General features: G+C 41.4%; 2 protein-coding genes across 2 annotated transcripts in view; both read right to left on the bottom strand.

Annotated features, from left to right (window-relative positions):
- The window catches only part of NRN1 (neuritin 1), a 9,035-nt gene extending 4,300 nt beyond the window's left edge, over positions 1-4,735 (bottom strand). Inside the window, exons 1-2 of the mRNA XM_081296517.1 lie at positions 4,457-4,735; positions 103-247 (exon numbers count right to left, since the gene is read on the bottom strand). Of these exons, the coding sequence (XP_081152643.1) occupies positions 103-247; positions 4,457-4,511 (200 nt within the window). The 5' untranslated portion in view covers positions 4,512-4,735. The remainder of the gene's footprint in view (positions 1-102; positions 248-4,456) is intronic.
- Positions 4,736-99,965: 95,230 nt separating this feature from the next.
- F13A1 (coagulation factor XIII A chain) lies at positions 99,966-261,440 on the bottom strand. The gene is made up of 15 exons (XM_081294903.1): positions 261,368-261,440; positions 259,012-259,159; positions 246,159-246,347; positions 213,218-213,469; positions 194,932-195,050; positions 191,912-192,019; positions 170,271-170,445; positions 167,654-167,792; positions 147,420-147,523; positions 145,948-146,036; positions 137,124-137,277; positions 129,642-129,929; positions 123,380-123,540; positions 109,387-109,523; positions 99,966-102,797 (listed from the first exon to the last, which is right to left on the bottom strand). The coding sequence occupies exons 2-15, from the start codon at positions 259,139-259,141 to the stop codon at positions 102,644-102,646; spliced, it is 2,199 nt and encodes a 732-aa protein (XP_081151029.1). The 5' UTR covers positions 259,142-259,159; positions 261,368-261,440; the 3' UTR covers positions 99,966-102,643.
- Positions 261,441-288,358: the final 26,918 nt, after the last annotated feature.

The raw sequence follows: 288,358 nt of genomic DNA, 5'->3' as shown, positions 1-288,358 counted from the left end.
TTACTCTGGCACTGTACGCTGAGCTCAGGCGGGGAGGCGCGGCACTCTGACCTCAGCAGCGCCCCCAGAAGAGAACCCCAGATGACCAGAGAGGACACTTACGTGCACACGGTCTTGATGTTCGTCTTGTCGTCCAAGCCCTGCGGGTAGTTGGCCATACTGTCGCCCAGCTTGAGCAAACAGTCCGAAAAGCCCTTAAAGACCGCATCGCACTTGCCCGCTGCTCTCACGGCCTGCACCAGGTACGCTGCGGGGGAGGAGGGTACACCGGTCAGCAGCGCCTTGACCCTGCCCTGATGCCCCAAGGCCCGCCCCGGGCGTCCCCGACTTCTTGCTGCCTTGCCCCATGGAGCTGTGTCTCTCATGGCCCAGCCTCGGGAAGCACCGATGTCAAAGGTGACCGAAGACTTGGCCTGGGGATGGCCGATATCCACCCAACACGACTCTGGTGCGCACCGTCTGTGCGTGAACGGCTGTGGGTTGAGTGGGAGAGAGGAAAGTCCATTCCTTCCAGCTCCCTCCTGAATCGCGCTCTGTATCTTTTTCTGTTTCTATCGCCCCCCTTTTCTCACCTCCCTCATCTCTTTTATTTCTCGGTCTCCTCACTCCCTCCTTCGTCTCCCAACACTCCCCCAGCAAGCCCCGTCACATCTCTAGCAGTGTAATCCTCCATTTCTGAGGACAGAGAGGGGGTCTGGACAACAGAGTGCAGAGGCGAGGCTAGCCTAGGAAGGCTGACGGACTTGGGGGCAAGCATCGGAACCGAGGCCACCTCCCGCCAATAGCCCTTGGGCGCGCGGTCCTCGGTGGGTGCTCAGAATGAATGGATGAATAAAGTCTCTGGAAGCCACTGGAGGTCACCGAAATGGATTGTTTCATTATAAAACCGATGCCTACCGTGGAATCTGTTCCGCGAGAGACCCTTGGATGCACTCGCTTTTGCCCCACAGAAAAAGGCAGTTTACATTTCTCAAGACCCAATGCGATTGATTTGTCCGGGCAGTCAGGGCCACAAGCCAGGCCGGGGAACGGATGTGTCTGCGCGGGTGGCCCCAGGTCACCTACACTATCTCGGGTTCCCTGCTTCCTTCCACCGCTTCTGTCCGCCACTCACCTCCCCACACACCCTTCACATCCCGGGAAAGGCCCGCCACCACTCGGGACAGCAGCGGAATTAGACCTTTCCTCTCCAGGTCCCAGACAGGCTGCTGAACGCCCAGCTCGCGGCCTCCTGGGACTCGCGGCCTCTAGCTCCAAGTTGCGTCAGAGGGTGGGGGGACGGGATGCAAGATGGAAGGAGGAGAAAACCCGGGCGGCACAGAGTTCCTTGCTCCTGGACTCAAGTCCACCAAACCCCGAGGCTCCGGACCAGAAACAGGCTCCAGGCCTGCGGGTGCTGCGGTGGCCATTTCTTTCCACCCTAAGGCCAACGAAACCAGCCTGAGACTGGATACCTAGCGGCCAGGAACACTTGGGGCTCCAGGAAAGCGCTAGAGAAGCCCAAATCTGCGCGGTTGGGGAGGGGAGAATGTAGGGTGGCTCGGCCTCTAGCTCCCAGGATTCGGTGCGCAAGCCTCCTCCGCAGTGTCCTGGCCGCTGCCGCTCGCGTGTGATTGTGTCCCGGGAGGACCATGCACCTCTCCCCCCGCGCACACACTCTCCCACGCATCCTCTTGTCCCCGAACGCTAGGCCAGACGCAGACCAGGGGGAAGGTGATGGAACCCACAGCAACCTCCGAGAGCTCACGGTGTACAAATTGCTGCAGGAAGAGCGAGGCGGGTCTTGCGTTTTATAATCCGGAACGGGAAACGCTGGGGAAGGGACCAGGGTTAACTTCGACCTCAGCTGGGGCAGATGCGTAAACCTTCAGAAACCTCCACAAAAATTAAATGCCCTTCCTTGCGACTACAATAATAGCAAATGGAACACTGACAGTATCTCATGAACAAATGAATATTTGTGATAATAAAACTCAAAGTGGAATCAACCCTATGCATCATCCTCTTCTACGTTACGCACAGCGTTGCAGAGAAGAAACAAAATACAGATCACTCTCCTGCTCTGTCCCAGGTCTCTCCTCACCCCTTACCTCCACCCCTAAAAATTCGGTGTCGAAAAAGAGGCCCCTAAGACGCACTGACAATTTTTAAAACGGGAATTGGGGCTCGCTGGGGGCGGGAAGCGTTCTGTCACGTTATCTTTCTAGGCGCTGCTATAGAGAAGACCCTGCAAACCGCGCATGTGTGAGTGTGTGCGTGTGTAAAATAAGAAGTCGTGAAATTTTCTGTATTTTGCAACTTTGACTCCTTGGGCTCTAGCCTGCACCAGGAGGCCAGAGCCTGTGCACGGGACAGATTTTGCAGGTGCACGCGACCCTAGTAGGTCGCAGCCCGTGTCCCTTTTGCAGTCCTTTCTGAACCCGGTTTCTGCAAGTTTGGGCAGGCAACTCGGGCTCCTTCTCTGTCCTCCTTTGCGTCCCTGTCTTGTGCGGTTTCCATTCGTTCATTCATTCGTTCGACCTCTCATTCATTCCAAACTTCCTCCCACCGCATCTTCATTCGTTCACCACTCTCTCCTCTTCTCCGCCCCTCCCCAACCCCCACTTTTCTTGCCAAATGTCAGTGATTTGGGACAGCTCCCAGGCATGAATTAATAAAGACTGAGGCTCTGGTGCAGGAAAGGGCAGACATTAGGGAAAAAAAATACGTTCAATTTCAACTCCATAGCCTACAAGCGGTCATTTTCAGTCTGAGGGTCATGTGTTCAAAACACATCCCTCATGCACAACTGCTTTTTAAATTTTTTTTTTAACCCTCAAAGTAAGGTTATTTCCCACTGAGAAAACAGCACAAACCTTCTCGGATTAAAACCCCTGTCTCAAAAACAATTACCTCTCCTGTTCCCTAAAAATTCTCCGGCTAATTGCAAAATGCCACATGCAATTATTTGCAACATTTAAGGGATTTGCTGCCTTTAGAAATGTTCTTTATTTATTGCAGCTCTTTGAACTAATGTCAAATATTCAAATCAACCAGACTGGAAGCATTAAGTCATTCCTTAGAATTAAAAGAAAACAGCAACATCCTGCACACACACACACACACACTAACATCCTATAATGTTCTTGGGGAATAAAAACAAAACAAAACCCAGATCCCTCAAAATCATGTTAAGTGCATAAAATCCCATTGCAAAGAATCAATTTTAATGTCCAGAGAACCCCAAATACTGTGTCCTCCACATTTCTCATACAGAAAAATTGTTTTGTATTCTTTCTCTTGCCCCAAACCAATTCCCTAAAGCAGCCCCCACCAAAATACTGCAAGGATTTGTCTGCAAAGAAGAATGCTACAGCCTGAATTCATAGGAGATAACAATTCCCTCCATCTCCAAAAAAAAAAAAAAAAAAAAACCGTTTGAAGAGTTTCTATTTTTTCTCTTGTCCATTCTATTAATAACCTGCTTCACTTTCACTTTTAGGCCATGTTAATTAATGTTCTGAACCAGCATCAAAAAAGGAATTTTTCTAATGCCTGCTCCCATAATGTCTTCTGCATTCTGGATGGAAAAAAAATGTAAACTTTAAAAAGCCCCATGGCAGTGTAACTACCAACTCAACATTCCTTAACATAAAATGGTGACTCAATAAATCCGTCCACAATCAACCCCAAACAGAAATAACAAACACCCGACATGACATATTGCAAACACTTCTTAACCATTTCCTATGTACAAAATGCAGACAGTGTTGGATAAAGTAACAGGCAAACGTGTCTCAAAAAGTATATTCACGTATATTTGGCTCAGTTTACCCTCCTCAATGGTAAGCATAATAAAATATGTGATCTAGAGTTCCTGGTCGTTCTCGATTTGCTTCTGAACCGAGTCTGCGGTGCCCGGTGTAAATGCTGCAGCTAGGATATGGGGGGAGGGGGCGGGAGAATGACAAAGTTCTAAATGCAGCAGTTTGAGCGGAGCCCTGGAATATCTTCGCTTTCTGCACATAAAACTTTCCAGTCCTATCTGGCTAGCCATCTTTTTCCTGAATTCACCTTTCGACCCTTCAAAAATAGTATCTTGCAGTATCGCAGGGGCCCGATGCGATGCATTGCCCCAGAGCGCACCCAACCGGGTCTCACCCCAGATAGGAAAGCAAAAATGGATGGGCGCTTTGGAGGAAAACGGCGAGGGGGACGGTGGACCTCCTCTGGAAAAACCACCGGCCAGCCGGCCGCACAATTTTCCTGGAGAACGTTTGGAGTCTCTTTTTCTTTAGAAAAATTCAACCCGGGACGCCCAAGTCCTCGGGAGCCAACGCCACCCCCTCGGGGTTCTGCAGGTTTCTCTGCACCCCGGGGTGGCTGCAGGGCCAGCCGGTCGGCGCGTCCGCCCCTCTGGCCGGGACTGGTTGTCTCCGGCTGCCCGCCGAGAGAGCCGGTCCGGGCGGCCACTTACCTATTTGCACCGCGAGGATCAGTGAAATGTATCTGCCGTTCAACTTAAGTCCCATCCTACGTTTAGTCAAACCATTTGCGACCGCAGACCTTTAAATAGTTAGTTTGGAGAACGCGGGGGAAAGCTGAAAAATAGGCATTGCCAACAAGTTCCGACGGAGACTTTATGCACGGGGAAGGCAGAGGGAGGAGAGAAAGAGAGGGAGCGAGGAAGAGACCGAAAGAGAGAGAGGTGGAGAGAGAGAGAAAGGGAGAGAGAAAGAGAGAGAGTGAGAGAGTGAGAGAGAGAGAGAGAGAGAGAGAGAGAGAGAGAGAGAGGAAGAGCTGGGAATGGTTCACTCCATTAGGAGGGGGCGGAGGAAGTACAGCCTCACGCCCACGAGCAGGCCTGACGTGGGGGATGACACGGAACGATTTTTTTTTTAATATAGACACCTTGGTAGAGAATCGCCATTTATAGTTATCAGAAGCTCAAATTAATCAGATATCTCCAATTAATGTGCGATCCGAACGAAATCTTGTCTCCTGGGGGTGACCGCTTCCCCCATCCCAGCGACCGCCCCCGCCTCCTCCTGGTCTGCTGGGCCCCTCCAACCCCGCCCCCTCCCTGCGCAGAATGGGGGCTCCCTCTCCCCTCCCCGCCTGGAGCCGGGGAGTCCTGGCGCGCCCACTCGATTGTTTCAACCTGCTCCCCCTCCTGCAGCAGCTACAGTGAATCCAGCCCCCTTCCTACGAAGCAGCAGCGAGGTTTAAAGGAGCTCAAGCCGGAGAGCGAAAAGCGGCTAAGCCAACTCCATCAATTCAAAAGCCCCCAATCGGCCTCCCGCACCCCGCCCCCCGCCCCCAGCACTTGCCTACCCTCTTTTTTCTCCAACCCTGCAGCTGAGCTTTGGGCGCAGCTTGGAGCGCGTGAGCACACAGCTCGGCCCCCGGCACGAGCATACACTCACACACATACGCCCACACACACTACACGCGAGCGCGCGCACACGCCCAGGCCCCAGGGGTTTGGGCCGAACACGTGGGACCCCCAAAATATACACAGCGTGCCCTCTGTGGATTTCACCACTCACAAGACCCGCCTGGGCCAAAGGCTGCTTCACAAGACACCGCGGACACCTATATTTGGGGGGGCAGGGCACCGGGAGAGAGCCTCCGCTGACAATTTTTCGGATACTAGTGATTTACAAACTCTAAGCGCTTTAGGAAATTTCCAAGGCAAGCGCCAGTGTGCATTCCTGTTTCTGATCTTGATGCGTTTCTTGGGGTTGGGTCCCACTCACACGTACACACACGCACACACGTACATCACGTACGCACACGCACACCCGGACCCGTATACACCTGCACTGTCTTTTGAAGATCCTGCACAGACCCTGTGCAGACGCAGCCTACTTAATCTGCAACGAAATGGTTCTGCAGTTGCATTTGTGCAAAATGCTGCAGAAGACACACTCAGTCGAGAATGAAAAATAGTTATTTCCTTTCTAAACGCTGTTAAGCTTTGGGTTTCTTTTTACTTCTTTTTCTGCGCTGTCTCCCACTCCCAATTCCTTCACCAAAGCTTAAAATTCTAATTTCTTTGATGAAATACTACAGAAGGCATCGAATAACTTTTCCCTTAAGACTGGGGCGGGGGGGGGGGAGAAAAACGATTCTCCCACATTTTGCATATGAGAGAATGTCAAGCTATGAAATAAGGTAGAAATACAAACGGATTAAGGGGATATGGCATGAAATTTGTCTCTCCAGTCAGTGTGCCACTGCATGCCCATCTTGGCTTCCCCATACACAGTCATTTGGAGATGCACAGACAGAGAAAGGGAGAGAAAGGTGCAAAATAAGGAGAGGGGGGCGGTGGGACAGGCTGTGAAGGGTGAGGGGCTGACGCGAGAGCCTCAGGGAGTCTGATTGCAGCACTTCGTTCAGCCGAGCGCCTGCTCTGGTTGGCGGCTTCCCGCGTGCGGGGAAAACCACAGACCCCTAGGTAGCAGCCCAGGCCCTGGGGGTGGAGCCGCGGAGATATATTGCCCCGCCCCTGCTGATGTCACCGGCCGGCGGGCGGGGCGGCAGGGGGGCTCGCCTTTCCGGCGTCCCGGGGCGCCGTGGTGGCACTGGTGTTTCCTTTCCCTGCTTGCTCCAAGGCTCCGGGAAGAGCTGGGAAAAAAAAAAAAAAAAATGGGCGTGTAGGGGGCGGGCCGCGGACTGGTGGCGAGAGGGGGGCGTCCCTGGGACCCGCCCCAGACTTCCTCCAATGGCAGAGCGGGAGGTTGGCCCGGGGGGTGGGGCCTCCAGGGGTTTTGCAGTCCCGCCCGGCCTCTGCTTCTGCCCCTCCCGTCGGGGTCTGGCGCTCCTGGCCGGCTCTGCTCTTCCCTCGCTGGTTGGGAGCTGAGTCTCCCCCAACGTACTCAGACCTTTACAGAGCTGAGACTTAGGGCGGCTTAAGATTTCTTTTTTTTTTCTTTCTTTCTTCTTCTTTTCTTTTTTTTTGCCTTCAGTGACCTTGTCTTCCACCGGGGATCTTCCAAAACGTTTTCTGGGGATGCCCCGGGATTCTCCCTGGCCCATCTCTGTTATCCTGAACTTGAGTCTTTAGGGGTGTGGGAGGAAGCAGCAATGTGAAAAGCTAAGTAAAGCTGAGAGAAGCAGGGTGCTGGAGAACTGCCGCCCGAGGTGACCCGCGCTTTCGCACAGTCCCCTCACACCTAGGGCGGGGTGTGTGTGGGGGGTCCTCTGTAGTGCAGCTGGGGCCAAGGCGCCGCGCCGCCGCAGGATCCTGAGCAGGCTTTTCCCTCCTGACTTACCTCCCCTACATCCTAGCCTCCCCTTGCTGATATGGGTCTTCCTAAAAGTGATGGAGTGAGAGACCAGCATAGTTAGTACTGTCCATCAACGGTTTGGGGGATGAATAGTTGAAAGCAGAAGCTAACGGTGTTTTTTTGTTAGCAGTGGAGGCTCCATGCAGACTTTGTTCTTTCGACTTCTTTAAAGCTTAAAGCAATCCCTGGTTGCCAACTCAGACTGGCTATTCGGAAACATTGGGGTAACATCCCTAGTTAAAGGTGGCCATGGAGAACATGGACTCTTATCAATTTGAAAAACTCATCCCATATCACATTTGAGGTGAGAGACACATTTCAGAGACCAGTGAAGGACAGAGAAACTCAGGTCGTGGTCAAGATTCAGATGACCTTTGGTGTCTCCCACACTTCTCAGGGCTGCAGTTACCTAATCTGAAAAAAAAAAAAAAAAAAAAAAAACGAAGACAGGACTATTGATGCAATCTCATAGGCTGTTTTCAACTTCGAAATTTCGCGAACCAGAGCTTTTCTAGGTGGATGGATAAAGAGGAAGAAAAGAAGGAAGAAAGAAAAAGCAAACTTTGGTGCTGTTTGGTCCTGCATGTTGAACTGAGGGAAAGGAACCCCCTAAAGTAGGTCTGCATAATTAAGGCATACATATGCAAAACTCTTTATCTTTAAAGCTACTAGGAAGAGACCATGCTTAATTGTAAGCCTGGTTGGCACTAAATTTCCTTTCTCCAGTTCGGGTTTTTACCAGCCCCAGTTTTGGCTGAGAAGTAAGTATATGGTTGATTCCTCAATTTGGTCCATCAATCCATCACAAACAGACTTCCCAGAAACTGCCATCTTCAAAGATATCACCTTGAACTTATTTGCAAGAGCAATTGCCAGGGCCACTAGGAAATTCCATCTCTGTCTTCTGGGTCAGAAAAAATCCTCTGCAATATTAGAATAGATGGGTCTAGCAATATGTCTCCCTCAAAAATTCAGTTGCTCATTTTTTTTAAACTTTCAATTAAAATCTTTAATCAAAATATGAATGTAAATGTGTATAGCCTTTCCAGTTGAGAAAACTATATTATATTTTAGCAATCATCTAAATTAAGAAGGGAGTGAAATTTTTATGGAAATATGTTGGTAAGGATCACATTAAAAATCCACTTTGGAAGGCCTGTGTGTACCTTTGCATGTGCTACTTGATAAAGTGATATTTTTCACTCTTTAGTCGTGAGACTCCAAAATTAGTTGAAACATCTAGGCTTGATATCTATGATTGATTGAAGAAACCTGATTTTAACATAGAAATTTGAATGCTTGAAGCAAATGCTGTGTTTCAAATGTATGTGAGGAATTAGCTTTCTTCTTAAAAATAAACATTTTTTAATGGAACATACACACAGAATAATGTACAAGGTTAGGATGTACAGCCTGTGGATTTATCACAAAGTGAACATTTCTGTAGTCCCTACTCACACTGAAACAATCGGAAGAGAATTTAGCAACTATATGTGACCTGTATTCCCACACAGGTCCAGGAGCAGAATGGGCAGAGAGATTGTTGTGACAGTTGGAAAACCTTGGATGAGGTCTGTGAATTAGGCAGTAGTTTTGTACCAGTATCTGTATCCGAGTGGAGGGCTGCATGCTAATTATACAGGACTGTGTCTTTGGGAGTGATACATATTGGAGTATTTAGGGATGATGAAACATCTGTTGCTTGATTTAAAGGATTCAGAAAAGGAATAGTTATACTGGTGATAAATAAATAGACAACAATGGAACAAACAGTCAAAGGTTAATAGCTGGGGAATCTCTAAGGGAAGGGGCACTTGAATTCTTTGTATTGTTTTGGAATTTTTTTAAGTTCCGAGTAATTTCATAATTAATTGTTTAAAAAAAAATCAACTCCAGGTGGATTTAAGACTTTGCTATGGTTTGTATATGGTTTGCTGTGTCCCTCAATGGGTTCATGTATCTAAACTTATTTGCAAGAGCCATTGTGAATCCCCAATTGTGAGATATTGAGAAAGTGATAGCTCCCTCTGACTGTGATGTTCAGATGAGAGGCCCTTGGGAAGTGATAGGATTAGATGAGGTCAATAAGGTGGAGCTTCTGTGACTGAATATTGGTGGCTATACCAGAAGACACATACTCCCTGTGTCTTTCTGTGTGATGCCCTTTGCTACACCAGGACTCTGCCAGCAGAAAGGCCACCCTCCCCCATGTAGCCCCTCAACATTGGACATCAAGAACCATGATCCAAAAGAAACCCTTTACTAATGAAGTTATACTCAGACATTTTGTTATAGCAATGCAAAACAGTCTAATACAAAGACCTAACTGATCAAAACAAAGCTTTCAAATACTAAGTGAAACATATAAAGATTTTAAACCTTAAACAAGCATAAAACTGTGAACTGAAAAAGACTGATAAACTTTATTATATTGAGTAAAAAATCATCAATTTACATCTTAAAGAAAATAAAAAAGAAAATTACCAACTGTCACAAAAATTGGTATAAGAACTTAAGCACTTTGTAAATCAATATTTAAAAAGCATGTGTATACACATACGCACATTCACACACACACACACACACACACACATACACAAATAAATTTCTCAGAAAAGAAAGCCTATGTGGTTTATTTTAGGGTTTATGCAGTTAAAATGTTTTAACATTAAAAAAAAATCTTAATTTCTGTGTCCTTTAGGTCCTGAATGTTTTTTTTTTAATATTTATTTTTTAGTTTTAGTTGGACACAATACATTTATTTTATTTTTTTATTTTTATGTGGGGCTGAGGATTGGACCCCGAGCCTCACATATGCTAGGAGAGCGCTCTACTGCTGAGTCACAACCCCAACCCCAGGTCCTGCATGGTTTTTAATATGACTGGACTTATATAGGATGACCTCCCTGTGATCTGTCTGAAGTTTTAAGTTTTAAGCATTGACCACTCATGTATGGTGGGATCACCTCTGAGAGGAAGCTGTGTTCTCTGCCCATCTCATTGGGATGAATAATGTCACCCACTGGTGATGTTAACTTATCGTGATGTCTGCCAGGTTTCTCTTAAATTCACTATTTCCCCCTTTGTAACTGATGAGTCCTTTGTGGGGAAGTATTCTGTCTTCCTCCCAACAGCATTTTAACCTCTATTCACTGCTCCTGTCTGAAATCACCACATCTGGAGTGGTTAATAAAAGGTAATTTTCTATTTTTATTATTTCTTCTAAACGTATTACTTGGCATTCTACTACAGGAAATAGGCTTCCTTTCTTATTCATTCATTCATTTGCCTGGACTCATGTATTCCTATTGTATTAATGTGCTGTAATCCATTTTTTTTTTAAAGAGAGAGCGAGAGAGGGGAGAGAGAGAGAGAGAGAGAATTTTTTTTTAATATTTATTTTTTAGTTCTCGGCGGACACAACATCTTTGTTGGTATGTGGTGCTGAGGATCGAACCCGGGCCGCACGCATGCCAGGCGAGCGCGCTACCGCTTGAGCCACGTCCCCAGCCCTGTAATCCATTTTTATCTTTATTTGGATGCTCATGTTCCTCCATTCAGTGAGGGAAGTCCCTTCAAGCTGATTTCTGTGTCCTTTTCAGTGGAATGAATGTTTTTAATCATTAGATAACAATCTTTTTCATATCTAATAATGCTTTTGCTAAAGTATGTTTTATGTAATATTAAATTAATTAGGCCAGATATTTTGAGGTTTTCCCTGATGTTTATATACCTAATATGTCTTTTTTTTCTTTATGGTTTTAATCTTGGCCTTATCTTTATACTTTAGATGCATCTCTTGTAAGTAACATATAAAGATTTTTAAAAGCTCAATTTAACAATATTTGTATTTCAATTGGTGTGTTTAATCCATTTACATTTGTTGTAATTATTGATAGACTTGGTTCTACTGACTTATTTATATTTTGGCTTATCATACTTTTAAGCTATACATTTTCAAATATTTAAAAATATTTTGAATAGATACAGACATATTCCACCAATAAAACACAACATCTAGTACATTCTCCCCTCCCTGGGTTTCTACTGCCAATATTGCCATATTTATCTTATATAGGTTTTTAAAAATGTTTTATTTTTGAGGTAATTTCAGGCTCACAAGAAGTGGCAAAAATTAATACAAAGATGTCACGTGTACCTAGTGGTGATATCTTACATAATCATAGCACATTATCAAAATCAGAAAATGTGATATAATTAACTAGACTACAGAACTCACTGAGATTTCACCAGCCTTTTTTTTTCTTTTTTCCACACATGAAATTTGGATGTATATGTGTATTTAATTGTATAACATTTGATCACATGTATCAATTAAATAACCACATCCAATCCAGGTACACAATTTTCTGTCACCCTGAAGGAATTCCGCTTTTATAGTCACACTCTGCCGCACTCCACCTCTCTTTACCTAACCTTTGGCAATCACACATTTATTTTCCATAAATAAATATAGTTTTCTCATTTTGAGAATGTTATGTTGATGCAATCACACAGAGTATCACCTTTAAGATTGACTTTTCCATTCTGCCATCCACGTTGTTGAAAGCATCAATAGCTCATTGTTTTACTGTTGCAAAGTATTTCCTGGTATGGATGTACCAAAATTAGTTTAAGTATTTATTGAAGGAGATGTGGGGTGTTCCCAGTTTTGGCTTTTGTAAATAAATCTGTTATGAGCCTTGTCTATATAGGTTTTCAGGTAAACACAATTTTCATTTCTCTAGACCTAGAAAAATACCAGGTATATGATTGCTGGGTTATATACCGTATACAAGAGAGCCAGTTCCTTTGCATTTGGCATTATCACCATTTTTAGATTTTAGTTGTTCTAACAGATATGTAGTGATATCTCACCAGGTTTCCATTTGCTTTTTCCTAATGTCTAGTAATGTTGAACATGTTTTTGTGTACTTATTGGCTATTCTTCTATCTTCTTTAGTGAAATATCTGCTTAAAATTTTTCCTATTTTTGTTAAGGTGAGATAGCAATAAATCACTGAGTCTATCTTAAAGAAGGGAACTTTATTCACCAGTTGGGCATCTGGATCCACCAGCTGGCGGGCCAAGGGACAGGCTGCAAGCCCACACCCTTTGACCTCCCTCCAGGGTTTGAGTTCACCTTTTATAGTCCAAAACCATAACAAAGCATAAATGGCTGTTGCTATGGTTCAAAACCATAAACAAACGTTATGAGATCTAAAATCAAAAGCAGAAAAGAGAGTGGGCCAAAACATCCCTTGTTGTGTACAAGTTAAAGAATGGTTACAACATCTAGACAATCAATCTCTGACAGGGTTCGTTGTCCAAGAAAAATGGGAACCAAAGAGAGAACACTTTTACATTGTATAAGAATTGCCATTTTGTGTTGCCAGGCATGCTCTGCTAAGTAATTGTTGATGGGTACAGAGGCCGGGCTTTCCCTGGGAGAAGCATTTCTTACATGATGTGGAGTCTCAGGGCAAGATGGACTCCATGTAGCCTGTCCCATAACATTTTCTGATTTAATTGTTTTCTTACTACTGAGTTTAGAAAGTTGTTTGTAGATTTCAGCTGTGAATCCCTTGTTGAATATATGATTGGCAAATATTTTCTTTTAATTGGTGACTTCTTTTTTTCTTTTTTTTTTCTCTGCATAGAGTCTTTTGTAGAACAAAAGTTTTAATTTTCATGAGAGGCAATTTGTCTGTTTTCTCCTTTTATGTCTCACGCTTTTGATATTATGTCTAAGAAGTCTTCACCTCATCCTGGGACACAAAGAATTTCTCCTACATTCTCTTCTAAAAATTTTATAGTATCACATTCACATATTATATAACCTTTTAAGATTTAGAATTTTAATTTTGGCTATCATGGATGTTATTGTTCTCTTACTTTGATCTTAGCTCTATTTTTATTAATCTATTTAAAAATAAAACACTTCAGTAAGGTATTTATTTTTTTATTTTTTTATTTTTTTATTTTTTTTAAAGAGAGAGTGAGAAGAGAGAGAGAGAGAATTTTTTAATATTTATTTTTTTTAGTTCTCGGCGGACACAACATCTTTGTTGGTATGTGGTGCTGAGGATCGAACCGAGGCCGCACGCATGCCAGGCGAGCGCGCTACCGCTTGAGCCACATCCCCAGCCCTCAGTAAGGTATTTAATTACCTTTAATTTTTCTATGTTTTCAGCATTTCTTGAATGTTTATTAGAGATAAGAAAAACCAAATTGTTGTTCCTAGTCTCTGACAGAGTTACTCAGTGTAACACTTCTGGGAGCAGATATATAAGGTCTCCCCTCACCCCAACCCATCAAGCAATTCTCCCCTGGACCCCAACTCAATGTCCTATAATTTAATTTGGTTCTGGCACTATCTGCCAGAGATAATATCAAATCCACAAGTTAAGGGCTCAGTTCCACAAGACTGCTCCCACTTCAAATATCAGTAGTAAGAGGTATGCTGTCACCTATATGCCCAACCAATTTGCTATAAATTAATCAAACACCTTCTGGGATTTGTTAATTTGCAAGAATGGCTCATAGAACTCGGGGGAACACTTACTTGTGTTTATCTGTTACAAATGATATAGGAAAGAGATGCATAGAGCTCGTTGTATGGGAAGGGATGAGAAGCTTCTGTGCTTTCTATCTGCTATCTTCCAGTCACCTCCATGGGTTGAGCAATCCAGAAATTCTCCAAACTCTTTAATTTTTAAATGAAAGCTTCATTACATAGGCATAGTTGATTACCATATGGACCACCAAGGATCAACTCCGCTTTTATTTCCTCTTCCTTTTCTCTTCTCTGGAGGCTGAAGAATGGGATTGAAAGTGTCAAGTCTTTAATTATTCCTGGATCTTTTAGGTGACTGACCTCTGTCCCGAAGCCATCTAGAGTCTTCCAGCCACCAGTCAGCTCATTGGCATGCAAAAGACAGTCTCATCTTTCTGGAGAGTCCAAGGGTCTCAGTGCTCTGTATTAAGAACCAAGAATCACGATGATACTTCCTCCAAATTATTCATCTAAGACTATTTCCATTATGTGTTTTAATGGCAAAAGCTTGTGACACTTTCTCAGTGTATTTTTTATTGTATTAAAATGATACCTTGGCCTTTCCTTCCACACTTGGAAAATGTGAGTCCATTGTCCTCTTGAATTTAGTGTTACTGTTGGAAAATCTGGTGTCCATCCACCTTCTGTTCCTTTGTAGATAGCCTTCTGTAATATGCATGCATTCTTGAAATATTTTTCTTTATCTTTCTTAAATTTCACTAAAATGAGTTTAGTTGGCGACTGTTTTAATGTTTCTTGTTGGAATCCTTGGAATTTTCAATCCGAGTCTTTATTTGGGGGGCTTTTATTTCTGGGAAATTTATCTCCATTTTCTTCTCTCCATTAAAATAGCTCTTTTGTTTAGAACTCCTATTAACTGGACGTGGAGGAGATTATTTTTAGAGTTTCAGTTGAACACCTTTGGAGATTTGTAGGCAGGGGATGGGAAAATGAATATCCTAGGCAAATTAGTCCCCACATGTTTTTCTCAGTTCCTGACTAGCATCACTTTCACTTTACTCCAGTGGACACTTGAACCAGAATTCCGAATCACAGCAGGTGAGGGGGAAGCTATGTTTGTACAAGGAAAGGGCAAGAGAGAAGCAAGAGCAAAACTTTTCGGTTTCATTGTACCAGACTTTTCAGGGTTTCTTGTTCACTGGCCCAAAACACCACCCAATTGTCACACATCTAAACAACTCTTCTAATCTCAAGAATTTGCATAGTTTTCTCTCTAATTTCTTCAGGGTTGGCCTTGGGTTTAGGAGCCAGAAGCTTTGCTTATTCGGGATCAGCATATTTTGGTTGTCTTTTTGGTATTTATTTACAGCCGAACTGAAATATATTTAGAGACCATATGTTGCAAGCTTTCAACTTTTTTTTTTTTTTTGCAAAATTTTCTGTGTGTGCTTTAAAAGAATGTGTATTTTATAATTTCTGTTTTTAGTGTTTTATGAATATCCATCTACAAGGTAAATTTTTCTGATTGTGTTGATCAAATATTCCCTCTTTAAACTGTAACATTTTGTATGTTAATTTGACCAGTTACTGAGAGATTTGTTGTTAATATATTATGATGACTTTGTTTTTTGGTTTTCTCTATCTTTTCCTATTATTTTTGTCATCTTTTATTTGAATGAGACTATATTATTAATTCTTATGTGTGAGGTGTGAGGCTCTTGGTTATGGTTTTGATTGCATTTTCCTGGTGGCTACTGATATTGAACATATTTTGCATATACTTATGGCAGTCGTATATCTTCTTTTGATACATATCTACTTAGGGTTTCATGTTTTGTTTTTGGTACTGTTGAACCCAGGGGCACTTTTCCACTGAGCCACATACCCAGCCTAGTTTATTTTATTTTATTTTTTAAATTTTGAGACAGCATCTCATCTTTTTCAATTACTGATTCTGGCTTTGAACTTGTGATAGTCCTGCCTCAGCCTCCTGAGCCTCTGGGATTACAGGTGTGAGCCCCCAAGCCCAACAGAACTGTGACCATTTTTTAATTGGATTGTTTCTTTTCTTGCTGTTGAGTTTTTGTGTTACTGATTTTTTTATATTAACCCCTTATCAGATGTATGGCTTGTACATATTTTTCTCCCATTCTGTAGGCCATTTCAATACTCAGCTTGTTAACTTTATGCAACACTCTTTGTCTCATTTTTGCTTTCATTTTTTTTGTGTGTTTTTAAGGTCATATCTAAAATGTCAAAAAGCTATGTCTGACCAGGTGCATGCCTGTCATCCCAGCAGCTTAGGAGGCTGAAACAGGAGGATTACAAGCTCAGAGGCAGTTTCAGCAACTTAGTGAGGCCCTAAGCAACTCAGTGAGACCCTATCTCTAAATAAAATACAAAAAAGGGCTTTGTTCAATGATTAAGTGCCTCCGAGTTTAAACCCTGGTACAAAAACAAAACAAAACAAAACAAAACAACCAACCTAAAAGCTTTTTCTTTATTTATTTTGCTAGATTTCCAGTTTCAGGTTTTATATTTACATCTTTAGTCCATTTTATGATGATTTTTATGGATGGTGTGAGATAAAGTTCTAATTTTATTCTTCTGCATGTGTATATGCAATTTTCCTAATATTGTTTATAAAAGAGACTAATTTTTTCCTCCTTCATGGCACCTTGGTCAAAGATCAGTTGACAGTAAATTCACGGACTTATTTTGGGCAGTGTTTGGTTATGTATCTTTTTATGCAGTATTGCTCTGTTTGTGGTATGTTTTTTAATCAGATCATGTGATATGTCCAGTTCTTCTCTTCTTGTTCAAGTTTGCTTTGGCTATTCTGGGCATTTTGTGATTCCTGCTCAGTGTATATTCTATATATCCCCCCACTTTCATATTACCCATCCTTCAGTTTTACTATGTCTTATTCTGTGTATTTTTGATCAGTTTTCCATTTTATAAATTCTCTTTATCTGTGCCTTCATTGTTGTTCAATGAATCTACTAAGTTTTTATTTCACCCATTATTCTGGATGATAATTTTGTAAGAATTTCTATTTATCTCTTTAAAAAAAATAAACCTTTTATTTTAGAACAGTTTCAGTTTTGGAAAAGTTTATAGGAAATTTGTGAATTGAGTGCAAAGAATCAACAGATACTCCTCACTCAGTTTATCCTTTAGTTAATACATCGTATTCATATGGTGTATTTGTTATAATTACTGAAGTTCGTTCTTTATCTGGATTTCCTTTGCTTTGACCTCATGTCCTTTTTCTGTGTAGGATCATCCAGGATAGCACATAACATTTTGTAGTCATGTCCCCTTAGGTCCTCTTGGCTCTGGATAAGTCTCAGGTTTTCATTGTTTATCATCATCTTGGAGTTTTGAGGAGCACTGCTCAGCTCTCTCCGTTGGGGCCTTTCAGTTGAGATTCATCATATGTTATTCTCATGACTAGACCGATGCTCTGAGTTTGGGGAAGTAGACTGTGGAGGCAAAGGGCCATTCTCATCACATCACACCAAGGAAATACTATCAATAGTGACCATAATGTACCAAATATTTGTGACCTCCTGAAATTCATATTTTGAGCCCAAACCCCAACGTGGTCATATTTGGAGATGGTGCCTTTGTGACCTGGCACTTGACACTCATCTATCCATTCGAATTAGATGTGGTCATGAAGGAGGTCCCTCCCTAATTTGCAAACATTAAAGTTCATTCTTTGTGCTATAGCATCCGTGCATTTAGACAAATGAAGATTGGAATTGATTGACTTCTGTGAGTTCTCCTGCTCTCTCTTCCTGTGCACACACAAAGAAAGGGGAAGGGAAGGGGCCAGTAAGACAAGAGGAGAAGCCCCAGAATGAATCCTACCTTGCAGGTACCTTGATCTTGACCTTACCACCTGGAAGACTATGAGAATATTGTTCCAACCACCCAGTCTATGTGGTGTTTTGTTATTGCAGCCTGAGCTAAGAAATGAGTTATCACTGCTTGTGTTAACTTTGATCGCCTGGACAGGTAAGTGTTCATTACATTTCTGCACTGCACAGTTACATATTTTGGTCTCTCCTTCCATCCTGTATTCTTTGGAGAGAAGATGCTATGCATGGCCCACACATGGGGTGGGGAGTTAGGCTTCCCATCCTTGAAAGTAACTTGGGGAGAATTTCTTTTATGCAGGATGTTTGTCTCTTCTCCCTCATTTATTTATTTATTCAGTCATTTATTTACATCAATATGGACTTACTGGCATTTACTTTATGGTTTGGGTTATAACCCAACACTACTCTACTTTATTGCTCAAATTGCTCCAGCTTTGACCACTGGGAGAGTTTTCATCTGACTGTGCCTCCAACAGACATACTCCATAATTGTGGACCTTTTTTCTCTTTACTGGAAGGAACATTTCCTTGCCTCAATGCCTATGAATTTTTCCAGGTTCATCTCTTTTTTTTCTCATATTTTGAAACTTTAATAAAACTTTACAGTCTTCTGATTCCTCCACAGCTTGCCAACTGTCACTTTGCAGTGATGATTAGAAACCAGATGCACAAAGGTAAATGAGATTCACAGTACCTCCACCCCAGTTCTAGAACCAGCAATTTCTCCAAGGGTCTATGGTTCCTATTACTAGACAATGTTATTAGAAACCAGAATCTTGGCAGTAGGTGTTCACGTCGCTACTGGGGCGTGCCATTGCTTCTAGCACTCTCAGATGACTGAGAGATGTATTTTAAGGTGTGTCTATACCTGTTCATATATATTTTGCTGGGTGACCATGTATATCTATGTTAAGTTAAACATGAGTTTGTAAGCTGTCTCCAACTCTAAACTACCACCATACAGATTTTTCTAGCCTCCTCCCCTTGCATTTCTGTCACCTCCTATTCCAACAGTGAGACATTTGACCCCAACTGCCTGTCACCCATTTACCTAACTGTCCAGTTCTAGTGAGCATACGGAGTGGTTTGAGAATGGTTGACCTGAACCTCCCCAAGAAACAACTTTCGACCAGAGGATAGTGCTATGTACAGTTCTTCTTGCTGTTCATCTTAGAGATTCCACTCAGGACAAAGTTACTTGGGGTCAGCATCTTTTCCAGTCACCCCCTTTTTTAAAATATATTTATTTTTTAGTTCTCGGCGGACACAACATCTTTGTTGGTATGTGGTGCTGAGGATCGAACCCGGGCTACACGCATGCCAGGCGAGCGCGCTACCGCTTGAGCCACATCCCCAGCCCCCGTCACCCCTTTTGATGATATTGTTTCATACGTCAGTCATATAATTAGGCTCTTTTGACCTGTTCTTCTTTCCACCCTGGGTTTCCTTGACTTCTGTAATGATTCAAAACAATTTTTGTACACATTAAAGTTCATTCTTTGTGCTGTAGAATCCGTGCATTTAGACAAACGCAGACTGGGATTGACTGACTTCTGTACAGCTTCAGAATCCTTGAGAAAAGAGAACAACCACCTCAGACAACGCTCAACTTGAGGCCCACGGTGAAAACCAGAAATCCTTTATGCAAGCAATAAAAACGGTGCTGTTTCATGCAAAAATACTGCAAAGCACTTGTGTAATTTTTTATGTTCTATACAAATTAAAATGTAGATTAAAATGTAAAAAAGATACAGGTGAAATTAGTGTCAATAATATATTTTATTTAACCCAATATAGAAAAGTATTATTTAATATACTTAATGTATAAAAACTGATTAGTAAGCTAGTTACTTTATTTGTAATGAGTTTTCAAAATCAGTTTGTATTGCACACTTCTAACAAAGCTCAGCTCAGGATAGCCACAATTCAAGTTCTCCTTAGACAGACACATTGGCTGGGGGCCACCTTATTGGGACAGTTAGTTTTAAAGATTTAAAGAGACCCTTATGTTCAGGAGTCTTATTTTATACTATGATGAAAATGAGAACTGGGATTTAATTTTAAGGTATTAGAGCTAACAGAATGAATTTATTGGCTTGCTCGGTTTCAGGTTAGGGCTTTGTTAAGGAAAGAGTAATTTTCTCATGTCGGGATGGAGACACTGGTGTGGATAAGCCGGATAATATTTGCTTGAGAGGACGGAACTCTCCAGGCCTACTTACTGAAGCATCTCCATGCAGGGAGAAAAAAAACCTTCAAAAATTTTGGAATCCCTCCAAAGACCTCGCCCAGTACAGGTGTATTGTGAGACTGTTCTCATTCCCAGATTTGGATCACTGTGGCTCACTCAGCTCAGTGGTTTCCCACCGTCTCGTTGCAGGTGGCTGAGCCCACAGCTTGCAGGAGGCCCTCTCATTTGTAGAGATGAGAGCCCGGAGGCGTCAACGTTCCTCTTTCTTTGTTATTTTACCTGCTGAATGACCTTATTAGCTGTTTTCAGGGAATTTATTAAAAGTAGCAAAGTAGTAGTTCCTAGAAAGATGAAATCCAACTAGAGGAAGGTTTAAGAATGTCATGGGTCGTGTGGCTGTTTGTCACCATGCACTGTAAGCATCACCTGCTCATCCAGATCACCCAAAGGAAAGAGCAAGTGCTCCTAACAGAGCCGGCTTGGCGTCAGATGTCTTTCCTGCTCTTCAAGAATTCCATGATTTTTTAAAATTAAATTCAACAGATCCATTTGTCTGAAATGTGCTTTTATCATATGATTATTTTCAGGAACTGTAATTCTAAGAAATGTGATTCTATCTTCTAGAACCTGTGCTGCTCAGACACCAAGACAAGGACGTTCACAAATGCCAACGATTATTCTGTGAAGAAGAGGGAAGACAGCCCAGCTGGCAGCGACGCAGCCACCACAGGGGCATGCTGGCTTCCTCCTCTGTCCCCGATGTGAGGCTGGGCTCCAGCACAACCCTGATGGAAACATTTTTGGACAAGCTCCCTCTCTGTCTGTGGGTAAGAAGAAGCTCCTGGTAATAAACTTTTGGAAGTCAACCTGTCTAACCCTGTGGAGACACTCCATCGAACCCCACCCGTCACCACCAAGACCTTCCTGATCATCATGAATCATTGATCAATACCAAATGGAAAGCAGCACCTCACAGGTCACAGCCTGGAGTCAGGCCGACTGACATGGGATGGAGTTCTGGCTTCCTCCCTCCATGTTTTCAGAAACACAGGCTCTCATCATTCACTGCCCTAGGCTTCAGTCTCCTTACAATGGGGGGAGGGCTGTGGAGAAGGGAGGTGTGAGAGTGGATCAGAAGAGGTCACTGAAGGGGGTGGAACCGAGGAGAGAGGGACCCTCCTTTGCCTGCTCAGGCATCTGTTTTCAGACCACCATGAGTTCTCCTCACTCCGGGGAGCCACGGTGCAACACTGTGGTCTCTCTGCCACTCAGCTCCCTGCTGGTTCCCGAGATCCTGGTACCTTCTCCCAAGTGAGTCAGGTCACTGTGCTGTCAGTCAACTCTCACGATGGAAAATGGTCCTTTTGTGTTTCTGGGAAGCTCCTGAGGTTGGCCTGTGTCCATCTGTGGATGGCTTGCTGTGCACCTGAACGTGGAGTCTACCCTACAGTTTGCTTCCCTCTCTCTTTCTAGAGATAGGGAGTATCTAGGTTAACCCCAAGATTTAAATCTGGAATGAGAAGTGAGAAACCCACTCCTATGGCTTTGATGGGATTTACTCCCAAAGGGTCACCTGCTGGAAGCTTGGTCACCAGTGTGGCAGTGATGACGTGGTTGGAACCTTTAAGAGGTGGGCCTGGTGAAAGGGAGGTGATTTCTGTTGGGGGCTTCTCCTTCGTGAATGGATTAATGTTCATCTCATCAAGTGGGTTTGATCTCATAGAAGTACATTGATTCATGTAAGAATGGATTGTCACAGGAGAGTGAGCCCGACCCCTCCCTACTCTCTTGCTTCTTGCCTTCCCACGTGACCTTTCTCTTTGCATGCACTGTTGCCACATGGTGCCATCTGCCATGAGGTTCTCACCAGAAACCAGTGCTGATCCCATACTTTTAAACCTCTTCTCTTGTAAAGAACTCAGCCTCAAGTATTTGGTTATAGCAACTCAAAATGGACAAAGCACTCCCTTAGGCCTGAAGCTTATGCCTTCTCTCTCTCCAGTCTTTATTAAGTTGTTTTCTGTGAGGTGAGAGTGTTTTACCTTGATTAATGAAATTCTTCTTTGTTTCCCATTCAGTTTTATGCTTCAGCATATGCTCTGATGTTCAGACCTTGGATAATGGAAGGTATGAGAGCACCTCAAAGCTCCTAATACATAAAACATAATATGTGTGTGTGTGTGTGTGTGTGTGTGTGTGTGTGTGTGTGTGTAAAACATGTAATCCTGGGTGAATCCAAACCCCAAGGCTTATTGAGGGAGAATTGAATGAGGAATTTGAATGAGTTTGAAATAATGAGCTAGGATTCGGTTATTGATGAGACACTATTTCAAAATGAATAACTCAAACTTTGAGAAATAGATTGATGCTAGACTGTGGTCTGATTGTTTTGTTTTGCTGGGATTATAGGTAGTAGGTGTTCAGTTATATCTCCATTGAAAAGATAGGTTGAAGTCCTAACCTCCAGGACTTCACAGTGTGACCTTGTTTAGAAATAGCGTTTTTACAGAGGTGGCCAAGTTAAAATGAAGACATCACAGTGGACCCTGATACAGGATGACTCACTGGTTTCCTTATAAGAAGAGGAAATTTGGAAATGGAGACAGACATGTACAAAATAAATATGATTAAAGACATCTGTGTGTCAATGGAGTAAAATTTGGTGTAATGCATTCACAAGTCAAGGAACACCAAAGACTGCTGGTACCCACCAGCATCTAGGACATCGGCCAGGACAAGGCTATCTCTCACGGCTCTCAGAAAGACCCGACTTTACAAGTAAGTACCTCGGTCTTGTACTTTTAGCCTTGTACACGAGGCAACACAATTCTGTTTTTTCTTGTCACTTTATTATGGCAGCCCTCACAGATGATTACAGAGGATAGTGATGGCGGAGGGTGTGGGACTTCCTTAAAAGGAATGGAATTCCTAGGGAACTTTAGTCTTGGACCAGAAAGTGAGGTGAGCTTTAGACTGAGCTATAAGAAGGTTCCTGCCTTCTCTGTGGCCCAGGGAAACCTGAAGTGCTCCTACTTGGGGTGTTGCCCTGCAAAATTCTGCAACCACAGGAAGGCTGGGCAGAGCCTTGGGTATTTTGTGGGTGAAGGCAATAGTCATTTAGAGACCCACTTTGACTTAAGATGGGGTTACATCTAGTAAACTCATCTCAAGTTGAAAACATCCTTAAGTCAAGAATGTGTTTAACACACCTAACCTCCTGAACATCCCAGCTTAGCCTAGCCTGTATTATACGTGCTCAGAAGACTGGCATTAGCCTACTCTTGAGCTTTGGGAGAGAGTATAAAATCCATATATTGCTAGTCTGGGAAAAGATCAAAATTTAAAATTCTAAGTGTTGTTTCTGCTGAATGCATATTACTTATGCACCATGGAGAAGCTAAAAAATCCTAGGTTGAACCATTGTAAGTGGAAGACCATGTGTATTGTTCTCTGTGCTGAGTCTCTCTTCCTGAACCTTCAAGAAGGTCTCAATAAAAGTTTGTATCTCTGTATCTGCTGTATTGTGAGGAATGATGCTCTTCCTCTGGGTTGAAGTAGACGAGAAGTCAATAGAAGGCACCAGAAGGGGCATAAGGGCAGGGCTGTGCTAGGGCCATCACAAGCTCAGCCAGACCCACAGGGTTCAGATTCACCCAGGATTGCATGTTTTGCATGTGTGTGCGCACGCACACACACACACACACACACACACACACACACACACACTGTGAACAGAAGAGTCTAGGGTCAGATTCTGGATCTCTGGAGGTGGACCTCAGGGACATGCTCAGAAATATATTTGAGGAATTCCTTGGAAGTGGTTAATTGGGCGATTCCCAACAATCCATCTTGCTACACTTAAAGTGTATGTAGACTCATGACTTCTAACTCAATTAAATGAAGAGATGGGATTGCCCAGATGATGTTGGAGGACATTTGCAGGGTTAAAATTCTATCATTACAATTAATAAGAATGACACTGAGCGGTGAATAACTGTCAAAGTCATGTGCTTTCATCTGCAGGGGAAGGAAAGCTGACTCTGGACCCTCAGGCTAGGCAACCATACCGACACAGGGCTGTTGTTCAGAAGGAAGCAATACTGACAGCTGTAAGAAGTGACAGCGGGTAGCATATGGAGAAGGCACAATTTTCTCATCTGAAAAGCCACTGGGAGCTAGTCGTAGGGAACTGGGAGATTTCTAAGACTCTCTCCAGCACTGTAATTCCATGACTCTGGGAAGGCAAAAGTACTGGTTAAGTATCAGGCCAGCAACCTGAGACTATTTAGCTTTAGGATCCACCACTCAACACATCTCAAGATCCCAAATTAAGGCACAATTCATAGAATGGAACCCGCCTTTTCTGAGCATCCTCTGTAAGACAGGTGCTTCCTAGGCATATGGAGGTGAAGAGAATGGATAGGGTTTCTGGTCTAATGTCTCTAATGGTCTAGTAGGAGAGACATATCGACCCAGGTAAACTCACCAATGAATAACTACACACTGTGGAAGGTGCTCACACTCTATCAAAGCAAGTCAGCAGGAGGAACCTACTTTTGCGTGGGTGATTGTGTCTGATTCTAAGGCTTGCCCTAACAAATTATCAACAACTGTGTGGCTCAGAACAGTGGAAATGTATTACTTCTCAATTTCTGGAGTCCAGAAGCCTGAAATTAATGTGGTGGCAGGACCTTGCTCCCTCTGAAGGTCTTGAGAATAACCCTTCCTTGTCTATCTCCTAGGTGTGGGTGGTTGCTGACAATCCTGTGTCACTCCAATTTCTACCTCTGTTTTTATGTGGTCGTCTGTAGGTGTCTATGGGTCTCCAGATCTTCCTTTCCTTAAAGGACATGAGTCATTGGAGTTAGGCCATACCCTGTTCCAACATGACTTCTTAACCTGAGAAGACCCCTTAACTCTATTTCCCAATAAAGTGACATTCCCAGGTATCTGGGGTTAGGACTTTAACATGTCCTTTGGGAGACACAACTCAACCCACTACAGAGGTCAGAAATGTTTTCCTTGAGGAGGTGAATTTAGTTTGAGATCTGTTAGGAGAATAGGGACAACTGGCTGAAGACCAAGGGGAAGAAGATTCCAGAAAAAAATAAAATGTGTAGCAGAGATGATGGTCGAAGGGAGCTTTGCTTGTGTGAGCTCTGAAAGAGCCCAGCCAGCGAAGGTGGAGGGAAGTAAGGGAGAGAGTGGGACTGGGGCAGGGTCTTGCACACCACCTAAAGAGTTTGGAGTTTATTCTAAGAGGAAGAAAAACCATTGGAGGGATTCAAAAGAAGGCAGGGTCACCTGAGATGGAGAAATTAAAAGCTCCTTGGAGCAAAGATTGGGTGGGGCCATGGGACTGGGGATGAGAAGCAGATGTCCCTGCAGGAAGCTATTGAGATGGCAGGTACCTATATATAATATTGGTGGCCGCGGATATGGAGAGAAATGGATGATATCTGAGATATTAGGAGACTCAATCAACAGGACTGCTTTGAGCTGATTTATTTCTAATACAGTTCTGGAAGCCCAAATGGAAGTTCTAGAGCTCACATGTGGTTTGAGTCCACTGAATAGTTTCACCTACACGAATCAGTAATAGCTATATCAATGTTGGAGTCCAAAGTCTTTGACTAGATATTGACCAAAGATTGCCCTCAGTTGACCTTTGACTCAAAGGAGACAGCTTTAGTTCATTCTGTGCTGTATTTTAATAACAGGGACAGGTCACATAAACAACAACAACAACAACAACAACAACAACAAAACCCCAAGCTTCCTAGCCACTTTTACAAAGTTGGAGAAGCTGGCAATAGCAAGGACTGCAATCTTGCTTGGCTCCAATTAGCGGTAGTCAAGTGGCACTTTCCTCCCTTCTATATAGAACACACTCCCCTGTTGGTAGCAGTCTGCACCCCTCCCTCTTGCCCTGCACCCAAGAGCTTACCTGATTTATTTTATCTTGACTACTTGGGTTTGCTCCTCTGCCTATTATGATGACCTGAGTTGGTTTCCTTTTGTGTGAATCCTCTGCTCATTCCTTTGTGAGCCCTTGTGGCTGTGGATGGATCCTTGAGTATTTGAGACTCAGAGTCAATGTCTTTCTCTCCAGAGGTTTTCTAAACTGGAATTGGAAGGAATATAACAGCACATCCCAAAGGTAGTCTATGTGATCCCCATGGAAGAGGTCAAATATTAAATTCAATACGTCTCTTGCTTCTTTTCAGTCCTTCCCCCTCAAACTTCTACAGGCCACCTTTCTAATAACTGAGGATAGTATTATGTGCACCTTCTAGTCTGTTTAAGAAAGTAGGCAAATGTAGGATGCATTTTTTGGGGATTCTCAAAAACATGATGACATCCCCCCAAATAAAGCTGTATTAAACTCCAGTGTTCAGGGAGTTTGAATCTTTGTAAAAAACTAGGCATTTCCTAGTGTTGTTGGAAAGGTGAGGCCTTTCAGTAATTGTAAGTGCCTTAAAAATTGATTTGGATCTTTTCTCTATGAACTGATCCCTAAATTATGAAACCATGAAGAATGCAAATTGCAAAACCAACCTCCCCCCCAAAAAAACTAACCCAAAAACAAACAAAAAAATATGCTCAGCTATGGGAATAAAAGTCTCCTAGGTAAAGACCATCTGAAGTCTAATCCTTATTTCTTTAGATATATGACAAAGTGAAATAACAAAGTGAAATAATCTCCAACCTGGCTTTATACAATCACACTGTTGCATATCTAAGCGAGTTTTTATTTACTGACCTGCAGCTAAAAGAAAACTCTGTTTTTGCTCCTGAAAAAGTACTCAGGCTAGTCACAGGAAGGAAATTGCTATTTTCACTTATGCATCTTCTAAACAAAAATAAAATATTTAGTGAAGCAAAATAAAAGGACAGATTACTTCTGTACTCCCAGAACCTCATTGGGTTTACTCCCTGTACCCTTGAACCTAATCATTTGGTGTTAAGCCACAAAACAGGATAAAATGTACCACAAACTTGTGGCAGGTTGTTCCTGGTTGTAATTTGTGTCCTGAAATTAAGCCCAATGTTGGGGTGACATTTATGGTTCCCTTCTATGGTGGTGACAATGGCACTCGGATGGAAAAGCAGGAAGGTAGCTTTTTTTGTGTATAAGATTCACTTTTCTTTTGAAGTGGAACTCAATACTCTTGGTGCTGGAGAGAATGTGGAGATGATATGATTTGACTGCTGGTTTATCCAAGCTTCTGTCATTCTGTGGAATTCAATAAACTGTTGCCAACAGTCTTTCATCCTGACCTTGGTCACAATGAAACAGCTTTCCTTTCTTCCTTCAAGTCTTTTTATACTAAGTAAATATAATGGGCTGGGGATATAGCTCAGTTGGTAGAGTGCTTGCCTCACATGTACAAGGCCCTAGGTTTAGTTCCCAACACCACCAGAAAAGAAAAAATCTTAATTATTACTAAGTAAATACATATACATAAATAAATAAACACATCAGCCATCAAGAAAACTGGTTACAACCCAGAAATATGTCTTGAACAATGTCTTATTCCGCCTTCTGTCGCTATAACTGAACACCACACACTAGGTGATTTATCAAGGATAAAGGTTTATTTAGCTCAAGGTTTTGGAGGCTGGGAAGTCCAAGGTCAAAGAGCCACAGCTGGGGAGGGACATTATTGCTGGTGGAGACTCTGCACAGTCCTGAGGCAGCCCAGGGCACCACTTGGCTAAAGAGGTGCATACCAGAGACAGAGCCAGACTGGCTTTTGCAGCAAACCCACTCTCAAGATAATCCATTAATCCATGAGTGGATCTCTCCATTCATAAGGCAGAGCCCTCATAACCCAAATGTCCCAGGAAGCTCCCATCCGATCCTACTTCTCTAGACCTCTCCATGGGGATAAAATGTCAACAGGAGTTTGGGTGGGGTCATTCATCTGTCATAACACTGAGTGCTCAAGGATGGATTTTATCATGGGGCAACTAATCAGGGAAGGTTGCACCTCAGATTTGTCAGAGTGCAAGGACATCTTCATCGGCAAGGAGCCAGGGTCAACCTGACGTCTAAATCAAGAGACCCACTTGGGATCATCATGGCAGGTTCACTTCCCTGCTGGTGGTATTCCTGTCTGAAGTTTAGACTTTTTCTCAGCACATTTTGTTGGTATTTCCCAATTTGCACCACTTCCTCTGTGCTCGCCCCCCCAGGGCCCAAGGAACTGATTTGCAGCAAAATTCTCCTCCCCACCAAAAATTTCTCTGCCCAAGTGAGCTGCTCAGTCCTGGATAAAAGGATAGGTTTCCTTCTGTCTGGGATTCTGCATCACCATGAACTTAACCGAACAAGAAATATCATTGATTTTCTCTGGGACCCTCCCCGCTGGTTAGAGAATAGAGTTGGAAATTCTTTACTCACGCCAACTAGGTAACGTCGGAACAGCGGATTGGGGAGGAGGGAGGAAAGTGATGGAGAGTGAAATGAACATTTTTCTTTTTCACAGCTGAAGACAAATAGCATTTACCTCCACTTGGCAACGTAGGTGTGTGAATGTGTTGGATTGTTAACTGATGTTTGGGGATGTTGGGAAAGCCTGGCAAATGAGTCTCTAGTTCATTTTCCTCTCCATTAATCAAAAATAGAAATGCTCTGCCTGCTTCCCTGAAAGTATTCACATCGTACCATTGCCCCACTATTGAGCATGGCTCAAAGGCCATTATGAAATAATTGGAAAATGGGTGCTCCTAGTCTAGGGAACCAGATTGCTCAAACAATGTGTATCTATTGTGCTTTTTTTCTTCTTTTTCTTTTTTTTGTATCTCCCACACAATCAGTATTGAGAGACTATAAAAGACTGATGCTCTTTTCCTTTGATGATATAAAGTATTGATATTTTCCACTGTTTTGATTTTTGTCAACACTCTGAAAAAAATTAGCAAATAAATGGGAGAGGATATAGGTTACATCTTGATATAACAAGGAATGAACCCATGGTGTTCAACCACTGACCTACATCCCCAACACTTTTTATTTTTATTTTTTATTCTGAAACAGGGTCTTACTACGTTGCCCAGGCTGGCCTTGAACTTGCAATCCTCCTACCTCAGCCTCCCAGTAATTTATTTTTTTAAAAAGGGGATATACTTTGTTTAATCTGGAAAAGAGAAAGTTCACCGTAGGCCCATGTGGTTGGAAAGAATTTTTTACCCCTCTCTCTTTTTCTACCTGCTTATTCTCTGGGCTGTAGTGATATTCTGGGCACAGCTCATTTCTTTACTTGCTGCATTTTATTGTGATTATTACTCAGGTGACCAGGCATCTTGGTTCGCCTATCACAGGTCTGGTTTATAATTGTTATCCCAGGATCATTATGAATGGCTTCCCCCTTGACTCTCAAAAATGTCCCAGCAGAAATGATAAATATAAAACAAGCATAAACTGAGGACCAGAGAGCCCAGGTTTCCTATGCTGTTGCACGTAAATAAGTGCAATCTAGTGACCAAAAGTAATTAGGAGTGATTTTCACGGCTCAGCAAGAACATTAAAGGTGATCTAATGTATAATCTACAATGATGCTTTTCTGAAGTCTATTCTTCTTTTTTTCCCAAGTGTCTCTGAGAACTATGGCTGTTGGAAAGACTTTCAAACATGACACCCCTCTTTCCTGACACCCAACCCACATCTTTTGTCTCATTTGCTTCTCTTAAGTCCTCTGTGTCTATGTGACTCCTCTTTCCTCTAGACATTCTCTTAACTCTGCTTTACAAACCAGCCTGGATCGAGAGGGTGAGGGAAGAAAATCATTTTAATTGGCCAGACAAAACGGTTCCAAGTGGCTGGGGAACTCTCTGTCACCTGGGGTCTCAGCTGAGTATCTGTATCTCAGTGTGCAGCATGGTGCTTGGCAGACTAGAAAAGGTGAATGAATGGAAGTGAAGTAAGGAGGACTTTGCCCTGGCTTTCAAGGAGGAGCAAGATGTGAATGTGTAGGGGTGGTCGGAGGGCACTCCTGGGAAAGAAGGATCAAGGTGTGTGTAGTTGAAGGCTTGTTTGTCTGTGATGGTGTTTGAGTCAGCTTTTCTTTGCTGTGACCAAAAGACCTCACAAGAACAGTTAGAGGAGGAAAAGTTTATTTTGGCTCATGGTTTCAGAGAGAGCTCACTCCATAGCTCTGGCCCCAAGATGAGGCAGAACATCAAGGCAGGAGGGCATGGTGGAGGGGAGCAGCTGGACATGGCCACCAGGAAGCAGAAAGAGCACCATTCACCAGGGACAAAGTATAAATCTCAAAGGTATGCCCCCAGTGACCCATGTCCTCTAGCCATACCCTCCCTGTCTACCATTACCACACAGGTAATCCCTACGAGGGGATTAATGCATAGATTAGGTCAAGACTCTCATAACCCAATCATTTCACCTCTAAACTTTCTTGCATTGTCTTACATGTACTTTTGGGGGACACCATGGTTTGGATATGAATCCAAACCATTACAAGTAGAAGGGGATGAGGGTGGAGGATGGAAAGGGACTAGGGACATGGCAACTGGAGACTCTTGGTGGGGAAATGTGGAGAAGAATATATTCTCTGCTTAATAGTGGCCTAAGAGTAGAGGTCATTTGTTGGCTTCTGAAAGTGGAGTCCACTCCAGAAGGGCTCTGAAAGCCTAAAAGAGGGAGTCTAGTAGAGAGTCAGGGTAGCCTCATGAAGTGGCAGAAGAGTATTTTTAGATAGATTAATTGGCCAACTTTTGGGCAGTTAGTTGATATATTGGATAACATTATGATGGATGAGAACATATCACAACTCCATAAATGGATAACATCACCACCTCTGCTACCACCACCACTACCACCATTATCATCACCATCATTACCACCATCACCATCACCATCATCGCCACCACCATCACCACCCTCCACCATCACCATCACCATCACCATCATTGCCACCACCATCACCACCCTCCATCATCACCATCACCATCACCATCACCATCAAAATCACCATCACCATCACCATCATCAGCACCACCGTCAGCACTACCATTACCACTCTTCACCATCACCATCAGCAGTACCACCATTAGCACCACCATCACCACCATCCACCATCACCACCCTCCACCATCACCACCCTCCACCATCACCATCACCATCACCATCATCAGCTCCATCATCAGCACACTATCACCACCCTCCACCATCACCAGTATCATTTTCATCCTGGGGAAGTCCTGAGACAGAAAGATAAACTGGTAGCTTATTTAAGGAAAGTATTATGGAAAGACAGAGAGAAGCTCTGTTGGGAAGAAAGGAGACTGCAAATGTTAGAAGGGATGTATGGTCGGAGAGAGAGGAGACACCTACTAAAAGCTCCCCTGGGAAGTTAGGATGAGAGAGGGGATCACCGGGAAGCTGATTGCAGCTCAGCATTAACAAACCTTCTCATATTCAAAATGAGAAGTAGATTCTCTCATGGAAGTGAGCTCCCTTGTGTTGGGAGAACCCAACAGAATCTGGATGATCACCTGCTAGGGATGTTACAGACGCTTTAATAAATACATGGAGGAGAGAATTCATGTCTTCTGAGATAACCTTCTAATTGAAAGATGGCAGGACTTGGAAAACTTCAGGCCATGTGATTGGGTTGTGGATAGTGACTGGAATGCCAAAAGAGAATCATGGTATATTCCAGACTCTCAACTGAGAGTATTTTTTGCTCCTTGGGAAATACTTGACAATGTCTGGGGACATTTTTTGGTTGTTACAACTTGGGAGAAAGTGCTGTTGGCATCTGGTGAGTAGAAGTCAAGGATCTGCTAAGTGTCCTACACTGCAAGGACAGCCCCACCCCCGCCCCCAGAAAAGGGTTAGCCAGCCCCATACATTGATAGTGGCGAGGTTAAGAAATGCTGGTCTATTCTTAAGTCCACTGTCGTCTTCTATGGGAGAGTGAAAAGAGCCACTGGATGGATAAATGTCGACTCACATTCACCTCGTAGTGTTTTCCTAAGCTAAAAGCCAGAAATTCTGCCGAATCTGCCTTTACATTGTGGTTTTCACACACCTTAAAGATCCTTCTTTTTTCTTCAAAGCTTCTTTGAAGTTAGTAAAACTGGTGAAGAAATGCAGTAGGCAATCCAGACACACTCACCCTCTCAATGAGGTTTGAAACCTCATTCTGGCTGCTAGCCAGGAGCCTCTGTGGAGTGCAGTCTTGTACTCATCCAACTCCCTGGAGGGTAACTGACTTCCTTGAAGGCTGAGGATGCATCAAGAGGATTCAGGTTTCACACATTGTTCTCTCCATAACCTGGCTGACTTCCTCATTTTGTTTGCAACACATGAATAATTAGGGTATCCACATGTCCATCTTTGCCTGAAACTGTCATGGTTGGCCCATATTGTGTTGGGATGACTAATAGTAGTGCCTCCTTTTACCACTAAAAGTGTCCTTGTATAGACAGATTATATGGCTACCCTACTGTTGGTCAGCCCAGAAATGTATTGATGATACATTTACACAGGTTTAAAGAATATCTGTAATGTAAGTGATACCAGCTAAAAACAGCTTCTCAGGGATGGGAATGTAGCTCATTCCAATGTGTAAGGGACAGGGTTCAATCTCTAGCACCACAAAAACCCAAACTAAAACAAAAAACAAAGCACCTACCTCACCAATGGTAGCCACTTGACCATCATCACAAAAGCACATTTGCATAACTTGTCCCAAACAGAGATAATTTCTTTCATTGAAGCTGCATGTTGGGCTATGTCTTGTGATCCACAAGCAACATTCCTGACTTGCTTATGTGGGTGACAGAGATGGAATCTATGGCTACTGTTAAGAGTAAAGACCTTGTTGACCATCTCAGGTCCACTGTATTTCTCTAAGGTAAACAGTTCTTTAAGATTAGAATCCCTAAAGATTAAAACCTTTCTTGCAAAAATCTTTTGAAACTGTGACCAGATCTATATTAATTTTTGTGTCCCATTTTGTCTTTTCTGTACACTTCTCAGTGCATTTTCTAAACTGCTGCCCTTTCTTCAACTTGGATTCCAAAGAGATGATTTTGAAACACCATTTCATTGGTTTCCTGAAGACATAAAAATGATAGATCTGATTAGATGAGTCTGTATTTTTTGAATACAGTGTATAAAGTCTCAGCTTTGAATACTTCAAAGAGAGAATGATATCTATAGTATGAAACTTTCCAGCCATAAAGACCACAAACTACCTTCTATTTGCCTAAATTATGTTTTTCCCCCTGTATTATATTGTTCTATATTCTGTTCTTCTCAGATCTTTGGGGGAGTTGTTTGTTCCACAGGGTAAATTGCCAAGTGCATTTATGTTCCTGTATAAATAATGAACCATTCTGCACTCACGGACACATTGATACCCACATTGATAAAATATAGTCCTTATTTTAGAGAAAAAAATTGTATATAAGAGCTTTACCTTGCATTAACAGATAACACATAGCAGTTTGGCACATGACCTTATTTTTCTTCCTTTTTTAAAAAAACTATAGTATAGCAGTTCATAAGACCACTCACCAAATCTGCTGGTTGTTTAGGGTGCATGCACACGCACACGCACACACAGACACAGACACAGACAAAATGTAATGTTTGCTGCCCTGGATCCCCGTAACAATCCTATTTTCTTTTCCCAGTTAACCCCACACTTGGGATTTACAGGTTCAATAATTAACATGTTCTTTTTCTATTCTCTTTTCCACTAATCAGCTTACTATGCAATACCATGCGTGTAGTCAAAAACTACAAAATGCTTGGGAGTCAGTCATGAGGAGGAAAATAGGACCTGTCCCTTACCATCTCTGTGACCTCAGACAAGTTACCTAATCTTTCTGGGCCTCATTTGCCTACTATGCTTTGCAGGGATAATAGACCTTGCCTGAATAAGTCTTTGTGGCACTAAAATGAGATTTTGTCTATCCTTCATATTTACCTGTCTGTCTATCAATCTATCTATCTATCTGGCACCCAGAAAAGAGTAACTCAAATTAAGGCAGCAATTCTCCTTTGTAGATATTTCCATATTTCTACCATCAGAAAACCCACAGCGCAGCCATCTTCACCTGTTCAAGTGCCTGTCCTCATCTCTAGATGAGCAACTTAAGGGCAGGGTCAAGGTTTATTTCCCTTAGCTCCGAAGTAGGACTTAGCAAGTATGAGGCACCCAATTCCTATTTTCTGAATCAATAAATCAATAGATAAAATTGGCAGTTTCCAAGGGTGATGATTTATAGTTACTTTCTCTTCCTGCACTCAAAAAGTACTCTCTAAAAATTCTAGATTACGAAATGTTCAGGGTCTCCCGTTGACCTGAGTAATAATGCTTGATTTGGATTTGGGGACAGCTGTCTCTCTACCCTGGCACCAGAGGTGGTCCATAGCTGTGGAGGAGAGGCTGTTGGCTCCTGGCCCACTTCACCTTTCCTGGGTGGTACGTCCTGCTGAGTGTTGAGTAGCTAGAAGGTCATTGCTGCTGAGTTTTGGAAATGTCCCCTCTGCTAACAGGAGCCTCTTGTCCACAGGCGTTGGGAGATTATACCCACCCTCTCTGCCAGGGAACCCCCCAGTGACAGGCGGCCAATTGTTGACTGATACAAGAGTACGAAAACCCAGCTATCCTGGGTCCATACTAACACTAAAACCAGATCAGACTGATAGTATTGTGGACCTGGATCATCAAGAGGTGTCAGCAATGGGATTATGTGGCTCAGTCTCTAGTCACCATACACATAGGGCACAAAATTGAGGCTTTTCTATCTGCCATATGAAGGCTCCATTTGACCTGAGTCTTCAAACCCATTGTAAGTTTGGCAGTTTTCCTCCCTTTTTTTTGTACTTTGTTCACATTTGGAAAGAATAGGTCATATTTTAGTATTTCAGATTTGAAGGTTATTGGACTTATGTAGACTTAACACTTTATAGCAAAGGATCAAAATCAGTTTCTTATGAATATTTGATAATACTTGACATTTAACTGAGGAAAAGAATATTAACAAAATGTAGTCTTAAAAACCATAAGGCCAGAGTGCCAGAATGTTCTAATTGTGTCAAGGACAGAGCACAGGTTAACTTATTTGTGGTAATCTGTTCTTCAGAATGGTTAGAATATAAAAAGAGAGAGAGAACATAACCGATCTTCCAAAGACTCCATTAAAGTCTGTCAAAACTAAACTGAATGTGTTTTTTTGCTCCCATCATCGACATTTTGCAGTGCTTTAAGTAGGAAATAACGAACATCTGTAAACATTAGAGCTATGTAGCAAAGATTTTTCTAATATTAGAGGTTGTTCACTTGTGACAGAGAGTTGTAACAAAGACAGTGGAAGTTAGTGCATGAAATCAGTTGAGCTGGTCAATTTGCACAACAGCTGGTGGGTTTCCAGAAGTGGATCCTGTCACCGCCCAGAACATCACACCCAGATCCATCACCCAGGTCCCATATGTGTGGCCTGTGATGGAAATGAATATAGAGACCATTTTCTCTACTTCCTCTGTTTGAATTCCCAGGTGGGGAAACTGAGGACTGGGAGAGAGAGTGAATCAAGCTATAATTTTTAAAAAATGTGTAATAGCTCCTTTCACTGTGTCCTTGAGATGGAGAGGCTCCCACTGGCTCTTGTCAGGTCCTCCTGCTTTGGTCAGGGTAGGAATAAGCCAGTGTCATAGCACAGGTGGGAGGTGTGGGAAGGATGCGTGTTCTCTGCTCTCCATAGTTGAAGGGAACAATTGTTCTGTAATGTCATGGCCCCAGGGAGGAGCTGGAAGCACCTGGTGACTTGATCTGCTATACCTTGGGCTGGTTCTAGAAATCCTAGGATCATCTACACCAACCCTGGTGCTGATAGGAGTCCATGTGGCCGATCAACACTAAACATAGTTGGAAAGTGGTGCGCGTTTTTGGGATCTGCCACAAACACCTGTGAGGTGGTGGTTGGGGGGTGCTGTGTTGCTGTTAGATTTTTCTCCTTTCCAATCCTGGGGGAGCCTGATGTATTTTAGACAGAAGGGCTCATGAAAGCACTTCAGAGTTTGGCTTGTGATTGGTCCATCCACAAGAATGGATATCTTAAAGTGACTCTGGGTGGATGCCCAGACAGACAGGCTGTAGGACATGGGGACTGAAGTTGGCTGGGATTCATATGACCTGGGTGGGTCCAGAGCATGCAGGAGGCTGGAGCACGCAGCGTGGCTCATTCTGTGGCTACTAAGTGCCACCTGGGGCCTGTTTACTCTCAATCCATAACTATGACTAAGATATTTTGGAGTGTTTAGAGACCATTAAAAGAGAGTAGGCAGAGCCAGGCAGGAGAGTGGCGTAAGGGCGAGGAGAATGAGTTCCGAGGGGGTCAGTGTGTGGGCAGACTCCTAAATCTGGAGGTCTCCTGTTTGTACTTGTGGTGAGGGTTCTACTGACCAAGCCCAGAGAACAGTAGAGCTGAGCTAACCACAGAGGTGAGCTGTTCAGAACCAGCAAAACTTGTGCGAGGAAAGGGATCCTAGAGAAGGGGTCAAAGAAACATACAAATAGATGTGTTCAAATTCCCCAAATTCCCCCACCGTCATCACTTGAAATGGCCCCCATGTTTTTGGTGTGGTACTGGATATTAAACTTGGGTGCTCAAACACTGAGCCACATCCCTAACCCTTTTTATTTTTTGAGACAAGTTTTTGCTAAATTGCTTAGGGCCTAACTGAGTTGCTGAGTCTGGCCTTGAACTAGTGACCCTCCAGCCTCAGCCTCTAGATCTCTGGGGGGCATGCACCCATGCCCTACTCAAATGGCCTCATTTTTAAAAATTCATAAACAGAAATAAAAACAAGACAAAAATATGGTCTCCCTATGCCATTTCCTCTGAGTTATAAGCAGCTGGAGGAGATGGAAAATAGATTGTGTTGGCAACAAAATGATTGTCCATGATATTTCCAGAAGGAATGGAATATTGGCTGAACAATGATAGAGCTGTGAGAAAACACAATGCCCAACACTTCACATTTACCTTATAAACTTACTTTTAATTTTAGCAGCCAGCAATTTTTAAAAAAAATGTCTCTGTGTTCCTCCTAAACTCTGGAGTTGCGTTGCTGATTATTTGTAGTAATTATGAACCAGGATCACAACATCACTGTAGGCATTCAGACAGGTGACAGCTGGTATTAATTTGGACCTTGAAATATCTGTGGTGCCTTTTGCAGAAGACAGGTAGGGAGCTCTCCATCACCAGATTCTTGACTAAGGTCAGGTCCAAAGCCAGACCCTCCTATCTATGGAGTGACAAATTGTGTCATCTTCTGTTTGAGGACTTTGATGTACCATCTTTGATCTTGCAATGTTGACATTAGATTCTGATGGACAGAAAGGACCTGGAGAATTTCAGTGTTACAGATCTCAGCCATAGAATGGGTACTGTGGTTGCGATGTCAATCTTATGGCTCTGGCCTCTTTGTGTTAGAGCACCAGCTGTTTTCACCCCTCCCCTCCCTTCTGTTTCTGTACACATGATGGTTGACACTCATGGTAATATTCATGTATTACCAGGCCTATTTCTGAATTTTTATGAATCTCCACAAAATCTTGCAGGGAAGTAAAGCAAATAACATTGCAATCTTTATGCCATTCATAAATATATTTTATAAGCATGTGAATAATGAATCAGCCTTTTAGAGATCTCAAAACTTGTCCTTTAACAAAGAAAATATGGCCTATCCAATTTTAGAAAAATGATTGAACGCATAAAAATAGACTTGATGCTTCTAGACTGTCACCCCATAAGTCATATTAATATGTTTTAAAGCATGTGCCATTAAGGAATAAGCACAAATAAGAATTACTTCCTGTCAAAATTATAATATGCAGATTTATTGATTTTCAACATACTCTTATTAATATGAGTAATATTGTTGATTTCATGTGCACATCATTTTGTCTAGCTTTGATTTTGAAATGGAAGTTGAGATGTGACCAACCAGTACATTTGTAGTACCCTTCTTGTGATCCCTGAAGATATGAATGCACCTATCAGCCATGTTTACTGACTTATTGGTGAACCAAAAGATTAAGTGGAATTAACCATAAAACCATAACTCAGAAACAAACATACACGATTTTCAAAGAAAAACTTTAAATGGAATTAAATGTTTTTGTTGTTTTTATTATAAAAAAATAGTACATACATATCATATAATCTAAAGCAGAAGGATTCTATATAGAAAGTTGGCTTCCCCCTACATAATCACACCCTACATATAAAACATAATTAACATTTTGGAGGTGCTCATTCCAAATCTATTCCATACATATGTATAGATACATATAAAAATTTGTATACAAATTTTATATTTACATATAAAATTTTATATATGTGTACATTTAAATAGATGCTCCTCAGTTTGCAATGGGGTTACGTACTAATAAATCCATCATCAGTTAAAAATATTGTAAGTCAAAAATGCATTTCATCCACATATCTATTGCACATCCTAGCTTGGCAGCACAGCACACCAGAGTATCTGTGTTTTCCCTGGCAATCAGGTGGCTCTCTGGGAGACATAGCTCACTGCCTTTGTCCAGTCTCTGGGAGGGTGGAACCCGATGTCACTAGCCCAGGAAAAGAACAAAAGCACAAAATTCTACTCAATGCATAGCATTTTCACAACACGACAGAGTTGAAAAACATGTAAATCAAACCACAGTTGTGGACATTTATTTTTATTTATTTACTGTTTAGAAAATGGGAACATCCTGTAACCTACTTTAAAACGTGCCCATACAGAGTGGATCACTCTCATGTCAGTACACGCAGACCTGCTGTGGGTCACTGCCCCCTTTCAGCACTGTCAGCGGAGGAGTGACAGTAAGGAGGCCACCAGGGCAGGCAGGAGCCAACTCGTGTGGGGCCTGCTAATGGGCCTGGACTTCATCCTAAGAACACTGGGAAGCCCCTGGAGGACTTTCACCAGAGGTGTGACATGGTCAAACTGTCATTGGAAAAGGCCCCTGTGTGGCTCCAGGGTGAAGAATGGATGGGAAGAGGGTGAGAACAAATTGGGGGAACAACATGGGACTGTGGTCATTGCCATCACAGACATGATGGTGACCCAGACCAGGGCGTGGTGGTCCAGGGGGAGAGAAGTGGTGACATTAGGCTGTGGTCAAAAGGCAGAGCAGAGACAACCTGACTGCAGACTGGTCATGTGCACAGGAAGCTTGAGGAAAAGAAAGGTGTGGCTCACTGGTCAGGGGTCTCTGGCATCAAGGTTGGCTGAGGGCGGGGGGCTGCTGCCCAGTGGGGAAGACTGAAGGAGGTGGTAACATCATGGTTCATCTTGACTGAGCTGGATTTGCAGCAGCTGTGGAACACCCAAGTGTTCTGGCTCCCTGGAGCACAGATGAGTGGTGCATTCCATGTCCACTGGTAACAGGCGAGGACGTGGGTCCTCTGGCAGAGACACTGCATGAGAGAGGAGGAGTCTTGAGTCTGGAGGGACTTCAAGGCTGGAGCAGATGCCAGAGAGGCAGAGTTTGTGGGTTGCAAACTCCCCGCAGTGAGTGCCCAGGTTTGTTTCACTGTTTCATCTCTAAGACTCAACATGATTCTTGGAATACGTAAGTTTCCTCCCTCCTTCCTTCTCTCCTTTCTTCCTTCTACTCTTCCTTCCTTCCTTTTTTACCTGTTTTTGAGACCAGGTCTCACTATGTTGCACAGGCTGGCTTCCAACTCCTGGGCTCAAGCAATCCCCCTGCCTCAGCCTCTATTAGAAGACAGATTAGAAGACATAAATATTTTTAATTAATAAATGAATGGAACTATGGAATCATGTAAGCCAAAGCAAGAAAGCTGTGACAAGGACACATACTGAAAAATGGTCCTGGATTTAGTCATGTAGTAATTTTAGCAGGAGCAGCTTAGTCCAAAAGATGAGGTTAAAAGTAAGTTGGAGTGGATTGTACCAATTTATACCATTACCAACAACTGTGTTAAGTACTGTTTCACTCACCAACATTAGGTACTGTCGATCTCCCAGATTTAAAAGGCACAAAGATCTAATATTTGAATTTATCTAAGTCTTTGAGTATTTTTCGGGGGGCTGATTTATTTGTGGGGCATGTATTAGTCAGTTTTCCATTCCTGTAACAAAATACCTGAGATATCAACTTATAAAGTGGGAAGATTTATTTGAGCTCACAGTTTTTGAGATTTCAGTCAATGGTCAGCTGGCCTCATTGCTTTTGGGCCTGAGGTGAGGCAGTAAATCATGGCAAGGTGTATGTGATGAAGCAAAGCTGCTCACCTCATGGGAAAAAGAGAGGAAGAGAAAGAGGATGGAGTCCCACAGTTCCCTTTAAGGGCACATCCCCAATGACTTAACAATTTCCCACTTAAAGGTTTCACCCTCTCCTAAGAGTGTCAAGCTGGGAACTAAGCCTTCAACACATGGATCTCTGGGGCCCACATTCAAACTAGAGCAGTGGTTGTGAATTGTTTGTTTATATATTTTTCTACTCAGTTATTTATTTTGTCCTTTCTTTAGTTTAGAGCTTTGTGTACATTATAGTCATGCAGTTTCCTTTTACTCTCATTTGTCTGTTCAGTTCAATCTGTTTGCATATGTTACAATAAAAATTTTTCATTGTCAAATAAAATTTCTCTAAGTTTAAAGATGCCTAACAGTCACATAATCAAAAAACAAAAAGATGAAACAAAGTTGTAGAGTGAAAAATTTTAATTGCTCTAACTCCCAACCAGCCATGACAGATACAACTAATTTTTTAGTGCCTAGTGTATTTTTCTAGAGTTTATTTGTGTGTATAAAAGCAAATATGATGTTGCTTTCCCCCTTTTATATACATAAACATAGGAAATTATATATATGCTCTATTTCTGCACCTTCTTCTTTATTTAATGGTATATTGTGGTGATTTTCTATACCAGAGCTTGTTGGGCTTTAGTATTCTCCTTAGAGCTCTGGAAGGTCTTGATAAGAAAGCTTTTCGCCTTTCAAAATCACAAAAATTATTTCTCATATTTCTTATATTTTGATAGTTTTAAGTTTTACACTGATAAGTTTAATCAGTCTGTGAAGTATTTTCCTGAGACTTGACTCTAACTTTTTAAAAATATTTAAGGGGAGAGCCAGTTGTCCCAACAGTGTTTATAGAATAATCCATCTTTTTCTCATTTATTTGAAATGCCATGTTACCCAATAATAAATTCTTATAAACATCAGTGTCTGTTTCAAAGAGAAAATCTCCATCCTATTTCACTGATTGATTCGTCTGGCCAGAAGAGCACTGTAATAGCTTAATTTCTCCAGTGTTGTGTTTTCCTAGTGGGTAAGAAAAATACCCTTTCTTCTTTATTATTTTCAAAATTTCATCACTATTATCTATTATTTTATGAATGAACTTTATAATTCATTAGTCAAGTTCAGAAATCTTTCATGAAGATGTGGGAGTTGCCTTAAATTCATGGATTAAACTTGAGGAGAGATGACTTAGTCTAATGTTGGCTTTCCATTTGGAGCATAAACTGTCTCTTTGTTGATTAAGTTCTTCTATGTCTTCCAGTCAAATTTTGTAATTTCATTTTCCTCCCATAGGCTTTTGCATTGATTAAGTTAATTTCTAGTTATATCTTATGCACTTTTGTTTTCATTAATGATGTATCTTTCTTTCTTCATTATGTCACTTTGCTGGTTATTTGTGGAATAGTTTATTATAAGTAGTTTTTATAAATTCACCTGCTTTTGTTTGCTTTAGCTTTTATTGTAGAAATTTCCAAATGTCAACAGAACTAAAACAAATATAATTCTCTATTCTCTTGATCAGCCAAACAGACATCACCTCATATCCAATCCCACACTTCCACTTCCATACCCTGTGCATATTCTCTGCCAACCCTGTGTTATTTTGAAACCATTTCCAGATATCATATTTTGTTATGCATTTCTAAAAGATCCAATGGACTCTTTCTTAAAAAAGCATAACTACCATGCCATTATCATGTCTAACAGTAAAAACAATCTCTAATGACACTAAATACATCCTGGGTTCATAGTTTAAAGCATTTAAAAAAGTTCTTTTGAATCTCAATATAAAAAAATTCCACAAAGATGTTGTGTCCGCCGAGAACTAAAAAATAAATATTAAAAAAAAATTCTCTCTCTCTCTCTCTCCTCTCTCACTCTCTCTTTAAAAAAAAAAAAATCCATACATGGCAATTATTTGATGCCTTATAAATATCTTCTATAGATTCCTTCCTTCTCTGATTTTTATTTGTTGTTGTTGAAGAATTCAGTTCTTTCACTCTATTGTTCCCTACCTTCTGATTTTTTTTTTCCTGCTTGAAGCCCCATGGTGTCATTTAACACATTCCTCTGTTGCCTGTTTGCCTTCCAATCCTTCCAAGTCCTTTCTCGTCAGCTTGGGTGACGGTAGTTCATGCTCCTGTGGATTTCCAGGAAGGACCCGTGCAATATTCCCTGAGTTCTTGCATGTCGATGATGGCGTCTCTGCAGACGATATGTTTACAGGTCAGTTTGGCTGAAGGTGGAGACCTTGGTGATTATGGGGCTGTTCTAGTTTCAAGGCCAATAACTATAGTCCTACTATGTTCCTTTATTTCTGCCTGCAGGTTCCTAATTCAATGGATCTTGTGATGTTTGTATTTATACTCACCTTTTCCTGTTTGATGACCTTAGAAATATCATCTCATCTCATTTTGTTGTAGATGATGTTATATATATATATTTTTTATAGATTCCACTTTCTGTCTTTTCAGGAGAATTCATAAAGATTAAAAAACTCTTAAATTAAAAACACTCTTAAATTTAAAAAATTGTCTCTTTTAACAATTTACCAAAATGTATAAAATGTGTAAAGTTGTATAGCAACTTACCAAATGTTTAAAAAAATTTCAGCTGGGCTGGGGATGTGGCTCAAGCGGTAGCATGCTCGCCTGGCATGCGTGCGGCCCGGGTTCGATCCTCAGCACCACATACCAACAAAGATGTTGTGTCTGCCGAGAACTAAAAAATAAATATTAAAAATTCTCTCTCTTTCTCTCTCACTCTCTCTCCTCTCTCACTCTCTCTTAAAAAAAAATTTCAGCCAATCCTTTTGGAGTTTTCTAAGTGGAAAGATTATATCATCTGTCTCTTATTTTATTTTTTATTCCCAAGCATTCTCTCCTGTTCTCATAGTGTTCCTTTGCTGGTCTTGTTCATTCTCCAACCTCATTGAGGATTCTAACTGGAATATATTTTAGAAGCTCTGTCCTTTTATGTTTTAATTCAGTTTTGCCAGAAGCCAATTATTTAGATTACTCAGATATTTTATTTTGTGTTCATATTCATAAAATTAAATTGTAGGTTGTTTGGTTTTTGGAAGACAGCATAGTCTCTGACAATAATTTCATGGACCGTTGTCTGGCTTCCTGGTGGGCTTCTCACCCTTCCATCTGCTCAGCTGTGACATAGGTTCCCAACACCATGGTCTGTCCTTCTCTGAGATGTAGTGGGCTGTAAGAACAGCTCTGCAGCTCTCTTTCCTTAGAGGCAAACCAGCTGGGAACACCATGGAGACCCCCTGGGGAATGGAATGGGGAATCAAAAGATTTCATTGAATTACAATTATTGAGGCATTTTCAATAATTATTAATCATTGCTTATGTTTGACTCAATAGTTATTTCTCCACTATCACCTCTCACTTCTCTCTTTCTCTCTCAAGAAAGCAATTCAAAATGTGAGAGTAATGGTATATTAAGGATAATCTTCAATCATCTCGAACCTGCCCCCCATATATGGCAATTTATGTGACCAGTATGTTAAAAACAAATTATTTATAACTCAAGTACTTTAAAAATTAGTTGTGACAAATTGTTGGTGATGCCCCTCAGAATTGGTATTGACAAACCAGGTATCTCAAAAATTGCAGCACCTTGGTTGAAAATCAATAATTTCATATTGCATATTATATATTTTATATTAAGCATCATGGTGGGCTGGGGCTGTAGCTCAGTGTTAGAATGCTTGCCTTGCAAGTATGAGGCACTGGGTTTGATCCTCAACATCACATAAAAATAAATATAGATAAATAAAGATAAATAAAAATAAAGATACTGTGTCCATCTACAACTAAAAAAAAATTTTTTAAAGTGCATCATGGTGACAGAAATGCTATCAACTAAAACACTTTTTGAGATTCTTCTGTTGGAACTGGGTCTAGTGAACATTAAGTAAAAGTTACGAGTTGGGATGTGTTTGTTGGCTTATTTAACAAAGCAATAACTTCAGCAATTAGTTGATTTACTTTGAGCATATCATCATATTCTCTACATTTGTACGATGCACATGAAGCTGAGCTATAAGGAAACATTTTCACACACCTCATTCCTTGACCTTTCTGTTGAGGACACTTTCCAGGAAGAGCTCATTTATGTTGTCACACTTGACGATAATCAAATTTGGCCACTGTTGAATTAGGAAGGTCCCAGATAAAAGCTCTTGAATAGAAATTTTCTTTTAGTTTGGACTTAGTGTTATAGCCTCAAATTATGATCCATATTATTTTGCATATTTAGATACCACGGCAGGAATGAGATATCTAAAAATATGTTCTCAAAGCAAAGTGGGAAATTATTTCCTAAGCAGAGATGGAAGAGAGCAGTGTGCTTGTGGAACTCCCAGGTGACAGGCGGATACTCGAGTGGTGCCTAAAAAGGACATATTTTGACCATTATCTTTTCTTTCCAGTTTTTAAAAAAATTCTCCTTGTCTGGAAAGGACATTTTATTTGCTTTTAAGCCAGACAGCACGCCAAGTGTCGCTGAAGATGGCTCTGCTCCTGAATCATTAAAGGCCAGTGAGGAGCTGCGAAGAAATATGCCGTTTTTTTGACATTCCATAACACCGCCTTCACGGCAGCTGCCAAAAGTGAGCAGCTGCTTCACACGGTCCCCTGCCATTTCCTAGCTTTGCTGGAAGAGGTCAGCTCTGTTTTCTCATTACCAGTCTTTCTAAAGGCTGGGCATCTGGATTCTTCGTCCTCTTGTATCCTAATTCAACATTTTCTTTACAGCATAAATGACATGATGGACAGATTGCGTCACCTATGGACGCAAGTGCTTTTTAGTGTGGACCCTGTGACTCAGCCCCAGTGGTTTAACTCCAGAAATCTAGTCCACAAAATACAAAAATCATTGTATTTTTCCATTGAGTTAAGACATACAAAGACTCTTAGGGACACAGAGAGGGGAGCGGAGGGTGAGACGGGGGTGTCCCATTTGTTCCTGCTTCTGCCAACTCACTGATATTGGGCAGAATTAATGCACCCACAGATGAGGAATAAACAGGGTTTATTCCTGCCCTTGGCAGTAGCAAAATCTGATGCTCTGGATTGGTTAGAAGATTTCACTTAGGGGATCTTTCTAGCACCAACCCTTACTTATGTACATGTAAGTAAATACATTTGAGATTAGAAATTTCAATTTAGATAATTTGAGTTAAAAAAAAAACAGGACTATAACACCCAACAGGATTTCAGATGCCTTCATAAGACCAAGTCTGAGGTATTGGCTAGGGGCCTGTTTGGGGTCTGGTGGCTTTAGATCGGGCTCTAGGACCACTCTGGCTATAGATGCTTCTTCTAGGGTAGATCTGAGGTCTCCAAGGCCACAGGAGGCTCTAGAAGTAGACTCAAGCACTCTGGGATATATCCAGAACATTTCTGGAAAGATCTTCAAATTCCCAAATGTTGTTTTCTTGCCCTGGATGGTGTTGGGGACAGTCATCCCACTAGTGTAAGCTGACACTTCACTGGGCCATGGCTATTCACGAGAGAAAAATCCTTCTGAAAGGATGCGTCTATGTGTAGGGAGATTGGGGAACTAAGAAGCACTTGATTTGGATGGAAGCAGGAAATGGGGTTGAGTAGATGGGATAGCAGGGAGAAAGGAGGAAGAGCACCCTGCTTTGGAGAAAATGTACAGACTATGAGCAAGGACATCACTAGAGACCAACCACCTTTTTTACCAGGGGGCTTATGAGTAGCCTTGGTGAGGAGCCAAAATAAAGTGCACCTAAATGATCCTATGAGAAATTGTGGTATCTTGTAAACTTCATGTGGTTCTAAAAGTTCTGAAAGAGTACAAAGAGCAAGAACCACACGTCTCAGATATTCCGAACTGATTCAACATCTTAAGTTTTCTGGCTTGAGGTCTCTGTTACATTGAAATATCTCAGAAACACAGATGTTTTACTTTCTGAATATATTCTAGACCTTTGAGACTCCAAATGTGGTCTGTAATTTTGCAGCATTAGCATCACCTGGAAACGTGTTAGAAATATAGAATTTCAGGTCCCACCCAAGACCTGATAGATGCAAATTAACAAGATCTCCCGTTTGTGAATTATAGTTCTAGACCACCTCTTATAATTGGCTGTATAAAAATGATGTGTCAGAGCAGGACAAAGTGACGTTGTAGAGAAATCCTGAGGAGGCTGCATTTTCTCATCACTGGAGCTGAACTCTTCCTTGACGTGGCCCTGAGTGGGATCCGGCTAATGTTCATTTAGTGTACATCTGGCCTCACTGGTAAAAAGGATTAAGAGCTTCGAAAGAGAAACAACATCACAATATGTGTGCTGTTGAGACTCTTTAGTCCTTGGATAAAGATATTTTATTCTAAACCCTGGAGCAATACCAAACACTTGTTTAATTTGTGATTTTTTTTTTCATGAGCAGAAAAGTAATTGAGCCCATGTGGCAGCTGGAAGGTCATATGCACTCTTCCAGTCCCAAAATGATGTACTCAGCTCCTCAGCCTCACCAGCCAAGGGAAACAGATCTAGGGGTTGACCCATTCCTGTCTCGGGCTCCTAAAAATAATCAGATATCCAAGATAATATATATTGCTAAGCTTTGGTAGATAATGTACAAAAATATTCAAGACATTCTTTGTAATTAGGAAACCACATACGTTGTGTCTATAAGATCAGAAAGGAGCTCAATCCTCCTTATTGTTTATTATTGAAGAATTAAAAATAATAGGATGAATTAAATCAGTGGCATTGAGGTCAGTTATCATTGCATATTTGCAAGATGCTGTCCTTCCTTTTACAAAGTACTATTTTTTTAAATCAAAGAAATGCTTAAAGCTTGAAACCAAACCATAAAACAGCAACTTTCCTGTGCTTAAAAAATGGTCTCGTTGTTTTTCAGGGTTCAGGTGCAGAACCCTAGTACATGATCTAAATTGACCTTGAGAGCCTGGTGGAAACAAAAGTTTTTGATGAATCAGTTGAACCTGGGGAATTAGAACAGAGACTTGCAGATTTAGATGAGAAGACAGATGCCATCAGTAGCTGCAGGACAGACCAGAATGAATGAGTGTCTGGAAATACCCCAATAAAGTAGCCACAAGTTCCACCTAGATGGAAGTGTCAGGTACACACGATTGCACCAAGACTCCTGGTTATAACCACCACTCCTCCATTTTTCCTTACTCTGGCTGCCTACATTCTTGGATACCCAGCAGAAGGGAACACAGATTTGAAGGTGCCTCCTGTCTTCTACTTGTTAAACCTACAATAAATCTCTTTTTTCTTCTTCTGTAGAAGTTGGTGCCATCATTTTCATTTCTACATGCTTGGGCAGGGAGTCCTTCCTCGGTATCAAGCTTTTCTTTGAGAGGGAAAAAAGAACCTAAAGATGGTACAGTATCTGACTTTTGTCCTGAAGTATGTCTATAAACAGCGTTGAGTCATTAAAGTAGGTGAGGGCGGGGGGAAAGATGAAGACTATCTCATCAAGAGTCTGTACACCCTACGGTAGAGTGGTCATTGGGTGGCTCCAGCCAGCTCCTATCCTGGTACAATTATTGTTAGCTCTTTCCCTCACTGCCTCTCCCCATTTAAATTATTAAGTTTACAAAATTGCCCACTTTGTAGTTTATAAAATGCCATTACAGGGGCTGGGGTGTGGCTCGGTGGTACAGTGCTCGCCTAGCATGTGAGAGACCCTGAGTTCCATCTCCAGTACTGCAAAAATTAAAAAAAAAAAATCTCAATCCAGTCAGAATGGCAGCTATTATGAAGACAAACAACAATAAGTGTTGGTGAGGATGTGGGGAAAAAAGGCACACTCATACGTTGCTGGTGGGACTGCAAATTGGTGCAACCAATATGGAAAGCAGCATGGAGATTCCTTGGAAAACTGGGAATGGAACCACCGTTTGACCCAGCTATCCCTCTCCTCAGTCTATACCCAAAGGACTTATAAACAGCATACTACAGGGACACGGCCACATCAATGTTTATAGCAGCACAATTCACAATAGCTAAACTGGACGCAACTTAGATGCCCTTCATAGATGAATGGATTAAAAAATGTGGCATATATACGCAATGGAATGTTACTCAGCATTAAAAGATAATAGAATTATGGCATTTGCAGGTAAATGGATGGAGTTAGAGAATATAATGTTAAGTGAAGTTAGCCAATCCCCAAAACCAAATGTTTTCTCTGATATAAGGAGGCTGGTTCATAATGGGGATGGGAGGGGGAGCATGGGAGGAATAGATGAACTTTAGAAAGGGCAAAGGGGAGGGTGGGGAAGGGAAGGGGCATGGGGTAGGAAAGGTAGTGGAATGAGATGGACATCATTATTCTAAGTACATGTATGAAGATACAAATGGTGTGACTCTACATTGTATACAGAGATATAAAAAATTGTGCTCTATATGTGTAATATGAATTGAAATTCATTCTGCTGTCATGTATAACAGAGCAGAATAAATCTTTAAAAAATTTTAAAAAATAAAAAAATTAAATAAAAACAAAAATAAAAATAGAAGAAATTTTAAATCATTGTATGCAACTACTGCTGTGGTCCATGAGGCCCTTAATGAGTTGAGCCTGTCTACCATTCCAATCTAATTTCCAACATTCTCCAGTGTCTTCTGGGTTCCAACTCTACTGAGCTACAGGGTTCCCAGATTATGAGATATTGTTTGATTTCTCTGTGGCTTTGGATGGGGGCTGTTAATATATTTATTTTTGAGACAGGTTGTTCTAGTCAATTTTTTCACTGCTGTGACCAAAAAACCTGACAAGAACAATTTTAGAGGAGAAAAAGTTTATCTGGATCTCATGGTTTCAGAGGTGTCAGACCACAGATGGCGACTCCACTGCTCTGTGCATGAGGTGAGGCAGATCTCAAGGCAGAAGGGCTCCCTGGAGGAAAACAGTTGGGGACATGACCATCAGGAAGCAGAGAGCAAGCTCTGCTCACCAGCTGCAAAAGGTGAACCCCAAAGCACACCCACTGTGACCCCCCCTCCTCCAGCCACACCCTACCTGCCTACAGTTACCACCAAGCTAATCCATCCATTCAAGTGGGTTAATGCACTGGTTAGGTTAAGGCTCTCACAACCCAATCATTTCACCTCTGAACCTTCTTGCATTGTCTCACACATGAGCTTTTGGAGGATACCATGTATCTAAGCCATAACATGGGTCTTTCTGGGTTACTCAGGCTGGCCTCCAACTCCTGGGCTCAAGTGGTCCTCCCACCTCAGCCTCCTGAGTAGCTGAAACTTCAGGTCATCACTGACATATGGAAGAAAACTCATTTCCTCCATAACCTGCCCAGTCAGCTCTTCTCCCTGAGTGAAGTTCCAGGTAACAACCTCTGTTCTTTGGTGCTTCATAGCTCATGGAGGTACTTTTGAGTGTGTATGGCTTCCACTGTCAAGACTGAGACCATAACCCAGAATCAAAACCAATTTAGAGTCACAGAGGAAGGAAGAAAAAAGAAAGGGGGAAGAGAAGGGAGGAAAGAAATAAGGAGGGAAGAAATAAAATAGATCTTGTTGTGGCAGGGTCAATAGCTACTAAGAGGAAAACTAGATTTGGGGAGTAACTTTTATATGAGATGATGAGATTTCTTTTTAGTTCTGTGTCCATATTTGTTTTCCTCTTGTCTTTTCTTCATTGCTTGCAATAAAGCCTCAAGGAAAAACCTAAAATGTCTTGTGCACTTTGGGAGACAGAAGAGGTGGGCAAGAGTAATGAGATTGTTTATTCTGCAGTGCTGCAGGGAGAAGACTGGTCAGAAAGAAGAGGTGAAGACCATTTTAAGAAAGAAACAGAAAATCCTGTTCCTGGAGCTGATAAATAAAATTTTTAAAAATATGGCAGGGGGCCCGCCTGGGACCATAAGATGTCCTGGGAGTGTCTATCCTGGCAGGAAGTCCTGCATCCCACCATCTGGTTGAATTTCAAAGACATAGCTACATTTATTATAATACTATTTACGTGAGGACAGAAATCAGTACAAAGGAGTTTTTATTCCATGAGGATCTCATTAAAACATGGATGCTCCTAAAGAGAAGGTTTTTAAGATGTCAGGGAATTTGGCTAAATAGATGGATCTTCACTTACTCAGGCAGTTTTTCTGATGAATGGTCCAGAGACCACCTGGACCCAAGTCACCTGGTTGGCTTTTTTTTTTTTTTAACAGATTCTTGGGCCTTTCCCCAGACCCACTGAACTCTGGATTCTGCACAGCCACAGGGGTTTTCCGTTTTCACTCAGTGTGAGAGTGATTGGTTAGGCAGCACCTCACCACGGCCTTTCCCTACTGTCTTCTACCTTGCACAGGAGTGAGCTTTGTAAAGCCAAAATATCCCAGGCTGCAATCTGAGCCTCTGGAGGAAACCTGGGCAGGAAAGTGAGCCTCCCCTTCCAGCCTTGATTCTTCTGTCAGGAATGGACCAGGAGGCTTCTTGTTGCCGACAAGAAAGGTTGACAGACTCTAATAAAGTTCATCTCTTTAGAGTTTCTTTGCAGCAGAGGTTGGGATGGGATTGCAATCAGCCCAACACTTTCTCTTTGAAATGAAATTCAAAGATGCATGAAAGCATCAAGGAGACAAGCATCAATTTCCTCGTTGGCTTTATTTTGGCTGCGCTGTGAACTTCCATAGCAAGTTCTGCACAGCTTTTGAAAATTTGTGGAAGGTTAACTTAGCAGGTCTTTGCACTCAGTGGCCTGGAGATGAAATGCAAGTCAGGACAAAGGAAAGACAGAGTCTCTTCAGGTACAGGAAATGCTGACATTTTCAGGGCCACTGCAGAGAAGGCGCTTACCATGTAATGGAAGATCCAATATTTTCCAGGAGTCCAGCTCTCCTTCAATGTCAGACGCACATTATATTGTAGTGTGTGGAGTCTGGGAAACTATTCTTATGTAAAAATTTGACTTTTCTATCATTGTAAATGATTTTCTATATCACAGGACATTTGAGTTCATTTCTATTCCAAAATAGTAAGAACCTACATAAGAACTTTTATTGCTAGCGCATTTGGAAGTAAATGTGTATTTCTATGGAGTTGTTGCAGTACTTAGAACAAATTATTCAGGGTGATGACTTATGCATTGTGTATAGAGATGATTTCATCTCTATATTGTTGCCTTTGAACCAATGCTTTGCAACTTTCATAATGTGTTGAATCGTCCAACTTTTTGAATATGGATATTGTCTGTTTTTAAAAATTACAACTGATTAGTCCAAACAGCACACAATAAAGGAAATTGATGTTTAGTTTGAGAACTGCAGAATCTGGACTATGGCTTATAGGGAACAAATAAATTAGTCAATTTTCCCTTTACTTTATGTTGTGCAGTGTTCTCTAAATATCACAGATAGCAATACTAGGGCACCTATGGAGTAAATTTTAATAATCTCTTGGAACATGAATGATCAGAGAACAAGTCCAGTGAACAGGTAGCATGAAGACAAATTATGTGTGAAAGGATGTTTTGCTTGCTGCTAGTATAAGCCAGAGAAGAATCACCCAATGTGAAGAATCACCTGACATTAAGGCTTGTATTCTAGCCTTGTTAGCCACTTTGAAGGAAAGTTAAATTAACTATTTCAAGGAAGAGGTTAATTACATTCAATTTGATCCAGTAGAGGGCACTGTATCTCTGTCCTTATGCATATATTCATAAGTATATTATATATTATTAAATATGTCCTATATAACAACACTATTACTATAAGGAAATATAGTGATTTGCATATTTAATAATCCTCTGAAAGTTTACCTTTTCTTCTTCCCAAAGGATGAGAGGTAGGTAAGTTTATGTGTGAAAACATGGCTTGCCTAGGCAACACACGTGGTAGAGCATTTGCATGTGAAACAATGGCACACTGTTGAATATTTGCCCACCCATATAAAAACACGTGTCAAGTAAGAACCGGAGGGATTTGTTTTTTAAAAGCAACATTCTTTTTCCTAATTCTGGCTTTTAAGGATATGGATTACTGCATTTATGCACACCCCCCCTCCGGAGAATATAAAATTTCTTGGAAATTACTTTGATAGCTCAAACACCAGAATAAAGGATTCTGATTTTAGGCTGCTTTTCTGCTGTGCCTGCCCTCAAAGCCCCCAGCTGGAGTAGCCTGGGAAGGAGAGCAGGCGGCGCCTGGGCGGGGAGTTCTCTGTGTTCCAAGCTGAGCCTTCGCCTCCCCAGGCGCCTGCCGGTGCTCAGTGCTGAAAACCTGCCCTGCTCGCCCAGGTTCTGCAGAGCTTCCCCACGCATGGCGTTTATTTCCAGGCCCCCCCTGGAAAACATCCTCCTAAGACTAAGCAAAGGGAAGAACCCTTCCTGCCTTTGCTCGCGCTCTATGTCTTGCAGACGGTTGCTCCATGTCCCTCCTTTCCAATCCTTCACGTCCAAGTGCACCAAGCAAGGTGGAACAACCCAAATACTAAACACAGCAAAGCAGTTCCTTAGAGCTGATAAATGCGCCTCTTCTACCTAACGCGGAGCAAGGAGGCTTTGCAGTGCAGGGGTAATTGAGCTGCAGCGAGTGCGGAGGGGGAACCGCCTTTCTCTCCAATTAACCTGGAACAGGCGTCGCCCTCATGGTAAACCCTGGGACTTAAGGAGCATGGAATTGTAACTATTGAAATCTTTGGAATTTCAGCCCACCTTCAAGTGAATGTGGCTTGCTCTGTCTTTATTAAAGGGGAGCTTGCTTTAAAAAAAAATTCTTCTGGAAGGGTTTATTAATTCCCATTAGAGGATACTGCTGGAAAAGAGGGATTTAAATGGTGACACTTTCTGAAAGCGTAACAAGATAAAGGAAAATGTTGGAGGTCATTGCTCTTGATATCGTTAAAATTTCATTGGTCAGAGTGTAGTGGGAAAGTCTAGGAGGAGGGAAAAATGAAGACTGACCTCTAAGAGATTCCCGAAGGTTCACAGAAGGATAATTTTCACACTACTGAAAGTCCTTTTTTTTTTTTTTTTTTTTTAAAGTGGCTCCACTTCGTTTCTTCTTACTTTATAAGAAAGAAAGGCTAAATTTGCTAGTAATATCCGTAACTATTAACACCATTGACATCCATTTAAAGATAGAGGCGCTAGGCAAATACATATTTGCTAAGTGAACGAATTCTGATAATGGAAGTAAAGAAACTAGCTGTTTTTCCCACGTCTGTACCTCAGGTAAGGCTATTTCCACTGCCTTTGACCTGGTTTTCCCACGACCTAATTAAGTTATGTTCTATCTTTCTTGCTTTGTACTTATACAAGTTTTTAAACAAATGGCCGCCCCATGTGCTGAAAGGGCAACTTGCACTGGTTAGAATAGACCTGGTTTTACCTTTCTGAAAAGCAATCTGTACAACTCAGGAATTAGTCTTCAGTAAACGTTTATGGTAAGAAAGCAAGCCAGTGTTTAGGTAGCAGTGTGCTTATCAAAGTCCTATTTTTGTAATGGGTTTGACTGGGCTAGATCTAGGTTAGAAATGAATGGAACTTAGACCAGGTGAGCCAGCCCTATCCCATCCCAGCCCCTGTTTGTCTGTAATAAAATGGAAACTGAAATGCTTCCTGAAGGATCAGTGGGACTGGAAGCAAAGAAAATTACTATGAAAAGTTTCAAACACACAAAAATAGAGTAATAGAATAAGCCTTTGTATACCTGTTATCCAGGCTTAACTTACATCAGAATTTTCCAACATTTGCTTCCGTTCCTTCATTTGCTTTGCTGAAATATTTTGCTTCCATCTCATGTATCATCCACTTGATCCTTAACATTGATGTGAATCTCTAAAAGCTTTAAAGATTTCTATGTCCACAGTGCCGTTGTTCACACCTAACAAAATTATATTTTATTGGCATTATTTATGTCCATTTTTTGATTAAAAGTTTAATCGGGGGGCAGGTAGTCAGGATTTGAACAAGGTCCATCCATTACATTAGGTCCTTAGGGACTTTCAGACCCAGTGTGGGATGCCCTCTTTCTCTCTCCCACTCTGTGCTCAATTAAGCACAGGAGAGTCTGTCTTTTGGTTTGTTCAACTGGAGGCTGCACGGTTCTAGCACCTAGAAGACCTAGATGTCAGTGTCAGAAGCATGGCCCAGATTCCCGTGGGGCAGTCCAGGGAGCAGCGAGGCCAAGTCTGGGATGCTGGGGAGGCCACTGGGTTTGCTGGTCTGAGAAAGTCTTTATTTCTCTTTCACTTTTGAAGGATAATTTCACGAGAGAGAGAACTATGCGTTGTTGGTCTTTCTTTCAACACTCCACTCTTGCTTCTGGTTTCTGAAAAGAAGTCTGATATAATTCTTTCCCTTATCCATAAGCTGTGATTTTTTTCCAGTTTTCAGGACAGCAGTTTGCTCTGGGACCTCCATTCTCTGGTGGATCTAAGAAGAGTTCTTGATTTTTTGGTTTGTTCAATTTTTTTTTTCCCCTTGTCGTGAGGGTAGAAGTGATATCCAGGCTCTTTATATATTGCACTGGTGAGACAAGTGGATTTGATTTGACACAGTTTGGGCCAGTAGGGATCAAGGAAAACAGGATATACAATATTTTTATAAACTACCCATAGATGAGGAAGGAATTATTTTTGGTTTTGAGCAGGTTTGGACAGAAAGAGTTGAAAATTATCATTATCTTCATGATCCCCATTGCAACAAACATTCATTAAATACTAAGTGAGGATATAGAAGGCATTGTCTGGGTGAGGTGACAATGCATTGAAAGAAAATAACAAAAGAAAGATATATTTATGTATCTGATTGTCTGTGTCCATGTGTCTAATGCTGTAGAGATTCTTAGAAAGAATTTAGATTTCACAAGTTTCCTTGATGATAGAAGTTTTAATACCAAGTTGTCTTAGTCAGCTTCCCATTACTGTAAGAGATACCTGAGATAATCAGGTTATAAAAGGAAAAGATTTATTTTGGCTCACAGTTTTGAAGGTTTCAGTCCATGATTGGTTGGCTGTGTTGATTCTGGACTTGTGGTGGGACAGCACATCATAGCAGCAGCCCAAATCATTCACTTTAGGAGTGAGAGACAAAAGAGAAAGAGGAAGAGACTGGGGTCCCACTGTCCCCCTTTGATGGTACATTCCCAGTGTGACCTAAGACCAACCAATAGGTCTCATCTTTTAAAGGTTCCACTATCTACCAGTAGCACCATGGGCTGGGCTGGGACCAACCTTTTAACACCTTGGCCTTTCAGGGATACGAATCCCAATCGTAGCACAAGTTTATGAGGTGAAACTATCAGAATAAAAACATAGTTTTGGGGATAGCAAATAAAACCATCTTAGTCATATTGCATCTTTAAAAAACCTTAGAATTTTTACTATATGGGACAAACAATACTTGTGAAATATTGAAAGTTATGCACTAACTTAATGGGAATCATACACATTGAAAGTACTTCTAAATTAATGAGGTTTTGAATAATCCAACTATAAATTTGAATTTATAGCTTCAAAAGAACCAAAAGCCAAAGTATAGTAAACATTTCTGAAATATTTTTGTTTTGGGGTTAAAATCTAAGGGTTTTCAAATTATCCATGCTAGACCTAAAATAATTTATTGTATGTAGTTTTTAAAGACAATATGATGCTATTTTTTAAAATATGGAGTTTTCCTCACAAATAATAGGCTTTCCCTTGGTGAAGATCTGTTGGTGGTAAACTATTTCAATTTTTTTTTCTTTTTATATGGGGTCTCACTGTGTTGCTCAAGCTGGTCTCAAACTGGTCTCAAGTAATCCTCCTACCTCTGTCTCCCTGGTACCCAGGACTATACAGGTACCTGCCACTATGCCCAACTTTATTTTAGAAAGATGTCTTTATATAACTCTTATTCTCAAAAGAGAGTTTGACCTGGTATATAAATCTAAGGATTCATACTGAATTTCAGGTTGACTCCGAAGAGAGATTATTTCACTGTGTTCTGTTACCCATTATTCTAAACCTGACTTTCTTTTTAGGTACATGTCTTTTCTCTCTGGTTGCTTCTAAGATCTTATTTTTGTCTTTGATGTTCTATGTGAACGTCTAGAGCGTTCGGGTCCCTGGGTAAGGGTCGCGAAATAACCGGGACACAGGGGATGCAGAGCCAAGGCAGCAATTGCAACTGCATGCTGAGGTTTATTTGCAAGTTCCTTTTATATTCTTCTTCTAACAAAGCAAGCAATTCTTCAGTAACACTTTACCCGCATTGCCCAAAAATCATGCCTCAGCGGGTACACAGAGCTAAATTCAGATTGTTCCTGTTCATTTGATAAGTACCCTCCCAAAGTTCTTTGTAGACATTATCTAATCCCCGAATGTACTGTTCCCAGGTCCAGTATGCAGGAAGCTTCTTCCTCTTGGCCAAACCTTGCAGAACTTGTGACTTGCGATAAGGGGAAGAGAACTTTTCCTCCTCCTAACTGAGGTTTGCCTCAGCTGACCTAAATCACAGCCACAGCTCTTGCAAAAAGTCAGGCCTGAGGGAGCTAAACTCTGCAGACTCAAACCCCAACAGTTCTATAGTTTCACAATAATGTACTTAGCTGTCCATTCCTTTTTATTTATCCTGCTTAAGATTCTTTCATCCTTCTGTTAATGAGACTGACAGTCTTTCAACAATTCTGGGAAATTCTGTCATAATCTCTGTGGAAACCGGTTTTCTAAGTAATATCAATTTGTTATCTCTTCTGGAATTTCAACTGAATGTAAGATAGGTCTTATTTTTATTCTCCACATCTATTTATCTCTATATTATATTTTTCATCTCATAGTTACTCTAAAGTATAGTCTAATTCCATTGCCCATTCAATAATTCAATTTTAATTTTTCTGTTTAAGTCATCCTTGAGTTTTATATTTATAATGGTTTCTATTGCATTCTTTTTGAAGCCTCAGTTTCATTTATTACCATGTGTTAAGCATAAGAATTTTTTGCTGTTGTTTTTATCAGAGATTGAATTCAAGGGTCACTGAACCACATCCCCAGCCCTATTTTGTATTTTATTTAGAGACAGGATCTCACTGAGTTGCTTAGCACCTCACTTTTGCTGAGTCTGGCTTTGAACTCACGATGCTCCTGCCTCAGCCTCCTGAGCTGCTGGGATTACAGGCATGTGCCACCACGCCCCGCTCAAGCCTAAGAATTTTGTATAAAGATCCATTTGTGATTCCAAGTATTTTCCTCACTGGCTTTCACTCATAATGTTTATTCTCCATGTATGTTTTTGATGAGTGACTTTGAACCTATTTCCTTGGAATTCTATATTTGGAAGTGTTTGGAGGCTTGCATTGAAGTTACATTCCTTTATACAGGATTTGCATTTATTCCTTTTAGTTCCCTGAGGATGCTCATTAATCTAGAATATGATAAATTAGATTATGCATTTGAGATTTTTTTTTTATTACAGAGGTAATGTGAACTTGGGCTCCAAAACTATGTGAAATCCAGTTTGTTGTTATAAATTCTCAGGGTAATTTATTTTGCTTCCTTTTTTAAAAAATACTTAATGTAATGCAACACAATTATACTTAATATTGGAGTTCATTTTGACATAATCATACATGCATGGAATGTGATTTTCTCCACTCTATATCAAGTATAAGAATCATGGGGAGAAAGTTTCCAGCTGAAGGTTTTAGCTCTTGTTCATATTTCCAGGAACCCGAAGGCCTTTGAAATCCCAGCATTATGTAGGTATTTTCTATTTTAATCCTACTTTGGTGTAACTTTGGATTTTACTGCCTGTTTTCCATGATCTGTGAAGCTTTAAAAACAGGGGTTAAGGTTACAAGAGCCTGGGGGTCATTGTTAGAGCAAAAACCAGTTCAGATGTTTTTTTAAAGTTCTCACTTTTACTTTTCTTCCCCTTCGAAAATTCCTTATTTGGAGGGATCTGGCTTAGCAATGAATTTAATATGATGTTTCTTGTATGCTACTGAATTTTCATATTATTTACCTGTAAGTGGTCTTATTCTAAATCATTTGTCAGTATCTAGCCAAACAAAAATTCACTTTATTTGAATTGGCAAGTCTACTTCTAGAATCTTCTTTGGTAAACAGTATTTCCATATATGCAAAAAATGTACGTGTATCTTTTTGTTCACTGCAGAGTTATTTGCCACAGTGAAAAATTAAGAGTGTTCATTAATTACCACTCCATGCTATGGAGTAATGCTGAGCAGTCATTAAAAAGAATGAGTGTAGCTACACGTACTGGCATTAGGGTGAGCACCAAGATTTATAGGTCGGTGGAAAGAAGCAAAGAAGAAAGGACTTCTTAGTTTTTCAGTGTACCTTCTTATTTTTAAATTTTATTTTTGGTGTCTCAAAACATTCTGGCAGAAGTGGTAATGGCAGCATTATATGCAAAAAAGTAATAAGATATAATAATGAAATTTTGCTCTGTTGAATGCCTTTCATCTCTAGATTTCAAAGAGCATATATTATCATAACACTGAAGCATTAATAGACTAAGCATTTATTATATGTATAAAAGATAAGATTATTTTAGAATTTCAAGGTAAGATATTAATTTCATAAAGAGCTTTTGAAGTAAAAGCAATTTAGTCTTTTAGGGCTTTTTGAGGGGCAGATAATTTTATCCATTGTGATATTTTCTCTTCTAAAACTCAGAGAAAAAGTACTTTTTAGAAAAGACTTTAATTCTGCCTAGCATTGTGCATGACTTTTAAGGCAGTAGACTGGAGTTATTACTTATTATAGACATTTTAAGGTTATTAGTACAGTGAAGCTCTGAAGCCATGTTTCACCTACTAGGGGGAAATGACATTTGAGTTAGACAAATGACATCAGAGGAGGAGACAAACAATCTGTTCTCAAGCAACTGTCATTTAATTCAACATAATGCTGCAGAAATTTTATAAAACAATTTGATTTTAAAAAGAGTAATAAAAAATCTCCATAATCATGATTAATCATCCTTGAATAGAATAAACTATTTTAACTTGATATCCAGAACTTCTCAAAAATAAGAAGGAAAAGAAAAAGTCACTGTATTTCTATAATAATGGGAGAGAGGTCATAGAAAATTTGGGGCATAAATGTAAATTTGTAACAAATTATCTTTCAATGAAAGCCACATTGGTAACAATACTTTCTCAGTGTGTTGGACCAATGACATCATTGTTTGAAAGACAAAGATATTTTGTTGGGCGGGTGCAGGGAATTGAACACTAAGCACCTACTACACTAAGCTACACATGCTCAGTCCTAGGGCAAGTTTATATCCAACTACTAGTCACACCTCAAGACTGAGGGTCAGGCTATTAAAAAGGCTTTTTTTTTAAAAAAAAAAAACAACCTCCTAACTAAATAGAATAGAGTTTTGAGAGAACAAATCTATGGCATCTTTACTATACAGAATAATAGTGACATCACACTGGAGGGTAATAGTGGGACAGTCCACATTCCAACTTCACTCTGTTGCTTCTGAGTCTTCTGCTTCTGAAACCATTTGTCTTTTCTCCTCCTTCCTTTGCTGTCTTCTGAGACTATTTGTATAGGTTGGGAATTCTATTTCCTAAAGGTTTGAGGAGCTTACTTGTAAAACATTCTAAACCCAGAGTCCTTTGGGGGAGATACTTCTTTTTCTCATATTTTCCTAAATTTATTAATCTATGCCAGCTGCAATCTCATGAGCGACTTTGGAAGCTTTTATTTTTGCATAGACGGGCAATCTTGTTGCGAATTTAATGTATTAAACATGATATTATACATTTGCTCTATCATAATTTTTAATGTCCTCCATACCTGGGCTTTACATTTACTTATTTATAATTTTGTGCATTTGTGTTTTTTAATAGAATGTCAGCATTTTTGTATAAATATAAGCAAGGGATAAAACATTCATCTGAAAGACAGAAACCCAAACATTAACAGCAGGTATACCTGGGTTGTTAAATTATAAATGATTTCATCTTTCAATATTTTCAATGCATTCTGAATGCATTGATTTTTATGTAGGGAAAACATATTTTTTAAACATAAGTAATGTGTACTGGCTATCAAACTCTGTTTTCTCATGGCACTTCAGTTGCATATGTTCTTGTCTCTCAGTGAAAGGGCATGATCATGGAGGAATGACACCATCCGTCATTACTGTGAAAGTTTAACATAACACAAATTTCCATAGGGCAACTAGGCAATGAAATAAAATGTGTTAGTTGTATGTTTGTACCTTATCCAAAAATTGTACTTCTAGGAGTCTTTTCTAATCAAATAACCAAAAATTGGACAAAAACATACTTGTAAAAATATGTGTCTACATATGGTGTTTAAAGCTGTTGTTTTAATGGTACCTGGGATTTATTTTAATTAGGTTTGAAAATGTATGCAGACAAGAATATGATTGTCATGGAGGACAACTATGTACAGTACCTAATACCTAGTACAGTCATGAATTACTTGATAGGACAGTGTTCTGTGAAAAGTGACTCTGATAAATTAGTTGTTATGTGAACATTACATAATTACACAGACCTAGGTGGTCTAGGGCAATTACTTGACATGACCTCTTAAAGCAAATAGGAGATACAATGAACAGGATATGTATGAACTGTCAGTATGACACAGTAAACTTTTTTTTTTTACTGTAAAATGATGACTATGAGAAATTTTCAGTTCCATTATAAACATATGGTACCACCACAATGTATGTGGCTCATTGTGGACCCAAATATCCTTATACAGTGCATGACTGAATATGGTAAGGGAGTTTCAAAGAAAGATGTGGTCCCATCTGCCACATTTTAACATGGAAATGTAAACGTGCATCTTTCCAAATCCCTAGGCATCATCTCTTACACCTCCCTGTCATAGTGACATTTCTACTTTTTCTTTTCTAACTTTCAATTACCAAAATTATAACAACATACTTCTAAATGTTTACTGCTAATTCACATCTGATATCGAGGACATCATTTTCCTCCAAATGTTTTTATTTATGTTACTACCTCCTTAGGAACTTTATATAAGAAGTTTGACTCAAATGATCACTCCTGATATTAGTCCTAAAGGATACTAATTTGGAGTCAATTGTCAATGAGAGATGTACCTGTTGCTTCCCCACAAGTCTGTGTGGTTTTATTAAAAACAATCAATGACTAGTAAGAAACTATGAGTGAAAAAGTTTCTCTGTGTCATTCTTTTTTTAAAATTTATTTTTAAATACATGATAATAGTGGGTCTCTGTGTAATTCTTAATTTTACCATGATACAGTTTTTACAGATGGTTAAGCCTAAGAAGGCACCATTGAACAAAATCTGTATTTGGTGGTCTGATGAGCCAAGGCAGTCTGAAGCCTTTCTGATACAAGTGGTGATAAGTAGGTGAAAAAGTAACAAATAAATGACCTTATAAATTAGAGGGAATATCTCCAAAAGGATAAAAAAAATCTTCAGTGACAGAATAGAGAAGACATTGAAAGCTCAGAGTGATATGGGTGTGAACAGGTTCTGTGATGTCCTGGGGAGGGGGATCCTATGTTGGTTTTGTTAATTTAGAAGTTTGAGTGTTATTGTCCATATAGGAACAGAGCTTGAAGCCTGGATTCTGTATGAGATAGATGTTTGCAACTGCATAGCCCTGAGATAATGGCAGAACTTTTGAAGGGCTGAAAACTCAGTGAAAAAGTAAATCAGAATGGGAAAATAAAGTTGGTCCTTATCTCTAGGTTTTGAATAGAAAAGACAGGTCTCTTCTGAGATGTCCAAAACCCAAACTTGAACATCACAGAAGTTTGGGGTTCCAATTTCATCACAACTGCAGTCAGAATCTCAAGACAAATCAAGAAATATTAATATAACATTCATCTTGGGATGCTGATACACCTAGAGTAATGTGACCAAACACATGTTAACTCTGGATAGGTGCAGCCATAACCCAGGTCACAGAACATTCTCACAGAAAACAAATGAACAAACAGTAGAAGCTTAAATTAAAATTGACCCACATAAAAACACACAATTGACGAGGAAGTAACAAGCCATAATCAGAAGACAATGAGAGAAGGGTTAGATTCCCCAAGAATTTAAGATAATAGATCACCTGAAAAGAATAAAAATTAAATGTGTGTTAAGTAATAAAAGACCTGAAAAGCAATTGATGTCCTAAGAAAAGAGCAAACATATTTGAAAAGGTACTTATTCAAGACATAAGATTGAAAAGATATAGTTATAATAACATGGGTGATATTGCTAAAAATTACCCAGGATGAAGCAAAAAAATGAAAAGCTGGAAGACATGAAGACAAAATTAATAGTATGAAGAATAAAAGAAAAGATACAGTGTATCTGGTTGGGATTCTAGAAGAATAAATAGAATAAGGCATACATTGTAATTAGGTAGAAGATTTTATCAGAATTCAAGAATGATGAGCCTCACATTGAAGAAATTCAGAATCACATGTAGGCTAAATAAAAATGAGTCCATCATAGGAACACTGTAGTGAAATTTTGTAGTAGTATTAAGATCAAGGAGAAAAATCTTAAAACATCAGAGAAAGTTAACTACAAGAGAAAAATAGGAGACTTTCAACAGACTTTTCAACAGGACAATAGAAGTTTCAAGCCAATGGAATAGTATGTTATAAAGGCCAAAGGAAAATAAAGATCAACTCAGAGTTATGTCTACAAGAAAAACAACCACTGAAGTGTGTGGATTAATAAAAAAGACATTTTCAGACTCAAAATGAGATATTTACAAACATGGATCTCCACAAAATGAACTGATTCAGAGGAACAAAACTGAATTCAATAGTAAGGAGTGGCATATAAAATCAATGGTGAGTTGAGAAATTGGAGTGCGTAAGGTTAGATAAAGACTATCTCCACCACACTGGCAATAAAGGTAGTCATAATAGTAAGATGAGTATGTAGGAGAATAAAAAGAACATGAAACTAAAAATGAAAACAATAATAGGAAAGATGGAAGGGAGGGGTTAACCACAACCAGATTTAAAATGTTCTAGCTTCCTTGGATTGTTCAGGAAGAAGGTAGAAATAGTAACTCCAGCCCCCTGTTTTAAAACAATTACATATTTAATATGAAAACACTAAAATAATAAAACAGAAGACATAACTTCCAACTTAGCAGAGGGAAAATAGGCAAGGTATAAAGAAAAGGAAGAGTAGAAGAGAATAACGAGCAAAAAATTTTAAAAACATGGTTAAGTAGAAAAACACAAAATAAAATAATAGGAGTAGGTAAAATTAAGTAAGAACTACAAAAATGTAGAACTAAATAAAATCTATTTCAATGAAATACTCTTAGAATAGATTAAGTAAATCCTACTATATCCAATCACATGTTGTTCATAAGATACATGTACATAAAACCATATGAGAGAAATATTGAAAAATAAAGTGTGGAAAATATCTCAGATAAATGTTAACTCAAAGAAAGTTTGTTCAGAAATATTATCTCAGACAAAGTGGATTTTAAAGAAAAAAGCATTATATAAGACAAAGCCATTATTCAAAGCCAAAAGGAATAATTCACCGGAGAACAGGCTAATCCTGAACTTGTATGCAATTAACAAATACCAGTAAAATGTATAAAGGAAACATTGATATAGTTATAGGAATATCTATACAAATCCACATATTTGTGGAAAATTCCAATGCCTTTCTTTAGAAACTGTCAGTTCATGTTTATAAATGATAAATGCATGAAAGATTTGAATTACATACACAGAATCATATATCCAACATTTAGAAAATTCACATTCTTTTAAGCATTTACATAAAATATTTACAATAAATCTGGGTATTTAATAAGCCATAAAGCAAGTTTCAAAAATTCTAAGAAATTGATATGCAGATTCTCTGTTGATATCAACATTCTGTCATCTGAATGCAATAGAACTAGAAATTTACATATAGACAATAAAAAACACACCCTTAAATGATTCAAGTCAATAGAAGTCACCATGGAAACCAGAAAATGTTTAGAAATTAATGACAATACAATCCCTATATATCAAAACTTTGAGGTTATAAATTATATGTAGAGAAAAATCATATCCTAAAATGCATATAGTTAAAAAAAGGGCCATAACACTACAAGTTAAACATACAATTCAAGGAGTTAGAAAAATAAGAACAGTGTAAGTTCAAAGAATAAAATAACAAAGAGAGCAGAAATTAAAGAAACAGAAAATTAACCCCAAAGAAGACCAACTCTCCCCAAAATTATTTCTTTAAAGAAAAAAATCTTAATATAAGAAGTTCAGCTGTAAAATTAGTTAAGTCACCAAAAGTGGCTAAAACTAAAAAGCTCTAACTACAAAGATTTTTAAAAAATCACAAGATAATCTATCCAATAAATTTGAAAACTTGGTGGAATAGATGGTTTTCTAGAAAATAGAAATCTCCAAACCTACTCAAAGAGATATAGAAAATCTTAAATCTTATCGGTCTATTACATGAAAAAAGTTGAATGGATAATAAAAAGATTATCCCTTAAAAACTCTGACCTAAATTATTTCATTAGATATTCCCATAAAATGCTAAGGAACTAATAATTCTTGTCTTATATAATGTGTTTCAGGGCATAAAATAGAAGGCAATCTCTCCAATTCCTTTTATGAGGCTGATATAATATTGTTACAAAAATTGGTCAAGAGCACTATGAACAAGGAAAATTATATGCAGTTCTTACTGATCAATGTAGAGGGGAAAATTCTACATAAAATAATAGCACTCCAAATCAAGGATAGACCAATGAGCTAACATTAGTGGTTTAACATAACACATCTACTAATGCAATCAACCTTATGACCAGCTTAGAGATGAAATGATCTGATCATCTTTAAAGGGGTAGGAAAAGCATTGACTAAAATTCAGCTGTTGGAATCCATTAAAAAAAAATGCAGGTATCTGTGGTCACTGCTTCTACTGGACATCATACTGAAGGCCTTTGACAAAGCAATGAGACAGACACAGCATATCAGCAGAGAAGTGATGGAAAGGGAGAAGAGAATTATTATTATTATTTTTAGATGATATGAACGTCCATGTAGAAAATTCAAGAAATTCTACATGTGATCCATTGGAACTGATTATATTGAACAATTGTTGGATACAGATCAACATACATAAATTGAGAATATTCTTAAATAGTAATACCACAATGATTGACTATATTATACTAAAAAGGATAATATGTACTGATATTATCCCAAACTGTAAGTATATCAGGAATACAACTACAAAAGTGACACCATTATAGAGAAAATCAAATCTCTTTACTGTAAGACCTGTAAGGGTGATGCAAATAAATGTTGAATCATATCATATTCCCAAGATGAGAAGAGATTGTCATGATTCTAATTTTCCTCCAATTTATAGTTTTTTTTTTTTTTGTACCAAGGATCAAACGCAGGGGCACTTAACCACTGAGCCACATCCCCAACCCTCTTTCCTTTGAGACAGGGTTTTGCCAAGTTGCTTAGGGTCTAGCTAAATTGCTGAGGCTGACTTTGAAGTGGCAATCCTCCTGCCTCAGCCTCCCCAGCCACTGGAATTACAGCTGTGGGCCACCATACCCAGCTGTCCTCCAACTTATAAAAATCAATAATTCCAATAAGAATCATACTTATCATCAAAAATATTCTAATAAAAATTTTCATGGAACTCTATATACTTATCAAAAAATTTATAGAAAACAGTAAAGGACCAAAAACAATTAAAAAAAAGAAATGGTAGTGTAGCAGTTAAAGCAAAAGCAGAAGCAGCAGAAACTGAAGAAGGGAAGTTTGAGAGATGAAGATGCTTCACAACAGCGATTGGATCAGTGACAGACCATGCATACCATGGTTGTCCCCTAAAATTATGAGTTAGCTGAAAATTCCCATCATCCTATGCTAAGATCATAGAGATGCAATGGATCATACATCTATTGCCAGTAATACAACAAATAACTCATAATTTGTGATGATGCTGGTGTCAACAGTCCTACTATGCTGCCTGCCGTTTAAAAGTTCAGCATTTACCCTTTGTACTTGGTCTTGTGTTTACTGCGTCTCTTGATGGAATCCTTTTCTCTTGTGCTCGATTTAATCTTGTGCTTTTTGTTCACTGAGGCCTTAGAAGCCATAGACTGACCACCTCCATATATATACTGAGGTCATATGGTATACACATGGCCTCAGTGTGTAGTAGAACATACCATCTACCTTTGTGTCAGTACATTCTAAGGTGTTCATGCAAAGATAAAGCTGGCCAACAACACATTTCTGAGAATAGATAGCAGTGGTCACTAAGCAATGGGTGAATGTATGCTTCTAATGATGAAAATGAGCCATCTGGTAAAAATGACACAGACTTGGGCAAATCATGTGGGAGAATAAAGAATTTATAAACTGGCCCAAATATCTGGGAAATCCCCAAATATCTGGGAATTTAAGAGCAACGAGGGCATTGCAAATTACTGAGGGAAAGCGGGATTATTTAACAAATGATGTAGCCACAATTGGCATTGTATATGGAAAAATGTGCATTTAGATTCCAACCTCTTATTACCCACAAATACAATTCCCAGTGGATTAAAAACCTGTCCCAAAAGACAAACTATAAGCATTTTAGACATAAACCCAGGTTGTCTGCTGATGTTTCAGTACTTTTCTATATTTAAAAATATTTCATAGTTAAAAATTATTTTTTTAAAAAAGTCAGTGAACCAGATGCTTTGGGGCATCATATTATTTTGGGGGAGCAGTTTCAGAGAAAATCTAAGCAATGAAATTTTTTAGGGAATCATGAAATTGATATTTTTCAACGTCCCATGCTAAAGATGACACCTAAGGCCAAAAAAGTAACTGATCACTAAAGACTCTTACTAAGCTTCACTCACTTGTTCCAAAGGAGGAAAATGAAAGCTACTCCATATGGTTTTGTCTGGTCTTTGTGTCTCTTACGAACTTCATGCTTTCAGTGCTCAGGCCTTTTATGGTAAGACAGGAGCCCAATTCCAATTTGCTTAAGCAAATTTATTGATGGGCCTGGAAGGTACAGGAGCAGACCATGGTAATAATAGTTTTCACAGCACCAGGCACCTCAAGTTCTTCATGTCCATCCATTTATCCATTGATTTCTCACAATGAGCCGATGGAAGTGGATTTTGTTATTCTCATCTTGCTGATCAGAGAGGTGTCACACACACACAGACATAAACCAAGTAGCAATAGCAACCATAAATAAGCAACAATAAGTAAAGCTGGACAGCAAGTGGCTGAACTGGAATTTAAGTCCTTTCTAGTGGGCTCATGAGTTCACGTTCATAACTACTCGCTGCTTCCACAGAGTATGACGCATCAGGGAGGGGACACAGGCCTGGTGGATTGAGGGTTGGGTGGGGAAAGGGACAGGTAGCAGGGGGAGAAACCCAAATGTTGATGGATCCATGGCTAAAAGGACTCAGGAGCCAGCCATCTGGTATCGACTTCTAACAGGTGCAAATTGAACCCCTGGTCCACATCTCCCAAGGCATTCTCAAGGTCTGAGTTGTTTAACACGTGGTAATGTTTGGTGTTTTGGGGGAAAATAAGGAGATATCAAACTCTTTATCTGTACTGATACTGGGCAAACAGAGACAGCCTGAGGAAGGGAATATCCAGGAGAGAGGGTTGGTTGACCTCTGGGTGATACTAAAGTACTTGAAATTTACTCTGTATAATTAAGGAACCCTAGTTAAGATTTTGAGCAGGAGTTAATACAACAAAAAATAGTGCTATGGCATTTCAAGGCATGTGCACTTAAAATGAAAGGTGGATTATGGAGAGCAGATGCAGATTCCTCAACAAACTAAAAATAGGTCTACCTTGGGATCCAGTTATCCCACTGCTGGGTATACATCCAAAGGACATTATGTTTACTGCAGCACTATTCATAATAGCTAAGATATGGAATCAGCCTGAGCGCCCATCAACAGAAGAATGGATAAAGACAACTGGGTATACACCCAGTGGAGTATTATTCAGCCATAATGAATGAAATCCTTGTCATTAGCAGCAAAATGAATGGAACTCAAGGACATTATGTTAAGTGAAATATCAGACACAGAAAGACAGTATGGAGTGTTTTCTCATATGTGGAAGCTAAATACACACACACACATACACACACACGCACACACACACAAGACACAGCCCACCTGGAATCCAAAAGTAGAACAGTGTTTGCTAGGAATTGGCAAGGGTTCAGGGGGTGAGGATGATGGGAAAAGGGTGTTTGGACTTAATTGATGAATGCTATATGCACATGTAGGAATATTATAAACCCCATTGGTATATTCAGTTAATACTTTCTAATAATAAAGTGTAAATATGTATACATACATATATATGCCTAACACTTTAATATATATATATATATAAAATAAAGTGACAGAAAGGGAATGAATTTTATTTTAATCATTATAATTATTCTATTATTATGCCTCTTTATCTCTTATTGTACTGAATTAATAAATGAACCTTATCATAGAAGTGAATGTATAGAAAAAACAGTGTCTACAGGGTTTATTACTATCAGTGGCTTCAGGCATCCCCTGGGGAGTTGGAATATATTCCTGGAGGATGGGGTGGCAACTGTATCCGGCTTTTTAAGCTGACATTTACTAGTGTGCTGACTCTGTCTCCCACCAAGACTCATTAGATCTTGGAATTCTCCCCAAATAGGAAAGGAGTCCAATGCCAGGCACCCAGGTATCTACTAGGGTTTGAGCAGGGTTGGATGGGAGCTCAGGCGAGGGGTGGGGGGTGGTGAGATGTCCTGGAAAGGGATGTTCCCTAAGTAGAGGGTTAGGAAGGGAGAAGAGGGGCTGAGAATGGAAAGTTGTGGAAAACGATGCTCATGTGGCTGAAGGACTCAATGGAGGAGCATCAGACAAGGTGTCAAGAGAAGAGTGGGCTTCCATGAAGAGGAGTGAGGCAAGGAATTTGGGGGAGCCTGGAAACCTGGGAAAACATCCAACTCTTTGGCATTAAGAGGTCAAGGTTAACATTCAAAGAGTTACAGGCAGGGAGTGAGGGGGCATTGAAGGAGGAGCTGCAGGAGGTACCGTCAACCCATTTATAAGCATTACAGAAAATATATGCTCTACAATTGGAGGCGATTTTTTTTGTGCTGTAAAATTATTCACATGCTCCATTTACTGGCCCCTTAAGGAGAGTCCAGCTCTGGAGTGCTGTTTAGCAATTAGCTTTATGCATTTTCCTGAATGCTTAATGTTTTCTTGCCAGGGTCTGGGCAGCAAGGGGCAACCTTTATCAATATTTGAAATCTCTGGTTAAGTATAGAAGTTCGGCATTCGTTTCTGCAGAGGTATGCTGAATGGTAGATCACAGAATCCTGGCACATTGGAGATGAGTTTGCCACCGAGATAGTGCAGAAGGGCAGATCAATTTCTTCAGGGTCCACATAACCAGGGTCTTCTGAGTTCTGGCGGAGTCGTAAATTTTATCTGAACGTAATTAATGAAGCAATTAGCAGTGCTCTCTGGATGGGACAGAGAAGAGGTGAGGTCTTGGGAAAAGATTTTACATCCCCAGGTGTCTTAGTTTATTAGTGCTGCTGTAACAAAAGACCACAGACTGGGAAATTTATAAAGAACTGAACCTTATTTCTCACAGTTCTGGAAGATGGGAAGTTCAAGATTAAGGCACCAGGAAGTTTGTTGTCTATTCTGGTCTCAAGATAGGGCCTTGAGCACTGTGTCCTCACATGGCGGAAGGTGGAAGGGCAAAGGGACAAAGTCCCTTCATCAAGCTTTTAATAAGAGCATCTCATTCCATTCACAAGGACACCACATCATGACTTAACTATTTCCTGAAGGTCCCATCTTAATGCTGTTACACTGGCCATCACATTTCAACATGAAGTTTGGAGAAGACACACGGATTCAAACCTTAGCACTAGTATTTTCTGTTCCGCTGGAGTGTGGACCTTACTGGGTCTGAGGTTTGTTCAGGGCCATGGAGGCCAGAGGTAATGGTGTGCCCACTGGCCATGTGTGGTCAGTTCCCAGTTGGGGACCGTGACATGGCTTCATGGCTTCTGTATCTCTCTATTTTCTGAAGCAGGAACTCAAGACAGTACAGAGAGACCCCTATTTAACTCAGTATGGATTCCCCAAAGCTATGGTTTGGTAGCAGGTGTTTTAAGAGGGTTTCAAATAGGATCTTGGGTAAGTTCCAAATTTGGGGACCTATTAAAGGCAAGATGGAAGGAGGGGGCAAGATGGGAGAGAGAGAGTGAGAGAGAGAGGCTGGAGGAGGAGGAGGAGGAGCAGTGGTCAGAGTAGCTGAGCTGTCCTGGAAGATCATTTGTAGAAGTTTTGGGGAGAGGGTGTTTCCTGGTGAGTTTGAATAAAATCCTGTAGTGCTACAAATAGCTATTAGTGGCAACCCGATCCCCCCAGATGAAAGCGATCCTTCTCTCTTTAAAATTCTAAACTTGAAACATTTCTCTTTGTTTCCTATGGATCTTATCGATTTCCTCTAAAGCCATTACATATCTTATCACTTCAGGGGGTACTTTATTAAACTGGGAAGCACCAAATAAATATTAGTTATTTATGTGTATAATATACAAGGATGCTAAAATAGAACCGTCTCAATTTCTGAGATCCCACAGGCCTGGATGCCAACCAACTGCACATTTCAAAGTGAGGCATGAGAATGTCTGTAGTGGAATGAATGCTTGCATTCCCTCAAAATCCCCATGTTGAATTTCCCTAATGTGATGGCACTGGAAGGTAGACACTTTGGGAAGTATATTAGGATTATCCAGAGAAACAAAATAAGTAGAAAATATATATGAATGAGTATATTTGGCTTCAATGATCACTGCTATGATTTGAGTAAGTATCTTCCAAAGTTCTATATGTTAAAGACTTGGTCACCAGCTTGTAGTGCTATTGGCAGGTGGTGGAACCTTTAAGAGGTGGGACCTTGTGGGAGGAAGTTAGGTCATTGGGGGTGTGCCCTTGAAGGGGATTTTGGGATCACCCCCTCTTCCTCTCTCTTCCAGGCTTCCACCAGGTAAGCAGCATTACTCTATCGTATACTTCCACCATAATGTATCGCTTTACCACAGTCCTACTTATCACAGGACCACTCAACCATGGACTAAAATTTCTGAGACTATAAGCCAAAATAAACCTTTTCCCCTTTCAAGTTGAGTATCTCAGGTATTTTGTTATAGTAACAGAGAGCTGACTAACATGACCACAGAGGCTGGACAGTCCATGGTGGTTTTCTGCAAGCTGGAGAGTCAGAATTGTCAGTAGTGTGGCTCCATCCTAGAAGCCAGAGGTCAATGGTGTAGCCCCCAGCTTGAGGTCAGAGGTCTGAGATCTATAAGTGGGTTGTTGGTGTAAGTCCAGAATCTGGAGGCTAAAGTCCAAGGGAAGCTTCTTACCTGCTTAAGAAGGAAGAGCCACAGAAAACAGAGAGCATTCATTCCCCTTCTGTTTTCTGGTTCCATTCAGCCACCAGCTGATTAGACAGAGCCTGCCCACTTAGTTTGCCAACTCACACATTTCTCTTTTGGGAAAACAACCCTGATAGATAACGCCCAGAATAAATGCTTCACCAGTTTTCTAAACAACTCCATCTATTCAAGTTGACACTTGAGATTAACCATCACAGGAAGTGATTAGAATGAGATAAGGTCATGAAGATGGATTCCTCAGGAGTGTGATTAGGGGCCTGATAAGAGTCCTTAGAGAGCTTGCTTCTTACCTCAGCCAATGGAGGAGGCACCAAGAAGACAACTGTATCTGAACCAGGAAGTGAGTCCTTCAAACTCTGAATATGCTACCATCTGGATCTTGGATTTTCTGATCTCCGAACTATGAGAAATAAATTTGTGTTGTTTAAGCCACCCTGGTGATGGTGTTTCGTTATAGCAACCCCAGATTCTGAAAGTAAGTTTTGTCAGTATTCATCCACCACTCACCTTCCAGGCTGAACAGATGATATCTAGGAATTTAGGGAAGGAGGTTAGAAACTAGCAAGAGGATTCCTTCAGAGAAAGTTGTTGAAGAAAACAGGGGAGCTGATGTTTGTCTCCTGAGGTACATGGGACCCAGACAGAGGTTGGTATTTATTTCCACTTACAGATGGTGAAAGACTGTGCTGAGTGCCACCTGCCAGGCTTTAGAATAAGGGAAGGTGGCTAGTTTGGATGTGAACTTCACTCTCAGAGATAGTGGCCCAAAGTGCATGCTTTCCCCAGGGACTCAGAGTGCATGGTACTAGTCTAAGGGTTATTCTTTGAGTAGAGACAAGAGAATGACCTTCAGGGGTGAGATGGACCAAAAGGAAGGGAAAAAGACCCAAAGTGCTAACAGTTACTAGGTGCTGGGGAAAACATAATGAATGGTCAAGCATAACCCATACAAAGGAGGCTGAACTTGGAGGATCCCATGGGAGTGCCCCTCATATGTACCCTAGTCAAGTAAGACCTCTCTAACTCTTCTCATACTCTTTCCTTCTCACTCCCTCTTTCCTGCCCACCTTCTTTCCTTGGATAAACAAGATGGCGGGGATGAGATGGAGGGGAACAGAGGAGCTTGGCTGGCAATCAAGAACAAGGGGATTATGCCCACCCTTCCTCATTGACTTGTTTGAAGCAAGGCAGAGCCAGTGGTAAGTAATTTTGATACACAGCTAGCTCTTTGAATTCCTGGATGGCAACTGTCCCTATAACGAAAATAGATCAAAATATTTTCATTACCATGGAGGGCCTGAGTCAGTGATGAGTCTGGAGGGGATTTCATCCAGGAGCTAGGGAGACCTTATCCCACAGCTGGGTCTATCATCAAAGGGACTGTGTAGGGTAGAATGAAGTTTTCTGATTGTACCCTGTAGGGGCCACTAGTTCAGAGACATGTCCACAAAAGGCTGAGAGCAGGGCATGTGCCACATCACATTTTTATCTCTGTAGTACTAAGAATGTGTAGTTGTTGGGTGGTAGGCTGCCTGCTAAAATCTGGGCTTGGCCTGACGCAGAGGTTCTCAAAATTTGTCATAAATCAGAATCAGAACAGAGATTTCTGGGTCCTACCCTGAGAGATTTGGGGAAATTTTCCATATGAAGAAGTTTCTAGGTGTTGTTGATGCTGCTGGTCAGGGGCTATATTTTGAAAGTCTTGGTTCAAAAAACGGCATCAACAAATCATTCATTTATTCAATAACTCAATAAATAATTACTAAGGACCCATCCTATGCTCTGTGCCGGCTGGGCTTGGGATTGCTCAGCGAATATCATTTTCCTAGAGGCAAGGCAACATTTTCAACAGGAAGGAGGGATGAATGAACTCAGAGAACACTCACCCTCTTCCACCCGCATCCCGTCTCACGCCATGATTTCGGTTTCCTTGTTTGGCCTTGCTGGGTTGGAATGGAAGCCCTGCTTCATATTTAATAGAGGCTTTTGTTTCTCCCTTCACACAATATATTGATTCTTATAATTGGACCTTTTTGCTTTTTCCCAAACTACATTACCCACATTAACAGCTAGCTTAAAATGCCATTATGAAACCATACGGGTCTTAGTGGAAAAGAAAAGAGGAAATGGACCTCTCTGAACTCCTGCGTGTTCCAGTAAGGAGGCATTCAGCCATGGGGAGGTCTGGCAGGGTTTGCCGTTCTGCCTGTCCTTCACACAGTCCCCTAGAGCTTTCTAGACAGCAGGCCAACTGCCTATTTAGCTCTGTCCAGCAGATCAGAAGTATCGGAATGTGGTGGGGGTGGGCTCCCTTTGCTCCTTGTTCCCTTCTCCTTGTGAGCCCTGCATCCTTGAGTCTGCTCATATGTACTACCCTGGCCTTAGGTCTGCTCCATGGGAAGTCAAGAGGGGCTACTCAGCCCTGTAGAAGTTCCCAGGTTGGGAAACCAGCTGTAGATTTGTGGTTCCCTGTTAGTCTTCATGGTCTTGCATGAGCAAGAGCATATTTGCCCATTCTGATGCCTGTAAGTTGTGGTTTGAGATTTTCCCTAATTTTAAGAAGATTTGGAATAGAGATAATGATAATAATAATAATAATTATTATTTATTATTGGTACTGGGGATTGAACCCAGGGGCACTTAACCACTGAGCCACATCCCCAGCCCTTTTTATTTATTTTATTTAGAGACAGGGTCTCCCTGAGTTGCTTAGGGTCTCCCTAAGTTGCTGAGGCTGGCTTTGAACTCTCAATCCTCCTGCCTCAGCCTCCTGAGCCTGAGGTATTACAGGTGTGCCCCACTGCCCCTATCTGGAATAGAGATGATTACTTTTATTTGAAGTTTTGTTTTTAATATTTATTTTTTTAATTGTAGTTGGACTCAATATATTTTTATGTGGTGCTGAGGATCAAACCCAGGGCTTCGCATGTGCTAGGCAAGCACTCTACTGCTGAGCCACAACCTCAGCCCTTATTTGAAGTTTTTTCTTTTTTTTTTTTTTAAATACTACTTATAGGGAAACATAGTGAGGACCCGGGGAGACCTCAAAGACAAGAGAAGCTCTGTAGGACACTGCAGCAGGAATCTAGCCTGGGGACAGTATTGCTCTATTGCTTTGCCGGTCCTGGCCTCTGTGAATACTTCGTTTGGACAGGACTCAGTCCCCATTCACTGAGGTCTTCCTTGGACAAGCCATCATGGCACCGCATGTGTAGGATGCGGGAGGGGCCTGGAGTGATGATGAGTCACAGTCTTTATTATGTGCCATCCTGACTGGGCCATGGTTCCCAGATGTGTGCTCAAACGTTAAGAACGTTCTGTGAAGACCTCTCTCCCTACCCCATGGATGAGACTCACTCTAGAATCAGTAGACTTTGAGCAAAGCAGATTGCCCTCCATTCTGTAAATCTCATCCAATCTGCTGAAGGTCTCCAGAGGACAAAAGACTGGCTTCTCAGGAAGAAACGCAGATTCTGCCAGCAGACAGACTCCAGGCTTGAACTCCAACAGTGGCTCTTTGCTGAGTTTCCAGCTTCTTGTCTATTCTGTAGATTTTTTGACTTGCCAACCTCTGTAATTCTGTGAGCCAATTCCTTGAAATAAATCCCTTTCTATAGACAACTGGCCTTTCATAGCTCTGGGTTCTACATGTAAAAATTTAACCAACCTTCGATGGAAAATATTAGAAAAATATTGCCCTTGTAATGAACATAAGAGACTTTTTCCCTTTGGTATTTCCCCCTAAACAATGCAGTATAAGAACTATTTACATAGCTATTACTTTGTATTAGATAAGTAATACAGAGATGATTTAAAGTTTATCAGGGGTATGTGCATATGAGGGTTATATGTAAATACAATGCTGTTTTACATAAGACACTTGAGAATTCTCATATTTGGGGAATTGTAGGGGGTCCTAAAGCAAGTCCCCTAATAGCAAGGTGATTGGTTCTTTTTTCTTTTTTTTGAGAAACCTAATACTGAGATCAGCACACAGACAAAGACATCACACCTGTCCTGTCCTCAGGGAAGACAGGGAGGATTATGGAACACTTTTGAGAAAAACCATGAAGTGTGGGTAGAATATCTACTTCTGGTGTGAAGGGGAGGAATTCAAGCTGAGCAGGGCACAGAGCCACATCAGGAAATAGTAGCCTCGTTGTCCAAAGGACAGGACATAGCCATGGTTGGGGAAGGCAAGAAGATAGTAAAGGAAGGTACAAACTGTGGGACATAAGGAACATGTAATAAATGGGGGAGGAATTTTCTATTTGGAAAGAGCATCCTGGTAGCATCTGTTGAAATTTGTACTGAATGGGAAGAGAAGACAATTGACAGTGAGTCAGAGAGTGTGGAAAACAATCATAATAGTTACCTAAGAAAGTTGGAGAGCAGAAGGCAGGCATTGCAGGCCATTGAACACCATCTCCTAAGAAAGAGGGGAGACCCCGAAATACAGAGGAGAGCAAAGGAGAGGCAGAAAAGAGAGCAAACAGAGATAAGAGAAAGTTTTCAGGCAGCTTCAAGGGAGTGTGATGTTTTGGGGTCAGGGACCATTTTACCATTTGGATGTAAATGCAGAGTCCCTGTTAAGGTTTCATAGTTTCTCTTTGAGTCCATCCTGAGTTGTTTTTCCAGGAATACAGTGGATTTGCCTGGATCTAACTCCAAGAATACTTCTGCTGTGTTGTCAAACTCGTGTGTGTGAGTGTGTGTGTGTGTGTGTGTGTGTGTGTGTGTGTGTGTGTGTATGTGTGTGCATGTGTGTGCAGTCTGGGTTCCCAGAAGAGTCAGGAGGCACCCCACTGAAAAATTTGACCTTATAATTCTTTCATAGCAGCTTCTCTCACCAACTATATGTAGAAGGTGCCTGGATGAAATGACATACTTCCTGGTACACAGCAGGCTTTCAGTGAATATCTGGTGAACAAATGAACACGTGTGAATGGTCTCAGAGCCAATCAGAGGTTTCATAAGTCAAATTGAGTGCTATGTTTTCAGATGCTGAAAGCTAAGTGCTTGCACATTTGTATGCACACACACACACACACACACACACATACACACTTGGTATTTAAATGCTTAAGTTAGCACAACTACTAATTCTAAATCTTTGACATCAGGGAAATAGCTCTGGTTCTTAAGGGGGTAATTTTTCAATAGGATAGAGGAATAAGATTTATTCTTGCCCTACATCAAGAGTTCTCAGTCTTGAGACTACACATTTGAATCATCTGAGGAGTTTTAAAGAAATCCCGATGCCTTGGCTCTGAGTTCTTCAGAATGCCATGTAGGCTAAAAATCAGGATTTAAAAATTCTCTCCAGAAGATTCCAAAGTGCATCCAAGTGGCAAACCCTTGCGTTAGACTTCTCTTCCAGTTTGGTAGCCACTAGCTACAATGGGGTTACTGAGCAGTTGAAAGGTGGCCAGTCAAAACTAAGATGTGCTCTAAGTGCAAACCACACACTGAATTTTGAAAATGTTGAAGTCAGTATGAAAAAAAAAATTGAACATCTCATCGATAATACTCACATTGACTGAATAATGCTACCCCCGTAAGTCCACCTTCTAGTCTCCAGAATTTGATAATTTCTTATAGCAGACATAAAAAACCCTTAAATGTTGATTTACCTATTAAAATAGTAATATTGGATAAAGGTTAAATAAGATAATCTAGTGAAATGATCTCTATTGATTTCTTTTCACTTTTTTTTTTCAATATGATTACTAGGACATTCCAAATCATCCATATGACTTGAATTATCTTTCTCTTGGTCAGGGCTACTCTAGGTCATATGGTTACTTGAATTACTACCTCTAGTGCATTCTTCTGACCCTTGTCCAAGTGGGCAAGACAACAGCCTTTATGAAATTTCTGGGCTAACTGAAAAGAGTTTACATTCTCAGCCCCTTATCACTTGCTGATATCAAGGGAGAAATTGTATCTCATGTCTGACGGTTCATTGAATCAATGGCCAGAGATTGTGTTGAGTGACAGCTTTCCAAGTTTTAGAAACTATGAAAATAGCTCAACCAAATCAATTTTTACAGTTTCTGAGAGAAGTGATCATGGAGTAGTACATCTATTCACTAATGGAGTACAATTCTCCGAGTCCCTTCAACAGCAGTGCGACTGTGACCATCATTGTTGATGGCCATGGCCATCCATCAGAGAGACTTAACACCTTGGTACCCTTTCTTGGAAAGAAAGAGGTAAGGAGGGGTGGATATGGTCTTAAGGTCTTAAGGTCTCTCTTCTTTGTCCTGATGGATTTAGTCAAGGGGGTTGGAGTGCTTGTTTATGCTGACAGACAACCTAATTCCTAACTCTCCGACCATGACCAGGTGTCCTTGTCATAGGAAATCTGTTTATGCTCGGAGATATCCTGGTGGCTGTTTTTGACTTGTGTCTACTTTATTCCTACCAAGATAGCTACTCCCTGCCTAGGGAGTAGTTAGTACTAAATACTAACCAAGGACAAAGTCAGGTGCAGGTGTGCTGCTGGGGTCAGACACGAAGGAGGAAGCATAGCAGAACATGGGAAATACCAGAAGGAGTTTATTACTCACAGATCCCACAGAAGAGGGCAGGTGCCTCGTGAGGCTGAGGGGAAAGGGGAGCCATCCAGAACATGCCTGCTTAACCAGCAGGTGGGGATAGGAAGAAAGAGAGAGAAGGATAAAGACCCATGGCCAAAGGCTTTATTGGGGTCTAGTCCAGGGTATTATTGAGCAGATAGGCACAAGGTCCACCAAGTCACACTGTGACTGAGAGGTGGTCGCTGTGGCGTATCTGAGCAGTCCACGTGGGGTGTTACAGTCAGTGGGGTAAGTCAAGTAGGTTGTATCATAGGAGGTATTCACCAGGAGGTGGTTGATCAAGGCAGCAGCCATCCGAATCAAACATCTCGAGGAACTGGGAGGAGGTGGAGACCTGGGAAGGTCCAGGCTGTGAGCCCTGTTCCTAGTGTGAAAGTTAGCCCCCTACTCAGAATGTATGTTGAGGCAGCATAAAATCATAGGAATTCACTATAGTGTGTGAGTGTGCAGGTGGGGAGAGGAGGAGTTAGCCACTTCTTGAGGGGCAAGACAGATGAGACCATGAAAGATAGAAGCTGCCCATCTTTTCTACGTTAGAATGTACAGGCCATTTGTTACCCTCAAACACATCAATGAATACTTTAAAGAGAAATGGGAGAAGTTAACAGACAGAGGGAGAGCTCTCAAAACACAGCTATCTTTCTTCTTTGCCATGAAATAATGTTCTTCCAAAGAAACAGACCTCAAGGGTTGCAAAGGCCCTGCAATCACTGTAGTAAGCATCTAACTTTGAAAATCAATATTAATGACTCTGGATTTGAAGTGCTGGGAATATTTGGAAAGCCTCAGAGCAGCATTTGGAGGCATTTTGTGAGTCAAAGGATTTTGGCTCTGCAAAAAAATTCCCAACAATGTGTAATGTTCATGGCACCAAAGGACTGTCCTGCTATGATGGAGATACTCAGAAGGGGGCTTCAACTTTGCCAGGTTGAACTGTTGAGGGGGGGACTTAAAATGACTGCTGCACCCCTTCCAGTTGGATGAAGTCCAGGAAAAGAAATACCTCTTTACTTCCAGTTTGAGCATTTCTCCCTGAAGTCCCCATTATCCTGGGTGAAACGATGAAGCAAGACAAAAATACCTGTAATGTAAAGGAACAAACTCCACACATGTGAGCGGTAACATGGACGAATCCCACAATCATTTTGCTGAAACAAAGAAGCCAGGAACATTGTATGGTTCCATTTAAATTAAATTCGAGAATAGGCAAAATGAATCTGTGCTGATATAAATAATAAAATGTGATTCCTCTTGTGGGTCCAGATATGGGCAAGGGTTGACTTCAGAGGGGACAGCAGAGTTTTCAGGGATATCATTCTATATCTTGGGAGGGACCTGGGTCAGGCAGACCCAAGTGGCTCTGTCTCAGGCAGCAGGCACAAGCCAATTCTCTGCCAAGCGCCTAATAAGACAAGTTTGCATGGCTGATTTGACCATTCCATGAGCTGCCCTATCAAAAAATCAAACAAACAAGCCTCTCGGATTATACTGTTTATTTATTCCATACTTGCTAAAAGGAGAGAATGATGCTCTGTAAGAATAGACAAGTCTGGCCTGGGGTTGTGGCTCAGTGGTAGAGTGCTCACCTAGCACGTGCGAGGCCCTGGGTTCAATCCTCAGCACCACGTAAAAGTAAATACATAAAAACAAAGGTGTACAAGTAAAAGAATTAAATATTTTAAAAAAATAGACAAGTCTGCTCTTAATTCAGTATTTCTCCCTAATCAGGTAAAAGAATCTATAATCAGAATCAATTATGTACCAGGTGGGGATATTTAAAATACACCCAGAAAGACGACTTCTCAATGATGGAGAATTTAACACAGGGTGTTCAGGCTCACGATCCTATACTTTTATTTCCTATGAGCCAAGGAGTTACTTCCACAGTACTCCTGCTTAGTGACAGTTCTCAAGGTGCTTTGGTTGCCGTTCTCTCCTCTGTACCATTTTATTGCCCATCCAGGACTTTCGGTCCCTTTAGTGACAAAAAGTTTTATGCACAAGCCATCGAGGTCAACTTTCACCAATATCATCATCATAGCCGCAGAGCATCTGTCAAAGCAGAGCACCGTTGAGGGAGCAGTTCATGTATCCCCATGTTTGGCTTGACTTGCCCCCTTCAGTGGGCGGATGTGATTCACCCACTCACTCAGCACGTGGCATCAGTACCTTCTATGTGCCAGAGTGCTGGGCCCAGGGCAGCAGTCAAATCACACAAAATTTCTGCCCTCATGAAGCATATATTCTAATTGAGGGAGATGGGTAATAAACACAGTGGGTCCTCAGACACACGAGTTCTGCATCCTGGGATTAAACCAACCAAGGATCAAAAATATTGGGGAAGCTGGGTATGGTGGTGCACACCTGTAAAACCAGGGGATCGGGAGGCTGAGACGAGAGGACTTCAAGTTCAAAGTCAGCTTCAGCAAAAGCAAGGAGGTACTAAGCAACTCAGGGAGAGTTTTTTTTTTTTTTGTTTAGAGATAGGAGTCTCTAAATAAAATACAAAAAAGGGCTGGGAATGTGGCTCAGTGGTTGAGTGCCCCTGAGTTCAATCCCCGGTACCAAAAAAACAAACAAACAAAAAACAAAACAAAACAAAAACGGGAAAACTTTTTTTCATCTGAATATATACACCATTTTTTCTTGTTCTATTCCATAAACCACAAAATGTAACAACAATTAACAAAGCATTTATACTATCTTAGGTTATTATACGTGATCTAGAGATGATTTAAAGTCTATCAGAGGATTGATGTAGGTCCTATGCAAATACTATTTTCATTTTATGATACGAACTTGAGCGTTTGTGAATTTTGATATCTCTGAGGTATCCTGAAACCAATCCCCCATGAAAACTAACTGTAATTTAGTTAAATAAAATACACCGTATGCTTAGAGCTGAGTGCTAAGGAGAAAGTTTACCAAAGAATCAGGAGAATGGAGTTGGGAGGCCATAGTGGGGTGGTGGTGTGGTTTAGATGTGATGTGTCCCCCAAAAGCTCACGTGTCAGACTATGCAAGAAGGTTCAGAGGAGAAATCATTGGGTTGTGAGAGTCTTAACCCAATCAGTGAATTAATCTCCTGATAGGGATTAACTGGTAGGAAGTGGTAAGTTGTGGCTGGAGGAGGTGGAAATTAGGGGTGTGTGGCTTTGGGGTATATATTTGTACCTCTCTCTCTCTCTCTGCTTCCTGACCATCATGTGAGCTGCTTCCCAGTGCCACAATTTTCCACCCTGATGTCCAGCCTCACCTTGAACCCTGAGGAATAGAGACGGCCTTCTAAAGACTAAGACCTCTGAAACTGTGAGCCTTCAAATCAACTTTTCTTTATTGTTCTGGTCAGATCTTTCAGTCACAGCACTGAAAAAGCTGAGTGGAACAGGTGGTTTCTGCAGTTTAGGTGGACAAGACCAGGAAGGCTTCCATGAAGAGGTGACCTGAAGAGGGACAGTATGTGAACCATGGGCATCTCCCAGGTAAACTCTTTCCGCACTGAGGGAACAGCAAGAGCAAGCCTCTAGGCAGGTGAAGGTCCAGCACACTCCAGCCAGGTGACTGAGGTCGAGTAACAAGTCTGGAAGCTGAGGTCAGAAAGGTAACTGGACACCTGACCACACGGGGCCTTCGAGCCATGCCAAGGTCTTGATTTTGCACTGAAGCAGGAAGCCACAGGAGAGCTTTTAAGTAGAGGAGTCACATGACTTTATTGACAAAGACTGAAGAAGAAGGGGCAGAAGGAGGGAGAGCGTGAAGTCCACATTAAATGCAATGAAGTTTGCAAGATACGGTGTTGTTGGGGGAAGGAAAGAGTAAAGCAACTCAAAATGAGTCTACCTCGTCTTTCAAATTCATTTTTTAATTAACAAATGATGCATGTTTTTTTTAAATCACATACAGCACAATGTTCTAAAGTATATATACATTAAGGAATGATTAAATCTGGTTAATTGACAAATGTGTTACCTACAGTTTCTTTTATTATTTTTTCCATATTTTTATTGATGCATTAGAGTTCTATGGAGCAGTGGGATTCCTTAATACATATTTGTATGTGCATACAATATAACAATATAACTTGGCCAATCTCATCCACCAGTATTTATTCTTTTATGTGGTGAGGGCACATAATATCCACTATCTTTACATTTTCCAAGACTACAATGTTTTAATTATTAACTTTAGTCACATTGTTATATAATAGAGATCTTGAAATGTAGTCTTCTTATCAATCTGGCCCTTGTACCCACAGGTTTCGTATCCATGGATTAAACCAACCAAGATAGAGTATATCAATTGACCTAGTATTTGCATAATGTTAGGTACTGTACATCATCTAGAGATGACCTTAAAGTACATGGCAGGTGCGTATAGTATCTGGGAGGCATGGAGGAAAGGATGAGTGAGTCTCCCTCCCTCTCTCCTCTCTAACCACCTCAATCCAACCCATGTGACTACCAAAACAAATGTCTCTCTCTTCTTGATAAACAAGCCATAGAAAATCTTGAGGATAAAATTTAGAGAAAGAAAATATCAGGAATCATTTTCTTTTGCCATTCTTTCTCTGTCTTCAGGCATCCTTGATGTTTGAGGTGAGGAAATGTTTTGGGGGACTTGGTGGGATTCCTGCTGGCCTTCTATGGGTTGATGGATGTAAAAGAAGAATTTCCTAAGAAGGACCAAAGGAAGTTGGGAAAGGTGAGTTATAAGGTGAGAGAAACAGTCCTCGAGGGAGGCAGAAGTTAGATGGAGACCCCATGACTTGATCTCACAAGAAGCTGACCTTGAAAGATGAGCTACAAGCATGGAAAGACATAAAAATGCTTGAAAGATGTGACAGCAGCATCGCTACTGTGAGGGTCCCTTCATGATTGGGTCTTTTTTTTTTTTTTAAAGAGAGAGTGAGAGAGGAGAGAGGAGAGAGAGAGAGAGAGAGAGAATTTTTAATATTTACTTTTTAGTTCTCGGCGGACACAACATCTTTGTTGGTATGTGGTGCTGAGGATCGAACCCGGGCCGCACGCATGCCAGGCGAGCGCGCTACCGCTTGAGCCACATCCCCAGCCCTCATGATTGGGTCTTGAAAGAGGAAGAATAGAGTCCAAGAGGACACCCTCCTAGCTTCATCACTATGATTCTACACAACGAGGAGAAAAAGTCCATTTATTGCAGGCAATAAATACCTATAGAGAGGATAGTGTCTTTACAGCCAAGAAGCCATCATGAAATTCCCTACAACTGGCATGGTGACTGCTCCTTAAGGATCTAGTAACGTGGTCCTGAGACCCTGTTTGCTTTTATCACCTGTAGAATGCATATCTATCTGGACTGGTGCTTGAGTTAGGGAATTTGCACCAATGGCAGAAACTCTACTGTAAATTGATTATAGGGTTTGGCCAGAAATATAGAGTAGCTTTAAGTACATTAGAGAGTGGCATGAGGTGTCCAGTTACTTTTTTGACCTCAGATTCCAGATCTCCTACCTGAGAGTCTGAAATATTCCTTACACAAATGTAACCACAATTTGTTTATCATTTCTCTTGTTGGGAACATTCTCTTCTCTTCTTCTCTCTCTCTCTCTCTCTCTCTCTCTCTCTCTCTCTCTCTCTCTCTCTCTTTCCTCTTATCAGGACAGTTGCTATTGAGATTCATGTATAACTTTTTTTTTTTTTGTTTTGCTTTGGTACTAGGGATTGAAATCAGAGACACTTGCCCACTGAGCCACATTTCCAGCCCTATTTTGTATTTTATTTAGAGACAGGGTCTCACTGAGTTGCTTAGCGCCTTGCTGTTGCTGAGGCTGGCTTTGAACTTGCAATCCTCCTGCCTCAGCCTCCTGAGCCGCTGAGATTACAGGTGTGCATCACTGTGCCTGGCCATGTGTAACTTTTTAATGTACATTTATTTTTCATTTCTCTTGTGTAAATATCCAGAAGTCAAATCACTAGTTCATAAGATATATGGATGCCAAACATGAAGAGAAACTTCTAAATACTGTTTTTTTTTTCCCCTAGAAGCTTTAAACTTTTAGGCTTTACATTTAAATCTGTTTTGGTGAAGAAGTGATGAAGATTGAACTGAACACAGGTCCTCATTTGCTAGACAAACACTCTGTCACTGAGTCACATTCCCAGCTTTGTTTTACATTTAAATCTGACTCATTCCAAAGATTAATTTTGTGAGGTATGAGGCAAGCTTATCTTAATCTCCTCTTTGATGTCTAATGGTTCCACCACCTTTTGTTGAAAATGCTTTCTCCATTGAATTCCTTTGCTATCTTTGCAGAAATTCAATTTAACCCTGTAAGTGTGGGTCTCTATCTCGGCTGTGATTTCATTCCTTGGTTCTATAGGATTATCTTTACACCAATATCTTATCTACTTTATCTATGTAGTAAGTCTTAAAATCAAGTTACATGGGCATATATTCCAACTTTGTTCATTCTTTTCAACATTATTTTGAGTTATTTTTACTGCCACAAAACTTTGGAGTCAGCTTGTTAACTTTTACAATGATTCCTTCTGGAATTTTTATTGGATTGCACATCTAGATCATTTTCAGAAGAAGTGATATTTAACAATACTGAGACTTCTAAACAATGAACATTGTATATCTCTCCATCAATTATTTGCTTATTTATTTTTACTCAGTAATGTTTTATAGTTTTCAGCATGGAGGTTTTTAAAATATTTTGTTAAACTTTTTTTGATACTAGTAATATAACCTAGAGGCAACTTACCACTGAACTACATGCCCAGCCTGTTCTGTTTTTTGTCTTGAGACAGGGTCTCACTAAGTTGATTAGGACTTTGCTAAGTTGCTGAGGCTGGCCTCCAATTTGCAATCCTCCTGCCTCAGGCTTGGGAACCACTAGGATTATAGGTGTGTACCACCATGCCCAACCACATTTATCTTCAATTAGCTTATGCTTTAGAAATGATTGTAAGTAGGATTTTAAGAGATTTTATTTTTCAAATTTGGTTAGTATATACAAATATGTTTGATTTTCATATAATTATCTTGTAGCCTATAATCTTATTAAATTTACTCATTAGATCTAGTTATTTATTTATTTTTTTAGATTCCTTGGGATTTTGTAAGCAGAAGCCATGTCATCTCTCAATGAAGACATTTTTACTTCTTTTCTAACATATATGCCTTTATTATGATCATTACTTATTAAAACCTCTGTTTATAATATTGAATAGAAGCAGTGAGAGAACACACACCCTGTTCCAATTCTAATAGGAAAGAGTTCCAATCATTCTCCATAGATACTTCATTCAATGTGTGCTTTATAAGGTTGAAGAAGTTCCTTCTATTTTTTAAAAAAATAATTAATAGGTGTTTAGTTTTCTCAATTTCCTTTTCTGCCTCTATTGAGATTATAGTGGTTTTTTTTCTTAATTTGGTTGTGTATTAGGTTTCCACTTTGATTGGTTTTCAGATATTAAACCAACTTCTCATACCTTGGATAATCCCTACTTGATTATGATACATCATACTTTTTGTATATTCCTAGATTTGATTTACTAATATTTCCTTAAGAGGTTTTGCATCTGTATTTATGAGAGAGATTAATTTACAATTTTACTTCCCTAAAATGTCTTTGTCTGGTTTGGGTAGCAGCATATTGCTGGCCTCATAAAATAAATCGACAAGCTTTCCCTTATATTTTCTAAAAAGCTTATGTAGGATTTGTATTAAAATCTCCAAACATAATTGAGGATTTGTCTATTTCTCCTTTCAAGTTCTTTTCACTTTTGCTTCATATTTTTCAATCAAGAAATTAAATGTACACGTAGTCGAGATTATTGCTTCCTCGAAGGATTGACTATTTTATCATTTTAACTTATTGATCTTTTAATCTCTGATAACACTGTTTGTCTTCTATTTGCTTTGTCTTATATTAGCATAGTTACTTGAGCTTTCTGATGAGTATGGTTTCTGTGATTTATATTTTTGAATCTTTTTACTTTAATTGTATCTATCTTTATATTGAAGTATATCTCTTGTAAATGGCATGTAATTGGGACTTCTTTTTTAATTCATCCTGAGAATGCCTTGTAACTGGAGAGTTTAATCCATTTTTATTTTTATATTGTTGGATATGTGACTAGCCTGTCATAATTCATTCTCCACGTTTCAAATTAGGGCTTTACCAAATTAGAGCTTATTAGATGTAGCAATGGATTATGATGTATTATCATTGTTTATTTTGATAAAAATGCTGAAACTTGCTAGGTTTAGGTGGGAGTTATACCTTCAAGTAGACTTTGGGTCCTTTGGACATATCCTTATCATTCTTTGAGCACTTCCTCACTTTCTGCCATAAAACAATCTTGGCTCATCTTGTATTTTACCTGCCCCAGCCTTGGAATTAGCCTCTTCTCCAAGGACCCTGGTTTCTTTCTTGGTGTTTAGAAACTACAATGTGAGTGTAGGTTGTGCTCATGGCTACTGGGTTTCAATAACAGTGGACACAGGGAGTGGATATAGGTGTGTGTATACAGTACATAGATGCATGTATTTATGTTTATTTCTGCATTTATCTCCATATGGAAAGCTATGAGTTCTCACTAATACTTCCAATTCCAATTCAATATTGCAGAAGTCATGTCCCCCCTTTATTATTTTAAGTTACTATTTCTTCACCTGTCTCTCATCACCAGCACTGGTTCCCAATGTCCCTTTCTTATCTGTCTTTGGTTCTAGTACCTTGCCCTGGGTTTTCACCACCACTGTGCCATGGGGACCCCCTTTTTTTTTACCTGTCCTATGGCTGCTTTCAAAGCCACATGATGTCACCTTCTCTCCTGGCATGAGCTCCACTGGTCTGTGCCCATCCTGTTGACATCACTGTCTTTTCATTCCATTGACATCTTGTTCTGACTCCAACAATCTGTTCTGGGCCATCGCTGCCCCCATGGAAAGACTCTTCTTCATCCTGCTTGGGCTCAGATACTCTTTTCCAGAGCTGCTAAATTATCCCACCCCGCCATCATCCTGTTCAGGCTCTGACAGCCCCCATTCTGTTACCTCCGTCCCTTCATCCCTCCTGGGCTCAATGCCCCATGCAGCTGTCCCCAACTCCCTCCACCTCTCTACCCCTCTTAATAGTATCTTCCCTGAATTGTGCCAGAAGAAAAGACAATTTGAATTAAAAGGTAAATAGCAAGGCAGGATGAAGTACTTACAGGTTTTACATTTTGAGACTTTGGTAATTCAGTCTTTCAGATTCCATTTTGGCTCCTACTAAGATTCTTTCTTTTGGTTACATTTAAATTTTAGTATGATCTAGAATTTTGAAAATATGGCAGGCTTTATCTTGTATTTGGGGGCAGGGTCAAGAGCAATTCAAATGCATTTTGAATTGAGATCCATGTATAACTCTTTTTTGTTTTGTTTTGGTTCCAGGGATGGAACTCAGGGACACTGGCCCACTGAGCCACACCCCCAGCCCTATTTTGTATTTTATTTAGAGTCAGGGTCTCACTGAGTTGCTTAGTGCCTTGCTGTTGCTGAGGCTGGCTTTGAACTCATGATCCTCCTGCCTCAGCCTCCCCCATGTGCTTCCAGTGCAGGGCTCCTACTATGTTACTTAATTGTATAATTGTGCAACCAAATGGCTATTACTGGGTACATTGTACTTACTGATAAATACATACAGGAATTTATTGTTGATGTACTTGTTGTTTTAGTCCATTTCACTGCATCAATGGAAATTTTCATGACATTTCATGTGGAACCACTAGACTCTATTATGATGAGGTGCATCAAACTGCTAATTTGCCATCCAGTGCTTTGGGATGGATGCATAAAACACGAGAGAGAGTTCAAATGCTGAAATGATTACTCAAGAATTTTCATAACTGTGTTTTACATTATTCTCATTAAAACAGCTTCATGATGTGTTTTATAGTATACGTAGTATCTTAGTACGCATCTGACGGAAAAAGTTCTTTCATTTTGACTTGGTATTGGTTAGAACTGAGTCCTTAGTTTACAGGTTCACACTGGCCAGCTTCCCACGCTCTCTGGTTTAAGACTTGCTCTCCCACGAGTTTCCAGTGCAGGGCTCCTTAGGTCAGTCATACTGCGGTAGACCTTTGACCCTGCACCCTTGCAAGCAGAGATGGTGGTTTTCTTGGAAGTCATTCCTAGGCTTCTTTATACACACAAAGAACAATGAACCACATTCATAGACTCCTCTCAATGCAAAGCAAATCCATTTTCAATTCATCTGTCCCTTGTGCATCCCTAAAATGCCTGTGGAGCGTCTAATGCCTTCTTACATGCGGGCAAGTGGGGAGGGGAACTGATCACTGACTGTGGTGAAAATATCTTCTTTTTGAAAATTTTATGAGCACTTAGGACCATGTGCCACAATGCCAGCCCCCCACCCAGGGTTTTAAGGGGGACTGTGTAGTGAGGGTCCCGGAGCATGAACTTGGCAGCTGCAGAGCTCACCTTCACAGAAGGCGTCTGAGTGGGGTCTCTGTTGCTGCCCACACCATGGGATCTTTGAGTGCCTTTGACATGCATCGTCTGTTTCCTTGGCTCTGTCCCTTTGTGGTCCCATGAGATCTGACTTTAAATAAGTTTTAATTGTCAATAAATCCCCTGGGCACAATGCAGAGTTCAAGGACCCTAAGATGGCCTTTGGGCATAGGGCAAAGAGATAGAACTAAAAAGGCATGCTATCAGTTTAGTGTAAAGAGCAAGAGTTCCAGCAGACGTTTCCTCTGGATCGTGGGTCTGTCTAGTAAATGAAGTGTCACTCAATTCAACCTAGTTTTAATTGAGAACTCGCTATATATAAAGCATTATATAGGTGATGTGAAAAAATGCTGATGTTAGATCACATGGATTCACTGATCTTACCCAGATCACTTACAAAATAGTTAACTGAGCCCTCATTTTGGTTATTCAAGAAGAAAAATAATTCTCTTACCAATTGGGAAGTATAACTTTGAATTTGTAAGCCTTAGTATCTGCTGACTGTCTATCTTCTGGAGATGAATACTAACCAAAAAGTAGATTGTAAATTGGCATTTAAGATGAAATGATACTGCATTTCCACACCTAACATGTGATAAACTCATAATTCTTATTTTTAGTTTATATTTTCAATTTTTAGTATTAAAATTTCTGTAAGAAAAATTACATCAATAACTTGAAACAATTTTAAGACTGCAGACCAATTATTTATTTATTTGTTTATTTGTTTATTTTGTTCTTTTTAGATTTACATGACAATAGAGTATGGTTTGACACTGTGGTGTATATATATATATATATATATACACACACACACACACACACACACACACACACACACATACATACACAATGGAATATTACTCAGCCATAAAAATGACTTTATGACATTTGCCAGTAAATGGATGGATCTGGAGACTATCATATTAAATTAAATAAGGCCTATCCCACAGAACTAAGGTTGAATGTTCTTTCTGAAATGTGGATGCTAACACACAACAAGAATGGGGGAGGGAATGAATAGATAATTGTGGGGTTATAGACTATGGAGATCATCAAAAGATCAGGGATTATCAAAAAGCAGAATATAGTTTGCATATTATTTTCATTGAACTTAGAAATAGTTTTTCATTCATCTTTTCTCTTTCAATTCTCTTTATATAAAATAAACAGAATTAAATGTAATAGAATTAAAAGGGAGTCAGGTGTGGTGGCACACGCCTGTAATCCCAACAGCAGCTCAGGAGGCTGAGGCAGGAGGATGGCAAGTTCGAAGCCAGCCTCAGCAACTTAGTGAGGCCCTAAGCAATTTAGTGAGAGCCTGTCTCAAAATTAAAAAAAAAAAAAAATGAAAGAAAGAGCTGGGGGTGTTGCTCAGTGGTTAAGTACCCCTGAGTTCAATCCCCAGCACTAACACCCCCGCAAAAAAACAAAGAAACAAAACAAAACAAAAACAACCAACCAACCAACCAAAACAAAACAAAACAAAAAAGAATTAAAAGGGAATCATTATGAAAATCAGTAAAGTGAACTCTTGCTAAAAATGACTGCATCTTCAGTGGAAAGACTCTTGTCTTCATCTTGGATTTTCTTAACATCCAAATCTAGAATTCTTTTTCTCCACATTGTTATGGGTGCATTATAGTTGTACATAATGATGGGATTTGTTGTTACACACTCAATATTAAAATGTAGCCAAATCTATGATTCTTTTGATGACCTTCATAGTTGCTATTGCTTTTGTGCTGAGAACTGCCCAGATTTTAATTTGGGTCCATTTAAGGATCAGCCATAGCCAGATGCACATGTGTTTTCATCGCGCTTTCCTTGAATTCCAAAACCTAACAGTTTTTTTTTTTTTTAAGTGAACATACAAATAAGCCAAGTAGAGAGGAGATGTGCAGGGGAGGCAAGATGCTGAGCACTCCTCCAAGCAGGCCAAGGCTGGGGAGGGAGATGGATTCTAGGAAAAGAAACAGCACCCGCAGGGCATGTCAGGGCCATCTCTTCAGTTCCAGGCTGTTCTCCCGCCCTCAACACACAGCGCCAGTGCATTGAGTAGCAAGAGATGCGATGTCAGTTCTCATCCTTTGGGACCTACAGACTTTCTTTTTATCAGAGCATCATGTCTTTTCATTCAGATTTCTCTGATACCATAGTTTATGGTCCCCTGAATTTGGAAATCATAGGCATCAATATTTCATTCGAAACGAGACATGTGTTTATCTGGAATTAAAGGCTTTCTCTTTCCCAGAAAGCTACTTCAGGAGGAGCAAAAGGACAGATGCAAGAATGAAATTTGAACTTGCACTTATTCAGTGCAGGGCTGGTATTTCCTGTGCTCTGTGAAGATGAAGGACACTCAAGAACAGTGGTAATTATATCATCAGCCCTTCATGCCTTACTCTTTACAGGACAACAGATTTTTCTATGACCTTTAATAGGGTTGTAGACTCCACGGAACCAGCTCGGTTCTGCACCACAGAAGACTCTCCACCTCCCCCTGGTGGATGAAGTGTGAGAAACATGTTCCACAAAGACCAAGGACACTGCGCATGTGCAAGGATTCAGTAATTCTTCTGGACGGGAGAAAAATGTGGAGTCATCGGAAGTGGGTGTTGAGCTGTAGAGGACAATTGGGTACCTCCCTTCTTCAGATGCTCTCTCCCTTTACAGTGTCTCTGGTTAGACCTAGGTACTTCATTGCTGTCCCATGCTGGCCCATCCTTTGTACCCAGGGCTTCTCAACATGTCCTATTTGAAGAAGGAGATCTTGGCTCAGCTCTGGTGTAGGAGGAGTGTCCATCTTCTTGGACGCTGGTCAGCTGTCTTCCCTAGTAGCAGTTCCCCTCAGCCCTGCCATCTTTTCATAGCTACCTCAAAGCTTGTCTGCATTCTGGGTGGTAGTGAGCAAGGAGTGGGTCTCTGGCAGAATGTCACATGTCCTCCCATGGATTGATGCCTCTCAACATAAGCAGTGTTTCTTGAAAACTCAATGTCTTCCAACTGATATAATTAACCGTCATTTTTGGAGACTGAATTCTTATTAGTTGTCTACTCTTCAATATCTCTTTGCTTCCAGATCTTTATTTTCCCTGATTTTACCAACATCCCATGGTGGGTGGTTAATTGGAAAGTGATTGTCATTAAAAATTAGGCCCCAGGTGCTGTGGGAAAAGTCTGAGAATCCAGCCAGTAAATTGGGAACTCTGTCTCTTTTTGCTATGCCTTCTATCCTTCACGTTTGGCACTCCAAGACATATTGTCTTTATCTGATAAAAACAGTAGGGTCTAAAAGGCTGCATGGATGAGGCTCAAGTTATGAATGAAGTTCTCACCTGGGTAAGGTAGGAAAATTATTATTTATGGGCAGGCACGGCAAACACAATCCATAATAGTCAACTTGGTCATAGGAAAGACTGAACGGCACAGAGGATGTTTCAGTTCAAAGTGTGGATGGGGAAGTATTAGGTGTCATATTGAATACAGAAATTTATAATAATAGGTTCATAGATTTGGAAGTGACTTCAGAAATCACATCTTCTATTCCTTCACCTAGTTTAGGAATCCCGTGAAGCCATTCCCAACAGATGGGCGGGCTGGGTACCCAGGCTCTGCTCTGGCATGTCCAGAGTTGGAAAACTCACTACTTTGATAACTTGGTCTAAGGCTGGAAATTGCATTCATGGCAAGTTTAGTGCATGGTGCCTGGTTTTGAGGTGAGAGTCCAGCTTCTCCCTTCTTTATATCTTTATCTCTAAATTCCCTGAAATAATCTAACCTGAACCTCAATCCCAAAAGCCAGGAAAGAGCACTGAGTCACTGCATATTTTCTGTAGAGTTGTTTAAGGCTACTTTAACACTTACATGAGGAAAGTGATCATTTCTGATTTTCTGATGATTGTCTCATGCATGGGAAAATAGGTAAGATGTTGGGAAAACTTGGTTGGGATAACCCAGGTTAGAATGATTCAGGATATTTGCTCCACAGGGAGCAGATAGAAAATGGGATATGTTTGAACAGGTTATGTTAGCAGTGAAGTTCTTATTCTCACCTTATCTTGATCCTGATTCCTTTTGATAGTATTTGGGATTTGATGCTTAGTCAACTTTGGAAGGTAGAATGGCCAAAAGAAAACTGTCTGGAGACAAAGAACCTTGGTATTTGGGTGACATGGAAAGTGATTGAATGAGAGTAACTAAGATGACGGCTTGAATTAAGGAATACCAGGGAGAATAACATTTCTTTTCCACTGCATTGGGTGGGTGTGAGAACAGTTAATTCATCAAATGCACCAGATACATAGCAATATGGACTCCAAACACAGTGCTTCTCTTACATGTTGGAAAGTAGATGCTTGACTAAATGGGCTTTATTTAGTCAAGCATCTGGGGCTGCTAGTCATTTTTGGCAAAGGAAATCATTATGATGGGTCAGTCAGAAACCACAAGTTCTTTCCACATTTGGTAGAAATCAGGGAAGCCAAGGTGCAACGGAGATGGAAGAGATGATGATCCTAAAGCAGACAGGGCATTCTGTTCCTGTGTGTTAACACATGGTCCACTCCACAATCTCTGTGTCTTTACTTGCTTTTATGTACGATGATGTGAGTCCCCACTGAGCTGGTGATCTTTCTGCCTCAACCTCCTGAGCTGCTGGGGTTATAGGCGTGTGCCACCATGCCTGGTGAGTATTTAATTAAAGTATAACCAAGATAGTCCCCAATAATCCCTCTCTTTTAATTCTCTTTCTCCTATATAATCCCCTCCCTTTGACTTTGAGATAGACCATGTGACTCACTTTTAAGAGTTTGAACATGACAAAAGTAATGGAATATCACTTTTGAGATTAGGTCACAAAAAGATGTTTGGCTTCTGTTTTGCTAAACTTATCTTGCTCTCTCGCTCTCTCCCTGCGATGGAAGCCAGCTGTCAAATTGTGAGCCGACCTATAGAGACACCTGCATGACAAGGAACTGAGAGGCCACTAAGGAATAGCCAGCAAGGAACTGAAGACCTGGGTCCACCAGTCGGTGAGGAACCCGTGAATTAGCTTGAGAGCAGATCATCTCCCAGTCCAGTCTTCAGATGAGGCCACAGCCCTGGCTCACTCCGATGGCAGTCTTGTGAGAAACCTTGTGCCACGGGACTCAGCTAAGCCACCACGGGATTCCTGAAAGCAAAAGTTGTGAGATAGGGTTGGTTGTTGTTTACAGCATCTAAGTTTTGGGAGTAATTTTTCACCAATGAATAATGAAAACAGCAATGAATAATGAAAACAACCACAAATGTATATTTCAATGAAGTTTTACAATACCCTGATCAAGAAACAGAATAATGCCAATATTCTAGGAGCCCTTGTGTCCCTGTTTAGTCATTATCCCTCCTCTGGGTAACCACCATCCTGACTTCTGACCCTATAGATTAGTTTTGCCTATTTTTGATCTTTAAAAGAATAGAATCATGTTACAGTGTACACTTTTTAGTTGTTTGGCTTCTTTTTCTCTATATTTAGGCGGCACTTCTTTCTTTTGTATTTTAATATTTTATATCATATTGCATTTTTTTGGAGATATTTTTTATATATTTATTATCACTGCTACCTATGATTTAATTGTACAAATGTGTCAGCTTATTTGTTAGTTCTGCTATAGCATATTTTTAATAATATAGCTAGGGTTGTGATTACTGGCTCACTGTGCATATTTAGATTTAATAGATAATGCCAAAGAGTTTTTTCAAAAGGGTTGTGCCAATTTCCACTTTACCCAGGGCTAATCTTTTCTGTCACTATTTCAGCAGGATTCTTTGTTACTTCTCAATTCTGCAGAGGACCAAGTAACCAGGGGTAATTTAGTGGCATTACGGGTAATAATGCTACTAATAATAAGAAAGATAAGGTAATTGTTTGGATATCTAGTTATCTGAAGTATTAATTTTCAAAAAGCAAGATATAGTCAGTACTTCATTAAATGTTATTATTTTATGCGTGTTGAGCACTAACTGAGTGGAACATTAAGTACTAGTTAGAATGCATGGATACCAGGGTGTCCTTAAATTAGATTCCAAGATTAAAGAAAAATCTGGTTGAATTCTAATGGTTTTATATTATGTTTCCAAATTGAGGTTATTTCAGTGAGCATGGGATTTTTTAAAGCTTAAATTTCCTGCATAATGACCTTCATTTTCTGGCTAGCGTTGCCAGCAAAGATATCACTGAAGCCTATTGCTTTTCATCATAGAGGGGATGTTTTATTGTATTATACCTGTTATTTAATTTCATGTCATCATAACATTTTGTTGATCTATATGGGTTTTTAGCATTATGCACTCAATAAAGCTAATTGGGGTATTACCGAAGACGCCCAGCGTTTCTTTGTAATGATCAGCATAAAGAGGCAGAATCCTTTATTGGAGCCATAAGTTTTGTTTTCATGGTTATAGTCAAGACAAAATAATAACATTCATGAGCTCAGCTTCATGTCTACAATAAAAGTCATGGACCAAGAGGCAAGTGTGGTGGTAGCAAATCACCACTCTGAGCACTTCAGCCTCAGTGGGTTTGGTTTGGGTAGAAAATACCTGGTGGGGTTGTGTACTTGCCATCTGAATGTCCCTGGGAGATATAGTTATCAAATGTAAAATGCAGGTAAATACTAGCCAAAGGGAACTAGACCAGAAACAGCCAAAGATAAGTGAATGATAAAGGATCAGGGAAAGCAAGAGAATAAAGATGTCATTGTGATAAAGACAACATTCAAATTCACATTAAACCCCGGGTTCAGAACATAAGGTTAGCCTCCATCTAACTTAAGACCCTCTCCTTTGAGGACAGAGGTGTGGAATGGCAGGTCAGAAACGCAGGAAAGAACATGGAGGACAGGCCAGAGAGATGAACTCCCAGTGCCTTCTGTAGGGTCCTCGGGAGGAGGGCCGTCTGTGGGACTTGGACAGTGCTCTAATGGAAGAGTCCTGCACAAACACGTCGGGCCTCTGAAGTGGCACTGTTTCCGCAGTAGATAGAAGTTGGGTAGAAGAATGGCTGACTCATTGTCACCACTAGTGGGTGCTGAGGACATCCCCCCGCCCCCGACCACACCCACACACAATCAAAGCATCATTTATTTAACTTACTTCTGAAATCATAGCATGAAATTACATGTTTTTAGGTTCAGGGCTAGTCTAGGGTCACTGATATCCATTGCAGCAAAGTGTGACTGGCGTCCCTTCCCACATCCGTGGGCAGTTTCTGAGTCATCCTTACATGAAACTCCTGGTTTCAAGCCCTCATTGACCTTCCTTATTCAATGGCTGTAAATTTGGGGTTAAACATCTCTAAGCCAAAAACTCAAAATCTTAAATGCTCCAAAATCTGAAGCGGTTTGCCAACATGGCGCTACAAGTGGAAAATTCTACCTCATGAAACTTTGCTTCATGGGGCTGGGGATGTAGGTCAATAGAGTATATGCTCTGCATGCACAAAGCCCTGGATTTGATTCCCAGCAGCAAAAACAAAACCAAACAAACAAAGCCACTCTGTTTTATGCACGAAATTGTTTAAAATATTGTATAAAATTACCTCCAGACCATGTGTATAAGGGGTACATGAAACATAAATGAATTTCATGTTTAGATTTGGGTCCTATTCCTAAGAGATCTCATTATGATTGTGGAAATAACCCAAAATCTGAAAAAAAAATCTGGAATTTGAAACACTTGTACAGAAGTTCCAAGCATTTTAGATAAGGGATAATCATCTTGTATAACTAAAATACAAATAAATGATTTTCTTGGGCTCAGGGGTGTACACCTATAATCCTAGAGGCTTGGGAGGCTGAGGCAGGAGGATTTCAAGTTCAAAGCCAGTCTCAGCAATTTAGCGAGACCCTAAGCAACTAAGTGAGACCCTGTCTCTAAATAAGATATGGAAAGGGCTGAAGATGTGGCTCAGTGATTGAATGTCCCTGGGGTCAATCCCTGGTACCCACCTTCAAAAAAAAAAGATTTTATTCTATTTTTCTTTATATAGGTAGAGCTAAACTGGTATAACCTGTGTATATGTCAAGGTATTTTTGAATGTCCAAAGAGAAAAAAATATATAAAATGGGTTCATGACCAGGCCATTTGGCTATTCTTAAGAACTTCACCTCTCAGAGAATTTGTGTTTATGGGGGTGATAGATGACCTGGCTTCTCTTTGAGGTTCTCAGTGGGAAGGCACATCTCCTAAGTTTTTGTGAAAGAGGACTGTCTTCCTTCATCAATGTGCCCCTCCCTCATCTTCAAGTTGTCCGTGTAGCATCCAAATTCTGGTGGACATGAGGATAGTGAAAGGGCCAGAAAAACCACAGTGTAACAGGAAAACTTAAAGGAACTGGCAATATTTCTACCACTTCAGTTGGAAGAACCAGTTAGGTCTCCTGAAATATGTGGAGACGGCTGAGGAAAAACCAAAAATGTATATATAGTTTTTTTTTCTCTCTCTCTCTATCCAGAAAGAAAAGACAATGCTCAAAACCACCGTTGATTTAAAGCAAAGAATAGCATTAATCTGTGAATTACTCTTTTCCTTGAGCTTGTTAGGCGAAGTATCTTGGTGATATCGTACAACATTACAAATTGCCCCAAACCCAGTGACTAAGTTTTATTATTTTATAGAACTTGATGGGACAGGAACTTTGGCAGATCTTGACAGGATGATTCTTCTGATCTCTGTGTCATTGAATGAGGTCACTTAGTGGTTTGCAGCTGGTGGGTGGGCTGGCCCAAAGTGCCCCCAAAGTCATCACTTAGTCTTTTGCCTTGAGAGTAGTAGCTAGGAGGCTGAATTTGGATACAGCAAATTGGAGTGTCTATGTGTGGTTTTTCCAGAAAGGCTGTCTCAGAGTAGCTAAGCTTTTGTACAGAAGCTCAGGACTTCTATGGAGAGGATTTCAAGAGACAAGAAATAGAAGCTTCCCTTTTCCCTAGGTGAGAGCTTAGAATGGGTAGCATATTTTCCATTGGTCAAAGCAGTCACAGAGCTGCTTAGACTCAAGGAAGGAAAGAGAATATGGACCTTACCTCTGGGTGGGAAGAATATCTGTAATTTTATGGTCATTTATAATTTGCTTGTGGAGATAACAAATTGTAAGTCTGATTGTAGTTTTAATTTTCATGCTCTACTTTCCTACTGTTTAAACTTGCTCAAACCAGAGAGAAGAGTCCTGTTTCAGGCCCATGTGTTTCACTAACAGGAAATACTCATTAGGACACCTTCTGTTAGTTTTGGGGTTGAGGAAACCCCAATTATCTAATTGCTAAGATAATTACTAAAGTTCTAGAACAATAATTAGTGTGAAGATTTATGGGCGCTCATAAATTATATCAGCAGAAAATTTACTGGGTATTTTCTAAAAATGTCCACTGTCTTGAGAGACAGAAAATGCTTAGTGTGATTCTTGGCAAGTGAGGTGATCACCATTTCCTGGTTCCTTTTCCTGATGCAACTGAGGTGCCTTTTAAAAAATTTATTTGTTCTTATGAAGTGATTTCTAACAGATGCACCAAAAAGCTTCTTTTTTTGTTTGTTTGTTTTTGTTCTAAAAAGTAGGTGCTTAGGAAGGTAAAACTGTGAATGAGTTCGTGTGCTGAGAACAGAACAGACTTGTCTCTGGAGGCAGTACTGACTGGGAGTACTTGGGTACTGACTCAGAGACCTTTGCCTGGAGACAGAACTGACCATGACCCCAGAGGCAAGATTGTGGGTGTGCAATGGTCCTGTCCCTGGTGATTACTTGGCTGCCCAGATTTGAGCTTCTGGGAGCTTGTGCGTCACACACTCTTATCAGTGTTTGGCATGGATGGATTTCCATGGGCTGCCTCTCTCATTGCATTCATTTGGGCCTTGGTTGGTCTCATTTCCCATTCCTGAACTCAACCATGGCCTCACCTCCCATCTCACACCGTTGTCCCTGACCTGAGAGTTAGGTCTTCCACACCATACTCTCTTGGCCTTGTTCCTCCTTGAGCTACCCAACAATTTTTAGTTCTACATCCATTTAGTTGCTAGCAGCCTCTCTTAGCTCTGCTCCACAGTAGAATATGTTCTCATTCTAGGAGGTGCTCCAACTCTGACCGATGCCTTTGTTCCTGATCCTGCCTCTGCTCGCTGGATACTCACCATCTTGTCACACCAAGCTGATTGGGGCCACGTGTACTCCTCCCACTGGCTTGTTACGTGACACCCTCTCTATCAGTCTCTAACTTATTGCCTACTCTTTGTTTCTGGTCCAATTTAACCCTTTCATTTTTTTTTTGCTCCTGGAGACATGGGGGTAATCTTCTCCAGGGACCTTTTTCTCTCTGTTCCTATGGCATTCTGGGCATACCTTATTATCCTACCTACCCTGTTGTACTTTATTTGTTTCTCTATCTTGATTCTCTCCTGACTACTGTACTCTTTCTGGCAGGAAGCATGGGTTTTTCATCTTGGAATTCCTTGGCTTTAGAACGATGCCTGATGGATACATAGATAGGTGATTGGAGAAAAGGATGGATAGAGGGTTGGAAGGCTGATGGTTGGCTAATGGTGGTAAATGAACATGGCTGTATGGTTGGATACTTTTATTTGTTATTCTGCAGCTCTGCAGAGACCCTTGAAGTTGGTCTTAAGTCAGCATTTTAGAAATTCTGAGATTAGAGTGTACAGAAAATGCTTATCTGAAAGCAGAGTTTGTTCTCAGTTCTCACCCTGCTCCCCAGCTTGATTTGCCATAATACAAATCAACGTTCTTCATTAGTAGATTGGAAATAGCTATATTTACTTCTTCTTTTATAAGATTGGTGAGGTGAAGTTATTTGAAAAAAATACACACAACATCTGTCTATCTATCATCCATCTACCTTATCTATCTGCTTTGTGTGTGTTGTTGTTAAGGTTTGTGTGCTATAAATCCCAGAAGAACCTTGTGGAAACATAAATATTGTTACCCCTCTTTTGCCTTGAAGCTCAAAACAGAAATAAGGAATTGTTCAAAAGTATCAAGGACTAACACAAGTGGAAACTAAAATTCACAGTGTCTGTTTCTAACTGACGTGCATTGCTTGCTACCATAGCGAAAATGATTTTTTTTTAAAGAGAGAGAGAGAGAGAGAAGAGAAAGAGAGAGACAGAATTTTTTTAATATTTATTTTTCAGTTTTCGGTGGACACAACATCTTTATTTTTATGTGGTGCTGAGGATCGAACCCAGCGCCCCGCACATGCCAGGCGAGTGCGTTACCACTTGAGCCACATCCCCAGCCCTAAAATATGATTTTTAAACCCATGTTCGTCAGCTTTTCATTACTATGAAAAATACCTGACAAAACCAACTTATAGAGAAAAGATTTAGCTTGGCTCACTTATTGGAGGTTTCAGGGCACGGTTGATTGGCACCATTGCTTTTGGGCCTGGGAAGAGGCACCACATCAGGACAGGGTGTGTGGCAGAGCCAAGCTGTCAACCTTAAGGTCAGGAAGTGAAAGAAACAAAGAGGAAGGGGCTGGGGTCCTACTCTCTCCTTCAAGGGCACACCCCCATACGTGAAAACGTGCCAGTAGGTTCCCCTTCTTGGAGACCACACCATCTCCTAGAGGTGTCATGCTGGAGACCAAGGCTTTAACACATGGCTCTTTGAGGGACACCCAAGATTCAAACTATAGCAGCATTGTTACACAACGTGGAGTCCCACCGGCCAACGGGGGGTGCGCTGGTTGAAGGTAGTCATGACCAGCAGATTTCATCTTGAGTACTAAATTCAAATCAATTATTAGTTTCTGCCTTGAGTTGGGAAGAAGTATGAGGCTCCATCTGAGGTGCAATTCTTCAACCAGGTTTGGCATGAGTGTGGGATGTCTTATACACACTGGCCATGTGTCTTCCATTCTAAGACCATAGCAGGTGTTCTTTTTGATGGATCTCCATGCTGACCATATATTAATTCATCATCGTTGTTCATGAGATTGTTCATGGGAAAATAGTTATGGAGCATTTTCAGCTTTTGGAAGCTAGTTTTTAAATTGAATATGCAAACGTCCTCCTTCAGTGAATGTGGCTAGTAAAGAGGAGAGAAAAGCTAACTTTGACGTCTATATCTACTAGAGTCATTTTCTCCAAAGGACAAGTGTTTGTTGTCTTATCCAGGGGTGGGTTGTCCACTGCAGAGACAGAATGGTTTCTCAAGCAGTTGAGGCTAGTTATACGTTGGAGTAAAAATTAACAACATTCACTTCCGTGCAGATGCAAATATAATCAGATTAACTTTATTTTAAGCATGTATCACATTCGAATTAAGAACAATATACTAAGTTAAGCCCGTTTAACAGTCTAGCAAAATGCATTTCATTTAAAAATTGGGTATTGGAAGGCTTGGCACATGCTGGGAGATGACTTAATGGAATTATGTGCGATATACTTATAGAGGGGCCCAGTAACCTTTGTGACTTAGCACTGAAGGTGCAAAATCAGTTTCAAAGGCTGAGAAATGTAGTTTTATAGAACATAGCATGCTATTCTGACTGTCTATGTATTTTTTTTTCTAAAAATGAAAATCGACTCACCTAAATCATACCCGAAGCACTTCAATGGGAAATTCTGACCATAAATCTGCCTTGTAAATAAATACCAGTAACCTTGTCTGTTGGAGCCTTGGTGCAGAATATAAATGATGTTGGCATCCTGTCACTGGGCCAGAACTGGCACTGGGTGTTTGCAGGGCTGTGTTCCTGTTACCTTTCAGCACCTGGGTGTCGAAGTGAGATCTCAACATAGGCAATACGAAGGAAAGAGAGACTCAGTGGCTGCCTGTTCTTCTACGTGCCTAGTTACTCAATCTACCAGTTTCTCCAACTTGCTGGGCTCATTCTATCTCTGACAAAAGACCTGAACCTGTGTCATTGTGTGAAGGAGATGATCCCAGGGAGACAGGTGAACTATAATCACTAATTAAGGAGAATTATCTTTATTCCTCCAGTCCCAAACCAGCCTCATTACTTTCTAGTTATATACCCCAAGAAAGGTTAAAGTAAGGGATATTGGTTCCCACTGATCAGGCCACAGTGTGACACCTAATAAAATGCACCATAAAACTGCATTATTCAATAGATCAGAGCATTGCACCTGCTTTCTTATCTCCTCCTAGGTGATTAAGTTTTGCACAAATGCAATTTGTTAATGTGGGGCCACATCTTCTCGAAAGTTAAATCTGTGAAATTTGGCAGGCATTCTCTTGGCTGCAGGTGCAAGACGAAAGACCTTTTCCTGGCTTTGCCAAGAAGAAAAATGATGCTGTGTTCAGATTCCTGGGAAAAGGATTCTAACACGGAGGGTAGAACCTGATTCCAGGAAAGGAGAAGAGAATTCTAAGAGCGGAGTCATGTGTTTCTCTCCCTTTGGGGGAGTATGTTGCTCCCAGAAGGCTGAGTGTGAAATCAGAAGTTTTAAATGAGGGCAGGTATTGAGCAAATCTCCCCATTAAGTGAAGCCCTCTGATATTTGGCTCTGTAGCCATTTGTGATGATAAATGATAACTTTTGCTCTTATGCACTATGAGAGCTTAATTAGAGCTTAATTAAAGCTAATGCTCAGAATCCTCTGGAAGGGAGAGTGATTCAAAACTAACTTTCATGCTGGATAGCTTAGGTTTGGAAAAGAGTGTCTTTGCTGTATATAGCGTCACCACTCTCAGGCTCCCTCCAGTCCTGTCTGAGACTTCACACCTAAGTTAAAGCAAGAGCTCTTTTTGCACTAGAATATCCTTAGCCAACACTACAAGAAGCCAAGCCTGGGTCCATCTCAGCCTCCTGTGCGTTTACATGGAAGGTCGTCTTTGAATCTGCAGGTCCAGCTCGCCATACACATGTCTCAGGGAGTCACTGGTCAGGCTGGCTATCAACTTCCGACGGCCAGGAACCCAAGGCTGACACACTTCTTCCCACTGTACAGTGGCGTTGGGCCGGATTTCACTGGAAGGATGGAGAAGAGACGAGAGGTTGGTGGATTCAGTTTCCCACCTGATCAAGAAGCAGACACTCCTTACCTGAACCACCTGACCTCCTCCTCTCAGCTGATGGTGGCCAGAGGACTGAAGGACTTGGCGGGCTGATTCAGCACATAGGAACCCAAATGAGGTCCCTATTGAGGCTTTGCAGAGCCATTCACCAACAGCCCCATTGGGGCATGGTTCCTTCCACCTGTATACATCCTCTGCTTCACAACAGAAAGCTGGGAAGACCAACCAACAATGAGCCAACCAACTCTACTTTCCTCCGGGATTAGATGGCTATCTGAATCCTCAACTGCCATTGCTGAGGCTCTGACCCTCTAATTAGGTCTTGCCAACCCCTAGGGGAGAGACCTTGTTCCCAGGCTGAACATCTGGACTATGACCCTGTTTGCTGCCATCTGCCTTTGAGTATCTCTATGCTAATTGTTAATCCGCTCAACCACCATATTGTATTCCTTCGATCAATTCAGCTTTCTGTTACTTCCCAATGTCTATCCTGGTAACTTTAGGGTAATCTTTTATGGTCTTAGAGTTCTCCTCTTCTTCTTCAGTGCATGCTCTACGATCTCCCCAAGTCTTGAGGACAAGCCTACTTCAGGGGGTGACTGAGATCCATCAGGGTTGGGGAAATATAGATTTTCATGGGATCCTTCTCACACATTCTCCTATGTAACTCTGGGAGGAAACAATATGCAGATTTTGTATGTGTGACAGTGCCTCAAAGTAGATAGACATGCTTTGACATATAGATAATCAAGCAGTGAAGTCAGTTTTCCAAGATCACATGGTCTATGGGTGGAGACGGGATTTGACCCCAGGTGTTTCTGAGTGCCTGCTCTTTCTATGTATATTGTATTTTACACTTTATTTTACATTCGACTCCTTTTCTGACCATTGTGCTTACTTTTTTCACAGGTTTTATTTTTCAAGCAAGACTTATGCTTTCGTTCAATATTTAAGACTTCCTGCAAGTGTTGTGCATGGAGGATTCCTGGTCTCTGCTTACTGACTCTCAGGGAGGGCAAGTGCTGGATGACCTGGCCTGGAACCTGGGTCAGCCTTATTCTGGGGGAGTGGAAGGGAGATGAATCAAGACCATTATGAGCATCTTGGAAAGATAAAAAGGAATCTATTCCATGGGTTTATTGAGGCAAGCATGTTGGAGTGGGCAAGGGCTTTAAAAATGACTTAGTCCAACTGTGTCATTTTACAGATAAGAGAATCTCCAAGGTCACAGAGTCTAATGGTCCAGATAATGGAAGAGCCGAAATTATAGTCAACTGTCTATTCTTTCTACATTCCTGCCAAATGGAGTTTTGACTATTTTGAATTTCACAAAAGTCTGAATATCAGCAAGCCAAATGAAGGCTTCTAAAAAGGTCTGCCCCAAAGCAAAACAACCAACTGCTTCCACCTGGAAATGACACAGACCAGTCCGGCTTCTCCGGGCCTCCATGCAAGGTGGAACTCACTCCAGATAGGACTCATTCAATGTCGACCTACTGATTCTCAAAGTTCCTTTGTGGTCACTGGCAATGATACATTCTGAATTTGAATTCCTGTGGGTTTGGAGACCTAACGCTTCTGAAAATACTTAGCAGTTTTGAGCTTAGAAGTTTTGAAAATGGAGATTGTGAGGAAAAATAATTTTTGCCCGTGCCGTGGTATGGTTCCATAATGAACACGATTATGCATGGGGCCTAGGCCGTGGGGATAGGTGCCTGATAGATGGGACCACAGAGAGAAAAAGCAAATTTGAATGGATCTATCTATTTTGGACAAAACCCACATGCTATTGGACTAACGTGTAATGCCTGGTGTCTGTATGATGAAATATTTTCTAATTGTTACAAGCTCCATAGACTCTGGATTCAGGATACCCAGGCTTAACTCTGATACTCTTGCTTATTAAGTGTAAAAACATGGGGAATTGATGGACCTTCCCTAAGCCTCAGTTTCCTCATCTGCAAAATGAAGATGTGGATCATCCCACAGCACCCATGTGGGAATTAAAGGAAATCATCCGAGCAGAGAGGCCAGGACAGGATCTAGTATGTAGTGAAATAGTCAGAAAGTATTTTAAAAATTCAGAAAATGTTTGTTGCTGTCATTTCAGTTATACCAAGGTCTTTGTTTACGAGATAACGATAGAGTGATAGAACTGCTCCTCCATCTATAATCCTCACTAGATAAATTAGCCATGTGAGGAAGTTTTATCAAATCATTAGGTCATGGCAACATTCAGGCAAGGACAAGCCTTGGGTCATTTTGGACTTTTGGGCTGAACAGAAACTGAAAGGAACTTGACCATCTATAGCTGGTTTAGTCGGTAGTTAGTGGTGGTTTAGTTGGTAGTTAGGTGGTGGTTTAGTTGCTCTTTCCCAGTGGTGCATGGACCTGGAAGATGGCTGGGGTCTGCACCAGGCAGGGAGGGATGAGTTTAAATGAATACTTTTCTGAGCACACAGGAGACCAAGGTTACTCTATCTGAAGTCCTCGATTCAGAAGAATGGGAAGGTAGGGGATGAGGATTCAGGAGAAAAATGGAATTAACTGGACAAGGAAACTGAGCTGCATTTTTTTTCTTTTTTTAGTTGTTGATAGACCTTTATTTTTTTAAAATTTATTTATATGTAGTGCTGAGAATTGAGGCCAGTGCCTCACTCATGCTAGGCAAATGAGCCACTGCTGAGCCACAGCTCCAGCCTGGGCTGCATTTTTTTATCCACCCAACAACGGAGACATTCTTATCCCCCAGTTGATAGGTAAGGAGGAGTCCACTTCAAAGACAGCGAGTGGCTTCTCCGCGATTGCCAATAGCTAAATGGCTGAGCCAGACAAGAATCTCAGCGTTCTCCTCTGCACTCAGGACCTGGGAGCTTGGAGAAGGGACTTGGGACTGTGGGAAGAAATGGGGTCAGAAAAGGACGATGGGGCATCTCTCAGGAACAGAGACCTGTCGGGGCACCTAAGAGAGTGCTTGTACTCAGAAAAGGAATTCTCTGGCTAGATCCACAGATCCCCCTGGGGAGGAGGCTGATAAGCTGGAGTAAGACCCTCCCTCCTGGAGGGACCTGCAGGACAGGCAAAGGAGCTGGGGACAGTGCTCAGCTTTGCCCTGGGAGGCTGCGGGTGGGGGTCAGTGTGAAAGAGAACTGTAAGGAAAGTCGGTGTGGCCCAAGGACCTCAATCAGATGGGCCTCCATTTGCCCTCAGGGGCCTGGGACCATACACTGTCACTTCACAGAGATAAAGGGAAGGGAGAAACAGAGGGCCACATACCTACAGACCTGACCTCTTCTGTGTGAAGTTAGAATGCCAAGATTTCCTCTAACATCAATAAAACAATGTGTATTTCAGCTGACTCTGGGTTCACCTCCTCTGGGGTCAAAAGGCTAAAGGCCTGACATCTCAGAAATCCAGGCACTATGTTAGAAATCCTGTTTTCTCTCACCTCTTTTCCTGTGAATTGGAGAAGGCATCTGAGCCCCTGGGAGCTCTCTCTACGGTGCAGCTCCAGGCATTGACTTTGACACTGATCATCTAAAATGTCTATATTAATTTAATATTTGTTAATGCTTTCCTTAAGTTTGTTATTTATAAGTGTGGCTCTATACATTATTTTAATCAGTGACTTAAAAAACAAATGATGGGAATAATGCATATATACATAACCTATGTAGTTTTTCAAACCCAGTAAGTTGATTTTATGTTTCAAGGTTTGAAAAACATTGACCTCGACATTGTTTTCCTCCCCTATAAAAGGTGGACACCGTTGGACACTGAACAGAGCGAGAGAGGGTAGGTGGGTTAATATGTGTACTGCACTTGGAATTGCGGCAAGACATGGTCAGCGTCAAGAAATGTCAGAAATGTATTATGGTTATTATTCCTATCACCTCTACCTTTGTAGTTATTGTTTGCTTTGCCTGAACTCTCTGCAGAACAATTTACAAAAGCTCTTTGAGTCTCTGTACAGAAAAGCAACTCTCTGTCCTTAATTTACAGTGATCAATTCAATATGAATTAAAGATATGTATTTGTCAACAGAAGCTATTTTTATCCAGATCCATAGGTTCTCTTGACCCTGGTTTCTCACGTGATCAATCAGAAGCATCTTGTGAAACAACTGTCCTGCTTAAGGATCTGACCTGGGACCGTGCAATGTAGGTAACCACCTCAAATAGTCACCAAATCTTGAGCTTCACCTCATTATTTGCTCTTGGTCATATAACGATCTGCATAACGATGCGTGCATATGAAAATATTCCAACGTTAAGGTGCACATGCATGTCATTTTACCTACAGATAAATGCATAACAGAAAGTGAGAAAAAATCATTTGCTCATTTTGGTAAGTGGAGTAATGTTGGAATAATCTCATTTCCAGGGGATGGATGTTGTGATAAATGATTCTCAGTAATGTGCTGAGCTATCAGGATACTCTGGCCATTTATCATCTTGAATGCACATAGGCAAATGGGATTATTATAACAACAAACTGCAGCTACCTACGGTTTGTCCTCTGTGTGTGGAGGCTTAGCTTTTATCCTACTTGGGAAACAAAGCTTAAACTCAAGTCACAAAATTGGGGAAGTTTTCCCTTGAAATAACTCACTGAACCTAATCATTTTTTAAAAGAGAAAAATGAATCTGGCGGATGAATTATTGGGTGGTCTGGAAGTGCAGAAACTTAAAAAAAGAAAAGAATCTACGGAAACGGAACCTCCCAGCATCTGAGATGGGAGGGAGGCCTGGGAATCGTGGAACATTCAACCATCTTGGGCCACACATGAGGCTCCATGTCTTCAAGGTCCCCAGAGTTTCCCAACACTGCCACCCGGGGGACCACACTTTTACATCTGCACCTTTGAGGAACACCCAGGTAAACCATAGCATAGACGTGTTCACCTTGAGCAACGCAGGATTCTTGGGACAGCCAAGGTGTGAAGCTAGCAGAAGTTTCCAGTACCCTCAGATACAGATTGTGTGGCTATTGTTCGAGAAGGAAAAATTGGATACAGCAGGGGGCTGTTTGGAAGAAGAAACGTGTTTCACTTTGCCTGAGCGATTCTTGCATCTGATTTGAGTGGGAAGGTGTGAGAATGGGTGAGCAAGACTGTCGTTTCTGACAAAAGCAGGGCTATGGCTGCTGACCTCTCCCTCTCGCTGGGGTTGATTTCTAATTTAATTCTTTTTTTTCCCCTCCTGTGACTGTCCTATTAATACAGGCAGGTTGTTATATCTTGTGCTTGCCATTTTTAAAAAAGCACTCGAATTATTTTCTGTGTTGTGTACTGCATTGGTAATAAGGCATCTCTTAAGATAGGATGCAGAAAACTGTGGGACCTGTAATTTGAAAAGAAATGCAGAGAATCTTTTGTGGGTAATGGCAGGGTCCCAGAAAGGATGAGTGAGGCCTTGCAGCTTACAGAATGGGGTGGCTTCCGTAAGAGGTGTTGGGAAGATTCCTAACATAGATGGTCACGAGGTGGTTTCCAAACCTCTCACTTCCCTTTCTTTGCCTTAGAAGGTCACCCCGTAGGAAATGTGCTAGATTGATTGATGCTGACAGGGACTTATTTGTGGTAGAAATGAAAGTAATAAACTTCAAAGATTGGGACCCATTCTGAGTGTCACACTTTAAGAGGAGCACAGACAAATTGCACAGTGCCGGAGAGGGAGGGAGCTAAAACCACATTAGTGGCCAGAAAGATGAAGTCGGGTGGGTATTTGGTCCCAAGTAGAGAAGACTCAAGGAAGACGAGACACCTGCTTGCGAACATTTGCAAGTCATCCGATGGAAGAGTCGTGGAGCTTATTTTGTGTCAGGCCAGATAACAAAATTGTCATTGGTAGGATCTCAAGGTAGAAAAGGTGTGTTTTCTGAGCTACCTGACTGTGGAATGGGCTGTCCTGTTGGGTGACAGTCACAGTCAATAGGTGTCACAGAAGCAAACCAGCAGGGCTCAGTCTGATGGTGCTGGGTGTGGAAGAGGCTGAGTTCCATTCATATTATTACAGAGCCTGGGGCAGCCTTTTGGCCCCAATGGAACCACAGTGATTCGGTTGCTAAATCTAAGAGGTGGAGTTGGAAAGAAAGGACCCATAGAAAGGGCATCTTTCAACGTCCTACTTGGCATATGCAGGTGCTCAGTGAAGATTAGTGGGTGACACATGAGGAGGTGGTATGGCAAAATGATGGGAATGAGTTCTGCAATCAGCTACCTTGAATTTGAAATTCGGCTCTCTGCTTATAAGCTGTGTGTCATGGAGGCAGCCCACTGACCTGTTAAAGCTCCAAATTCCCCAACAAAAGAAGAGACTTGGTAACTGTATCTCCCTTCTGGGGTGGCTTTAAGGATTCAGTGATGGATGTGATGGTCAATCCAACCCTGCTTTTACCCCATGCCCCACAGACCGGATCCATCAAGGAGTTGCATCTTCGACACTTTCACTAGAGAGTAGATGTGATCAGAAAAGACACAGAGGGACAGAGACAGCGTCCCACGGCCCCACGCTGCCTTCCCACTTTCTCCCAGCACATACCGGAACGTCTTCCTTTTGGGTCTTATGACTCCAGGACCTTCCAGGTACATCCAGACATTTTGAAGCGTCTCTTTTAAAGGGTTGGTGAACTCAACAGTGACAACCATGTCCGAACCAACGACCGCAGCGCCTCGGACCTGAGTCAAGGGAGAACACAGCTCATCAGTAGCCAGTAAAACCTCTCTCCTGCTTTACTGTTTCCTTCCCCATTTTCACTTTTGCTGAAGTTTTATAGTATGTGCAACCAGCCCGAGGAGGACAGCCTATTGCTCTGACTTGTGGACACCTATGGAGAAAAAGATGGAAAATTACTAATTAGAATCACACTCTTTCCCTCATTATAAAAACCATCCTAATTAGAGTTCGGGTTAATAGCTGTGGCCACTGGCTGCTTCGTGTCCGCAGGCGGTGTGGGAGTGCATTTGGTGTAGCAGCAGCCTCCTCCACCAGGGCAGCTGAGTGAACTGGCTTCTGGAAAGGACTCAAACCTCCTACCAGGACGTGAGGGATTCCTGAGCTCAAGAGAGAGAGAATGCTCCGTGGGGCTCGTGCCTTCTTGCTTTAAATGTCTAAGGAGAGAGTCCTTGTTGTTGAACTTGAAGAGGAGGACTCTCGACACTGAAACAGGGGAAAGAATTTTTCAGCTACAGCTGCAATAGCGGATCCCAGGAGGGTAGAAGTCTAGGACGAGATACAGCTATTTGTGGGTGAATTTGTCCATAACAACTCCCCCAAGTATCAGGTATTTGTCAAGCAGAGACAACCAGAGTTCAATGCCAGCTTTGACCCTTGCTGACAGTGGGGACCCAGGTGACTCACTAATACTCTCCAAGACTCAATTTTGTTTTCTGTAAAACTGGCCTGATGTTCATATGGGGTGATGTTTGTAGAAGGCTATTGTTATTATTATTATTATTATTATTATCCATTACACCGTGTTTACTCTGCACCAGGCACTTGTAACTGCACACTTTCCCAGCACAAACTTAATGTGCTGGAAAATGGCCAGGGGACTATAGGATTTCTTTTGCTTAGGGCGTGTGTATGCCAAATGGGCAGATCTGTACAAGACCTAAATCACTTGAGAACAAGATAAAAAAATAATATAACAATTCCTCCCTCATAAGAAAGGGGTGGGATGAGATAATGCACAGAAAGCTGTTTGCAAGGTTCATGGCAAAGGTGCAATACATTATAGCTCGTGCTTTTTTGGAGTAGCGATGCTCTAGGTAGCTCTATTTACCTTTTATTTTAGTACACTTTTAACTCCAATAGCAACCCAGTGTCCAGTAAATATTTGTTAAGTTAGATAAACTGTTTAGAAATGGAATTTGCTGGTTGCTTGAGTTTTCTAGTCATTGTTAGACCTTATTTCTTTTGCAAGTGTATAACCTAGAGAAGTTTCTTTTGTGTGGAGGTAAAAAGGAAGGATGTTACCCAGAGAAAAGGACCCTTGCTTACTGACTCTGTAGCTAAGAATAAAATCTTATGGCTTTACTTTTTAAGTCTTGATTTAAGATTCAGTTTATGACTATGGAATTTTTTTGTTTTTAAAATCTGTAAGAAAAAAAAAAAACCTTCAGCAACTTCCTCATGTTTGTTACATTCGTAACCCCCTGTCCTGGGCAGCAGGTGGGTGGAGAGATGGGTTCAGGGGGATCAGGAGTGGAGCAGACATGGTCAAGATGGTAACAGCAGCAGGTACACTTGGTTTGTGTGCCTTATCTACTAGTAGTTAGTGCTTTACAACTATGGAGATCTTAACCTACGCCACACGATTAAGTTAGAATCTCAAGTAGTGGAGGTTTTAATTCATTCATTTTAAGCATCTTTGTTGACTACCAAGGACCAACCCCAGTTGAGAATTTATGGTTCTCACATAAGCCCCACAACTCGAGAGCTGAATTTGCATCGGCTCCAAGGAACCCAGAAAGGAGATGATAACATAATAATAGTTGTTCCTCTAAGAAGAATAAGGTTTTCTCGGAAGGATCAAGTCTTTCTAACTAGAGAGGCTGCACTTAGAGCCTAGGACTCCATGACCAGAGGCGGCCAGCAAAGGCAAAAACTCGGCCTTAACAAGACAACCCAAACCATTTTGTCCTGAGGTCCAGACACCAGCCAGGAGCAAGGGACTTTTCCAAATTGGGTGGGGAGCAATGTTGGATTTGGAGCCACGGTGACAAGACTGTGAATAAATCAGGCTCAATGGGAGAGGGGTCAATTAAATAAGGAACACACTGGAATGTGAACCAGACATTAATTTTGTGGCTGCTGGGGACAGAGTGCGAGTGGATTAGCTTGGTTTGAAGGCTGTGGGATAGCCAAGAGTCAAGGTCTAGCCCAGAGCCAACCTCAACATGGTTGACAGCTTTTTGTCTGGGCTGTAGGACATTTTGCAGCATCTCTGGGTCTATCTACTGGATGCCAATTGCACCCCTACACCTCTCATGACCACCAAAAGCAGCTCCCGAAACTCAAATATTTCCTGAGTAGCAAAATCCCGCCCCCCGCCCAGTTAAAAACCATTGGTACAGACAAAACATGTGGAAGTCATTCTGAATTTGTTACTTTCTTCCCAGATGTAGTCAATGGAAACACTGAAGTACACTGAAATATGTTAGTTACATGGTCCCCTTGGTTTAATCCTCTGGTGTGTCCAGGACATTTTTTTTTTTTAAAGAAAGAGTGAGAGAGGAGAGAGAGTGAGAGAGAGAGAGAGAGAGAATTTTTAATATTTATTTTTTAGTTCTTGGCGGACACAACATCTTTGTTGGTATGTGGTGCTGAGGCTCGAACCCGGGCCGCACGCATGCCAGGCGAGCGCGCTACCGCTTGAGCCACATCCCCAGCCCTCCAGGACATTTTTTTCCCCACATTTAAGGAATTTAAAAATCATCTAGATTTTTAAAAATACAAAATAAAGATTAATATTTATTTTTAAAAAACCTCTCTAAATTAGAGAAGGTGGGGATGCTTCAGAGACATTACTGGTCAAAGTATTTGCTTATGATGATTTTAATTCTCTCTGAGAAAAACATTTGGGGGCCATCTCCCTTCTCCATGGCACGCTGTTACAGGTATGGGCCTGAGCCCTCAAAAATCAATCAGTATTTGCTTGTGAATGAATGGAATTGAGAACATCATGCTGAGTGAAATAAGCCAGGCTCAGAAAGTCAAGGGTTGAATGTTTTCTCTCACACGCTGAAGCCAGAACAAAATAAGGGGGGAAAGTGGAGTGGGGGGGGTGATCCCAGGAGAATTCAAGGGAGATCAGTGAAGTAGAGGAAAGGGTTTGAGGGAGAGAGAAGGAGGGATGGGAAACGGAAGGAACTGTGGAATGAAGTTGACCAAATTATGTGTTAAGTCCACCTATGAGCAATTATGCATTATGCACAAACATGAACACACCACAGCGAATTTCACCTTTATGTCTATTTATGAAGCACCCATTAAAAACCAATAAATAAATAGAAGGGAGACCAGCAGAGTTGAGGAGGGACAACGGGTGAGGGAGGAGGGAGGAAAAGAGGTAAGTACTGGGGATTGAAAGGGAGCAACTTCTGTCCCATGCAGGTATGATTATTTCAAAATAAACCCCACAATTATATATAATTATAATGTCCTAATAAAAACATTAAAAGATAAATCTGATAGCTGCTCCTAACCCTTCCTTCCCATAGACATACGCAGCAACAAGTGCAAGATACATACACTGTGGATTAAATATCTTAGGGGATTCACTATGGACTCATAAAGGGTTTCCCAGGTTCTCGAGGAGCCCATGAACCCCAACTAAGAACCTTTTCCATGTGGTGGGCTGGCTCTACAAGAAGATTCCTGAGCTGTGGAAAACAAAGTATACCCTTAAAAATGTGATAGTGCAGGTCAAATGTCCCTTCTCTGAAATCCCTTACCTTGAAGTGCCTTTACCTGAAAAACTTTGGTGTTTTCCTGATTTTAGGATATTGGCATGGACTTTCTGGTTAAACATCCTCAATATGAAATACTCCAAAATCCAAAATGTTTTGAACATCATGATTTCATTGAGAAAGTTTCAGCTTTTTTGGACTAGGGATGCTCAACCCGAAATTTGGAAGACTGTTACCAAAAACAAAAACAAACAAACAAACAAAAACCCCAGTATGTCAATATTGGTAAGTGGCATTTAACTTGGGAATGCATCGTATGTGGTTGGGCCTTGTGGGTAAACTTCAGATTGGAATATGCTCAGAAGATTGGGCTTTCTGGATAATTTCAGGAGCCATGCCTCATCAATTATCTCTGTGATTAGCTGCTGACACATGTGTATCAATAATGCCTGAATGTCCCTGATGGAGAAAGACTTGGGGGAGATGGTGAGGTGGAAGGAGGGACTTTTCTCTGATTGGAGTGTGTTTCTTTTGCAGTTAACAAAGACTTGATGTCCCCTTTCTGTTGTTTGTCTCTTGCCCTCAGAATTTAAATTTCCTGGCCCTGACTACTGAGATGATACTGAATCTTAAAAACTCAGATCAACCCCAATATAAAAATCTGCCCAGTGGTCAATATCACCCTTCCTTGTCTGGGAAATGTAGGTGGAGGTATTCCCTCCCATTTCCTCTGGGGAAAATGGAGCCTACACATGGTATTTTCATGTTATGTGTTGATCAGGTGCTGTGTCATGCTACGGTGTCTATGAAATGCTGAGATCAATGACTATTTTGGGAGACAAGGTCTGTTCTTATTGAATTCTTCCATGAATTTTCACAACTCTCTTTTCTTTAATGCTATAAAAAACAATTCCATATCGGTATAGCTGCATTTCTGATGTTCTTGCTCTTATAAAACCTTAAGTAAAGAGACACTTTAGGCAACCCAGAGAAGGTTAGATCAAGCAGGAACTTTCATGTGTATCAACTTTACAGAAGCATATCTAATACACAGACGTGAGAAAAAAAAATGTGTAAGTCTTACTTGGTGATATCAATTGCTTTTCCAACTATTTGATGGCTATGATTTATCTTTCAATATACTATTTTAAAATATCTCTGTTCTTTAAAAACCAATCTGTTAATATGATGCATTCCCAAGTTAAAATGCCACTCACCAATATTGACATACTGGGGTTTTTTGGTTTTTTTTTTTTGGTACCAGGAATTAAACTCAGGGGTACTTGACCACTAAGCCACATCCCCAGCCCTATTTTGTATTTTATTTAGAGACAGGGTCTCACTGAGTTGCTTAGCACCTCGCTTTTGCTGAGGCTGGCTTTGAACTCTGATCTTCCTGCCTCAGCCTCGCAAACCACTGGGATAACAGGTATTCTTATTCTTTATACTACTTCATGATTATGAGCATCTACTCCCATTCTTTTAAACAGAAAAGTCACACACACACACACACACACACACACACACACACACACACACACCCCCCAAAGGAGGGGACGATGGAGTGATATTTATGTAAACTTTTTAGGAAGGAATTACTTTTTAGGAGACCACAAGTAATCTTCCATGACTCTACAAAATGTATAACCGTTTTCAAAATTGAAACTGAAATGAAGAAAAAAAGTTTGAAAACGAGTGAGAATGAATTAAGTTGGCAATTTGATTCACACAATTTATGAGATTCACCTAACAGTTCTTATTTCAAGTGCTTTCAATCACGACTTCCATGTATTATTGAAATTGAATTCTTTCCTTCTTCCTCATCTTATGGTCACTGCTGGTAAGAAGCAAATGCTTGTTTGAAAACTCTGCTCACTGGCTCCAGCACCTGCCTTGCTCCCAGCTAAGACCTGGGCTGACATTTAGTGAATAACACTAAAGGTTAGCATGGTCAGGTTGTGATGTCAGTCTATGCTATTCAATATGGTAGCCACTAGTCACATGCAGCTGATTCACTTAATTAAAGCTAACTGAAATTTAAAAATTCATCTCCTTAGGGGCACTAGCCATACTTCAAGGGCTCAAGACCCTCATGTGGCTAATGGATACCATATTGGACAGTATAGATTTAGAATATTCCCATCATCATTGAAAGCTTTATCAACTTCTTTTAATCCTCACATGAGGATTATTTAATCCCCTACCCATGCAGTAGATTCTGTGAGTCTTCATTTTACAATGAAGAAATTGAGACACAGAACAGTTAAGCAACTGTTTTAAGTTCACAGAGTAAGTGATGAGACTTGAATAGAGATAGACTAGTACCACATCCTCCTTTAATGACACCCTATAGTGACTGCTTCATAACAACAACAATGAGGACAATAACTTACCTTTATTTAGTGTTCATAATACAGTTATTATTTTCATCATTTTACTTACATGATAATTTACTTACATTATTTAATCCCTATAGGTCTGACTTGGAGGTAGACCTTATTATTAGTACCTCTATTCTATTAGTAGAAAAGTAAAACTTAGAAGATAAATAAAAATGCTTGCCGAGACAGTAAGTTGGCAGAACCAACCCGGATATAAATCTAGGTCTTTCTGATTCTAAAACATTCATCTTTAAACACTACCTACACTGTGATCTCTGACAGATGAGAGATAAAAATAGTAACTTTTTTTTGGTGAGAATAGCTTCTTTATTTTCTGAAATCCACTGAAGAATCATTTGCAGTGTTAGCTTTTTATGTTATCACTAAAACCTCCGTTGAGGACGATGATTATAAGTTGACCCTGAACTAAATTTGAAAACACATCTACCACCTACCTTTCTTTTTGACTTTGTGGGGAAAGAATTAGATTCCTACGCCCGAGTGAAATGTGACAAGGTGGCCTTGGGACCTTGATATACATTACCTGATGATAACAGGATTTTCTATTTAGGGTAAAGGTAGAGATATCATTTTTAAAAGAATATCCAGTAGCCCCAATATAGTGAAATTACAAGACAGGTAGGTGGGACTGGTTTTACTCTAGAATATTTTCTTTGTGTGTGTGTCTTTTTTTATTTGTTCTTTTTAGATATACATGACAGTAGAGAATATCTTGACATATTTATACAAACAGAGAGTATGGAGAAATGCATAGACTGCAGTATGATTTAGGTGTTGTGGCAGACAGTGATGTCTCATTTTCTATCTCAAATGCAGAGCAGTTCTGGGGGGCGGGATGGCAGCCACACTTGGGAGTGGCAGGACTCACCCAGGATGGAGCTAGCACGTGCCCTCCCATCTGTCCCAGCTCACATACTCTTGGATTCTGTGGCCATCATTCTCCACTACTGACAGCCACGAATGGGTAGTCAGCTTCCTAAGCTTGTTAAAGGTGTGGCTGGAGGTGCCTCACCCGGGGTCCCCTGGGGTAAATAGGCTTCACCTGCTCAGAGTCCCTGAGGGCAGGAACTCACAGAGAAATGTGTTTTGTTTCCTCCACAGATGGCCTGGGGCAGTGTGTCTGGGAAGAGCGTAGGGGTGTGTGTGTGTGTGTGTGATGATCTTCCAAGGGAGGTTAAGGAGAAAGTTAGTTGAACTCAAGGTCTGAAGACCTTGAGGGGGGTTGCCACTGTGTGTCCTTTGGGCAGGTCACTTGAAATCTCTGGTCTTTAGTTTTTTAAATGCAGTTACTGGAACAATTCAATGTAATATTCAGATGGCACAGCATCTGAAACATACTAGCATGTATGAAATCTGAGCTTTTAAGGGAGAAAAAAAAAATTTCCTGGTTGATGGTGAGGCAGTTTCCACCGGTACATCCCCCCAGGGGAATGATGAGGCACAGAGAGGAGAACCATAGAGAAATGGATTAATCCACTTCCCTGCTGGCTCCCTGCCCCTGACTTCCCTCTTCAAGGGTGGGGTGGGCTGACTTTTAGAGAAGAGGAGGGAGTCTCTGAGAGCACAGGAAAGCTGGAGAGAGAATGGGCTTGGTCAGAGGCACGGAGAGTATTATGGCCTGGATCTGGAACAGGCCTCAAAGGCCCATGTGTTAAAGGTTTGATCATCAGCCTGTGGTGCCACTGGGAGGTGGTGGGACCTTTAAGAGGTGGGGCCCCATGGGAGGAAGTCAGGTCATTAGGGGGCGTGTCCTTGAAGGGATCCTGGTCCTCCAGCCCCTTCTCCTTGCTCTTCTTACTTCCTGGCTGCTATGAGGTGAGCAGCCTCCTCTGCCACACACTCCTGCCATGAGTACTGAGCCACTGCAGGCCCAAAACAATAGGGTCCAGGCACCACGGACTGACACCTCTGAAACCCCGGGTCAAAATAAACCTTTCCTCCTTTAAGTTGCTTTACCTCAGGCGTTTATCACAGCGAGGTGACTGACACACAGAGGAAAATGATCAGGGCTCAGGATGATCAGAACACAGGCTCTGTTTTCTTATTATGGTTTGATGACATTGATATTTGGGTTCCGACTGAGAAAAGATACGAAGCTCTCATCTCACCTAGTGGCTGTCAAGTACTCTGGGACTCTTGGTGGTTCCCCCAAGTTTAATTTGTCCTTGGGATGAAGGTGTATGAATTGTGATGCTGAAGGAGCAGGACCCCAGCACTCATCTCAGCAGCCCGCCTGCCTCACTCAAGGACATGGGCAGCAGGGAATCTGAGGATTCCAAGGTTAATGTCAGTAAGAATTGTGGACATTTAATGAAAGGCTCCAGCTGGAACAAAATGTCAGGACTCTGGCTGAGGCCAACCCCACTAGTGTCGGCAGTCAGAAGAGATGTGGATGCGAGGCTGAGCTGCAGTGCCCCTGGGCCAGGTAGCGGGAGGAGCCCTTCTTTTCTTTCTTTTTAATTTTTTTTCTTGGTCCTGAAGATTTAACCCAGAGGCACTCTATCACTGAGCAACATCCCCTTTCCCTTTTTAAAAATTTTGAGGGCTGGGGCTGTGGCTCAGAGGTAGAGTGCTTGCCTAACCCATGCAAGGCCTGGGTTCGATCCTCAGCACCTAAAAATAAATAAATAAAATAAAGATATTATGTCCAACTAAAACATAAATATTAAAAAAAAAAAATTGTGATTTGAGACAGTGTCTTGCTGAGTTGCCACGGCTGGTCTTGAACTTGCAATCCTCCTGCCTCAGCCTCTTGAATTGCTGGGATTGCAGAGGAACACCATGGTGCCTGAGTAGGGAACCCTTTCTTATGGTGAATGCAGTTCCCCATGAGGCTGTAGGGCTTAGAAAATGATGCGTGGGTTGGACTTGGTCCCCCGTTTCCCTCTCATCCCATATGGACACAGTCTGTCCAGGTGTTGCCCTTTAAGGGAAGCCTGCCCAGAAGAAGTCCCTGAACACTCTCTGGGGGTGTTGAAAGAGACACTTCTTGTAAGACCTATTATTATCGTCACTGTTTTACATATGAAGTGGATATTAGCCCCAAACAGTCCAGATAGGATTATAAACCAGGAAGTCTGACCCCCGGCCCATGTCTTAGCCACTGCGATTCTCTTTCTCTACATCGGGGGTTGCTGCTGACCCTCCTGGTTGTCTTGTTGCAGTTGATTTCCATGAGGACTGAAAACCGTAAAACCTGCCCTCAGAATGGGAGAAAGGCACTGGTTGCTGTTCCCATGTTATGGGCCACAGGCCCCAGACAAGCCACTCTGTAGCCTGGACACCAGCTGGATTCCCCCCTGTGGCCCCAGCCTCTTCAAAAACCCAGCTGTTCATCATAAATTAAAATGCTGAAGAGCTTTTTCCTAACTTAAATCAGCTTACAACAATCAGCACATGGGAAGGCAGAGAAAAATTCTATGTCTGCTTTTAATAAAATACACTTTCTCATCAAAATATTTTGATAGCATGAGGAAAGATATGTGTGCTCATTAAAGTTTAATGACTGTCTCTCCCTGCCATTTTCCATATGAGGATCACACACCATGACTCACACATGGTGGGTGCTGGGAATCGTTAATTGGAAACAAATTTAACCCAAACCCAATCTTTATTGCCACGAGGACAAATCAAATCCAAGATGGAATCCATTGGTATATAAGAACGTGTGGCCATTGGTCTAATGGCTTTGGTTGATAATGACTTAGATGCAGGTAGGTGGGGCCCAATACCCTCCAGGAACTTCTAAAAAGGAAGCTGGGTAAGAGCAGCTGGAGTCTAGCTGCCAGGTGACTCCAGTATCAGCTGAGCTTGAAGTTACCAGAAAATGCTTTGTCCAAGACCTCGAAGAGAAAGAAAGGAGGGCTCTGGGGAGGACAGAGATGATGACCAGGTTCTAGCCATGCTCTGGGGACTGAAGCCTCTTGTCCACAGAGTCAACTGCAAAGCTCTCGTCCATAAATGTGCCACTCACCTCCAAACGGCCCTAAGCTGCCTTTCTTGGGTCATCACTACTCAGGCCTGGCTTCCAACATCCATCCCAACCAAGGCTGGCTCTTTTCTGCTCTCCACACCTGCCATCTGCCTCCTGCCTGCCCTTGCTCATGTTTTCTTCTAGTATCTAGAATGCTCTCTCCATCCATCTGTATTGGTTAAATGCCATCCATTCATTGAGGATCAGCTACCCTTCTACAGTCTTAAGTCATGAGCATTCAAGTTTGAGTGATCTCTCCTCTCTGGAAACACCTAGACCTCTTAGTCAAAGCAGTCTCAACCCTGCTTCCTGGGAGAGTCCCAAGGTGAGAGCAAGGCAGCCCAGTGGTTACCTGCATATTCTTCTGAATCAGAAGGACCCAGATTAGAAGCTTCTCGCCTTCCCTCACCAGGTGCGCCATCATGGGCAAGTCACTTGCAAACAGATGAAATTGCAATAATAGCAGCAACCAACGTATACCAGGTGTTTATTGTGACGCAGGCAGCAGACATCCACTGGCTCATTAAAAACTCACAAGAACCCCAGGAAGCCAGCATTGCCATCACCTTTATGACACACCCGAGAAAACAGAATCTAAGAGAGGTGCAATGATCTGTGCAGAGTTACACAGGTATTATGTTGAGAAAACAGGTTTTGAACTCTTATAATTGGCCCCAGAGCCCTATGCTACAAGGTACTATCTTCTCTGGACATCTGCAAAATGAAGATTCTACTAATACCTCCCTACCTTGTAGGGTGACAAGGAGGATTCAAAAAGATAATACGAGAGAGAAGTGCCTAGTAATTTTGTGCTTAATAGATCACAGCTGCTATCACTGTTAGCACTGTGTGCTGGCCTTATCCCTCCTCTTGTCCATGAGCTAAGGATCCGAGGGCCATGTCCCCATAACTTATCATCTCTCCTGTTTTTCCACCCCATGCCTGGCACTTTGATCCATGGTGACCTTGGGAGATTCAGTCAGTGGGGAGTCCAATTCAGGCTCAAAAAGAAAGAGGAAGGATTCTTGCATTTTCCTAGCATTTGGGTATACATGTCCTAGATAATGCTGGACCTCCAAGCCATTGTAGAATTTGCACTCTGGCTTGCTTTTCACTCCCTCTCCAGCTTCTGTTTTATACCACACATCTAACTCATCTGGCTGAGGTCTCCTGTGCGACAATTCAATTCCATGTTTTCCTACTGTTCTCTTCCCTCTCCTCCCTGGTCTTCCTCGGGTCTTCTTTCCCTGCCCCCATCTCTTGCAGTGTAAGAACTGTCATCTGCAGACTATGGCCCTGGATTTCCTACCACCAGTCAGCTAAGCTGGGTCCCAGGTGCCCCATCTTGTAGCCAGAGTTTCCAGAATGAGGAAGGTCCTCTCACAGGTTGGAGATGCCTCTGTGGTTTTTGAGGGTGTGAGACACTTCCTAGGAACACCTCCTGCCCCATTCAGATTTGGTTTACCTTTGGGGTTCAGGAGGTTGGTGGTTACAGCTCATGTGTGCTGCCACACCCTCACCTCTTTCCTGAACAAAGGTGACAAAAGCCAGATTTCAAATCTCCCACACACTCCAGTCTCAGTCAAATGTACTGCCTCTAAATTAGTTTCCACTGGGCACAGCCTTCCTGATTCCTTGGTGGAAACCAAACCAAACGGAAACAACTCTTTGTAAAGTATACCCTCCTGGCCCAGGTCCGCTCACTGGTGGAGTAAGGTATTTCTGATTCTGCTCCTGGGGAATGAAACTACTCTTTCCGTAAACCCAGAAGAGAACAAATACTCCATCAAATTAATAATGCCTAAAAGATCAAAGGTATCCGTTTCCTTCATACATCCAGATTATTATCAGTGGTGCAATTAGATTCTATGTTGTGCTGCGATGTGCACCTCCATAGCGTGAAAAGCTTTCTCTTGAGACACTCTTGGGGACGAGCCACTGCTTTGTAATTAGGTGAGTATGCAGGCCCTGTTCAACGTCCCCAAGAAAACAGCCAAAGATGTCTCCACTGTGCAGCTGGGGTGGGCCTGGCACCCTTCTCCAAGGACAGTCAGCCATGAAGGGGCAGCCTTCCTGGGCAGGGAGCAGGGCAGACCTCCCTGATGTGGCCCTCTGTGCCTCAAGCTGTTGAATTCCAGTTCTCCCCGCATGAAGCACCCCTGGGGCGGCCCCAGGACACACACCTCTGTTTTGCATGTGTTTCTGATTTTGCTTGCAACCTTCACATCCTCATTTTAATCTTGGCTCTTAAGGCCTTTTAGGTTCATGGTGGGTCTACAGGTGGTAACTGGGGTGAAAGAGCTAAAGGGGGCTTGGAGTAGTCCACGTTCCTCAGTGGGCAGTACCACTGTATTCAGGTTCAGGTGGATCTCACCTTAGGGTGGCTCAGGTGCCTTCCACACAGGAACAAACCAAGAAAGTTGGCAGAGGGAGCCAGTTCCCAGCCGTGCCTCTATAAGCCAGACTGCGAGGCTTGGAGGCCCAGCTCTCCTACTTGCTGGCTGTGTGACCTTGGACACGTTATACAGCCTATCTGACCTTCAGTTTTCTCATGGGTGGAGTGGAAATGTGCTACTTCCTACCTCCCATTGATACATGTGAATCTTTGATAATGGCATTCAGAAAAAGAAAAAGTCCCCAAAGAAAGCCGCCACTTTGAATGCCACACAATGGTTACCAGCTTTACAAATGATTCACAGGAAAGAAGGCCTACTCCCCACTTGGGCCCACTTGGGCCCACTGCCCCCCACCTGGAGGGCCATTAAGATATCATAGGCTTATTATGGAGCTTTGATTCATCACCACTTTAGGGGAATGCAGCTGCTCGAGATCCCTGCTTATCATGTAACCACTTCAGGAAGAATGTTCTCCAGATCCTAGGGAAGGGCTCTCAGCCCTGGGTAAGTGGCAGGAAGTGTCACCCCCCCTCACTCCCTGCCAGCTGCTCAGATTCCTGATTTGAGGGTGCAAAGGGGTCTCAAGGGGGTGGCTGATGACAGACACCATCCAAAGCTGCAGTGGTGCCCCTGGGAAGCAGGAGAAGTAGGCTCCCTGTTTCCCGCCCACCCTCAGCTCTCCCCTGCCTCAGCTCTCTCCTCTGAGGGCTCTTCACAGAAATGTCTGGTGGTACCTGGTGAGGCACCATTGCAACCATCACCTAAGTGGACAAAACAAACCCCCGGTGACAGAAGTTGGGAAAGTGGCCCTCTTGGTATTGGTGAGGGGGTTATTGAGAGGGAAAAGCAGAAAGGAACTTCGTGCTTCCAATCTGCTACTGATTGCGAAAGTCATTGTCACGGAACTGTACATTTCAGCTTATGATCCTACTGTATAAAATTATACCTCTGCGAACAATCCCACTGTCCAGGACGCAGATGGAGGTGACGCAGGCGGCTCACATATCATCTGGCATGCCTGACCCACTTTAGTCCAGAGACACGGAAAGTTCTGAGTCTCTGTGATGCATTACGCATCTTGATCTTCCTCCACAAGTGTGTTTATATCCACAGGTTATATTTATATCTGCAGTCACATCTATATATTTAAATCTGGAGAGACGAGGAGTGTTATATGTGCGTGACTATATATAGGGCAGATTAGTTCTTTCAAAGAACAGGAGGATCCTAACTCTATTATTTTTTTTTTCAAGCAGGACACACACACACACACACACACACACACACATACACACACATATCTAATGAACAACCTTGCCTTTTTCTCTTCTCTGAGATGCTAAAACTGACCTTGATGATGACCTTGGGGATGGTCAGCACAGTGGACTTCTGCTTGGCCAGAACGTCTTTGGTCTCATTGATGCGAGCTGTGACGAAGAAGTGCAGGAATCCTTGTTCCAGTAGCTGGCTCATGTATTCCCCAGCTCTGACCAGCACCTCCTCTTTTTTGACTGATTGGAGGAAAAACAAACAGGCTGTCAGCAAGACCTGAGACAAGATCTGCTTTTCTTTTCCCCTTGGTCTCTCATCCTTCCCACATTAGCACACAAGTCACCAGGAACGTAGCCAAGGTTGGGGGTAAATGGAACAAAGAGTCAATCCAGGACAAGCCCTCCTGTCTCTTGGGTGAAGAAAGAATATGCTGGAAAATTTCATATTCAGTGAAATCTTACTAGAGAAAATGTGTCAAGCTCTCCAAACATGGCTTTTTCTTTGTTGTTGTAAAATGGAAAGCAATAACAAAGATGTCTAAAATGGAGGATCAAGGAGTGTTTTAATTGGCTGTTTTGATTTGGGTAGGGTCAATCCAAGATGGCGGATGGGGAACAGTGAAGTCCAAAGTCCTGGTTTCATGAACCATCCCCTTGTAGAATAGGCAACATCTCCTGCAGGGCATCAGCCACCCTTGGGCAAAACTGTCAACTACCAAAACCTTGTCCTTACAGCACTTTATATTTTCTCTCCAGCTTTTTCTGTACCAATCTGATATCATGTTTTTTCTATTTAAGAGACGGAAGTTGGTGCACCCGGTTCCCACCCTAGGACTCTCTCTCCCTCCCTCCCCTACTTGCCATGTAGAAGACCAAATGCTTATTTCCTCAAGTCACTGCTGTGAGTTTTTAGAAACTGGAGACAAGCCACAAAGGGTGACACCAAGAAGATGGGGGTGGCCCTGGCTCCCCTCTGATCATCCTCCTATGGTGAGTTCTGTCTTGTGGCTCTGGCCCTCCCTCTCATTTCCCACAGCCTAGGATGCTAGACAGTAAAGGGCAGTTCTTCTGGAGGCCCAGAGCACATTGGCATCTGCTGCCACCTGGCCAGAGCCAGGTGTCTGTGCCCCACGTCAGCTGGCAGACCCAGCAGGTGAGTGGGTGACTCATGCCTCCATCCCCACCCACCCACAGGCCACACACTCCATAAACAGTCACAGACTGAACATCTCCTCTACCTTCCTGCCCAAGGTCTGGCCCAAAATGTGTTCTTTCTGAAAAAGTTGTTGAGGGAACAGCTCCCATGGCTGGTGGTTTAAGTGTTGACAGCAGCTCGTTTTAGCCTACCCAGCTGAGCAGAAGAAGTCCCCTAAGGAGGCTGAATGCTGCCTATGGCTGAGGAAGCACCAGGGCCCAGGGGAGGGCTCCTGACTCACTACTGCCTCTCAGGGGTGGACACATCAGCCAAGGTCATCATCCCTGGGTGGGACTTTCACACCTGGAATGGACCTGTGGCAGCCAGGACTGGCCTGAAGACCAAGAGTCCAGGAAAGGCCTCTGCCTTGGATAGTGCCCATCCTGGAAGTGTCTTTACAGATGTGTAGGAGCTGTGACTGCTCTAGCCCCTGATCAAAAGAGTTCTCAGTCTTGGTTCCTTATCACGACCACCTGGAGTCTTCAAAAAACCTGCCATTCTGTATCCCAACACACACCAATGGAGTCAGAGTGTTGGAGATTGGGGGCTGGGCATCAGTCATTTCTTTTCAAGTTCTTCAGCTGACTCTGATGTGCAGCCTGCGTTGGGAAGCATGGCTCCAACCGCCAGGGGCAGCCCTGAAGGACCAGCCTCGTGGAAAGCCTTGGCTGCAAGGAAGGGAACAGCCTTCTCACCCAGGCTCTCGCCACTCCAGATGTGGCTGCCCACCAGCAGCAGCACCATCACCGAGAGCCAGTTTTCTGACTCCGTCACGCGTCTGAGTCAGGATTTGAATCAGACGTCAGGCGAAGCCTGTGTAAGCGAGAAGCTCTCAGGACAGGAGGCTCAGACACGAGAAGGGGTGGAGATTTGGCAGGATTAGGGCAAATTTAGGACAGGTTGGATTTTCAAATGGAAAGTTCTGCATCCAAAGAACATCAAGCATGGATTCCTGGAAAACCAAAAAGATGGGCCATCCTAGACTGGGGGTTGTCAATAGCAGGCTGTATTTTCCCCTCCAGGAGACATAGCCATGTCCAGAGACTTTTTTGGTTGTCCCAAAAAGGCTTGGGGTGGGTTGCTGCTGGCACCTGGTGGGTAGAGGTCTAAGATGCTGCTAAACATCCTACAAGGCACAGGACATCCCCGAGAGAGAGGTATCCAGATGTCAATAGAAGCAGGGCTGAGCAATCCTGCCCTCAGCTCTGGAGATGGCTGGAATATATTAGTCCACTGGAGACGAGGACTCAACAACTGGCTGGGTTGGCTTGGTTCCCAGGAGAGTGCTACTCTATTCGGAGCCTATTCTTTGAAGTTAGGCTCTTACCTTGACTTTGGTCCCTGAATGCTGCTTCTTGAATGACCCACTCATGCAGTCTTCACTGGACCTGAGTCTGGACCCCACGTCCTCCTGCCGTGCAGTGAGTGAGACTCCAGCCCTCTCTCCATTAAGTATGACCCCAAATGAGCTTATGACCTGTTCATCATCCCCAGGTCTGGATGGACGGAGTGGAAAAGCGTCAGGTCTAAGAGGACACTGTGCTTTGCCTACAGCTGCCTCAGTAAGTGTGATAAAAAATGAACGCCCCCCTGCATATTTCTAGAGGGGCCGTGTTTGACCACAGGGTTTCTTAGGCTAGTGGGACACGCTCTTGCTACCCTTATAATCTTGGCTTCAGGACTCCTTTCTTCTCAGAGGTAGCACATTCCCTGAATCACACAGCACTAAAGAAATCAGGCTGTGTTTCAGAGCCCAAGAGAACAGTGCTCCTGAAATAGTCTGTTATGTAAGCACTGTGTTTTGCCACTGCACAAGAAATTGTTCTAGATAAAGTTTATTAAACGTGGCAAGAGAAGGAGGAATAGATTTTCACTCTGTGAGCTGCAGAGCTGGGATGAGGCCAATATCATTTACGGTGTCTGGGGAAAACCAAGGGAGACACAGACTGGAGCAGCCTCCACTCTTTTCCAAAAAGCAAAGAAAACTAAATATAGCCAAGTGGAAATGATAGCACCTTTGAAGGTACTGGGAGGTTTAAGTTATTCAGATCTCCCAAGCTGATTCTGGCCCACACACACCCTTTAATCATCAGGCTGGAAAGTATGTCTCCCATCCCACTTGGAAAACTTTCTTTGCAACAGAGGCACCTCAGAGTGCTAGAGTGAGGTCTACAAGGACGTGGCTTTTTGCCGTGGATGGCAGTTTATTTCAGATGGCAATATGCAATTTGTTGCAGGTAATTCATGCCTCCTATCTGTGAAGTAAAGGAAAAACTGCCAACTCCCTTCTGGTTATTGAAGATCAGCCCTGGGGTGGGCTGAGTGGGCGGGGCTATGTCAATATTGACTCAGGCTTAGGTTTGGTGAGCTGTCTCTACATCTGTGACTCAGAGGGATCATTTTTATTATTATAAAAATAATTATTGTGCATTCTAGTCCATAACTCAAGTATGCTCATTCTTTAATTGGATTAAGGAGAACCACAAAGGGCATTGACAGACAGAACCCTTGTGAAGGGGGAAAGGGCAGCTGTTTGGTTCCCTGTCCAAGGATATGTGCTGGACTATAGGGAATAGGGGCATGAGCAAGGGAACTGGCCAAGTTTGCAGCCTTGGGCTCCCATCATTGCCTGAATAGGACCTGGACTCTGTCACCTGCTTTGCCTCTGGCTGCTCTTTGGGGTCTTGAACACATCAACTCATCCTCCCAGCTCAGGTTCCCACAATGTTGGAAGTTCATCTTTACTGAGATCCCACTGCGTTTTGCCACATGCATTTTCCTCCACAGTCTCCTTGTCTCACACCACATGGCCAATGCATGGGCCAATCAGGTGGCCTCTACCTTCAGGACACGCCCAGATCTGACTAGTTCTCGCTACTCTGTTACTGTAGCCCCATCTCTCAGGTGAAAAATTGCAACAGCATCCTAACTGGTCTCTAGGCTTGGGCCCGGCTCCCCCTGTAGTCTCTCAACACAACGAGCTTTTAAAACCTGTTAGAGCTTTTAAAACCTGTCAGAAACCCTCCACTGGCTCCTCAGCTCACTGGAAACAGAGTTCTTATAAAGAGTTCTTTTTTTTTTTTTTTTTTTTTTTAAAGAGAGAGTGAGAGGGGGGGAGAGAGAGAGAGAGAGAGAGAGAGAGAGAGAATTTTTAATATTTATTTTTTAGTTCTCGGCAGACACAACATCTTTGTTGGTATGTGGTGCTGAGGATCGAACCCGGGCCGCACGCATGCAAGGCGAGTGCGCTACTGCTTGAGCCACATCCCCAGCCCCATAAGAATTCTTATATGTCCTGTATCCACCATTTTTTTACTCCTGATTTAATCTGTTTTCCATTGCTCTAACAAAATACTTGAGCTTGGGTACTTTATAAAGAAAAGAGTTTATTTGGCTCACAATTCCAGTGACTAGAGGATCCAAGTGGTGTGGTGTTGGCATGCTAGCTATGTCATACCATGGTGGATAAATAAAAAGAGAACTGGCTGTGTGCAGAAGAGGCCAAGTTTGTGGGGTGGACTCCCATTCTAAACAATTACAAGGACTGGTCTCCTCCTCAGTCTATATATCTAGATATCCAGATATAGATACATGGATATTTAAATACAGATCTAGATATAGACATAGGTACTGGGGATTGAACCCAGAGTCACATCCCCAGCACTGCCCCCCTCCTTTAGTTTTGAGACTCAGTGTCACTAAATTGCTTAGGGTCTTGCTCAGTTTCTGAGGCTGGCCTCGAAATTGCAATCCTTTTGCCTCGGTCTCTAATGTCACTGGAATTACAGGAGTGGGCCACCGCTCTATGCTCATTCATTCATACCATTCCTTTCTATGAGAGTCCATTCCCCCCTCTTGGAATAATAATAATAATAAAAGTCTTAAATCTTCTAGTTTTCAAAGAAAATACCATGGTGCTTCTTAACCGTTAGCCACATTACCGAGTTTAGGCCTATTCACTTCCTTCACGTTCTGGGAGGTTTCTTGGAATTAGAATCTTTAGAGATACTTCCTCATTTTTCTGAGAGATACTGTGGGCTGGGAGAGTCATCAGATCTAGAAACTTTGAGAACAATTAAGACATGTGTTTCCCCCGGGGGGGGGGGGTGCACATCAATCTTGCTCGCCTCTGCTTTATAAAACTTGTGTGCATACCTTTTATTCCCTTTTTTCATTTTTCCTTCAATGCCACGTGTCAGGTCAACAGAAATCTGGTGCCCTAAACTGTCGGGTCCTTCCCAGTCTCCTCCAACTCCACGTGCTCTGCCCAGAGACCAGTTCCTTTTGGGCTGAGTCATTTTGCTAGTTGTGTGGCCACTGATACCAGCACCCCAGGAAAAATGAGACCAGCCATAACTGTAATCCCGGATGCAAGCTAACGCATGTTGATCCCACTCTGCTTAAAATATTCTGAATATTTATAGTGATAAAAATGTGTGTGCAAGGGAGGCTGCAAAGGCTGAGTAGGAAGCCCCATGAGAGACAGCAGAGAGCCGGAAGCCCTGCACGGCTCCTGGATGGCACGTTCTGCCTCCAGCTTCCTCTCAGGATGGGGTCTCTCCCTAGACGTCTCGCTAATCAATTTTAAGAAACAGCCTCTACGCAGAGGTTATATCTCTCTACCTTCTTGGTAAGTAAAGCAAAACACACCAAAAGTCTTTCCTATCTCAGGAGAGAGATACCAATAAGTGGCCTATTTCCAGAGATGGGTCATTTGGACACCTTTCCCAGTTTCTTGTACAGTGCAATCCCCTTGGAATGGGATCTTAGTACAATGCAAATTCTGATTCAAGAGTCCTGGGTGGGTCCTGAGATTCTGCATGGCTAAGGGGCTCCTGGGCATGCTGACACGGCTGGTCTGCTGGTACGGGGACCACACTCTGAGTAGCCAGAAGTGAGGTGACTTTTAATTCTCATGACTCACCGGGTTCTTGGCTTTGAACATTTTAGTGTTCACTTCTATGTGTGAAATAGAAAGATGAAAACTGAGGATTTCTAGGATAGGAGAATTCTGCCTGTGTGATTCACGTTCCTGAGCTCTGTGGAGAACTTGAATTTGACAGACAGCTATGAGTGGGCGTTGTCAGTCACTGGGACAGACAGCCAAATACCAGGTTCTGAGAGAAGCACACCCTGGTTTGCTTACAGGATAAGGGCTCCAGCACCACGTCGAATGTCTCCTTCTTGAATTCCGTCTTGGAGACCCCAGTGTAGAAGGTGATGTTGCCCGAGAGATAGGCAGAGATGCTGTAATGGTTGGAGCTCCTGTTCCGGAAGGTGATGGTGATCTTGAAGTCCTTTCCCAGCACGGCATTTTCCACCTCAAAGTCCATGTCCACGTCTGATCTCGATTTGACCACGCCCTCTGTGTTGAGGGCCTTCTTAGCTCCATACATGAGCGCTGTCTCTAGGGCCAGCCGCTCTTCCTCTTGACCTAGAAAAGACTCAGAGATAATGATGGGGGGGAAAAGTACAATCCACCAAAGAGAGTGTTATCTGCATAAACACACCGCACTGCCCTGGTTGGCTGCCTGGGAAGGTTCACCACTTCCCCTGTGATTATTTTTGTTATAAATACTGCAAAATGAGGTTCTTGGAGAGGCAGCCATCTACTTGGGATGCTGGGTGAGTAGGTGGCCATGCCAAGGTCTGTCTGGAAAGAAGGTTATGAAAGGTGTTGCTCTTAGGGTTGTTTCTCCAGGGCCATTAGTCCAGGGTGCAGCAGGTAAAATTAAATAAAAATCGAACTCTTCTCAAACTATGGTGTCAATTTCTTTCCTGCCCTGAGTCCTAGCCATAGAGCTGGAATCTGGAGTCCACTAAGCAAGGATTTTGGAAATAGTTGTCTCTTTCTGTCCCACCTCCTGCAATATAAGCTTTCTCTGGCTCCTGGATGTTCCTTCTCCCACATATAAGCCCCTCTTCCTTCTCTTCCCAATCTGGCCTTTTCCAATTGTTCCTTTCTGTGTTGACTCTGGAGGGCTCCTGCCCCACCCTTCTCTATCTTCCAAGGTGGTCAGTTGGCTGTTGGCAGAGTGCGGAAAGTTTTCCCAAATCATGGCCACCCCAGGACATAGGGATCTGGCAAGATGCTAACTAGTCTTCCCTGTTTCTGGGTTAGATCTGCTGGAATAACCCTGAGTTGTCTAGAGATAGCTAAAGGTTCACAGCCTTCCCAGGCCTATCAGAGGCTCTGAGATAAAAAGCCCTACAGAAGTCCCTGTCTCACCCACTTTGCTGAGAAGCAGTAATGCCACTGCTTGAATCCCCATGGACACCCAAGTTTACAGCAGCACCATTCACAATAGCCAAACTTGAACCAGGCTAGGTGTCCAACAGACGAATGGATACAGAAAGTGTGGTAGATACACACACAGTGGAGTTTTACTCAGCCATAAAGAAAAATGAAATTGGGTCATTCGTAGGAAAATGGATGAAGCTAGAGACCATTATGTTAAGTGAAATAAGCCAAATTCAGAAGGTCAAATTAGAGGGGAAACAGGAAAAGAAAGGGCGAGGAGATCACATAAACAACAAAGGGAGATCGGTAGAGTAAAGGGACCAGGAGGTAGGAGGAGGGGAGGGAAAGAAGAAATAATGGGGAATTATATTGGCCAAATCATACTGCTATATTGTGTGCATGTCCAAATATGTAACAACAAACCCCACCACTGTGTACAACTATAATGCACCAATTAAAAAATGAAAAAAAAAATTAAGAAAAACACTCCAGAAAGGAGACCTGTTCAATTTTCCTGAACACAAATATCTCATATACTCTTGATGCTGAGCTGTGTTTAAAGGGCTGTCCATTGACTTGGGGTGCACCAAAGTTCTAGTGCAGTTTGAGATGCGGATGCTGTTTTGAGGGAGTGTCTTGCAGAGTTATTGAGGTGGTTGGGTTGGAGATGAGGGCAGGGGGAGATAGAGAAAGGGTTTTCTTTGGAAGAGGAAAACTCCCATTAGCCTGACTCCAGGCTAACTGTCCCCCCCAGAGTTTTACATGAAATGTTTGGCTTCAGAAATGAGCTTGGTGCTTCTGATATCCTCATACATCATGGAGGACAGAGATGAAGAGATGAAGGCAAATTCCTTGACTTGTAAAAACCAGTCACCACAATGGCTAGTAGAAAAAAAAAGACACTTTAAATAAAGAATGCTGGTTTTTATAATTATGTTAATGTTAAGATATTATCTTCTACTTTAGTGAATAATTGAATGCAGTGATGGTGAGGAGGCCAATTAATCATGACTCCTATTAAGTGCTAATTATGTGTCAGGCGTTGGGATAGATGCCTGTGCACCACCTCATCCAACAACTCCACCAGCGAGGCACTGTGATGTCATCCATTGCCACATCTGCAAAATCAGGACAGCTTCATCGTGGAGTGGTTAGGTGGATCACAGGGAGTAGATGCATAATGAATGGAAGACCCTCTGGAAGGACAGAGGAAATGCCAGCAGGTGTTTTGGGCAAACGTGGATGTGTGTGTGTATGTGTGAACAATTTCCCCGATTGTCAAGACTGCAAGAATGTGCCAGAAACACATTGGTCTAGGACAAGCACTGGCTACAGCACACGTTGAGGGATCAATAGGAGGAAGATAATGAAGGGAAGCAGGCAGTGGGGCCAGGGCAACAGAAAGTGCTGTGAGATATTTTAGCGGACATCATCTGGCAGACGGGTCCGTGAGCGAGAGGGCAGTAATGATCAGCACTTTGGATGGGGGCCAAATATGCATTTAGGTAAAAGGCAGGAGGCAAATTCCAGCAGCGGGAAGGAGAGGAGAGAGGTGCTGCCTTTGGGGACAGAAGCTGAGCTGGCTGTGAGAGGGGAAGGGGAGGAGAAAAAGCTTGTGTGGAGCTGGGAGCAACCAGAGAGATGTCCTGGCTGGTGGACCCTTGGGCCTCCTTCTGGGGAAGCACCTGCCCTGAGAGCAGGGCACTGCCAGGCAGAGGCCGACTGGGCTATTACCGGAAGGATGGGCCCAGCAAGAGAGAATTTTGAGGTTTCCCAGAGCCTGATAGAGTAATTCCTGTTTCTCGGCAGTTATCCTCTGTGCTCTGGTATCTTACAAAATTCAGGGCCACAGGCAATCCAGTAGTGATACGAGAGGTTATTTAAAGAGAGATTGTATTTTCTGAGATTCCTCTGTAGCCTTCAGGAGCAAGGTCAAAATATCTCCCTGTTAACTAGGAAGTAATACCATCTTTTTATGTTGGATGAAGCCTCTTCTCATGTCCTGATCTTAGCTCCAATGTCAGCTGCTTGAGCCCCTCCCCGCTCTGTGCAATGTGTGCCCAAACCCTAGTCCTCTCATCTCTTTCTAAAACACATGTATTTTTTTCCTTTTCCTCATCAGAGCACTTGCCTCTGCATGACATCACCTCCCCTGCTGAGTCCTAGCTCCAGGGACAGGGTCTGTCTTATGTGCCTCTGAGTCCCCAGGACCTGGGGCCTCCTGGCTGAAGGATCTAGGTTTGCAGACACAAGCTGCTTTCAGCCAGAGATTTAAACTGGACTATTTAAAATTATTATGAAGGCTTCCATCTTCAGAATAAGTTTAAATAGTCCAGTTTAAATCATTTTGCATGCAATTAACCCCATCTGGAAAGTGCTGTTTTGGTGACCATTCAGGTGGTCATTTGGTGCTGTGATAACCTCCGTGATGTCTCAGGCAAAGTGCGAGGCATGATGGAAACACAGCCCTCATGGGCACCAAAGGGACAAGTGGAGAACAATCACAGTGTAGACACGCACATCCCAGATGCTGGGGCAGATGTTGGTGGAGTGTCTGGGGACATGAAGGAGAGACCCTCCACCTGCCTGGGGGCAGGGAGCCTTTTGGGAGGGGGGGGGTTTCAACACAGTAAGCAGAGGCATGGGGGTGAGCAGGAGCTTGGGTTGCTGGAGGAACTGGCAGCAGTGTGCCTGGTGCTGTGTCTGGTGTCTGTGGGGCATTGCCAGGAGGTGTAGTGAGGGGGGAGTGTCAAAGACTCAACCAAAGAGAGACCTTGTGATTGCAAAGCTCTGAATGCAACGGGAAGACAGCGAGGGCTTTTGAGCAGTGCTGTAACAGGCTCTGGCTTAAATGTCAGGTAATATCCCTTGAGCAGCAAGGCAGGGGTTAGACTGAAGGAAGGGGAGGATGAGGTGGAGAAGCTAGAGTTGTTATTTTTCTTGGAAGAAATTATCATCACCCAAACTTGGGAAGAAGAGCTTCCAGGGTATGCTGGGAGCAGAAATCAGGGTGCAAATGGGAAAAGAAAGAAAGGAAAAGAAGGAAAGGACTTACATTCAGGCAGCTCTTTCAAGATGAAAACACATTGCAAAGACACAACGAGGCACGTTTGGTGTGGAATACACTTGAAAAGGGTTTTGTGATTTTTTTTTTTTTGTACCAGGGATTGAACCCAGAGCCACTTAACCACTGAGCCACATCCCCAGCTATTTTTTAATATTTAGAGACAGGGTCTCACTAAGTTTCTTAGGGCGTCACTAAATTGCTGAGGCTGGCTTGGAACTCGAAGTCCTCCTGCCTCAGCCTCCCAAGCCACTGAGATTACAGGTGTGCGCCATCATGCCCTGCTAAATTTTTTGTTTGTTTGTTTAACGTAGCAAATACTGCAATGCTAATTGAAAGGAAAAACTAGAGCAGGGTAGATGAAAATATGTGACAGAGGGGTCATAATTAATGGAGTAAAGAAGGACTGGTGTGGAGACACCATCATAAAAGAAGACAGATCACTATAGTGTAAGCTTTCCGAATTCTGGTTTTCAATGCTTTATAGTTGCTGAATCTTATATTTTGAAAAAAAAAACAAAGTCATAAAATTGATATTAAGCTTTCATTTGTCAAAGTGGAAAAAATGATCTTCTTGCAATTTAATTAATTAAGATGATTGATCCCCAAGTCTGGTCAGAAGTTCTTTTCTATGTTTTTACTCGACTCCATGCTTTAGTATCCACACTCAGTGCTTGTGGATGCAGAGAAATTATATGAGGGATTCGCTATGAGGATCAGAGTGGCGCGCACACAGCCAGCCCTCTACTGTCTGTCCGTGGCAGACATCAACAATCCATCACCCTCCTCACCATTCAGAGGGATTCTCAGCATCCTTCTCCAAATAGCACTCCATGCCATCCTTTCCAAAATTATAGTTTGAAATGTAGATGCCAGCCTTGATTAAGAGACTAATTATTCACCTGGAATCAAACTCCAGCCCAGAAGCAGCATGGGGGGGGGGTGGTCTCTTACAACTATGTACGTGGATGTAGGAGGTCTTCCAGTTGGATCAGAACACACACTGACCTCGCTCTGATCCTGGTTTTCTTGCCCAATTCTGGAGGCCAGGACCTCAGAAGTCTTCTCTACAAACATTTGGTGCATTTTATTTATTTTGGTCTTTGTCTAACCAATCCCCCAAATTCTCTTTCATGGAATACTTTTGATCTTTCCTCTCCTGGCATCGGATGCTGTCCCCTTCCTGATTTGGCCTTCACTGTCACCTGTCACCGATGAGCCTGACAGTTAATGGCAGTTGCGTTCTGCTGCCTGTTTTGGAGAAGATATCTGGTTGTGTGGCTTGCTGACTGCTCTGAGCTTAGGAGCTCACCTTTCATTCTCCCAGAGTAAGAAAGTCCACACTGTATTCTCTGTCTCCCTGACTTTTCCTGGAGAACTTGCACCCCAGTGCTCCCCAACATTGCCCATCTATTCTTCAGCATCAGTGTTGTGATCACTGCTCTGTGCCCAGTGCGCTAGCACACAGGAGGTGCTGATTCAATGTATTAAACAGGTGGATAAATCACAGCACCCCTTCTGGGGGGCCCCAAGATGGGAATAAATGAATTGCTCCTTCATATCTACTTGGAAAAGGATGACAGCCCCTATAAGTACAGCAGAAGTAATATGTATGGTGAGGACCACAAGGCCCTCCCTGACCCGAGTCTGGGTTGGGGGCAACATCTGTCTGCCTGTGCCGAGCAATTCTCACCCAGCCTGGCCAGTGCTTGATTCTGTTTTTTTCTGCAGCTGGAGAAGAAGGCAGGTCCCTGCAAGCCCCCACCCCAGACAGTACTTGCAATGCAGCAGATGGTTAAGTGCAAGCTGTTGAACAGATGAATGCAGGAACATCTAATGAGAGAACATTGCAGCTAGTTTCTTTCACATTTTCTATGGAATTTCTCTTTTTTTTCCCTTTCTAAATCTTTTTGTTTGTAATTCTATAATAAGAGGGCATTGCTTGTTTGTTTTGTTTTATTGTGCTTTTTTTTAAAGTTTTCTTTCAGGGAAAAGGAAAAAGAACCCTTTTTATCTATGTCATGCCATGGATGATAATAACCGAATGAAGGAGAGAAGCAACCTTTTCAGAAATGCAGTAAAAATTCACTAGTTCAAATGACAAAAATTCTGAATTTCTAACATGAGGCACCCTTATTTTTAATTCAGCAAGCTTTTTCTTTATAGTGCAAATTGCTTTTGTAAATAAGAGCAAGGAGACTGTCTAAAATATTTTAAACAATTCCTGCACTCCTTAGCACTTCAGGAATACCGATAAATATTTAGGTATATGCTAATTACTTATCATTTTTATCCATTCACCAAAATAAATGCCGCACTCAAGAATATCTGGAGGTGAATCATTTGCAAAATATATTCCACGTTTCCCATTAAGACACCCAACATCCTCACCTCCTGGCCCTGATTGACCTTGGGAAGCTTTGTCTTTGGTTACTGGGCGTCTGAGCATGATGCATTGTTAAGGCCTGCAGGACCCCAAACATACTGGACTATGTTCCTACTGCCTGGAAGCTCTGTCCAGCTTTCTTTAGCTGAGGTCTGTGACCTCTCTTCCTGAGCTTCACTTTTTTCTGCATCTCCTGGTTGGATCAAGTATCCATCTTCTTTGTTCTCTGAATAATAATCCTATCTCTTGCCTGGGGACAGAAACTATGTCCTGCTCTCTGCTAGGAGGCCTCACACCAAACCAATTGTGGAGACACTCAGTATTGATTGAGATGAAATTGAACTCAATAGTGTCATTTGGAGTATTCTGTACAATCAAAGTTAACAAAAAGAACCCCACTATAACATTATTTTATAATTGAAACTGGCCTTAAACATAATTGACCTGAATTAGTGAGACATTACTAACCTATTAATATTACATTACCTCCATCATGGGGTTTCTATGACAATTCAGTGGAACAATGTATTAAAAATAATTTGTAAAGTACTAAACAAATGTGAAGCAGTTATTTAAATTTCTATTATTGGACTAAAGATAAGATTATATTAGTTATATCGTGTGTTCTAAAAGGATTATTTAAAATGAAGGTCCTTGTCAACAAGAACATATTCTATATTCTGTTTAAATACATACAACTTTGAACCAACTAATTTCACAAGCCAAGGGAAGGAGAATTCTGCCCAAAGCAAGCAACCAAATAAAACTACAATGGAGAACTGAAGCTGTGATGTGTCTTTCACTCATGAGAATTTTGACTTCCAAATGCTTCAAATGCCAGGGTGCTTTCTAAAACACATTTCAGGGTGACAGTGACTGTATGCTGCATGAACTGGAGCAAAACTTTTAAAAAAATAATTCAATTGAGGTAAATTACCTTCTTGGAATTTGTAAGTATCAGTAATATCCTGTATGCCGTCTCCTTCAAGTTGTTTGGTTACAATTAGTTTTCCAATGTGGGTGGTATCCAAGGTTTCTACCACGTGAGTGCCGTCTTTTTTAGCTGTGATGTAAATAAGATCACTGTTGACCTGGAAACAGGAGAGGAGAATATTCATCATCATCACAGGACCTTGTTGCCAATCAAAGCACTGCTCACAATAGCTGAAATATGGAATCAACCTAGGTGCCCATGAGTAGATGAATGGATAAAGAAAATGTGGCGTATAGACAATGCCATAGTATTCAGACATTGCAACAATCAAAAACCTATCATTTGCAGCAACACAGATGGGACTGGAGGTCATTATTTTAGTTGAAATAAACCAGACGCAGAAAGACAAATCCTACATGTTTTCCTTTGTGGAAACTAAAAAGTCAATCTTGTGGAAGAAAGGAGTGAAAGAGTGATTACTAAAGATTGGGAAAGAATGGAAAGTATTTCAATACAGAACACCAAAAAAAAAAAAAAGAGAGAGATGAGGAATTTGTTCTCTCTGTCCGTCTGTCTATCACAGTCGGGTAATTATTGATTAAAACAATTTAGAATATATTTTAAGATGACTAGAAGAGTAAAACATTCCCAACACAAAAATAATTAATGGTTGAAGAGATGGAAATTATGACCCTGATTTATTACACGTTGTATACATGTATCAAATTACCACATGTATACATAAAGATGTACAAATATTATGTCTGTATTTTTTTAAAAGGCAAAATCAAAATGTCCTTGTCACTAAAATCTTTAACTTTCCATGGGGGTGGACATCTAGAGATCCCTAGAGTTGCATCGCCCCTTTCTTCAACAGCACTGGATTCCTAGGACCACGCTCATTGTAAGATCATTTTGAAGTAAGAATATGCATCTGAGTACTCATGAGTAATTTAAATGAAGGCTATCTGGGGCTGGGGCTATCAGCAGCAACCATCTCCTTTTCCCATTTTCATACTGGTAAATGCAGCCACTTTTGAGTCAGCCAGAAGGATTTTATGTCCATTTCTCGCCTTCTTGCACCTCTTTTAAGCTGGTAGAGGGTGTGACCTCCTTCTAGAAGAGGTCTGTCAAGTGTCTTCCCAGGAAGAATTCCTCCTTTGCAAAAGGAGGGAGAGGTACGTGGGAGAGTCTGTCTTTCTCTTCCTGCTTTCAGATATTTCCATGCAAAGTGATGTTTGAAGTGCCATAACCACCTCAGGACAGTAAAGAGAAACACCACTGCCAATCAGAAGCTGGCAGAATAGAACGAGGAGAGGGTCTGCGGGCTTGGTGATGCCATTCAGTGGCTAAACCACCCTTGGAACTGCCTGCTGCAGGGTCTCTTAAATGAGAAAAGCAAATCTCCGACTGTTTGGGCCATATTAATTTTGTAACTTGCAGCCAAAAGTATTTTAGTAGAAGGATAAGACTAGATCATCCAAGAGAAGTTCAAGGAATTTTTTGGTGGTTCAGCAAGCAAAATGTGCTACTTGGAAATAGTATCTTGGGACCATAATTCATGATCCCCAAACTCCTCCAAGGTTCTAAATCTGTGCTTGAAAATTGATTCTCCCAGAGACTGTTATTGCATTTTTTATAATACTTTTCTTGGGTGTTTCTTTGATTAGCATAGTAGCAGGTAGGAAACATGAAAATACATATTCATGATGTATTTTCTATATATTTTCCAAGTCCCTTTCTCAGCCTCATTTCCCTTCTCTTTAAGTAGGGTAATAATAGTTCCTTCTTGATGGCCAGCAGTATTAACTGAAATAAATGCATGCAAACTATTTATCATGGTGCCTGACATAGAGCTCACACTCAGCACATGTTATTGATAAGTATGAATTATTTAATAGTATTCTCAGATGTTGTTCAAAGTGCCAGAGTTCTCATAACGAACAGAATAGATTTGGTCCCTCCAAATAAGGCTTACACAGTAGTAAGGGAGATTCCATGCATGAAGATCCCCTGGATAAGTTAAAAAAAAATTAAGAAATGTTTTGTTAAGGTCTTGGGTGGGACTCTAAGTCTATTATATTTTTAAAAGATGTATTGGGCAATTTTAATGAACTCCTGCATTTCAGTAGAATAAGTACCTTAGGAAGATAAGATACTTGGGAGTACCTGGGATGGTGGCAGAGAAAGGGGGTTAGCTAGAAAGTAGCAACCAAGTTGAAACATGTAGGATGCTTAGGAGTTTGAGAAGTAAAGAATGGAGGGAAGGAAGACTGAGATAGTCAGAGGGATTGGCAGGTGCAGCACCTGGGAGGAAGGTCTTGAGAGAGACACTGGGTTAGCTACCAGAAGCTCTGATCCTGGGTGCATTCATTTGAGAAGGTCATATTAACCTCTACGAACTTCAGTTCCTGCTTCTATAACATGAAAGTTAACTACACTTGTTCTGCCGACCTTATAGAAGCTCTGAGGCCAGACTGAGATCGGATCTATGTGAATATGACTTGAAAAATCTCAAAATTGAGTAAAAATGGAATGGCCATTATTAGGTACTGGGGAAACAAGATGTTGTATTCCTAACTTTTAAAATTGAGGTTACAGAGATCAAATTTTCTCCAAGTTCCCACAAAATGTTGTGAATTTTCATGAAGTCTGTTCTCTATTAGGGAAGGAGGTAGCCAACATTTCCTGAATATCCTCAATGTTTCAAGGATATCTTGAAACACAACAATTCTGTGAGGTCTACATCATTATCCGTACTTTAGATGTGAGATTGCCAAAACTCAGAAGGCTCAGGCAAAGTGATTGTGGCTTGGAGGGAGTGGAGAAGTATTAAGTCCTCAGCCAACTCCTAGTTTGTCCTCTTGACCTTTATCCCAGGCTGGCCCATGGCTCATCCCCTTGAGCTTCACCTGGGGCTGGCCCATGGCCGATGTACCTGGGCTTCATAGTCGACTTCCTCCTCCATATGACCCCATAGAGCCATGAATACTACCAGGCTTGGGGCTTTGGTGTTTCCACACTTGAGAATCAGATTTCTGAGGGTAATTGATGGTGACCCCAGTCTTCAGCAGAACTCAATGGTGCTAGCCACATGAAATAAAAGTCTCAAATATGCAATCAAGCATCAGGACAGGAAGGGACAGAGAACCTATCTAAGGCATATTTGTCATTTTCAGAAATAAGTTAAGGAAACTTTAAGTGAGTTGCCTGAGAACTTTGGCATTCCCTCTGGAGGGGGCCATGCATGCCCAGGGGGCTCCTCCTCCACCTGCCGCTGTCGAAACAAATAGCCTTTTAATAACAGCCCTCACAGCAGCTCATGGCTTTCTAGAGAGACAAGGTTAAATATCAAGGTGGCAAATCCTGGGCTCCCCTTGAGCAGGGGTTAAGAAGTTAATTGAGCCTAAAATCCCAGTCCAGCCCAACAACCCTGTCCCTTGTAGAGAGAAAATGGGAAACACATAGATGGGATGGATTTTGTGTATATATATATTGGGGGTGGGAGGTGGAGGGAAAGTCCTCTTTCCAAGTGACATTGGCAAGCTTTCTTTTCAGTTTTGGCCACTAGTGTAATGGTTCTTTATAGAAGAATCACTGAGGGGCTTTTAAGAAAGAAAAACAAACAAAGAAACAAATAAAAACCACTGATAGGTTCCACCAAGACCAAATGACTCTATATAGTAGGACCATTGTTAAGCTCAAGGGTGTACTGCAAGGAATATTGCACTTGAGCTGTGAGACTTTGGTTGAGTTACTCAGTCTCTCTGAACCTAGTTTACATAATACTTTCTTCACAGGGCTGGTCGGTAGAGTTACTTATGGAAACTCTTCAGGTTTCAGGGTTATTTATTCTCCCTGTTTTAAATGGAGAAGGGTCTTAGTGATCATGTAGTTCTATCCCTACAGATGGAAGGGGTAATGCTCATGTCAAATTGAGCATCTTGACACAAAATCTGATATTCTTTCCCGATGCAACACCCTTGCCTCTCCGTCAGACACAAGCACTTCCCATGTAGCTTCTGTCATTTCTCAGAGGCCCAGGAGCTCAGCAAAGGTGGGCTGAGGCCTCAGAGGCTCGAGGGTTCTCTCTGCAAACTTCCACCCAAAGAATATAAACGCATCTGCACAGCTGGCAGAAGCTGAGACCTCTGCCGAGGATGGACTTGCTTTTTTAGTTTCAGGACCAAGGACAGAGTTGACTTTGGTTTGTCCATTTTTTCCCAAGTGGAGATAACCTCACTGAATGATCCGCAGAGAGCATGCTGCTTTGTCAGGAGCATATGGAGGCAATGGGTGCCCAGCTGGGCCAGGGGACCTTCCTGGCACAATCACCAATTAACCATCCCTGTGCTGGCCCTGTCCTCGGCTGGGGACTGTGCCAGGCCTCCGTGTGTGCTCTCTTGTGCTTTCTACACATGCCTTTTCCCCCAGCAGAACTGCCAGCACTGGAGCACTTCTCTTCAATGCTATTCTAGCAGCTCGTTTGCTTGATCGTATCGTTCAACAATGAAAGAACAACAATTTGCTAGACACCGAATATGCTCTCAGCAGTGAGAATACAACAGATTCTACCTTCCTGATGCTTCTATTTTAGAAAGATGAAAATAAACACCAAGGCAGGGCAGGTGGAGAAAATCAGGGCAGGTAGCAATCTTTCAAGTAGGATTGGGGAGACTGAAGACCTCTTTGAAGAGGTGACCGAAGCAGAGACCTGAATGCAGTGAGGGAACAGGACATGCAAATTTGTCCTCCGCCATAGGAAGAGAGGACAAACGGAGAGTGTCCCTCTCCTAGGCAAAAGGATAGTGTGGGTAAAAACTCAAGAGCATGTCTGGATGCTTCCAGAAGAGAAAGAAGATCAAGAGGGCTGGAGGGAAATCAGCAAGGGGTGGGGTGTCCGGAAAGCAAAGGACCGGATCACCCAGAAACTCTGGAAGCTTCCTATTCAATTTAATTGTAAGGCTGCTAGGAATCTTCCACTGGAAGATTCAGGGCAGGAGAGGGACAACTTTGAATTTACATTTTAAAGGATAATTTTGACTGTTTTTTTTGGAGAATAGATAGGAGAAGAATAAGAGCAGGGATAGGGAGGTGAATTAGGAGGCAACTTCAGAGAGCTCAGTGCAGTGTGCAGAGCTCAGAGGGTAAGGACGGTGATCAGGGAAATGGTTGGATCCGGGCTATTTTTTAAAGGTATTTCCAACAAGATGCATGAAGAAGGATAAGAAGAAAACTTAAAAAAAAAAGATTCTTAAGTTTTATCTCTTAGTTGAATGAATGGATGAATTATTTTAGATCTGAATGGAAGATGTTTAGAAGATGAGCTGCAAGTTTTCAAACATTGACAAGTTTGAATTGAGAGCAAAGTATCTACTAAGAATCAGCTGCACAAGTTGCCTACGGAGACTGACTGGCCCAGAAGCAGGGAAGGAGCAGCCTCCGGAGCAGTGGGGGTGGTTAACGAGGACCTGAGGGGCCGTCAGGGCTGCTGTAAAAGTCGTCTCAGAGCCCGGAGAGCGGGCGAGTGTTCCCACGTGCATGTGCGCATGCGTGTGTGGGTCTGGGCTGAGATGCGCAAAGCAGGCAGCGAGCCAATCAGAAGTCAAGATGGAAGAGCAACATCTTCAAAGACAATCTGCAAAATGTCTTGCTAACAGGAGTAGCGAATTCTTCGCTAAGAACCCAAGTGTCTGCTGAGCCTGGGGACTCGGATGACCCCAGTGACAGAGAACCTCTGCTCTCTTCTCATCTCTTTAGAAGCCCCGGGCCACCCTGGGTTGGGGAGAGAAGAGGCAGGAGGACCTTCAGAGTTGGAGGGACTCACCATGGTGAAGAAGGCATGAGGGGGCAGGGGTCAGAAATCAGGCTTCAAGGGCCGGCAGAAATCTAGAAACGTGAAGGATCACTTTCCTCCACGGAAGAAAGGAAGGGAGGATTCTCTCCATGCGCACTCCTCTAAGACAAGTCAGTGAACATGATGCTTGACCTGGTCCAGGAATGAGGGAGGGATGATGGAGACCGTGGTCACCATGAGAGGAAAGAACAGGCAAACCCTGGGGCAGCAAGAGGAGGGTGATGTAGCAAGGAGGAGGGGGAGGCAGGAGCCAGCGCCACCGACCTGAGGCACACCCTGCGCCCTGCCCTGGGCCCTGCCCTGGGCCCTGCCCTGCGTGGGGTCCTCCAGCTCTGTTCACCCCCACTTCAGCCCCAGAGCTTCCCCCCTCCCCCTGCCAAAGCACAACTCCACGGTGGGTGAGAGGGAAGTGATTATAACCTGCAAATCCCTATGACATTCCTAACACCCTGATTTATATTTAATAACAGCCCAAAGTGCTTGCATTAGCAGCCATTAGTCCGTTCGCCTGTGCAGGGAGGGCCTTCCCCTCTCTCCTTCGTCGCAGCCATAAAGCATAATAAAAAAATATAAAAAGAGGGTTTTGTGGATTTTAGAGAGATTTCCCATTAAGAGCTTCTCGGAGCATTGTAAACTATCGGATGGCAGCTGGGGAGGTTTGTACAAATCTTCAAATCCCAAAGTGAAATCAAACAGATAAAATTCCAAGTACAGTCAGCCTGGTCTCCAGAGACTTCTAGAAGCTGCAATGGCGGCAGGTACAGTGCCGGGAAAGCAGCTCCTTTCATGGATTTCAGATCCCCGATTTTGCTGTCTGAATATTGACACTTATTTTACCACCTGCTTCATTCCCCATGCTCCATGCTGCCTCCTCCTTCCCCTGCTCTTGTCCTGTGTCTAGTGCAGGCCCTTTTCATCTTTGGCAGGGAGGGGGTAACTCCGCCCCTTGGCTGGTCCCCTACCTCCAATGACAGTTCCATCCCATCCATGTGCCACAAGGCCACCAGTGCCCTGGTTCTCACTCCTCCTCAGTGAGGTCTCTCCCTGGCTTCCAAGATGAAGGACAAATCTCTCAGGACATCAGGCTTCCCAAGTGGACTCCCTTCAGTCTTCATGGTGTGACAGCCTGGTGCCTCACTGGTACCCTGGTCTGCAGAGCGTTTAATTTTCCCTACATGGCATTAGGATGCTCCAGTCATCCCCCTCTTTCTAAAATTCCTTCCTTCCTCTTTCTAACACCTTTGCCTAAATAAGTACTAATAATCTCTCCCACGCAACCCCATGTTGCTCTGCTCCTGTTACTAGGGCTACACAGATGTCCTTTGACTTATGATAGGGTTGTGCCCCAGTAAGTGCATTGTAAGTTGGAGAGATCCAAAGTTGAAAATGGATTTACTACACCTGACCTGTCAAGAGCCTCAGCTGAGCATCACGGCCTTTTGGGGTTGGTTTTATTTCTCCCTGCTGGGGGCTAATCAGGAGCTGCAGCTGGTGGCTGCTGCCCAGCATCGCCCAAGAGGATCCTGCCAGGAAAAGGTCCAAATTCAAACTCTGAAGCATGGGTTTTACTGAATGTGCATGGCTTTTGCACCAACGCAAAGTTGAAAAATCACAGATGGAGCGATTGTAAGTGGGGGACCATGTGCACTTTCATGGGGTATCATCCTTGTCTGTACCTGGGTCCCCCTTTCCTCAGACAGTGCCTTGTGCTCTTTGATGTTCTGCTTCATTTCCTGGGTGCAGTTTCCCAGCTAATGCACCTTTAGGCATAAATGCAGGTCCTATGCTGACTGTACTGCTCACCTGATTAGTTTCAGGGTGCCCTCGTACCACTCATGGGTGTTGGTACACTGCCCCTCCCAACCGGAATCATGCTTCCCAAGGACAGGAGCCTCTGAGTTCCACAGCACAGGGCCTGGCACACACTACTAATGACCATTTACTCCTTTTAGCGTACGCTGCCTGTAGCACTTACCAGCTTGAGCTGAAATCTTAGGATTAATATTTATTAGCTAGATGAGGGTGGAAAGGTCATTTAAAGACTCTTTCCTTCAATTTTCCTTTCTGGAGAAGGGGGAGAATCTTAATGCCCATTTTAAAGGATTGCTAAGAGCATCAAAGGGTAGACAAAGTGACTACCTAGTAAGAACTCAATGCACGGGAGAGAGTGTTCAGTGTATTTATTGGTGCAAATATATTCCGGGGAAGTTCTGCCTCTCAGCCTTTCAAACATCCCCTCACCCCCTGGGCAGCTTCCTAGCCGAGCCTTCTTTACCTGACACCTCTTTACATTTCACTTGATCGTGGGTGCTCTCCTTGGAGCACCCCTCAATGGCTCCCTCTTCCTCTGGCCCCTACTCCGTTCTGCAATTTCAGACTCTTGACCCAAGGGTCCCATGAACCCATTAATTGGGTTGCATTTCTCGACTGGAGCAGCTCCCTTTGTACCTCCCTCTCTGTCCTCCTTATAACGAGCCTGGAGTAGCAGGATGTAGATTGTAGTGCCCAAAGACTACACTTGGGGTGTGTGTGTGTGTGTGTGTGTGTGTGTGTGTGTGTTTTGTGTTACACAGATTGCTGGGCTGGCCTGAGATGGGAGACAAATACCCTGAAACTTCCATTCATGGACTGTCTCTACCAATCTCACTTGAGTGATCCAGTTAGTCCTTTGATTTCTCTGGAGCCACTGATACCAGTGAGTTTGTGGGCACAGAGAACTCAGCTAAGGTTAGGAGATTATTTGCTTTTGGTAGAAAAACAACTGAGAAACATCAAGGAAAGAAAACTATTAAATAAGAATTTCATTTAACATTAAGATCCTGAAGGTCGGAAAGCTGTCTAACTAGCTTTGTAAACACGAAGCATACACCCTGTACCTGGGAATGGGGACGTCACAACCTTGCGTCTTATCCTTTCGAGTGTTAAGAGGTCGGGGAGGGAAACGGTGCTTTCCTCCGGCTTTCCACTCACCTCGGCAAACACGAAGGGTGCGTCAAACTGGAAGCAGACGTGGCCGTGCTTGACGGCTTGAACCGAGGCGGGGCCACACCGGTACATGCCTGGGTCACACAGAGGAAGGTGGCATGAGTTTTTTTCTGTCTCTAATCCTGCCCACATACTGGACAGGCCATAGCACTGAGTGTGGCACTAAAGAGACCAGACCTTGGTTTTATCACTGATTTTCCCCCACATACTTTCCCTGGCAAGAGAGGGCAGATGACCACTGTGTGTCATCGAAAGAGCTTCATAGGGTTCGATTCTTAGGACTACATATAAATAAATGAAATAAAGGTCCACTGACAATTAAAAATATATTTAAAAAAAAAAGAGAGAAACTCAACCCGAAATTGGAAGTCAGGGAAAGAACCTGGCAGCATTATTTCTGCATCTATTTTGCTACCTACAAACACAGATGCAGGTACGTTTGTATGAAGCTGTTGGCCTGCCAGGGCTTATCCCTTTTTAAACTACTACCTGGTAAGCTGGGAATGTTAATTGTCTTTGGCAGTTGTGTTGTTTGTTTGCTTTATGTTTTTGAACATCATGGACATATGTCAAGTTTAACTATAGAATTTGGACTTTAACCACACACCCTGGCCAATGCCCAAGCTGCATTCAGAAAGCCCTCGGGGTTCATGTTTACTTTTCTAACATTCTTTAAATTTTAACCATAGTTACTAAGCGATTAGCTGCCATTCTTCTTGGAATTCTCATGATTTACAACCCAGCACAGCGGAAAGTGTTAAACTTGTTTCCTTTCAGCCAAGTCTTAGAATACAGTGCCACTACTAATAGGTACTGTTTCTGCATAAATGCATATGTATGCATTTTGCTATCTCCTATCAACACCTGAGGAAGTAGACATAGATTATCAACCATCCCCAGTTCACTAACTTTTTTTTTGTATGAACTTATTAAAGAGAAATGGGGGCTGAGGGACTTATGAAAATATAGGGTCAGACATGGCTGCCACCGCTTCATAGAGTTGGCAAACGTCCACACACCCAAGTTTTGAAAGGAATCAAGTGACATGAAAAAAAAAAAAACAGGTTCTGGAAGAACAATTTAAAGACTGATCTATAATTATTTGTCAAGTTCTTTATTTTCTTTCCCACTTTATATCCGATCACCGTGGACCAGGGAAGGCTGAACTGTATTTTACAGCCTACTAAAAATGCTTACATAGTTATTTTTTTTCCTCTTGTCTTCAAAACTGCTTATCAAAGCAAGAGTAGATGAATTATATATGTGAAGTTTTATATTCTTTTTCTGAAAGTTGTAAACTCATCAGGGTAAAGCTGACTGTTGAAATGAAACCGAATCTGATTGACAGGTAGTACCTACCCTACACCTGCCCAGACCGCCCAGACCCCAAATGCCTACGTAAAAATGGAAATAAATGTCATCAGGGGAACGTTTCCCAGAGGATGATGCAGCCCTACCGTCGCTGTTTTCCTGAGGGGTGCTGTCCACAGCTTGCCAGCCTCCAAATCCCACAGGAAGATCAGGCCTGGTCATCCATGCTTCGTTCCAGCAGTGGTAGTTCCTTAGAAAACACAATCGGAAGAGGTTAAACTATACACCAGGTTTAGTGCTTCAAGAAATCCAAAAGCCCTAGGTGTGGTGGCACATGCTATAATCCCAGCTGCTCAAGAGACTGAGGCAGGAGGATCTTGAGTTCAGAGCCAGCCTCAGCAAAAGCGAGGTGCTAAGCAACTCAGTGAGACTTTGTCTCTAAATAAAATACAAAATAGGGCTGGGGTGTGGCTCAGTGGTGGAGTGCCCCTGAGTTCAATTCCCGAAATCTACTCCCCCACCCACCTCTCCCTGCAAAATAATAATAATAATAATAATAATAATAATAATAATAATCCCAAAGTGACCCCACACATTTGCCGGCTTCACATAATTGGAATGGACTACGTTAAATCTGGGGATTCCTGGAAATAGCCTGGACCCCAGGCTCGAGTTTGCTGGGCAGATCTGCTCCTGTTGGCACCCCATTCAGGGACTTCCAGGGCTGGCTGTGGCTCTCCCTCCACTAAGACCAGCTTCAAGGTCACCCAGAGATATTTCAATCAGCGTGTTTAACAGTTTTGATCTCAACCATTTTCTTCTGCCTAACGGAGCAGTTCTTTCTCTATGCTCTAGGGAAAGGGGATACGCACTGAAACAGAAACACTTATCATTTTAATTTCTTGTACATAGCTTCAACTATAAAAAGCATATTCCTTTGTAGCAATTAATAAGCAATACATACTTGTATTTACAGTCTTAGGTCATTGCCATAGAAACTATAACATCAGCTCCTGATGCTAATTCTCGACCATTTGTGGCCATTCCCATCTGGTGCTCAACGGGAAGAACAGGTTGTCAGGGTGAGTGTCTCTACCCTTTATCAAAGGTGGGCAACCCAGGAGAAGGGCCAGGCAAAATTCCTCAGAACTTTGCATATGACCCTTGAAGCAAGAACATGGAATAAAATGTCATTGTGAATTGTATTATTATGTCCTTGGAAAGACCTGAAATTATATGATCACTCAGAATCAAACGAGAGCACATTAACCTCTGGGCACTACAGAAAATGTTCATATAGTAATAACGATTTAATGATGGCGAGAGGGACTTACAGCCGTCTTTGTTTATGGCACTGATGAATTTCAGATCCAACAGCTACCATTCTGTCCCTAACTGTCCTTGCACATGGTCCCATCTCTCCTGAGAGTATAGCTCAGTTCTTTCTTTTTTTGGAACCAGGAACTGAACACAAGGGTGCTTAAACCACTGAGCCACATACCCCTCCGTTTTTAGTTTTTATTTTGAGACACGGTCTCACTAAGTTGCTTAAAGCCTCGCTAAATTGCTGAGGCTGCCTTGAACCTGCAATCCTCCTGCCTCAGCCTCCTGAACTGCTGGGATTAGAGGGGTGTGCCACAAGAAAAGTGACCATAATTAGGGTGGGCAGGCAGTCCCTGCAAGTAGTACACCCAACAATCCCATGTTCCAGGCGCGGCTCCAAAACCTTTGTGTATATTAGCACATCCCATGGTCCCTGCACCGTATGAGTTCTATTATAATTACCCCCAGTTTACCAGGAAAAGAAGCTGAAGCACAGAGAGGTTAAGAACCTTGTCTTAGGTCACGCAGCAAGTTAATAGTAGAGCTGCCGGGTCTATACTCTCAATCTCTGAGTAATCCAGTAGGTGAGGATATGATTGTGAGATACTCTTCTGTCAAGTTAATAGTTGTGCTTTAGATTTAGGTAATAAGAAGCCATTGGAATCATTCAAGAAGGAGAGTGAACTTTGCAAATCTGTGCTTGTGGAAGTGGATGGAGAGGCCAGAGCGGAGATGAGCTGACTCCTTCCACCCAAGGCCCTCCCACCCTGAAGTGCTGCAGTGGTCTGCCATGGACCAAAGCTTTCAGTACAGGGATGGCTGTCACCATGGAGTGGGAGAGAGCCATCTGAAGACTGGCAGGGCTCCAGGGAGTGCGAAGGCTTTGTCAGACTAAGATTCTGAATAAAGAAGGAAGAGCAGAAGGTTTGTGCTGGGGGTGGTGGGCGAGGGTGGGTGGCCAGCTCAATGGTGGACACCTGGACGTTGCCTACCTGTGGGAAATCCAGGAGATGTGACCCAAGAGACACTTGTGGCACCGGACTGAACACGGAGGAAGTCACTTGGGGTCCTTGTGGATGGTTAAGGACGTGGCAAAAGCCAGTTTGGGAGGAAGGAACAAGAGGCAGCGCAGATTCGTCCCTAAAGAGATCTAAACTGTGAAGGGAAGAAGGAAAGAAGGGGTGGCGGCCGGCACATGACACAATGCAAGAAGACAGCTTTGATTATTTAGATGAGGAAAGACCTCTTGTGGAGGGGAGAACTGGAAGAGAGGCTGTGGGAATAAAGAGGCTCAGATTCCAAGAGTGCAAGAGGATGAGCCAGGAGCATTCCGCTGGGCAGGTGTAGGAAGCAAGGCAGGGTCTGTTGGGCCAGGAGAGAGGCACAGGTGGGATTGGGGTCAGTGTGGATCCCTTAGCAGGAGCAGGAGGCTGGTTGCCACCTGAGAGCCCCTCTATCTTTGCTCTGAAGTGGGAGGGAAGTTGTGCATGTTAAATAATGTGTGTGCTAGCCTCCTTCCAGGACACCAAAGAGTGCCCCAGCCCACAGAGGGATCCAGGGGAAAACAGCAGTAAGACATTTGCAATCCCAAGTGGACACCGTCCTGCCTCCTCTACCATGTTTGGTGTTTGGATACCCAGGCTTTCTCTGTACCCCATCATATCAGATTAATAGGCTCCAGGGTGTCCTTATTTAAATTCAAGTCTCCTTGGCAAGGATAGCCCGAAATAAGATAAATATGCTTTGCACTTCAGATCTTCAGATCTCAAGTAAAAACTTTCATTGAAGATATTTCTTTTCAAATGACCAGAGCTGGAGAAAAGTTTCTTTTTGCTCATTATGACATTGAATTGGTGACACGATATTTCCTTTCCAGTTTCAGCTGTGACTGAGAACGTTATCTGTGTTGAGGATCGGAGTGTTTTATAGTAGGATCAGGAACTTGCAGGCATGGGGTGGGGTGGAAGAGAAGTGACATCTCCTGGTGGGGCTGGACTTGACCAACCTGGGCCAAGCCAGTGGCTCAGCTCCCAGGCTGGCCATGGGCAGAGGGGGCTTCCTGCACAGCTGTGGGTGCATCTTGCATTGTGCGATATTTTGTGCTCGGGGATGGCTTGGGGAAATGCCACAAGGATTTACTTTTGGCAGATCTAACTCTGTGTGTACACATGCTTGTCTAGATCCCAAGTTCTCCCATGAAAGAAGCTATCATTTACAGACATTTAAAATTTTGTTTTGGTTTGTTTTAGATCATTGACATGATTTATTCAGACACTGGTTGGAAAGGGAAAAATTATCTCTTATTATCAGATAGTTATCATTTTTGATGCAAATGTGTGAACACGTTTCTGGGGAGCTGAGATTCCATTTAGTGCCAGTTCCCTTTGGCTTGCTAAGTTTTCATGCTAAATTCTTTTAACATTAAAAAGTTTAATTGACAATGATAAAAATAATACATCATAAAAAATTAATATGTATGTATTTGTGGGACACTGACGTTTTGATGCATGCACACTCTGTGGCAGGATTACATCAAGCTAATTAATGTATCTAGCACCTCATTTACCTTTTTTTGTGGTGAGAATATTTGAATATACTCTCAAAATTATAATAAATTTATAATTTATCACAAATTATACATTTTGAAATATATAATTTGTTTTTATTAACTATAGTCTCCATGCTGTGCAATAGACCTAAAATACTTACTCCTCCTGTACAGATATTTCTTGATTTAATTTATTCCAGGTTAGGAAATATGTGCTGATTCCTGAAATGATCTCTTTTATTTTAAAATTTCAAAGTGTGAAATATGATATATCAAGAACTATGTAATGTTTTGAACAACCAACAATAAAAAAAATAAATTAAAAAAAATTTCCTCTCCTAGCTCCATAGTAGTCTTTCTGTTTTCATCTTGCAATTTCCACTTTTGAGGCTGGTTCGTCTTATTTACTCCCTTATCCTCAGCACTGGAAATGGACCTTCTCAAAGGAGGTGCTAAATAGAGTCATCCTCCTTAACCAAGACCCCAGTAGATGCCTCAAACCCAGGATAGTTTACCCTATCTATATACTTGGTTTATTTTTGCACACACATACCAATGATAGGGTTTCATTTATAAATTGGGCACTGTAAGAGATTAACTACAATGATGAACAGTAGAAGAGAACAATTATAAAGATATACTATAATAAAATTTGTGATAAAGAATGTGGTTATGCTTTTTCTTACCCTCTTGTCCAAGGGGGTTACTTAAATACAAGTACTGTGATACCACCACAGTTGATATGTGAGCCAAGATGACTACTAAGTGACTAACAGGCAGGTAGCATATACAATGCGGATACTCTGGACAAAGGGACGGTTCATGCCTTGGGTGGGACGAAGCAGAATGGTATGAAGTTTCATCTTATTACTCACAATTTAAACATTATACAATTTAAATTATGTAATTTAACATGTAACTTAAAAACTACACATTGTTTATTTCTGGAATTTCCCATTTAATGTTTTCAAACCATGGTTGACCACATGTAATTGAAACCATTCAAAGTGAAAACACTGATAAGTGGGGATGACTGTATTTATTGGTTAAAAGAATTGTGAGGACATCTCTCGGCAAGGCAGGTGTTATTAAATCTTTGTTTTATTGTTTTTAAGATTCCAAGTTTTATATTTTCTTAGAGCCTTCATTTGAAACCCAAATTTCTATTTTAGAGTCAAATATGCAATGTCCCTTTAATGTTAAAAAATTATAAGCCTCTATACTGATCTAGTTTTCTTATTATCTCGTTTGAAGCAAGATGTGTAGAAATTAAAATAAAGGTCCCATCTCGTGGAGTGCTGTCTGATTAAAATGAAAACATTTTTTTTTGTGTGGAAAGAATGATAGAGATGACAAGTGAATACATCTCTACTTTTTGTTACTTCCCATGTTTTGTGCTGTGACAGCTAGTAACTTTAAAACTCCTTCCAAGGATGCTAATAAATCAGTAGCATTGGTACAAAGGATCCAAGAACTTTCACCAAAGGCTTCACTAGAAAGACAGCACCAGGCACTGCTAGTGGACTCCACATGGGGTATTGCAGCTTTGCTTTGGGTTATCCTTTGATTTGATAAACCCAGTTGCTTTGAATTTTCACATGGGAATCCATCACATAAATGCAAAGACAAGTCCCTAAAAGTGTTTATCCTAGCATAATTCATAAGAAGGAAGAGTTGGGAACCACCTGATTATCTAATACATGATTCAGTATTTTGAAACCCCAAATAGAATGCTGTTGTCCATACACAGGCAGATCTATATTTGTTATCCAGGAAAGATGTCCATGGCATGATCATTTATCAAAATCACACTAGAGAACTCCATATACAGTGTGTCCCTTGTATGCACTTATGTATGGAAGGTGAGACTTAAGTGACTCTGATTACCCTTGCCCTTGTATGATTCTCTTGAGAGCAAGCAAAATATATGAACAGGACTGTGACTGCTACCTTACATGCCACGTAGGATTTGTAATTAAGGTTACAAAGTTTGAGTTACTTAAAAGGGTGAGATTATCAGGGTGAGCCTTGCCTAATCAGATGATCCCTTTAAATCTGGTTCTACAGGTCAAAGCAGAGCAGGTCAGGGATGAAAATAGCAAAGATACTCCCCTACTGGATAAAAGATGGAAACTTCTATGAGTTCTATAGCTGCAAATAACTGACTTTTCCAAGAATCTGAATGAGGTTGGAAGAGGACCCTGAGCATCAGACAGGAAAGCAGTCCCAGAGAACACTATTATCATTCCATGACCCTGAACAAAAGATGCATCCAACCTGTACCCAAACCTCTGACCCACAGAAACCGATAATAATTTGTGTTGATCTAAGCTGCTAAATATGTGGTACTTGCTACGGAGCAATACAAAAACGCATGTAGCATACAAAGAGACATATAAAGGAACATTTAACAAAATGTTACAAATGTCTGAGTAGTTAGAAAGTGGATGATTCTTATTTTGTTTTTTGCAATGTTTGAAAACTTTTATAATCAGCATGTATTAGTGTTCTTCTCAAAACATTATGAGGATTATTTTTATCAGAAGAAGAGAAGTAGAGTTCAGAGTCTTCCCTGGTCCTGACAGTGGTTGGGTCCTATTCAGAGGTTGCAGGAGCCCATGAGACGGAGGAGAGCTGGACCCAAGCTGAGACCAACATAGGCTTCGGGGCTCTTGTGCTATGTGTTCAAAGCAAATTAAATGGTTAATTTAAGCAAGAAGTTCTGTTCTGCCTCTAACTTGGCTCACTGTTTAAACATTCCTCTGGGTCATCTCATTTACAATCTGTCCAGAAAGGTTTCAGAGAAAAAGAGTCTTTAAAAAGAAAGAAATGTGGGCTTGTAATTTTGTTTGTGTAGCTTTATAAGGGGGCTCAAGGGAGAGCACAAATAAGAGGGGGGAAAGCCCTGTAGGAGATATCTTGGACCAATGTCAAGTGTAAACCAAGTCTTTGAATTCTTTAATTGCAAAAATGGAAGGGGCGAGAAGACAGGCACTTGGATATCTTGCAAATTATTTGTGTATGGGGTGGACGGACTGACTCTCTGGTTCTGCCAGGATACTCCTCATACAGGAAAAGATATTGGAAACAAGGACTTCACACCTTGGGATTGTTAAACTCTGGCCATTCCAATGGCAGTGGAGAGGGCTGGGTAAGAGTTAGTGGAAGGAAATGGGAGCAGTTTGGTGGACTCTGAGGCTAGCCAACCATCCTTAGGCCACTTCAAAGTGGGCATGAAATCTGAGATCGAAGAAAAACTCGTCAGGAAATAAAATGAAGCTGGATGACCGAAAGGAGTTCTTGAGAGACGCAGGCTGGAGTACCGCACTCCTTCCAAATCCATCTGAAACCAGAAAGGGGCATGTGGAAGCCCCCTGGGATCATGTCAGTCAAAAGTCAGAGGTCCAATCAGGTGGACTTTAGGCTGGTGGCCCCACCCCTTGAGGCTCAGCAGCTTCTGATGCCTCTCCCTGGGAGCCACCTGAGCAGGTCCTGGGTAATCGGTATGAACAGCCTCCTTAGTGTGGTGCTGCTTGTGACAGAGGTGAGGGGAGGATGAGGATGCTGTTGTAGGAGATAGTTGCCCACCAAGAAAAAAGAGAAGCGAGGAAGGGGTGTATTCCTGCTTACCCTACAAAGGCAAGCAATGCTACAGAGTTCTTTCAGAATTCATTACAGGTCCCCGCCTCCCCCCCCCCCCCCTGTGCTGGGGATCAAATTCATGGCTGTGCACAAGCTAGGCAAGGCTACATACTCGGCCCCTTTTATTTTTATTTTCAGACAGGATCCCACTAAGTTGCCTGGGCTGGCCTTGAATTTGAGATTCTCCTGCCTCAGCCTCCCAAGTAGCTAGGTTACAGACTATGGCCTTCCGCCTACCCACCATCTGCTGTGGTGCAGGGCAAGAGACATCAATGGAGGGACCTGCAGATGGGTGTGCTCTGTAATTCCAACACAGTAGGGGGATAGTCAAGGTCATTAATAACCAGCATGAATCACCACTTGGATGCTGCAGCCAATCAGAAAGGATGCTGACTTCCAAACGCTGGTTTAGTATAGTCAGGGCATACGAGTGGGGTGACAGCCATGGTGTGCTCAATCGCATGTACCCTAAAATAGTACCTAACAGTGTCCATGCAGAACTCCCCTGGGAGTGTCTTTCTTTCCTCAATCCTGAGAGTACAGCTGCTCAACTCTCTGCTGAATCTTTCAGATACAGGTGACTTTACTATTTAGTAAGAAAATTTGACAAATGCATTTTTTTTTTTGGAAAATTAGGGAATGATTATGCAAATTACTTCTTCTCCCCCACCCCTTTCATTGTTTTCCTTCCTTTGACTTTTTTTTAATGTTCCAGAAAAATTGAAATTTTGAATAAACATACAGAGAAACAACAACAACAAAACCCACAAACAAAAGAAAAACTAACAAACAAACAACCCCCCCCCCAGAAATTCTCAAGAACGTAAATGCTACCCATTCACATGAGCCATGTTTGTCATGGTTGGTGAGCAGAAGGCCCTCTCTGAGCCCAGGTGGGTCCCCTTTGCTGGCCTCACTTTGAAAACGAGACCCCCATTTATGTTACCACTTTCTTCTGGTATAACAAGCCAGGAATTGATACTCTGACTGAAAATGAAGACAAGATTAGATTTCGAGGGCATTCGTATAACTCTAAGATATGAAGCACTTTACACACCAAATTCTGATGGAGGTTTTCCTTCAGAAAGGAAAGAGAGTGTTCTTTTTTTTTTTAAATTCAGCTAACAGATTCAATAGGTATAAAACTCACTGTTTTGCATTATAAAGGTGTTTATGAATATAATAGTCTAAAGCTGATGACTCTTATTTTTATGAAGATTTTAAGATGTCTTATTAGCAAAACAAATTAGCCTAGGTGGTGCATATTTTATTAGTTTCTAATTGTTTTAGTAACGTTCAAATGATATATTTGATGGTTCTCCTTTGGCAGAATTTATGATTAACTAGAAATGACTTTTTTTAACTATGAAAATACCAGTATTTTCTGTGTGACTTACTAGATGATTCTCAGTTTCTTTCCTTTCTGCCTAATTTCCTAAGAAATGCTTGTACTGACCTCTAACTTCTTCCCACCTGAACTCCCTCCTTGTCCACTCTCAAGCTGACTTGAGCAGAATAAGAGTCACAGACACTCTGAAGACATTCTGGCAGGTAAAGGAGGGTAGGTGGACAATGGAAACAGGAGAAATGTCTTGTGTCAAAATTTTCAACCTCCAAAGAATGATGCTCCTTTTTGGATTTTGTTTTTAAATTGTAATATCCCTATATTTTACAAAATGAAAGCTTTGATAATCCACACATAATTCCTAAAGGATCAATATAATATCCCACGATATATAGGAAAAACAGAGAAATAAAAGTGTGTGTGTGGTCATGTGCTATATATTGCTGCTCTGGTCAATGATGGGCTTTATGTATCATGGTGATGACATAAGATTATAATGGGACAGAAAAATTCCTATCGCTTAGTGATGGTGACATTATCCTAGTACCTCAGGGTAATGCATTTCTCATGTGTTTGTGTAATGCTGGCACAAACCGACTTGTGGTGCTGCCAGTCTTATAAAAGTATAGCACATATAATTATGTACAGGACATAATACTTGATAATAAGCAACAATGTTGCTAATTCATGTATTTACTATACAGTACTACACGTTTGATCATTATTTTAGACTGTATTTCTACTTATAAACAATAGGTCAAATTTGGAAAAGTGAGGGAGTAAGGTGTCCAAGGGGAACTTTGAAAACTCTAGCATATTCCTGAGAGTCTAGATGACCACACACATGTTCAGGGTGATAAGCATGCTCAGGAAAACCCAAGAAGGTCCCCATCTTTTATCTCTGGTTGACCTTGAGGCTCAGTTCAAACAGGAAGTGAAGGGTACTGCAGAACTACAAACTGCTGGCTGGGGCATTGCTTTTCCTACCACACATATAGGAGCTCCATCGCTAAGATTGGGGCTGAAGTTACCTAAGGAAATTTCTGTGCAATTGTTATCTGACCACACAGGTTACTCAGCCTAGACTTTAATGGCCATAAATGACAAAAAATACAGACTTTATAGAATTAGTTCAGGAAGGTCACCAAGTAAACCTATAGCAGCAGCACCCCAAACAACAAATATCAATAACAAACTGGGGGCAGGAAATCTGATTTTAAGGTTTGCCACATTATATAATCTAAAATGTCCAGTTTTCAACAAAAATTATAAGGCATGCATGCGTGCGCATGCTAGGGCGTGTGTGTGCGCGCGCGCAAACACACACACACACACACACACACACACACACTGGGAAAGTATATCCCATATACAGAAAAAAAAAAGCAGTCAAGATAAAATTGTGACTAAGGAAGCCAAAATGTTGGTGGTACTAGATAAAGATTTTAAACCAACTATGATATACATGTTCAAAGAACTAAGGGAAGAGTTATGGCTTGTATGTGAGGTGTTCCCCAAAGCTCACATATGAGACAATGCAAGAAGGTTACAAGATCCTTAACCCAATCAGTGAGTTAATCACCTGATGGGACTAATTGAGTGGTGACTGAAGACAGGTGGGTTGTGGCTGGAGTAGGTGGGAATTGGAGCAAGGGTTTGGGGTACATATTTGTGTCTGGCAAATAGAGATCTATCTCTCTCTCTGCTTCCTGATCATCATGCGAGCTGCTTCCCTCTACAACACTTTTCTGCCATGATGTTCTGCCTTATCTAAAGCCCTGAGGAATGGAGCAGGCGGTCCAAGGACCGAGACCTCTAAAACCACAAACCCTCAAATAAACTTTACCTCCTTTACAATTGTTCTTTTTGGGTCTTTTAGTCACAGCAGCACAAAAACCGAATAAAACAGGAAGCCTCCAGAATGATGCCATACCAAACACAGAATATTGATGAAAAAATAGATATTCTCAAAAGAACCTAACTTGAAATTATGGAGCTGAAATGTACAATATCTGAAATTTAAAAAAAAAATCACTCGAGGGTTTAAATAAACTTCAGCAGGCAGAAAGGAAGAAGAGTCAGTGAACTTTAAGAGAAGTCAATTGAAATAATCTAGTCTGAATACCAGAAGGAAAAATGAAGTTAAATGAACCAATCCCCAGAGATACATGAGATATAGTGAGTGTACCAATATACTCATAATGAGAGTCCCAGAAAGAGAGGACATCCAGTCGCAGAAAGAGGAACATTTAAAAAAATAATTGGTAGGAACTTTCTAAATTCAATGTAAGGCATTATTATATACCTCAAAGGAGTTCAGAAACTCTAAGTAGGATAAACTCAGATTTTTCACCTAGACACAGCAGAGCCAAAATGCTGAAGGGTGGAGTGCATGTGAGAAGTGTCCCACTCCTGCCGCATCATCAATAAGATGACTTCAGTCTCTCTTATTCTCTTCTTTCTTTACTACCATTTTTACTTCATACTATATATGAAAGTGGACTCAGAATTGATCCCAGGCCAAGATGTAAGATCTAAAACTGGAAAACTCTTAGAAGAAAACAGAGGAACAAATCTTTTCGACCTTGGAGTAGGTGATAGTTTCTTATCTATAACACCCAAAGTATAAGCAACCAAAGAAAAAGTAGAAAAATTGGATTTGACAAAAAAATAAAATCTTCAGTGCTTTAGAGGACACCAAAGAAAGTGGAAAGAGAGTCCACAAATAAGAGAAAATATTTATACATCACATACGGACTTGTATCCAGAATATGTAAAGGACAGTTAAAATACAGCAAGACATATAACCCAATTTTATAATGGGACATAGACTTGAATAGCCATTTTGCCAAAGAGGTCATACAAATGGCTAACAACGAAAACAGAAAAAGACATCCCATATCATTAGTCATTAGGGAGATGCAAATTAAACCCACAATGAAATTTCACCTCATCTCCATTGGGATGGCTAAGATGAGGGGAAAAGAGGGGAAATAAAAGTGTTATCAAGAATGTAAAGTTGGAAATGTACTTTTTGAGGATGTAAAATAGTGTAGCTGTTTTGGACACCAAATTCTTAGTTCTTCCAAAAGTTAAACACAGAGTTACCATATGACCAAGCAATTCTACCTCAATGTGCATCCCAGAGAACTGAAAACATATGTTCACATAAAAACTTTTGCCTGACTGTTTGTAGCAGCGTCATTCATAAGAGGCAAGAGGCAGAAACAATCCAAAAGTATCACAGAAAAAGGCATAAACAGAATGCGGCTTATTCTTATAATGAAATATCATCCACCAATAAAAGGGAGTAAAGTACTGACACATCGTGTAACGCGAATGAGCCACGTAAACATGCTAAGGGAAAGAAGCTGGACACACAGGTCGCAGGTGTATGAGTCCATCCATATGGAATGTTCATGACCCGCAAATCTATGGAGAAAGAAAGTAGGCCAGTGATTGCCCTGGGTTGTGACGATGGGGACTGCTGCTCATAGTTACGAAGTTACTTTTGGGGGTGATTAAATATTTTGGAATTAGATATGAGGGCTGCACATCACTGTAAAGATATTAAAAACTCCTGAATCTGGCACTTCAAAAGGGTCAGTTTTGCAGTAGATGAGTTGCTTTTCAATAAGGATATGTATTAAAAAAAAAAGAATGGGCTCAGGATCAGCCCTTGGGTTTGTAATGCAGTTTCTGTCCCTTCCTGGCTGGGACCTTGGTTAAGTTCAGTGTCTCGGTTGCCTCTCTACAAATGAGAACAATAAATAGAAATTACCTGAAAAGCCTGTTAAAAAGAATAAATGAATTGGGCATGACACCACCGATATCAGGGCCTGATGCAGAGAAAGAAATCCACACGCACGAGCTATTTTTACGCTTTGAAGATGGCAAATAACTTTTAAAATCCTTTTTTTTAACACACTGGTGTGCGTCCAGTGTATATTCCTAGTTCTCAAGTGACAGATCTCATGGTCCAGCTCCTGGTTGATTTTCTTAAGAAAATGAGTTGATTAAAAATATTTTAGCAAGATAATGTTTGGAAACAAACATCTTTGATTGTCATTCAGAATTAGTAGCTCGGATGGGTTGTTGGATGATTTTACAAATCCTCAAGCATCTTTGAGCAGTTAGGGATGTACTTAACATTTTTCTTCTATACTATTTTATTTGGAATTAGTTTTCAGATCATTCTACTTTTCACAGACAGTGATTAAAACAAGCTAATTTAACAATATTAAAAGTCCAACTAGTTGAAATATGCAGAGCATCTCGACTAATGTCAACATGGAACAGTCTAAATTTTAAAAATGTACCTACCCTGTGTAGACTGTGGTTGTCGTTGCCTTGCACATCAGAACTGCAGGAGAGCTAGCTCCCAGGTGTGAACGCTGGTTAATTTCTGCCCTATCACTTGCTTTGGAAGTGCTTTGCTTAAAGATTAATACTAACCATTGCAGCACGGGTTTGTACATTTGGAACTAAAAACAAAACGATAACAGTGGTAATCTTTCCAACAATTATTGAAGGAGGTTTTCTCTCCTTTTTTTATTTTAGAATCAGATGTACTGAGGCTAGTCAACAAACAAATTATAAAAATCTACTGTGTTGACTTTATTTCTTGTTTCTTTTCTTTGAGGGGAGCTGATGTGAAGCCAGGCTGCAAAGCAACACCTATATGTGAGTGAGCCTGGTCTCATGAGCAGGTGTTCATTCAAGGCAAATGGCAGAAACTGGAGGAAAGGTCTGGCTGGAAGGACAGTGAAATTTATTTTTAAAAATTGTGGGGGAGGGGGCTGAGAAGGAGTCTATAGCTTATTAAGACCAAAGTCTTACATTTGTATATGAGAAAATTAAAACCAAGAGAAGTTGAGCAACTAGCCCAAGATCACTAAGCTAATTAGGTGCAGCCTTGAAAAATGAGAGAGAGAGAGAGAGAGAGAGAGAGAGAGAGAGAGAGAGAGAGAGAAATTAAAAGAGTTGTTTAACTTTATCATTTTTCCACGAAAGCCTGAGGAAATACAAATAAAATGTTTGATTCCTTTCTGTTTGGATCACTGACTCATTCTTAGATTGTTGCAATTTTGAGCTGAAACTGATAAATACAAATTAGCTATTTCATGGTTATTTAAAAAATTAAATCCAAAGGACACTTTAACCAGACCTTCTTAATTACAAATTAAGAAAACAATGCAGGAAATAAAGACATCTTAATTCTTTAAACACTCACAATGATTTTTTGTGGGGGTTAAGTACCAGGATTGAACCCAGGGGTGCTTAACCACTGAGTCACATCCAGAGCCCTTTTTATTTTTTCTTTTGAGACAGGGTCCTGCAAAATTTCTTAGGGCCTTGCTAAGTTGCTGAGGCCGGCTTTGAACTTGCAATCCTCCTGCCTCAGCCTCTGGAGCCACTGGGATTATGGGTGTGCACACCACGCCCAGATTTTTGCAAGGTTATTTAATACAACATAAGATGTGCAACCCTCTAACTTGGGCTGACCTGACCATCTGCCAATTGGCCAGGTAGCTGGACTTTGAGAAGCAGATGGGGTCAGCTGGTGGGCCTTAGGGTCCACACATGTGCTCAGCATCGTTCTTCTTGTCCCTTGGCAGGGACAGAGCTGCTTCCAGCCACCTCGTGTGGAATTCTATTTTCCTGAGAGTCCTACAGAGGCTCCTGGACTTACAGCGGGATCATGTCTAGATAAACCCACTGGGAGCTGAAAATATCCTAAGGGGAAAATACAGTGAATCCACCCAACCTACAGAGCTTACTAACTTAATAACAGCACACTGTAGAGTGTTGTGGGTTCCCCTACGGACCGTGGGGCTGATGGGGAGTTGTGACTCGCTGCTATTGGCCGGCAGCTCTAGAGAGGATCAGACTATATGTCACGAGTTCTGCAAAAGATCCAAATTCATAATCTGAAGTGTGGTTTCCATTGAATGCATAGGACTCTCACAGCATCGTAATGTTGAAAACCCCCAGTGGAGCCATCTACATTGGAGACCTACTGTACACTGGTGATGTGATCAGCATGAAAGGGGCACATGGGGGGGGGGCTTCCTATCTAGGCAGGTAGGAGCCAGAAGGTCAGTGGGAAGGGAAGCTGTCGATTCCAAGAGGGACTCTGGAAACCTGTTGATTGTTGGACCCTCTAGAACCTAAGAGAAAGAGGCCTGGGTTTGCCTTAAGGAGGTGAGAACCCGAATTGGTGGGAAGGAAGAGAGCAGCAACCCATCTCCAGCCCCAGACAGTTATAACTGTATCTGCTCCTTCTGGGTGCACAGCCCGGGGGCATTTGCCTCTCCAGGTGAAGTAAAGAGAGAGGGCTTCTTGCTGTTTTTGAAGACAAAGCTGCAAAGGCCGGATCGTGGAGGGAGAATGAGTTCTTCACTCCCAACCACAGCCGGCACACAGGATGACGCTGGATGAAATCTGGTTTCTGCCTGCCGGGTCCTTGAGCAGATTGATGTTTGCTTGTTTCATTTTACCCATAGACTTTTACTGATGCACCCTGGGTTTCATTTGTGGGCCAAGGGCACTTCCAGCATGTTCCGTCTTTGAAAAGCACAGCCAGAAGGTGGCAGGGGGATAATGGCTTTGACTCCATGTCCTTTTCCCATGGGGACAGCCTTATTTCTCCAGGCCTTAGGATGGAAATCTTTTCCCAGGTCTCCCTGATTGCCAGTTCACATCATAACTTTCCTTATATTTTTAATAGAATGTTGTCTATGTGGTTGTCTCCCCATAAACCCTGGATAGAGCTTCTCCAGGGCCAGGACCCTGATTAACTTCTCTCTGAATTCTTGGCATCTGGGGCTTGGATTGGGAATGCCCAATCAGGATTCGTTGGGTGATGAAATGATATCCATTCAGTTTAGTGGGCATTACAAAACCTCATGATCAATACCATTCATTCAGGGTGTGCTCTATGCCCTGTGCACTGTTACATGCTGGCAAAATCAACCAACCTGAGACAGCTCAGATAATGCTCCCCTGATGTGGGTTGCATTCCGGTGGGGAGAAGCCATGACGAGGGCACAATTTTCCACCCTGAATCATCAAATCAAGCCACGCTCACCTCAGCCAAAGGCCACTGGACAATACCCTTGCTGAGAAGGAACATAGCGTTGCACTGCAACACCTTCCTGATAAATGCCACCATTCCTGTCTTTTAAAACTGTTTCCATTTCCACTGTGACCTTCCTAGGATGAGCTGATCAAACTGAGCTCTTCCAAGGTGAGGTGACGATGTCACTGTCCTCGTGTCCATCTGCATGAGCCCTGACTCTCCCTTACCCCTGTTCACCGTTTGGACTGCAGAGAAGCATTAGGCGAGCATCTCCATTAAACTGTCCGCAGTGATTCACAGACGCCTGCCCCAGAGGTCACACATAATTCAGAACCCATCAGCGCGTAGGGACAGGCAGCTTAGATTGCTCCTTCCAGGATATGTTCCTGGGCGTTTGCCCACTTGAAAATTCATGGGCCACCCTGGGGGCCAGTTACACTGCCCAGCTGTGCCCTGGCGAGGTTCTTCAGCCCCCAGCCTGCCCCGAACAGCGATGGAGCTGTTCCCTCTATTGTCAGTGACAGAATCTCCACTCTGCAGAATTGTAGTCGCTGTGGGATGAGGGCATTCCCACCCACAGGGACCTGAGGTGGAAAGCCAGGAAGTAGGACAATCAGCTGTCTGTCCTCTACAGACAGCCTGCAATCATAAGTCAAAAGTCAGAGCTGGGGATGGAATCCAAACTTTGTCCCTTGACTTTGGAGTGTAGAGCGGTAACATGGCCTCTCATATTCCTGAGGGCTCGCTCTCTCTCTCTCTCTCTCTCTCAAACTTCCTGCTGGCTTATTTCTGTTTGGGGCACCCTAAGACTTGGCTGAGATCTGGGAAGAGGACGACCTGGGTCACCCAGACCCAAGTAGATAAATTAATTCATCACAAACTGTGGACCATGGCGGGGGGCAACGGCTGAAGAGCTCTTGAAGCATAAGGGGGACACAGAGAGAGGGACAGAGAGATCATTCCCATGGTTTCTTTTACACAGAGAGGAGAGGGGCAGGCCTGAGAGCAGGGGCCACACACAAACTAGGAGGGAGGAGAAGAGAGCTGGGCAGGGTTGTTGCAGTGTAGCCTGTTGAAGGAGGGAAGTCCAGGCACCTTGGGTGAGGCCAACTGCCCCTCCACTCTTGCTAGGAAATTCACGGAGCTGCATGTCGCCCGTCTACACTACGCTGATCTCCAGGTGGTCAGCTGACGCCCAGCAAATCACCCCCACCTGCAGCATGGCCCCAAAGCTTTGCCTCCTCTGTCATCTGCCAGCCCTGTGGCTCAGGAAACCCCTCCTCACCAGTGGCTGACACTAATCTACCACTGTGGCAGCTACAGGTTGAGTTGACTGTGTCTGAAGTGGTTGGAACCAGAAGTGCTTTGGGATGCTATCAGATGCTGGAGTATCTGCACACACATAATGGGATACCTTGGGGCTGGGCCCGTGTCTAAACACAGAATTAATTTATGTTTCATGCACCGCTTAAGACATATAATGTGAAGGTAATTTTATGACATGTTTTTAGTGCACCTGGGCTTTGACTGTGACCCCCTTTCGGAAAACCAAATGTGGGCTTTTCCACTCAAGTATCAGGTTGTGCTCAAAAAGTTTTGGATTTTGGAATATTTCCAATTTTTGGATTAGAGATCCATGTATTTCATCAGGATAACCTCAGATAATTGTTTTAGCCACCCCATTAGGAATCGGTAACTGCTAATATTACCCTCCTTCTACTGACAAGAAAATTGAAGTTCAGAGAGGTGTGGCTGTGATGACTATGCACTGGTTGGTGTGTCCAGGGAGAACCCTACTAGCCTCCTCCATTGTCTTGGCTCCATACTCTTGGCTTCCTGGAATTCTTATAGCTCCTAACATGCACCAGTGTTTGTAAGGGGAAGATACACATTTCGGTGTTTATTGTTTATTTTTGGTACCAGGATCGAACCCAGGGGTACTTAATCAATTAGCCACATCCCCTACCCTTTTTTATATTTTATTTAGAGACAGGGCCTTGCTAAGTTGCTGAGGCTGACTTTGAACTCATGATCCTCCTGCCTCAACCTCCCAAGCTACTGGAATTTCAGGTATGTGCCACTGTGCCTGGCTCTGCTCCTTTAAAAAGAAAACTATCCCCAAAGTGTCATTTCAGGACACTGGGCCACCCTCTTCTTTTGACTACAAGGTACTTGGGGTGATGGCAACATATTGACTTCAAGAAATCCCAGCTGTGCCACTAATAAAGGAGGCAATCATAACAGCGAACATTCATTAGGCACCTGTTATACTCGTTCTGTGCTGAGTGATACTGGGAATTTTCTCATCTTCACTTTAGAGGAGGAAAGAGACAGAGAGGCCATTCTTTTCTCAAGGTCACACAGCTGCTCAGTGGCAGAGCCAGGCTGTTGACTATGCCCTCCAATCCCTGGGTGTGTCCTGAGCTGTTTTAGCATAAACCATCGGTGGTAAGATGCTCCATCATCACTGGGCAAAACCTCACTATGAGCCAAGCGAGGCGGGTAAGGATGAGGACCCCAGTGTGTGCAGCCGAGGGCGGCCCAGAGTCCCAGGTCAGGGGGCACAGACTCAAGGGCTGGGCTACTTGAGGGCAGCACTGGAGAAGCAAAGGGAAGGATGTTAGGGACAGAGAATAGAATTTGGAGCAGGCAATTGAAAGAGAAAAGAGTTACTAAGACCAAATCTCTTGGTTTTAAATTTCGTATCTGTTCTGTTCAGGGGCGACCGGTGGGGGGCCCCCTGGGGACTTATAATGAAGGTGTTTGGATCAAGGAGCAAAAAAGAAATAGCTTGGAATTGAAGTTGCCTGCAAAGGCAGTGTGTGTGTGTGTGTGTGTGTGTGTGTGTGTGTATGTGTGTGTGTGTAAGAGATATAGAACAGAGCAGGCCCAATAATTCTCATTTTGCCATTTTCAACCGTCACAGTGGGCTTTGGGAGCAGCTATTTTGGTCTGTTTTTGTCGTTCCAGATCCACACAGGGCTGCTGTACCGTAATTCCACGGGCTTCAGTGGTTCTTTAAATTGCTTTTCCATTTGCAGAGGTGGGCCTTTGTCTTGCCCGCACTCTCCGGCTTACCACGGCTCAGCTCATTCCCTTCAAATGAACTGAGCTATTTTTTTTATTCCTAGTAGCGTCTTTGCTACTAGTTCAGCGATTTCCTTCTTTCAACATTCTCCAATGAGCATTTACGGGTCTTGGAGAGTTAATACAGCTCCTGGAACTGTGATCCATTCCTGCAGCACGGGGGAACGCGGGCTCTTCTAACTTTTAATTTCTCTTAAAATGAGCTTTTAGCTTTCTACCATCCCCATTTGGATTTTTTTTTTTTTTTTTTTTTTTTTTTTTTTACAACTGACAGTGTTTTAACTTTATTACTTAAAAGAACAACTGCAGGAGACACATTTTTGGCTGGAAATTCCACGTAGCTCCATGCCTGGCAACAGCTGAAGTTGTATCTCAATTTCCTGCCATAGAGACTTTCCTAAATATCCTGACAATTTGGATTCTCAGGATGTTTCTCGTCCTTCCAGTGTACTGATTTGGACAGAGGGGGTCCCAAAGAAAAATGAGATTTCTTTGGGATTTTTCACTGCTTATGGTAGAACCAGCAGTTAAGGCAACCATTCAGGGTAGTAAAGGGGCCCTGTGGTTAGCTTTGCAGCCATTTCTATCTCTAGGTGAAAGAAAGGTGAGAATATAATCAAGGTGAACCTCATCTTTATCATCAAAGAATGACCCTACTTGCAGAGGTAAAAATTAGGTTGTGGTCAAAGGTTGGAGGCACTTGGGAGTTTATTCCCCGCTTGTCAGGGGTGTGACCCTGAGCCACCGCTCTGGGCCTCACTTTCCTCATCTGTAAATAGGGATATTAACAAAATCCACCTAAAACCACAAGAATGGGATTCTGATTAGAAGAAGTTATACTCCATGTAAGTACAATATGTCCAAATGCACTCTACTGTCATGCATATCTAAAAACAACAACAACAACAGCAACACAAAAAGAATTAGAAAAGATCATACACCCACCAACACTGGTATGCAGTAAGGGCTTAGTAAATGTTTGCTATATTACTCTTGGGACGCTCTAGAAGAGAACGCTCTACTCCAACCCCTCATTATCATCCACCATATTCATGTTCTAAGGTGGAGAGGAATCAGCTCAGGCACATGTAGGAGCTAAAGCTGTGGCCTTTTTAGTTGGGCGCCATGATAATGCATGATTATTTTTATTGCTAGGAACCAACCCAAACTGCCTGTTCAGTCACTTTTCTAATTTATAAGCTAAAAAAAAAAATTCGACAACCAGACATTTCTGCCTAGGGTATTGAATAATTCTTAAAATAGAAGAGAAAGAAATGTTAGAGTCTGTCTTGTGGTAAGCGTGTAATGTCACTCTAATGTGATAACAGACAAGGTCCTTGTAAATCGAACTCACCACACTGAATCCTTGGTGAGTTTGTTACTGACGCTCCCGTCTTCTTCCAGGAAGATGTCCATCTGCAAATTGGCATCATTATCGTGGGCCGAGAAATAGTTGGTGATGACTCTTGCTGGAATTCCAAGACATCGCAAAACTACAAGGAAAGAGCCGTAGCCAGACATATCACCAGTATTTAAAGAATGCGTAGTAGAAGGTCCTTCTGCACATGAGATTTTCTCAAAATAAAACTTCTTTGGACATGTTCTCAAATGTTCCACACTGAAGAAAAGTGATGTGTCCAACCCTCCTGGGGCCCCGAGAGAGACATCTCACTGTGTGATGCTTTAGAATTTTAGTTGTTTATTAAATGAAGCCCACTAGCATGCAATTCCAATAACAAGGTTCTAATAGTTCATATTTACTTAGTTAATGGTTCCTTGTTTCTGGAAATAATATAATAATTTAAGAAAACAAAAGCCAATAGGAAGTTGGGAATTTACAAAACGATTCTTCAGTGGGGTTGCTCTTCCTGGCTGGAGTTCACTCTAGTGACACTCATTGGAGGGTGACACCACAGATTCATTTTAATTGTTGGATAATAAATTGCCTGGATGCAGCTCTTGCCATATGTACCTATTGATTAAACTTAATCCAAATGCCCTCCCTGGTTCCCAGGACGCCAGACATCAGGACTCATTGAAAATAATTCAGCTGACAATTTTAAGATTAATGACTTGTCGTTTTTTTTTTCCTCCTTCAGAATAGTTTAGCATTTTTAAACAAAGGCTATGTGCCTCCTTCAACAGAACAACCTTGGGAATCCAAACCTGAGCCTGGTAGAGACTCAAGGGTCCCCTTCCTTAAAAGACTTCATCTTAACACCCCAAACAATGTCAATGGCACTCACCCCTGGCTTTTGACACCCACCTGCCTCAATTGATTGGCAGTCCTTGTGCACCCAAGGTCTTACCAATGAAATGATCGTTCCTCTCATTCTATTTCTGGTGGATTCTAATGTGAGTTGCTGGCCGCTAATTCATATTATCACAGGCCGAGGCTTGTTCTAGAAAGCCTGCTACCCCTTCCCTGCAATTTCCCTCTTCAAGTTTACTCCTTCTATGACTTCATTTCTACTGTATGTTTCTGCATCTTCTTCATAGACGACCAAGGCCTGTTTTCTGCACAATGGGACAGCCTTTTTACACAGAAGGCATGAGTGGATATGGTGAAATACTCACTATTTTATCTGGCTCTAAGCTCCCCCAAATCGAACTAGTATAGTGATAGTAGGCATGGGGAGGACTTGGGTCCATTTTATTTTTTCAAGAATCATTTCACAAGAGCGGCTGCCTGTGTTGGGCACCTTCTCATCATCTTGGCCTGCAATCTGTAGGAGAGGGAGGGTCTCCTTCCAATCTTTAGACCTTCATGAAGTTCAAGTTTCTATCTAAAATTTGAAAGACCAACACTTCTAAGAGACTGAGACTTTTGTCTATTATTGCTCCCAAGAAATACATATTCCTTTAGCCCTTGGCTATCATCAAAAGGTTAAGAAAATATTTTTATTCAATTGATGCCACCCGGAAACAGAACAGACAAAACAAAACGTAACAGTCTTAGATCATTGACCCAGTGAGTACCAGACTGTCACAACTTTGAACTAAGATAGGTGGATTTTAACAATCATTTTTAAAAATGGCCTTGCCTTGGCCTCCAGCTTCTCTTTTATTTCATTTAAAAATGAAAAGTACGTAAAGCATTCTTTATTAATGAGCAGGCAGAAGGACATTCCGACTTGAGCATAATGTTTCTCCAAGGCTGTAGAAGTGGCATGTGAATAAAAATCATTACCAATGATGAAAACATACTGAAATAAATGTATTTTTTAAAATATTCACTGAATTAACTGTAACATTTTCTGGTCCAAGGGAGGCAAATGCCATCTTGAAAAATGATTCACAAGACTAAAGAGGATAATTCTGCTTCTATCTATTTGGCTCTACAGATTGGATGTTGGGTGGATTAAACACTGGAGAGGCAACCGGGAAGGTAAAGATTGTTCATTACTTTCTGATATCTAATTGCTCAGGGGCCCTGAGACTTAGGTGTAAAGATGAAGATGAGACCACCTGCCACAATCCTTTTCATAATTGGGATTAAAATTAAGTGGATATACTTTCAAAACTTCTCAATGATATGCAAGCAAGCAAATAAACAGATTTACACAACTTCTCAATAACAAATAAGTAATATACATATGTGCATGTATATCATAATTAGTTTTTTTTTAATTTTTTAACCTTTTAAAGGTATGGTTTCTGGGAAGAAAATGGCTCCTACTTCCCCCTACAGCCTCACTTGGCCCCTGTGACCCTCCACGGCCTTGGGTGTTAATGATGGATTATGCAGGATACAGTCCATCATTCTTTCCATAAAGATTCTTCAGTCAGAGAGCTATGAGCATATTTAGCCCAGTACGACTTAATTATGCATTGACTACATCCCAGAATAGTCGCCCATAAATTCTATAGCGCCAACAGGGACTGCTCAGTCCCTTTGCCAGGTTATAGATAAAATGTCTTGAAGTAAAATTTCCTTTGCATTAAAAAATATTACTCAGCTGGATACTTACATGTGTTAAAAACACCAGCAAAAACCCAGCATTGGCCATACCGGACTGGGTTCTCAGAGCTCCTGTATTCCAGTAGAATGTCAACGCTTCCAGTCCAGGCTGATGGGGGGACGCCATAGGCATAGATATTGTCCCATGATCCAACGAGGACACCTTCATCATCTTTGGCATTAATCTAAATGAGGCAAGGAAAGACAAAAAGAAAGAAAGATCATTTTGATGAGTCCCCTCCACGCTATGGCACTGGGCAATCTAAAGTTTCTGGTGCCTTCCGTATGTCCTGCGTGATGCAAACAGTTCCACTTTTCTTCAATTCACTATTATGTTGCCAGGGAAAACTAAGTATGCAAAGAGGAGGCCAAATAACCAAGACTCTCTCTTAAATAGCACAATATTAAAGCAGAGTAAGGCTGAAGGGCAGGTAGGAAGAGTTCTCTACCTATGATTTGGAGAATTTGTTCTAGAATAGTGCTGAGATTGACCAGAGGAAGAACTGCAAAAGAAAAATACTCAAAGGGATATTGTGTTGGTGGAAGAAGAACTCAAAACTGATGAAAGAGAAATCGGTGTTCTAATGGGCTTCTACTTCTATGATGAGCAGTAAAGAATTGAACAAGCTAACAGATGTTACCACAAGAACCATGGTGGGTTAATAGGAAAATAGATTCCCATGAGTGACTTATAGAGATTTTTTATTTATTAAAAAAACATTTTCCTAATGATTATTTAAAGTGGTTTAAGCTTTATAGTTTTGTTAAAAGGAATGTCTGGGATGCTATGTTTTTGATATGGAGGACATTTAGGCAGAGAGTGGCAAGATGGAATATTACAGAAAATTCTGCCACACAGACTGTAATCATTTAGGAACAGCAGACCTCAAGTGCATGAGCAAAGACCTTTTGTGTTTATCCAATAAAACTAAAGAAAGCTGGGAAGTATCAGTTGTGAGACAACCTGCCAGTATCTCTGAGCTCTGCTGAATCTATCTCTTTTGATGTAACTTTCATCACATTTGATTATAGTCAGAAGAGTCTAGGTGGAACAGAGGTATTTTTTTCTAAAAATGAGTGCTACTTCAACAATTTTTATAATTGACAATAATTTTTATAATTGACATGATGTTGTTTAAAGCCTGGCTACTCAAAATGTGGTCTATGGACCAGCAGTTTTGGCATTCTATTGGAGTCAGTAGAATCCGTAAATTCTCCCTGAACAAACCTATTGAACAAGAAAGAATCTGCATTTTAACAGGATCCACTGGGGGTTTGTGTGTACAGCAGTTTGAGAAGCATAGGTCTGGATTATGCTGAAAATATTTTAGCAAACAATGCAAAATATGATTTGAATATTGTGCATTTGGATTATGAAAGTCATACATGAAATATTGAAATATGGTGAGTTTTTATGTATTTGCTGCCTCACCAACTAAGAGCACAGCCTCCGCACCTACCCAGACCTTTCTCCTTGGCTTGATGCATTTAGTGGGAGAGGAATCTGTCTTCCTCACTGGCTCCTGAGTTTATGGAGAACAAAAATAAAATCTATGTCCTTCTGAATTCCAACAAATATTAGCAAAGAATTGGTGCCTCAAAGTAGTTCAGTAATCTCTTGTATATTCAACAAGCATATAGGCATTGTACATTGAAAATAATAAAACCAGGTCCCTGGAAGAGATGCACAAGAAACCAATCAAATGAAAGTAAAGATTACTGCTGGGTGCAATGGTGCACACCTGTAATTCCAGCGGCTTGGAAGGTTGAGACAGGAGGATCATGAGTTCAAAACCAACCTCAGCAAAAGAGAGGTGCTAAGCAACTCAGTGAGACCCTGTCTCTAAATAATATACAAAATAGGGCTGGGGATGTGGCTCAGTGGTCAAGTGCCTCTGAGTTCAATCTCTGGCTACCTCCTCACTCCCCCCAAAAGAAAGGAAGTAAAGATTACTGGTATTTAGATTGAAAAACATATAGGTAGAGTGGAACCCAAAGGAGGGAGTAATCAGTTGGTTGGAAGGGTGAGGATGTTAGGGGTTTAGTAGAGGAGATGATATTGTTAGCTGATCAGAAAAGGTCATCCACATAACATGGTGGAAAGAGTTCAAATCGCACTTGGAGTCCTAAAACAATATGTCAGATTCAGGGACCCCTGTATGGGTATCTTGTAAGTAAACAATATAGGATGGAATAGAAAACACTAACAGAAAACACTTAGATGTGCAAGCATCTTCTTCTGTGAAGAACACACCCTCCATTAAAATGTGAGGTTTACTCTAGCACCAAGTGACTTTTCCCAAGGAGGGTCCTTTTGCAGAGTGTAATCTAGAAAAACTCTATTCCATTCCATTTAAACATACTATTTTCCCCTCCATCCAGACAGGTCAGGCGTCAGTTGGGTGAACAAGTGTTTTGGTAACTACTCAGTTAATGTATTCAATGTAGAAAAAATATACTTTAGTGGTTTTTGAAAGACCTGTTCAGCCAGTTCTAAATTCATGCCTTTGATGTGAACTTTGACATTAGCCTGTGGATCCCTGAAATGACTGAGGTTCAGAAGGGTTTTTAGCCCATCATTTTGTCTTTATTCACCAACAGTAATTCTTCTTGCAGACGAACCAATTACTAAAATATCTGTATGTATGATAGTGAAGCCCAGGAGAGTGTTGGTAGACTATAATGTGGTCTGGTCTTTGTGGGCAGGCAGCTCCAGATTTGAACTTACAATACTTTTCCCTTATCATTGAGAAACAGAATAGGATCTATGCATCCCAGAGGTAAAAGTTCCTAAACTGTGGACTGGTTTTCAAATAGATAGCCATAAATAAGAGCTATTTATAGCATAAGGCTGAACTCGATCAGCTAAGGGGAAGAGTAAGAAAAAAAAAAGCTCTCTTCTCTATAGATATTTTAATTGTTAATGCTGAGTGCTTCTCCTGTTGCTAGACAAATCACAACTCTCATTTATTAGCATTTGCCCAGATTAGCTACTGTTTTCTAATCAGAACATTGATTTCTAAGGAGCTCAGATACTGAACGAGATAAATCTTAAGTGACAGATGGAAAGGGTTAAAGTAATCTCTCCTTCCCCAAACAACAGAATATATGTGAGGGACACTTCAAGGGCATGCTGGTACTTCAAGGATATGTCACAGTTGGCTGCTGTGACATTATATTATCATATCAGCCTTTGACCAATGGCAGAATGAAATGTCTTGGTCTTGGGTTACCGGTGGTCAAGCAGACCATGTGAAGAAGCATTATTTAATTTCATTAAGGTTGCACTGGTATTGACCCCCGCATCGTGCCTACAGAATTCGAAATTTGAAAAAACAGCCTCCTCCCCATTACTACCAGGAACCTCAGTGGCATAACAAACACAATGCAATCAACTTCAAAACCTGGAGCCAAGAGAAAATAAGAATTTCGGAGTGAAGCAGACAGGCAGCAGAGCTCAGATCCATCAATTCCTTACTGGTGAGTCAACAGAATCTTGAGGCTTAAAATTTATCTTTCAAAATCTGGAAAGAAACAAGCTGAATTAAAAAATGCCAATCCTTTTCTTGTTCCAACCAGAATAGTGGAAATAATGCTTGTTGAGAATAGGAAACGGGTTTGCACCTCAAAAGAGGTGGAAACTCTGGGGCTATGATGGGAAAATGATAAGAAGCCCAAGAGAATCCCCCATGGGAATGGCTACACCTCCACTGAGGGGGGTGAGTTCTGGAGAGAGGATTCAACAGAATCTTAAAAGAAAGAGCAGAGTCCAAGAATTCTAATGAAGATTGCCTTCCTCTCAGATAATCTCCCTTTCTCTCTCCAGTCTCTCTGTGGGTATTAAAGAGTAGGGAGAATGTAGCACACTGGCCTCAAACTGTAGTTCAGAGGAGAAATCCAACCAACCTCAGATTGAAAAGAGAGTCAAGATTTCATCTCTTATCTAGAGTTCTTCTATTCCTCCCATGCTCCCCCTCCCTACCCCACTATGAATCAGCCTCCTTATATCAGAGAAAACATTTGGCATTTGGTTTTTGGGGATTGGTTAACTTCACTTAGCATTATCTTCTCTAACTCCATCCATTTACCTGCAAATGTCATCTAGGTAGGGCAGGGTGGGAGGGGAAGGGAGGGGACATGGGGTTAGAAATGATGGTGGAGTATGATGAACATTATTATCTAAAATACATGTATAAAGACATGAATTGGTGTGAATATACTATGTATACAACCAGAGATATGAAAAATTGGGCTCTATGTGTGAATAAGAATTGTAATACATTCTGCTGTCATGTATAAATAAAAAATTAATAAAAAATAAAGACGCATAGTAGTATCAAAACAAACAAGTAAACAACAACAACAACAAAAGATTCCATCTCTCAGAGCAAATAGGATCCCTGGAGAAGGTTTTAGGCAAATAGTAACACAAACCAAAGGAAAAAATACAGTAAGGGGGTAAGGATAAAGTAGAGAAGAGACAGAGACAGAATGAAAAAAAAATTATACACAGAAAGGGAAAGCAATTAAGAGACACAAAGAATTTTCTCACAATCAATTAAGAGACACAAAGAATTTTCTCACAATCACAGCTCTAAAGGAACAAATTAAGGATCAAATCTATCATTGGAAGGCTAATAATACGTAATTAACTACAAGAAACAGGAATAAAAGCACCGCTAAAAATAAAACTAATGACAGAAAAGACAAATTTGACATAATTAAAAAAAATTCTAATGAAAAATGCAAGCAGATGATGCTAGAGAGAAGCTAACAGTTATTGAAGACAGAGATGATGTGACATAAGGATTTGTGTCCTTAAAACATACAACAGATAAAACAGAAGGGATTTCCATAATAGGAGAACATTTTACTTGATAGAGGGGACAACTGAATATATACATTTTAGTGCAATATTGTGCTCCATAGTTATTTTTGCTCACTGCCTAGAAATGTGAATCAATTTGGACTTTAGGTCAAAATAAGTAATTCAGTTACCTAGACAAAAGAGGAAATGAGCAACAAGTGAAGCAATCCGCCTGCCTGCAGACTCCTCCACAGTACCACCCAGCGACAAAATCCTGCCAATTAGTATTTCCATCATCCTAATAGCAAGAACGGTTAACCTAAGGACACCTGGCACAGCTCAGATGCCGTGGGTGGGTGAAGATGACCAGCGCACACTGTCAAACACGCAGGATCATGGGGAAGAGGATAGCTCTCATAAAGTGCTTGAAATGTAACATTGAGGCAATTAAGGATTGGATTAAAGAAAGACACTGTGACAGAAGATTGGGTGGTGAGAAAAATCCACGTAAAGTTAAACATCTCTGGCAATTACAGTTGCAGAATGAATTTGAAATCTTGATAATGTAAAAACAATAATCACCATAGGAAAAATTAGACACCAGGGAGGGAAGAAGAGAAGAAGAATTAAAATGCTAATGTTTTAATGTTTTGGTCGCTCATAGTTAATTTGCACCATCTAAAATTAAAATGTAATTTTCAAATACATAATTACTCTATTCTTTTAATGGTTTTCTTAATTTGTAAATAACTTTAGGAGGATCTGCTAGGAAATAACGTCTCCTGTAGCAAAGAAATGTTTATTTGAAGTTTAACAATTTCTTCTGTTGCGACTCAGTTTTTTTCTTCTATTAAAAGTAAAATTTAATAAGGTTAAATAGAATTGGAGTACAATTAAATGTAATACTTTTAAATTAATTAACATGACACCATTTGGCATAAACACAAACAAAGGGATCAATGGAACACAATAGAGAACCCAGAAATAAATCCACACAAGTACAATCAACTAAGTTTTGACAAAGTTGCAAGAGAATCTCATAGACAAAGGATACTCTTTTAAACAAAAGGGACTGGAGTAATTGGAGAGTCGCATGAAAAAAAAATGAGTTTTGACTCATACCTTGTACCAAATATAAAAATTATCTCAAAAATAGATCATAGATCTAAATATGAAACCTAAAGCTATAAAGCTTCTAGAAGAAAACAGGAAATATGTATGTGTCCTGGGGTATGGGCAAAGATTTCTTATATATAAAAGTAAAAACATGATTCATAAACAAAGCACATATCCTAGACTTAATCAAAATTAAGAATATTTGTGTACAATCAGTGACTTGAAAAATTGTGCTCTATAGTAATGTGAAATGAATTGCATTCTGCCATCATGTATAACCAATTAGAATAAACAGATAATTTTAAAGAATTAAGAATATTTGAATATTTGCCCTTTGGCTTGGTGCGGTGGTGCATGCCTGTAATCTCAGCAGCTCATGAAGCTGAGGCAGGAGGATCGCAAGTTCAAAACCAGCCTCAGCAATTAGCAAGATCCTAAGCAATTTAGAGAGATTCTGTCTCAAAATAAAAAAATTGTAAAAGGCTGAGGATGTGGCTTTGTGGTTAAGTGCCCTGGGTTCAAGTTACTGGGGGCAGGTGGGGGGGGACAGGTGGAATTTGCTCTTTGGAAGGCACCTCAAAGAAAGTGAAAAGATAAGAATGGAAAAAAAATTATAAATCATATATCTGATAAAGGTCATCATCCAGAATCTGTAAAGAGCCTTTAAAACTCAATAATAATAAGAAAGCAAATACAATTTTAAAACAAAAGCAAAATATTTGAATAAATAAGTACATTAAAGAAGATATTTAGGTGACAATTAAATATAACAAAATGTCTTTTACACCATTAGTCATTAGGAAAATGCAAATTAAACCCCCACAGCAATAACAATACACACTAATTAGAAAGTCTAAAATGAAAAAGATTGATTATATCAAGTACTGGGAAGGATGTGGAAACACTTAGGACTCTTTAAGCTTTTATACTTTTATATGATTTAAAAGCTATATTTATCTGTTTACATATCTATATATTTAGTTGGAATGAGTCAATAAAATATTAGCAATGGCTTCTTCTTGCTGACAAAATTTGGGCTGATTCTTTTGAGGAATTTTTTCTTTTCACTTATTTTTAGCTGACAAATAATAATTATGTATGTTAATGAGTACAATATGAAGTGTTGATTTATGTATGCATTATGCAAAGATTTCATCAAACTCATTAATACACCCATCACCTCAATAACTGATCTTTTTTATAGTGAGAATGTTAAAAATGTATTCAGTTAGTAATTTTGAAATATACCAGACATGGGGACCAATAACTGTGGTCACTGTGCAATGTAATTGATCATTCTATAAAGATTGCATCATTTTATCAATATCTTCCCTTTCCCCATTCCCCAACTCCCTCCCTAGTCTTTTGTAATGATCTTTTTTTTCCCTACCCTGTCTCTATAAGACTGACTTTTCTAGATTCGTTATGTAAATAAGATCATACAGCAGTTGTCTTTCTGAGCCTGGCTTATTTATCATAATATCCTTTTTGTGTCGCACAACATATAAAAATCAATTCAAAATGAGTAAAAGACTTAAACATAAGACCTAAAAGTATAAAACTACTAGGAGAAGAAAACATAAGGAGAAGGCTTCACAGCATCTCTTTGGGCAATGTTATCTTTCTTGGATTTTAGGACTCCCCCATAGCACAGGCAACAAGAACAAAGATGGACAAATGGATGTGTTCACCTAAAAAGCTTCTGCATGGCAAAGGAAACAATCATCAGAGTAAAGAGATAATTAATATTATTATTAATTATCACCCATGCACTGGGTGAACATTTGCAAACCATACATCTGAAAATGGACCAATATCCAAAATGAATAAGGAAATCTATATAGAGAAAACAAATAACCCTATTAATAAATGAGTAATGATGTTATCAGACATTTCTCAAAAGAAGAATGACCAACAGATATATTAAACAATGCTTGTTAGCTCTAATCATCAGGGTAATGCAAATTAAAAACACAACAAGATGTAATCTTATACCTGTTAGAATGTCTGAAATCTAAAAGATGAACAAAAAGTGTTGGCAAAGATGTAGAGAAAAGAGAGCTCTTGCACACCTTTGTTGGGGGTGTAAATTAGTACAGCCATTTTGGAAAGTAGTATGAAGGTTCCTCAAAATATTTAAAATATAATTATTATAGTGTTATGAGCCAAACTATATGTGCCTTGATCAGACAAACTCCATTTTACCCTGAGACTTCATTTCATATAAGAAACTGCTAGAAAAAAACATATAGGGTCAACACTTCAATATATCAGTATAGGCACTGACTTCCTTAACAAGAACCCTAAAGCTCACGGAATAAAACCAAAAATCCATAGTGGAGTGATGTCAATTTAAAAACCTCTGCACAGCAAAGGAAATAAGAGCATGAAGAGAAAGCCTACAGAATGGGAGAGAAATATTTGCCAGCTATTCCTCTGACCAGTCATTAATATCTAGAATATATAAAGAACACAAAAAACTTAACACATACACACACACACACACACACACAACACAACACACAAAATCAAAAACCAAGGAAAAAATAAACAACCAAATAACACAATAAATAAATTTCAAAGAACTAAACAAACATACATTTATAGACATTCACATTCGCAAAAGAAGAAATACAAATGGTCAACAAATAGATGAAACAAAATTCAACATCCCTAGCAATTAAAGAATACAAATTGAAACCACACTGAGATTTTCGTCTTCTTCCAGTCAATGGAAACCATCAAGAATGCAAATAATAATAACATGCCGGCAAGGATGTAGGGAAAAAAAGTGCACTTACATTGTTGGTAAAATTGCAAATTAGTACAACCACACTCAAAATCAGTATGAAGATTCCTCAAAAGACTAGGACTAGAACCACCATATGACCCAGCTGTCCCACTCCAAAAGGACTGAAATCAGTACACCATAGTGTTACGCGCATGTTTGTAGCAGTGCAATTCACCATAGCCAAGTTATGGAACCAGCTCAGGTGTCCATCTAGATAACAGAAACGCAGTACCTAGACACAGGGGAGTTTTACTCTGGCACACTAAATGAATGAAATCATGACATCTGCTGGTACATGGATGGAACTGGAGAACATTGTGCTAAGTGAAATAAGCCAGACCCCCCAAATATCCTTTCTGCGTCAGAGAAAGTGCCCAGTGGTGTGGGCTGCTGGTTTGCTTTCCAGGCTTAGGTCTACCTGGAGGGATGAAATTGGGCTTGTTCAAATATGGGGAGAGGCAGAGACAATGGCTTGAGGGTTAAAAAGGGAGGCTCAGTCATGGAGGAGGTGGACCATCAGGCACTGGGGAAATGTGGGAAATGTAGAAACACCGTGCCTTGTGGGTACGAGGCCCTTGGTGAATGGGATGGAGTTAGGAGAACTGGTCATGCTTGGCCTGCCCTGAACTTCTGAGCTGGTTCTGCATTCATGCTGGGTAGACCTCCACCCTAGAGTAAGAATAAGGCATGGATTTCAGTAAAATCTAAAGGAATAGGAAGAACCCTAAAGCATGACCCACAGTGGACTTCTCTCCAGTTTTGGTCATAGGGGCTTAAGTAGATTTTAAGTTGATACTGGCAAATAAAAAAGTGGCATTTCTTATTTTTCTAATTTCCTGTAGTACAGACACTTACATTTTGTACAGTGATTTTTAAATATGTAAATGTACTTTTTTCTTTTGTGTGCCATTTTACATGGCTATGATGAAATGACTTTTCTCTGTTATAAATCTATTATATCTTGTTAAATTTTAATGTGATTTTCTCATAAAGACTAGGATTTCTTTATAAGAAAAAATTCTATAAGAAAACAATTTTATACCTAATCTTATCTGTAATAGTTTCTCAAAGACTATTGGATATAAATTTGGGGTAGCATGCGTTAGCTTCTAAAGCATAAACTTAGGTTTGGAAATGACAATTATTACTTGTAAAAATCCTTCCATGGTTCTGTGAACCACAAGTCCCCAGCTACAGTCTGGAGGGGATCAATCTTAATCACAGGTGGAAGTGGGAGAGGGGATGTTCAATTGTGCTCCATGACACTCTGGGATTTTGTAATGAACCTCGGTGGTTACCATGTTGGAGGGTAAAGCAGGAGAGGACTGAGTTTTGTGGGGGCAGCTGTAGTCACCACTTTGCTACAAGAAAAGCTGCTCCAACCTTTCTCTTTTGTGCACTTGGGTTCAATCGATATTTTAGAAAACAATTCTAGAAAATAAAATTTGGAAACCCATTAGTCTTGGGATGCAGCTGTCTGTTTCTTGTGCTGCCCTGCGATGGACCAAGTCCTGCAGCAGGGATAGGAGGGGAGAGGCCTGCAGATGAGGTGCTCTATTGGGTAACTCCATGGACAGGCATCTCAGCAAATTCACATAAGAGAAAAGAAATAGGGAGGCAGTCATCCTATTTTCTCCCTTGCCCGGCTCCTCAACCTTGATTCTTTCAGGGCTTTCATGACACTTAACAATAGACAGGGTCACACACGTGATCCCAAGAAAAAGAAAGCCATCCACCTGCTCCTGCACTTTTCATAGTGGTGGGTTCAGCAAGCTGCTCTCCCCTTGGTATTATTATTGGAAATGTCATGCTCTCTCCTGAATGAATGCCCTTCCACCCGCAAACCCCTTCTTCTCCTGGTCAGGAGCCTATTGACTGTTTAAAACTCGGCTGGTTTCACTCTGGAAATTTCTATTTCTTTGATGTCCTGACTCTGTGCTCATATGGCACTGGTTATGGTTTCGATATGAGATTTTCCCCAAAAGCGCACGTGTGAGACAACGCAAGGATTTTCAGAGGCGAAATGATGAGATCCTGAGAGGTGGATTAGATCCTAGTCAGTGGATCAATCCACTGATATGGATTAAATGGCTGTTACTGTAGGCAATTAGGGTGTGGCAGGAGGAGGATCATATTCTGTCATTGGTGTGGTCGTCTTTGTTTCCATTACCAGATCGTATATTCCTGAAAGGAGAGAAGGAAGGAAGCAAGTTCCCATGCTCTTTTGTCTTTGTATTCCCAGGAATAGCACTCAATAAATTTTGCTGAATGAATGAACATGATATCACTGGAAGATGGGTAGAGGTCATCTTTTAATATTTCTTTACGAGGTGACCTCAGTGGGTTAGTTTGGATGCCAACCGTCATGTTGAAATTGGCAAGTTCTTGAAATTGTATAGAAATGAAAAGAACCTAGAGTAACCAAAGCAATACTGAAAAAGAACAAAGTTGAAAAACTACTTGATTTGGAGATTTACTATAACAACCCAGTAATCGATATACTGGGTTGAATTGGTATAAGAATCGACAAAAACCCAGGGGAACAGGAGAGTCCAGAAGAACAGTCACACTTATATTTGTTATCTGATTTTCAACAAAGTCACCAAAGCAATTCAGTGGCGCAAATAATTTTTTTCCAACAAATGAAAACCTTTCCAATAGTGTTTTTAACAAATGGTGCCAGAATAGATAGATACATTGGGAAAAAGGTAAACCTTGAACCCCCTACTTCATACCATACAGATATATAACTCAAGATGGATGAAAATGTAAAAACTCCATTAGAAAGCTTTGAAAAGAAAGCACAGGACTTGTTAAAATAACATTTTCTAGCACGAACTATTTTTGAAAAGCAATTGGCAGGGTGTGTGACTCAGTGGTAGAGCACCTGCCCAACCCCCACAAGGTCCTGAGTTCGATCCCTAGCACAAACAAACATAAAACAACCGAGGGGCTGGGGTTGTGGCTCAGTGGTAGAGCACTTGCCTAGCATGCATGAGGCACTGGGTTCAATCCTCAGTACCACAAAAAAATAAAATAAAGTTATTGGGTCCACCTACAACCAAAAAAAAAAAAACCTAAAAAAATTATAAAAGCAATTTAAAAATTGACTTCATAAAATTTTTAAACTAGTTCTTAAAATATGCCATTTAGAAAATGTACCTGCAAGCCAGAGTCTGGGGAGAAATATCCTCTAAATATATCTGACAGAGGACACACATTCAAAATGTACACAGAGCAGCTACAATTCACCAAAAAAAATACAAATAATCCAATCAGAATGGGAAAAAAGACTCGAAAAGACACCACACCAGAAAAAGATCCACAAAGGGCCATACATGTATGCAAAAGTGCTCCATGTCACTACTCATCAGAGTAAAGAAAATTAAAATAACAACTGGATACCATTCTGTGCCCATTGGATTGGTTAAAATTACGCAGGCTGAAATCACCCAGAACAGATGAAGCTGTGGAAATAACCAAAGTTCTCATACCTTGCTGGCAGGAATATCAAATGATGGAAACTTTTTGGAAAACTATCATATATTTATAAAATGAAACATATACATATGCTGTGATATAGACATGCCATCTTTAGCTAGTACTCCCGACATATGAAAACATATACACAAAAAAAAATCGCTCGACAATGTTCATAGTAGCTTTATTTGTAATAGCTCCAAAGTGGAAATATCTCAAATGTCCATCAATAGGTGAGTGGATGGACAGATCATGACACTTGATACAATAAAATACTATCTGTAATAGGGTAAAATTTTTAAAAATGTGCAGCCATTGATTGAGTAAAAAGACCAGCCCCATACATATTGTATGAATCAATTTATGTGAAGTTTAAGAACAGACAAATCTAATCTATTGCAAGAAATCGGACCAGTGGTTGTCTGTGGGGATGCAGATTGACTAGCAGAAGCACAAGGGAAATTTCCAACATATGGAAATGTTTATATTTTGATTGGGGTGGTGATTTTCCCCACCCAAACCCATTGATTTGTGCATTTGGCATCCATGCTTTTTAGTACATTTAAATTTAACTTTAATTTAAAAAAACAACGTGAACTAACCTTAATCTGCATTGTGATACATATAACTACTCCTATCAACTATCCTTTGGTACATGTCCATGAGTCATTCATTTTTTTCATGATAATCATTGCAACAAGAGACAATTAACTTGTGTCTCTCTCAGTAACCGAGGGTTCTCATTTGGCCTCAGTATATTTTACTAATTGACAATCATGACAGAAATAGCCAAAAGTGGCCCAAGAGAGAAACTGAGAGTTGACAAGCTCTCCAAGTGCTGTCTTCTTTCTTTCGTTGCCGTATCACTGCTGCATGGTGTAGGGCTGGTTGGTCCAGGACAGGTCTCCAGTGATATTTGAATGACAGGTGTGGGTGGAAGGGAGAGGGGAAAATATGGAGCAAGAGAGGAAGGAGGTGAAGGTAGGAAAGAGAAGGATGAGACAGAAACCCCAAGTGCATGAAGGGCATATCCTCTGGACCTCTCTGGCTTTACTGCCGACTCTCCATCTATCCTGGGGACATTTGTCCCAGGAGACCAGCGCAGCTTCGGCTGCACAGCTTGGAGGGAGTGCTGAAAAGCAAGCACCCCCGTGTTTCAGAAATAGCCTGTGTGATTACAAAATAGATGCTGCATTGAAACCTCATTCCAGGAAGCAATTCAGGGAAAGCAAGACATTTAGATTGACTACGATTATCACATTGGAGAGATGGCTTGTAATAAATGTCTGTTTTTCTCCAAAAATATGGGAAGAACAGGCATAAGAAATGTAACCTTAATAATTGAGAAACCAAGCTGTTTGCCCACAAATGGAAACTTCATTACATTTCTGGCTTTTACCAGAGAGGGAAAAAAATGAGGTCTAAACGGCTCACTGTCCCTCATTTCCCCCCACCTAAAGGAGCGTGATTGAACCAGACAGAGTACATAAAAGGCATTATATTTGTAGCCAAGGAGCTCATGTGATACGGAGAGAGGACAGGAATAGGGCAAATCCAGGGGAAATGTAACATTGAGGGTAGAACAGAGGGATCAGGCAGCCAGATATCATCTACAGTGCCACCTGTGACCTTGGATAAAGTTACTCAACTTCCTGATACCTCAGTCTCTTCATCTGCACAGTGGTTATTTATGGATGGATGTGATTTCTCAATAGTGTCTGTAAAGATAATTTCTGTTAGGGAAATTCTGTTTTTCCATTGGCTTCCAATGAAATTGTTGAAAATCTTTAATATACAGAAATGAGAATCCCTGGTGAATACGGTGACCTTATGGTATCATGTTTTGTTAGAAATGTATTAAATGCAGGGTGTAGTGTGACTCATGCCTGTAATCCCAACAACTCAGGAGGCTGAGGCAAGAGGATCACAATTTTGAGACCAGCATCAGTAGTTTGGGGAGGCCCTGAGAAACTTAGCAAGATCTTGTCTCCAAATTAAAAAAAATAAATAAAAAAAAAACAACTAAAAAGGGCTGGGGATGTAGCTCAGTGGTAAAGCACCTATGGGTTCAATTTTAAAAAAAATGTAGGAGAGTTGTTCTGACTTCCCCTTCATCATTGGATTTCCATGGTCATTCAGGAATTACAGAAATACCTTCGATTTTTAGGAGTACTTTGACTCTAAGTTAGGATTTAAAAAAAATCATTTCATAAGTGGTAATTTAGTATTTTACTATATTGGACTGCCATAACCTTTCTACTAATCAGAAGATTCTCCAAAGGTGGCCACCATGGGAGCTCCTACAGATTGAGTTGTGTTGCCATTTGAATGGTTACAAACACCACCAGAGGCCTCTCCTTTTTCTGTCATTCCAAACTGAGGAATGTCTTCCCTGACACCCAGGCATGAATCATGGAGACAGACGATAATAACCTCAAATAAAAGTCAATAGATCTGAGACATAGAAACTCTGGGCAGGAGCCTTGACTCTACCATGGAGCCTCCATCTGACAATGGCCATCAACCTGGGAATTTTGGTTTCTAGGATCCAGCAAGTTAGTAAGTTGGTGATCCGTCATCACTCTTACAAAACACCAAGCAGAGGTTATATGTTTATTCTCCCAAAGGTGGCACTGAATTACATCAGTGTCATTGGAAGTTCTGGTTGGCAATTATATAAACCAGGCACAGAATGAAATGGGAAAACAAATTACTATTACGTGATCATGGTTTTCTTGATAGACACAAGATTCATTCTGTGAAATGGGGAAAAAGCTCCTTGGTGGTAAAAGGTTGGAGACAATGGCCACCGACCACCTGAGTCCTCAGATTTCTTTGACAGTTCATTCCAAGAAAGGAGGCAGGGGTTGGTTGTCTTCTGAACCAAAGGAGCAGTTAGACATTGCTTCATACATTTAAAAGTATTTTTAAAATGAAAACTGTTAGGGAATCACGCTGCGGTGAATGGTATGATCAGCGAGGAGAGTTTATGTATTTATTTCTGACTCGGAAATTCATTCAGAATGACTCAGGATGTGGAATCTCTAACTCAAGCAAAATTTTAAATGCAATCTGAATATTTTAAATTAAGGTTTGTTGCATGAAGAAGTCTTCTGAATGTTCAGCTTTCCATTCAAGATGGGCAAGTAAACAACTAGAGGAAAAAATGTTCAAAACATGGTTTTGTAGTAAATTCCCTGTGGAGTTGCGTGGCAACAACTCAAAGCAGTGTGGGCATGACTGTCTTTTTCATGTGTGGAAAGAAAAAAAAACCCTTTCTAAATACTGGTTCAGGGGAAAAGGTAGAAAAGATGGACAAAGGGAAACTAGCCTTACTTTCAGTTTATCTGTGGGATCGCTGGTGCTTGAGAATCAGAAGCCATGAAACCCATTTGGTCTCAAAGGTGTATAGCTATGCATCTTGTGCTGGGCTCTGGAAGAACTCAGGACCTGCCTCCAGTTGTGGTCAGTTTGATTTACTAGCTGGAGTCCAAGTTCTTTTTAGTAACACTAAAGAGTACGCAGAACATCGATTGGTTAAAAAAGTTCAATCTTGAGTTAATTCCCCAAAGGCACAGTCAGAACAAGGTATTAATGGGGATTAATGATGGCACCATGGTTCGATATTAGCAAAAGACTAGGGTTAAAAATAAACGTGCACACCTCAAGAGAAGCTGGAAAGTCCTGGCTGGCAACAGTGGAAAGCCCTGGAATTTTAAAATATGTAATTATATTGACATTTTCTTCCCTACCACCTTAAAATTTCCCCCCATTAATATCACCTTCTTTTTAAAAATCACTATAATTGAATCAAAATAGAGTTTCAAGGAATCAAGCAAGTGTGGGTGTTGGGACCCCATGGGACAAACTTGAGTTGTGGCAACCTTGTGTTTTCTGAATTGCAAAACACACAAGTCCCAAGAGGAACAAATCGATATATCCCCTTACTACACTTTAGTGACTGACAACGTGGATATAATTTCCACTGTGGAGAGAGGGCTTCTCTGAATAATAGTGTGGCTTATTATTGCTATGGGTCTTTGTTAGCCATTCCTCTATCTTTTGATTCAATATCTCAACACTCATTAGGCCAGGGTTTAGTCCTGGGGAAACTTTGAGCTAAATTTGAGAGATTTGTTTTCCTAAACAATCTTATGTTTAATTCCACAAGAGAATTTGCTATATCATGTTGAAGTTTTCTATTTACTAGTCTGTCTATTCTATTAAACTGTAAGCTCTGTCGACGTAGAAACAATGTTTTGTTCATGACTGGGCTCTTGTGCCCAGATTGGTAGTGCTGAGGCTCAATAAATACTTGTTGAATGAATGACCGAGTGGGTGAGTGTTTTCCTACCATCACAATCATCACCACCACTACCAACATCACCATAATCAACATCACCACCACCACTACCATCATTATTACCATCACCCCACTATTGCTACCACCACCATTACCATTGCCACCACCACCACCATTAATCCTTACCATTACCACCACGCTTGCCACCATCATAACCATATCGTCACCACCATGGTGATGGAAAGAAAAAACCTACCATCCATCACCTACCATCACCATCACCACCACCACCACCACTGCTATCTTCATCACTAGCACCATTATACCACATGTGGTACCTAATCCTTTTGGGACCTCTTTCCAAGGCACCCATTGACTTCTATCTGGAATCTTCTGATTTACACCTTTCCTTGTTTATTCCTGTTTATTGAAATTCACCTACCTGTTCTGAGCTCAATTGCTTGGGGGCTTTTTCTTTTCTATGAGACAGCTGCTCAATTCGATAGAGAGCTGTGTTATTTGTAATAATGTGTTGGTAGGAGCCTTCTAAAGTGATACGACCTGAGAGCAAGGGCAATATCTAGTTCCAGCTCAGCCATTTTTTTTTTAGTGGTGTGACCTTGAGTGAATGACATCACTTCCCAAGGCTTCTCCTTTCCTCATCAAAAAGTCCCCTGGAGAATCTTCCAGATCAACGTGTGCTACTTTCAATACAGCTCTTCTTTTATGGATAAAATCTCACCATACAGAGGAACAAGTGGGCATGAAGGTGAGAGGCTCAGAGGGTTCACGGTGACTAAGCAAGCCGTTCTCTGCAGTAGCAGAGGCCCCTGCAGCAGCAACTGCGTCTCTCTGGGGAAAGAGCTCTGCCTACGGTCCCTGCCAAATCCAATTAGTCACAGGGCAAAGCCGGCATGGACAGGTAACCAGCAGCAGTAATGATGGGGTATTATCACTGCCACCCCTCTCCCCAGGACCAGGCTGTTCTTGTCACCTGTCAGGGCATAAGCGTTTTGATAGTATGACTGGGAGCTCAGAATCCACGTCTGGTGGCTTCATAGCAATTTAGGGCTGGCATGCTTTACTAATGGCATGTGAGTGAAGCATCCTCCTTAACTTCTCCTGGCACATTTCCTGGCAATTTTCTTGGTGGAGACTGTCACATTAGAAATGAGGTGGAAAGGAAACAGCAATCAAGGGGTGCAATTTAAGAGAAGAAGCACAACGTTGGACAAGCTTCTTCTTTTTTTTTTTCTAATTTCCTCTTTTTTTCCCCTTTTCTCTCTTAAACAAATCTTTAGTATAGATTTGGTATTTAGAAAAGCCTAAATAAAATTGGCTTAGGTGAGGCTATAAAAATCTCAGGCCCAATCCCCAGACAAGGGGATCACAGGATTTTTTTTTTTTTTTCTCTTGGGAAAGTCTGGTAGTCCAAGGGTGTCCAGATTATCATGAAGTTTTCTTACTTCTACTGGAAAGCAAAGTAACAGCAACCCACAATAAGAGGAGTATACTGAATGTATAAGGGAGAAAAACGGAAGAAAGGAGAACTTTGTTTTGAAGAATTAAAAAAAACACCAAAATTCTTGCTGTCAATGGAAATTACAAATGTGATTTGAGTACAGAGACAAAGTTTGATTTTCAAGAAGAAGTGAACCCTGTAGTTGAGTTATTGGCCCCAGCTCATATATTATGTTAGCAGCAGAAACAGATCCAAGGTCCAAGGTCCTATCTCCTGACATGGGGCCTGGTTCTTTGTATGCAATGCTGTCTCCACTGTCTCTTCCTTGGCAGAATACAACCAGTGGGTTTTGAACAAATTAATCCTCTATGCAGGCCAGGAGAAAATGTTATTTCTGTTTCACAGCCAGGAAAACTGAGATGAAGAGGGGCTTAATGCTGTGGTTCTCACTAGGAATGACCTTTTACCCCAAGGGAGCATTTTACAATATCCAAAGACATCTTGGGGTGTCACAACTGGTGTGGATGGGAGAAGGAGCTACTGACATCTGAGGCCTCACAACGATTAGTCAAGGTCATGTACACTGGACCATAAAGGTTTTTAGCTGGGGACTGTGCACCTAAAATCCAAGTGCATATGATTGTTATTAGAAAGTCTGCACAGTTTCATTCTCTGTGCTTTTTTAGCACCATGCACAGTGTTTCCTTGCCTTTGTTATTGTGGGTTACTGTTACTTTGCTTTTAAAGAAGACTTCATGATAAACTTCATGGATGCCAGAATCAGCCATGACCACAGTAAGTCAATTTGTCCGAGGGTCCCAGGTCATGTGCTTCTTGCCCCTACTCAGCTCCATTTTCTTCAGGTACCCAACTAGGGCAGGGCTGTTTGTGCCCATTCCTTCCTGGCATCGGCTGCTCTTAGGAAAGTCTGGCATGCACTGAAGTCACTGTGTCCCACCTCCGGGAGGATTGGTGTGTCATATGCATCTCTTTCTGAGAGTTGGTTTTTCTATGAGAGGAATTCCAGACTCTGCAACAGGCTGTGAGGCATTTGAGAGGGACTCAGGATAAAAACAAAAACACCTGGTGCATCAAGCTCTGTTGCTCCTGAAGCCTGGGCCTCATTCCCAGAGAGCATCCAGGGGCCTGTCCTCCTGTGAATCTGGATTCCTGCTAGACTCTTTAACTCAGAGCTCTTACTGGGTTTTCTGAATACAACTTTTCATATTTTAAAGGCAAACCTTTGAGAAATTTGAAGGGTTTTCCCCTCCCCAAGATCTTTGTTTAACTGCACTCAGAATTTTCATGATTTTAAGAAATATCAAATTTCATGAAATTTCACTTCCGAGAAATTTTGAATTTCAAGGATTTGCGAACAGGAGCCCAACGGCCCGAAGGATTAAAAACCAGTTGATACTTTTTTCTTAGGGTTGTTTTCTCTTTTTGGAGGCTCAATATTTTAGTTTTTAAAAATCACCACAACCGAATAGAGGTTGGAACAACTCACAGAGCTGTTGCAAGGATTGAAGGAGATCACAGATGTGAAAGGGTTTTGTAAACCATCACAATTTCTCTGTGTGTGAACAAGGGTAAGGAACTAGAGATGTGGCTTAAAATTGGTCAGGTAAGAGTAGAGATGCTCTACCCCTTAACATACATGGTCTCCCCTTCCAAAAGCCAAATCCAACCAGAGCCAAACCATTGCCCAGACAGACTCTCTAATTCCAAACCTTGTAACTGGGGATATACATTTTCCAAATTAGAACTTCATAGGCTGTTTGTAATTAAAAAAAATATTTCAAGGCAATTTGCAATAGCATTTTGGGCTTAATTCCATACCTAACAACTTCTGCTTGGCCAGAGGCCACTAGAGACAACATTATGTTAGATGTTCCCTTTCCGCTTTCCTCCTATGTTGACTTGTGTTTCAGGGATTCCTGGATTTGTAAAAATACACCCAATGTGTGAGTAAGCTTAGGATGAGAGCCATGCCATTAAATATCGCTTAGGAAGGAATTAATTTGTATTTAATAACTCCTAGCTCTTCCCTTCCCACTGCAAACTTGTTGTGGTAACTTCTAAGAAGAGAAAAAAGTGAAAAAAAATTTTTGAAGTAGGAAAAATAGTTATCTAATATATATTGCAGGTCTAATATATATTGCTATCCATGGTTAGTATAATATTTCCAAAATCTTTAGAACTCATTGTATTTTCATTATGTAGTATAACTAACAACAGAAAACAAAGCCACCTTTTAATTTATTTCAGTGCTGGAATTGAACTTGGGGCCTGACCCATGTTAAAACACACACTCTACCACTGAGCTGCATCCTCATCCTAAAACCACCTCCACTTTTTAAGTCCTCGCATGTCCTAAATTTACAAGTAACTTAGTTCTGAAAAAATAGAAACCACCATAAGAAATTACATGCCATATCATCCTTGGACTAACATTTGTATGTCAGCAATACTGATTTTGTTTAAGTCAAAAGAATATATAGCTGGGTACGGGGGCACACGCTTCTAATCCCAGCAGCTCAGGGGAGGCTGAGGCAGAAGGATTGCAAGTTCAAAGCCAGCCTCAGCAAAAGCGAGGCTCTAAGCAACTCAGTGAGACCCTGTGTCTAAATAAAATAAAAATAAGACTGGGGATGTGGCTCAGTGGTTGAGTGCCCCTGAGTTCAACTGCCAGTAACCCCCTCTCTCTCAAAAAAACAATATATAAACTCAACTCAAAGATAAAATTCTTCAGGGAGAATGTTTTATAAAACTTAAGGACATTGCTAAAATCAAATTTTCAGTCTTTGTATGAAATAGAGCCTGTTTTAAGATTTTTTTTTTCAGGAATATTATGCTCCTGAACCAAATGTGATACATATGTTTTTTCCACCAAGAGCTGTATGCTGGCGTATGAGTACTCAGGGTCCCATTTAATCTGCTTCTAACCCTGGCTCCAAGCTTCCCACTCATGGGTATTCTTTATCCTTTTCAGCCATCCCACTGCAGGATCTCTGCATCCTCAAAGACATCTCACGATATCCTACAAAGAGTAGCATGAAATGTAGAACCTGTCTAGCTTTGGAGTTAATAAACCTGGATTCTAGTGGAAGCTTCGTTTTTAACAAACTGACATCACCCTGCTTCCTTAAAATGGCATGGGAATACCTATTGCACCTACCTTATTAGATGACTGGGCAGAATTGATACCCACTTCATAAGCAATAAAGCTCTCTGGTGAGATATCACAGCTATAGAGGCTAGAATTCTATAGAGCTATTTATTGTTTACTCTTAACACCAGTGTAAATGTGGAGAAAATCTGGGTCTTGTACATCTTTGTGCTCCTTGATGTTTGATTGATCGACCCTTTGATTAGTCATTGATGTATTTTTTTTAAGTCAGTTCTTAGTCGCCAGGCAAGAGGTTCTTAAGGATAACTGTGCAATAGGATGATATCCATCAGCATTTGACTGAAGCCCAAGAAACATACAGTATTGAGATAAAATTTTTGTTTTACAGCACATGACAAGCTCAGAGAAGTCAAGAGCTATGCAGGGTCTCATAAGTCAGAGTGTCACAAATAAAAGTCTATTAAGTGTGAGTTGCTATTTCAACAGCTTTTAATGAACCAACATCTATGCTGAGGCAAGTGGTGCACGTAGTAGTTTTCAGCCATCAATAGACGTTGCTTACCATTGCAGATCCAACCCGGCTGACTTTGATGGGATTCCCTCTACCAGAGAGGTCCATTTGTGCTCTGTCCATCACGTACAAACAAGCATCAAGGATGCCATCTTCAAACTATTTTGGGGGGAAAAATGAGAAGCTACTTAATAACCACTCTTAAAACAAGATAGTTTCTGTATTCTGGAGACTCTGGAGGCTAAGGCAGGAGGATTGCAAGTTTGAGGCCAGCCTCAGCTACGTATGTAGTGAGGCTCTAAGTAACTTAGCAAGACCTTGTCTTAAAAATAAAAAAATAAAAAAGGGCTAGGAATGAATGTGACTCAGTGGTTAAGCACCCCCAGGTTCAATCTCTGATATAAAAAAAAAGTCTCTACAGAAAATAAAAATAAATAAAAATCACAACTTAGTGCCTAAAAAAAATGTGTATTTTCTACACAATGATCTCCCAGAATGTTTAGTATGAACTGCTAAAGTGGAAGAAAGAAGTTCTTTATAAAAAATTTTTTCAGTGACGTACAGAGGAACATCAAAGAAATACAAAAGAACTACTAGAGAGCAGATGTGTCCAAGGGTCATGAGCTGACTCGAAATTCTTTGAAAAATTGTACAAATTAATTTAAAAGATCTATCCAAGATATGACTGCAGGCGAAGGAAGGACTGATTGACAGAGTCACTCGGAAGTCTTTTGACCTTGGAAGTAACACGAGTTCTTATGTGTCTTGAAAATAAGTGGCTCTAAGGTGTGTCACAGAAAGGTACTTCAGGCCCACTTAGCTTACACCCCCAATAGAAGGAGGCTGCACATAGCAATTGTCCTCTAAGGTAGCCCTTTGATGACCTCAGGGCCAAGGGAGTTTCACTTAGATAATATCTTAGGCTTAGAGCAGGTAGATAGCATTATTGTGGGCAGAGCCCACGAGCCAATTCAGCTTCCTTAGAAGGAATGCTGGCCACAGGGACACCAGCATTGTCTTTGAGAGAAATAAAGGCCAAATAATAATAAGCTGGCCAGATGGGGAGTCTCTGCCTACACTGTAGGACACAGCGAGAGGAGACTACTTTAAATACAGGAACTTTGCATGTCACTGACCTGAGTACTGGTGACAAAGACCACCATCTTTCTGGCTAATTACCAACTCCTTCTGTACTAAATCTGGTTAGAATATTAACTCTGGGGGGTACCTCAAACTGATGCACTGGGTGCAGTAATCTGTATTTCCACCAGTTTTTCAGCTATAAGATAAATAAATAACTCATTATTCTGGTTCTCGAAAGCCACACATCTCCGTTGTGTTTGTGAACATGCTAGCGGCTCTTGAGTTAAAGAAATTTACAAAGTTCACTATTCTCTGAATCTCTGCAAGCAACGGGTATGGCTTATTATTTTGGCTGAAAGACTTAAACTAATGGTCTCTTTTGAATGATGGTAGCCATAGGGCCTGAGATCAAGGATGCCTACCTGAAGGCATGCTGGCTAGGAGCACCCTGACCCTGACTCCTTATTTTCCTTTCTACTTACCTTGATAACTTTCCCCCCATTAGCTATCTGAAGAGAGTCAAGTTAGGGCCATAAACGGTCTCACAAGTGAGTTAGTTTTTGTGAGAACAGGTTATAAAGCAAGCCCACGCCATGTGCTTGGGCCCTTCTGTACATGGCTAGTTCTTTTTGTTTCTCCATCATCTTGTGATACAGCCTAGGGGGACCTTCCAGAGGCTGAACAGATGGGGCTTTCCAACCTGGGACTCTCAGCTTCCAAAACCATGAGCTAAATAGATTTTTTTCCTTTATAAAGTCTCAGCCTCAGGTATTCTGTTATAGCAACAGAAAACAGACTAAGACATCACCTTATGGCTAGAAAATGGGGATCTAACATAAAGGCACTGGACAACAGACAGTAGTCAAAGGCGATGTCTCTGAGGAAGGAGAGGGCTTTTAACTGGGGAGCCAGGAAAGAATCTAAAAACAAGGCAAGCAAACATAAATCATAGCTCAGCAGGATATCAGAAACATAGGTGGGCAAGCCTGAACACTAGATACAGCATTCTCAGGAGTTAGGGTGAAGCTTGTCACAAAGCTGGCTGGTGGCAATAAGAGTTCATGACATGAGTCTCAATGGTCAGCCTGGGGCTGAGGGTGAAGACCGGAAATCCCATATGGAGGTCAAAGCAAGGCACCAGAAGTTATGAATGTATCATGTGACTTGTTGTAGTCAGGTTCTGTGGAATCTCTGAGATTCCAAGGTTTTCTGGATACTCAGAAAAATAATGCACAGTTACAGTCATCTCAGCCAGGAATCTCTGAGAAATTATACATTCACCTTTTCTTGTAGTGCTAACAAAAAAAAAAAAAGCATTTTGAATCATAGACCGGGCATTCATGTATGGAAATGTGGCAAAATGTTATTCATCTGCACCATTGTTAAAGACACCAAATTGAAAGTTTGAATTCTTGAATATCTTAAGGAAATACCATTTGCTACTTTATATCTAGACAGTAACTTGAGGTTGCAGCTGATAACATGTGTCTATGTAAAAGTCCAGTGGCCCTTCCTTGATAAAAATGCTAATACTCTTTTTTAATTAGTGGCATCTCAGACTAATAATTTTTTCAAGTTTTTCTTTTAGTCAGACACACACCTTGCAGTGTTCTTTGCATTGTTATCAAAACACCTTTTTTTGAAAAAAGTAAGAAAATGAGGTTTTCAATCCATTCTAGGTTGACTTAATGAGATTTCATTATACTAAGATGCCAAAGTATTTCTCAATTGGAGCCATGACATCCACAGAATCTCTGATCTCTGTAACATTTGTCATCAGAGGAAGATATGTGGTTTCAGCTGATAAATTATGCAGTTGTCTTTATAAGTCTCTACTCCAATGCCTTCTGTCTTGGAGTCTTAGATCCTGAAAAGCAGGAAATTGTACCTGTCTAATATCGATGTATGGCACCCTGCAGTAATGTATGTGACAAAAAAAAAATATTAACTAAAAACGCCCTGACAATGACAAATTTTAAGCGGCTCACCTGACCATAGCTCCAGCTTCTACTCTTGATGTCATTGAAGTCTCCGTAAAAAATGACCCCGATGTCATTCAGGACATATTCTTCTCTTTCTTTCTCATTGTCCAGATAGACAGCATCCTCTGCATCAGAAATTGAACACAAGGACCATTACCAAACCAGACTGCTTTCAAATACTTCCAAGTTGATTTTGTTACCAAACTGCAATGTAATCTACCTAATGAAGAAAAAAATGCCTATTGTTTCACTAAACACATCTCATTTCCCAATATTTTTAGCCATCGTGAAAATAATCAGTAGCAGAGATCAGTCTGGAGATGATGACATTTGTCAGCAAAATGCTGACAAACTCTCTCTCTTTCTGTCTCTCTCTCGGTAGGTTCCAAGCAGCACAATTAAATTGACAAGTCTCATTAAACATTTTAGGATTCTGGTGCATCAGTAGTTTCAGAAGCAGAATTCTATTATGCAGATACCAATCTGTAAGGCAGATCAGAAAAGAATTTCCAACCTATTAGCATCAATAGAAAACTAGCTGAATGGAAGGAGATTTAAAAAAAAAAAAACACAACAACAAATATGGGACACATCAGAAGACAGCAGTCTTGATTGTCATGCCTGGTTTGTGGTCCATCAGGTTGGAGGAGGAGGGAGGTCATAAGTGGGCTCCTGATCATAAAAAATCCTTCTGGATGTGTTGGTAGTTGTGTGTGCCCTGATCAGCTTAGTTCAGGTCATGGCCTTTTCTTCCTGGTGGGTATGGTCACAGGAAAGCCTTGGTCCCCACCTACCTACTTAGTCATTAGTGTGGTACTTATTCCCAGGCCTGGTGTGTATATAGACAAGCGTCTTTAACAAAGGTATGACTGTGTGGGTATAAATCATACTCAGGTACATTTGCATATTTGGAAAGAGTCCACCTTGGCTCTGACTGCAGGAGTGATTTGTTATACTGAACTGACAGCTCTATTACCTTTTGGGGGTTCTGTCCTCCTGGTTTGCTATATATATAAATAAAATACAGTGGTTCACACACCTTGGGCCGCACATTAGAACCATCTGGGGAGATTTAAATATTCTTGATTCCCCAGACTGAACTTTAGATTAAACAGATCAGAATGTCTGAAGTGGGATGAGATTGAGGGCATGAGGATTTTATCATTTTGTTTTTTAACTCCCGAGTGATTTTCATGAGGCCAAATTGAACAGAATGCTCTAGATACCCAAGGTTCAAGGAATGGTCAAAAGACCAGAAGCAGCATTGTCTGGAGCTTGTGAGAAATGCAGAATCTCAGGCCCCTCACAGCCCCACTGAGGCAGAATCTGCCTGTGAGCAAGTTCCCCAGCACCTTGTGCACAGTGAGGTCTGAGAAGCTCTGCTAAGTCCAACAGACTTTGACTCCCATTCTGGGATGTACTGAGGTTAACACCATATCCTTGGGTATTTCCTTGCCTTTTTTACTCTCCTGTACCTTCTTGTAACTTCTTCCTCTCCTGTCTTTTGCTACCTTTGCCTGTTTTTTTTTTTTTTGCAAGTGTGCACACATACACACACCACATACAGTGGACCCTTCATCTCCTTGGTTTCTGAATCTGCAGATTCAACCAATCATGGATTGAAAATATCTGGAAAGAAATTGTGTCTGTACTGAACATGCATACTTTTTTTCTTATCATGATTCCTTAAACAATACAACTATTTACAGAGCATTTATTTTGTATGAGGCACTATGAGTAATCTAGAGATGATTTAAAGTATGCTGGGAGGGGTGTGCTTAGGACCTATGCAAATACTACACCATTTAATATAAGGTCTTGTGTATTCATGAATTTTGTTTTCCTGGGGAAGATGCCTGCAACCCATCCCCTGCAGATCCCAGAGATAACTGTACATTTTACTGTCCAATAAATTGCACACATTTAAGGCATACAATTTCACAATCAAGTTAATAAACACATCCTTCACCCCCAAAGTTTCCTCTTGCCTCTCTCTCTCCCCACCCTACCCTCATCCCAGCACTAGGGAATCATTAATTATATTTCTGTCTCTGTAAACTTCCTAGAATTTTATATAAATAGAATCACACAGTATGGACTTTTTTCCCCATTTTTTCATTACTTTGAGATCCAACCATGTTTTTGTGTATATTGATAGTTCATTCCTCCCAAAGCTGTTTTAACTTTCCAGAAGATTCCAGAGTTATATAACAAGTGTGTCCCATCCGCCACTCAGTTTTTTAAAGGGTGAAATATGCTGCCTAGAAATAGGTGGCCTAGTGGTGATCCAGAGGCAGAAAGCCACTAATGGCAATCTCTGTCTAGGCTGAGGACCCCAAACCTGAAACTATAGCTTCACTTCCAAATACATCTGGCCAGAGACACACGTACAGAAGTGACTACTGACACAGAGTCTGAGGTCAATATCTCTAAGTACATGCATGAAAGAACACTTTTATTTTTAAAAGAAAATAGCGTGAGAGTGTATCTAAGGGCATTGAACTTTTATATGCACATAGTTACTTACCAGATGGAATTGAACACCCAGAGAATGAAAGATTCCTTATGTATTTTTTTTTTTAGTATTTTTATTCTTTCACTGTAGTGGTTTAACTGTTGTGATTATCACAAAATAGTCAACTTAGCCAAATAGGTTTAAAATGCTTGTTGTGGCAACAGAATCTCTCTTAGGTCCCATGAGGTCTGCAAGTGCCATTTTGAAATGTTTTGAAGGATGATGTTACGTTTCCCTTACTATGAGATGTTCAAGGGCTTGTCCTATGTTGGAATATACAATAAAGCTACTATACTTTAACCAATTCATATAAAATGGATAAATAGATCAAAATAAATATTCCAGAAATAGATATGACTATATACACATATCTTTGTATGACTCTAATATGCAATAAAGGAAATATCAAAGAGAATGGCTAGAGTATTCATTAAATTCACTTGGGAAAATTGGCTGTTAGAGAACAGCACATTTTATGTGCATTAAAATAAACTGCAAATCTGAATTTGAAAAGTGAAAGCATAGGAAACCTAAAATAAAATAAATGTGAATATTTGACCATGGAGATGAGAAAGTTTTACCCAAACGAAAGTAATGAAAAAAAAATCACAAAGGAAACGATCAATGCATTTTATTTAGTGTAAATGTAAAACTCATGAATTTCAGATTAAGTAAAATGTAAAGAATATCACAAAATAGGGAACTATTTGCAGTTCTAGCACATGTTAGTAAATTTTCCTTATGTGTAAAGAATTTCAAATTGATAAGATAATCATACACTGTATAAAAGAATGTATATAAAGGACAGCCCATTCACAGAAGAGGAAACGTGAGAGGGAAATAAACATACAAAAAAAGTTCAACTAAGTACAAACACAAGAACTGCAAGCTAATAAAACAATAAAATAAATATTTTATGTATAGGTATATATTTTTATAATATGTATAAATATATGTATATAAAGAGGGAAGGATTTAAACTAATAATACTCAACACCAGATGAAGTGTGTTGAATTGACACACTTTATCTAGTGTTGAGTATTATTAGTTTTTGTCATTGGCACAATACTTTAAAAAGCAACTCAGAAATCACGTCATTGGTTCGAAATTGCCATAGTCTTTGGTCTAGAGTTTGAATCTGTCGATCAAATGGAAATAAGTCAGAGATGCATCAAACAGATATTGAGAGAGTTTGTTTGCCAAAGTAGTACTTAAAGTGAAGAAAATGAGGAAAAATTCTGAAAAGACTACAATTTTTTTCCACACAATGGAATAACAATAAAGCCCTTAAAATATACTTTGGAAGAACATTAAATAATGCTTCAAGGCGTATGTAACAAAGAGGAAGTTACATGACAAACACAAATTACATATGTTCAATTATGTAAAAAAGAATGAAAAAGAAAAACCCCTAGAGATCATTTGGTCAAAATAACAGATGCATGAATCTCTCTCCATCATCACCGCAGTCTGGAGGTATGTGCTATCCAGCTTTCTGTTAACTGGACAGAATGGCTGAGATGATAGCTCATAAGGAGAAAAGGTTTATTTGGGCTCATGGAGGTTCCGGTCCATGGTCGGATGGCTCCATTGTTTTGGGGTCTGTGGAAGCGCCTTACATCATGGTGGGGGCACATGGGGAGAAGAAGCTGCTCACCTGATAGCAGGAAGCAAAAAAAAAAAAGAAATGCAGGAAAGGGCTGGGATCCCAATATCTCTTTCAAGGACACGCCCCCCCCCCCCCACTAGGCCTCACCTCCTAAAGTTCATCCCCTCCCAGCAGTGCCACAGGCTGGGGACATCTCTCAACTCATAGGTACCTGGGCTCCTTAAGAGAATCACTCACTATAGGTTTACAGGCCTGGGTCAGGAAGTATGGGAGCCTCTCCCGAAACCTTTCTTCCTGACATAAGACAAGGAAGGGATTCTAGGGTCATGATAAAGGAGTCAGAACCCAACTTAAAGAAGCTCTTACTTGCAAGGGATGGAAAAATTCACATATCCAAAATAATAGTCACTGCAAAGGATTAGAACATGTTAAGCATTTCACCATTTTAATATTTGTAATCATTTAAAAATGCATTGGCAAGTGATGGGAGGGGAGGGGAGGGGAAGGGGGGATAGGAAGGGCAGAGGAATAAAATAGACACTAGTATTGCTGTATTATCTACATGTCTATATAACCAATGTGATTCTGCAACCTGAACACTCAGAAAAATGAGAAATTATACCCCATTTGATTCAAATGTATGATATGTCAAGATCATTGTATTGTCATCTAATTAAAAAAAAAGAAAAGAAAAAATAAATAAAAATGCATTGGTCACCTTTGCAGAATGCTAGGAATCAACTCTTCATTAGAAAACTGAAAATCAGAGAGGGCATATGAATTTTACCCAAGGTGACCAAGAATGGATGCTAATAAATTCGCAGAAGGAATGGTAGTTAGAATGTCACCATTTCACAATTTCTAATAAAATAACAAACTGAAACCATCTGTCAAAAAGAGAACTTCACAATGGTAAAATGAGACTAATAAAACCTGACCCTATGGATAAATCTGGACATATGTGTCTCTTGATTGGGTAAGTGCCCTGGTAAGTGTCACTTCTGAAGAAGTTTTGCTCTCCCCACCTCCCAAATATTTGGTGCTGAACCTGATCTGTTCTCTAGATCTAACTGCTTAGCCAAAAATGTCACAAGGGTTAGACAGACATATTTCATGATGCCAGCAGACAGAATCAGCAAAATTCAGAATAGGTGCAGTTGTACGTGAGACATGGCCCAGTTTCAGCGAGTTTATGGTATATGTGGTGGGGGGTTGGGGTGGGCTGATGAAGAAGGTTGCTCTAGAAGAAAGGATTTAAGAGACATAGCAACCAGGTTTAATTTATAGGCCTTGATTTGAACGAAGAAACTGTAAAAAGTAATTCATTACACATGGGAGAAATCTGATTAAGAACTGGTCATTAAATAATACTAAAGGACGCTTGTTGATTTTATTGGCTGTAATAATTATACAGCAGCACATCACTTAATGCAGGGGATGCATTCTAAGAGATGCCTCATTAGCCAATTTCATTATGTGCAAGCATCATAAAGTGTATGTACACAAACTAAGATGGCCAAGATGTCAGTATATAGTACAATCTTGAGTGATCACTGTTGTACATGGATTTGTCATTGATCAAAATGTCATAGTGTGTGCCTGACAGTGTATGTATGTGTGTACAGACATATCATGAATGAATGTACATGTGTAATATACACACTTATATAATACTCATGGTCATACAAACATACACATAACTACATACATACACAAATGTATATTTTCAAAAAGATATGTGATAAAATACTTAGGGGTAAAATAACATGAGGACTTGGATTTGCTTGAAAATACTAAAACAAAGTTAAAGGGAAAAGGATAGACAAAGCAAATGTGGCAAAATCCTAATAATTGCTGATTCTGGGAGATTTATAAATGAGTACACATTCTACTGTTTTTCTACTTTTGAGTTTGTTTGGAATTTTTTTTGTAATAAATACAAATTTTGCCAAAGAGCATAATCAGTGTAAATGATAACATCCAAAAAGTTTCTAATTGGGTGGAGATTCAATATTACAAATATATAAATTCTACCCAGATTAGTCTACATGGTCAATGTAAACCCACTTTACATTGGCACTATGACTGTTTTAGAACTCTGTATTTTAATTCAAAAGTTTATCTGAAGGAAACAATGTGGAAAAATATTTAAAAAGTAAAATGGTAAAAAATGAAGAAAATCTGGGGACTTGTCCAATGGTAAATTGGGCTTTTGGCCCTGAATTATACATTTCTATGTTGATGGCCTTTGCCATATAGCTAGCAGTTCTGCCCCCTTGGTTTGGGCTTATGATGGCTAACGTGGCATTAGTAGAAGTGATAAGTGCAGGGGTTGCATGTACTTGCTAGCTGAGCAGGTGTTTTTACAATCTGCTGTTCCCATGAGAAAAACATACCCTGGCAAGCCCAGTGGTCAAAGAATGGTGGTCACCTCTGTAGGTGTGCAGAGAGAAGAGGTAGAGTCTCTTATCTGAATGAAGCAGAGTCGACAGTCAAGCTGTCCTGAGTAGCTCAACTCGAGGTTCCCCCAAATATAATGCTTATCACTGTACACTGATTTTCTGCTTTTTTTTTTTCAAATTGAGTATTATGGTGACATGTACCAGAGAAGAAGAGGTACAGAAACACAGCCTCAATAAATATATGAAAAGATATTCACTACACTAATAATTATGGATCTACAAACTAAAATTGCTACAAAATAACCATGATTTCTCACCCTGTTGGCAAATATCAAAACAAATGGTAACACCTAATACCAATGAGTGTGTGAAGCAATGGATACTTTATGTATTGTGATCGTATTCTAAAGTAGTAAAGTAGTAAAGACTTTTAAAAAGGCAATTTGGCAGTATCTATGCAAATTTAAAATGTGAATTCCCTTTGACCAAGCAATGGTATTTCTAACTATCTACTTTATTGAAGCACATTTGTAGGAAATGCCTATAATACTCAATAGAGCAGGGCATGCTATGGTGAAAATGGCTGTAAATAAATGGTGGTAAATAAAGTCTAAACCACTGAAAATCTTGTTTTCAATACAAGGCTAAATCAGTTATTATACAACAATCCTGAGCAGTCATTCAAAAGAATATGTATGTATTAAAAAAGAAAACTTTCCAAGACATATTGTATGAGAAATCACGGGGCAACAAGAATAACCAAATCCTGTTAGCAGTTAAAAATCCAAACATTACAGGTGTATACATGAACACAGATATGTGACATTGTAGCAAGGTATCTGGAACATGTGTACAAAGTTGGTTTTTCCTTGGAATTCTCTAGGATTGGAAGGTTGGTAAAAGTGGGAATTTAGCTTTTTACCATATATCTGTCTGCCTGTGTATATATTTGAAAAGGACAATGTATTTAATTGTCAATTTAAAATGAAAACCATTCAAGAATACACTCAATAGATGGAAATACACCAAAATGCTTATAGTTGGTGCTATACTTGGGACCTTACATGTCCCCCTAAGGCCCATGTGTTAAAGGGTTGGTCCCCGGCATGGTGCTATGGGGAAAAGGGTGGGACCTTTAAGATATGGGGCCTGGTGGAAGGAAGTTAGGTCACAGGGGTGTGCCGTTGAAGGGGACATTGGGTCCTCAGCCTCTTCCTGTCTCTCTGCTTCCTGGCCACCACAAGATGAACAGTTTTCTCTACCATGGGCTCCCACCATGATTTACGGTGCCACCACAGGTCCAAAGCAACAGGGCCCAGGGATCATGGACTAAAATCTCTGAAATTGATCCAAATAGACCTTTTTTCTTTTTAAAGTGATGATCTTAGGTATTTTTTAAATAGGAATTGAAAGCTGACTGAAACAGTCGGTGCTTCTGAGTTCTTTTTATGGTTTCATTGTTTCTAATTACTCTTTTATTATTAGAAAGTGTTATTTTAGAAAGTTATTTTATAAATGCGTTTGCATTTAAGTGAATCAGTCTTTTAATAAGAGGTAAACAAGTCCAACTCTTATGGATTCATTTTTCTTGAAAAGCACTAGGGCTATGCTCTTTTTTTTACGAATTTGCTAATAAATATCATCGTATCATCATAACTTTTCCTCCCTCGTTAAGTCTCTCTGGACTTTCTTCAGTACAGGCCAAATTAAGCCTTGTTCTCTTAGCGTCAGAAGGATGTTGAGGGTAATTCTCATCCTACTGCATGGAGATGGTTGTTTAATCATTATTTATCAAACAAGCTTGTAGCTGGTCTTCACTATGTGCTAGGAACTTCTGACATGCTGTCTGAAAATAAATGACCTCACTTGTGATGTGATGTTCCTATGAGAAGAGTATTATTTTATCCCCACTTTATAGATGAGGGGAGAGGCAGAGATGAGTTGAGAGACTTTCTTAAGGCCATACTGCTAGTGAGAGGTGAAGCCAGGATTTGATGGTTAGCTGGAACCAGTTTACTGTGTCCCTAGCACCCAGCACAACGGTAGCAACAGTATCAGGTGCATGGTAGGAAACCAGCAAATGTTTGCTACCAGATTGAGAGATGGAGATGGTGTCAGGTGCTTAGAGACTGAGAGAGAAGTCCAAGAAAATGAAGGATTTACTTTTGGGCTTTGGGTTATTATTGATGGGAAGTCATAAATTTGCAAAGTATGAATAGGAAGAGGTGTGTGGTTCCATGCTCAGCCACCCCTTTCCTTCCAGCAGCTGAATTAAATCTTAGCTCAAACCGAGCAGGCATAATCATGAATCCTCAACGAGGCAAGGAAGCCAAATGGGAAGCCTCAATTTTAATTTTAAATTTATGTATGGTTTTAAAATAAGATTGAAGGTGGAAAGCAGTGCTTTCCTTCCCCGCTTTTTTTTTATTCAGATCTGTCACTTTAAAATATAGTTGTCCAGAGCCAGGTGAAAAAAAATTTTTTTTTTTTTTTTGTACATCACTATGGAAACTCCAAAAAATAAAAAAGTCCCTGAGTTTGAAAGGCTAATAAAAATAGGAAAACGTTTGCCTCTGGAGATTTTGGTGTTGGCTTTTTTGGTGTTGTTTTTGTTTGTTTTAAAATTCTGGGTTGGTTTCAGGTTAGGTCGTTGCTCCAAGGACAACTGGTTTCCCACTTAGTAAAGTGGAGGATTCCACTAATAGGAAAACACACTAACAACTGAACGTTCTAGAAACCCAACAGTTTGGTCTACTCATGGTGTGTGTGTGTGTGTGTGTGTGTGTGTGTGTGTGTGTTTGCTTGTGCACAAGTGTGGGGTCTGGGAACTTCACTTCTCAAACACTTGAGTGGAGAATTTTGGATTAGATAATCACAGAACGGAAGTGGAATCACCATGGATCATGACGAATTTTGGTTTCTAAGTAACATTTGGCAAAGGACCATCATCACCACAACAAAATTCAAGAGGAAAACAGATTACACATGGCTCCATCAAAGGAGACACAGCATCTCCATCTACTTCCCCAGAGCGACACTTCCACCAGAGCAGACCTTCAAAGTGCTTTGTAAATAACCCCCGTTCCAGGGTGACGAACAATTTGCACGAGGCAAGTAGTAAAGAATGATGATCTCATTTATTTTACTGCTCCTCTGGTGGGAATAGTGGGGTAGTTAAAAGAAAAAGAGAGAGAGAGAGAGAGAGAGAGAGAGAGAGAGAGAGAGAGAGAGAGAGAAAGGAAGGAAGGAAGGAAGGAAGGAAGGAAGGAAGGAAGGAAGGAAGGAAGGAAGGAAGAAAGAAAGAAAGAAAGAAAGAAAGAAAGAAAGAAAGAAAGAAAGAAAGAAAGAAAGAAAGAAAGAAAATTGTGAGCTGCAAAATTTTAGGACTCACTGCTAAGGCTGATTTCAGGCACCCTTGGAAATGACCAGTGGCTTCCCCACCTAGAGAAATAAGAATTTGTAACAAACATGTAAAGATGAATGTTGAGCCTATTGATTTTAGTATCTGTAGGGCCTCTTTGGGAGAAGGTGGGGCCATTCATCATGGCCTGGGCTGAGAAATTCCTTTTGCTATTTACATGCTCTTTGAAAGTTAAAGCAAGCCCTGTTTCTGACATCATTAGACTCACCCCTGGCAAACAAGAGCTCTGGGATCAACCTGTGGTGCCAGGGAGGCCATCACACGGGGCATTTCTGAGAGACTGGCAGCTTATGTCAGCGTTGGGTTCTGTCTCCAATCTTTCACAAGGAATAATGGTTTGGCCTCTTTGAAGGCCTACGGTGGTGTCTTCTAGTGAAGTGGGGAGGGGATGGGGCATCTCTTGGACTTGCCTCCCCCTTGTGTAAAAGCCGGGTGTCACCAAAGGAAGAGGGGAGACCTATGCTGGGAGCCTGGAATCACTCCTGGAAGGAGTGGTTTCATCTGCAGAGCAAATGTGACTCCAGGTTGGTGTCACCATCTCCATGTAAATCGGAAGGGGTGGCAACTTCCAGCAGGCTGTGTTTCAGGCATATCAGGAATAACTTCCTCTCTGCCGGGGCTGGGAAACACTGGGGCCCATTAAGGAGGAATGGCATTTCCAGAGTCTAATTGCTTTTTGTTCTGGAAGATTCCAAAGCCACCACTTTCCTGACATGGGGATACTCCAGAGCCCTTGCCTTTGTCCCCAATCAGCTCCAGGGTGTGATGAGTCCACAAATCACAGGCAAGCGGTTCCCCAGCAGCTGAGCACCCCTGCATGCCTTGCAAGCATGTTGCGTGATGTGATAGAGTGTGCCAGATGGAGCAGTTTCTTCAAGGGGTGCTCACTTGGCAGTTTTGCTGGTTAAGGACTTTTTAGTTTAGATATCTTCAGAAGGCAGACTATTATTCATGAAGCAATTCTACAAAGAAAATGTCAGAACTTCTTTACTTAGCACATAATCTCTAAGGGAGCCTGTGCCCTTGCTGGCATGCTTTAATTTCTTTTCTTTTTTTTTTTTCAGAGGAAATTATTTTTTGATCTTATAGCTATCAACCTGGTTTTCATTTGTTTTTATTTATTTATTTATTTTTTAAGGGCAGGACTTTCTAACACGGACAGATCCTCATAGAATTTGCTCAACTAGCCCTATGCTTCTTATTTCTTTTTCCTGCACAAGGCCAGATATCAATGACTTTTGTTTAAAAACCAAAAGAGCTTGCTCTGATGAAGTCGGGATACCCAAGTTTATGTACCAGTTTGTTTCCTACTTTTCTGTATGACCTTGAGAAGTTTATGTGACATTACTGAGCCTGTTTTCTTTCTTGAAATATGAGCCCACTGATCCACTCCTGGCCTCTTGTAGTGGTGGTTATCAATCCAGTTCTGCAAACATTCATTATGCACCAACTCCATGCTACACATTGTACAAGGCTGAATGAGTTAAGGGTTGTGTTTTCCAAAACACACAAGCTAGAAGACAAACTATGAGCATGCTTTGAAGAGAATAAAAACTTCCACATTGAAAGAATGGTAAGCCACATGAATTAGTAGATGAAGGTGATTCTGCATTAGACCCTTCCAATCCTCCTTCTTCCAGAAGCATCTTGTAAATAGCTTTGTACTTTGATTCTGGGGGTCACATATATGCCTCTATAAAGAACATTTACTGTGAGCTCTCTGGGGTCCCTTTAGATGATTACAGTGCCACACTGGATGACACTCACCTGGTAGAAAGAGGATGAATGAGCCTCTAAGTGACTCAGCATTCCTCTCTTTTCCATAGCGGATGATATGATTCAAGACCCTCAGTGGAGGCCTGAAACCTTGGATAGCACCCAACTCCCATCCCCACACTATGTCCACATAGTACCAGAGTTAGCCGGTCTTTCCATGCTTTATGCCCTGGTACCTCCTTTGAATCATTACTCTTTGTACTTTAGGACCATTATTAAATAAAATAAAGGTTACTTTAACACAAGCACTACAATACAATGACAGTCTATTGATAACTGAGGTACTACTAAGTAACCAAAGGTGGGTAACATATATAGTGTGGATACCCTGCACAGAGTAATGATTCATGTCCAGGGCAGCATGGAACTGGTTAGTGTGGAATTTCATCACACTGCTCATAATGGCATGAGACTTAAAACTTATGGAATTGTTTATTTCTGAAATATTCCATTTAATACTTTTGGACCACAGTTGACCTTGAGAAACTGAAACCTCAACATTCAAAACTATGGATAAGAAGAGACTACTGTTTAAATCATTTTATTAAACAGAATTCTTGAATAAATACAGGATTAAAAGTTTTACATAAGCTTTTTTGAAAATTCATTAAAGTTCAGTAAAATAACTATTTGATTATTATTGTTCACATGCTTTGTTCTAGAGGCTGAGGAAGGTACACCAATTGTTTTTTCCCCTGCTCCCCAACTAGGTCAGAGGCCCCTGTTTTATGTTCTTGTTATGTCCTGACTTATTTTAGTACCTTTTACAATTGTAATTAGATTTTTATGTAGCTCACTTGTAAAATCCTTGTTAGCAGCTCTATTAAGGTAAAAATTGTGCCTGTCTTTTTGACTGCCATATCCCTAGTGCTATATTAAGCCTTGACTCTTAATATTTGTGAATGAATAAGGAATACTGTTGTGCTTTGCATGGGTAATTGTGCTGTCAGGGCCCTGGGGGAGACACACCATCAATATTTGGATTGATGGATGAGTGACCCCAGTTTGAGGGTATGAATGCTGGTCTGGACTTAAGGGTCGCCATCAGAGGTCATTCTTCCTCTGAGAATACAAGTCCTGGCAAATTATTCTGTCCTGGAGTCTAATAGACCATATATAATTACAAATCAAAAGAGCCTAAGGATGAATTTAATAACAAAATGCGAGCTGGCCATATTTCTTTACTGTCTATTAAAAGTTTTCAAGATATTGGAAACTTATTTACATTTTTTCACATTGGACAAAATTGATTTCTTTGTTTAAAAGAAAATGCAGAAATGGCCCTGAATAAACCAGTTGGAAACACTAGATGCTAACTGGGTGTTAGATGCTAACATAGAACTCTACCTACACATCACCTACAAATATACTTCCCTAAACACGCCATAGGTTTTTGACTCTTTTTCAAGATGGCGAGGACTGAGATTTTCCACTCACGTGTGAAGGATGGGGTAGGGGAACACGAAATGTATGAACTTGGAACTACTGAATCAATGCAGCACGTATTTGTTGAACATCTAGTGTGTGCCAGGGACTGTTAAATACTAGGAATAAAAAGTCGAAGGAGGTAAATGATGGGGAATGAAGTGGAGGGAACAAGTTGCAAGAGAAGGAAGACCCCACAAAGATAACTGATACCCAACCAAACATAACCGAGGACCCCTCTAGAGAGCTAGGCAAAGCCACCAGAAATCCACACCCTGCAGAACTCACTCTAGCAGTAATTCCAGACTAGCAAACGGAAACACTTGACATTTAAAGGGTGAAACACATTCAATAATTCAGAGTTCCCACATGGTCAGAAGAACAAGATGAATTCACAATAAACACCCAACTCACTCCTGCTGCCTTTGTGGCCCCCTCATGGAATGCACCCGAAGCCTGGTTAGCACTATTAACTTAAAGACTAAGCGATAATTGTCCCTGCATCCGCTCTGTCCTCACCAGGGTGGTATTGCTATTGATCTCCATTTTGATTTAGTGATTAAGGAGGACAAATTGCCTATGAATGCAAAGCAGGCTGAAGGGCCCCCAGGAATGGGCTGAACATTCTCTAAGTGCTGTACGTGCTGGTGTGACTTTCAACCCAGGGTCCGCTGCCACTTGGACCTCACCAGCATCTTGCTCCTCCTGACTCTCTGTTGACAACTTCTGAGAACTGCTCCCCTTTCTTCTTTATATGTTCCACTTGGGCAAAGGCCCTACTCCTCCTTCAAACCACTTTCCAGCTACTCAATGGGGCCCTTGTTTTGCATTAGTATACACAAGTAGAAAACATGGTGATTCCTGGGCAGTTGTGTGTTTGGCTGTGTTAGTGGGGATCATCATATATATAGTCCTTCTCTTTTGGGTTATGCCTTGGGTGCTAGGCTGGAAATTCACACAGACAGTGAAAAGAGATGAATTCATTCTCTCACTTCATAAATATTCCTTGAGAGATATCAGTGTATATTAAGATAAGGAGATTAAAAGATTCCTTCTTAAAAGCTGGGCACCAGACTTTTTCTGGAGGGAATTGTCTAAAAGTGTGAAGTTCCCAAAAGCATGATTATTGATGGAATACAAAACAATAATATTTAAAAATGAGCCCTTTTGCATTACTCCTGCGAGAGAATTAGAGAGGAGTTTGGAGAATAAGGAACATCACCAATAGTGGGAGAGAGAAGAGGTGGTAAGGTTGAGAGAGATCAGGATTAGGTTGAAGAAGAGGTATTGGATTTTAAGGAGAGTAAATTGTACTCTCCTGTGTTTTGTCATTATTATTTTGTGATTATTATGTAAATCAACAGTTCTCTAAGTGGGGTTCTAGTAGCCTGAGGAAACTGGTTGGAAAGGCAAATTCTCAGGCCTGTCCCCAGACCTATTCAATCTAAGGGTGCTGCAAGGGAATCTGTCTTAGCAAATCCTACAGGTGATTCGGATGTCCTCTGGCTTTGAGAATCACTGGAAAAAATCCTTCCGTTCTTACAATTATGTCCAACTTCAGTTAAGGTCTAGACATTCATGGGTATTTTGTGTGATGGTTTGACTGTTGCCAATGACATTGATATTGAAGAAGGGTTGAGTATCTTACTTGGGGGTTTCTAGGGGTCAGCAGTGGGGTGAAAGAATTCCTAGAAATAGAGATAGTCCCAGAGACAGATATAACCCAGGAATTTGCAGAAATATTTAGACTTCCACAGGCCAAGGAATGAAGGGGATTGTGTCTATTTTCCCTGCGTTCTGGAGAGCAGGGAGGCCACCTGCTGTGCTCCTGTAATAAGCTCACCTTCCACTCTGTCTTCTCCATCAGGCCTCCTGAGCTCCTCTTTGCTGCTTGTTCTCAACAAATGACTTTGCTCTACCCATCGCTGATAGAAAGAGAATCACAAGCTCCCTCCACTGAATCTAGAGAATCTTTACCCTCTCCTCCTGTGGCCCTTCCTTAAGGAAGGGTGGAGGGACCACCTCTTCACCTGTTCCTGAATGCCATGCATGCCAGGAGCTCACTTCTGAAAGCCTTGCTTTTCAACCTTGACCTCAACCATCACCGGAAGAGTTTTTGAAGATTGCAGAAGCCCAGGCTGTGCTCCAGACCAATCATGTCATGATGTCAGCCTGGGGCAGGAGGACTGAGGCAGAAGGAGGTCTTAAAGCTCTCCAGGTGACCCCAACTTGCAGGCTATGAGCCACTGTTCCCCTCTGGGCAGAAAACTCTACCACCATAAAATCACACTCTCTCTCTCCTGTCTAAAACATTCTTCTTTGACCTGCACCTCAACACCGAGGCTGTGCAGAAGGCCTTCTTGAAGGAGGTGGTGATGCCTGCCATCACTACTTTCTCACTTCCATTTATGCTGCAATCCATGCCCATCTCACTGGTGTCTGTCCCCTGGCTTCAGTAAAATGGCCCTTTCAAGATTGCCAGTATGCCCATATTTCCACAAAATATGACCACTTTCTTTTCTTATTCAATTCAACCCAACAGCCTCATTTGACAGTTAATCACGGTCTTCTTCAATCAGTCCATATATCTGTTCTGTGGTCTTTGGATATTCTTGTATCCCACTGACTGCTCCTTCTCAACTTCCTTTTCTGACTTCTCTGCCTTGACTCTAATTATCTATTAAACTGAGTTGGTTTGGGGTTATACTTGATCTTGATGGTGTCCATGTTTACACGACTAGCTCAGCCATCTCCTTTGAGTTCTACATTTACTTATTCATGTCCCTTATTGGCATCTTCACCTGTATGTCCCATAGATGTCACCAAAGTTAACATTTCCCAACAATCTCTTAGTTCCATGCCTGGATATTCCCTCCATTTCCTCCAGTCTTTCTAGCTCTGAAAATGGCCAAACCAGACATCTAAAGTTATTATCAACTCATCTGTCTTTACCTTTCATCTTTAATTCCTCTGTAATTTCTGTTCTAAGTCCAAAAGGGACTTCTCACCTCCACAGCCACCACTGTGGTCCTGTCTATCAACAGACCACATTGGTCTTGGACCACAGCTTCCAAATTGGTCTCTTTGGTAGAAGTCTCACCTTCCTCCAATTCTTTCTCTGCACAGACATATCAAGGGAGGTCCTTCCATGGTATACGCATCTTTACTTCTGGGTCTATGCAACTTTCTGAGCAGAAAATTTCTGGAGGCTGCTGACCATGGAGATGACTGAAGGTCAAGGTCAAGGTCAAGGTAAGTGTTTTTTGTTTGTTTGTTTGTTTGTTTGTTTTTGATCAGGGATTGAACCTAGGGAAAATATAATTTTCTTGGAGAGGTTGCTTCTTACATACTCCTCCACCTCAGTCTCTTCCCATCTTTGCCAATTCCTCTCCTGGACTCCTGAATGCTGGTCTTTCCAAGGGCTTGATACCATTTCTCAGTTCTTCCTTTATCTATGTTTCCTTGCTAGATACAGATAACTCCCCAATACACTGTCTGGTTCTTTTCCCCAGATTCACATAATTTGACTCCCCATCTGTGTCATTAGCACCAATCATTTGCCAAATGCTTTGTACCTGGTTCCTGTCATTAATAAAGATAGAAGTTCACCTTTGAACTTCACATGGCCCAGTTAATATATGTAGTTAGCATCAACTTTGAATATCAGTCTGGAGTGCTGGGTAGGAGGTGAGGAGGGTGGGAACAGGGGGAATAGGATTAGTTCAATGCCATCTTCCAACACTACCAGACCAGCTCATTCAAAGGGCAGTAGGATTGGATTTATGTTCTACATGAGTAGAAAACCTTTTTGTCCACTCATCTATACCTAATTCAGTTCAACCCTGATACAAATGAAGCTTTCTTAAACAAGGAGAATATCATGCTAAGTGAAATAAGCCAATCCCCCAAACCAAAGGCTGAATGTTCTGATATGTGGAAGCTAAACCCACAACAAGGGAAGTTGTGGAGGGGGAGAATAGAAGAAGTCCATTGGATTAGACAGAGGGGAACTAAGGGAAGAGAGGTGGGAGGGGAATAGGATGGACAGTAGAATTAATCGGACATAACTTTCCCAGCCTTGTATTTGAATGCACAACCAGGGTTACTCCACATTATGTAGAACCACAAGAATGGGATCCTAATTAGATTAAGTTATGCTCCATGTGTGTGTATAATTGCCAAAATACATTCTACTCTCATTTATATCTTAAAGGAACAAATAAAATTGATTTTTAAAAAAAATCAACAATAATATCGCTTCTTTTTGGAAAATATTGGAGCCCAATGCAGGATGATATAAAATGTCTCCTGCTCTCAGTTTTTATGCTTCATTTCCTTGTTGCTGAAGATTTAAAAGTTGACCCTCTCTTTCATGTGGCATTTGCCTCTGTCAGCTCCACAGGAAGTGTGGGAACAGCGGGGAGGCATGGGAGGGCAGAGATGGGGTAGGGGAGAGTATCCTGGGTGTGACATGGTTTTTAAATTGAATTGATAGAGAACTTGCTGAATTTGACTGAGTTTATTTGAATGTAACTAGGTTAAGTTTCTGCAGTAGATAGAAAGGAAGAATCAAAATAGCATTAGAGACTGAGTAGAAGTGTATTCAAATACAACTACATGTTTGTACCTACAAGGTACAGATTTGCAAAATGTGCACCCACCAGGCATCTAAACAAGTTTGTGGGATCGTCGAGGCTTTCTGTTGTTGAATTAGGGAGATGAAGAAGTTAATTGCACTATGGACATGGTTGAATTTCATTCTGTGTTTTGAAGACAAAGTCATGGATTCTTCTACTTTTGAAAGTCAAGCTGAATAAGCCATTGAGTTTACAGAAATAGCACACAGCAGCCATGTATGTTGTATCATCAACATATTGTTCCACAACAAACTCGGAAACATTAAGCAATCTTCAATTAATTCTTAGAATAAATGTGTTAGCAGCAATACCTTTCCATATACAGCTTTCATTCTCACAAACACGAAGAACAAATTTAGCATCTTTCTCTTTTAATCATGAACAACAACAGTGTATGTAGGAAAGGGTCACATCCTCTAGAATAATCCTGCTAAGTCTCCAAAGACGATGATTGGAAACATGTGACTTTTTTTTTTTTAATGAGAAAAAAAAACTTTGCCCCTTACCTTCACACCAAGGATTGAAGAGAATATATGTGTCTGTCTCCGGGTTTCGGCGGGTTCGGAGTATGCCATAGGGGGTCCAGATAGCCACGTACATGCGGAATTTACCCACGATGCACTCGGGGGAGGACTGGATGGACAGCCGGACAGACCTGTCCTCATTCATGATGACCTTGGCCCCCCACTTTCCCTTCTGCAGCTCTGGCACGACCGGCACTGGGATGTACGTTCCCTTGTTCTCCTGAGGGTAGCGACCTGTGAGAAGGAGCAGAAGGACCTGTGAGTGTGACAGAGTTCACAAACCATTTTGTTCTCACTCTGGGGCCCAAAGGGGGAAATACTCCATTAGGGCTTGAAATCCTAAAGCTTGGGTTTGAATTTCATTTTTTCTATCAACAAGCTTGGAGCTGGGGACCTACAAGGAACTGAGGCTCCCTTCAAACCCTGATTCCTGTGATCAAGTCAGAAAGATTTCAGACAAGTTGCTCAGAGTCAGAGGAATGAGTCTATTGAAGGGTCAGGCAAAGGGAAATGGACCTCCCCAAGGGAGAGACGGGGTCCTCTTGGAGACGAGAGGGACGACGTGCCTCTCTGGCACTCGAGTTTTATTGGGGATCCCAAAGAAGTTTCCAGAGAGTCTTGCCCAAGTCCACCTCTTGACTTTTGACTGACAGCAAGATGACATCAGACTTTCAAGTCCCACTGCCATGGCAATTCTGTGTCACCTTGGCCCATGCCGGCCAGTTCTACTTGGATTCTTAACCATGCATTCTTATAGATTCTATGATTGGAGGAATTATCCTGATCTCTCAGAGTTTCAGGATCTGGTCATGAAAGTCTCCTGTGTTCCTCCCCTCGACATTATCTTGGACCTGGATTTCTCCTGAAGTTAACAGGTAGTTTGCCAAAGAATGTGACATATCCTGTCCACTTAGGCAGGGCTGCAGGTAAATTGCTTCTTGAAAAAGAAAGCATATGGGGGTCAGCCCAGTGAGCCCATTTTATAGATTTCTTCTCTTAACCTTGTATTCTCCCCCATCCTCATCTGTCTGACCCCTAACAATAATAGTTTTCTTAATTTCTTTGAAGTTCAGATTTATTTTATTTTAAAAAAAAGGACAGAAAGATTTAAAGAGACTCTTTTTGGTGTCTTAGTCAATTTTCTGTTGCTTAATAATACAATACCACAGACTAGCTGACTTATAAAGAAAAGAGGTTTAGTGTGGCTCACTATTCTGGTTTAAAGTCAAGGGCCTTCTGACTGGCAGAGACCTGAGACAGCTCAGAAACCATGTGGCGAGACACAAACCCTACATGTGTCCTGGTCTCTCTTTCCCTTCTTATAAAGTCACCAGTATTCCATCATGGGGACCTCAACCTTCATGATCTCCTCTAATCCTAATTCCTGCCCACAGGCCCCACCTCTAAGCATGTAGTCAGATTAGGTTTCCACCCTTTAATATTCACAATGGGGATTAAATTTTACCTGAGTTTTGGCGGGGAAGGGGTCAAGTTCTACTCAAACTATCACAGTGGTCAGAGAGTGAATTCAAACTAGTTGTAGAAACACCAATTTGGATGCAAAATCAAAAGTTATAGGGGACTTTGGTATTATCAGTTCCCTAAAATTCTACCCTCTAAAACGTTGCAATTGTCTATTAGATAGAAGTACTGTTAATACACAATTCTATTTTGGGGGGCTCATAAAGCAAATTACTTTTGTTGATTCTGAGTAAAATTTCTTTGTTATGATATTTCCTATAATAGGAATATGCTGGTAGGGTGTCCATATGTAACCATTTTTATATTTATTTTTATATATTGGTTTCCAATCCCATTAATGATTTAGGCTTACATCATAGGCAACGGTTAAGATTTCAGACTTCTGGTAAGTGACCTGGGTTTCAATCTTGGCTTGACTACATCTTACCCTTGCAACTTCTGGAAAATTAATTGACCATTATAAACCCCCACTTTCTTCTATTCCTGTTCACCAGTAAATAAGGACAATAGTAGTACCCATCCCATAGAAAGGAAAAATAATAGAACAATGTGAATGCTTTGCATATAATTAATTTCTCAAACACAACAAGCACTTGTTATTTCAATAAAAGATTAAGCATCAGGTCATTTCACCATATTTCCAGGCTCATCATGTTTTATATATAAGCTATCTCAAGGTAAGTGTTATTTTTCTTTATTATCACCATTTTGGGATCCTTATTTCATGGCCTTAATCTTTTTTTTTTAAAGAAAGGTTTTTTAAAAAATTATTTTTAGTTGTCCATGGACCTCTATTTTATTTATTTCTACATGGTGCTGAGAGTACTAGGCAAGCGCCCTATGACTGTGCCACAACACGGCCCTTGTGGTCTTAATCTTAAAGCTAAATTTTATCAGTGGTTTTCTGAACTGTGTCTACAAAGTCAACCTAACAGCATTCTTTGTCTCGTTAATTTATAGTTTCATTTACAGTCTAATTTGCAGGAATGATCAAATCCATTGCTATTTTAAACTGCAGCAAATCTTTCATTAATACACCTTTTCAAAATATAATAGATTCATTCCCCTTGAAGAGAGATACAAATAAGATAAGTCTGCAAATTATTTTGGTTGTAAGCAGAAACTTCAAAAGCAAAACTTACGCACTTCAATAGTGTTACATAAAACCTACAAAGCACTCCTCAAATAAATAATACTTCATTTTAGTCTCTTTCATTATGGAGGTCTTTAAAAGATCCTTTGGTAGGCATATTGTCACAGGAAAAGCATTCTTAGGAGGAGGTGGGCCTATAAGTTACTACAGTGCAATTCTATAAGCCTGCTTCATTTTAATGAAAATAATGATTTATACAGTGCAAACCAGGGAGAAACATGATAACCTCAGTACTTTGCTATGTGTTAGGGGCAGCAGTTAATCACCATTCAGAATGAATATTATATATACCCATCATAAATCTGATGAGACTTAATCATGATTTTTTGCCACGGTGCCACAGGGGCCAAGTAGGGCTCTTGGGGATAAATAGGACTCAGCCTCTAGAAGTCCCTGCATAAACCCACGGGCCAGAGCATGTTTATTTCAAGGGCAACTGTGTCCACCCTTTTCCTGTTTAGCCTTTCTCTTTGTGTTTGCTCAGACTCAGGGATGTGGTTGATCTTTTCCCCAGAGAGCTTGTAGCTCCCTGGAGCCCCCCTCCCGCCCCCCGCACCGCTCCCCGTTGAAGTGTAGACAGTACAGGCAATCTTGTCAGATCAATGGGACCCATAATTCAATTACTGCAGTGCTCCCAGCAGCTGATGCCACTACATACTGGTTTGGATTTGGAGTGCACGGTATTAAAAAAAAAATGACACAAGTTGAGTGAAAATCAACTTTAAAATATAAAATCTAGTAATCACAGATTTTTATAAAAAAAACACAAAATGAAAGGAGGTGTAAAACTACCTTTGAGAATAGCAAAGAACTAGAAGACTGTATCTGAAAATACTCTTTGTACTTGAGATGTGCTCAAACCTGAGCTGCTTCTTCATCCTAACATTCACGTTGGGTAAGAATATTGAAAGAACTGATACAGTCACTGGTTTCCTGTATAGTTTGATTATCCTTTATCTTTAATGCTTCTGACCAGGTTTTTTTTTATTGTTGTTGTTAATTTTGCATATACACTAAGATATATCAGAGATAGGACCAAGTCTAGCATGAAACTCATGTATGTTTTCTACCTACTGCATACATATAGACTGAAGGCAATTCTACACAATATTTAAAAGATTTTTTTGCATACAACAAAGTTTTGTGGTGTAAAATTTTCTACGTGTGGTGTCATGAAAGATCTTAAATAGGTTTGGAGAATTTTGGATTTTGGAGCACTTTGGATTTTGGAATTTTATGTTAAAGTTGAACTCCATATATGTATAATATGTCAAAATACATCCTACTATCATGTAAAACTAATAAGAACAAGTTAAAAAATATAAAAAAGATGCTCAGCCTAGATTACATGTTGAAGTATGACTTAAAAGACACACTAAATTTCACCTATAAAATCCAAATTATGCCAAAACATTTTTAAAAAGAACCCAAAACAGGAAAATAAAAACAGAGTCCTGTCTACTCTTACTGGCATTGAATCCAGTTATAACACCACTAAAAGACTAGCTTGAACATTTTTCATTTATGCAGCAATATTTTCTATTATGTGCTAGATATCATTCTAAGTTCTAAGGATATAACACAAGCAAAACAGACCAACAGTCCCATGAGAACTTATAGTCCACAGAGAGAGAGAGAGAAGAAAACAACGCTTGTGATGTTTATTATGTTCCTGTCTCCTCTGTATTCCTTATAACAAACTATGAGAAGGATTCAATTTTCACCATCCTAATTTGATAAATCAGGAAACCAAGACAAGGAATTATTAAAAAAAAAAAAAGTTGTTCCAGATGATGCAGTTGGTATACAGTGGAGCTCACATTGGAACACAGACTGTCTGGCTTGAGGGTCTGGGAGTTTAAATACTAAGCTCTATGAAAGTCATTTGTGTTGAAAATGCTTTGGAGTTGGTGAGAACCATGTCAAATTCTGGTTCCACAGATAACTCTTAGTGCAATTTGGGGCAAATCACTTAATTGTCTGAACTTCTTATTCCTTGATGGATTGCAGTTTACTTCTGGAAAAGGAAAGACAAAACAAATTTCATGATGAAAGCTTTGTGTCTGGTCTACAGCAGGTGCTGACTAGGAACATCTAGTGTTTGTGATTTAAATTCAGCAGTTACTGGAAAGCACAGGCAGGAGGAAGAAAAGTAATGTTTTCCACTCTGGCTCTGAGACTGAAGAAATGTGTGTCTCTGGGAAAACTGGTCACTCTTGTTGAGACAAGGATTGTGACCAGAAGGAAAGCAATTTTCAACCCTCTAACACTAGATGTGACATTGGTCAAAGCATTCTTCCTCTGTCAACTAAAACTTCATCCATTCTGCAAGATGGAAATGGTGATAATTGTGATGGGAGGCACCTAATACAGGGACATTATTGTTCCTTCCCCATTTCTTTTAGACTTTCTGATTCCTCTCACTCATCCTTTCTCTGCAGCAGCAGTGGGAAGCCAGAATGGGTGCGTTGACTATCAATAGACTGGAGAACAAAATCTACTTTAAAAGCCCAGTTTATCACAGATTTAAAAATCTTGAGTTGAGCTGGGCGTGGTCACACATGCCTGTAAATCCAGCAACTCAGGAAGCTGAGGTGGGAGGATTGCAAGTTCAAGGCCAGCCTCAGCAACTCAGTGAGGCCCTAAGCAACTTAGTGATGATACCCTGTCTCAAAATAAAAAAAAGAAATAAAAAGGGTTAGGCATGTGGCTCAGTGAGAAAGAGTCCCTAGGTTAAATCCCCAAGGCCCTCCCCCAATAAATAAATGAATGGATACATAGATAAATACATAAATAAATACATAAAATCTTGAGTTACTGATTTCTATGTTAGAAGAACTTGTATAGGAGAGAAAAAAGAAAAGAACAACAACAACAAAAAGAATGAATGAAAGAAAAGAAAAGAGAGAAAGAGAATTTAATACGGTAATGTATTTTACTATTTTCTAAATAAGGCTTAGTTATTCCAGAACCATCATGGAAGAGTCACCTGGAACCTGCCATCCATTTGTAATTTCTATTTTTTGAGTCATCCATGATCACCTTAATCATCAGTCATTCCTTGGAGGAGAGCAAACTATGACCCAGAGACCATTTTCTAGCTTGCTGCCTATTTGTACAAATAAAGTTTTTTTTCCCAATAAATTTCCTTTTATTATTTTTATCCAAGTTAATAAAGAGTTTTTTTGTGAATTTCTTTTTTTTATTATGGTTTTTTTTTTTAAAAATAAATGACCGCAGAATGCATTACAATTCTTATTAGCAAGGATGGTAGAATGTGATAGATATCATTATCCAAAGTACATGTGTGAAGACACGAATTGGTGTCAACATACTTTATATACAACCAGACATATGAAAAATTGTGCTGTATGGGTGTAACAAATAAAGTTTTATTAGAACACAGTATTGTGTTACAATAGCAGAGTCAAGTAATTGTGACAGAGGACATATGGTCCGCAACACCTAAAATATTTACTATCTGAACCTTACAGTGAAAGTTTTTCCACCTCTGCCTTAGAGGATATTATATTTTATTTATTTAAAGGATGATTTATTATAGATACCCACTGTCTAAAACTTGGGCCTAAAGAGAAAATACCAAAACCTATTTTTTCTTTCTAAAGAGAGTATATTACCAAGCTAATAACAAAGACCTGCACCATTATTAAGACAGCATTTAGGGTTCTTACAGTCTGCTGGTTAAATTCCTCACCATCTCAGAGACTTCTAAGGAGGAATCCTTATTGATTTTACTACTCACAGCTAAAATGCTCAACCCTGAGACCCTAAAAATTCTTGTTAGTGCTGAGATTGACGAGAATGGAGGGTCCCTTCCTGAGGTCCCTATGCAAACTCAGTGGGGGCAATTTTAAAGATGGAAAACCGAGGCTCAACAAGGGTGTCACATGCACGGTGTCACATAATTGGGCAAAGGTAGAGACAGGGATTGGACCACAGTCTGCCTTCATGGGGTCAGGTGGAGGATACGGGAAAGGAAACAGAGAAGACAAAGGAAGCCACCAGAAAAAAAAAAAAAACAAACTATAAATCTGAAGAAGTATAAGACAAAAGACAGTGTGAAGATTCTCAGTGGGGTGAATGGACTTCTGAGTCAGAAGTACGGCAGTGGTAAGTGTTTGGACAGTGAGAAAATGGATCTGCAGAGGACAACTTGTGTGAGGGTCTCCAGGCCAAGGCAGATGCGAATTGGAAATTTCTAAAGTAATGTCAGTCACTGAAGGACAGAGGGAGAAGGTTGAGCCGCTCTGTCACGATGGTGGAACCACAGGGCCATGATCAGCATATGGAAGCAAATCCAGAATATCTCTATGAATTCCAAAAGGAGAGAAAAAAAAAGAACCTGTATTTGCAGGACTTCTTATATTCACTGCTTGGAAAATCTGATTATTAATGTGAGATCCGACACGTCAATAGCACCTCGGGTCTTGTTGGGGGATCCATTACACCATGTTTAATTCTGAGTGTAATGATTTCAGGGCCGTCAGGCACTGGGAAAGAATTTTCCATGATTGAGTTGTGAGTGAGGAAGTTGTGACAGAGTAGTATTTCATTTCACTAAACAGCCCTTCTCACCCCCCAGGAGCTAGCATGTTTTTGAGATCACGATCAGGCCTCACTTGGAACTCTCATCCGTCAACATCCGTGGCTGCCCATCAGCTAATCTGGGCCCATCGGGATGTGGAACACGGGCCCTCCACAGGCGACCTAGTGTATGTGTTGGCTAAAAGTAAATAATGCCTGGAGAAACCTTTCTCCTCCCCCACCCCCCCTCAAATTGTACAACTTTGGTATTAAAAGAAAAATCAGAGCAAGAAAAAGAGAAGCAGAAAATATAATGTCCTAGAAAGGATTCTCACTCTTTTTCTAAAGATATCGTCTTTGCAACTGGGCTCCTACACATGAAAAGAGATGGTAATTACTGACTGCGTTATTTCACACTTATTTACAATTGCTGCCATCTCCTCAAGTGATCTAGAGGTCAACATATGCTCTTAGTGCAAATGCTGGGTTGAATTTGTAAACTAGTTTTGAGGCCAGAAGACTACCTTTTGAAGGCAAATTTTGCTTGAACCATACCCTGTATTTGGATGCCTCTTTGTCCCTTTAGTGAGAGATTCACTCTACTGGCATTTAAATCTGAGAATAGAGAGGGCGTCCACCTTAATCCCCCCAACCTGGTACTGGAGGAAGGGGATAAGAATATTTAATTTTATAAGATGTAGTTCTTTTCCAATTGTGGCTAGCTGGGCTTGATCTTTGTGGAGACTTCTTCATATTAGGGTCATTCAGGGGGTAGATAAGAGAGACCTATCTACAGCCCAAATACCTATGTAAACCTTGGGATATTTACTTTCAACCATTTACTTCACAGTCTAGAGACCCCCTACCTGGAAAGTTCTGTGTAGGTAGAATCCGCTGGAGGAATTTATTATTTTTTTTAAATGAATTATTTTGTCACTTTGGACTAACTTATGTTAAAAACACAATGTCCTAGGTGGGGATTAGGACCCAGGCAGGCAGTCTTGGGAAGGTCACTGATTAGCACATGGTGTGGTCAGAGCGGCTGGAGATTGCTGTGAATAGCACTGCTCCAATCAGCTTGCTTGTTACCAGAACCTGGAAGAACATGGAGGATGTTCCACTCAGTATCAAGGAGGGGTAGGTACCAGCAACAGGGAAGACTCACCTGTCAATCACCTGTTCCTGCAAGAAAGAAATTGGTAACTCAGGACACACACATTTCTCCCATCTCTCGGGCATGTCAGCTGTAAGTCTGTTCTGATATGTTACACTTGATAATAGTAAAATTTTGGCCTTGTAAGTCTTAATTAATTAACAGAAAAGGCCAAGCAAAGACTTTTCTCCTTAGTTATTCCTCGAATAATTTCCCTATTAAACTGATCTAAATACCTATTCTTATATATCTGTACAGGTCTCATAGAACGTCATATTTCTTTGCACTGAGTAGATGCCCAATAAATATCAGCTGAGCTCTGTAAATGTCAAGCCCCATTAAGAACATCACAGAGACCTTAGCACCTCTGGGTTGAGATGCCTGCACAGCAAACCAGTGGTCCCTTCCAAACCCTTCACCAGAAACAAAAATTCCTCACTCTCAACTTTTTTCTCCAGGGCTTGTTTTCCATTCGTATGTAAACATGTTCTGAGCTGAGCTCTGATCCTAATGGCAGATGCCCTTTAATAGAGCATCCTCCTCGTAAGTGCATCGTCTCCAAGGAACACAGGGATAAGTCATGTCTCCAGATGGAAAGGTAAATTTCACGATGTTAATTCATTTTTCCGCCTGATGCGTTTGTTTTTCCCAAGATGCACCTAGCGTGTTCAAAATAATCAATCTATTTCCAAACGGGCCCTTCAAGTACCACGGTGACAGTGTGATGCATGCCACAGGGCTGGAAGCGTGAGCACAGTAGCCTCGTAAAGGCAAGTGGGCTGCGTTGTAGCAAAAATTCTTAGGAGGGGATGGGGTGTGGGGGGACCAGGACTGAATATGTCTCTGGGTAGCTTTTAGAGACACCAGATTGCCAACTATAAAAACAAAACAACACCCCTAGAAAAAGAAGCTACTAGAAATAACCAGAAGTCATTGATGATAACAACTAACAGAAATGCAAATGTCCCCAAACAAGTCATCTCATTAAGGCTCAGGAACCCGCCCCTCCCATTCCACACCATCCTATCGGGAAATTGTGCATATATATTTCCTGATGTTTCCTAAAGGAAGAAGCCTTCCTGGCTGTTTATTCTGGCTCCAGAAAAGTGGAGAAAGATGGGGAAGCTTCTTGAGGGGAGGGATTGGGTTTTGTTTCATTTTGTACACCCAGTGGCTTGGACGATGCTTAGAACATAGTAGGTGTTCAATAAATGTTTGGTAAGTTGAAGCTAAGAACTCCTATTTGATTAGCATGTATTAATTATGCATATGAATGGGATTCTATGTGGTATTTCCATACATGCACTCAACATGTGTGGACAACATCCATCCACCCTTCTTTCATCCTTGCCTGCCCCCACCAGCTACCCCTAGTACCCTTCTCATTCTCTAGTAATCACTATGCTAATTTCAGGCTGATTTTTTTTTAAATTTCAAATATGAAAGAGAACAAGCAGAACTTGTTTTTCTGTGTCCAGCAATTTTGCTTAACATTATGTCCTCCAACTCCATCCATTTTATTATACCTGACAGCATTTTATTCTTTTTTATGGCTGAATAATACTTCGTTGCTTTCATGTTCTTTTTTTTCTGTGTCTATTTATCCGTTGATGGGCACCTACACTAATTCCATATCTTAGAAGCCAAATACTGTTTAAAGTGTTTTGCTTAGTTTAATTTATTTTGCTTTTCTTTCAATGTTTTCCTAAGTCAGTCAAAACCTTTTTTTTTAAGCAATGTGTAATTTTGTAAACTATGTGTGGAGCCAGCACAGAAAAAAAACATGATAGAGCTTCCTCTTGATGCTGATCATTTGATTCCCAGCTTTAAACACAATCCAGCCAGCTGACCAAGGCAATGATCTGGATATGGGAAAACCCTGGCCCAGGAGAGGAAGGAAAGGGCATGAGATGAAATCCAGAGGAGGATGTCTTCCTAAGAACCTCTCATCCCTGTGAAGTTAGACTGTGGCGCTCCCTCAACAAAACACACGTTTAAAATGCGTGCACACTGCGCCAGGCTTTGGCTGGGACTGCGAGCCTCAAGGAACACCACGGAGACCCGGGAGAGGAAGAGGGTGCTGGTGTCTGTGGAAGGCTGAGAAACCTCATCAGAGAAACTATTTTGGGATATCATCCTAGAGGAGGAGAAAGTGGGGACAAGGTGGGGACAAGGTGACACCATGGTCATAAAGGAAATACAGAGCAACTGGGGGTACCTGTGGCAGGAGAAGTGGCCCCCGGGGGCAGGTAAGAGCCACAGGGACCTTGACCCCATACAAAGGGGTTTGGGCTGTGTCCTTGGGAGAGCTGGAAATGGGGCTCCTCAGAGCATTGAGAAGCCTCAGCGGCCCAATGAGATTGCACCCGGTCTGCAGGAAGGAAATGGAGGGGCTGAGAGGGGGCCAAGGACAGGGTCAGAGGGCTGCTGACTGCACTGCAGGGGGGGGGGAGTCCTCTTTAAGGTAACCACAGCCAGCCCTGAGGGGAGGGGAGGGGAGGGGGAGGGGAGGGGAGGGGGAGGGGGAGGGGAGGGGGAGGGGACATAAGCAAGAGACCATGAATGAAGCTGAACACCAGGATGTACAGGGACAGCATCCCAAGCTGCTGGACCAGTGGAGCCTTGCCTAAGGATGCCCTGAGGGAGACCACCGTCCTCCTCATTGTCTTCAGGGCCGTGGGTTGTTCTCCAACCCCCCTCATTTTCTCTGGTCACTTGTTTCCCTTTGGATTTGCCCAAGGTCTTCTTTAACAAAGGTCACTGCTGAGTACCTATTTGCGTGTCCGTGGAAGGGAGCAATTTGGCCTTCCAAGAATGACACTCAAGTCCCACTCCTTTGGTAAAGTGTCCAGGGAGGGAAATTTGTCCAAAATACTATTGTGACCGACTGAGATCGATCCAGCTTTTCACATTTATAAATGAAGCTCTAGTAAACGTTCTTTGATGAATCGTTTTTTTTTCTTTTCTTGCTTTATTTTTATTTTTGATCCACACTGCTCTTAAACTCTAAAGCGCTTTGAACGTGTACTAGAGTTTCACACTGCCCTCTGGGTGCCTGAAAGATCCTGCCTTTGGGACTCATTCAGGCCAGCCCTCTCTGGAAGTTCCTGATCACAAACATCTCCATATTTTTCCCCATAAAACAGTCATTTGGCAACTCATGAATGCTGAGCTAACAGCTAATGACAAGAGTCTAATACATTCATTCTTGCTAAAATGTTAATATCTGAGAAGACGAGTTGTATTTATCCTCACCTCCAGGTTTATACTTTGTAGGAAATAATGCCTTAATGTCATCAAGTAATACACTGCAGTAGTGGAATTCTATTCATCGCCTAAAATGTAGAGAAGAAGTGTGTCCCTGCCCTTCGCTTCACATTATGTGGGCCCTGACTCCTTCTAAGACCCTTCCATATGCGAGGTCCAGTGCCAGGTCAGGAATACCAGGACTACTCAGGAATCAGCATGAAAATTCCACTGATACTTCTCTGAGGGAAGAGACCTTTACATATCATTCCACCTTACGTCAAAATAATATATTTTTGTTCTTTGAGTCCCTAAGATTGGGATGATTTGTTACAGCAGCAAATAGAAAACTAACACAAACACAAAATCACACTCGGGACCCCTTGTGAAAACCCAGTAAATGTTATCTGTTATTATTGTCCCTATATTCATGTTCACTCAAGTCTTCTCAGGTGTGCATTAGAAGAAGCCTTGGGAATGGAAACCATTAGGGAGGTCAGGGGGTCAGACGTCAGAGGTTGCCCTAGGTATGACATAGGGGTAAAAATAAAATGGTGGCCTTGCTTCAATGGGAGATACTACAAAAACAGCCAGGAGTCCACTTGGGCCCCAGATCTTGGTTTCTAAATCTTGTTTTCGATTGACAGGAAGCAGAGCCCCTTGGAGAAATGGTTGTGCCCAGGACTGAAGCAGGGAAAATAAAAAATGAGCCTGAACCCTCTTCATGTGCCAGGAAGTAAGGAAATCAAGCCAGTTGGAAGAATTTCTAACTGGCAGAATCTAGGACTGTTTGAACATCAACTTAATTAATGATAATAACAGATTTAAGTAGCCCTTTTAAGTAAAAAGAGAAAATCAGGAGTTCCTACTGACACTAATCAATCAAACATTCTATCAATACGGACTTCAATGATGAATGGAATAGCTTCCTACTCCTGAGGATCTTCCTGTAAAGTATTTATTAGCTACAAATTTAGCAGTGAATAATCCTAACAGAATAATCTGTGATGTGATTCCCAGACCCTGCTTCAAGAATGTCAGGGACTTATCCCCAGTAGTTGGGGGTGGTGACAGAAAAGGGTCCTTGGTGGGCCAATTTTTCTTTAGCTGAAGAAAATTACCTCATCCAGGGTCACAGCTCAGTCTAGTTCATGTCCCCTAGAATACCTGACCAATACTGGCATATAAAGCCCAGTCCCCTTGTCCCCATCACAGGAGATCTCTAAAGAGCCACACAGGTACACAGGTCCAGATGGGTCAGCTCAGGTTTCATTGTGATTGCATTGTGATCTGACTTGTCTCTCACCCTGTACTGCTTCCTTTCCCTGGAGCTGATGTTCCCCAATCAACATCTTCCATGCTAATTAAAAAATCTCCAATGGTGCCCAACCTGTGGTGCCACAATAATCCAATGATCAAAGTTTACATCATCAATAATAGGATCAAAAAAAAAAAATGTACAACCCAGTAGTATGCTGCTATGGTTTGAATGACCCTAACAAAACCCATGTTGAAATATAACCCTCCCTGGGAGGTGTTACGAGGTGGGACAAAATGGGATCTTTAAGGTGTGATTAGAGGATGTGAGGGACTTTGCCCTCATGAATAAATTGATCCGGTCATGAATTAGTTGTTTAATGGATTATCTCAAGAGAGAGTCTGTATAAAAGACCGTTTTCTCTATCTCCTGTACACATGCCCTCTTGCTATGTGACACTTTGTACTGACTCAGGAATCTGCCAAGATTTCACCAGCAGAAAGGGTCTCACCAGACACAGCTGCCCAATCTTAAACCTCCCAGCCTTCAGAACTGCAAGCCAAAAAAAAAACTTCTTTTCTCATAAATTTCCCAGCTTCAGGTATTTGTTTATAGCAGCAGAAAATGGATGAAGACAGATGCCCTGCAAAGACTTCTGTGATATTCCTGTGAAAGATGTGATCTGATTTTAATCATGAGGAAATATGAACCATGAGGACAAAGCCCCAATTGAGGGGCATTCTACAAAATTACTCCTTTGCAACTTCAGAGGAGTCGAATCATGAAAGTCAAAGAAAGACAATAAAACTGTTCTGAACTGAAGGGAACTGAAGAGACGAGACACCAGACACGAGGACTAAATGGAATATGTGATCCTGGACTTGACTCTGTGGCTATAAAAGACATTATTGAAACAATTGGTGAAACTTGAATGGGTTCTGAAGATGACATGGTCATAAAGTGTCAATGTTAATGCCCTAATTTTCATAGCTATAAAGGAGAATGTCTTTGCTTATAGGAAATGCACACTGAAGAATTCAGGGGTGATGCGACGTAAGGTTTAAAACTCTAATGGCTCTGGAATAGAAGTAGAAGTTCTTTGTATTGTTCTTGTAAGTTTACTTAAAGTATATTTCAAAATTAGAAACAAAAATTTTAAGTAAATATATATGTGCTCTAAGCAAACAATTAAGAGCGTGTGTGTGTGTGTGAGTGTGTGTGTGTGTCCTCCACAATTATCCTGCATATTCATGTCCTCATTTTCCCAACCATCATTGATATAGGTCTTTAATTTTCTTAAGATGAGTGTAAATATGCCACAATGGAAGTGGTTATTCTGTGTAATTAAAATGCACCAATAATAAAAAAAGATGATTAACAGTTTTTGAACTCTATTTGGAGCATCAATCTCAATTCTTCAGAAGAATATGTTGAAGGGATGCCCTCTCAGTTGCCCTGTGCTAGGCAACATGCAGCTCCAAGCAGGAGCATGAGGTAGCCCTTCCTTCAAGAAGCATCGGTTTGCCAGCCTCAGCAACTTAGTGAGGACTTAAGCAACTCACTGAGTCCCTGTCCCTAAATAAAAATAGAAAAAAAGAGCTGGGGATGTGGCTCAGTGGTCAGCACCCCTGGGTTCAATCCCTGCTACCAAAACAAAACAAAACAAAACAAAAAAGAATCAGCAGCAGCATCGACTTGATGAGATCATAGACTATCTGGTGGGGGACCTGGATGTCGCTGAGGTGCTCAACCTGTGGCATGGTAATGCAAACAGCCCAGAGGATGCAGAAATCAATACTCAAGTGGTCGGTTACTTAGTAAATCATTCAAACGGGTATGAATGAGTTCCCCCAAGACCAGGATCTTCAATAAATCCAGGGGAAATAAGGCAGAGAGCAAAAAAAGATATTTCTTTCTAACTTCCAGAGATGATGACCTTATACTCACGCCCTAAATAATCAGGACTGTGATTTTTTTTTCCGCCTGAAATTTTATCTTGATGGCTATAAACACCAGTGCTGTCTTTATGAATCATCTTTATTTTTAAAATTTGGCTAACACTCCACTCAAGTGTTTTTGACATGTTTAAAGCAATTTGTTTCACAAATATGAAAGTTAGAAAAGATGGAAATGATGGAAAAGAAATAATGGAGCCAGTATGTCATTCCCTATCACTTAGAAGTATGTTGTACAAATAAAAAGTTGTTTGATGGAAATGCCATCTTAGCTGTCTCCACTCCTTTATGTCTGTTGCTTTTGTTATTGAAACATCTTTTAGTCTCTTTTTGTGAAATTAATTGCTTCAGATTACTAAAGGCTCTTGTCTACCCAAGCCCAATTTTCTGAACCTATAGGTAACCTGTCAACTTAATTTTGAGATGTGGAGTATCTCAAAATTAAGTTATGAGGTTGAGAGAGAACTGTGTTTTGCCTTTGTATTTTCCCCAGACAAGGAAGCAAGACTTGGAATAGCATTCATTCTTGTAAACGCAAACAGAAAACTCAATTCCTTTTTTGGAAGAATTGATAACATTATGAAGATGAATGTCCCCTCACCCCAGAAATTCAGCCCATGTGTTTCTCCGCAGACCCACACGTGTAAGCATTAAACATGCTCCATTTAGCTACCAGACTGCAAGAAATGTTATGTTCCAAAGATTTTATTCCTTGATACCTGCTTTAGTCAGCTTGGGCTGCTATAACAAAATACTAAAGACTGGGTGGTTTAAACTAAAGACATTCATTTCTCACAGTTCTGGAAGCTGGTATGTCCAAGATCAAGGTGCTGGAAGATTTGGTTGCTGGTAGGGATCTGCTTTCTGGTTTATAGATGGTGCCTTCTCCCTAGGTCCTCACATGGCAGGGAGAGATCCATAGAGCTCTGGTCTCTTCCTCTTTCTAGAAGTGCACTAACCCCATTCATGAGGGCTCCACCTCATGACATACGTAAATCCCAGAGGCCCCACCTCCAAATACCATCGTAGTGGGGGTGAGGGTGCAAATAGAGGAGTTCAGAGGGTGTGTAAACATTTAGTCCATAACAATGTCTCATTTCTCTTCTCTTTAAGGAATGAGGTGAAAGGTTCAGATTTCTCTGCCTGGACTATATTTTAAGTGAATTTCTCAAATCTCACCTCTTCCCTTGAGAAGGGATCAGAGGAATTCATATCCTGATTACTGCTTGGTCCTAGTATTCCCGGCTGGATATAGGACCTGGGTTCTAGAAAGGTCTTGGAAGAAGGCTGGGTCCATGGACTGTGAAATGAAGGAAGGAGCCCAGTGTTTTTTCAAATGTTACTCAATGAACAGGATTCTACTATGGCAGTTAATTCCTTTAGGATGTTAAGCTATTGTCTCATCCAAAGTGTAAGCATGGAAGTGAAAGCTAGTACAATTAGCCTTCTTGGATATTAAAACAATTTTTAGCAAGAAAGAATGTGTAGACTTGTGCCATTGGCTGTTAGCTGAGACCAGGTCTCTTGGAATGAGTTGTCAAAAGACTGTTTTTATAGGGTGAGGCGTGGAGACATTTAGTGACAAGGTGCTGCTAAGGAAGGCTGGTCCAGGTGAAGTGGTTTATGAGCCACTTAGCGGGCAGCATGAGATTCTTGGTACACTTGCAAGATCAGCACCTCTGTTTCCTGATACTCGAGTGAAGTTATAAATATTTCCTGTCACTAGAAGAGGTCAAGACCTGGGTTTTCTACTGGCTGAGCCACAGTTGTGTCTTTGGCCTATGGATTCCCTCCTTGCTCTAAGTTCTGCTAGTGCCCACATTGGTGAGTCCTTGTTTTCCCCCAGGTGATCTGATCGAGTATCTAGCTAGTCCACCCAGAACCCTGAGTGGTTATGATGTACTGGAGCAAAACCCTGGATGGATCCAAACAGACTTGAAGGGAGACTCAGCTCTTCACTGCAGAGGGAGCTGCCTCTGCTTAGTCCCCAGGAAGCTCAGGATCCCTGGCCCCTGCAGTGAGGAGGAGAAAAGGACCCTCACCCCCACTCTGCCCCAGATAGCTCGCTGAAGCTATCTTCCAGCTCTGAGCCTGCTTGGTCCATTTCCTGCAGCTGAGTCTATTTCCCCTCACTTTGCCTCATCTTGAATAGTTTTACCTCTGCTAGACTGGACCTATGTTGAATGTTCCACCATTCTGTCTGTACTTTCACAACCTTATTAATGCTCACCCTAAACGATCATGCTCTTGGCTCCTGATGCCTTGCCTTATCAACTTTTGATGCCATCTTTGAACATGTATCCCAACCTGTTTAACACCATGAGATTTCTCCCGCCCCACCACATTCCTCTAGCTCCTTCATCTTGCCTCAGCTTTGATTTGATGACCATATATCCATGGCTTACTATAGGCAGTCCCACCCTATGCCTGATTTCCCATGTTCCTTCCAATTACTTTCTACTTGGGATCCACTGAGCTCCATCAGGCCTTGGGCTGAACTTGTGCAAGAATTTATCAAATCCCCTCTTGGATGCCAATAGCTTTCTGACTTGTAAGTGGGTCAGGCAAAGTGACAGGTATTTTCCTTTCAGTCCTAACAGGTATGATTATGTGTTTTCATGAAATGCACCATGTTTTGATAACCAATGAGCAGATGCACATAGCAAAACATTTAAAAGCACATGTTTGTTGGAGCAGCCAGTTCTGACTACCTGGTGGGCAGTTACTCTCGTGCACTCCTCCTCCTTCTTCAGCTTCTCCTTTTTGCCTTGATTACAACTTAATGCTCAACATCTTCATTCCACCACCATTGACTCACAGGACCATCTCTCTTCCTTCTCTCCATGGCTGGCTCCCTGTGCTTTCCATCCATGCTCCATAACTTACCCTTGGAGTAGGTTGGAAAATATCACCTGTCTGCATGGAGCATTTTCATTTTATTAAGAAATCTCCAATGTTATGCCTCCATTCAAAGCTGTAACTACAATGGAGGAACTTAACAGGCGGTTCCCGAGCAACCTTTTATGTCTCATCTTGCAGAGAGCTGCCTCACTGCCTGACTGTAGATTGAGAAGTGGCAACAGGTGTTCAACCTATGATTGATGACCATTATGTTCAAAATGAATGAGTTTGTTTTTATTAAGATCTATCTTATTATCATTCTATACATTCATCCTCAGAACCCTTTATCTTTTTAAAGGATATTTGGTTTCACAATTCAAAGTGTGAGATTCTGATCAACTCTAAATTAGCAGGACAGCATGGACTATCAGCCTCTCCCTTCTGGATCCTCCCCTTCTGGATCCTCCCCTGCTGGTGTATTCAGTGAACAAATACAGAGGGGTGGAGATCATTCAAGTCTCTCTTGGGCTCCCACATTTGCAGAGACTTATTTAAAGTTTTGAGCTGCTTTTAAACTCTTCTTGGAAACCAGTGGCAACTTAATTGCATTTGATTATGTTAATGAGATTCTGATCATTGATAACAGATAGATTTTCAGGGCTTGCATCTGAGTCTGGCATGATGGAGTGGACTGTTGGGAAGGATAACGATCTGTTGTATGGAGAATGCAGATAGCACACCTCCTGTTTTACCTAAGCAGGAAACATGAGCCCCAAACTCTACTACACCATGGTGAGAAGATTCACTAATCAAGCAACTACTACAGACTGATTTCATAAGGGAGCACATTCATCATAAACTTGCCCAGATGGGCCTCCCCCGTCACTGCAAACTCTTTACAACTCTTATTGCCTCAAAAGTGAGTAGTACCGGAGCCCCCAATACAGCCAGAAAACTTAATTCAATGAAGGATTTCTTTTTCATTAGAAGCTTGTGTGCTGCAGCAAAATGATAGGTTCTTGGACTTCCAAGAATACCCTCCTCCAAGCCTGGAGGGTACACACTTCCTATTCCCCCTTGGAAAGCTCTCAATTCATTAAGTTTCATCCCAGGACCTACCTGTCTTGGACTGTCCTCTCCCTCCTGAGTCTCTGGAGTAATTCCTGCCTGCCTGCATCATACATTTCTGGTAGAGAATTATATCCGTGTAGCATTCATAACGTCAGTGGTTGCATTTGTTGATTATTTAGAGAATTCCTCTTATTTATGTCATTTGTAGTAAACTCTTTAAAGACAGGGATGGACTCCTGGGTATACACTCAGAAAGTGTGAAATCAGTTTGTCAAAAAGTCATCTGTACCTGTGTGTTCATTTCACCACTATTCACAGTAACCAAGAGAGCAGATGAATGGAGGAAGAAAATGGTACCCAGATACAACAGATTACTATTCAGCTATAAAAATGACGTCCCGTCGTTTGTGGAAACATGGGTGGAGCTGGAGATCATAAATTTAGGTGAAATAAGCCAGGCATAGAAAGACAAAGCATGTGTGATTTCACTTATATGTGGAATCTAAGAAAGCTAAGCCCATAGAATTCTAGAAGGGGGTTTACCAGAGGCTGGGGAGGTGGGGGAAGGGACAGGGAGATTGGTTAGTGGGGACAAAGATGCAGCTAGGCAGGGGGGACACTTCTGGTGTCCCATTGCATGGAAGGCTCATAGTTAACAGTACTGTACTGTATCGTTCAGAAGAGTTAGAAGAGAGGACTTTAAATGTTCTCATCACCAAGAAATGATATGTGTTTGAGATGCACAATGCATACATGCATTGAACTATCTCAGCACCCTAAACATTAGCAATCGGTGTCTGTCAATTAAAAGTAAATAATTAAATTTAAATCAAAGTAAGGACAGAGATGGGATCTTAAATTCCTCTTTTTTCTTCTATCGAGCAGGAGAAAAATAATAATACCTCACATGATTTTTTATTGGATCTTTTTAGTTATACATAACCTTAGGATTCATTTTGACATAATTATAAAAGCACAGAATATAATCTGCTCTAATTCCCAGCACTTTCCCTTTCCCTCTCCTCCTCCCTCCCCGGTTCCCTTCCCTCTATTCTATGGATCTTTCTCATGTTTACTTAGTTACTTTTTAAAATTAGTGTCCTGTGGGTGTCCCCCAAGGCTGGACCCGGTAGAGGTTTCTGCATCAGGAATTCGTTGAACTGGATGAGATGCTATAAAAGCTCCTCAACAGAAAAGAAATGCAATAGAGAAACCAAGGAAAGGACAACCAGACTCCCACCATGCCCAAGAGAGCATCCAGATGGCTGATCCAGGGTTCAGCCGGAGAAGGGCAACCTCTAGGGGTCCCTCCCCAGCCTCCTGGAGGCTGAAGAAGCTACTGGCCAAGACCAGTTATGCCCACCTCCCTAGGGTGACTCTTGTTACTCCTCTAACCAGACACAAGCTCCGGACAGTTTGGATGTTTGCATGAAAGAGAGAAAGAGACCAAGAGAGAATCAGAGACAGAGATGGAGAGGATCAGAAATTCTGAGAAGAGACAAGATTTTAACAGGGGCTGAGAGGCAGAGAAGAGAGATCCAGCTGTTTATAGTCACCTGTGGTCATCTACTACCTGTCTGGCCGCTGTTGCCGTCGCACTTCATGTAGGTTATACTTCCTTAAGGAATACGGTAAAGATTTAGCTCTCCTATACAGTGGCACTCTTTAAAGTAAGGCTGGTAATTGGGTCATCTTATTAGCAAGCAACCATCACTGCGCAGTTCAAAGAGCTCCGGTTGTTCCCTCATCAGTCCTGACCAGGCACTCAAGGAGAAACCAGAGGGCACAGACGCTGAGTAATGAGTCCGCGTTCATCCCGACTTGAGTGGATTTTAATTCCACTTTCACAGGGTCTCTTTTCCAACTGGAGACTGAAGAGCAAGGCTGCACATGAGTTTTCATTAAGTGTCTTCCCCCCACCTGTCACAGGCGTGGGATTTCTCAGAATTTCTGTGGAACGTCTCCGAGGGCCCACCTTGCGCCAGGCCTGAGTTCAGCTCCAGACTTTCCGGTAGATTCATTTCAATTACGTAGGCGCTAAGGAGCCAGGCTCATGCAACCTCAGAGAGGTCATCCTGAGACATAGGCATGGAGACAGAGGCAGACAGAGGAGGAGCAAAAGTGAAGGCAAATCAAAGAGGGGAAGGAAAGGAGGAGGGAGAAGGAGGGAAAGGGGAGGAGGAGAGGGGGGAGGAGAGAAAAAGAAGAAGAGACTGGGGTCCATAATCCCCTTTAAGGTCACACTACCAATGACCTAAAGAACTCCCATTAGGCCCCCCCAAAGGTTCCACCACCTCCCAGTAGCACCATCTCGGTCATTGCACCTTTAACAGCTGGACCTTAAGGGACACTCATCTGAACCATGGCATGGCTGCTTGAACTAAGTATGACAATTCTATTTTTAGACAAGGAAACAGTGATTTAGAGGGTGGAGCAAATTCTCTTGTGACTCTCAAGGATGGAGCCTGGATTCTGACCCCCATCTGCCTGAGTCTAAATCTCTCTCTGCTGCTCTGCTGCTCTCAGCCTGACTAGCCAATAAGAGTTGTCCCTGAAAGCAGCCTCAGATGGGAGAAGGCCAGGCCCGGGGAACACTCTTATTCCTTGAAACACAGCAAATTACTTTATTCAGGTGAATCTCACTGTATAATGTAAAGGGGGAAAAAAGACACCTATTTTACTACTTCTTGTTATAGCATTCATAGAGATTCCTTTGAGGGGAAAAAAAAAGAAAAAAGTTATACAGCCCATGTTTATCCTATTACGTATTAGGGGGATTTTTCCCAAGTCTCTTACTAATGTCCTTGACAACAGTCTCAGCCTTCCAATTTATCTTCACTGCATTTACCCCAGTTATCCGGAAGGGGAGAAATCCAACCTTCTTAACACTCCTCTCCCAGATCTTCTGTAGAGGTTATCTATGGAGTAACAGCTAGACTTCCAATCAAGTCAAAGTCATCGATATGTTTCCAGGTTTTCATTCTCCACTGAACTTTTCTTTCTCTTTTATTTTTTTTTCTCCTGGAGTATATGTGTTTGGTCAGCTCCTCCTTGTCTTTTGAAACCCAAGTCACACAGCGCTTCCTGGGAATTCCTCCAGTCAGTCACTCTCTCCAACGTGCCCCCAGGCATGTTGCCCAAGAAGCTGGCGAGGAACTCACTCTCCGCCACTCACCACTCCCTCCACACGTGCCCCCTGAAGCAGGGGTCTGAACACGTCTGACCCCCACTCTAATCCCAACATGGGGCCCTGCACGGGCAGGCACTCAATGAGATCAATAAACACACTCAAAAGGGAAGGCAAAGGACTTTATAGTTAAAAAAAAGTCAAATAAAAATATGGAAAACAAATTTTCAAGTATAAAAAGGGATACTTAAAATATCACTTTTGTGAAGAATGAAATCATAATGTTTGCTAGTAAATGGATGGAGCTGGAGAATATCATGCTAAGCAAAATAAGCCAATCCCGAAGAACCAAAGGCCCAGTGATGTCTCTGATATGCAGATGCTAAGTCACAATGAGTGGGACGGCTGGGGAAGAAGAGAGGCACTTTGGATTAGGCAGAGGAGAGTGAAGGGTGGGGAGGGGGAATGTGAATCGGGCTTTATTACCCTGTGTACATATATGATTATACACCCAGTGTAAACTCTACATCATGTACAACCAGAATAAAAAGTTCTACTCCATTTATGTATGATGTGTCAAAATGCATCCTACTGTCATGTGTAACTAATTAGAACAAATTTTTAAAAAATCACTTTTGAAAAGTTACAGAATACGAATGCCAAATTATTGATAGACTTATTGTAAAGTTGGCATGAAATATAAATTGTCAAAAAGAAAAAAAAAACCAACCATGGACATTATATTAAGTTACCATAACACATAGAGTGTAAATCCACTCAAAGTTCACCACCCGCATCTTTGGTATTTATAATATAAAGGTAGATAACAGGTATTTCAGCAATCCGCAGGGTGGGTTCTGCATTTAATTGAAGGGCCTTATTTAAATGAAAATGTGGTAAGAGACCATTTGTACTACAACAATTTTGGTAAATGTTGGGCTGCACATGATCCATTTTGACTGTGTACCTGCTCAGAGCCATTCGTACACGTGTTGGGACTCTGAGGAGAGACACAAAACACAGCATGAACCAGACGTGTTTGACCATGAAAGTCCTTCTTTTCCCAAGGAGCCTCTCCCATGCCAGGTGCTCACAAGGAAAGCACTCTGGGAAACTCTGTCCTAGTTTCTTAGATGTCATTATTAGCAACTTCAAAGTAATGCTCAAAAATGAACGGGGTCGTCGATGCAGGAGCGAAAATTTGGAACGATATTCTACAGAAGTCTTCCTTCAAAATGATGAACAGCAATGTGTTGTTCTTTCAGCAAAAGACAGCATAAAATGGTAGAGAGAGCAGTTTAAGACAGATTTCTCTCCAGGATACCAGCTGTGTGATTTTGGGGCAAGAAATTTCTCAACAGAGAAGCTATGTTATATATGTGAAAATCACACATCAGTATGATAATTTTATCTGGACTTTCTGAAACAAAAATCCATGGGGAGACATCATCTTCAAATATTTGGCTTTCAGGCTGCTAGAATTTGGGTGTGTCCCCAAAGCTTGGTCCCCAGTGTGGCAGTATTGGGAGGTAGCAGAATTGGTAAGAGCTGTGGCCCTCTGAGAAGTTTTTAGGTCCTTAGGGGCATCTCCCTCAGTAGGCATTAATGCTGGTCTTGCAGAGTGAGTTAGTTCCTGTGAGAAAGGGTTATGACAAAAAGAAAAAGCTTGATGTTTCTGGCTTCCTGTATCTCTCCCTCTTGTATATGCTCCCACTGTGATGCCATCTGCCATGTTGTGATGTAATCAATGAGTTCTTCCCTGGGAGGCTAAACCAATGAGATTAATGGATCTTGGACTTTCACAGCCTTCAAAACAGTGAGCTAAATAAACTTATTTTCTTTATAAATTACCAAGCCTCAGGTATTTTGTTATAGCAACAGAAAACAGACTAATACACTGATATAAGAATGTCTTTACTCCCCCTTGGCTCCTGAAACAACTGCTTACCTCTTACAGCTTTAAATAATTTAAAGTCAACAGGCATGATGCTGTCGTGTATCTCTCTACCTAAACCATTCACAATCTCACCTCTTTGTTAATACCCTGAGAGGGGAAGGGGTTCTTTTATCTGGTGCAGGCCTCACCCATGCTAGAGCACTCTATGCTTCTACCTCCTCCAACACTCTCCTTCAATCATCCAATATTTCTCCTGAATCTCTATGATTCTATTTTTGACTGGTTCCTTCTCCTCTGCCTATATATACATTCAAGTCCCTGCAATCCTAAAACAAATGCCTGAATCAAAACACCCCTCTTCCAACCTGCATTATTCTCTAGCTACCAGCAAATATTTTCTTTTCCTTCAAATTTCCTTAAGATCAGTCCACATCAGCTACATCTACTTTTCACATCTCATTGACTTTCAGATCATTGAAATTTAGCTTCTCACCAAGTAACCCAAGTTCCCTAACTGCTGAAGTCTCTGTAAGGTCCTTATCTCTTTCCTCTGCAAATTGCCAAACTCTCTTAGATTTAGTGCCACTGGTCTTCCCTGTTTGCCTTCTCCTTATTTAATCATTTGGTCTTTGTCTCCCTCAGGGACTCCAGTTCCTGGACTGACTCCTTGTTTTTCCCTAGAATTTGAGTCTTAATCCGCTTCCTTCTCGATTTCCAAGTGAGCGTGCCCATTATATGTATGTAATTTCTCAATCTCCATCTACCCAACACAAACTACTTCTCTGCACTCCAGACTCGTATTGTCTATTGGGCATGTTGAATACCCTCCGTGCCTCAAATGCACCAGGTTCAAATAGAATCGCATCTGTTGACTCGCATTCTGATCCCTAGTGTTGCCTTGGAGAACCCATGCGTTGTGCTCAGGAGAGGCTCACCACACACAGATGTGAGTTTGAATAGCAATCCCAGAACTTTGCAGGTTAGGATCTGGGGTAAGTTATTTATTCATTCCAACTTTAATGTCATCTGAAAAATGATGACAATCACCCAAATACCCAAAAAGCCGCTTGAAGAATTAGGTGGGAAAAGCCTTTGCACATTATCAGTGGGAGACATTATCAGCATTATCACCTCCCACAGGCACCTTTTTACTCCCAAACAGCCTGCATTCTTTATCTCATTTGGAATCTGTCCTCAGAGCCCAATCAGCCACCGACCTGGGACCTGGGAGTGACTATTTCGTCCCTTTCACCTCTCATACAATTACAAGTTTCCATTGGTTTTGCCTCTTAATTAATTCTTAAATCCCATCACTCTTCTCCATTCCTACAACCACAGCCCTGACCCAGGCTCTCCCCCTTTCTCTGAACATCTCTCCTCTAGTTTTTATTCCTAACCCATAAAGTGGGCTGGAACAGGCTATCTTGATTAAGAATCCTTTATGTCCTCCCCATCCTTACAACTGACTCTGACTATTGCTGCTTGTTTTTGATAAATGTTACTCAAGAATTGAGAAGATTGGATGAATTCTAGATAGGGAAGAGGGGTGGGAGGGAAAGGGAGGGGGAAGGGGATCAGCAAGGATGGTGGAAGGTGATGGACATCATTATACAAAATACATGAGTGAAGATTTGAATTTGGGGCCAACATACCTTATAGACAAACAGAGACATGAAAAATTGTGGTATATATGTTGTATTAAGAATTATAATGCAAAAAAGAGAGTTGAATGAAATACAATTAACGAAGCGTTGGTGATGATATTTGGATGATTGATGGTGTGAATGATGCAGGGTTGGTGCGGTTGGCCTGGCCCTAGATGTGCTTGGGCCTGTGACGCCTGGACCATGAGCCACCCTCTCAAGAAGGCTGCACCTGGGTGGCAAACGTGTGGGATGTCCAGCATGTCTTCTTGGTGTCTACCACCATCCATTCTCCCTAGACCCTCTCCTCTGAAGAGCCTGGGCAAAGGAAGTACTTTCACAGCTTCCCTTACAGATAAGTGTAGCCAATGAACTGTGTATGGCTTCCCGGAAACTTCTGGAAAGGCTTTTATTTTCCTGATAAGGGGGGGCAGGTCTGACGGCTGCCATCCTTCCCCTTTTCTTTCTGCTATAAGTAGAAATGTGAAGCACGGAGCTATGGGGGCCACTGTGGGACCGAGGAAAAAGTCAAAGGAACCTCTGAAATCCTGACTTTGACACCTTCCGGCTGCTGTGATTGACAGGCACCAGGAAGAAGGAAACTTGCTCACAGACCGTGTGGTTACCTGGGAGGGCTGACTAGGTCAAGCAACCTCTCTGGCCTTGGGCGAGCTGAGAAGGAAACGGCAAAGAATTCTTTCCTGCTTTCTTCCACAATTGGGTATTAAAGAAGTAGGGGGTCCATGTTGAAGTCACAGCAAATTAACACCACAAGCTGTTCCTACCTTTCACAGCTCCAGCTCCAGGTTAGCAAACCTATAATTAACACTCTCTCCAAGCCTTTCATGATTTGGGGGGGGGGGGCTGCAGGCTCAGAGGTGGGAAGAGAGAAAAGGCTAGGAGCACATATTTCAGCCAGACCCACCTCTTTGAATTCATTAACACTTCTCACCTAATTCTAGGAGAGAGCTGTGCTGATAAATCCCTAGTGGAAGGAATGCCCTAGCTCTCCTGCTCACTTTCTCTACTTGGAGAACCCAGCACACCTGGAGTAATCTGGGGCCATCTTCCTTAATGTAATAAATTACTTGGAATCAATCCTTGGTACCACAAAAAAATACTTTTATATTAAAATTTTATTTACTTAAATATTAAGGAAGAAAGGAAGGAGCATAGAAGGCAGAGTCACTTATGAATATATCCCGTGACCTAGGTTCTGAGGATAGCAACAAGGAGACACCCCAAGTATCAACACATCCCAGTTGACCTTATATAAAGTCACAGGGAGACAATGCAACATTAGCAATTCAAAGTGGAAGTAATTCAGTGCAAGTATTTAGAACTTAAGTGTATGTTTATATAATAATGGCTTGATCTTTATTGCTGACATCCAATTGTGTTAAACACTCTATAAGAAATATTTAAAAAGATTTGCCTATTCATTATATATGAATATACATATGAAAATGCATAATTCATATGTAAGTATGTATGTATGATGAATATATATACTTTTTTTTAACTAAACAAAAGTAATGTCTTTTCTGTTGTGTGTTTTTTTTTAAAGCAGTCTGTTCACATTCTAGATTTCCCAATGCTGTGGTGCACCTGTATATATAAAAACCTTTGTATTTAAATTCATTTCCAGTTCACATTCAATACTTGTCTGTTCTCAGTACAGCATTACACTTAAAATCTAATTTCCAGAGCTTTATTCTCTCCTATTTATACAAGTACAGCATGTTAGGAGAATTGTTTCTTAGCCCCACTGAGGGCTCAAGAATGCTCATCCCCTGTCCCCCGTCTTAGCACTAGTGCAACAGAGAAGCTGAGACCCTTCTGTACCTTCCTGATGACAAGATGTGCAGAAAGACACCCGTCAAGACAAATCCCCATCACCTGTCTTTTAATTGCCTTCTAAAAGTGTGCTTGATTTCTCAAACACTAAATAGCACAATGTGGAATTCTGCCACTTTCCTTTTCTTGTGTCTACAATAAATTTGGAAATAGAAAACCCCCCAATGTAACAATGCCTTTAATGGCCATGTATACTGGAGTACAGATTAACTCTGAGAGCAGATGTTAAAGGCTCTGAGAAGGGTTTTAAATGTAAATCGGTTTAAAAAAGATACGTAAGTGTTCATTTTACAAGTAAGATTACCCATGCTTTCTCTCCTTTTTTGCTGAAGTAATGAAAGCAATACCACTTTTTTTTTTTCTCTTCTCTTAAATAAGGGACTTCAAATGCTCACTGTGGGGATGCTGTGGTATGGGTCTCAGACCTCTCCTGTTGTTTCCCGAGACGGTTCCCATTCACTGAGGAGCTCTTAACGGTCTGCCCTGAGTGGCAGGGAACTACCAACACTGAGGTTCCAATGCCCTCCTGCGGGTTGACTATAAACTCACCACCACCTGTGCCTTGGTAGATAGGACCCACGCTTCTGCCTGGATGGGACAACTCTGAAGACCCCACCCAGCTCTAGAGTGCACCTTGATCCCGCCCATGGAGGCCCTGGTGGCCTTGTTCTTCAGCTCTCCCTGGTTCAGCCCTGATCCCTCCTGCCTCACAGAGGTCGATTCTGAGAGCCTGCTCCAGTGAGCTTTCTGCACACCAATCCCCTCCTCAATCTTCCTCTCCTAGGAACTCAACTCAATCATCCTTCCTGAGACTTCCACTTCTAAGATTATTTTCTGAATGGTCTTTAGGAGAGGGTCTCAGGCCTCAGAAAGTCCAACTCAAAGCCACCGCATCCCCATCCACTTCTTACTGTCCTGAATTCCTGGCTCTAAAGGCAGAGGTTAAAAATTCCCTTACAGTTAGGACAAAACCACGAGGAGTTCCAAATGGGTGTCAGCTGACAGGCACAGAATTCAAGAGTATTCTGCCAAGGGCTTTTGAATGAGGTCTAGTCCTTGTGCTCAAACAAGCACTTATGTATACCTACCGCCTGTACACAGAAAAGAGATTGGTAATGAACTGCGGGAGAAATAAAAAGGAATTTTCATCAGATCTTAAAATATTGTTAACAATGTTAGCTGTGGATTCTTTCTTCACTGGAATTATCCATGACAAAAATACTTAAAATGTATATTAACCATAATAGTCTATGCCCCAAATACGATTAAATTTGTGGTTATTTTAGTTCACTTAACATACGGGGCATCATAATGCAGCTCTCCCTCCTCTCACCCCACAATTAGCATAACAGACAATTCTATGCAGGACCCCAATCACCACGTGGATGTTGTTTATCTGTATCTTTCTCCCCTTTCCACTTCTATTCTGGTTTCAACCAATGGCTTTCCCCACATTTATACACCATTTTGCACTTGTAAATGCTAAGTACAAACTGTGTTTCTCAAGTAATTGGGGGTCTGAGATTATTTGTTTATTTTTAGTTTAATTTATACACACACACACACACATATACCTAAACACATATTCATATATATTCTCATGTACATCAATATATTTTCACACATGTAATCATCTCATGTTTGCTTTGTTCCTCTTTTTATTGCTAGTTCCTACCCCTGCTTTGCTTTTTCCCCCTTATTTTGGATGTACCCCCACAAGAAGCCCAGTCAGCACCTAACTGGGTCTTTCTGGTTCTCTTTTATACTCACAATAGTGGACAGATCTGTGCTCAATACAGTAGTCCCCTCTTATCTGCAGTTTCATTTTACACAGTTTCAATCACAGTTTAAAAATATTAAATGAAAAATTTGGGGAATAAACAATTTAAAAATTGTCATAAGTAATTTATAACATGCACCATCCTCCATAGTGCGATGAATCTGGTGTCTTTCTTCTCCTTCCCATGAAGGAAGTGAATCAACATTTTGTCCAGCAAAAACTCACAATATAGATATTACCTGGCCCTTAATCACTAGTAACCATCTCAGTGATCACATGCCTGTCATGGTGCCACAGTGGTCGCGTTCCAGCAAGCCTAAGGCAGCTGCCTGGTGCTAGGAACCAAGGTCTACGCCATCCACCTCACCCCATCTCATCATGGCAGCTTTTTATCATCTCACGTCATCACAAGAAAGGTGAAGAGCAGAGGAAGATATTTTTTGAGAGTGAGGAAGAAAGGACCATATTTACGTAACATTGGTTATACTCTATTGCTATAATTATTCTGTTTTATTATAATTATGTTGTTTATCTCTTATTGTGCATAATTTATAAGTAAGACTTTATTGTAAGTACATATATGTAGCAAAATATCATAATATGTATAGGCATATTATGGATGATTACTGTACAGTTAAAATCATAGAAAATATTCATATACTCCTCTATACATTTTTCTAACTCATTACCTTTCTTGAAGTCATCAGCATAGATTTCATTAGATCTTTTTTAAAACTAGCTATCCGTTATGTGAACACATCACAATATATTCAGCCACTCCATGATTGAAATGCTAATTTTTTGTCACTATAAACAATGTTATAGTTGGTAATACCTAACTTTATAAACTGGATTTTAAGTATCTTTAGTATTAATGCCTAAGATTGGAATTGCTAAGTCAAAGGCTATATGTATTTTTACTATTAGTAGACATTGCTAAATTGCTTTCAGAAAACATTACAAAATTGCACATTTATATCAGCAATGCATGTTTTTCTCTGCATGCATATCAGCAAAAAATATTAACACTTTCCCGCTGGGTACACTGACTCATGCCTGTAATCCCAGCAGCTAGGGAGGTTGAGGCAAGAGAATCGCAAATTCAAGGCCATCCTCAGCAACTCAGCAAGGCCCTAAGCAACTCGGTGAGACCCTGTCTCTAAATAAAATACAAAAAGTGCTGAGGGAAAAAAAAAGATATTAACATTTTTCCAAATTTTTGCCAGTCTGAGAGATATCTGCTTCTTCAGTCTATTTGTGTATTTGAGTGTGTTTTCCTATGATAACAGGCTATTTTGGGGTTTCTCTTTTGTTGATTACATTCTTTGTATACATCTCTATTGTTTATTTGTACATTGTCAATCTGTAAGAGCTTATTTTTTTACTATGTTAACCATTTATCTGTAATCTATGCTTTGAATGATTTTCAAGGTCTTTCCTGTCTATTTATTTCATTTGGGATATTTTTGATAATAATTTTGTTTTGGGTCATTTGGTCATATACATGGCCATTTGTGATAGTTTGATATGTTTACACAATTTTTGTTTTCTAAATTTTCAGTGTTCACAAACTTAGTTTAATCTGTTCAATTTTCTCACAAATCTTCTTGTAATTTTTTTTGTTTTACACCAATATTTATGCAATATGATATTTATTACTGCATATGGTATGAGAATCAATTTTTCATTTTTTTTAAATTAGAGAGCCAGAGTTTCTGGTTTCTTTTATTAAAAAAAACAAACAAACAGAAAACAAATTAAAAACCCCATATACATCTCTTACTCTATGAAATCTCTAACTTCTCTTATATACTAAAATATACTTGTGGATTTCCTAGTATGAACCAATAGTATGACTCAATAGCTGCTTCTGATATAAGTAATAGAGTACCTTCTTAATTTTTGTGTAGTTTGTTGTTAGGATTTGTCAGGTAATTATTCTTTTAAATAAACTTTAAGACTGTCTTATTGAAGTCCAAAAGAAAAACAAAATAAAAAAACAGAAGGCCCTTAAAACTCCATTGGGATTCTAACTGGAAGACTTTAACAAATTAATAAATAATAATTATATATACATATATATATGAAGTACAATGTGATATTATGTACATCATGCAATTACTAAATCAAGCTATTCAGCATATCCATCACCTTACCTACTTACCATTTAGGGTATGAGCATTTAAAGTCTACTCTTTTTTATTGGTATTTGGAATTGAACTCAGGGACACTTGACCACTGAGCTACATCCCCAGCCCTATTTTGTATTTTATTTAGAGACAGGGTCTCACTGAGTTGCTTAGCATCTCACTTTTGCTAAGGCTGGCTTTGAACTCGTGATCCTCTTGCCTTAGTCTCCCGAGCCACTGGGTTACAGGTGTGTGCCACTCACCTGTCTAAAGACTACTTTTTTAGCAGTTTTGAAATATATAATACATTATTTTTAACTAGTTCACCATTCTGTGTAATATAGATCATAAAACTTGTTCTCCGAACTGAAATTTTATACCCTTTGCCTAATACCTTGAGAGAGTTTTAAAAAATATATTGTGAAACTTCCCATCCAAGAACATGTTTGCCTTTTCATTGATTTCTTATGTCTTTCATTAAAATTTAATAGATGCTGTATATACATTTTGAATCTTGCTTTATAAAATTTGGTTGACTTTTCAAACTTTTGGTCACTATCATGTATGAAATATGTTTTTCTAATTTCTATTAGACATTTAGAAATAAAAAATTTGTTTCTATCAGAAATTAAAATTTCTATTACAAATAGAAATTTTCTATACAAAGGTAAAAGCTGTTGATTTCTATGCATTTATCTTCTGTCTAGCCATTTGCCAAGTTTTATAAATACTGCACTTTTCTGCCTTGAATATTTTGGGTTTTCCACTTACACAATTATAATTTTAGCAAAATGTGAACTTTTTCCTCTTATTTTTCAGTGTTTATAGCAGATACTTCCATATTTTTCATTTTCTAAAATTTTTGAAGCAAGGCTTTAAGACCAAAAGGGTAGCGATAGGGTTTTCTAATTTGTGATTAGAATTAAATTTGTTAAAATTTTTCCACTTAAATTTAGTTTGGAGGTAAACAATCTTTATTATGATTGAAGAACTTCTACTTTTACTTTTCTTAAGCTTTGTGTACAAATGTCTGCTGAATTTTACCATGTGTCTTTCAGGCACTATTGATTGATTGCCTAAGTTTGTCCCTTAATTCACATGAGGGATGATTGACAGATTTCCTTCTACTAAGCCACCCTTACTTTTCTGTGCACATGTTTCCATGATTGTTTTGTAAATTTCCTAGAGAGATGTTTACCAAAATGTGTCAAATGTTAGTAGGTATAACTTAATAAAAGGACGCCATGATCAAATTAATTTGAAAGTCACTGGACCAAACAAAGTTAAACCTTACTTCCCAGAACCTTTGATGCTAATGTGCATTGTCAATCTTTCAAGAGGAGATTCTGAACACAGAGTGTTTAGTGAACTTTGCTGGATCATCTATTTTTCATGGACCAACCCATGAGATTAGCTCAGAACACACTTTGGGAAATGCATATGTGGAGATCATGTGCTAAGATTGTCAAATAGTTTCAGCACACAAGACCCACCATCATGACTATACGATGCCAAAACCTATTTGTTTGGAGAAAAATACTTTAGTTAATTAACATTTTATACCAACCAATTTTACTTTTATTTATACTAGATTTTTTACCAGTGTAGGCTCAAATTGTGGATGTAGGGCATGATGTAGACCCATCTTAGAAGTGACCCATCCAGAGGCTGGATGTAATCTCAGTACCAACCATTGTTAAATATGATGCAAGGAAATCATGCAATATCCACCTTTCTCTGCAATTCAGCCATGGTATCGTGAGTAGGTCTTGCACATAGTACTCACCAATGACATATTCCACCCTGAATAAATCCCTCCTGGGATCGTAGGGACGACTGAAGTCAATCTGGACATAGAAAGACTGTCCTCTACGGACAATCAACTTGTCATTGTCGTACTTGTCAGTGTGGTGATCGATCTTGTTGGAGTCCCATCTCTCCTTGAACAGGTGAACGGCTGTGACATTCAGGAAGTCTACACACAGAGAAAACAGCAGAGGACACCGTTAAGTAACTGTGGTTTCAATACAATCTCAAAAAACCAAGATTTTTTTCCCCAAAAAAAGAAGGAAAGCAGTTCTGTTGAATGAAACTCTGCACAGGGAGGGGACGTGGAGCCAATTTGAGAGTCAGCCTCTCATGATATTCTTGCTTTGGAAGAGAATTTGTTAAAGCTTTTTCTATCCCTGGTCTCATTTCAGATCACAGGACACTCACTTTGGGAGAGATGGATGCTTCTCTAATAGATCTAGACACAGAGAAGCGAGGGCCAGAGTTCAAGTCTTCAGATTCTCAGTCTCATGCTGGTTTGTGTTATGTTAGCCTCTTCCCGTCATGACTGTGCCTCACTATGTGACACAGCCACTTCAATTTTCCTATCTTTCAAAAGGGGAGAATTGAATCTGACAAATCCTCAAAGGGACGTTCTAAGGACAAAGTTGGCCATTAATCCAAAATTCTCCTCTTCCCACAGGAAAGGTCAAATGCCCCATCCTTCTGTAATTCTAAAAGTAGACCTGGTCCCTCAAAGGCAGGGAAGAGAGGGAACAGGTCTGGAGACAGGAAAATGACATCTCTATGTGGTAAGTATGATTGCTTCCATTTACACAGCAAGAACCAGCCTTTCATTTCCTTATGACCCATCTGGAAGTCAAACCCCGGTCTGTTTGATGTCAAAACTTCCAGGATGTTCCTGTCTTTTGGAATCAGTAGTATATATGTCAATTCCATGTTTACTAGTCATCTAATTTTCTCTCCATTACTTAAACTCGTTTCCTCATCATAAAATGAGGATACCAACATTCGTTTCAGAAGCATGATACAGGAGCTGACATCTCTGTGAAAGTGACATGAGATGACATGAAATGACACATAAAAGGACTTAGCAGAGTCTAACACATAATAATCGTGAATAGAGGTTTGCTCCCCTCTTGTCCTTTACCATTCTCTTCTGCAAATGATCGCTTCATGGGAAAGTAATGCTAACTACTTGTCTATGCCGTCGTTTAGAAGACTGACTCTGGAGGCTGACTTCTGTATGTGCACTTGACATTCTACAGGGTCACTGGGGGGACAAGGTTGGTGGGCTGCCCCTGGCTTTCTGCCCTCCCTCTCTGTCCCTAACTCTGCCTGCTACACAATTCTCCCTTGTGGCTGTAAACATGCTACTCTCTGAGAGCACAGATTCTGAGCTTATACACATGCTAAGGCATCTCTCTGCAGTGCTCCAAATACATCTTTGCCTTTATACAGAAATCTTGTGCAGAATTCCTGGTCCCCTTGGGTCACTTTTTTTCCCTCATAGGTAAAACTAGGAAGCTGGGCTCTGTTTGTTATAGGTTGCATTTGAAATGTCCCCTGAAAAGCTCATACGTTGAAAGCATGATCCCCAATGCAGCAAGGTACAGAGGTGGGCTTATAGCCAATGATTAAAGTTCTGAAATCAAAAGTGGATTAATCCATTTGATGAATTAAGCCACTGATGGTTGAAAGAAATGATGGGTGGTAAACTGTAGGTAGATGGGGCATGACTGGAGGAAGCAGGTGGCTAGAGGCATGTCCTGGGGGACTATATTATGTCCTTGGCTCTTCAAACTTTCCCTCCCAACCTCCCTGCCTCCTGGCAGCCATAAGCCAATTACCTTTTTAAAATTGGCATACTAAAACTTTGAGAACTTCTATGAAGATGTAGTGATATGTGACACATGGGCCTGGCACTATGTCTGGCACATGGTAGGCTCCTAGGTGTATAGTTGCTTGTGGAACATGAGCTTTGACAGAGCCATTCAGGTGGCGTGGTGCTCCATGGTTTACTCTGAGTAGCGCATTACAGCAGAAAATGCAGAATGCAGTTTTATTTTTGCCTCATCTCAGAAGCCTGTTGTAGTATATGGTCCCCTGAAGGGAACTTTCTTTCTGTTATGTTTAATTTTCTAGACCTTTATTATCCAAGCTGCCTTCTCCTAAGTTTTCTGACTTTATTAAGGTCACAATCCCCAGAGTTAAACCAGCCTTAAGAAGGAGTTGGAGGAACATTGATGTCCCAGGTGAAAATGAGTTCAGTGACCAACTTTTCTGGTCTTCTTTTTTTTTAGCACAGTGCTTTTAAATACTTTTTAAAAATACCTCCAAATCTAAGTCCTCAGGAATAGATTTAATAAATTCCTCACTCATCATTGCCCATGGAAGAAATCTATGAATATCACAACTTCACAGAAGCACTTTCTGGACCATCTGGTCAACCTACTACACACTGCATGAACCATCTTCATGAAAGTCCTAGAACCTGAGCTCCCAGTCTCTGAGTGAGCAGAAAACTCTCTCACAGGCTGAACAGTTAATTTTTTTTTTAATTATTTTATTGTTGGTTGTTCAAAACATTACATAGTTCTTATTATACCATATTTCACAGATTAATTTTTGAACAAGTCTAATGATTCTAAAAATTCTTTTGAGATAAATGGACATCTGCCTCCCTATAATTTTTCTAGTTGTTGATCCTGGTTCTGATTTTGGGATAAATATAGAGGAAGTCCCCTATTCATTTCATCTGGCACTTGTTAGGTATTTAGAGACTTCTCTTAGGCCTCCTCTGAGTCTCCATTTCTTCAGCTGTTCTGTACGAAATTATTTTCAGAACTTCTACCTATCATTCTGTTTTGGAATATATTTCATTTTGTCAATTCCTCTCTGGAGGTGTTTTCCCTGGAACTGAGCACATTAGTCTGGCTGTGGTTTTTTTTTTAAATAAACTGCAATGAGAATCACTACATCTTTCAAAATAAATAGTGTAGTTTGCCGAGTGCAGTGGTGCACCCCTATGATCCCAGCAACTGTGGAGTCCAAAGCAGGAGAATTGGAAAGTTCAAGACCAGCCTCGGCAAGGTAGTGAGGTTCTAAGCAACTCAACAAGACCCTGACTCAAAATGAAAAAATAAGAAAGGCTGGGATGTGGCGCAGTGATTAAGTGCCCCTGGGTTCAATCCTCAGTACCAAATAAATAGTGTATTTCTATTAATTCAGTTCGAGGTTTCATTAGTATCTTAGACACACCTTACTGTAGATCTATATTAAGGATCTGATGAAGCAAGACCCTTGAAAATGTTTTCTAATGTCCTTTCCCTGAATATTGAGTTAAATGTCAATTCAGATCCCTACAAACCACTAATATGTGCTGCTTTGGGCCATTTTTGTTTATGCAATTGTTTTCTTCTTTTAAGCTCAATTTTGAGGTCTTATGTAGATTCATAGTAAATTCCTTTTTATTGAATTGGCTTATTGCTCTTAAAGTAATTTTATACCCTAACTGTGCATTCAATACATTTAAGATTCTATCTTCCTGCCCTCCAGGATTTCTACAATGTGCCATTTTATGATGCCATCCAAGTGGTGGATATAAATATTGACAAGGCCATTGCTTAATAACTACAATCTAAGCACACACAGAGTGGCAGATACTAAAACATGATCAGATGATTACGATACGGTGGAATAACTATGCCTTTTAAAGGATGTATAGAATATTGGGTGGGGTTTTTTTTGGTAGGAGCCCCTAACCAGACTAGGAGATTTTCTGGAGGAAATAAGATAAACAGTGGTCAAAAGAGGAATAAACAATCCACGTGGAAAGGAAAACCTAGAACAATGCTTCAAGCAGAGAAAAGAACATGCGCAAAGATCAAGGCGTGGATCCTGGAGAAACTGAAAGAAGATTGGTTGGTGGGTGTAGTAGGAGGGGCCGTAGTGGAACAGCATCCTCGAGCCAGCTCCTGCCAGGCTTGTAGACCACGTCAAGGGGTTTGGACTTTGCAAACATTTATGTTTACAAATGTAAATTTAAACCGCTTCTGGAAGTCCCCGGGGTTTGGATGGTGTCAGTGCTGGAGGCTAGCTAGGAGGGCCGTGAGTTTGGTCCACCTGCTGGCAATGAATGACCTGATCCTAGAGCGTTCCCAGGACTTGCCTCCTGGATTCCTACCCTCCCCCCCATCATCAGGTGTCCCTGAAAACGAGCATATTAGCAGATGCCTTATCCTCCCAAGCAGCTCTGCCAATAGAAAAAAATTAAGTAGAAGTGGAAGATTCAAGTATTTCTTTAGTATCTAGTGCTCATCAGCCTAATTTCCGTGGCAAAAGAAAACATGGCTTTTCAGTTTTATCTCCCAGGCTACTGAACCTGGTTAATGGCTGGTGAGTCTAGTTAAAGTCAATGTATCCTTGTAGAGTGATGTGCTAGTTCTGTGGGATGTCGGTTGGTATTGGAAGGCTCAGTTTCCCTGATTAAACTGATTTGGAAAATGCTGGCCTACCCAAAGTTAATCAGGACTCTTTACCACAGCAGTAACAGGAGACTTGAATATGCCGATGTGCTCTGCAAAGCTGCCAAAGAGCAATGGTTTCCATACTTAAATGACCATGGACAATTTTTCCTTTGAAGATCAGTGTTGTGCAGAATATGCTTTGGGAGATGCTTCTCTACTTACTAATTATACAACCTCAGGAAAGTTATTTATTCTCTCTGAGCTACCGTTTTCCTACTTTTAATATAAGAATGAAGTACCTACCTCCTGGAGTGCGTGCTACCTAGTAAATTCTCAATAAATGTTTCTTATTACTGTCATTGTTGTTATTATTGTTATTATTATGAAAGTTAGAATAGCACAATGGATAGGAGCCTGTGATTTGGACCCAGAATATCTGGACTCAAATCCCAGCTCTGCTACTTACTTTAGTCTTTATGACCTTGGACAAGTCATATAAACTTCCTGAGCCTCAGTTTCCTCTTTGGCAAAATAGACTTGGTATAGGGATTAAATAAGAAAATGTGTTGAGTTCCGAATCTCTAACTCTAGCAGATGGTAAATGCTCAGCAACTGATAATAATAAAGAATGATAATAGCCCTGAGCATTTGGGCAGATTCTTGGAGTCAATGAGTTAAGAAGGCAGGTCTCTCAGAGGACTGGTGAAAAGTTTGGATCTGAGCAATGCAAAGTCACTCCAGTAAAGAATGCACATCGGAAAGCTTTCTAGAACCTTTCTTTCAGCCTTCCTAAACCTATGACCTTTTACATTCCCTGTCTTCTGAGAAGACACACTTGCATTTTTTTCCTTTCCTGAATTTCTGCTGATGGATAAAATCCTTTTCTCCTCTCCATTCTTAGAATATATTCCTCCTGATACATTTCTCTTTTCAAAAAAACCTACAAATTAGCTGGGCATGGTGGCACGTGCCTATAATCCCAGTGGCTCTGGAGACTGAGACAGGAGGATCGGGAGTTCAAAGCCAGCTTCAGCAACTTAGTGAGACACTTAGAAACTTAAAGAAATTTTATCTCTAAATAAAATAGAAAAAAAAAGGGCTGGAGATGTGGCTCAGTGGTTAAGTATCCTTGGTATAAAAAATAATGTACACGTTACCATTAACAACTTGATATCACCTTTATACAAATGGTATCACTCATGGGGCTGTAAGCCCTTTGAGGCTGGACCATGTCTCAGTCGTCTAGTCAGCATGCCTGGGGAAATGTGCAAAAAGCCCACAGCAAATATGGTTCCTTTCACTTAAGCCAATGTAGGACCTGAAAATTTTGAGCTTAGAACTGATTATTCACTTTAAAATGGATTATTCCATTTACCGTAGGCTTAGTCATCATAGTTCTTTACATATCATTTCTCAGACAATTTCATCCTCAAAATTTGCAAATTTCTGGGATATCCATGCATATCATTGGAGACAGTTATAGGAGACTTTGTCACACAAGGCCTCCAGATAAGAAACTTTGTTATACGTTGGAATAAAAATGCCTGTGTCTTCATACTGCTTATAACAAAGGGTAAGTAAAAAAAAATGCTAATGAATTCCTATGAGTACATAAAGCCTAAGCTAAAAGAAAATCTATGGGGTTACAGTGTTTTTCATAATGAAAAACATTTAGAGAGTTTATTTAAAAAATATTGTAGTCTGTATTGTTATGCTTTTGTCTAGGAATGGAATTTTCCAAAATGTATTTTCTAAGTGATATTTTCATTTTCTATTGCAATATTATTCCAATAAGTCATTTAAAGGTTGAAACTTGGGGAAAAAAAGACTTAAAGTAAAACTTGGCTGAGATATGGAAGACTAAAAGCTATGCTAAGAGGTCAGAGGTTTAAAGAAATAATGTTCTAGTCTGCAAATGTATAGAATATATGGAAGGCTCACAGGATGGTGTATACTGTAGAGAAGGAAATGGCAGCTGCATTGATCTCACTTCAATGTAATGTACTAATAAGTCAATGGGTCTGTTAGTTGTATTAGTCTGTTTTTCATTACTGGAATACACTAAACATTTTGTTGATAGGGATGAATATTCAAAATATTTAGAGATTATTTCTCATCACGTAAATAGGCTCACCCAAGAATAATTCATGATTATGTTTTTTCCTTAAATGATGTCTTAAAATAAGAAGAGAATTGTCTTATAAGTTTAGCTTATAAAGAAATATAAAGAAATACTTAAAACAGAGCACATATAAACAAAAGAAGTGCTTATTTAAAAAAAAAAAAGGAAATTAAGCTCACAGTTTGGGAGGATAAAAGCCCAGACCATGTGGTGCTGTCAGGGGTGAGGGCCCCATGGCTGCATCACCTCATGGCGTATGGCATCAAAATGGTGGGATGAGTGGAAGAGGGAGAGTCACATCACCAGACAGGAAAGGAAGCCAGAGAGTGATTCAGAGGTCAGGCTCAAGCTTTTATAACAATTTCCTTCCCTGAGAACTGACTTCGGGGTCACCAAGAACTACCTTAATGGCTTATGAGGGCAGTGTTCCCAATGACCTAAAGGCCTCCCTTTAGGCCCCACCTTTTAAAGGTCCCACCACCTCCCACATCACCACACTGTGGATAAAGCCTCCAATACAAGAACTCTTGGTGGACAAAACACACCAAACCATGATACTAGGGCTTCTTCCAAGTATGAGAGTAAGAGGTGAGGTCCCCAATATCACTGATTAAAGAACATCTCTTCCATTGCTCATGAATAGCTACCCATAGATCAAGCCAAGAACAGTATTTGGTTCTTTTAATTACCTGACCATAACAAGGACTCTCCCAATAGTTGTCATAAAATATGACCATAGGTATAAAGATGTCACAGTGCATTCTGTTTTCTCTTTGGTCTACTTGGGCCCCTTCCTAGGTCATGGGTATTCAGTGAACATTTGTTAAGGGCCTATTGATTTTTGCTTTGTTTATTGGCTGAACTAGACATAATTTAGATTGAAAGAGCTTTCTTGTCCTTCAGGCTCATTCCCCACAAACAGGAAATGATTTTGCATCTCCCTGTCCAAGCCCAGTTCCTGACAAAATGGATCAGCTTAGTGCTAATTCCCCCCCCCCTTTTTTTTAAGAGATATTACTGCTGGAAACTTGGCAGATTGTTCTCTCAAAGTGACAGCTTTCAAAAAGTCTACCTAACACAATTTAGCCTAATTCCAAACACATCAGAAAATTGGCTGTGGAAGGAAAAAAAAATTCTCTCCTCAGGAACCAGTTGCCTCTCTGTCCTACTCTTTCTCTAATATGAAAAAAAATGGATTATATTCTCCCTGGGTTGTAAAAATATTCTTCTGAGAATGATTGTACCTGTCACAGATGGAATCTCAAAATAAGTAAAATGTTTAGGTTCATATTCTAGGAATTCCCTGGTGAGCTGAATTCTCCATGCAATCTTTGGTAATGTTGTTACTAACCTATAGGCATTAATGCTATTCGTGAAGTAGGTCTGTCGGTGGTGGAGGGAACTATAGGAAAAAGGTCTCTTGCATTTCTTTGGGATATGTGAAATTTTAGACTATCCTATTTAGAATCATTTTAGACATTTTCTTCTTCAGCAACTAATTTTTAAAACAGTTGCTATTAAGAGGCCTTTCAACTTCCTAGAAGGAGATAGACCAAGCAACTTAGTGTGACCATGTCTCAAAATAAAAATAAATAAATAACTAAATAAAAAGGAATGGGGATGTGACTCTGTGATAAAGCACCCCTGGGTTTAATCCCCAGTACCTTAAAATGTTTAAGAAATGATCAACTTCCTAGAAGGAGATAGGTCAAGAGAAATGGGGCTCACACCTTCTCCAGGGGCTAGAATCCCTCTCCTGTAGCCTGGAGTACCTCTTTCTCTCTATTTTCTCCCCAACATTACAGTTACCTTTATAAAATGTAATCTTGCTATTCAGCGTCTGCAAGGATGAAAGGCAAGGTCTTCAATGCCTAGTTTAGTGAGATCCCTCCCATCTCTCAGGCTTCTCTCTTACTCCCCTAGTCACTCCTCACTACTTGGCCTATGCTATTCCCTCTGCTGAAGAGGCCCTTCCATGCACCTATCTATCTGGAACATTCTGATTCATCTTCTAAGACCCAGTTCAGAGATCTGTCATACAAAGCCTTTCTCACCCTCTTCCTTGCTCTGCCACACCACAAGACATCCCTTTTGATTATTTCACAGGTATTTTCATAAATCTCACTTAGTTATTGCACTGAATGGCAACGATCTTTTCTTGTTTATTTCATCTATTAGACTGAGAGCTCTCCATCTATTAGACTGGAGGCTTGGGACTGACTTAGTCATTTTTGTGTCCCTGGAGAGAGCCTGGAGCTGCTCCTGGCACATATCTGACAACCAGTGTATGTTTTTGACAAACTGAGTGAAAGGCTGAACTGTACTAATTTCTTAATCACATATAGAATGCTTCTTTTATTCCTTCAGTAACCTTGAATCCAGAGTTTACTCCCATCAAGTAGAGGTTGATTGTTAACTGGTTAGTTGGTTGGTTTGGTTCTGACAGTGATGGGAGGGAGAAGATTCTCAGAAAAACAAAAGGTCCATTGGCCTGAAAATTACTAGACCTACATTTTTTGCAAAACTAGGTTCGCTTTCTTATTTGATTTCAATGCAAATAAATATGCGAATTACTGCTGCAAATGATCACCTATTGCTAATAACACAGAGTCGAACGAGCCCAAGAATATAAGGTGATTTCCTGGAACACATTTCCAGCCACACATAATTTGACACCAAAAAGGCTTTACAGATATATATATATATAATATATATATATATATATATATATATATATATATATATCAACACCAACTGACTACACAGAATAGTCTAGTAAAAATTAATGTAAATCCAAACAATCTGAGGAGATTCTCACAGTACTTTTCCTGCCCAATGACTCTGGAGGTTGAGGCAAGAGGATCACAAGTTCAAGGCAAACCTCAGCAACTTAGTGAGGTCCTAAGCAACTTAGTGAGACCATGTCTCAAAATAAATAAATAAAAAGGAATGGATATGACTCTGTGATAAAGCACCCCTAGGTTCAACCCCCAATACCAAACAACAACAAAAAAGAATCCCTAAAACAATTTGAGGATGTCAGATCAGATATCCACTGACTGGCTAGTCCCACCTCTGAGATCCCATCTTTACTTCAAATATTTCAGTTTTTCCTAGATGTTATGATGTGTATGGGAGGAAGCTTATGTGAGTCCAAACATTTTGATAAAGATTTTGCTTTACTAAAATCCTCCCCACACTTTTTAGGAGTAGGATATTGCCATGTTGCCCAGGTCAACCTTGAACTCCTGGTCTTAAGTAATCCTCTTGCCTCAACTTCCCAAGTAGCTAAAACTACAGTTTTTGCCACTCTAATACAATAATTTCTAACCAAATATTCACAGCCATGAGAGAAGGGCATTGTACACTTCCGTGTATATTACATACATCATATGCAGTGATGGTCAGGATATATTGTTACAGGATTCATCCAAAGGACAAAGTTGACATTTTCCTCTTTTTTCCTCTCTGAGCTTCTTAATCAGTTCCTCCATAGCAGCTTAGGAAAGGGAAGAGCCATCATTAAAATTAAAAGGAGGAGGAGGAGGAGGAGGAAGAGGAGGAGGAAGAGGAGGGGGAGGAGAAAAGGAGCAGGAGGAGGGGGAGGAGGAGGAGGGGGGAGGGGAGGGCTAGAGGGGGAAGGGAAGGAAAAGGAGAAGGTAGTGTTTGGTTTAGGGCTTTGTGTTCCAGAGCCAAAGACATCCTGATAGGTGACCAGGGAGTGAAGAGTGCTCTTGGAGGCCACTAGTGGCTACTGAGTGAACTGCAATAAGATGGCATCAAACAAACAAAACAGAAGAAATGATTTTGCCTTCCTAGCATTAGTCTCTTAACAGGTATAACTTGGAGATAACTTGATATATTTAGCGTCAGAAATCTGCTTTTTGGACAATCAAACATAAATCTGAAACGTACAGAGTCACCTCCTTGTTCAGATTTTTTGTATACTGGTATTGTTTTCTGTCCTCCTCATTTGGGACTTGACAGCTATGATTCCTAGGCTCAGAGGAATCAACTGCATGTCCTCCACAGCATCAGTGACTAGCTCACCCGTGTGAAAATATTAAATGAATGCATGTTTTTGAAGTCTGGAACTTGTCATTAAAAATAAGATTATTATGATGGTAGGGGTGATGGGTCATTCAATTTGCAAGTGACTGTTCATTCATTCAAATCATTCTGCAGTCACTGGACTTTCATGTCCTTGTGTCAGGATCTCTATGACTATCCCAGGGTGTCACTTGGGTTGCGGGCATATGACTGCCAAGTAAATAATGCCAAATATATATATATATATATATATATATTTTTTTTTTTTCAAAATAATTGAGTCAACCTCTCTGTTACCCCTACCTCCCAACACAAACAAACAAAACCAGTTATGTCTGATTTTTTTTAACTACCTGACCTGAACATGTTCTCTGACAGTTTTTATGTCTTATTGGCAACATTTTGTTCTGATTTCAGATTTACAAAGTGTTGTATATTTCCTGTAGGATCACTGGATACTTGTTATTCTGATCTTGTAGGGGTATGATTATTTACATGCTCCAAATCAATAAATATTTATTAATCATGTGCTATAGGTTAGACCTACTACAGACACTATCCATCTGATCCTCAGGACAGACTATAAGGTGTTACTTCTGTTTTGCTGATGGGTAAACTGAGACCACAGCACAAGATGACTTGCCCTGGGTCCTAGGACTGGAATCTCGGTGCTCTGCCCCCTGCACCACAGGGCTCTTTGCTCCCCTGCACTTTCTGTGGGAGGATTCCATTTCTCCTCACCCATCCTGGTAAGGATGATGGTGCGCCTTGCTCTTTCTGCTCCTACTACCCACTTCTTCTAGAGTCTAGGTGCCCAGTGTCTTTTCTGCCAGAGGGGAATTTTGCTAGAGAACGGAATTCTCCAAGGTTACCTCCTTGATAGTTGGATGTCTGTTTTCCAATTTTGTTTCAGTTCTTAAAAAGAAAAAAAAAGACTTCTGGTCTGGGCAGTGAAGGCGTGAACTGCTTGCTTTGGATCTGTTTCCAAACTACCTCTGTCACCGGGGTTGAGATAAACTGATTAACATGTCCTTTCCCAACTCGGCTCTGTGGTTCTATTAGTGAGGTTTTAGAGTGTGGCCCTAGTTTGGAGAGTTAGTTTCAAATGAGTTCATCTTGCTCCTTCCAAAACTGTCCTCTGTGTTCAATTGAAGATGTCCTTGTGTTTTGTGAGCCTCTACCCCAAATCTAGAGGGTACCTGCTGAATACCTCTCTGTTCACACAGTTTGATATCAAATTGTGGCAGAACCCAACCTGTCTGCAAGGTCTGAAAATTTCTCTGACATGCTAGATATGTAAGTAACCAATGCTGTCCTTTCTCTCTGCTACCCAGAGCTCTGCCTCCACCTGGGTTTTCACACACACAGCCACAGAGTGACTGTGCTCACCAACCCCAGCAAGAAGGTGTTTATCCCCCAATGAGATGCAACACAGAGAACCCTAAAGAGAAAAATTGGGTTTGGGTGCATAAATGCTCCTGCAAAAAAGAGCTCTCAGCTAGATGCCATTCAGGGACATGAGTGTGAACATCCCTGCAGTGGCCCAAGGGAATGGCACCCCCATCACCAGGCCAGCTCTGGCACCTGGGCCCATCACAGTTGACAGGGCTGAGAGAAGGTCAGCTGGTGGCTGCCATACCCAGAGCAGCTCCCATGGGATCAGGGGGAGGCAAGAGGCAGGGGAAACAGCCTGCCTTGCCTGCTCCCCTGGCTGATCTAGAGACAAATAGAGGGCTTCCATCTCTATTACTGTCAGAATCTGGCACCTCTCGCCAGCTCTGAAATTCACAGCAATGGATGGAGGAGGGAGGAGGGAGATGGAAGGAGGTGCAAGCCAGACAATCAAAATACAGACACAATATTTTGGAAGTGGAATCTTCCAGCTAGAGAGCATTCTCAAAAGTGTAGAGGTTGCTCAAAGGTGCATTCATTCAGCACCTTTGTTTTGTGGAGGAAATGTAGTTGGAAAGTGGAAAGACAAAGAGACTTCCCTGGGGTTACAAGGTCAATAAGTGGCAGAACTGGGTAAAGGAGCTGGGTCTCTGGTGCTTTTCCCACTCAGAAGAGGATTTGGGAGTCCTTTCTTGCAGATACCGGCAGGGGCATCCTTTCTTGGAGCTCAGCCGAGACAGAGGATGCTCACGTAGCATCCACGGGGGCAGAGAGGCCAGCCGGCGCTCTGCCTGGATGCAATGGCTTATTCCTACCTTGCAGGTTGACACCCCGGGGCACCAAGCCCTGCAGCTCCTCTGTGGGGAGGTCGTCTTCTGCTGCATTGTTGTTGTTGGGTGGGATTGCTCTCCTGCCCCCAAAGGTGGTTCTGGAAGTGTCTGACATTCTCAGATTTGCAAGATCCTTGGGAGAAGAGGAGGAGAGCACAGGAAAGGGAGTGTGAAATGAGTTCCATCTGAGACAAGGGTTCCAAAATAGAGAAACAGACATATCGGCGTGTGACAGCACCCGAGCAACACATTCTGAGTTTCACATAAATAAAAACTCACAAGTGGCAACGAGGATTAACCTAATGATGGAGTGCAGTCCCCAAGGATTTTGGAGGGAGATTTGTTCATCAAAACATATGGAAAACAGGGGAAAGTGGGTTGATGGGAGGGAATGAAAAATTTTAAACATTTTAGAGAGCAAATCCTGGAAGGCAACATCTTTGTAAGAAACATTGACTGACCTAAGCATGTATCTATGCCCACTTCATATGTATTTATAAGACCTAAGACACATTTTGATTTTTGGTTGTAGATGGACACAATATCTTTGTTTTATTTTTATGTGGTGCTGAGGATCAAACCCAGGGCCTCACAAATGCCAGGCAAGTCCTCTACCACTGAGCCACAACCCCAGTCCCCTAAGTCACTTTTAAAAATAAATTCATACAACTGTTTCCAGGTAAGTGTTTTCTTCCAAAGCATTCCCATTTGCAGTTTAATTCAATTAATGTTGATTGAGGGCCTGCTAGGAGCCAGACTGTGTTCTAGGTACTTGGGATAGACGTGTCAGAGAACAGAACAGAATTTCTGCCCTGGGAGATTATAGGGCAGTAGGATTAGGGAGAGGCCGCACCCAGAGTTTTAAATCAATCAGTTGGTGTGTTAGGGTGGGTGGAAGTGCTTTGGAAACAAGTGAGGAGATGGAGAGGTTAGGTGGTGGGAAGGAGGCCCACAGGCAATTTGGACTCTGTGCAGGCAAACAGCCAACCTAAACACCACACACCTTAGCTCAGCCACCAATAAGCACTTGTTGACCAACTGACCAAATGAAGGGGACTTTGTTTCTGGACCTTGATCACCTGGATCACCCTGTCATCACTCCTGGCAACTTGGCTGTTTTCACAAACCAGGCACACCCTCAAGAGATGAGGCCCTGCCATGACAGAGTCAATTAGATTAGTCTGGGAAACGTGGAGCAATATAGCAAGAGGCTGAGGACCGAGCCATTTGCCAAGGTATTTGGTCTCGGAAGGAGACAGGAGTGTTTGGAAGGATAAGGTCCAAATAGGTATCCATAATGTCTATAAACATATTTACGCACAGTCCCTCATGGGCTGAGGGGAGGGAGGGAGCCGGGAGAGACAAACAGGTTTAATGATGGAATGAAAGCAGGAAAAAGCAGTCCCCTGCTGAAAAATAGCAAAGGTAAGGGTTGGACCACTCCAGGGGCAGGTTTGGAGGCAGGTTTGGAGTAGGACAGGATGCCGCAGTGCCACAGAATATCAGGAGAGGGAGCAGTTAAAGCAGAGAACTGGCGGAGTGAGTGGCACACACCTGTAATCCCAGTAACTGGGGAGGCTGAGGCAGGAGGATCGCAAGTTCAAAGCCAGCCTCAGCAACTTATCAAGGCCCTAAGCAACTCAGTAAGATGCTATCTCAAAATAAAATATAAAAAGTGCTGGGGGGCTGGGATTGTGGCTCAGCGCTCACCTCGCACAGGTGGGACCCGGGTTCGATCCTCAGCACCACATAAAAATAAAGGCATTGTGTTATGTCTATCTACACCAAAAATGAATATTTTTTAAAAAGTGCTGGGGATGTGACTCTGTGGTTAAGCACCCTGGATTCAACCCACATTCAAAAACCAAAAAGCAGAGAATTGGGATACCCCAAGGCCATTCTGGGTGGGTCTGGGGAAGGGGGTGGTTCAAGTTCAACCCTTGCATTGATACTGGGAAGCTGATGGGCAGGAGTTGGAATGGGAGAACCTGCTCCTTTGCAGGCAAGTAGACATTCCTACCTGGTGCTAGCTCTCCTGTCCCCTACTGCATACTTGGCCTCCCTGAGGAAAGGTGCCTGTCCCTTGGGGAGCACCCCCAACTCCCCTATTCATGGGCCTCAGCAAGCAGTGCTTTCAGGATGGCTTCGTGGAGTACCTAAGAGGTGTCCCACTCTAGAGCGAAGCTGGGTCTTGCAAAGCTAAGGGGCCAAGAGCTGGGGCTGGAGGAATGGAGCTGCCTCTGCTCTCCTCGTGAGCAGGAGCAGCCCCCTCACCAGAGAGCCAGGCACAGGGGACAGTCGCAGCTGGCTCAGGGTCCCAGGGTGCAGGGCTGCGGCTTACCTGCGTGTGCTCCCCAAGGAAGTGCCCTAGCTTGCTCTGTGCCTCTTGGGGACTTCCTCAAAAGGACGGAGGCAAAAGGACCAGAAAGTTGGCTCTTAAATAACTTTCCAACAGCTCCCACCCTCCTCCGCCCGTCCTACGGGTTTTCTCCTCCCCCTTCTTGAAAGCTGGAGCTAGCAGAGGAGTTTAGAGGACTTCCCCTTTACTTCTGCAATCCTGCCCTGTTCATCAGGCATGCGCCCCCTTTCTCCCGGGGCCCGGCCCCGCGCACCCCTCTTGCTCCCGGTTTCGCATCTCCTCACCATCCCCATCCCCAGTTCTGCGCACCTCTCCGCCCCCCCCCGCCCCCACACCCTCCTCCCTTGGCTGCTGGAGTGACAGGCGGTCCCCTCCCCTCCTCTTTGGTCAGATGGGCTGGAAGGGTCTTTCACAAAGGAATGTTTTTGCAATGCCAGTTTGGCTGATGTGGCTTGGCAGGAGGGAGGGTCTGCCCTCTCACAGACAGGTCACACAGGCAGCTGTGACCATGCATGAAGCAAAGCAATGTGTCCCTCTTGTGCAAATAAGGCTGCATTCTTGAATCATCTGGGGAGCCACAGCCACCGCCTAACCACAAGACTTCCTGCAGGACAGCGATGCCCAGCCCCAGGATGAGTAAATTGCCTTGAAGAGCGCCCCACAAATTAGAAAGTGCCACTTTGTTTTCTCCTTGAAAGCCATACTGATGTATCTTCAAAAATTAGAAAGAAATTGGTGTGAATATTCTATGTGTACACCCAGAGATATGAAAAAATGTGCTCTATATATGTAATAAGAACTGTGATGCATTCTGCTGTCATATTTAAATAAAAAAAGAAAAAAATTAAAAAGAAAAATTTTCTCCTAAAATTTCCATTTTTTCTCCCCTCCCCCGAGCCTTTGTTATTTCTAAATATCTTATGTCAACTGTGGCTAATTCCGTCTTCTTTGCTATCCTCAAATATCTTAACCTGCCATAGGAAAAAAAAAATATAGATGTCTTTGGTTAGAAATGCTCCCACTTTTTTTTCTACCAAATCTATGAACTTGTCAGCGAATTTATCTAAAGTTTCCTCCTTTTTCTTTTTCTTTCTGTTGCTAAACTGGGAAAGGTCCCTCCTCAACCCTTGTTGTCCAAAGTAAGTGCTCTGGGTCCCCTTCACTTGGTTCCGTTTTACCTTCTTGACAGGACTTTGCTGCACTTCTTATCCATCCTTCCTTCTGTTCTCTCACAGCTGCTGCTCATCAGCATTGACAAAATTTCAATTCAAATCTCTTCAATATGTTTAAAACCCTTTGCTCAACCCATGATCCCCCACCTATCCTTCATTTCCTTTTCTCCCGTCTATCACTGAGCTTCTCCCATCTGGCTTCTATCTGAAACAGTTTTAGTCCATTTTGTTACTATAACAAAATCCTAGAGACTGGATTGGTAAAGAAAGGAGGTTCATTCTGCTTATGGTTCTAAACATCAAGAACATGACACTTGCATCTTCTCAGCATCCAGTGAGTAGCTTGAGCATGTGTCTTCATGTGCAGAAAAGCAGAAGGAAAAATGGACATGGTCAGAAAAGAGGAAACATGAGGAGTGGCCTCACTATATAAGTGACCATTCCTCTGGAGCTGCATGAATCCCCTTAATAACCCAATCACCTCTTAAAGATCCCCCACCTGTTGGCACCTTAACATGGAGGACCAGATGTCACCACACATTTTGGAGGGATCAAATCAGATTCCAATCACAGCAGTCTCCAACCGTCTATTCTCCAACCAAAGAGCAGGATTTGGTTCCTATTCACTTAATCTTCTGGAAGCACTGAACTATAGCATACATTCTCTCCTTGATGAGCCACCCCCTTGGCCACTAGAACATTGCACCCTGCTGTTTTTTCTAGTATAACTCATTTCCTTTACTCATCTCCATAACCGATGGTTTTCAATTCCCATCAATCTCACAACATTTTTCAAATCCAGATCTCTAGCCAGAGCTGTAGTCTCCCCTCCCTCACTGCCTTCTGGTCACCTTCACTTGGCATATCCAAGTGTCAGCTCATACCCATCACCTCTAAAATAAGATAGGCTGTCTTCCCTAAAGACCTGGTCCACCTCAGGAGTTCCCTACGTCAACAAATGTCCTTTGCATACAGTTGCCAAGTTAGTCATGTGGTTCATTCTTGACACTTCTTTCTTCTCGTCCTCAAGTCTTACATCTAATCCTTCATCAAATATTTTCTATTCTACCTCTTGAATACCTCTTGAATTGACCCATTTACCCCTTTCTAGTCCATTCTCCACAATGCAGTCAGAAAGCAATCAGAATGAGCTTTGCAGGACTCAAATCTGAAATCAAGTTCTTTGCCTAAAGCCCTTCTGTGGCTACCTAACTTTGCTTTGGAGATAAATTCCAAACATCGACTGACAAGGCTCTGTGCAAGCTAGACCCTGCTTTGCTTTCCAGCTCTGTCTTCTTTACACTGTCTCGCTGTTCTACCCCATTCCCCGTTATAGTTTAGACATGCCTGTTCCCCAAAAGTCCCTGTGTTGGTGCAGGAAGGGCAATGATTAGATCATGAGAGCTGTGGCCTGATCAGTGGATTGGTCCATTTGATGGGTTGGTAATTCCAATGGACTAATTGGTTGGTGACTGTAGGCAGGTAGCGTGTGGCTGGAGGAAGAAGGCCATTGGGGCTGTGACTTTGGGGTTTATATTTTGTCCCTGGCACCTCTATTTCTCTGCTTCCTGACTGCCATGAGCAGAGCAGTGCTTGTCTACCACGCCCTTCCGCCATGATGTTTGGCCTCAACTTGGGCCCAGAACAATGGCGTCCCTGACCATGGACTGAGACCTCTGAAAGCATGATCCCCAAATAAAGTTGTTTTTTTTTCCCCTCTGAGTTGTTCTATTCAGGTATTTTGGCTACTGGGAGGAAAAGTTGGCTAACATTTCCTGGCCCCACCTGCACCCTGCTCCAGCCACATTGAACTTCTCAAGTTGTGCATCCTGCCAGAAACACTCCTCTTACCTCTTCCCCTCTTACTGCATGATCATTTCTCATTCACCCTCCCAGATCATGGCCTAAATTGCTCAGATGTCCTGTAAGGAGTTTGTCTCATTATAGTTCTCCTCATGCTATATGGTCAATTTCTGTTTCCTTAAGTGTACCCCTACTAGATGACAAGAGGGTGGGTACTCCAATCAGAGTTCCCAGAGAGAGGCTGCTGACCACCTAACTACCCAAAGCCCATCCTTTCTATACGCTTAGAAGGACCCTCGTCATCTCTGATAGTTCTCTTGCCAAACATTAAGCCTAGGAGTCCAGGATTCTAGGCACCCTGACCAGGTGGAGTTTGGGGGAGAATAGCCATACTTGTACCATTCAGGTGAGGTTATACTGATTCCAACCCTGGTGGAGCTGTGCATTCAGGACAGGCTTGTCACTTAACGATGATTGGGTGAACATGTTCACACATTGGTTAGCTTTCTCACACCTTCAAGCCACCAAGCCAGTAGTGCTATGAATGCAATGTACTTCCTTGTGCTTGATAGACAGAGTTAATGAAAGAGTGTCAGAGGCTCCAAGTCCTCGCACATGGTGTTAGCATGCTCTTACAGAGCATTGCCTCATGGTCCCATGGCTTAGAAGTCAGACCAGAGGTTTCTGATGAAACTTGAAGTTTGTGACTTCTTCAGAAGCAGTCTGTGTTCACAACCCTGAGGTTCCCATGTGTGGAACAATGTTTTCCACCTCTGAATGCCCCTTTCTTGGCGTGGGAGTGGCATAGTGAAGGTTTTTAAGAAATTCAGCAGGTGTGGTCAGGTCAGGAAAACAAAAACCACATTGGGTATTTTTTAAAAGAGACAATTTAATGGTCTCTCAAATCCTCAAATCCAAACCTTCAACAAATATTTTCTATTTAAAAACAGAATTGGTTACCCAGATGATAGGAGAGACAAAAAGCCAAACAGAAGATGTCGAGTCAACACAGCAGTTAGCAACAGAGAGGAATTGGCACCATGGTGCAAGGGCTGAGGTTCCGTGGCTGGAGCTGGATCCCTGGGGACCTGTCTGGTGGGAGCCTGAGATTCAGTTATTACCATAAACACAGTCTGAGGTCAAGAGGGAGTGAAACTCTGTCTTAATGTGATCCTTTTCTTCCACTGTCCCTCCATGGGGTCCCACTTGCTGAACTTGGTTGAAATCCGTTGACAGGGTCTAGGAAACAGTCTGCAAAGGTAGCACCACCCTTCCCTGTTGGGAGTCCCCAAGATGACCCTGTGATTTGCTAGTAGGACACACCAGCCTCAGTCATCTTCGTAACTATGATTTATTATAACAAAAATACAAATCAAACCCAGCAATGGGCAAGGCAGACAGGAAGCAGAAGCTAACAAGGGTGTTCTCCCAGGCCAGCCCCACAGGATACACTTCACTCCCGTCAATGACATGTGACCACCCATGTGTGATGCTGTCGACCAGGGGAGCTCCAAAGAGACTCCATATCCAGGGTTTTCTTGGATGCTCTTCACATTGACACCTTCCACCTCGCTCATATCCAAATTCCAGGCTCCCCAAAGTGAAGCAGGCATTTGGGATGAACAACACTCGTGTTTTTTGTTTGTTTGCTTTTTTGTTTTTGCAGAATATGGGCACAGGGAGTCACACTGGTCAATTAGGAAATGGTAGGAAGATTCCTGAAATCCAAGTTCTAGATGCCAGGCAAAGGCCAACCCACCTTGCCAGCAGGCCTCTCTCGGGGGGTCCATTTCTGGTTTGCTATGGCAACTCTTCTGCACACCTTCCTCTAATACAGAGCGGAGCTCTCAAGCAAACAGCAACATCCTTAAGGGACGGTTATGTCCTTGAGTTCCTGGCCTTCACAAAGGACAGTGGGCTTTCTTCCGGATACGGCCACCCTTCACCGTCCCTTAAGGACATTGCTGTCGAGACCTCAATGATGGCCTGGAGCAAGAAGGTCAGTAAGGTCAGTGGGGTGATTTAGCTCTGCCCCCAGTTCCCCAGCTTTGCCAGCTGCCATGGGACTTCCAAGGCCATTTGCTCTGCTCAGCCAGCAAGAGCCCTGTCACACCTTCTCATTCCTCTGCAATAGAAGGGTTCACAATCCCAACGTCCTGCGGGCTGAAACTTGAAGACAGCTGCAATTTCCATCTCATCACGTGCCCCAGGGACAGGGCAAGAAGGCCCAAACACATCACCGAGGAATCCTGGCTCCCATCAGACACAGGTAGCAAGCCCTGGATATCGGACACTAACAGAAGATGCAAGAAATGAGCAAGGGAGATAAGCCAGGCTCCCTTCTTGCCACCCTTTAATTCCACATTTTCATTTCTGTGGTACTGAGACTCTTCTGTCTAGATAAACCATCATCTTTCTCCCACTTGGCAATACCCAGGAAGCAGACTGTATTTGCTCAGGCAATGAATGTTCCAGCAAAGTCTATTTGATTTCCATGCAAAATTTCACATCCCGAACAAACAAACAAAGAACCCAGTCATGTCTGGATGCTACTGTGTTGTTTTTTTTTTTTTTCCTGCTGAACTGGACTTTGTTGGTTATAGATGGTGTTTCAGGGGGAGGTGAGTGGGTATAAATAGTCGCTTGTCTTGTCTAAAGAGGCCCAACCCTCCACCATGAATGATCACATCCATCTCTTGGGAGGGCCTTTCTCCTCCACTGCTCTTGACACTGGAGGAGTTGGAGGGAAAGTTTCCACTTGAGGAGGAGATGTCACGGGGAGAGGCCAGGAGCAAGGTTGGGTGAAGAGTTTATCACCATGTTCTAGCCACAGCAGAGCAGTGAGCTGTCAGTGCAGGTGAGGGGCCCTCTGTGTCCTCTCACCTCTCTAGAGGCCACAGGAGAGCCCAGACAAAGGCTGACAATGACATTTAAAGCCCCACAAAAGAATTTCTAAAGTACCGTTGAACCTGCCACTGGAATAGGGCTTGGGTCTGAAAGAGGATAATTCTTGTCATATTTTCTGCTTCTTCCATTATCTTTTCCTTCTTCTTCTCCTAGTACAGATGTAAATCCACATTCGCAACAGTTCCTGAGGGCAGATGTTTTCTCATTACTTCAGCTACCCTAGGCATGTCTCTTTTGTGCCAGTGATTGAAAATCAGCCTTAACCTACCTTTCCTTGGAGCAGAGGCTGCGGGGCTGCCTGTCCTAGGGCAGGGTCATCCAACAGGACAGGTGCAGGAAAGCTGATGCAGGATCCCCTCCTTAAGGATGCAGGATCCCCTCCTTAAGGATCAAAGGTTTCATTAATGCACTCACACTATCTTGAATATCTCTGTATTTTACAAATTATTTTTAATTGTGATAAAATGCATATAGGATCTACCATTTAGCCATGTTTAGAAGTGTGTAATTCAGTAGCATGAAGGATATTCACATGATGGTGCAGTTGATCTCCATAATGTTTTCATCTCACAAAAATGAAACTGTACCCATCAAATAACATGTGAGTGTGTGTGCACCTAGCTGTGTCCATGGGTCTGTAAGTCTGTGTGTGAGGTGTGCACATCTGCATGAGTGACTGACTATGTATGTGCCTAAGGGTTTTTGTGTAAGGGTGTTGGGTGTGTGCTTCCATATGTTACCTGCATGTGTCTGTGAGTGTGTTCACATATGAGTGGGTGTGTAATGCGTATGAGGAGTGTGCAGTGGCAAGGGGAGGACTGAAGAGCAGCACCAGGGTAGTGTCTTAGCCATGGAAGCTCAGTTCCACACAGGTCCGGCTCTAGAACACCTTCCCTGTAGGTTCCTATCTCCTCCAGAATCCTGGTGGAATTTAACGAGACTCCAAGAGATTCTTAAGCCTGGAAAGACTTTACAAAACATGACCAAGGCCAATAAGAACTGTACCTTTTACAGATAAAGACCTTCCAAGGTTGAAGGGAAGTGATCTCTATGCCAAATATTAAAGATTGCCATAGGAGGTCATAACCAGCCTCATCAGCATATGACAGTCCCATGGTAAAAGGCTGATGGATTTTATTCAATTCCATTTCTTCTTCTGCATTCTCTCTTGACTGCTGAAATGAAGCAAGAGTTTCTCACCTTGCAGTGGAAAAAGCATGAGTGGTAACCAAACATTACGAAAAAAAATCAATTAAAAGGATAACACAACAACATGTATGAACAAAATGATCAATAAAAATAAAACCTAACAATATTTACACAAATTTATAATAAACGTATTAATTAAGAGCAGTGCAATTAAGGACAAGTGTGGTGGTGCACACCTGTAATCCCAGAGACCCAGGAGGCTGAGGCAGGTGGATCAGAAGTTCAAGGCCAGCCAGCAACTTAGCAATGACCTTAGTAATTTAGTGAGACCCTGTCTCAAAATAAAATAAAAAGGGCTGAGGATATGAGGATGTAGCTTAGTTGTTAAGAGCCCCTAGGTTCAACCCCAGGTACAAAAAAAAGTAGTGCAATTGCAAAACACAACTGACAGCAGATAATGGGGTTGCTCTACAAGCAATGCTTGCTTCACTCTAATGATCGGTGTGCTAACAGGCTTTCTGTGCATGCCTGTGTGTGCACACGAGTAATAGTAGTTTTGCAGTGGCCCCAAGGGTAATATTACAGGTGAAGTTAGAAACCAAGCTTCCTCACCTGCTACCCATTTGCCCTGGAGCACATTACCTAACCTCACCTGTGAAATGATGATTGCAATAGCATCTAGTGCACAGACTTATGAAGATCAAAGAAGAAAGTAGCTAAAAAACCACACACGTGACCCCTGGCATGAAGCAACTCTAACTAATCACCATCAGTGATAGTGGCTGTGCACTGAACAGCTTCAACTCTTTCATGACAAATGTTATCACTTCTAATAATTATTATCGTCTGTATTTTCTCATTATTAGAGGAGTGGCTATTTACCTTTTGATCATTTCAGATAATATTTGGGGGGAAGTGAGGATATCATAATCATCACCTATCATAGTACTATTCAGTCCAGAGCCCTTTGGAATTTTCATTTGCAATTCAAGTTTCTCTGTGGGGGGTTAGATTTATAACTGGCAGGTTGCAGTTGTGTATGTACAGGTGCACATGGGGGCATTTCTAACGGAAACAAATGCGAAATCTTCCATTTTGAAGCTTCATAGTGAAGCTGTCAGGGGAGCAGGCCCAAGAAAGATCGTAAATAAGCTAGCTGCCAAGAGACTGGAGCAGTTTTTGCATGGCTGCAGTTTTCCTTGGAAGTCCCCATCCAGGTAGGCTTCCTGGGCAACCTGCCTAGGCATCTCACTAAACTCTTATGAGACCTATGGAAACAGGTGGAGGATACCCCAGTTTATGACAGGCCCTTGCCCAAGGGCCCTGGGGCTCTGGGTTGTGGCCCCACAACTCCACCCTCTTGCTGTGGAAGGAAGGCACCAGCACCAGCTCTGTGGGGCTTTTCTCGAGGGAGCAAGAGCAGAGACAAACAATGAAATGTAGAAACTGGAAGAGGAGGCTTGTCATAAGGCTGGTCCGGAAATTAAAGGGACTTGATGTTCTGCAGGGTCTTCCTGACAGCACAACTTCTGGATAGTGATCTATGAATTTCCAAAGCGTGCCACAGGCGATTGCATAATCACATGTGGGCACTAAGACACAGCCAAAGAATGAGGCAAGTTCTCTATTCTTTGATGCTCAACTGGCAAGTTCTGCAGTGAAGTTTCTGATAACTGTCCAGAGCTCCTCTGTGAATGTTTCTTATTAGTGATCTCTCCCCTCGCATCTGACTATACGGGTATATGTTAGTCTGCCTTCTACTGCTGTGATCAAAATACCTGACAAATGAATAGAGGAGAAAAACTTTATTTGGGGGCTCACAATTTTATAGCTCTCAGTCCACTGATGGCCGACTCCATTACTCAGGGCTCAAAGTGAGACAGAACATCATGGTGGAAGAAAGCAGCTGCACCCAGGAAGAAGAGAAAGAGCTTTGCTCAACAAGTTCAAAATATAAACCCCAAAGGCATGCCCCCAGGGACCCACCTCCTCCAGCCACACCCTACCTGCCTACAGTTACCACCCAGTTAACCCTAACAGAGGGTTAATGTACTGGTTAGGTTAAGACTCTCGTGATCCAATCACTTCCCCTCTAGACTTTCTTGCATAGTCTCACCCATGAGCTTTTGGGGGACCCCTAATCTGAGCTGTAACACTAAGGATGTATATCATAATCCACTGAAATGTTTCCCACAATACATTTTTTACTTTTATAAAATAGTTATTATACATATATTAGTAAGTTCAAGTTTAGTGACTTTCCTAGAAGAGTCTACTATGTCAATTTAAAAAACAAACAAACAGCACAGGTGCCCAAGAATATGATATTATGTTAAGTGGCCCATCCTTCTCTTGTATTCTATGAGGTCTGGTACCGATTCCAAAAAGGAATCCTCTAACAATCATGGTGTGTTATAATCCATTGTCCTTGATTATTCAAATTCTCTTTTGGTCATAAAACCCATTAAACTTCTTGTTTTGGGATCTGAAACAACAATGTTTTATAAGCTTAGCTATGTGACATCCTGCTTTAAGGAACTGAAATTGATCTGAGCCCAGGTCTTTCTCTATTTTCACCATGTTTGCAAACTCCCAGAGCCAAACATTCTCTATATATAACTGCATGGCTTATGTAGTAATTTCTTTCACTTGTCCTGAAACACTCTCCTTTGAACCTGAAGGATTCTTCAATGATGGTGGTCATGCATTCACTCTATATTTTAGCTGGTTTCTAAAGATTACTCAACTATGCATGCCTGCCTCCCATGTTCTCACCCTTATGTGGTCCCCTCTGGCATCCATGAAGAGCAATGGAAGTGACATTATGCCAGGTCTCACCCTAAGCTGCATGAGCTCTTCTCTGTTTCTATTTACTGCATTTAAGTCAACATGAAGAAGTCTCTCTGCACTTGTGGATCCAGTGACATGTGGAGGGACTGTGTATAGAGTGCACGTGGAGAGGTAGAGACTCCAATAAAACAGGCAGAGAAAGAGGAGCTCCATTGTCCCAACCTCCTTCCTGAGTCAAGGTCAGCCATTGCCTCAGACTTGCAGGGTGAGTAAGTTGTATTTACTCCATCTTGGACACCCTGGCCCCAGTCAAAGGTCTACAGCTGATAGTACATGGAGCAGAGGCAAACTGCCAGGCTGAGCCCTACCAAAATCATAAAACTGTGAGCAATAGAATCAAATGTCTGTTACCTTAATCCACTAAGCTTTGAGGTCTTTTGTTACACAGAAATAGATAACTGAGACATGAAAATTAAATAAATAAATAAATTGTTAGCTAATACCTAGTGCTGGTGGATGGTGTGATGAGTAAGAAATGCTATTTATCCTTAAGGCATAGAATCCAGAAGGGGAAATATATGAAAAGCCAATCTTTTGGAATTTAGTCAACAAGTCTGTTTATGTGATTTCATACATTCCAAAATGTTTTATGTTTTGCTCCCATAACAAATACCTTTTATAGAGACATCATCTTGCATATAACACATGTGCAGAAATATATTTTGTTAATAGGTAAATTAAAGCCAGGGCAATGTCTCACATCAGTGAAAGCAAGATGAGTTGCTGACCAAAAACACGAAGTAAGGGCTTTCATGAGTTAGGGATGGAGTGTTGCTTTTTGTTTCATCTTTTACCTTGCAAAGTGAGTCACTCACTTTAAACTTGGGTTTCCCAGAATGGAAACCACATAAAAGGGAGCATCACATAATTACAAGCATAAATCATGATTTATTCTCTGAAAAATGATTTAGTCATACATAGTCATCTTTAGTTAAGTGAGGTGTGCCCATCTCGCCCACCTGCCTAAATACTGATCATTTGCCCCTCCAGTCCCAATTCTCGAGTTTCTCTTCTCCATCCTTCTTTGGGTTGCTTATGTTGTTGATTTTGGTCCATCAGATCAACCACGTTTTAAGCCTGGAGTACGTCAAAGTCAGGTACAACCAGACCTGGGAACCCATTATAACTAACCAATGTCCTCCCTGATTTGGGGACATTTATGGAGACATTTCTTGCTAACCAATGTCCTCCCTGATTTGGGGACATTTATGGAGACATTTCTGCAAAAGCATCCTTCAGAGCTTGAGCTACAGTGCAGATATGGGTGCAGAACTGGTATCCTTGAATTGTGTGAATCTGTTCAGTACCTGGAGTCACTTTCATCAAACTCTCCTCTCTCCACTTGCATTGTTTCAACTTCGTAAACCTGGAATCTTAAGGCAAAATCTGAACTGGAAAGAGAGAAGCACTGCAGGAAAAGAAAAATAAATATGTCATAGATTAGCCAAACCCAGAAAATTAAATCAACTTGAGAGTCAACTTGGCATGATTTCTTTCAGAGCCTTTTCAGTGCTAGTTTATATAACTTTATATAGCACTAAATTTTAAAAGTCTGTATCTATTTACAGTATTAGAGCATATGTTTTAATTTTCATTTAGATAACAATTCTTGTATCACAAACTCTATAAGATATATATTTACATGCATATAAAGTGTATATATTGTATGTGTTTATAAGTAAATACAACATATATATGTACAGAAAGGTACATAAGTCAGATACACACACACACACACACACACACACACACACACACACACATATATATATATATATATATATATAGAGAGAGAGAGAGAGAGAGAGAGAGAGAGAGAGATATCTTGATATCAGTGGAGGATTGATTCCAGCACCCTCCATACCAAGATCCATGGATGCTCAAATCTCTTGTACAAAATGATCTAGTATTTATTTACATGAAACTTTTGTACATCCTCCTAAATCCTTTAACTCTAGATTACTGGTAATACCATGCAAATGTTATGTAAATAACTTTTATTCTGTATTGTTTGGGGAATAACAAAAAGAAAAAAGAAAAAGTACAAACACAATATTTTTCCAAATACTGAAAATATTTGGTGAAATCAGCAGATGTGGATTTCACCCACAGATACGGAGCGCTACCTGTATGTACAATGGGTATCATAGACTTGAACAGCCTCGATGAAGGTACAGAAATAAGAAGTATTTTAGTTTGATTTTTAGCCTTTGTTTTACTAGTATTTTCACTTATAAAACTGTACTTTCTTTTATTCTTCAACTTGGAATTAGTTCCAAAAACCCAGTTGTGATCTGTTGTATAACATTAATTCGTTATAATTGCACAGTACTTTTGCTGTACAAAGTACTTTCATCACTGCTATTTAATCCTTACAACAACCCTCTACAATATCTCTACTACACAAATGATGAAACTGAAGTATTGTGGTTTGGGTCTTGAGTATCTCCCAAGGTCCATATGCTAAAGGCTTGGTCTCTAGTCTGTGGTGCCACAGGAAGCTGGTAGAATCTTTAGGAGGTGGGGCCTAATGGGAGGAAGTTAGGTCATGGGGGCTTGCCCTTGAAGGGAGTATTGGGACCAGCCCCTCCTCTCTCTGTTTTCTGGCTGCCACAAGGTGAATAGCTTTCTTCCACCATGAGCTTCTTGCCATGATGTGCTGCCTTACATACATCAGACCCAAAGCAACAGGAAAAACTGGCCATGTACTGAAGCCTCTGAAGCTATAAACCAAAGTAAATCTTTCCTCTTTTTAAATTGCTCATCTTAGATATTTTGTCACAGTGATGAAAAGCTGACTAATGCATGAGGATTGGAGAGGTAAAAGGACTTGCTTATAATCACACAGCAGTTGTGGGATTGAAAATAAAGTTTTGTTCTTAAATCAAATAAAATCCAGTGCCTCAGCTAAAATATAACTTCACTGTCACCATCCCAATTTTAATGCAAATTTCCCTTCAAATCTACACTTTTGTAGATCTCTCTGGAGATGGCCTCATGTTGCTCCTAGAGTATTGGATTTATCCACATCCTCTCAGCCGTGAGTTCTTCTTAAATGTAGTGAACGGGAGACATGAACTGAGACGGCCAGCCTGGACCTGGTGGAGGCCAGCCCTGCTGTTGACACTCTCTCATCTGTTGGTAGAATAATTGTTATTGGATCTTTGAAGGGGTCAGGAACTCTGTTACAAGCTTTGGGGGATTCAGTGGGGAGGAAGAGAGAGGTTGTGCTTTCTGGTTTACATTCAGCTCCTAAGCTTAGCAGTAAAGGGGAAGAGTACCATGTACCATGCACCCTGGACTTCCCATCCTCGATATTTCTGCCATCAACAGTGCTTTCTAATGGCTTGGCCTTATGGAAATTTGCTCATGTCCTCTGGACCACCTTAGTCACCCAGAGCACATTAGAACCGCTCATTCATTCTATGTACGACAGCTAACTATCCTCTTCATTGCAGCCCTCGCTTTCCAACCACTTCTTTAATCTAAAAATGCCTTTCAGCACAAGCAGGAAATAAGACAGAAGAACTTTCCAGCCCAACAGACGATAACGGAAAATGCTCTTTGTTGCTGGGCCTTGGCGATCAAAGTGCATCCCACGTGTCTGCCAGCTGTGGTTCAGATGGTTTCTATTTCACTCAGCATTAATTTTTTATGAAATTTCTCTAGGGCCCAGGGGACCCATAATTGGCTTTTAGTTCTTTATTCTGCACTGTCGTGTCTAATTGCTGAGATGGTTCCATGATAAGACTCACATTTTAAGGTGGCATTAATGTATTTACCAGCCTTGCCGTCTGCAGGCAGGCTCACATCTTGGCGCAGAATTTTAATCATGTTTTTCCTTTAGAAGGGAGATGGAGGTATTATTGGACTAAATATATTTGCTTTTCTTTATGTTTTATAAACTGTATTTCACATCAGGGGCATTACATTCAGAGCACTGCCAATAACAAATCTTAGGTTCTTCTTCTAATTTTAGTTTGAGTTTTTAGGGAGTGTATGGAATCTGTGCAGCAGAAGCTAGGCCTGTTGGAAATGAAGCCTGCTGTTTGTATGAAATGTGCTTTTTAAAAGGTTATGTATGAAATGAGGCCTACTGGCCAAAGGAGTGTTGCCTCACTTACTCAGGAACTGCAGCCTGGATTTGGATTCAGATTGGTTCTGGATACTTTAGGGAAGCCAGTGAGTGCCTCTCACTCTCTTTTCCAGAACCCTCTTTGCAGCCTCTATTATTGATGGGCCTCATGGACTATGCAGAAATTACTGTGATGAGGCTTGCAGAGTTGCTGATTGCTGGGATTTTCCATTCGTGGAAGGCCAGTGCTGCCATCTCTTTTACCAATTTCAGATGTCCTTTTCCTTGCCAACTTCACGTGTTTTCAGAAAAATAAGAAGAAGAAAAAAAATTCAGTCATCTGGCATCTGGCCTTACTTCCTTAAAGTGAAGTTCATTGTGGTTTGAACAATCTGCATAGTGCAGCTGATTTCCTTCAGCAGTGAATGCAACTACATACTCTGCACAGATCATATGCAAGAATCCCCCCAAATACAACTGTATATTCTTGACTCCTCCAATTGGTCCCAACTGTCAACAGAGTCCATGTTTTGCATATATTGCTTTGTTTGGGGAGAAAGGAAAAGACTGGTTCAGGCAGTATTTTGTTTTTCTGACTGGTTCACATGAGAACATACATTACCTTGGATTTGTGTTGGAGATACTCCCTTGGCTCTAAGATACCAGGGACTTCTTCAGTCACATGAGTGCCCGGCTTTTGATGTAGCTCCTGGCTCAGAATCAGCCCCTTCCATAGTCATTAGCTTATTTCATTCTGTAAGACTTCTCATCTAGTAGGCACCTTCCACAGTATCATGAAGTCTGTGAACTTGCTAGTATTTAACTCACTCTTCCCAGACCATAAGAATGTTCCTTGAAGGCTCTTAAGTGTGTGAAGACTGAATGGGTAGGGAGGAGCTACTTTTCAATGTGTTTCCCACTCTGTATTCTCAGGCCAAAGAAATGTTCATTCAGTTTTGTTTGCTCAGTCCTTGAAGACGAAAGGCAGTGCTGCTATTTGAAGCTTTGGTTCATTCAAAGGGAAGCAATCAATTCTAGTCTGCAAATACCCATTGAATACTTCCTAGGACTCGGAAGCGGTGCCAGAGGCTAGAGGGCAGTGGCTCCCAGACTGCAGTGTGTGTGCATGGAGATCACTGGAGATCTGATCAGAGAGGTCTGAGCCAGGACCCAATTAATTTGCGTTTCTAAAAATTCTCAAGGGGATACTGATGCTGCGTCCATGAACCCACTTTGCGTAGCAATGCTGTGAGATGCTTCTAAAGAAATTTCCAGGGTTTTGTGGGAAGACACTGAAACACATTCAGATTAGAGAATAAGACAACCAGTATTACAAGACAAAATATTTCAGCACTCTAGGGATATCAAAGGCCAAAAACGTTCTGCAGATGATGGGGGTACAGTGAACTGAATATACCAGATTAGTTACTACTCTCTGGTGTAGGGTTTTGGAAGTGGCAGGATTTGGGAGAAAGGACATGATGTGGAGGGGTGGAGGGAAAACAGAAGAGGCTTTCTGGAAAAAGAGAATAAAGGTGATAAATAATGGAGAGTTTGCACTTAGAGCTATGGGATTACTTTTATCAGGAACATAGTTTCTGCAGAATAAATGAAGACCAATCAAATGAGAACAAGCAATGTATTTATTCAGAGCTTGCTATGGCAAGAGAGTCAGCCACTGTTGCTAGCATTTTGGCAGAGACTCCCAGGCAGGCAGAGGGGAATCTTTATGGTGGATAAAAAGGCTGGCTGGTGGCAGGTATGCTGGGATTGGAGTCTGTTGCTACCAGGAAGCTAGAGACAGCTAATTAGAAGAAGGGCATCTACTGGGACTGATGAAGAGTGTGTTCATTTTTCTCTGGTTGATCCTAAATTAGAAGTAGAGATACAAATTGAGGAAGTTGTTAGTTATTAATTAATCTTAGCCATTTTAGACTAATTATTACATGGTTTTTGTTTGGTTTCCTGGGTTGTTAAGACCCATAATAGTCTGAATCCTCAAAACTTTGACCTAAAGATTACATCCTGGCTTCCTGGCTGGCTTCATAGGTAATAGGTTTGATCTGTGGGCAGGTTGTTGTTGATAGTGGGCCAGAGTTCTGTTTTTATATATGATCTAGCTATGTCCATTTATATATAATAGTCTAACCTTATATGAGGGAAATGTGCTCTAAAGCTTCCCAAGAATGTCTAAAATTAAGAATAATACTGAACCTTATATATTATGTTTTTCCTTTACATACGTACCTATGATAAGGTTTACTTTATCACTTAGGTATAGTAAGAGACTTAACAACAATAACTAGTAATAAAATAGTATAATTATAGCTACATACTCTGAAAAGATCACAGCATTGCATTGTGGGACCATTGTTAAGTAAAATAAAGATTACTTGCACTAAGGCAGATAGTAAGAGACTAATGAGAAGGTAACATATACACCATGGATACACTGGGCAAAGGGATGACTCATGTCCCAGGCAAGATGGAGCAGGACATTGGGAGATTTCTTTATGCTACTCAGAAGAACACTCACTTAAGACTTAGGGATTGTTTATTTGTAGAATTTTCCATTTAGCGTTTTTGGATTATGGTTAACCCCAGATAACCAAAAAATGTCGAAAGCATAACTGAGAATAAGAGGCAAGGACAACATATCAGCTCTCTCATTTCTAGATTTGGAGGGTTTGTCTTGATGTCATCCTGCCTTCATTTATTTTTTTGTTTAGTTTTTTTGTTGTTGTTGTTTTCTGGATATGTGGGCTTGTAGCCTCAGTCCACTTAACTGATGATGTTTGAGTACCTATCTTTGGATTTTTCTTGTGTTCTCAGGAGCCCATCTATATTTTTCTTTTATTCTGTCACTCTCAAATCAATGATGAGCAAACTTCTTCTGGAGGAGATGTGGGTCAATTTGCCCCTGAGTAAAGCCTACTCCTGGAACTGCCTTGCTGTTTTTAGGGTGAAAGCCATGGCTTTTATGGAGACACTAGGTCTCCTTGGGAGGCATCAAGGACTAAGAGTCACGGGCCTCTCCTTGACCTCCTCTGGAAGGACAATTGGGTTCTCTCTGCCAAGGCCTCCAAGCCCCACGGGTTCCTGTTGGATGGATGCAGTGGCAGGCATCTGTTCATCTGCTGGTTTAGGGAAAGTGAGGCTCTGCCGATGAGGTTCTTTTTGCCAAACTTCCATCCTAAAGGCCTGCAGCTCCCAAGCCACTGAGAGAGGTCACCTCTGCCCTGGCGAGTGCTGAGGAAGGCTCTCCCCAGACAGCACAGGGAGGCTTTGCAGTGCTGCCCCTTCTTCTTGCCATCTGTCTACAGCTGCTCCTGTCATGGAACTGGGCTGCCAACTCGCATCTGCACCAGAGCTGTCCTTCCTTCAGGATTCCTGACAAGCTCATGATGGTACATAACCTTTCAGGGCTGCACCTTTATCCCAGCTTCTCTCACTCTCTGAAAATCTTCTTGGTGTGGCTCCCAGGAGGCTCTGTGAGCCCTGAGCACTTACTTCAATCCCTTAAGCGAAGGTCACATGCTGGGACATTCCTTCTCAACTGTTTTTTGGGAATTATTTATTCACCATACATATATTCATTTCTCACGGAAAGATTCAACAAGTAAATCCATCACACATTAGATGAGTTCACTAACCTAAGATGACCGTAAGCACTCAGTGGAACATATTTTAGTATTAAAAGTCTAAAGCAAGTGTTTATTATTTTCAATAGATATTATTGATGTAGATAATACATCTGGAAACCAGTACTTTTTCATCTTTGGTTTACAATGTGTTGGGTTCTGTTTGGGCATAGGCATATTTTTAGCACAAAAGATTAAGTTGTTGAAATAATTCTTCTGTTTACATTGAAATTAGAGATTGTTAGCTTTTCCTCAAATCCAATCTCCCTTTTTTCTACAATTTTAACTTCCAGTTTTTAGCTTAGTACTTGTCTGCAAGGAGAATCTTATTTTCTAAGTTCTCTTGCAGTTACTTGTGGCCAGCTGTCTGAACTGTGGGGGAAGGGTATACATGGAGATGTGTATATGTGAAGTTTCTGGTGTGAGTCCTGAAAGGCTGTGGATGTGTTCTTTCTTGCCCTATTTTCCTTCCTGCAGGCTGAAATGTAAACATGATGACTTCATCTCAACAATCATGTGGATCACAAAAGCATAACCTTATGGGCAGCGAATGAAGAAGCAAATCAGAATGAGTTGGAGTTCCCGTTCCAGCTCTGGACCATCTCAGCCTTTTAGGTGAGAATGCAATACCCATGTGTCCAGTTTAAAACATCTTGTCTTTTTTACCATCTGTAACCAAACTTACTTCTATTAAAACCTCAAAATAATCCACGTGCAAGGAATAAATCTTGCACTGTTCTTTAAAGGCCTGGGAAGAACATGTATGCCAAGCAGGACTGCAGTTGGTCACTCTACATCCTCCTTGGAATCACGTTCACTGGTGTCTTAAATAGAAACTCATCATGCTTGCAATGTTTAGGGAGTTAGAACTGCTCACAATGCGCGGGATGGTACAGAGGTCACTGTATTCGGTCAAGGGTGTTTGCCTTTGTGGTGTTGCCAAGAATAAAATAATGTCAAGTACGTAAGAAGGGATGACGTCATAGCACCCAAAACACTTCGGGTTAGGAAGAATGGAAAAATTGCAGAGTGCATGCCTGACATTTGCAAGGTGCTTAATGGCTTGAATCAAACTACATATGTACATATGCGCATGCGCGTACACATGCACACAGACACGTAGAAAAAGAAAGAAAATGGAAAGATAACTTTTCTAAGAAAGATGGAATGGGGTAAAGCTAACATAACTGGATGGTGGATGGCCAAAAACAAGCTTCAGAATCTCAATTTGAAATACCTGTAAGCCCAACAGGTTATTTAATGCAACTGGCGTGGCAGAAATTCATACCCAGAGTCTGCATGCCCTGTCTGAACACACTCAGAGTTTTCTAAAACAGACTTCTGGCCAAATAAAACACATCTGTGAGTGGCTCTTATGCCTGGGCCATCAATTCACATTGCTGGTAAATTTTGATCCACATTTGTATTAAACTGGAGTAGATTCTGTTCTTTGGGCAAAACCCAATCTCAGGCCTCAAGTAGTTTATAATTAAGGGGAAAACAAGATGGGTCAACACAATTTCTACCTGTGTGTGACTTTCAGAGCCTGACATGCTTCACTAAGATTGGGGTTGTAATCTGGGTGGTTACCTTCAAACTTGGCATTAGGCATGGAGGTGAAGGGAATGACTCGGATCAGAAACCAAAATCCAGATTCAAAGACAAAGAAACTACATGCACACATGGTTGGGACCAAGAACACTGGGGCTTCACCAGCAAGCATCCATCTTTGCATGTATGACAAGAAGTAACCCGGGAAAGAAGCAGAATTTTAAAAGATTTTAAATGAAACAAAATAAAACTGTTGTTGTGGGTGTTATATACCAAAACCAGGGAATAATAATAATTATAAGAAATAATAATATGGAGACAATATGGACTACATACTACAAACTTCCCTCTAGTCATTCAATAATAAAAGGCTCAGAAATAATTACATAAATCAAGGTTTGGGGACAAGAGTGCAACATTATTTCATAGATTGTTGTTAAAATAGGTCACATGGATCAAATCTTTCGTATGCCCAAAGTGACAAAATTGCAACAGATTAAAACACATTTTCCTTAATGCTGTTTTTTTCAAGGTGTAGCATTGTACTCACATTAATACTCCTTAGCTGGAAAAGTGTAGATCATTTCATTTGGGACAGGAGTAAAAAGATTAGAATATTAGAGGATACTAAGAGAAGCCATATGCTAAAAAGAGGAGCTGGGAACAAAGCACATATCTTCAGTTTTATAATGTCACCCTAAATTCTGAGCTGGCTTCAGAGAGGGATATGTATGAAAAATAGCCACAGAAGCTCCCTATACAAGAATCAACTTACCAACACTCCAAAGGAGGGGATGCACGGCCAGCTAGCATCAGCCCAGCTTCCCACATCCACACTGGGGACAGATGGGAAAACAAGTTGACATCCCAAAGGTCACGGGTTTTGATATTCTTAGGACAGAGACACCTCCAACTGGGAGTCAGTCCACAAGCCACTGGAGGGTGGAGGGATAATCCACTTAGGTGCTTTCATCAAATATTTAGAAATGATACAATACCCACTGGAAAAGACTCAGTGGATAAGAAAAGGAAGTTTAGGTGCTGTGGCATAAACAAGCATCAGCTCAAAGCATTATGTAAACATCAGAATTATTTCTCAATGGCGACTGAAGTCTCTTAGTGGGCATTTGAGAAACAGAGTGAATGGGATTGTGCATCCTAAAGGTTTTATGGGTTTCCCTGTGTCTTCTCATGGAACACTAGAATCCCACTTGAACATATTATGGAATGAAAGGGCCCTGGTGGTGACAGGCCAGCTGAAAATGCTTGGCTTACTGACCCGGTGACTGTCTTCATACGTCAAAGATTTGACATCAAAGATCAAGTTGCTGGCCTGTGACAGAATGTCACTGAGACTTCCCACACGCATCTTTTCATTCCAGAAAATGTTTCAGGTATTTGGACCCCCATGCCCACACACACACACAAAAAAAAAACTTCACTAAATGTGTATGATTTTTTTCTGCTACTGGCTATTTTTAGAATAATTAAGCATAAGGACTTCAATATTAATCACTAGAATAAGAGTTGTCCTCTGAGAATGGTGGCCCATGCTTATAATCTTAGCAGCTTGAGAGTCAGGCTCAACAACTGAACAAGGCCCTAAGCAACTTAGTGAGACCCTGTCTCTAAATAAAAAATAAAAAGGGCTGGGGATATGGCTCAGTGGTTAAGCATTCCTAGGTTCAATCCCTAGTGCCAAAAATAAAAAATAAAAAAGTTCCTGAGTTCCATTTCAAACATGAAATGTTGCATTAAGCGAAAGTTTCACACACACACACACACACACACACACACACACACACATACAAACTTCTTCCTAATAATTATATTCTACAAATAAACCATAAAAATCCAAAGAATCCATTTGCAATAAATCTAGAAAGGTTATGATACAAGACAACAGTCACCGCACATTAATACAGTTTTGCTCCCCACATGCTAGAGTTCTTTTTCCAACCGTTGGATGCCCTTTTAAAATTTTATTGATAAAGGACAGAACAACTGCAATGACTTCTCAAGAGCAGAATGCTGAAATGCAATCTATATCCTCAGAAGCAACCGAGGGGTCTTGTAAACAAGTTATATCAAATAAACTGCACTTACCTTTCTCCTCAGTAGGAGTTTGGTACCCGCCAGCTGCTGCAGTCCCCAAATGATGGGAAAACTATCAGAATTATGTGGTTTGTTTTTGCTTTTATTAGTTAGGATGGAAAACAAAAGAGACTGGTATTGAGAGCACAATAGATTTGAAATACTGATATCTAAGCCAGGGTTACAACTCTGCCACATTCAGCTCTGCAACCTGGGGAAACTCTATTATTATTATTTTTTTTTTGCCTTGAATTTCTTTTCTATAAACTAAGCCACAGGAATGGGCCATCTGTAAGAGTTTTGCAAAGTCTGACATTTAGTATGGCAATTCTTTCCTCGAGGCACTCCTGAAGGGTCTTGTTGTCGTTTTCTCATAACATCTGCTGGGAACATGATCGTTTTCTCATTCAGGATCCTTCCCTTGAGGATCCCAGAGAGCAGGGAGGGTCATTGATTTCCTTTGCAGGTTGTTGGTTCAGAAGTGAGCATGTGACTTAAGACAGGGACACTAGCCAGGCGTGGTGGCTCGGATTTGTAATCCCAGTGGCTCAGGAGGCTGAGGCAAGAAGATCGCCAGTTCAAAGCCAGCCTTGGCAACTTAGTGAGGCCCTAAGGAACTCAGCAAGACCCTGTCTCTAAATAAGATACTACAAAGATGTGGCTCAGTGGTTAAGTGCCCCTGGGTTTAATCCCTGGTACAAAATAAAAAAAGAAAAAAGAAAAAGAAAGATAGAAAGACCCCAAAATCAAGGGGTCTGGGAGGGTTCATTCTTATTTTAGTCTGAAAACTTCTGGAAGCAACGCTGATTTATTTCTCTGGAAACGGGTTAAGTATAAAACATGAAATCAGAAATGTTATCATGATCTCCCCAACCCTCCGGAGAGAAAGCCAATGGATCCCTCAGCATCAGTGCTGAGGCCCACCCTGCTCTGGACTTCCACTTACATGAACCAATACATTTCCCATTGCTGCAGGCAGTTGGATTTGGTGTTTTCTGTTTCCTCCAGTGAAAGCCATTTAAATTTCCATTTCATTGTACTTGAAGTATTCATGCATGTTAATCTTCTGTCTGTACTGGCTCTGCATGCTGAGGAGGAAGTCATAAGAGCAACTGACCTCAATGTGTCCACTTCATCTAGAATCTCTAAAGTGGAAAGAGTTTCAGCTAAGAGGTTATTATGTATAGGATTTGCATTTCACTCCTCTTCAACAATTATCACAGGGCCTAGTAAAAAGTAGTCACCCAAGACAAAAAAAGTAGACATTCAATAATATGCAATAAAGAAATAGGAAGAAACATTGTCAATTAACATTTATTGAGTGCTTACGACTTGCTAAAGAACACTATGGGAATTTTTTAAATCTTTTCCACCGGAGGAGATGCTACCACAGTCATCTCCACTGGTTATATGAACTGAAAAATGAAGCCATTTCCCTAGGAGCTCTCCACCAGCAAAGTGTCAGATCCTAGATTCCCATCTAGACTTGTCTGCACACCCCAAATTCTCAGTGTTTAGTTTAACTGGTTTAGTGTTTTCTAGTCCGGTGCAACTGAAAATGTGACCCAGAGACTGGTTACAGGTCTGCAAAGGAGTTCAGCCAAACTTCTTTTCCCAACTAGACCTTCCCCATGGAGGAAGCCCACATTCATCCCAAGGAAGGCCAGTCTTCCTCAAGAAAGAGGAAGGAGCAGGAGGTGAAAGTAACAAGAGTGGCCAAGCTTTCACCAATAATTGCCGTGTTGGAATAGTATGCTACTTCAGTTCATTACTTGAAAGAAAACTTTTTTACTATAATGATCAACACCTATATACAAAGTTCATGTTGCAAAAGATTTGTTTTTTCTTGCCATTCCTTTCAAGTTACCATGTAGTCCATGAAGAAGAAGCCACTTTGGGCTTTCTCTTCACCCCTCTGCCTGTTTCCCCACACACCCTTCAGTCTTTCCTTTCCTCTGGCTACCTCCCACAGTTCCAGCTCCATCCCAGGTGAGCATCAGTAGGTCCTGCGTGATGTTCAGGGCTCCCTCCAGGGTACCCTCCAGGGTTCCCTCCAGGACTCTCTCCAGGGCTTCCTCCAAGACTAGCAAGGCATGTCCTCAACCTGCTCAGAAGGAGGAGGTCTCAGGCCTTTCAGATTCCTCAGAGTGGAGCATCTACAAGACAGATAAACCAAACAAGGTCACCCCTCTTTGATCTTATCCAAAATGCCTCAAGAAATATTTTATTAACCAAATCTGTCCTTTCCCAAGATTAAATGAGGAAAGAAAAAGGTGAGAGGGATTATAGATGCTATCCTACACACACACACACACAGCCTTGGTCCTGCTTCTGTCCTCCACGTGCCACAGAATAATGAATGATAACATACCTTCCCTGAACCCACTGGGGATCCACTGGGAACCCCTGGTCTTGGACAAGCACCCACACATCTGCTGCGAATGTACATCACTCTTTCATACACTGCATGTGTGCGTTAAGAGAACACAAAGGGCCTTTTAAAAAATTTACGAAAAGATATTGACTTCTTTACTCTTCAGGGTTTCTTATTCTGATGTCAATTGCTCTCTGGTGGATCCATGAATACGATAAAAAAAAAAATCTTGTATATTTGTGTATTTTTCTGGAGACAGAGAGAGTCTAACTCCAAATAGCATAAGACCCAAGCCGGAGGTGCTTGACCAATGCAGGGAGAGCAGTTGACTGAGTGTTAGCGTACACTTGTGCTTCTACTTATAGCAAACGAAAGCATATTCTAACCACATTCTCTAAAAATACACCAATAAACTGCTTGATCATCACCATAAGATTCTATGCCATGGGTACAGGCTGGGCCAGGTCTTTTCTTATCTTCTTATAACAACAAGAGAGCTGAGACCAGACATGGGAACTTATAGCAAACTCTTCACCTCAACAGGTGGAAAGAGTAAATATGTCTTATTTGATGTGGGTTTTCCCAAGGAAGGTGACAGATTTGAATTTCATCTGGAGATGGCTAAATAAAGACCTGGAGATGGCTAAATAAAGACGACATATAACTTCAAACAAAATCTAGAGAGAGAATGAATATCAATTTGGATGGATGTGATGTTGTAAATCTGTCCTTTGACTTTCACCTTCATTTTGTTTTTACTTTGGGAATTAAATCACTTATAAAAAACATAATAAGACGGACACCTATCTGTACTTTGCAAACAAATAAGGAATTTAACTTGCTCAAGCACACAGTTTATTTGAGAGGAAGATATTTCATAGCAAATCTTAATTGAATTAAATATCACTTTATTTTTATAGATATGAGTTTAGATGGTTACTAAGAATATGTAAATATTAATTTAGAAAGTATTGTGTATTAACACAGACTTTTGCAATTGAACACATTGGGTTTTCACCAACTGACTTACAAATGAATAGCTAAATAGTTAAAACCATCTGCTTTCTTGACCCTAAGTCTTAGCTACCGGGAGCTTTGTTAGATCAGGTGTCTGTCCAGTGGTCACCTCTGACATTTTCCAACATGCTTCCCAGGATGTGGGGACAAAGGAACACCTGGCATCACACTTAGGGTCTATATCAGATAAATCAAAGATGCCGAGGTGGCCCACATTAAAGAAGCACACCGCAAACCAATTGAGTTTCAAGAGTAATCACTATTTGATTTGTGCTGCGAACTCTTCAAAAAACTTTCAAAACTGAGGGCTGGGGGTGCAGGTCAGTGGTCGAACACTGGCCTGGCCTGTGTGGAGCTTGAGTTCCATCCCCAGCACAGAGGGTAGGAGGGAGGTGAGGGGAGAGAGAGAGAGAAAGAGAGAGAATCACATTTCCTTTTCCTTTGTCATCTACAGACCCCTTTGCATGTATGATTTCATTTGTCAAAAAAATGATTTTGTGAGTGACTTAGGGCCGGGTCTCCTCTCCATCTTTTTAGTTGAGAAAACCTGGGCTCAGCCAGATGAAGGCCTCTGCCGGGGTCATGAGGCTGGTAAGGGAGAGCGTAGAAGTTCTGGTTCTTTTTCACCACTCCTTGATGTAATTCCCACTGAAGGCACTGTTGAGCTCACAACTTCCTTTTCTGATAATTAGGGGAGGTAAGGAGGATGGGTATCTTGATACTTTAATATTATAATTAAAATGTAGCCTCGGGTTGGATTTGGCAATTTCTTCGGGGATTACTTCGGGATTCCAAAGGAAAAAAAAGTGTGCCCAATTTGAGTTCTCTGGGAACAAAGTAAGGCAGGAAGCTCTTGAGGCTGAGGAATATTGAAAAGAACACTAAATGACAAGACGAATGCCCAGTGGGGGTAGACCCACATCTAAAGAGCACTGTGGCCTTGGTCAGATCACAGATCACAGACCTGTGCTGTGGGTCCAATGCTGTGGCAGGTCCCAAATTCCACATTTAGTTCTCCTACAAAACTATTTCCCAAGCCAGGAATGGTGGCACGTGCCCGTAATCCCAGTAATTCAGGAGGCTGAGTCAGGAGGACTGCAAATTCAAGGTCAGCCTCAGCAACTTAGTTAGGTGCTGAGCAACCTAGTGAGACCCTGTCTCAAAAAAAAAAAAAAAAAAATGGGCTGAGGACGTTGCTCAGAGGTTAAGTGCCCCTGTGTTCAATCCCTGTTATCAAAACAACAAGAACAACAACTACAAAAACTGTTTCCCAGGTGAGGAATTGTTAGAGTCTGTAAACAAGTCAGGATGGCGCCTGGCATTTTGCCAGGGGGAGTGGTTTGTGAGGTGGAGCCAGCGAGCAATTAAGTGTGGAGATTCCTTATTGGTTGACGGCTGTATCTAGTTTATGTTAATTAAGATAAGCTGTGTGGAATGTATATACACCCCTCCTGCCTGCAATAAACGACTCCCACTCCTGCTGTATCAAGGTACACAAGTTGTTGGTTGGTCACCCTCCGGCTATTTTGCCCAGCCAGCCGGGCTGCGGCAAGGAAAGATTAGATTAATTGATATTCCTGAGGCCAGTTGATAGGAAACAGCATTGGGATGTTTTTGGCTTTTGGCTTCTGATGTGGCTTGGATGAGGCTTGCGTGTGTTGAAGGTCAGAAGCTTATTCTGATGATGGTGTAAGACATGGAGCTGATTAGGATTGGATGAGGTCATCAGGGTGGAGACCCCAAGACTGAATCCTGATGGATTTATAAGAAGAGAGAGAGCAGAAAACATACCCCCAAACACACGCACACTCTCTTTTGCCACGTGATATCCTGAATCATCTTGGGACTCTCCCAGCAAAGCTATCACTAGATGTGGCCCCTGCCTTTGCACCTCTAAAATCACAAACCAAAATAAATCTTTTCTTTATAAAGTAACCTGCCTTATTATAGTAATAAAAAAGGTTTAATACAATGAGGAAACTTTCATTAGGCTGAATGTCCTTATTAATATCATTGACCTCTAAAAGTCCTTTCTATCTTTCAAATTCTGAATATATTTTAGGTACTGTGGAAGTTCACTATTAAAATAACCTCTCCAGTTGACTTAATTTTGCTATAATATGGTTCTTTGAGAATAAATTGAAAGGTAAGCTGATAAATTGTGACACATCCTACAAACCAACATGGTTCAATAACACCAGCACACCAGTTTCTTCTTGCTGTTAACTGCTTTTGTCTCTTTTGCTTTTTTTTTTTTAGATTCTGCTAATTGTTTACTAACATCTGTTTTGAATTTTATATATTGAGTTTTTAAGAATTACTGATATTTTGCCTGGTTAC

This window comes from Spermophilus citellus (genome assembly GCF_964194105.1).
Source record: "Spermophilus citellus genome assembly, chromosome: 5".
NCBI lineage: Eukaryota > Metazoa > Chordata > Mammalia > Rodentia > Sciuridae > Spermophilus > Spermophilus citellus.
Note: the sequence above shows the minus strand (reverse complement) of the source record. Positions and strands in the feature narration are given on the sequence as shown.

Coding starts and splice junctions, on each gene's coding strand:
- F13A1 (XM_081294903.1), bottom strand. CDS start 259,141: ATGTCAGACACTTCCAGAACCACCTTTGGGGGCAGGAGAGCAATCCCA. Junction 170,446..191,911: donor GCCGGGTTGGATCTGCAATG/GTAAGCAACGTC, acceptor TGCCTCATTTAG/ATTAATGCCAAAGATGATGA. Junction 147,524..167,653: donor CTCACCAAGGATTCAGTGTG/GTGAGTTCGATT, acceptor GTGTTTTCTAAG/GAACTACCACTGCTGGAACG.